The sequence below is a fragment of the Parasteatoda tepidariorum genome, chromosome 1, assembly GCF_043381705.1.
Source record: "Parasteatoda tepidariorum isolate YZ-2023 chromosome 1, CAS_Ptep_4.0, whole genome shotgun sequence".
NCBI lineage: Eukaryota > Metazoa > Arthropoda > Arachnida > Araneae > Theridiidae > Parasteatoda > Parasteatoda tepidariorum.
The window spans coordinates 51,567,297-51,786,074 of NC_092204.1; the positions used below are offsets into that span (position 1 = coordinate 51,567,297).

A 218,778-nucleotide genomic window follows, 5' to 3' on the forward strand; every position below is an offset into this window, starting at 1 on the left:
ATAACAAATGTCTTAGAATATCTCGCAAAAAGAAATGATCCAATATTAGTTAGAGCTAGTAAGGCCAAACGCTCCGTTCTTGAAGTAAAAGTGCGAGCTTTGCGCCAAAGTGACGTCACTAGAGTGACGTCGGAGGATCGGAGCGGCGAGAGATACTTCAAAGGAGTGAACCAGCCCTTCTATTCTCTTTAGCCCTGACTTGCAGGTATCCCATTGCAGATTTAAAGTCCTTGAAAAGCCAATTTGCCCTGATCCCGATACTTGAGACAAAAGTACTTTTGTCTCCGAGTTATATATAATGAATCAAATATTCTACACACTTTTATGGATTTAATGGTATGGCAGCAATAATTTGTGAGTTGCAAAAAAATTTCTTAATTCAATTCTTAGGTCTTAAATTGTACAGCAGCAATAGTTTGTAAGTTATAAAAGAGCTGAATAAATTTAGTTCTCTAGTTATAAATTCTACGGCAGCAATAGTTTATAAATTGTGAACAGATTGGATAAATATTATTTCTCGAGTTAAAAAGTGTACGGTAGTAATTAAATTACAAAGGAATTGGACGAATATAATTATTTGGTTAGCAAATTCTAGGACAGCAATAGTTCGTAATTTGTGAGAGATTTGAGTGAATTTTTTGCACGCTTCTTATACTGTTCATAGTAAAACAACAGTAGTTTGGTAACAATAGTAGTTCGTGAAACAATAGTTCGTGAAACAATAGTAGTTCGTGAAAAGTGTAACTGAATTTATTACTAACCTTGGATAGCAAATTATTAAACAGAACAAATTTTCATAAATTTTGAAAGTTAATGTAAAATATGCGTAGTAATTATTGCGCCAATTTCTTTAAAGAGACTGTTAATTTTTTAAAATTAAATTAATTATATAGGGTTTTAATTATTTCGGGAAGTTAAGGTTTAAGGACGTTTTTCAAAGCACTTTCATTAGAAGAAGAATAAAAGGTCACATATTAGGTTCCTTTAACTCGAAATAAAATTTTAATTTTAAGCTATATATGCTTACTTAGAGGAATTGTCTGAACCATAAAACAGACTAATACCTTAAATGTTTTGAAATATATTGAAATTTTTTTATAAAAATAACAGATTTGGAGAAATTTTTCTCTTAGGTTAAAATTATTAAAATTAATGAATAAATTGCAATTTTTGCATATTTTTTAATCCAGGCAATGAAACGTCGGGGGTAAATTTTCAAATCTTAAAACATTGCACCATAACTCTTTTCACTAAACTGCAGCTTATATTCAAGTCATGTTGACAAATTTACGTCATTTTCGCAATAACCCTCGAAGATGCTGGCTAAAATTACTTAAATTGAAAATTAAACTCAATTTCTTAAATTAAAAATTACTCACATAAAATTACTTAACAATCATGATTAACTGTTATAAACTCACAACAATTATAAAACAGCTTATTTTTCGTTGAATAAGTGTTCTTTCATATTTATGCTAGAGGTTTTTTTTTTAAACAAAGTGAAATATTTTTTTAAAAAATAAATCACGAGAAAATATACAAGTTTGTCTCTATAATAATGCATATAAATAAAAAATAAATAAAATAAATTATCCAAGTTTTTCTACTTTCGCTGTGCCGACTTCAAACGAATCCGATCCGGTGCAGCAACTGGAGCAAAAAGAAAGAAAACCGAAGATAAACCATCTTTGAAGAACGAAAAAGAAAATGAAGAAAAGTTTTAGAATACCGTAACTCCCGCCTTGGCGCGATAGCTTGGCGGACCGGCGTTTTGTATGATCCTGCCAAATAGAAAATGATGCCGGGAGGTAAAAAGACATCTTCTCAGTTCGTGACCTTGGTCCAAGAAGGGAAGGAAAAAGTTTTTTCACGTGGGGTCTCCTTTTTGGCTTGACCCGTCCTTTTTCTGCTCATTCCACTTTCAATAACCATGCTGCCGCCACGGATTTTATGTTCGAGGTGAGAAATCAATTCATTTTAGTTTTTTTCCATTAAGTTGCTCTTCTTTTTTTTGTCGCACACTGATTATATTACCTGTCAAATGAGGCATTTAATGTTTGTTCTTAAATTTGCGTAATGGAATAGTGGAACACGTGACATTGTTGTTTCTAGACTTTTCCTTATTGGAACTGTAGTTATGATTACTGTTAAAATATTTCTTATTTCTGCCTGACTTAACTGTTTTTTGGAGTGAAATCATTTAAATAAATAATATATGTTCTTGATTATAAAATGACTTAAGTTATATTACGTTCGATGTAAGAGAACTTTTATTAATTGCATCATTTTAACAATTCATTATCACTTTTCACGATTTTAATATTTATTTGTTTCGATAATAGTTAACTTAACTATTGAATCTGTAGTTTAGATAATTGCAAAATTTTTCTTTTCTTAATTTATTTTTCGTGTAAAGAAATAATTCAAATTAATAATTTTTTTAAAAAAAATTATCAATCTCCTTATTTTTCAAGTGATTTAAGTCATTTAATACTATGTAGGCTAATAGTTATTAGTTACACCAAATTAATTTATTTTCATTACTTGACAATAATGAAGTAATAATTTGGGTAATGAGTTAGTAATTTTTATAATTTTAAGTGCACCTATAGGAAATGTAGTTAAATAATTAGCTGTAAAATGCTTTCTTCCTTTTTTTTTTAATTACCCATTTTAGAGAGGGATCAAATTATTAAGAGCAATTTAGTGTTCCAATATTATCGTTTTTTTTTAATGACGTAAATTTTCTTATATTCAATCTACTGTTATTAATTGCGCCACGGTTTTAATTCATTATTGCCATTGCTTGATATTAATGCTTATTTGTTTTTGTAATTGTCCGTTCAGTGAAGAAATTGTTAAATACAGAGAATATCGGAGAAAAAGGAAAGTGATTTTTGTTAGCAATATGAAGTTTTTACAGTGATTCAAGTTTTCAAACTTGATAAATGTCGTAAAAAATGAATAATAATACAATATAAAAAAATAAATAACAATATTAATTATAGTGATAAATAGTAAGTAGTTAAGGGATAAGTTGTATTTGAAGAATTTTAACGATTATTGAATTTTGAAAAAATTCTAAAAAATAAAATTGTCTCGATATGATAATTCAGCAATTAATACCTCATTTAATATAAATCATAATATAATTCTAACTATACCATTTTATTATTTTTCATTTTATTTCATTTTAATGATTATAATTTATATTATCTGACATCTATTGTTAGTAACAGGCTATATTATTGAAAAAGAAAGAAAGAAAATAATTTAGTAATTACTTAAAAGCAATATCAAAACTTGCGCTCAGTTACGTACAAATTGTTTTTAAAGTTGCAGTTTATATAGTTAGTTACATACATAGTATTTTCGACTTTATTTTGGTGACAATAATTTCCATATATTTAAAGTCTCGAATATTATGATTACTGGTTAAGAATTTATTTAATGCTGTACAATTTTCCAGTTGTTGATAGTATTAAAGTGTACTGAAAAAGTTTAATATGCTATTTATTACAATTTAACTTAATTTTAATTCAACAGAAAATGATACAAAAATAAAAACGAAATATAAATTAATAAAGTACTTAATTATATAAATTAATAAAGCACCTTTCTTTGTATTACCATTACCACAAAATACTCATATTACGTGTTAGATTTTAATTTCGCAAAACGCACTGACAGTTTTTTTTAATAACGATTTTAATCGCAAGGAAAATTGGATGCGTATTAGAAATTTGTAATGATTTTCGTATTGGGTTGTTATGAAAGTAATTTCGTTTTTTACTTACTGAGGACTTAATTATATTTCTTCAGAGCAAACTTCACACTTATATATTATAACAGCTGATATAGCAAAGGTTTGCGTGTGAAAAAGTTCGACTGAAGATACTATACAACAGTTTTTGGTTGTTGCCCTTTCAAATAGGGAAAGTGAAAAGTAGCAATTTCGGCATCTTTTACTTTTTTACTGCCGGAAGGGTAAAAATGCTGTTCATGCAAGAAAAAAAAATTATCCGATGTGTACGAAGAAGATGTATTAACAGTACGCTAGTGCCAAAATTAGCTTTGAAAATTACGATCTTGCAATTGAGATGCACCACGCCATCTGAAACTGATGAGACACATTAAAGGCAATAATTGATGCAAATCGAATTCATGAGGTCGCTGAGAGATAAAATTTATCGAGTTCGACCATTCATGATAATTTGAATTTAATATCAAAGCTCGACGTTAGTGTTCCTCATGTTCTTACGGAAGGAAATTTAGCCCGTCGTGTTGTCGTTTGCGCTTTTCTCAAAGGTCAAGAAAATTATCCATTTTTGACGCACATCATCACTGGGGACAAGATACGAGTTGTTTACTGCAAAGTTCGGGTCGCTACTATTTTTTAGACGATTACCTGCATTAGTGTTTAGCTAGCAAAGAACAAAAATTTTATGAGCATGGAATCATGCTACAGCCAGAAAGATTCATTAAAATATTTATTTACTATATAAGAAAATTGTTTAACATTTTCTTAAAAAAAGAAGAAGAAAAAAACTTTCTGAACAACTAAATCAATTGTTTAAAAATTTGTAATAAAATAATTCAAACCAAATAGGCGTATTATGAAAGTGACATCAAGGGAAATAAGAATTTAGTGGAAATTAAAAGTCAAAAATAATAATGCTTATGTTTGTTCCATCAGTGAATGCTAAGTATCAGCTTTTGCTAGATTCAAACAAATTTAAAAAGTTAAGGCCCTTTTCTTAAACGGACTTTTTAGCTTAAAGGAAAATAGTACTATTTTCTAGATAAGTTAGCTGTACTGGTAAATATGTTTAAAATCTCTGTGATATTAGGTAATTTTTGAGATGAAATAAGAACCGACCAAGAAGAGGAAAATATAATTCATAAATGGTTAAATTGATTATATTGAATCAGGCGTACTGAATTTGATTAGACATGTTCTATCTATTTGACGACGATATTTCATTTATTTTTCACAAAAATGCTCTAAAACAAAAATTTTCCAGAGTTATATTTTTCAGAGCTAAGATTTCCAGAGTTAAATTTTCCAGAGTTAAAATTTCCAGAGTTAAAATTTCCAGAGTTAAAATTTCCAGAGTTAAAATTTCCAGAGTTAAAATTTCCAGAGTTTATATTTTCCAGAGTTAAAATTTCCAGAGTTTATATTTTCCAGAGTTTATATTTTCCAGAGTTTATATTTTCCAGAGTTTGTATTTTCCAGAGTTAAAATTTTCCAGTATTAAAAATAGTTACTGTATTCCAATACAGTAACTATTTCAAATTGAAATAGATTAAAGTAAATTAAATCGTAGACTTATCTTAAATAAATTGATTTATCTTTTTAAATTGATGATTTTTTTCACGCATAGGTGTTAGGCTTATTTAATATTTGCAGTCTATGTAATAAATTTCTTTAAGTGGAATTAATATTTGATTGTTTGATTTTTTTTTATTTAAAAGTATTTCATTTTGATTTAAAACTTTTATAAACCAAAATTGATAAAAGTAAATGAATAAATAAAAAGTAAACAATCAAATGTAGCGAGTTTTAACACCCAAAACGTTTACAGTAACTGAACTGAAGCTTTTTTTCTTTCCAAAAAATTTCATTTTCTTTGTCATTAGCATAACAGTTTTTAATTTTTGTATCAATTAAAACCTATTTTAAATCCAATTGGTTTTTATTAGAATCTATTCACGTTTTTTATTAATTTCCATTAAAGTTTTTGGTGCAAAAAAACATTAATACTTTATTTTTTATTTTTCCAAAAATAATAAAATATGAATTCGTAACTATTTTTTTTAGATTTAGTTGTTTTTGAAATTTTAATTCTGTTTAAATTGATTTTTTTTTCAGTGTTTTAGACAAATAATTGCTGGAGGAATTTATTTTTGAAAAAAAAATTCGAGCTGGTCTTTAACTTAGGTCCCAACTTATTCCAAAAATTATTTCGTTCTAAGTTTTGACGTTAGGTTATGGGAATGACTTAACTTACGTTTGTAAGAACGTTTCAAAAATAAATTACTTTCCTCTCTCTAGAAAAGTTACGGTTGGAAGTTGTTTTAGTATTTCATCTTTTTCCCTGTATTTCTTTAGAAAAAAACCTTCAAAAGCTGAAAAAAAGAAGAAGAAAAAAAAATATATTTGTATTATGACATAATTTTCTATTTTTTCATCTTCAAAAACTTAGCTTTTTCGAATAGAATTAAAGAGTTAAGACTCGTTAGCTGAATGAAGTTTAGGAAAATTTTCTTAAGTTTTATTTACTTCATAACTGCTTTGAACTATTTTATTTATTAAAATCAATTATTTATTTAAATCAATCACATAAACAATTTAATAGCTTGAAATGTGTTATTCCAAATATTACATTAAAATCAATTATATATATAAAATCAATTCTACATTAAAATGAATCATATAAACAATTTAATACCCTGAAATGGGTAATCCCAAATAATTCAACCTATTTCTTCGTGAAATTTCGTTTTTATATATTTTGAGAATTTTGGCTTGGGTAAGCTTTGTCTCAAAAAATTANAAGAGAAGTTATTTTAAGATCTTTCACTTCCATATAAGGAAGGATTAAACGATTTTCTATGAGTAATAAATAATTTGATGAGGCGTAAGAATACGCAAGGAAGGCAATATGACTGGCCTCTTCACACAGTTTAATTATCCTATAAAACAGAGGAGCGATGATTTTTGCGTGCTTTTTGGTTTTTCATGCTTATAAATTAAATTCCGTCAGATCTGACTGTAACTCTGTCTCGCCCTCTCCGGCTGGAGAGGGGTGAAACTGCTATTTCACCTTTGTTTAGTAAAATAAAAGATTATGCTGAAACTGGACTCCTTAATCATGCTGTTTTGACTTCTAATTAACTAAAAAATATCGGTGTGGATCCACCGATATTTCATATATATCAAAATCAATTCTATATTAAAATCAATCATATTAAGAATTCCATAGCCTGAAATGTGTAATTCCGAATAGTTACATTAAAATCAATTATATAGTATATTAAAATCAATCATATAAACAATTTAATATCCTGAAATGGGTAATCCCAAATAATTCAACCTATTTCTTCGTGAAATTTCGTTTTTATATATTTTGAGAATTTTGGCTCGGGTAAGTTTTGTCTCAAAAAATTAAATAAATAATTGAAAAAAATAAAATTATTGAATAAATGACGTTCTCGGGCTCGAAATATTTTATCGATTTTGGGACTGGATTCAAAATAATTTTATCAATCTCTGACTTCAGAGTGGTGGCTCAGAGGATGGTGCGCTCGCCTCCCAATGAGGTGCCCAGGTTCGAATCCCAGCAGCAACTGGTTGAAACGGATCCTGTTTCCGGTTCACATCGATCACAAAGCTGATGTAAATTATCCTCAATGGTAGACGGATCACGGGTTAGAATCCCCTTGTAGTCGGGCTAACCGTGGTAGATTTTTGGGTTTTTTTTCTCCATTTAACGCAAATGCGGGTTAGTTTAATCAAAAAGCCCTCTTCTAAGGATAGTTTGTCCCAATGCTTGATACAGGAGTTCCCTATTCTTCTGGATTGGGTTCAGAATTACTAGACTACGGAGTTTAATATTGATGGTCGTAAAATCTATATTGGGTTGGATGTTCAACGTCGGTTATAAAATTTCTAGCTTCAACGCAAAAAATTGGTATTGAACTCGGTGCTCGGTTGGGTTTGAGCTTTCAAAAGTGAGCTATTAAGTAAATATTTAGTGCAAATATGTATTAAAAGTATGTATTATATTTTTTTCTGAACTGTGTCGTGCATCGCTAGTTTTGCAACGAAAGTCTTTTAATTATCAATAAATACATTAACAATTTCTGTTTAAATACTCAATAGCTATTTTTACTTATATTCAAAATGTAATTTTATATTTGTAAACCTATATTTGGAAATATGAATTTAATACTTAATAATTTTAATTTAAAAGTGTCTATATATTTACTATAAGAGTTAAACTTTTTATTATAGTTGTCAAAAAATTTAACGGAAAAAAATGGTTACTAATTCGAACTATTCAATGCTTCGAATTATTTATGCTCATATTAAATTCTGACATTTCGCTAAAAAATTTTTATTTTATTATTTTATTTTGAACTGTTGTATTGATTACGTTTATTATAGCATTTTAAAAATAAAAGAAATTGTTCAAAAGCCATTTCATCTTCGTCTGTTTAAATTTTAACTATTACTATTATTATTATATTTAAATTTTACTATTTCTTTATTATAATATTTGATCCAATCCTTAGTTTATTTATTTAGCTCTCTGAAACTGTTGCAATTTTTTTTATTTATCATTTCTAGTTAGAAAATTTCCTGCTTTCTATGTTAAAAGAAGAAAAAAACACTAAGCATTAATTGTTCACCGAAATTTTTCTTATGCATAATTAGGAATTTTCCTTTAAGATAAAAGTAATGTTTCACATAACACGTATTTAAACACACCGTAGCAAGGTGATATGAATATTAGAAAATTTTTCTTTTTTATTATATGACGGTTGAATTTTAAATCTTAAATCCCATAGGAATTTCGACTTGTTGAACTTCTATTATAATCCTACAGAAGCTTCTGTTATTAAATTATACAAAATATCAAGAAGTCGTGTAGGAAAAGTAAATATTTCTTTTTGTGATAAATGTAACAAGATTAAAATGCCGACGAATGTGCATACATTTTTTGTTTTATTATTCATGGTAAAGTAATTTTGTCTCTTGACGAAAACGAGACTTAGTAGTTTCAAATAATGGTGTAAGACATATTATTGTTCCTGAATAGGAAGACATGTTTTTTAAAACTAATCAGGTATATATTTTAAATTAAGGGTTTGAATAGATTGGAATTATTTCTTTTTTGTCTGGTTTTTGATATTTGTATAAGATTATTTAAGGGTATTGTAAGGAATGGAGAATAGATTATTTAAAGAAATAGAGAACTGAATTTTTGCAAGTAGTTCATTAATTTTCAAATTTATTAAATTATTTTAATAAATTAATTAATGCATGAGGACATTGATTAAAGGACTAAACCGCAATATTTCGTTAATTCACTTTTCATTTTCATTTTTTTACAATGTTTTATTTATCGTTCAAATCTTTTCACCACAAACCTTTTTACTCAAAATGAAACATAATTAAAAAAAAAGAAAAAGAAAACAGACATTATGTAAAATGAATGAAAGGAAAATGATGTAACAGGAAAATTTTGCATCTTAATTTTGCATCTAAATTCTCAACTTTTTCTGTTGCTACCTAAAAATCAACGAACTATCTGCTACATTACCAATTATCCATTTCGAAATAACAATTATTTATCAAATATGCATTGCATGAAAAGCAAGAGAAGATTGGATTTCCGAAAGCATTTAAGAGGCAAAATTTTTGTAGGATTAATTTTTGAAAAAAAGGAAAGAAAATGTTTATTATACTTAGTTTGTTATTTGTGAAGGAGACTTGTAGTTCTACTTCTGAAGACAAGGCGTCCCAAATTTTGGTCGCAACCTATAGATTGGGAACCCCTGAATTCAAGTATTAATATATTGTAAAGTTTTAATACGCAACTTAAGATTCTTGTCTGCAGTTATTTTTTTGTATTTTTTTTTTTGTATATGCAATGCGTTATTCTTCTATTGCAGTATGTCTTTTAATTGATAGGTTGGGTTTTTTAATTGATAGGTTGGGTTTTTTAATTGATAGGTTGGGTTTTTTAATTCATAGGTCCTTTAAACTATATCATTAAAATATCGAAATGTAAAGTTGTAAAATAACAGATTAGACTTCTTTTTTGGTTTTTGATCGTCGTATGTTTTTGTAAATTTTGCGTAAATTCATTGAAAAGTAATGAGAAAAATAAATGTATTGCCCATTGGACTAATTTTGTGCTTATTTTGTTTGTATTTTTTAAACAAAAATAAAAATTCTGCTTCTCGCTTACTGAGATGATCTTTTACGAATCTCCATGATTAACTAAGTAAATATAGAAATTTAATAAACAGCACTCGAAATTAACTGTGGTTTGTTCGTACAAAACCACTAAAATTTGATTATGACCACCATAAAATAATTAGTAGTGGACCCCCGGACCAGCAATCAATGTAAATTAATGGTATGCAGTGTTGATTTGTTGTTACAAAGTAGCATATTTCGTTATAATTTTGACATTACAAATTTTTTTTTGTATTGTAATTTTTCATTTGAATTCACTACTTTTATTAAAAGAAAAGTCAAATGGGAACTTGTAAACGGATCTGTGAAAATGTGTATGTGATAGTAATGTCTCTAAGTTTTTAAAGTCTTAAGTTATTAAACCTTTAGACTAGGGGCTAAACTTTCTTAATTTCTACCCTAGTGTACAAAATATGACGAGAATAATTATTCATGATCTAATAGCAGAGCTTTTACCATATCATAATTGAATATCATTAAGCATACCTAATTCCATTTATTTGATGCGCTATCTACTAGTTATGTTGCGCAAAGCATGTTTCAACTTTAATGAGTATGCATGGGCTCTCGGTAAAAAATAGCTTATCATAACAGGCAGGTAGTTTATTCTAATAGGATCGTGACTATTTATACCTGCTTTTTAAACCCTGCTATTATCAGCGTAGCGATTTCATACATTTTCTTCTCAACTGAAATGACTTTTTGCAAATGGGATAGGTCCTCTTATAAAATGAATTATAGCTCTTAAATACATTTTAAAGGGTTTTGTACTTACTGCATAGTTTATTTGAAATTAGTTTCGTTAATAGAAAGTTAAATTTTGCAACTCGATGTTATAGTTTTTGATGTTTTTTATAGATAAAATTTTTATTTAAAATTTTTAAGAATACATTTGCTGGCATGATATTTTAAATACAATGTCGACTATTAATAATTGAAATTGTAAGAATTATGGTTATTTAACAACAATTGTGAATTTTATTTTTGATACACATTTTTAAACCAAGAGAATTTTTTATTGGCTATGAAATAGGATTTAATTGTTTAATGGCTTGACTTTTTATACTTATTTTTTTTATACTAAAGCTTATTTTTATACAATTTTACTTTTATAGTAGAAAATTTCCTATGCACTTGATAAACCATTATGACATAAAACTAAATTTTTTGAGAGGACTTAAATGAAGTTTCATCTTAAATAATTATTCATTATCATGGAACTCAAGATAAGTGTTTTTTTTTTTTTTTTAACTGATCTATTTAATAACTTTCACGAATTTAGCAGGGTGATATAGCCTCATTAACAAATTATTTCTTCAATATACTCTTATTGACACCTTGATCAATAAATTAAATTTTATGTTTTATTAGAATATCTTATTGCATAAATTCTGTGATAGAATATTTTTCTTTCCTTAAATGCAACAAAAATGTTCACCACAATTTATTATTATTAAAACATTTATTATTATTAACACATATTATTTATTAAAACATACTTTGACAGATTTTTTTTCCTCTTAAATTTTTTTAGTCCCTAGTTTCTACACTGTAAATAAATTCAGAATCAAGTTAAAGTATAACTTATAAAGTACCTTCACTTCTTGTGCATCATCCGTAAAATCTGTAGTGTATTTACCACTACAAAAATATAATTCCAATTCACTAGTACATAAGACATGTTAACTTGATTCTATGGAGAGGTACCTTTTCATAGATGAAGATTGACTTAGTCGATAACTACTTACTTTCCACATTGGTGACCCGGGCGTGATGTGAATACGCCTACCTTGGCAGAAACACCCACTACGATTTGAACACGCCTACTTCGATGGATGGTCCACATTGGGCAGTTGACTTGCTATTTGTGACTGCGCCATTATCCACCGCCTCGCGCTGTTGCTACTCAGTCTCGTTCGCGTACAACGTATACACTCGACTGCTTAAGGCAACGCAGGAGCGACCACGACCATGAACTTAATACAGCTCTCATGATCAGCACTCTAAAGTACGGTGATCTTAATGCAGCTCTCCCGGCTTTTCACAAAACAGCAATGAATCAACTAGTGGTATCCGTTCATCGAATTCTACCACAGCTATAATTTTGGTGAGAGTATACTGTAGTGTATCTACCACTACAAAAATATAATTCCAATTCACTAGTATATAAGACATGTTAACCCACTCTATTCTATGGAGAGGTAACTTTTCATAGATAAAGGTTGACATGGTCGATAACTACTTTCTTCCCACAAAATCCATTTTAAAGTAAATGTACCCTTTTTACTGTAAATATTGTACCGTAAGTTTTACAATAATATTCAATTAGAGTGATTCGGTGATCTTACGGTAATTATTACTTTAAAAATTACGGTATATCAGATTTCTTTTCCGTAACATAATCCGATAATAATGAATTTTGCGGTAAAAATACCAACTCCTTCAGTTCCGGTACTTTTTACTATAGTTTATTTAGAAATTTCTTACAGTGTTCGCACAAATATGAGAGAGTAACTGTTCCTTATACCTGTGTTTCCCAAACTTATGACTTTTGTGTACCCTTTCTAAATTTTTCGTAACGCTGTGTACCACTAATAAAAAAAATGAATGTATTTTTTACTATAGAAAAATTGCACAAAAGTTAAAAATCGCAACTGGCTGTTCACACAACTAATTACTAGCTGTTAACTCTGCAAAAAATAGTCAATAGAAAAATACGTAATAGTAAATTTTCATGACTAACCTTGTTTAAAATAAATTTTTTCGAAATTTTCGCTTGTTGCAAGATATTTCGCATTAGAACGCGTACCCCCGCTAAAGTGCTCCCGTACCCCACTTAGGGAAACGCTGGCTTATACGATTAGATAAACAGCAGTTTTTTTATTATTTTACTGACATCCTTTAAAATAAACTTCCAGTTGTCATATAAAAATTAATTTTAATTATTTTATTCTATATAAAATAATTATAATCATTATATTCTATATAAATTAGTTTTATTGTTTTAACTTAGTATTCTTATTGTTTTAACTTATGAGAGACTGCTCAAATCCCATAGAATTTTGATTCATATTCATCAGTCAAAAAAATTATGCTATTTGCTGTTTATCGAAAATTAATGTTTGTTATTTGGGTATTTGCTTTTTTTTAAATTAACATTGAATGAAATAAAATAAAAGAAAGCATTTTAATTTTATCATATTCAAAATCAATCCATAAATATTTTTATTTCCAATAAATGATGTCTACAAAAACGGTTTATGTTATCTCATATGAAAAAGCCAACGAATCTCTTATTAGTTCAAAATATAAAAGCCCCGAAGAAAATTAGAGTAAAATCAATCATCTCTCTATTTCAACTTGTCTCAAGCGTTGGTAAAATGAACCGCGGCGAATCTGTAAATCTTATATTGAATTAGTAGGATTCTCTAAAGAAACTTCCGTGTTTTCTTTGAAAATAAATTATTTGTTTACCGTGATGAATCATCTTCGCTATCTTTTATGTGATTCTTACTTAAAATAAACTCATTAAAAATGAATCTCATACTTACTGTTAAAATAAAAAGTGAATTGAATATAATTGTTTTGTTTTCTAATGATGAATTTGTTTACACTTTTTAAATTTGCTTTTAATAGAATTCACTATTATTAGTTTGATTCTAAAATTTAATGCGTGCCTGGTACATTATAGATAGTATTGTTTAAAGCAGATAGTAGAATAGCGTTGTACATTATTTGAATATTACTTGAATAGATTGCACTGTTTGTGTGTTATGAAAACCAAAATATTTTAAAAATGTTTTACTGAATTTGAGCATACCTTTTTTGTAATACCCATTGTTGAAATAATAGATAATATAATAATAGAAAATATAATGATAGAAAATATAATGATAGAAAATAATGATAGAAACGGAATAGAAATAATCCAATATAGATAATAGAAATATTGTATTTATGAAAATAATATTTTCTTATTTTATAATGATTGCTATAAGAAATACAGTGTTGACCACATAATTACATTAATTGGATTTTTCTTCTCTTTTTAACTTCTTTGTGACATTTGCTAGGAATTAATAAGTTTAGATTCCATTGTTTTTTTTTTTTTAACGATTTTAAGTAGATATATATTTAAAGAATGCACGTAATTTTCTAATAGAACTAGAATTTTTGTTATAGAATTTCATAAACGTATTTGTGATATTCAGCAATTCGATAAAGTTTAAAATTTTATCAGCAATATGCTGAATAAGATTTGTTAAGCTCAATCCTGTTCTGGAAAACGAAAGTAAATAATGACAATAAATAATTTCTTATGAATATAATATTGAAACTGTAGAGAAAAAAAAAATTAATCGATTGCGTGTCTTATGTCGCTTTTATCCTGGCAACAGGAATTTATATACAAGGCTACAAAGGGACCTTTCTTATAAAATACTAAAGTTCTATAAAACATATTTGACAATGAACACCATATGTAAAACCCCATAATACCATAATAAAAGCACATTTGAAAAATGACAAATTCTTGTTTTTTCCTTCTATCATTAAATTAATGAAAAGCAAAACAAGTATAAAAATATTTTTTACTAACCCTTTGACGCGATTGTGTCACCTGTGTCCCTTTTATATATTTTTTTCAGGTGCTTTAATTACAAACAAAAATATATTTTGATAATTTTTTATTATTATAAGAAACAGTCTAATAAATACTAAAAAATCTGTTGGAATATCGGAATTATATTTGTACAAAATATAAAATCCAACAAAAAAGTAGTTAGATAAATTTTTTTTCTCCATTCATATTGAAAAATTTATCAATAATTGATTTTGTAAATTAAAGACATTTCAATAATAAATAACTGTTTCTCTTAGATGTAAATAACTGCAATTAAGTGCAAATGTGTAAATATTGTTCGAAAGTGAGCAGTGTTTGGAAGAATATACCTTTAACGCAGAAAAAGAAGCTAGTTACATGCAGTATATCATTAAAATAAATTATTAAAATACTAAATATAAAATCTTATACTTATTTTGACCTAAATTAATACAAAATAATGAAAAAAAGTATAAAAACTGTGTTTAATAAAAAGTCTGCGTCAAAGAGTTAACTAATAAACGTTTTTATAATATTATTTATATTGATTATATTTAAACATATTATACAATACCTGTTAAAGCTTCTTCAATTTTTCGAAAAGTATAAATTTTTTTAAAATGAATTAACCAATGAAAATTCTCCAAGCTGTTTTTTTTTATTCGTGCACTTTAAAAAAAGTTCAGATTTTTTTTTAGCATTAGTTTTCTCCGTTTATAAAAATAATGCTAATTTTATAAAAGCTATTGAAATTCCCAGAAGCTACACCATAAATTTTTTTTTAAATAAATGTTTTGTTTAAAATATCCAATAAATATGCATTATTAAATTGAAGGCCATATGAACAATAAGGCTATCAAACGATTTGATTTATTATCGAGAATGGTTAAAACCTAATGGAGGTAGCTAAACTTGCAGCTTTTCAATTTGTTGCTCAGTTTTATTGCTCTCTATTTCTTTCCTATTAATGAACAGGTTTTATCCTTTTTACTGTTGAAGCTGTTATTCTTTTTTAATGTTCTAAACTCATTTTCACATCTCCACTATTTTATGAGTCTGCAAACAACAATGGTTCAGGCAAAAATATGAGTGGAAAAAAAAAATCAAAAAGCGCTCTTGTTTGTACTTGCGTCAAGAGGCATAGAAGACTAAATTAGTAAGGATTATAAAAGTTTGTGGTGATTATATGGCAAAAACACATTTTGACTTTTGAACTTTCGTGAAATTTAATGATGGAGATGCAGGTGAGAAATACTAGCTAATAAAAGCGTTGCATAATTCTTCCTTTTGAAATATTTTTTTTAAAATAAAGCTGTAAAAATAATGTTTTCCTCATATTTATCCAACTAGATTTCCTTAACTACAAAGGAGACTTATTATTGAGTTATGTTAAAATTCCTATTGTAGGTAAAGATATTTTTAATTGTTAACTAGCGGAAGGATTCTGTAAAAAACAGAATTTTTCATTCAACAGTTTTGGGAGGAAAAACTTTTTTTTCTTCTTAAAAATAGGCCGTTCAAAAATTAAGTAAGCAAAAAAAGGCGTAGGGATTTTGTGATTTGTTTATTTTCATTGGCGAAGGGGAGAGAGTCTAAATTTGCCAAAAACACACTTAATTCCGCGATTAAAAATGTCATTCGCTTCAAAACTATATAAATAGGATATAGCAGTTGACATGTTTCAAGCGTTAAAAACAGGCGCCTATTATCAAGACTTGTCAGGCGTGAATGAGAAGAACACAAAATGTTTGGAAATTAAAACGAAAAGTTGCTAACGAAACGGTGAGAAATAAAACTAGGAAAAAACCACAGTGGCCGAGAGGGGCAAATCAGGGTAAAATGCATTTTCACCGACTATGGAGAGGTGGTGAGAAACTAATATCTTGGGATGTTATAACATTTTCTTCATTCGGATATTTTTGCATTTAACTTTGCTAAATATATTTGGTTTACGGAGTTTATAAAGGATAACTTATTAAGATAATTTATACAATAATTTAGATTTTTCAATAGTTTCAATGATTTAGTATTTTTCTTCCTTTCTTAAGTTCAGTTAAACTTAAGCTCAAAAATGTTCAAGTGTAAATAAATGAGTTTGAGACAGGTAATGATTTAAATGCATAATTCTCATAATGCGTTCGATTAAAATTTTCATAAGGTAAAAAAAAAAAAAAAAAAAGAAGAAATTTTTTTCTTTAATCTGCAGGACCTAGCTTTTATTGTATCGTTTAAAAATATCGTTTTAAAATAAGTAGTTTTTTCTTTGTCTGATTTTAGAGAAAATATTATTAGTCTGTTTACGATTTTATCGCGCAATGGAAGTTTATTCACATTAACGGTGAGCAAAATTAAAGAAATATAAGTATTAATTTGCTTAACATAATATTTAAAAAGTTTTAGATTATTCAAAATTGAAAGTATATCACAATGCAGAGTTATTTCACTTATTTTCTTATTTATTTCACTATAAATCGTGCAGTGCGTTTTTTTTCCCCACAAGCAAAATATCTTTTACAAATTTCTTTGAAAGATAGTAAATTGAAGAAATTCGTGAAATACTGGAAATAGAAAGTCAACGAACTTAAGAGGAATTGGTCAATTCCATTTACTTCCTTTAATCTAATTCTTGACAGAAACAAAATTATCCAATTTTGCCGCTGTTCTTTTATGAGTATATCACTATCAACTGTTCTTATTATTCCTTTAAAAAACCGAAAAAATCTTATTTTTTCAGTTTTAGTTCTTTATTTCTTAAATACGAAGTGTTAAAGAGTAAGTGTGTGTGTGTTATTTCTGAGCAATTCAAAAAGCAAAGTTCCAGGACTCCGTTTCGTTTGTAATGATTCTGGAAAGTGCTCTCAAGGGTAAAGTAATCGGCTCAATTCAAAAGGAATCTGGTTGAATTCAGCTTCCAGAAGAGAAACTCTATTCGATTATTCTTAGTTTAAAAAACCCGTTTTTTTTCGATAAAAAAAACTTTTGACTTTTCAAGTATATAATAAAACAGTTTTAAAAATTATATTTAATTTAATATAGTTTCTGTCAAAGATTTTTCAAAATTAATATTTTCTGATTAAAATTAGAAAATAATAGCGGATATTGTGAAAAAAAGTTGTTTAAATGAAGTACTAAAAAGGCAAAGCGTGATGCTAAGTTCAGTTACAAATTTCTTTTATTTTTTAATTAGTTATTAATATTCAAATTTCTTTTTTTCCCTCTATTTAGTATAAATAATAGTTTTTACACCTTATATAAAAAAGCAATGTATTATATTGACTAAATTAGATATTGGAATAAAATTTTTTTTTAAAAATGTAAGAATTATTCTTTGAGGAATAATTAAGCATATATTAATTAAATTATTTGAAGTATTTATTAAGAAAAGATAAATTTGACTCTTTAGAAAAGCTTTTCTATTTTTTACATACATTATTTGCCTGAAAGCTTTCTTCCAGAGAGATTAATTATTGAATATATTTAAAAACCTTTTTTTTTTTTAAAGGAATTTGTTTTTGGTCGTGAAAAACTATTATTTTATGCATTTTAATAACAATTTCTTACTATGATCCTATAAATTCTAATTTTTTGTTACATCACTATAACTTAAAATAAAAGAATTAAATTACGTTATGTTAAATCTTGATATTTTAAGTTGTAAGGGACTATCTTCTTTTTTGTATTTATTTTTTGAAAGAGAACATTAGCTTCATATTTTTTTTTAATACATAACAATTCTTTTTAGCTTTCAAACTCATTTGTAAGGTATGCGTAGAAAAATTTTTAAATTTTTTTTTTGAATTTAATTAATTGCTTTAAAATTATTTTAGATTTTTTCCAGTTTAATTTAGAAATCAGAATGGTATGGTTTAAAATATAATTTATAATTTTCTTAATCAAATTAGTTCGGTAACTTCAAAGTAATCTACGATTTATTTAAAGATATAATAAATTAATTATATACCTGCTCATTGGAATTTAAAGACAATAAATTGGATTTTTCGACACAATTTGCAAAGGTTGAAGTTGAAAAAGAAAATTTTGTATGATTTTATTTAATCACAGTATTAATTTACATTTTGCTTTTTTCATTTTGCCGGATGTCTTTCAAAAATTTTGTCATATTCCCATTCTTGTATGTTAATATCAGTATTAATGATGAAAGGTTTAAAAAGATATTTCTAAAGTAATTTGCGTTTACTATTTAATCAATGATTATTGTTTATATTTCAAAGAAGAAAAAAAACTTTGCGCATATGTTTTAATTAATCTGCATTATTTGAATAAGATAAAATCGAATTCTTATTTACTACAATATGTTTTACAACCTTTCACATTATATGCAACCGATTATTTCTTTACTATAATTTGTTACTCAAAAATTGTGAAGAAATGCTACATATTATTAACAAATAAAATTATAGTAAAAAATACAGAATAAAAAGAAAACACTTCTTTAAGCAAACGATTTTAGCTAAGCAAACGATTTTAGTGACGGATATTCGGAATCGTTTTCTAGTTTTATATTTTAAATTTTGCTCCTAAACAGAATAAGAACCATCAATATATTTTATTAGTTTTAAGTTTTGATTTTTTTTTATTAACTAGTTACAACATATTTCTTAAAATGAACTTTTAGTTTTACTTTATTTTAACTTAAAGGAATAATACTCTTAAATTATAAAAATTCTTAGTATTTAAATTTTTTTTTTTTTTACATTACTAAAAGTTTATCTAATGTTTTTATTTTGAAGAAATAAATGGTTTAATATTTAAACGCAATTTCTTACTCTCAATCACAACGTACATCTCAGCGTTTTAAATGTTGAAAACTTCCTGCATCCGATTGCGTTGTAATTACCCATCAATATTTCATCCGGAAATTTCTTAATTCCTGAGATTAAACTTGTTTCTTTTTTTTTCTCTTAATGATTCGAAAGGAACTCTTTGTAAAAACGTGTTCCGATCACTTTCTTTTAAGAGCACTACATTTCGAAATAGGTAATGTTTTTTTCATCGAAAAAAAACTAAAAGAAAAAAACTATAAAGGTAAAGAAATATAAGGCAATAACTTTTGAGAATAGAAAAATAAACGCAACAAAATATGAATACTTTTCACAACTTTACTAGGTTGAATTGCTTATGGCTGCTCTTGAAAGCTGTCTCCATATGAAAAACGATTTGTAACGAATAATATACTTTTTTTACAACTGTTGCGAATTTACAATAGTTATTCATGACTTAAGTTTTTAACCATTTTTAATATTTCATTTTATCTATTCTTTATGTATTCTGCAGTTTTTTCGTGAATTTTTAACAACGGTCAATTGAGGCATTTAGAATAAATATATTAAGTAGGTAAATATTTCAGCTGTGTAAATTGTAGACTTAATGCTTCAGGAGTAAGTAAAAAGGGAAAAACCCACGCAACCTTAAGATAAAGTCTTATCTGGCGAACTAAAAAAGGGAATAAGATATGTTTTTTCTATTATTTCTAATGCATAACGTTGAATGACGGTGATAAATTGTTAGACAGTTTGCGTTGGGCCTTAAAAATTTGCACTGATTTAGCTTTAAAAAAGCAGGTCACGTTCTGTTTTGACCTTGAAATATTTCTTTTTTTACACCCCGTAACAGTTACTCGGAATAAAAATTTCATATGGTTTCCTTATGTTATAAACCATCTTAAGAAAATTCTTATGTAATGTTTTTTTTATAGATTATCTTTTAACTTTCATTCCTATATTTATTTGACGTTTATGATGTTTATTTGAATTTTTTTGGAAATTTTTGAATTTGATTTCTTAAAATGATAAATAAAAGTTGAGATATTAAGTTCCATTTAAAATCATCTAATAGATCAGTGATCATGATTGAACACTAATGATTCTCTATTATGTATAATAGTAAGTAGAAATTATGAACTAATGTTGAACTGATTTTTTAAAAGTACGTGGTTTTAATTTTCAAAAAAGTTTTATTTATAATTTTTGTGCTTGTTTTTAAAAATATTTCTTATTCTGAATAATATAGCAAGATATTAAAATTGAATGCATGTTTAGAACTATCTTTTGGATATTCAGCAAAATGAATGCTTTCCCTGCGCTTTTATTGATTACTGATCAGTTTTTAAATGTTGATTTTTTTTTAGCCAATTGAAGTGCTTAGCGAAAAGTTATGTCAAGTGACTTTAAGAAAATTCGTCAAAAAATGCTTTTTAATTGAAGGTTCTTTGGACGAATTCTTTAGTACCGTTCCTGCAATGTAAAAAATATCAGATCAAATTGCGGTATAAAGTACCAACACTTTGGGTGCATCATCCGTAAAACCCATTTTTACCGTAAAATATTATACTGTAATTTTTAAAGTGATATTTGTTTAATAAGAGTGACTCAGTGATTTTACTGTAATTATTACTGTAAAAATTACGGTATATCAGTTTTTTGTTTCGTAACATGCTCCGGTAAAAATGGATTTTCCGGTAGAAAGTACCAGCACTCAGGGTGCTTTTTACAGTAATATTTTTACTGTGTGAAAATTTGAGAAAATTTGAATTGAAAAATGCTTTGTAAAATTTCTTTGCAAAACATTTTTTATTGAAAATCCCTTATTTAAAGCTTTGCTGCGGCAAATTAATGTGATACACCTACAACTGAACATAGAAAGTTTTTATATCAAAGAAATCGGTCTGTTTAGTTTAGGATGTAACTTAACACGTATTCACACAAAGCTTTTCAATTAATTTCGAATGGTATTTGTTGTGCAAATTATTTTATTCAGTTTCTCATATTTATTTGGAAAGAGAAATTTTAGTCCAGTTTTCGTATCTTAATGTGAGTGCCTTTCGTAAAACACTTGTCGAACAATATTTACCGCACAAATATTCAGCTCGAACATTTTAAGAAAGCTGTGGTTGTACAGATAGAACATTCCATTCTTGCCAATTTCATTCAAACAAAACACTTTCTTCAGCAACTTGATTCCACTTTCAATGTTTAACGTAAAAATAAAATGGATCGAAAACAAATAGAGACTTAGTATATATTGACTGAGCAGGAACTGTTTATTTTCCCGGGTTCTTTATCTTCATTAAATATATACTGCTTCCACATTCAACAAAGAAAGAGAATCCATATTTTTCCATTGTTCCAACGGATTTCTATTACTCGAAAATTTGAGAAACATGAAAACGATCAATAGAGCAATGGGAAGTTTCATGCGTTCGAATTAATCTTGTGTGTGCTTAAATATGAGAAAGGGAATTCTAATGAACTTTCTGTTCTCTGTTTGAAAAAATGTGTGAAATTAGTTTGGATTCAGTTAAAAATCTGTTATTTTCAATGCTGTTTAGTGAGCGCTGTTAAGTGACGTTTCAGACCTTGGCCAAAGAACTGCTTTCAGACAAACTGTTCAAAAAATTTTTTGTACAAAAACATCAGGAAGTTCTTAACAAAGTTTTAACTGTAAAATATGAATTTATATTTTTCATACATATTATACAAAAAAGAATTATTTCAAAACTTTCCCGAACTGAGTTAATGTTCTATAATATCAATGCATATATAAAGTTAAAATGTAACTCAACCCATTAAGGCCTAAACTTTTTATATACCGCGATGCAAAGAAAAACTCCTATTAAAAAAGTGGTTGCTTGTTTTAGCTTAATGAATATTTTATTCTGTTAGCTATTACTTGATTTTTGAAAAGAATAAATAAACATTTGCTTAAGGTAAAAACAGTTTTTTTGTCGTGTGTTTGTTTTGGGCAGTGGGAGTGCGATTGTTCCTGTTTTTCAGTGGCGCCATCTATGGCCAGGAATTCGACTTCTGCCACGCCATTCACACAACCACAACCCGTTTATAGGGCGGGTCAATTCACACACAAAGGTGAAAGGACATAGAACATACAGAGAGAGAAAGAAACATCCATGCCTTGCCCGGGATTCGAACCCAGGACCTTTCTGATGCAAGGACAGTTCCCTGCCCCCTACATAGGTCAGTCGGCGTGAAAACAGTTCTTTCTCAGATTAGAAGAATTCTCATAAAATTCTTGCAATTATCGTGACATATATGTCACGCTAGGTTAAAATGTAACTAAACATGTTCTTATACGACTGCTTTTGATATTGTCATATTCTTTATTTAGCGGAATTTTTATACATCTAATATTTATTTAACGATAGAAATTTTAGTTTAGATTCAATTAAAGTCGTTTCTTTGAAACATTTGTGGCACAATATTTACTACACAAATATTCAGTTCGATAATTTTACGGAAAACTCTTGTACAAATAAAACAATTTTTACAGAAACAGTATTTCAGTTTCAATGTTTAACACAAAAACTAGAGCAAATCGAAGACAAAAAGAGCGACTTAGTTAATATATATATCATATATTGGCTGAATAGGAATTGTTTTTTTCCGGAGTTAAATGTTCTTTTTCATTAAAAACATTATTTTCACTTCGAACAAAGAAAGATAATCCATATTTTCCCGTTGTTACAACTGATTCCTATTATTCGAAAATTTAAGAAACGATCAATAGAATATATTTAAGTCTGAGTTGGAAAGGAGTTCTAGAGAACCCTTTAGAAATGGAAGCTTCATGACTTATGGATATTCCAATCGAATTAATCTTATGTGTGTGTTAAATATGAGAGCGGGAAATGCTAATGAACTTTCTGCTCTCTGTTTGAAAAGTTGTTTGAAATGAATATCGATTACTTTGTTCAGTCAAAAATCTGTTATCATCCTTCAACACGCGAGAAAAAAGGGATTAAAACATTTAAACGACTGCGAACATAAATAGGTTTATCGAAAGGTTAAGGAATTGATTTGTTAAGCTGTTTAATTAATAAAAAGTTTTAAATGTATTGTTAACTGAAAAGGCTGTTTGAAAGTTATTTAAATAAAACTGTAAATATTAAACAATAATTGTCGCTATAAAATCATCAATTTTCGCTTTTATCATAGTAATTATAAAGGTCATAGTAACACATTATTGTTATTTTTCAAAATTTTTGTTAAGTGTTTCTCGAAAAGGTTTTGGGTTTGTAAATGATACGGGGAGATGCAAAGCGTCCGTATGTGTACCGCCTGCCCCGAAACACTTAACAAAGTCTCTCAGTCAAAGTTTCTCGGGCACTGAAGAGAAACTTAGTTATAAATGTCGCCTGTAAGTTGAGAATTTATCTTTTTTAATGTTTTGAATGTACGAAAAACTTGCTAAGTTACGTTTGATACAATTAAGTTATATGTGTACCTTGAAATTCGTATTTTTGAAAATGCTATTTATACGCATTAAATAGCAAAACATAACTTTCAGGTCGAATGAAAAATTTTTGAAAAATGTTTATGAACTTTCTATCCAAAGTTTTTAAAAATAGAGAAAATGAACACAAAAACACTACAAAATCTTAATTAAATTTAGGAAAAAAAGAACAGTAAAAATTTTTAGGAACTTTTTCTGATTATTAGAACTTTGTATTTTCCTTATAAGATTTTGTATGAAAAAAACGGAAACAGGGTAAACAGTATGAATTTCTTCTTAAGACTAGCTGACAAACTAAAATCAAATTAACCATATATTATATATTGACTGATAATCTCGATATAATATCTCATGCGAGTCTTTCTATATTAATTCATGTCATCTTAAAATAGATTCTCTTATTAATAGAAATCGTTCTTTCACGAAGAGCCATAAAATATCAACATTCCAATTAAAAGTTTATTTTCTGAAGTTAAAGGGCAATACCTTTTGATAATATCTTAAGAAAAATCCCAAAAACTTCTTGCCGTCTATATGTCGTCATCAGTTAAATCGAATCGAGATGATAAATTTTCCCTTTTGGAAATCGTTCGATTACGTTAGGGAAGATTTTGCAACTCGTTCCCTTTCAGAATCCCTGAAGACGGGACATAAAAGACGGGACAAACCAAATTTGAGTGGCTTTTTTTATGATGTAACTGACAGTAAAACTATGTCCAAACCCGATGATCATGACTGAGGAATCCTCTTCTTTAAAGAATTTGCACTAAGATGTTGAATAAAAATGTAAAGAAACTAATTTGTGAGTCGTCTATGGAAATTACTTGTTTTTTCTACAAATAACATCTCTTAAATCGTCATATAATATGGGCTACTCACTAAAATGTATGTATTTATATATTGTTATCAAATTTATGACATGAAAAAATGCATGGCCTTGAAATTATGTTTTTGAGAATAAATACAGTTAAATATTTTACTTTCTTGTTTGTTATGCCAAGGATAAAAAGTAACTTTCACAAAGAAATACACTACATTTCTTTTTCTTGAACTGCCAAAAAAAAAAAAAAGAAAAAAAAAAGAAAAAAAAAAGAAAAAAAATCATTACCTAAGAGAAAATGGTTTATTCTAGATTTAACAGTTTGTGGTTCATAAGGAACGTTGTTTAGATTTTTCTTGGAACTCAAGACGTAATTATTTTGTTTGGAATGCTATTTTTTTTCTGAAATGATGTTAAAAATGTTAAGAAACCTGTTTGGTTTCGAAGAAACGAAGTCATATTATTAAAGTTTCTGGAGTCTCTTTGTATTCGACTGCTTCGCCATTTAATCGTATTGTACTTTTTTTCTCTTAACCATTTATAATGATGTTTGAATTGAATTTGTCGTTGTATAATTAAAAAAAAGTGGATTTACGTTATGTGGAAAAAGAATAACGGATTTAAGGATGATGATTTTTGAAAAAGGCAATAACTTTCCTCTGAAGAACATTGTCAAAGGGACTAAGAATATTTAAAAAAGTATCGTTTCTTAAAAAAAAAGTTAAAAAAATGAGAAATATTACCTATAGAATGGAGAAAAAGTTTCCATTAAATATATTGTCCTAGTTAATCCATATGTTTTAAGAAAATAGGACGTAGAGGACAGATTGTCAGGAGTTAAAACAAAACAACAGTTTTATGTTGCGTTGTCACGTATTCAGAAAATCTCATATATTTTTAGAAACTATTGGCATATATTTCAAAAAACTTCGTCGAAGATTAATCAGTAATTACATATAGAGTATCAGTGTTTAAATGAACGTTGTTATTCAGAGTACTCTCTAATCGTTATTCTGATATACTTTGAGAAACTTGATCGAAGATTAATCATCATCATCTGCAGATTATAAAGTTAAAATCGAACGAGATTTTATATACATTAGGTTACTTTGCTACGTATTCATAGTACTCTCTAATAGTTATTTTGATATAATTTGAGAAACTTGATGGAAGATTTATCATCATCATCTGCAGATTTAAAATCGAACGAGATTTTGTATACATTAGGTTATTTTGCCACGTATTCATAGTACTCTCTAATCGCTATTTTGATATAATTTGAGAAACTTGGTCGAAGATTAATAACCATCACCTACAGATTATAAAGTTAAAATCGAACGAAATTTTATATACATTAGGTTACGTTGCTACGTATTCAGAGTACTCTTTAATCGTTATTTTGATATAATTTGAGAAACTTGATCGAAGATTAATAACCATCATCTACAGATTATAAAGTTAAAATCGAACGAGATTTTATATACATTAGGTTACTTTGCTACGTATTCATAGTACTCTCTAATCGCTATTTTGATATAATTTGAGAAACTTGATCAAAGATTAATAACCATCACCTACAGATTATAAAGTTAAAATCGAATGAAATTTTATATACATTAGGTTAGGTTGCTACGTATTCAGAGTACTCTTTAATCGTTATTTTGATATAATTTGAGAAACTTGATCGAAGATTGATCAGTAATTACTATCATATTGCGAAGTTAAAATGGAACGAGATGATTTACATTATGCTATATTGCTATGTATTCAGCGTACTTTCCAACAGTTATTCTGTTATATTTTGAGAAACTTGTCACCAATTTCCTAAAGATAATGAAGATTAAATGGAACGAGATTGAATATATCATATTATTGTATTATATTATATTATATTATATATATTGTATTATATATTATATATTATATNTCCATGGCGAAGTACGATAAGTTCGATAAGTTCAGAACCTGCCCCGTTAAATATATATTATATATTATATTATATATTATATTACATTGCATACTATATTGTCTTGTATTCAGAGCACTCTCTAACCGTTATTCTCATATTTTTATGATACAATTTTTTAATGTTTGAGAAGTTGCTCCAAAGCTGCATTATTTAGAATTCGCTTTTCCAAAAAAATTTGAAAAGATTAAGAATTATTTATTGTTTTAAGATTGATCCATGATTGTCATCATTGACTCTCAAAATAATGCCTTTCAGCAAATAAATTAGTATTTTTAGCTCTGTTGAGAGTTTGTATCTGTTATTTATGACTATTAGATTAAGTTTTCCATATCTTAAGACAGCATCTTCTATGCTAATTAAGAAAATGGCGATGAAGAAAATGCACAGTTTTGCAAAAAATAGCGCTTGAAGTTATTACATTATGCATTGTCTGGGCTCATAAAATTACAATCATAATCATAAATTTACAATCATTAATTACTTTTAATGATTCTCAACTAATAAGAAAAACTCACCTAATCAGCATTTTTGTAAGACTTCGTACTTTAAATATTTTAGTTATTCGTTCGTTCTAAAGCCCAGATTGATCGGCTAAATGCTATATGTAGTTTCATTCGAGTTTAAAAACGTATGAAAAGTTTATTAGTTTTTTTAAATAGTGTAATGTAGTGTTGTTTAAAATTTAAACTTCTTCTCTATTAAGGCACTCAAACTAAGGCCTTTTTTAAAATTTTTTTTGGAGAGAAGAGCTTCAGAGAACAAGTCTTAAAGATTAGTTTCTTTTTTTTTTTTAAATTTTTGTTATTAATTCGTTAGAACATTTATTAAGATGTAAGGTATCGCAACAAGCGCTTGTTAAGAGAGTGATTGATAAATCATGTTTCGTTTCTTCAACCTAGACAGTTTCGCTCTAAAATTACAAGATGGCTGATAACGTTCCAATTACCGTCCTTAACTCAAGAGAAGAATTAAATAAGGAATAAGAGCCCATTCTTAATGCTTCTAACAACAAGTTGATTGTCTTCCATTTTAATCATTCTTCATTTTCGAAAGTAATAGCACTTTTATTTTGATGATATTAACATGGTGTCAACTTTGTTAATAAGCTCCATGATCATTAAAGTGCTTAGTGTTTGTTTTGATAAATAAATGTGTTTTTTATTATTTCCCTGGATTTAATTACACGTAAAGTTTTCTTTATTGATTTTTTTTTCTAAATTGTTAGGTGGAATAAAAAATAAATCGAAAGGAAATCATTTTAACAGCGTTAAAATATGGGCGTTTTTTGTTATTTAAATATGGACCTTATACCATACTAAGTGTATCGATTTTATTTATAACAGCTTATTTAACAAATTCTTTATTAATATCGTATGTTTCGCATATTTTAAATTTTAAATTAAATTGATAAAAAATTTTCAAACATTAGAATTTAAGTAAATTTTATGACATTTGCTGTTAATTGTGTTGTCCAAACCAAATATAACTTTTAGTATGTATTTATAATTTTTTATAATTTTATTTAATAATAGTCAAAAAATGTGGAATTGTAAGGCTCACAAATTTTTATATCGTTTTAAAGAATGCACTTTTGCATGCCAGAATTCAAAATTTGAGCGAAATCGGTCGAATAGTTCCTGAGAAGTCGAATTTTAAAGATAGAATTTTTCAAAATTGATCAAAAGATATTCAGGATGGTCCGTTTTTTATTTTACGAACTGTTCATTCTAATGAACAATAATTACAAAAATTGATTTCGAATACTTTAGATCTAGAGATCCCAGACCTTTTTTATAATGTTTCACAACCCGGTTAACTCGTAGGGCGGGTAAAATATTTCAGTCCTTCATCATGTACTCATGAGGTTGGAAATTTGGTCTATTATAATTTTTACGCGTACATAATTGTGGCATTTAAACAATTTTTTGGTCAGTTTGTTTCTGATCATTCACATACAATAAAAAGAAAGTTGAGCTTAAACCTATTTAAACATAAATGAAATTTAATTCTAATGCAAATATTTGTTCATGGGCTGGTGTTTGAAAACATTGCCTTGGTACGATTGCTGTAGCTAAAAAAACCAAGATAATAGCTTAAGATAATTTCTAACAATAGAATAGGAAGTATGATATAAGTCATACACTTTAAATAAATTTTTTTAACTTCTGAAACGTTCTTCTAGATCAAAGATATTTTGGGAGACTACAAAGCTGCTTCTAAACAGGTTTTAAAAAAAATGTGATGTAATCTAATTACCCGTCTGTGTCAGCTGTATCATCCATTTTTCATGGTAACTTTGCTATGCACTATTTTTAATTGCTCTCTTCCCATATAAATAAATATTACTACTAAAATTATTCTTAACTAGTATATTATTATAAGATGGACAGTAGCCTGCTGATATTTAGCTTACTGATCACGTAGTCGTTAATGGTTTAAGTATTACATAGCAATATTAAGTCTTACAAATAAAGCATTGCTGCGGTTAAATATTAATTATTATTTCACTTTTAAGTGTAATTTTTCTTAGTGGGTACTTTCGTTTTACTGGTTAAAAGATTTTTTTCCCTTCTTTATTTTGTCTTTATTTTTTCTTCGATTTTGAAATGACATAAACGACAAAAATAGCCTAGAGATGAAATCCACAAGTTAGGATGATTTTCAGGATGAATTTCCTTTAAGCTTCTTTAAATGAAGAAATGGTAGAAAAAAAACTCACAAATTTTTGAATAGCTTAATAAGGTTAAAAAAAGATGTATGTAATTATTTTCTTTTAGTTAGTCAAGTTATAGTTACCCGTTGTTAATTATTCCATTTTATTTTATCAGAGTTGATTAAACGAATTATTTAAGGCATTCATTCGCCTTAAGAAATCTATTAACCTGAACCTAACTTATAAGAAATAATACGAAGATAACCAATTTAAGCTATGAAATAGTCACAATAAGTCGTTGTAGAAAACATATTTAAGTATTGAAATCAACCACAAAAGTGTAGGGGGAATTTTTCAAGAGTAGTGTAAATTCATAGAGCATTATAAAGATTGTAAATACTGATAGATTGTTAGGTTTAGAGTAGGACATCATTTAATATGTAAAACAATAATAACGGTTTAGCCGGAAATAAAATATTTTGCACAGAAGATTTAAAAATTATTATTCATCATAAAATATAGCTCATTAAAAATTTCTCGTACTTAAAAATTACTAATTTTTTATCAGCTTCAGCGAATGATATTAAAATCTCATATAGTTGCGACCCATAGATAATTAATATTTAATTTTCAACCTTTTTTTTCTTCCTGTTATGGAGCTTGCAATCGAAATGAATAAATAATTAATGTCTCCAAGAAGAAAATAGTCAGTTTTGTTTCTTGCTGAACATCTTCACGATTTGTTTCTTGCCGAACATCTTCACAATTTGTTTCTTGCCGAACATCTTCACGATTTGTTTCTTGCCGAACATCTTCACAATTTGTTTCTTGCCGAACACCTTCACGATTTGTTTCTTGCCGAACTTACGATTTATTCATGCGGTAGAACAGAAGAAAAAAAATCATTATTTAATTGTCAAAATTTTTTTTTGTTTAAACTTTGTATAGCTTTCAAACTATAACAATTTAAGGTCAATTTTTTCCCTTTAAATTGTCCGGTTATCAGTCGCTGAAAAACATCAAGAGCAGAAATGAGAGATTTATTCTTTTCTTGAAATAGAAGAAATAAAGGGTTCAACAACACGCGTTGAGTGGGTGAGGAGTTGATGAAAATGACACACACACACAAAAAAAANAAAAAAAAAAAAAAAAAAAAAAAAAAAAAAAAAAAAAAAAAAAAAAAAAAGCGAAAAAATAGCTGTGTCAGATCTCCTATTAACACTTGAAGTATGTTGTGTAGTTATATCAGTTGACGAAATATTAACTGTTCTTCGTGAATAAATGGCCATCTGTGGCAGCCTGAAAGTTTGAAATATCATAGATGATAGTAAAATATGATCTGTCGCCTGCAGAATTTTTTGACTTTTGACTTATTGTGATTATTTTGGTGTTACATTTTTGTCTGTAAAAAGTTCTATAGAGATAGTTAAAAATGTCTTATGATAAAATAACTGGATAATTTTGTTTACTGAATGTTTTTGCTCTTCGAACTTATGTTAAAACTTGAAGGTGAATCTATACCATTTCCTTCAGTTCACTGGATGAAAAAATTAATTACCTGGTTACCTTTAGAGCAGCGGTTCCGGGAGTTAGGATTTTGTTTCAATTTTTTTTATATTCAGTATTGAATTTTGAAACCTCTTATATTATGTATCTAACCATCAATAAGTAATTTATTTAATATTTGGGTCATTTTTATTAATTTCAGTAAAACGGCTTTGAAAACAGAAACAAAATTCAAAAAAAAAAAATAAATAAATAAATAAATAAATAAATAAATAAATAAATCCAACAATATATTGAATAAGTTGTGAAAATAATATTCATTTATGAGAAATTGCATCAGTATTTCGCATCGAACTTTTCGATTCAAAATAATAAAACCAAATTAAAAAATCAAAATTTTACTGTGATAACCATTCTTAACGTTTATAACAGTTTTATTTTTAGGAAATCATAATCCAGCTTATTTTATTCATTTACAGCTTATGCGTACACTAAAGACAAATTCAGAACTAGACTAGAAGCTGCTCCTGGCCTGTAAAATCAACTGCCTAACATAGGACCTAATTTTGAAACTTTAAATGATTAAAAAATAAAAAACTTCATTCTAAGATTAAATATTTTTAAAATAATAAGTAATTTTTCTTATGTTAATATATCCACAGTCGCTAATGAACTTTATTTATGAAGTCAGGGTTCCACTAGGACTCATTTTGGATTTCATAGCTTAAAAAAATGGGAACCGCTGCTTTAGAGAAATCATGAAACGCAGGAGGTGGATTCGTGATGTTTTTTTTTTTTTTTTTTTTTTTTTTTTTTTTTTTTAAATATGATTTGATCCTATTTATTGAGGTGACCGATAACATGAACCAGCATATTTATTTTAACTATTTGTATAATCAAGGGTTACTTCTCAGTTAACATATCCTTTGATGACTCTTTTGCCTGCAAGTCCTATTTCTATTACTCCCATTTTTCAAACAGTAAGATTCGTTGAACTGTTACAATATGTGACTTGTCTTATGAGCATTCAAATACCCTATATTACATCTCGATTGAATCAACTGCTTTGAATCAAATAGAAAATCTTTGGGACTTACTGGAATAGCGGAATAAACGCCTGCTTTGAACCAAATAGAAAATCTTTGGGACTTTCTGAAACAGCGGAATAAACGCCTGCTTTGAACCAAATAGAAAATCTTTGGGACTTACTGGAATAGCGGAATAAACGCCTGCTTTGAACCAAATAGAAAATCTTTGGGACTTACTGGAACAGCGGAATAAACGCCTGCTTTGAACCAAATAGAAAAGCTTTGTGACTTACTGGAACAGTGGAATAAACGTCTGCCTTGAACCAAATAGAAAATCTTTGGGACTTACTGGAATAGCGGAATAAGCGCCTGCTTTGAACCAAATAGAAAATCTTTGGGACTTACTGGAACAGCGGAATAAACGCCTGTTTTGAACCAAATAGAAAATTTTTGGGACTTACTGGAACAGTGGAATAAACGCCAGCATATGAACCTCTAATTTAGAAGATTTGCATGATTAAATAAATCCTCAGCGAGTATTTTAAACCTCAAAACGCAATTGCACCTCAAAACGTTTTTAACTAAATTTGGAAATGAATGTTATCGTTTTATCAAGTTCTGAGGTGGATTTACTCGGTATTAAATAATGCTTTTCGATATTTTACTTGAGGTCACTAATTTTTTTATTCAATGAGCATCTTCTGTTTCTGAAAAAAAAAATGTTGACTTGTTTTTAACCAAAACTGTATTTAAATGTATAAATTGAGAGTAGACTGTGTTGCATTTTAGATCAGGTTAGATAAATATTAAAATTTGATTTGGAATAATGAAAAATGAATGCCTTATTAATTAAAAAACTCATACGATTCTTTAGATTTCTTATGACATAAGAGTTCGAGGAATTTCCATTACTTAACGAAGTTTTGCTTCAGTGAAGTCATAATTATTTTATGACACTACTAAATAGTAAACAGTTTTCACTGAAAAGTAAACAAATATTTTGAAAGAAGTATTTTAACAAATCTGATGACACACATTGACTGTCTACAATGCGTATAAGTGTGGAGTACGTAAGTCAGTGAGGTATGTCTGAAGATCAGTGTGGAAATACTTATGTTGTTAGGAAAGCTTTTACATAGTTCGATATTTTATAAGAAAAAGCAACAATATATATTTCACATTTTAGATAACTTTGAAACCTCTATGATATGATGTTTAGGTTAAAGATTATGAGGTAAAAAATTAAAACCCATTTTTATCTCTTTTGACTTCTTAAGAGCATTTCAGTACTGTGTAGATAGAATCTAAATAAAACATTTCTTATAATCTTCATACAAATAGAATTTTTTTAATTTTATCATTAACTTAATCTCGCTTCCAAAAAATTTGTTTTATGGCGTTGTGATTTTCATTGATTTTCTTCACAAAATTTGGTAAAATAATTAATATTTTGCAACTTTTATTTTATTATCAAAACCTTGAATTTATCTATTTCATGTTACTTCTTTTTAAATCAGGAATCAGTTACGGATTAATTCCATTGTTTCGTCTTGTACCTTGCTCATACAAATTAATTTTTCAGCCAAACGATATTTTACGCTATTTTAGTCAATATATAAGGGATATTTTAATCAAATCTATTTTATGTTACTTTTTTTTATTCAGGAATCAGTTATGGATTAATTCCACTGTCTCGTCTTGTACCTTGCGCTTTCAAATTAATTTTTTAGCCAAACGATATTTTAGTCAATATATAAGCGATATTTTAATCAAACGATATGTGAATACGTATCAATGCCCGAAATCTTTTATAAGAAGTCAGATCTTTATTATGGTGTACCGAATGTGAATGTATCAAAATAGCTTTGTTTATATTTATTAAAAAAAAACTGTCTAAAGAAACTATAATTTTTTTATACTTTAAAGGGTGTAAATGTTTTATGTAGGTAATTTTAGATAGTATTGTGAATACTTAAATGTAACTTTCGTTTTTGCAATTTTATGTGTGAAGTTCTTGCCTTAGGTATCATTAAGTGGGTGTCATTTTCGTTTTTCTTTAGAAATTAAAATTCCGATTATTTTTACAAAAACATATTTTTTTCCTTAATTTGATACGTCGTAAAAATTTTCTCCGAAAAAGAATTCTAATTGTTTCGAAAATTTAAAATAAACACGGGCATAAAAAAACCCATTTAAATTTCAAAGAAATTATTAAGAAAATGTTGTATTCTTATGAATTTGCCGGTTGAGTAGAGTTTTTTCAAATATTTAAGATTTATTTTTAAAAAAATCTGTTTTGAATTTATAACCCTAATTTGATTATAAAAAGGATATCTAATTTATTTTCGATTCTTTTTTCTATTTTTTTTAGCATACAGTGAGGAAAATAATTAATTTTGAATATGTATTTTCTAAGTTTTTATGTAAGTTTCAATATGTATTTTTTAGGTTATTTAATACATATTTGAATATGTATTAGTTTTAATAAGTTTGAAAATGCATTTTCTTCTTAATACTGTTTAAATTTTAAATATTTAAGTGTTAAGAAAACATCATGCTATCAAATATGTGATTAAAAATCGTAAGTAAAGCTATATTTAAGATTTTTTTTAGGGAAATTGTATTATTTTTATAAGAAAATATAAAGCAGTTATAAATGCCTTTACACAAGTAAAAACGTTTTGGAAAATAAGATAAATTTGTAATTACAGGCATACGTATCGAAAGATATCGTAAGATATAAATCAATACAACTTTAAGGTATGTGTACTTTTAGAAATTCAAGAAAATTTTGATAGCTTAAAAACTTAACTATATATTCCATTTTCGTAAAACAAACTTTATTATCAAGATTTTAGTTTTTGTTTGAATTAAATATCTTTTAAAACTTTATTTATATTTATCATTAATTGACTAAAAATGCTTGACACTGTTAACATAAAACAGGACATCATAAATTAACAACGGGGCATCAGTCTCAGGGAGGAAATTAATATACATATTTTCTTGACTCATGTAATGTTTCCGTTATTTCTCTTTGTATATAACATAAATTGCGAATGTGTGGGCTGTTAAAATATTTTCCACTAGAAATGCAGGACCAACTTCAACTAATTAAGGCTTGACTCATTCCAATTTGGCATATGATACTCCATCTGAGAATATTTTTTTATAACTCCACTTCCTCAACATTGTTGTTTATTATATCCATTTCTTCTTGATAATGGTACGGAAATTAGAATTCTTATGAATGTTTTCCTTTGTCCGCAACTCTGTTTTAATTGGTTTTGGAAAATTTCATTTAGAATATAATAATATAAATTCTTCATGAAAACCTTTTTTTTTTAATTTAAAACTCTTAAATTTAAAAATTGATTTAAAAAAAAAATCTTCAAATTTAGGCTCTTATTAGCATTTCTCTTCCATCAACCATTTGACGCAGAATTTTTTTGAACATATTTTTCATATTTTTTTTATTATTCTGTATTAATTTAGGTCAAAGTATTCTATTTAGCATTTTAATAATTTATGGTTAAGATATACAGCATGGAATTCTAGCTTCTTTTTCTGCATTGAAGGTAAAATACAACATACATATCCGATAATATACACAATCCAAACATGGCTCACTTCCAAACAATAATTTTTCAAATTTCCATTTATTTTCAGTTATTTAGATCTACGATAGTTACTCTTTAATTTACGAAATCAGTTATAGGTAAGTTTTTGAATGTAAATGAAAAAAATATATTTTTTAAATTTTTTTTTTTAAATTTTATATTTTAGTACAAATATGATTCCGATAATCTAACAGATTTTTTTCCCGTAAATATTAGACCATTTTTTACTATTAAAAAATGCCAAAATATATTTTTGTAACTATGATTCCCATATTCTAACAGATTCTTCTAGTAAATATTAGACAGTTTTTTATATTTAAAAAATGCCGAAATATATTTGTAATTATAGAGTCAGAAAAAAATATATGTATAAAAGGGACCCCGGTTTTCTATCTGCCACAAAGGGTTATAAAAGTAAAATATTAAACTACTAATAAATGAAAAGAACATATTATTCAATTATACTTGTTAACTGTTTGTTTTTAAGGAAAGTATAGATAAGAAGTGTTGTATTTATGCAATTCTAGTGATAAATATATATAAAAAAATTTTTTTGTTTAAAATTTCTTTTTATCTACGTATTAAGGGGCTTCGCTTGTCAACCCCCACCCATCCTAATTATTTTTGTTTGTCGAAACAGATTGTTGCGTCGAAATTAAAAATTACTCTAAACAAACGATTCAAATTTTTTCATTGTATTAACACAGATATAATTCTACATATTTAGTTTTCGATTCTATTGAGAAATTTAAAAATAAAAAGGGGGGGGGGGAAGCCCCTGTTTCCTGCATAAAATTTTTCCGTATTAAGTGAGTTCAGATATTTATAATTTTATATTTTCACTTACCAAACATAAGCTGTAAATTGATATTTTCGCTTACCAAACATAAGCTGTAATTTGATATTTTCATTTACCAAACATAAGCTGTAATTTGATATTTTCACTTACCAAACATAAGCTGTAATTTGATATTTCCATTTACCGAACATTAAGCTGTAATTTCATATTTTCATTTGCCAAACATAAGCTGTAATTTGATCTCATGTTGTTGCCAGAATTTGCATGACTGTATTTGAAATAATAATAACAATGGTTAGAAGTAGTTAGATAAATAAAATAACAGCAACAATTATTATAGCAAATGGATTTATTAATAAAATGGTAATAATATTTAAAGTTAATGTTGTTCAGTCACTCAATCTGTGAAACCTTGGTTAAAAATTTCTCTAACAACATCGGTTTAATGTTATGCATTAAATTTATTATTAAAGATCACATTAACAGAAAGATAATGTTTGTAATTTAATATTAAAGCCGAATCAGCCGATAAACAAATCTCATAAATTTTCACCTTAAAGCAAAACTAAAATTTCATTACTAACAGAAAGTATCATTATAGCAAATTCACATTTATGCATTTAAAAGAATGTCATAGATTATTCTTTGTTTGCATTTCTTTTAATCACTGGTCATTTAGATAATGATATTTAAAAAAAAAAACACCCTTTCCCTCCAAATATCAATTGCTGCATCCACCTACGCTTGGATTGCATTGTTGTTGAATGGATGCAATGTTACAACAACTTCCTCCAAAACTCTTATCGTTCATTAGCACTTGCTTGATTTATCTTGTTTTTTAATTGCTCTTTTCTCATCTAATCCCAAGGATGCAGGAAGACTGCATCCTTCATTCTTCCGTAGATCCTTTAATGGAGTTGTTTTAACTCAATGATTAAAAGGGGTAATAGTTACTTACACCAACCTTAATTTTAACGCAGTCTGTTGATTGCATATCGTATGATCAGTGACATTGTGTGATCTGCACACATTAAATTCATTCCCAAGGACGCTTAACAAGACGTAGACAAGGTATATGGTAAAAATCCATATTTAGATGTGTTTTTTTATTTAATGAAAAGTCTTAAAATATAGGATGAAAATAACTTTTAACATAGTGAATTAATTCCATATGCTATGATCAGTGGTATTGTATGATCTTGAAGCCATTAAAGTATTTCACAATGATGCGTAATAACTGATACGCAGAGAAGTTTAGAAATTTGGAATAAAATAACATAACTTCAGTGGTGTCCTTATTGCCTATCGTATGATCAACGGCATTACATGATCTTGAAACCATTACAGTCTTTCCAAACGATGCTTATCATCAATTTATACGCACATGGTTAAAACAAGTATCTGGATGAGTATTTTTTAGCAGAAAAGTAGGGTTAGGGTTAACATCTGATGCATGAAATTGTAAGATATATAATATGGTAACGCTAATGTGCGTGTTACGTTTAAACAATTTTTTTAAGCTTTCAATTGTCTCTTTTTATATTTTATTTGAACACAAAATAACGCATATTATAATTTTTTTAGTATAAGAAATATATTAAATTAATCTAAATTTATGGTCAGTGATTTAAAGGTCTTAGGATTCTGTATTTTTTTTCCTCTCTGCTTTCGCAACTTCAAATCAAACTTTACTGATTATGGTTTTATTCTATGATGATTCGTTTCCTAAATCGTTGAATTCTTTTTTTTTTTACTTTCTTTACAGTAATCGACTCATAAAACCTTAGAGCTTTATTACTTTGTTTTCATTCCCTTTCACTAATGCACTACACGATATATATTTCTCATTAACGAAAAACTATATGCAGTTTAATACTTCTTAAAAAGTCAAATATAATTTAGTACTTCTCAAAGGAATCAAAAGTTCAGTGCTTCTTAAAAAGATACATATTGTCCCGTACGTCAGTGCAAGATTCAATTCCCAAAAGGAAATAATACACATTTTATTTAAATTTCAAAAGGTTCAATAGTAAGGTAAATGTATAAAATTTATATTACTTATGTAGAGGATTATTAGTTACTATGTCTATAACGACCATCGTACTTCATATCCTTATTTTCCTTTTTTCTTCTTTTTAAGACTAGATTGCCCAAGGAAGTCATTTTGATTGCTTTTTAATTTCAATTAGAAAAACAATGATGTATACAATTACACAATTTCTTAAAATTTCGTGACTGTTTGCACAACATATATTTTTTTTTATTGTTAATATTTACTAATAACTTGTTATATGACTGTTAATTGTCATTTTGACTGGGCCAGATGGGTATATACTAAGTTTGTCTTTCTAGTGTTAAATACACTGTTTGCTTTCATTTTTGTTTTACCAACTTAACTCCTCAAGTTCATCACAATATATATATATATATATACATATATATAAATATAAAACCCCTTAAAAGTTAGAAACTAATCATCTTATCTTACGATTAAAGATCCAATCAAAACGGAAATATTTTTAACCAATCCTGAATATTAGCAAAACCCGGAGGATCCTAAGCGGCTTTATGGTTCTACCGTCTATGTATGAATGAGAGAAGCATATTCTAATTGTTCAGATTCATAAATTGGTGAGTGTAGGACACTGGAAACTGTTCATGTAAGGAAGAGACTGGAGGAAATATTGTGGAATAAACGCTGGGACTAGAACCCTGTTCCGTCGGCCACGAGATTGACAGATTTGGCCTCTCGGTTATAATATGTACCCAGCTGCAAGGAATTAAGTGGCTTGTTAAGGTGGGCCTAGTTGGTGCTATAAAATTCTTGTTGATAAACCGTATTAGGTTATAGCAGTTAATAAAAGGTTTTTCTCACAGTTAACAGTTTGAATTCCGTCTTATTTATGGTTATTTGGCTGTTTTGTTTGAGTACAGTAAAATAATGATTAAATAAATTGTTATTTAACCACTTTTTCTGAGAAATTTCTAACAATGTAGTTTGATTCTTCTTGTGCCTTGCTGCTTTAAGCTAGGCTCAAGGACTAAAGCCGAACTCTCTTTTTAATTGGATCTAAACCAAACTGAGTGGTGCGACAGTCCATAGAAGGCCTACTGCGCCCCTCTTAGTTTTCTTGAGCTTCTCGGGGTACAGAGGGGTAGATGTCCCAGATGGGTGGGTGGTCAGCCCGCTGAACTGAAAGTGTTTAGTCCCCAAGCAGGCTTGGTACTCATTTTTTCGACCCAGAGAAGGGATGAAAGGCTGTTTTAATTGGATCTCTCAGTCAAGGAACAAGTTCTGAAAGAAAAAATTCCTTTGCCAGTGATAATTTACTGTTTTATTACTGATAGGGTTGTTGAGGAATTTTTTTTTTGAGTGAAATATGCGCTAAATATTGTATATTCTCCGTAAAACGCCTTCTTTTCTTTGTTGTTTGGATAGTGCAGCAGTTGAATCCCATTATAGTGATGAAGATGGCCTTAAAAAAAGTGAGACCTTTCATTTCGCAGTTCCAGTGAATAAGAATTTCGTTCGTCCTTCAGTTTCAGGATGGAACCAGGGGTAGACTAAGCGTCTGAGGACGTCATCTGATGAGAGTACCAGATTATTTCAGAACTAGGATTTAGAGAGAAAAAATGTTCTTTGAAGAAGAAAAGCAAAGAAAATACCCACGCAGTTAAATGCACTTTTCAGTGACATCCTGTTTAGTCTTTGGACTCTGCACGTGTTGTGAGGGGGTACTTTTTCGAGCTCAAAATTTTTTGAACTTATTTTAGTGATGTGAATTGTTTGAATTGACCTATTAGCTAACTTTTACCCCCAAAAAAATATATCATTTTGAGGTGATACATTTCTTTTCATTGAAGTTACATTTTCATTTTTTATTACAATAATTAGGGATGTAATATTTAATAAAAATGATTTAAAATATAAATTTTGTAAAACCAGAAAACATTGGAAAGTCTTAAAAATTTCTTTTAGATAATTCAATTGGTACTTTAAATTAATTTTTGTTTTTTGAAATATTTGCTTTCAAATAGTGTGCATGATTACCCTTAATATTTTAAGTACACGTATATCGATGCACAAGAGCAAAAAACAAATTTTTTAAATACAAAAAAGTTTATTTTAATATTTAAAAAAAGAACTAATTAAGATATTTTTCCGAAACTTTTTTTTTGTTCTTTTGCAAATGATAGTTTAATAAAGTTTTATCTAACATATTTTATTGAACTATTAATTTAAATACCTGAAAAGTGAAAACACTTAATATAAAGTTTATATCTTAGATATTTTGCTTTTGATATTATTCATGTTTTATTTTTGTAAGGAAATGTGAGAAATTTCCTTAGTTCACTAGTTTGAGACAATTAACACTTCTTTTTGTATTATTTGAGACATAAAGCATAAATCTTGAATTCTAAAAATACAAATCCTCAACATTATTTTCTCCAAACATTTTATACACAAAAAAGTTATCCAAGTTAAGGAAGTAAAAGAGACTACTCATTTTCATGTGATATTTTGTTAAAATTTCTAGAAAAAAAAAGTTAAAAAGATAACAATTGCACAAATTATCTTTCAGAATACAAAAGAGAACAACAAAACATCATCTTTAAAAAACGCACTTATCATCTTCAAGCCTAAATCTTAACTTATCTTTATAAATCGACTGTACCTTTAGTCATGGAAGCTGTTATTTTCTTCATTATTTACCGAATATTTTTCCATTTTTTTTATAAGAATTACAAAAGAAGAAGAAAAAAAATTCCAAGTTTCTATGATAAGGTTTTATTGGCGGGGCTTATTTCAAGGTGCAAGGGGGGTATTAAAAGATAAATTGATCCCACAGAATTAAATTCCGTGTGGGCGTTTGTAATCGAAGTTTCTTTTCTTTTGTATTTTCATATTCTTTTCACAACTGAAAATAGTTAATAGCTTTGTTATACTTCCATTTTTTTTTCTTTTGCCATTGGAGGGAATTTGTGTTATATTTTATTTTCACCTTTTAGCTATAACTGTTTTCTCGAAGTTTAAAAATCTTAAGAAAACATAATTATATATCAGATAAAAAGAAACGTGATGCACTTCTTAAAGAATAATTATTTGAGCGAGCTACTACAATACAAGTTTGTTAAGAGAAAATCAAGTGCAAAGGTGGAAAAGAAACGTTTGTAAAAATATATTATAATTTGTTTGCGTTTTATTTGTTGAGTTATATTTGTTTGCATATTTTTACAAAGAAACGTTTGTAAAAATGTATTATAATTTGTTAATATATTATAATATTATAACTTGAATTTATTGTGTGTAAAGCTATAATTATTTGTTTTAAAGACACTTAAAATTATGTGAACTTTATTTCTATAAAATCGCCAAACCTTGGTTTTAAATTCAATTTCTAGAAAGCTAAATTCTTTTTACTTCAAATATATCTGGATATCTTTAAATTATATTGTGTATTAGTTACTAGTTTAAATAATTAAGAATTTAAAAAAATTTAGATAGAGAATGGGCAATCTATGGAGATTTAGACCTATAATAAAATTGAATGAATAAGAATTAATTGAATTTTCAACTTATATTTTTAGGTATTTTGTAACTACCCCTGAAGATTAATTTTCTTCTTCTTTTAATTACAGTACAGAACCCGTTATCCGGAAATCAGAAAACCGAAAAACCGGAACGAAATTCGATAAATTTTCCCGCTATTTAAAAAAACAAAATTTTTCTTACTCATAAGATTTCAGGATTTTTCTTTCTTTTTTGAAAGATGTTTACCTTACCATCATTTTAGAAATAATCATTAGTGTATTACTTCATCGTTTTTTCTTCTTTTTAAGATTATTTCTAAATATTTTTCTAATTTTTGTTGGGTTTAACAATAAAAAAACCGCTTTTTGTAGCGAATCAGAAAACCGGAAAAATCAGTTATCCGGAATAGCGATGGTCCCGATCGTTCCGGATAATCGGTTCCCTATTGTATTATTAAAAATTATATTTCTATTAAATTACAATCTGTAACTGCCAAATATTTTTAATATTCACACACTTGTACGTAACATTTAAGGAAAGGAATTCAAGTTTTAATAAGATGCAGTAGAAAACATAAGAAAATACGAGTTCATATAAGTTCATATTTTTATTATTATTAAAAATTTTATTTCTATTTAATCTCACTTTCAACTTCTATGGGTAAATGTAAGGAAAGGAATACATTCTGTATGTTATCTCTATTTAAACTTGCAGAATTTCTTTTTCTTGATTGAATTTAAAAGAAAGGTTTTAGATCATTTATCCAAAATAAATAAATAAGAATAGCAAATGAATTTGGACTCAACATGTCAGAGTGTTTGGTTGTACTTCTATTCTCACTGATAGTATTTTTTCAATACTAATGCAATTGAATTTTTCTAAAAAAAGAAAAAAAAATGGCAGCTACATAATAAAAAGAAGTTTAAAAATTTAAGTTACATTTATGCATAATTTGTTTTTTTTATCTATGTAGACTTCCGCTTTTGCATTCACCCCAAAATGGCAGTTCAAGAACTTGGCATTCATAAACCACTCACTATACATTTTTGTTTTTGGGGTGTGTGTAACTTTTAAGGAATTGTATGGTAGCGCAAATGTTTTACACCCTACCATGTATTTATTATGTCTAAGTGTCATAAATATTTTAAAAATTTATCCCGTTGTCAAAAAAGAAGACTTCATTGAGGCGTTACTGATTTGTAAAAGAAATCCAGCTGTTCCTGCATAACAAATCAGAAGGTCGTTATAATTTTTTTTTTTCTCTTTCTATTTTTATGCGCGATTTTGTGTAAGCTTTGCCTGTAGCTAATTCAATCAGATTTACTTTTAACATTATAATTAATTTGAAAACTAACGTTTTTTAAAAATTAATATTTTTTGACATTAACTCAGTTTTATTTGTGTCGAATTGTTTGCTTTCAATATATAATTTTTTTTTTATAATATTGTATGTAACTTGTATTGTATGTAACTTAAATGATGATATACTCGGAAAGCTAAATGTTTGAATATCATTAAAATTTAGTTTATTTTTAAACATTAGTCTGTCTAAATAATTTCATTTACAATAGTATGCTTGAATTAAATTTTAATAATATCTATTCTTGTTATTAAGATTTTGTTTAACAATTTTATCTGTAGTCTAATACATAAATTTTCTACTCATACATAAATACATATCTCATACATTCATAAATAATCTCATTCACACAATAATAATTATTCTTAAAAATAATATGTTTTGAGAGAGAGAGACACACACACACACACACACACACAATAATGAAACGTTAGCTAACAATATTTATTCTGTTAAGAATGCTTTTTATTTTATTTCATTTGTAGTCTATTTAAGTAATTTTAGGCTAACCGTGAGGGTTTGCGTGGTTTTCCATGTAACATTAATGCGGACTAGTTTCATCAAAAGAAGATCTCCATAGAGGCAAATTTCTCTCAGTACTTGATCTAGGAGTTCCCTTGTCGCAATTGGATTGGGCTGAAAATTACAAGGTTGCGGAGTTGAACATAGTAGTTATAAACTCAAAATTGGGTCAGCTGTTTAACAAATTCGACTCTTTAAAACTCATTTTTCAAAAACAAATTTATCTTCCCATGAAAAAAAAAAAGAAGAGGAAGAATTATTTATATCTACTCAAATTTTAATCTTTCCATAGTCAATTTATTTTTCTTTACAGGAAATTCTACTTTTATCCAACATTGTAATTTTAGACATTTTTAATCTGGTGCGATTATAATAACAGTTATTTAAAGCAATATATTTATTCATTTTGGAATTTTTTTTTTATATTACGGGGGATAAATTTGAATTTTCCTTTTTCAAAAAAAAATTGAATCATTGTTTGGTATATTTACTGAATGTTTACTTAAATTAGTTTTAGTATTTTGATAAAATAGTAATATTATTTGGTAATATCACATTTATTTAAATAGTTTTTATGCTTTTGGAATATTTATGAGATATGTTTTATATATTTTTTTATACTGGAATCCAACTTAAATTTCGTTAAGAGACTTATTCTATATTTATTTTGTTGTAATTCATAATGTATTTATTTATTTCTTCAATTAGAAGATTGCTTTGTATAGTGCTATTTAAATAACTTTGCTTTAAAAATTCTTCTAAGTTAATCGTTTTTTATCTCCCAAATCCTTACTTAATGAAAAATCACTTATATAAAAGAAGATCGAAGATTTTTTTTTTTGTGTGTATTATTTAAATCTTGAACTGGTTGTGAACGCAGAAGGTTGAGACGATGAAGCGGATTTACCAACTGCTGTGTATCTGACATAAGATCAATTGTTCTTATAGGAGAGACTTTTTTATTTTCAAATAATCCCTTATTTATTCATTCATTCATTCCTATCCATTTAAATGTATCTTTTAAGAAATGATAATTAGTCTTTTGCTACACAGTTTCTGAAATTATTAACGCTGAAAAAGTATTAACGCTTGTTTTATAAATTATATTTTAGTAGAAGAAATGATAATTAAGTCTTGGATAATATGGCTCTTGATATTATTATGGAAGAAAAAGAATGATTATTTTTAAATTGAAGTTCAGTTGATGAAATAATTATTAGATCTTTGCTATACGGCCGTTCATATTTTCAACGAAAAAAAAAAAACATAAATGGAATGATTGTTTTTAAATTCAATTTTAGTTGAAGAATTGATAATTAGTAACTCGTAACTCGTTGGGGGTATTTTTCACGTATTGGGGGTATTTTTTTAAGTACTTTATAGTAATAATTATCGTAAAATTAACCTGGTTGGTGGGGCACTGGGCCCATGTCTAAGAGGTCTTGTATTCGATCCCTGCCAGCTGAAGACTCCCCGTGTAGGGAATAGTGACTAATGCAAGCTAAATCTGTGGAATCACTAAGTCCTCCATGTTCCCATAACAAATCATACCTCTGGGGGTACTGATCCAGGAGTCTTCTGGATTTTTTCTAAATTACAGTGCTGCGGAGTTGAACATTAGTAGTAGTAAACCCAAAATTGGCTCGGCTGTTCAACGAAGGTTAAAAGAATAAATATACTTTTATGAAATGTTATCAAATTTAGTAGATGTGGTAAAATTTGGTAGTTTTATCACGTTACCATTTTATTGGATAAATTTACATTTCAGTTTAAAATTTTATACTAACTAGTTAGTAAGAGCTATAATTTTAATAATTTTGAAAACCTGAATTTCAAGTAAACCATTCAACGTATGAACGGAAAAATTGCAGAATGAACTGTTTAATTACCATGCATTTTGGTTTCAATAATCAGAATTATCATTTTTTGTAATTATCAGAAATGTCATCATTACAGTGCGGCAATTTTACCAGATTTTTCCCCCTGTGTAAAAGGATTCAAATGTGATTTGCTCCCTATTTTATTCATTCGCAAGGCCCGTTACTATTAAATGTTTTTTTGTATTCACTTAGAAATAGCAGAGAGAGCTATATATGAGAAATCTGTTTGCTAGTCCATCCACGATCTCACAATCAATTTCCCTTTTAAAACGTCCAGCATTGCTAATATTTGAGAAAAGAGAGCTGCGTAAACAATATGATTAATATGATATTTTTTTGGTGGTATTTTTCCCCTTGTTATTCAATCCAAGATCAGTGGGTATGTGCGTACTGAGAAGTGAAAGTTCCCGCCCATAAAGGAAATGATCTCGGCGATTTACGCTGCCTCGATTGTAGTGACAGGTAAGGGGTGAGGTCAAGAGGTCAGCATTTCTCAGCTTGAACGGGAAGACGAAACTTACTGCACAGTGATCCACTAGAAAAGTACTTCTATCGCTCGTTTGGCTGATTTGACAATATTGCTGTAAAAGTTAAGAAAAATAGAAATATAGATTACACGTGTCAGAAAATTCAAATACATTTATATATATATTAGTATTCTGCAGTATTTTTGAATAATGTTTGAAAATGTAACTAATTAACTCAAATTCTTTAATCTAGTTGTGGATTTTGCATATCAATTATTTGTGAATGAAAAATAAATCAATTGAAAGTTTTATTCATTGAACCATTGGGTAATAGTTAAGTGCTTTAAGAACGTTGGTAATTGTTTAAAATAAACACTTATTTAAACTAAATATTATACTTTGTAAGTTAATAAACATGCATTATATGCATATAAATAAACATGTAAGAGATATTACGTTTTCGTAAACAAAGTAGTAGCAGCAGTTATTATCGATGCAGTTTTTTTTTCTTCATTTTATTGTTCTTAGTTAGATTCATCAAAAATTTGTTAACGTTGATTTTGTTGAACATTTTTTTTATGAAAGCAACGTTTTTAATCTTTTAACTTTGATTCACTAAAATATTTTCTACCAGGTAAGATTGAATTTGGATTTGATGATTTCAGTGATTCATAAGAATTAAATTTTCAGTTTTCTTTTTTTTTCTCTTGGGAAATATTTCTTATCTTGAGTGTTATCTGATGATTGAAATTAGTTTTTCAATTGATGTAATTTTTTTATAACTGAAAATAGTTTATTTTTCAGCATTACTAGAAAAAGATGAATTATTCGTTGAATAAAATGAAGAACGGATTTATGATGCCTTTCTTGCTTATATGAATTAAGACAACATAATTTTTAAAAAAATATTAATTAATATCTTGCTGCTAAGGGGGGAAAATAATACAGAATGAGTCAGGCATTATTTTTGAAACACAATTATAAATTGAAGAAATAAAATTGGCTTTATTCTACTGTAGCATGTTTGTGTAATACCATTTTTAGCCAGCCATTTTCCATTTATATCTTTTTTATTTTTATTGTTACCGTTATTGCATGAAGAAATTATTACTGTGAGGGAATAAAAAGTTCAGGGCAACCCTTATAAATACGAACCTTGATAGTCAGTGTTATTGTTTTTTTTTACTTTTTTTCAAAGTGAAAGCGGTCACTAATATCATTATTGCAGGTGTACAAACGATGCTCAGAGAAGATTTTTTATTTTTTATTTTCTTTTCTTTTTCGGTGAACCATTTGATCTTCATATGACTCACCAGAATTCAAGAAAATAAATTCCATTCATCTTCTTTTATTTGTGAATCATAGACTTTTTACTTATATGCTTATTTAATGACAATCTTGTCTTTGTTGCCAGTTTATTATTTTTATTAGTTTTTATTATTATTTTTATTCTTGAAAACAAATGAATCTATTTTTTTTTGTATTAGTTTACTGAATTTTTTTTAGATATGTTATACATTTTCCGTGATGCGACCTCTATGGTGAGTTAAAAGTATGATTTAAAAGCTCAAGAATTAGTTTTATGAGCAGCTGTTTACTAAAACTTTTTTAGAATCAATTTACAAAAACATTACGCACTAAGCACTCCTGTGATTTATAAGGCAGTATTTCGACTTTTGCAATGTCGCCGGCGTTTTGTAATGTGTAGACTAAATGGAAAAGTTTTCAGTATTTTCTGTTATGCTTATTATAATCAGCCTATATGCTTATTTAGGAAATGCGCGAAGACTCAAGATTGAATCTGCCTAAACTAATTGCAACAAACCTTTAAGGATGTTTTTCGAAGGGAGCGTCGTCATATGAATTAATGTTTATTTGCGAATAATATGCTATTTTTATAACTGCTGTAAGTTTGCAACAGTTAGGCTAAACTTGACCTAACAGGTATGACTATCTAAAGCAAGCACTGTATGCTTATTTTTAAAATGGCGCTAAACGTCTATATGGAGAAAAGCCATAGTTTTGTGAAAATGAAAAACGTTTGTGGTCTAATTTTGTAGTATTAAAAATCATACTCCAATGCTGCATTATCTCGGCTCATAAAAATTTGCAACAACTGAGAATAATACAGCAATTCGATAATTTTCATCTAGGTGGAAAAATGTCACCAAATCGGCGATTTTTAAAAAAGTTTAATAACTTTTAAAATATTTAAGTTATTTGTCTGTTCTAAAACCCAGATAATTCTTCATTGCAAGATTATGTATATAGTATTCAAGTGTAAGGCCCTTAAACTGTGGCTTTTTTTATTTATTCTCCTTAGCAGCAGAGCTTCGAAAAACTACGTTAATAGGACTATTTAAAATAAGTCCTTTCTATACTATCAGCGTAATGCAAATTGCAGCCTGAAATAAATCAGTATAATTTAACGATGAATGATATAATTTTCAATTAGCCTAAAGATATATGGACTCAATGTATTTAGACAAGTGCTAGGCTGATTAGAAAATACTGAGGACTTCTCCAATTTGCCTGATGCTTTGCAAAATGTCGGTGACTGATTGCTTGAACTGGATCATTCAATTATACTATAGTTAACATATTGACTTAGTTGTTATACCATAAGATAATGTGCTGTAGTACTGTATAATTATTGTAATTACCTTATTGATAACGCATTGTATATAGATAATTTTTTTTATCATTCAGAAAACGGCATTCGCAATGCTATAAAAAGTGTGCATTTTAAACGAAATATATTTTTAGTAAATTGTATTGAATGATGAATTTAAATTTTCGAATTTAAACTTTTTTTTTCGGAAACTGAAGTTTGGGAAGAAAAAATGGTCGAATTAAAAGAGGAATAAAAGGGATGCTAAACTATTTTAAAAGTTAGCCCACTGAAAATCGTATATCATATTTATTGCTGACGAAATGACGCAACGGATGTGGGCAGTCACATTAAAATGCTGGTTACGTACATAATTCTAAGTTACCTTCGTTAAATTTGTTACAAACTAATAAAATGTGAGTCGTAAAACTACCAGAAGTGTAGCAACTGCGGAATGCGGAATCACTCTCTTAACTCCGTAAAATAAGATCGTAATTGAGGAAAAGGGCGATAGCATTCCTATTTTACTTTTACTAGTAAATATTAACATTTATTTTTAAATATAAATACATTTATTGTCAATTAATTGAAGCGATAATTATATTATTAATTTGAATTTTGTATAAATAGCGTACCAAATTTTAAAAATTAGTACAGGAATTTTTTTCATTAGTCTACAACTCACAACTTTGATCTTGTTTTGTAAAAATAAAATAGGATTGTTATTACCCTTTTTCTTGCTTTAACATGATGGTAAGAAAGAAAAAGAGTAAAAACAATCGTTTTTTTACTTTTACAAGTAAATATTAACATTCTTTCATTTTATACATACATAACAGTTTATTGTCAATTAATTAAAGTATTAATTGAATTATTAATAAGAATTTTGTATAACTAGCGCACCAAATTTCAATAATTAGTAGAGGAATTTTTTATTAGTCTAAAACTTTCAACTATAATCTTATTTTGTTAAAGTAAAATAGGATTATTAGTGTCCTTTTTCTTGCTTAAATATGATCGCAAGAAAGAAAAATATCAATAACAATCCTATTTTACTTTTACATGAAACAAAATTTCTTTTATTTATATTTATGATTGAAATATTATTATTATATAATATTAGACTTCAAACTCGGCCCTTTTATAATCAGAAATTTGAAACATATGATACTACACGTTCTAAAATTTTCAAAAACATACTCCAAATTTATGGACAAAAATTTAATGTAGAGCGAAAGCTCTCGGGGAAGTTATCAGCTTAGACATTGTCTAAGACATAGAGTCATTGAGAGAGATAAAATCAATCAATAAATGGATATAAAAAAAATAGCATCTTGAATGTGTATGGTTGCTTGAGTTCAGTAGCATAGTTTTGGATGGGGTTTGAGGGACAAAACTCCCTCCGAAATTGAACATGACTTGATTAACGAACTATTGTACGGTAAGTAGGATGCAAGTATTAAAAAATTTTAATCATTCATTTTTTGTAATTTAAACATTTAGAATAATATATATATTAGGAGTTAACTAATTACCTTCCTCGAACATACATTAAGACTGTGCCACTGCTTGAGTTATCATAAAAAGTTGAAAATTAGCATAAAACTCAATTTATAGACCTGAAAAATTCTAAATTTAATTAAAAAAAATGCACTCACTGTGAAATGGAATTCCCTTTAATGATTGTATTTTCTTAAAAAAGACAACCTGTATAATACACCATTTTTAATTTTTCTAAGCGACAGCTCAATGCTTGATTTCAAGCTTGTCAGATGAAAATTAACAGAAATAATGAGTAAGAGTTTTATTTATGAATGTATAATGAAAGTTGAAGTTTCATGCATTTAATATCTTGACAGCGGTGGGCGTTGGTCAGCTAATTTATTGAGATATGAAGATAAAAAAACAATGATGTTGGTTGAAAGCGCTTATTAAATTCAAATAAATTTATTTTTTCCTGGAAATTAATAACTGAGATGATAAAATTAAAGGAAATATTTCTTTGTTATTTGCAGAGTAATGATCGATTATGCATAATCTTCTTATAAAATATATATAAATAATTACTGTGTAAATCCTTTCTTATTTTCTTATTATTTCATTTCTTATTTTATAACACTCTTGTTACTTAAAGTGCCGTTTCAAAATCAATTAATTTATTATGAATCAATTATTATGAATCAATGATTTGCATGTCTCTCGTTGCTCCGAAAAATGTTATTCTTCTAAAAATCCAAATACTTTCTTCAGTTAAAGAATTGAGTTATTGTAATTATTAACCGTAGTAAACTATACTCAACTCCTTTACGAGTGAGAGATGGTGTCTTTTAATTATTTCCAACTGCAGTTACTCCTCGTATCATTGTACGTTCGTCAAGGAAGTCAAAAACTACAAATATAATTCATTTAATTTCAATTTTGATAAGGTTAATGTCTACGCAAATGATTATTTTGCTAGCCATAGTTTAATGCTGCTCAAATTATCATCGTCTTTATTTTATTTTTATTTTTTTTGAAAGTGATTGTATATGCGTCAGAGTTGGGCGTCGATTAAAGTAATCAATTACAACTGTAATTGATTACAGATAATCACTGCTATGTAATCAATTACTTGTAATCATGATTACAGGTGCTGTGATTACAAGTAATCACGGTCTCTGATTACACCATAGTCGGACAAAAATGTACTCAGTTACATTTTTCCATTGCAGTAATCAATTACTCGTAATTATGATTGCAAATTTTGATTGCAGCAGTAATTGTGATTACTATAATATTACTATGATGTAATCAATATCTTGTAATCATGTTTACAAAATATCATAATTTTGATTACTGCTGTAATTGTGATTGCAACAATCAATTACTTTTAATGATTCAATTACAACAATCGACTATTGTAATCGATTATTGTAATAACCATTACATCTGTAATCGATGTTGTAATCACTGTAATCAATTATACATGTAATAATGATTATAAGTAATCGATTACTTTAATCGATTATTGTAATCACTATTACTGATGCAATCAAAATTATGATATTTTGTAATCATGACCACAATTAATTGATTACCTTTATCGACTTTTTTTTTTGCTCAACTCTGATATCCACCATTAGAAAAGTATAGCAAGGAGGTGGGGTGGGAATCAAAAAGTTTAGCCTTTTTCATGTTTTTAGCAATTAAGTCTTGCAAGATGTCGCTATAATAACCTCAAATTTTAGCCATGTATTATCGCAATGTTGTTTCAAAGTTCATGAAGAATTTCGAGAAGGATCACAATTAAAAGGCTGAGCTGCAGAAACACGTTCTCATGTTATCATAGTTAAGCTAAGACCTGAGAGCATTTAATTTCCTCTGAAAAGAAAGAAATAGATGTTTTTGAAAACAGTTTACTGGTGTTTCTATACAATCAGAATTTATCTCTTAAATCCCATACAATGTCACTTAACATGTTTTTCTCCGTATCTCTTCAATTAGGATAATTTAAGTCGTTATTCACAGAAGTTTAAAAAAAAAGGAAAAGAAACAACAAAAAATGAAATCTAGATTTTAATTTTTGTTCTATGGGGACAATCAAATCAACTTATCTTGAAAAATAAATAAACGGCAAAATTACTTTGAAGAAGAAGAAGAAAATAAAGAATTGGAGAGTTTCTAAAGAGGCAAGCTATAAACATTGTCTACAAAGGAAAGGTCAACTCTTAAGAGAGACTGGTCAAACCACTAAAACTCTATCATAAGAGCACTCAAGAAGTCAGTGACGAAAAAGAGCGAACCTTGTCAACCTTTCTATCACAAATGTCTGTAGGAAAGAAAACATTACAGGGCGGACCCACCTTTGTTCAATAATATCTCACATTCTCCTTTCTCTCTCTCTCTCGTGGCTTATAAATAGACATAGATGTGGAGTGTGAATACAAATGTCAATGGATTTAAAATTGTTACAAAGGCATTTTTAATGTATTTCCAAATCGAAAAAGTTAAAAATCGAACATTTTATGTATTTATTATGCAGGTTCAAAGAGATTAATTATAATAATGCAATATAAATTATTTAAAAATGTTTTCTAGTATATCTAAAGAGTTTTGGTAAATATTATTATGAGTCAGATTTTCAAATTAGCAATTGAAGGGCTTTGTGAATTAGCACAGTTTGCCCAGATTCGTTCTGCTAACTTAAAGGTTTTCGCGGTTTCAGGTAGTTCAATAATAATAAAAAAAAATTAAAAAAGGAAACAGAAATAAAAAAATATTCTGGAATTATAATACTGGATAATTTCTGTTTTTCTGTATGAATTTTCCCTAACAGAAAAATAACTAGGGCTCTCATTGGACTAATATTCATGAATCTTGAATCAATAAGGGTAAAAAGGGATGATATTTTTCCGATATTGGCCCTATATAGAATTGCCCAATTCACCCGGTATTTTGCAACCACTTTTCATCCAATATCGATCTTATATAGAATTGTCCATTTCATCCGGTATTTTCATTCACTTTTCAACCAATATTGGCCCTATATAAAATTGTTATTCCCTAATATTAAAAGCTATTCTAGGACCAATATTAAAAAATGCAGACATCACAATATTCATCCCTGGGTGTTTGTTTCTATAGGACACATATTGAGCTCAACTAGGCTTAATGTAATATTGTCGCTAGGGTTATGACATAAAAAGAATTTAGTAAATTCATTATACGATTGAAAGATTCGATACAAAATGTGTCTAGTGAAAAGAATAGAGGGAAAAAAAAACAATGATGAATTGGATGAAAATTGTTGAAAACATAAATAGAAAATCATCTTGAATGATATTTCTAGTAAATTTGAAGCAACAGCTTTAGAATGTATAAAAATGCCAAAAAGCTTTTTCACTAAAAATTATATAGTTTTTTAAAACTTAGTAGAATATTTTTTTTATTCTTACTTATAACGTACCTTAAGTGTTACCTAAAATCTTAACCTAAAAATAAACCTAAAATCTTAAGTGTCACCAAAATGACACCTAAGATTTTTCATTAAATCCTTTAACCACAGCAGAACATGCAGTTTTTACATTGTTTAAATAGCAACATAGTAAAATATACATAAAAGTGTTCTAAATTGTTTTATTCAAAATTACTTATCACTTTTTGTTTACTATAAGTACTTAAAAATGCTCTAATTTCTGCTTAATAGTCAAAACAGTACTTAAATAAGACTAATACTTTAAAATTATGTATAATTAAATTATATACAATTAAATTATTTAAAAATATATACAAAATTATTAAAAAAATTAAATTTATATAAATTATAAATAAAAATTTAATAAAATACTATAATACTTTAAAATAAGACTTTCAAAATACTTTTATTAAAAAGTTGTTTTTATTTATTATACTATTAACTGGTCTTGTATCATTATCGTCTTACTAGTTTCATTACAATATCTGAAATAGATTTTACCTACATGTGGAACAAATAGATTATCCGTTTAATTATTAATAACATTCTTAGTTTTGGATTATGAATATTTTGTTCAATTACTTGCTTTAGTTTAAAAAAATTTAGTAGCTCTAACAAAAGAAGAAATCAAAAAATGCGCTTTATTCCGTTGTAACTTTTAATTCTAGTTAAAGATTACTCATTTATACACATATGCTTATTATATTTTAAACTTTGCTTAATTATTTGCTATAGTTTAAAAAAAATTGACTAACTTTAACAAAGNTTCTATGGGGACAATCAAATCAACTTATCTTGAAAAATAAATAAACGGCAAAATTACTTTGAAGAAGAAGAAGAAAATAAAGAATTGGAGAGTTTCTAAAGAGGCAAGCTATAAACATTGTCTACAAAGGAAAGGTCAACTCTTAAGAGAGACTGGTCAAACCACTAAAACTCTATCATAAGAGCACTCAAGAAGTCAGTGACGAAAAAGAGCGAACCTTGTCAACCTTTCTATCACAAATGTCTGTAGGAAAGAAAACATTACAGGGCGGACCCACCTTTGTTCAATAATATCTCACATTCTCCTTTCTCTCTCTCTCTCGTGGCTTATAAATAGACATAGATGTGGAGTGTGAATACAAATGTCAATGGATTTAAAATTGTTACAAAGGCATTTTTAATGTATTTCCAAATCGAAAAAGTTAAAAATCGAACATTTTATGTATTTATTATGCAGGTTCAAAGAGATTAATTATAATAATGCAATATAAATTATTTAAAAATGTTTTCTAGTATATCTGAAGAGTTTTGGTAAATATTATTATAAGTCAGATTTTCAAATTAGCAATTGAAGGGCTTTGTGAATCAGCACAGTTTGCCCAGATTTGTTGTGCTAAACGTGGAAGGTTTTCGAGGCTTCAGGTAGTTCAATAATAATTTTAAAAAAAATTAAAAAAGGAAACAGAAATAAAAAATATTCTGAAATTATAATACTGGATAATTTCCCGGTATTTTACATCCTCTTTTCGACCAATATCGGCCCTATATAGAATTGCCCAATTCATCCGGTATTTTGCAACCACTTTTCAATCAATATCTGTCTAATATATAGAATTGTCCATTTCACCTGGTATTTTACATCCATTATTCAGCCAATATTGACTCAATATAGAATTGTTCGCTTCACCCGGTATTTTACATCCACTTTTCAACCAATATTGGCCCTATATAAAATTGTTATTGCCCAATATTAAAAGCTATTCTATGACTAATAATAAAAATGTAGACATTACAATATTAATCCCTGGATGCTTGTTTCTATAAGACCCATATTGAGCTCAACTGGGTTAAATGTAATATTGTTGCTAGGGTTATGACATAAAAAGAATTTAATAAATTCATTATAAGATTGAAAGATTCGATTCAAAGTGTGTCTAGTGAAAAGAATAGAGGAAGAAAAAAAAAAAACAGTGATGAATTGGATGAAAATTATCTACTTGTTGAAAACTCGAATTGAAAATCATCTTGAATGAAATTTCTAGTAAATTTGAAGCAATAGCTTCAGAATGTATAAAAATGCCAAAAAGCTTTTTCACTAAAAATTATATAGTTTTTTAAAACTTAGTACTTATAACGTATCTTAAGTGTTACCTAAAATCTTAATCTAAAAATAAATCTAAAATCTTAAGTGTCACCAAAATGACACTTAACATGTTTTTTCTTCGTTAAATCATGTAACCACAGCAGAACATGCAGTTTTTACATTGTTTAAATAGCAACTTAATAAAATGTAAAAGTGTTCTAAATTGTTTTATTCAAAATTACTTATCACTTTTTGTTTACTATAAGTACTTAAAAATGCTCTAATTTCTACTTAATAGTTAAAATAATACTTAAATAAGACTAATAATACTTTAAAATTATGTATAATTAAATTACTTAAAAATATATACAAAATTATTAAAAAAATTAAGTTTATATAAATTATTAATAAAAATTTAATAAAATACTATAATACTTTAAAATTACTAAAATAAGACTTTCGAAATACTTTTACTAAAAAGATGTTTTTATTTATTATACTATTAACTGGTCTCGTATCATTATCGTTTTACTAGTTTCATTACAATATCTGAAATAGATTTTACCTACATGTGGAACAAATAGATTATCCATTTAATTATTAATAACATTCTTAGTTTTGGATTATGAATATTTTGTTTAATTACTTGCTTTAGTTTAAAAAAATTTAGTAGCTCTAACAAAAGAACAAATCAAAAAATGCGCTTTATTCCATTATAACTTTTAATTTTAGCTAAAGATTACTTATTTATACATATATTGTTTATTATATTTTATGCTTTGCTTAATTTTTTAATACTTTGCTTAATTATTTGCTATATTTTAAAAAAATTGACTAACTCTAGCAAAGAAAGTATAAATACTTTCATTAAATAAAGTTGTTTTTATTTTATTATATTATGAACTGGTTTGGTATCATTATAGTTTTATTAGTTTCATTACTATGTCTTGGAATAGATTACACCTAAATGAGTAACAAATAGATAATTTATTTCATTGTTAAATACGATGCTTAGTTTCGAAACTTTAATATTTTGTATAGTTACTTGCTATAGTTTAAAAAGAAGAAAAATGTATCTCTAGCAAAAGAAGGAAGTTTTTTTTAAAAAAAAATGCTCTTTATTATAACTTCTAGTTAAAGATAACGCACAAATTGTTAATTATGTTTAATATTTTGTTAAATAACTTAATATCTTTATTTAATTATTTAATACTTTAATTACTTGCTTATAGTTTAAACAAAGTGACTAACTCTAGTATATGAAGAAAGTAAAAAAAAAAAATGAGCTTTGTTCTGTTAACTTTTAATTCTAGTTAAAGATTACTTATTTATACACACAAATTCATTATGTTTAATACTTTTACCTCAGTAACATAAAATTTACATTTATTTATATTTATATCAATCAATTTACAGATCTGGAAGAAACAAAGAAAGACAATGACCTAAATTCCATCTTATTATCAGAAATATGAGAATTCTTGATTCCTACTAAACATGCTATCATGAAAAAGCTCTATTTTTGTTTGTATTTTTTGATATCGTTAAAAATACATTAGCGTTCTCTTACTCATTTAGCTGCTCTGCATAAACATTTTAGGCCGTAACGAATTTATTCTGCTCATTAAGGTTTCCTTCTTTGGCGGTCCTAGCTTAAATGTCTCGCCTCGGAGTCCAATTTGGCATCTCGATTTCGTGTTCGGGTCCTTTTGGCAGGGTCATTTCATCCAAGGTCCTTAACTAAAGGCGGGGTTTTCATTACTTTTCAATTAGATTACTTTCAACGTTAAGGAATGAATTGCATTTTTAACCCCTTCATGCGGCAAAACATCCCGTTTTTTTTTCTCTTCCCCTTTCCCGAATGTAGACTAATCTTCTGTAATTAACTTCGTGTTTTGACGCCGGTAATGCTGCTGAAGATTTTATTTGTGTCTACTTTACTAAGTCAAGGACCTTTTTTTTTCTTCAATTTTTCTTAAGTTTTTTTTCTTCTTTTAGATACTCAAAATACTTTTTTTTTAATTTAAAAAAATGTAGAGAAATTGATGTTACTAACAAAGCCACTTTTAGCTTTCTATTTTTGAAATTATAGCATTGATATTTGACCTAAAGATAATAAACTTTAATAAATGAACGCAAATGACAATAGCATTAATGAAGAGAAACAATGCAGAGAAAATTGTGTTACAAACAAAGCCGCTTTTAGCTTATCATTTTTGAAATAATGGCATCATTGATATTTGGCCTAAAGTTAGTAAACTTTAATATATGAACTTAAATTTCAATAATATTAATGCAGAGGAACGATACAGGGAAAATGGTGTTACAAACAAAACTGCTTCTAGTTTATTTTCGAATTAATGGCATCATTGATATTGGACCTAAAGATAATAAACTTTAATATGTGAAAGCAAATGACAATAGCATTAATGAAGAGAAACAATGCAGAGAAAATTGTGTTACAAACAAAACCGCTTTTAGCTTATCATTTTTGAAATAATGGCATCATTGATATTTGGCCTAAAGATAATAAATTTTAATGTATGAACTTAAATTTTCAATAATATTAATGCAGAGAAACAATGCAGGGAAAATGGTGTTACAAGCAAAACTGCTTCCAGCTTATTTTCGAATTGATGGCATCATTGATATTGGACCTAACGATAATAAACTTTAATATGCGAACGCAAATGACAATAGCATTAATGAAGAGAAACAATGCAGAGAAAATTGTGTTACAAACAAAACCGCTTTTAGCTTATTATTTTTTAAATAATGGCATCATTGATATTTGGCCTAAAGATAATAAATTTTAATGTATGAACTTAAATTTTCAATAATATTAATGCAGGGAAAATGGTGTTACCAACAAAACTGCTTCTAGCTTATTTTCAAATTAATGGCATCATTGATATTTGACCTAAAAATAATGAACTTTAATATCAGACTCAAAGCATAAACATATATATTTTAAAGAAATTGCAAAACAAGTTGTTGTTGTTGTATTACTCATTAGATTTTAATAGGATGGTTAAATTAGTTTTTCCATCAAAATTTTTCAATTAAAAGTATGTTAATGCGTGGTCTTATTTTAGAAAAAGATAAAAGCAAATCGTTTTCAAGTTATTACAGACGATTCCTGTATTTCGTTTTTAACAACATAGGTGACAATTATTTTCATAAAAGTACTATGTCGGAATAGAAATTAATAGTTTTAAGCCTCCTGGGATCCAAACCTTTGTATTCACTTCGATGGGCATAACAAAACTTGTCTATCATTGGATGCAAATTTATAATAAATAATTTCCTCAATTTTACCTGGAGCGCAGGGTATGATGCAATGCAGCTCAATCGCTCCCAGGGCGCAACGAGCAAAATTTAATGCCAAACTATCTTCAAAAGGTATTTATCATAATTTCGACCCCTTTTCCAATAGCTAGTTTGTTCAATATTCAATTGACCTCTGTGCTAGTACAAATCGTAAATGTTTCCTGAATGATGTAAGCAAATTTCATATCCGTTTTATCGACAATAACCAACTTAACAAACACAAAACTAAAAAAGAAGAAATTGATAAAATAAAAATTTTCATGTAGACTAAAAAGAATCTAGGTCTAATTTCCTGAAAAGTGCCCATTTTCTCCGCAATTCCTATCTCACCCACGCTTTATAATACCAATTACCTCGAATGCTTCCTTCCTTATAAATAAATTAATTTGATGATTCCCGAGCTTGATAAGTCTAGACAAATTATCGATAACATCTTCATTTGGGCAATAGATATTAAGCCATTAGCTAGCCTTTCATACCTCTCACGGCAAATATCTGCCAACCGGAAATTAACTTAGACATATCGGCGGAAAAAATATTATTAATCATCGTGGACATAATATGGATTTTTTTTTGTTGCTTTAAGGACATAAAAAACGAATGAAAATCCGCAAATTAAATTAAATTTTTATCTGATCTCCAAACAGTTCTTGATTGGGAGTTTTTTCAAAAGAAATACAAGATCCGTAAGTATGATTTGTAGAAGAGGGGGTAAACAAACACATGAAGTCGAATAATAAACATTCCCTGGTTCCAGAAAATAACCATGCAATTTATCAATTGGAAATCTTAACGAGTGTCAAAGGTTAAGCGGCCCATTCGTATATTTCCAAAAATCCTTTTATTGTTTTAGCACGAATTCCCTAAAAAGTGCAGATTTCCTCCGCAATTCATATTATCTCACCCACGCTTTATAATATCAACCACCTGTTTCAATAAGCAGACGAATGGCTTCTTACCTTCCTTATAAATAAATTGATTTGATGATTCCCAAGCTTAATAAGTCTAGACAAATTATCGATAATATCTTCATTTGGGCAACATTAAGTCATTAGCAGACCTTTAATACCACTCGCAGCAAACATCTGCGACCCGGAAATTAACTTAGACGTATCAGCGGAAAAAATCTTGATCATCGTGGACGTGGTATGGTGAAACTTTTTGAGGGACATCAACAGTGAAAGAAGATTCACAAATTAAATTCTTCTTTGACCTGGCCACAACATTTGACGTATCTTTGATTGGATGTTTCATCGGAAGAAAAAAAGTACCAGATCTATAAATATGATTGGTGGAATAGGTGGAAGACAGATAAAGTTGAATAGTTAACCTTCTGTGGTTCAAATCGTGATAGTGAATTACCGTTTTGCGTTACTTTGTAAGGGAAATGGCCTTTTTTTTGTTGAGAAAACAAAGCACCTGCATGCATCACGAAATGTTTATTGTCGGCTGTTTTATCACATTTCAGGGCTGTTTTATATAAGAAAAAGAAATTGGAAGCGATTGAAGTGAACGAGAAAAAAGGAGATCACGTTTGATAATAATTTCGTTCGTAATTGCTTCACACTTTAAAGTAACTACCTGGAACAGCATTTACATTTAAGAATATCATTCAAGTTCTTAACAGTCTTTTTCTTCTTTTATTTCGCAGGTAAAGGTTTCTTTTTAAGTCTAGGTAATTCAAGATGAAAATTTACGGCTCTTTAATATTGAATTCCTTTAAAGAGGAACAGCATCATGCTGTAATTTGTTTTAATTAACTAAGTAGTTCTGTTTACTTTAATATCCTTATGTTTGCGTATGTATCACAAATTATTTTTGCGGGAAACTTGAAATTATTGTTTAAATTGCGAAGAATACAATTTTAATCCGATCGAGTAATCACTAAGTTAAGCCAGTTAAAACTTTTATCGGCGTATTATGTGTTGTTCCTCTTTAAACACTGTTCTCCTCTCTGTTATGTTATGAGGGTACTTCGAGGGTTTCCAGAAAGTTCCAGAAAGCGGAACCAGAAAGTTCAAGTTACGTTTCCACAAAAAGCAGAAATAATTTCAAAAATTTTCCTTTCGCTCAGAAAAAAAACACGTTATAGAATGAGTTCTTTGTAAATTTCTCATCACGTTTTATAGATTCGGTCGCGCTCTAACAAATTCAGAGTACACTATAGTAGTAGTAATAAAAGTGAAATCTTTTCCACGAGAAAACAAAGTTATATTTTATTACACAAAAACGACTTTAGTTTCGAACAAAATCTCTTAGACGCATATGGAACACCGGTGTCCCTTATAAATAATTTTTTCTGATTCTCTAGTTGCAAGATAAAATGCATAATTTAATATTTTTCAATTGTAAACATCAATCTAATAGTTACTAAAAATAATCTGTTAGGTTATCGGAATTGCATTTGAACTAAATATAAAATTCTAAGAAAAGTATTTATAATTTTTTTCCATTCATATTCGAAAATTTATCAATAATTGATTTTGTAAATTGAAGAAATTTCAATGATTAATAACTGTTTCTTTTACATCTAAGTAACTGCGAAAAAGTGCAAGTTTAAAAAAATTATTGTTTCTTTAAAGGAAGATTTTAACGCTGAAAAAGACAATGGTGTTTCATGCTACATTTAAAATTATTAAAATGATAAATATTATCTTTTACACTTATTTTGACCTAAATTAATACAATATAATAATAAAAAAAGTATGAAAAATATGTTTAATGAAAATTCTGCCTGAAAGAATTAAAGGAGTACATTAAAAATTCCTGCAAAATCTCACTTATCAAAATTGAGCTTTCTTCTGTAATTACCGAAAAATTTTTCGTTTTTCCTTCTTTTTATGAAATATGTGTTTATTACTAAGCGAAATTATATTTGAGTCAACCATTTGAATTTAGTCTTACATAGAAGGGTATTTTTTAAAACTGTTTCATTAACTTAATCTTAACTTTCCCCCCTGTTTTTCACGATATCTAACTAAATATTTCTCATTAAAATTGCTTTTAATATCGCCTCAGATTCTATATTAAATTATCCTAATTTAAGTTAAAGTTAACTTTATAAAAACTCATAATACGACGGCACGCTTTAAAGCAATTTAAGTTCGTAAAAAAATTCAGGTGGTATTAACAATAATTTTCGTTAACTACAGGATGAGATATTTCGAAAGAAAACTGGATTATTTCTAGAACATATGTGCTCGATACCATAGTATTATTTCGAGAGAGAGAGTCATAAAACTGTTACGATCTTCAGTTTCCTTTCCCAATTACAGATATTCTAGGAACTGAATCTGTAATAGGGAGCAAGAGAATGGGATGCCTTGTGGTAGGAGTGGCGATAGTCTTGTGTTACAGGCTTGTCAAAATTTATGTAATCGATTCCAAAATTTCTGTATCTTTGGGTGGGATCACTGAAAAGGAAGTCACTGCAAGACCATGAAACCAAAAAAAACTTCTTTTTTTTTTTTACCAGATAAATTACTGTTTTCATGTAAACAGTTTCATGTGAATTTGCATTGATCTTGATTTTAGAGAAAAATATTTTTTTTTTCAATTTGAAAACAAGTTGAAAAAAAAAGTTTTAAAAATTGTATTTGCTTTATTGCGATCACAGGTTACCCATTGGTGAAATGCTTTTTTTTTTCTGGTTTAACTCCGATAAACGCCACAGCATTTCAAATCGTGGGTTGTAAAAACTGTCTCAATTGATGTTTGTCGTCGGATTGGTTTTCAAATCCTGGCTATATACGTGCTGCAAGACGCCACAAATTTTTTTTCCTTCTTTAGTATTCATATTTTTATTAAAATCACCGTCATGACAGTAATTATTAGTTAATAATAAAAAAATATAAAAATACTTTAAATTATTCTTATGAAAATACAGTAAGAATGACTGCTGGTGAAAATAAAAAGAAAAAAAGAATTCTAACAAAAATTTTCAAACAGCTGTCGCTATAGCAACGCATGCAATGACGACGCATGCGCACTGTTTACTATTACTCTTGAACACAGTTGAAAAGTGTGATGACGTCCAAATAAAGTACTCACGCCATAAAACTCAAAAAAACAAGACCCATTTTGCCAATGGGTAAAAAACACTAAATTTTGTACAAAAAAAAAGAAAGAAAAAAAAGTCGGTAATACTTTTACATGTGTTATAGTAATTTCTTTCAGTTAAATCATTCAAGTTTTAATTCAAATTCTTTTTGTTACTTAAATAAAAGTTATTTTTTTCTGATTACAATTTAATTCTCCGAACGTTAAGCATCTAGGTATGCCTGTATTTTTTCCTTCTTAGAAATTTTTTTCCTCATAAACAATTAAAAGATAAACTGGTTTACCAAGCAGAAAGCAAACAGTTATAGAAATTCTGAGTCAACCGTTCCATAGTTTAAAATGAAATCTGGTATTAAATTGTTCAGAAAAAATTAAACTACTGCTTTGACTTTTATTTTGCGATGTTTTAAATTGTACATACATTCATAATACACACTAATACATACATTTTACAGACACAATATATTTTCTCTTTACTCATTGTGTAAAAGATAAATAACAAGACAAATGATTGTGTTTCTATGAACCTCTAATTTTTGCTTAGAAATTCCTTTAAATGCGTTTTAACCTAGTAGTTTTTATTATTTGTTCATTTTTGTTTGAAGTAAAAAGTTTGACGACGACTAAAATTTAAAATGTGATCTTCCTTTTAGTTGTTTGATAATGTATCTACTATAACTGAAATAGTATTTCTGTCACTCTCGGACTCTGAATTGAATTAATTTGAATTTTGGATATTGTTATTAAAAAATAGTATAAATAGAAGGTATCGATGGAACAATTGATTCCTTTTTTGTTACAGCATTCTACCATATTTAGATAATATTTCTTTGGCGTAATCATCTCTTGAGTTGATCTCTTTTTAATTAGTTCTGAATGAACAATTTGTAGGTGGGTCGTGCTTTTTAATATGTAGATGACATTTGTTTGTTGTTGGTATGCATGAAAAATAGATGAATGCAAGGTTTAACAAAAGGTTAAAGTTAACTAGTACACATCTAGACGTGTCAACGTTCAGACATGCGCTAGATTTCTTTTATTTTATATTTTTCGGATTTGTCTTTTCGTCTCTTATTAAAGGACAGCATACAATTACAACTCAATGGAATAGTATGGAACAGATTGAATAATACGCTAAATATTAGAAGTATTCTATCGAATGAATGTATTTTATCGGTAAATTTATTTAATTTTTATTTACAACCGTCGTTGAACAACAGACCCAATTTTGGGTTTACGACTACTATTATTCAACTCCATAACCTTATAATTTTGAACCAATCCAGAAGACAAAGAAACTCCTGGATCAGTACCCCCAGAGGTATGATTTGTTATGGGAACATGGAGGACTTAGTCACTCGACAGATTCAACGTGAACCAGTCACCATTAACTATACGGGGAGTCTTCGGTCGACGGGGATCGAAACCACGACCTCTTGGACATGGGTCCAGTGCACTACCAACCAGGCTATCTCGGCCCTAGGTAAATTTATTTGAAATAAAAGAAAGAAACATTTTCAATATTTTTATGATTACTAAGGTTTCTTAAATCAACCAGTTATCGGTGATGAAAATTGAAGCCATATTCGATTGCTAGATATATGGACCAATATACAGTAATAAACCAGCAAGTTGACCCATGTGGGCTACCAGAAATGGCTACTGTGGGTTGTAATGTAATGTTCTAGCTCTTTGTTTGCCAAGGTAATGTCCAAGTGGGCTGCTATCAAATTATTTATTGACACGCGGATACAGAAATCTAAACAAGGAGACAAACTAAACTGTACTATTGAATTTGATACATTGATTCATTGACAATTCCAAAATTTATCGTTAATTAGTTTATTCTAAATCAATTATCACGAAAAGAAATTTATACTACTGTGTGCAACGGTGAAAAATTCAGGTGAACTAGAATCACCGGCAACAGTTTCTAAGGAGATTAATTCAGCGTGAAAACTTAGCAATACCCGACAGTAATACTACTGTTTTCTATATTTATAGTCACACGAAAGGGTGGATCTTGGGTTGCCAGCTGAGCAGCCAAATTACCGTATCAAATTTTTCTTTAGGCAGCCATTATGAGGTGCATAAACCAAAATTTATTTGCCACTCTCTGTTAAAAAGTGAAAAGGTGGAAACGCTTAGTACGCTTTTATTTTTCTTCTCTTCTGCTTTCTTTAACATCCGGCTGAAAAAGAAGATTCATTCCCAAAACCGTATATAGCTCAGTTAAAATGATACGCATTCCGTTTCGTTTCACACAACCCGTGAGAAATGTTAGTTTTTGCTTCCAACTTTTAATGTTTTTTCTTCTCCCCCTTTTTCTTTTTTTAAAGATGTGACAAAAGTTTAAGGTCTTTCTCTATCTCAATATGGGACGCTGAAAGCGTGAATCATTGCGGGGACAGCAAATCAAATTCAGTGATTTTGTTTTTATAATAATAATATTATTAAGTTAAGAAAAAAAAATTGTCAACTATCACCGTAATTCAATATCTATAAATTTGACATTTAAAAATTGTGTGCTTTTCCGTTTGCTCCAAAAAATGCTCAATCGAAAAGTTTTATTTTCTTTAATTTTCATTGTGAATGTTCAGTCGTGTTTTAAAAAATAAATAAAATTAAATAAAAATAGTAAAAGAAAAAGTTGGCATCGATCTACATTTTTAGTTTCGCTTGCTTTCGGTTTACCGAAACTACTAAAAACTGATTCACTGATTTACTGAATCACGTCGAGATAGTAAAGTGACTGATGCACGTTAAATCTGTCGAGTCGCAAAAGTCCTCCATGTTCCCATAACAAATCAATACCTCTGGGGGTACTGGATTGGAGATCGATCGTTCTCTGATTCAGGTCAAAATTACGATCTGTGGATGAATGAATGGATGTACGAATAGGTCCACCCTATAAACGGGTGTTGCGTATGGTGTGGCAGAAGTCGAATTCTTGGCCATAGATGGCGCCACTGAAAAACAAGAAACGCTCACTCTGTCTAAGATTTGCTCGGTTTCATCAAGCAGGCTTGCTAGTATGGAAAGCGGCATTAGAAACAACAACAACTGAAACACGCTGATTTACTGAATCCTTGATTGTCCGCTCAATGATTTACTGATAAAAAAAATGTCTCTTCAATTATGCCTTGATTCCCTTCCTTTCTTCGCTTTTATTCAGCTACTATAGAGAACTAATCATAATACCATGCCGTCCCATATTTCCATAACGATGAGCTGTTCATAATACTTAGTTATAAAGCACTACAGCCCGTTGTGAAGCTTGGCCTGCCGAGTAATACCGTTCCAAACTTTACTATTTTTGGCTTTCGATTTCCAGTTTTTTACATTCAGGATGGTAAATTCTTTGGTAACATCCTCCAACCATCTTTTTTTCGGTCTACCTGTTCATCTCGAGTTCAGAGGTTTCCGTTTTAAAAGTTTTCTCAGATTTCTATTATCATTTAATCTTACATTGTGTCCCAGCCATGTCAAACTTCTGGATTTAATAAATCGAATTAACGTTTTTTCGTTTGACTGATCGATCAAGTTCATTTTTATTTTTATTTTTAATTCTCCATTTTGTATTATTTATTCTAATTGGGTACTTGCACTTCAAGAAGATCACGGCTACCCACACATGTGACCTGTGATGTCAGCGATAGCTGATCGTTTATGAGCAAAATGGCGTATTGAAGTTTCGCCAAGTTTCTCCACATAAATTAAAATGTTAATTAACGTGAAGTTAGTTATATACAGAGTCGTATCGCACATCGAAATAACTAAAATATAATTCATTCACGTCTACGTCTTTAACTTAGATTTATTATTTGTCTACGTATTTTGTTGTAACTGTCATATACTTTTTTTTGCGTACCTGGCAACTTCTATTCGTAATTAGTTTGTTTACGTTCTGCATTGCTTCGTACCTGTCTTTGTGTTAAGTAAGAAATATATAATGAAAGAATTGAAATATTTGTGATAGAATCCAAATATTTGTTATAGAATCCAAATATTTGTTATAGAATCCAAATATTTGTTTTAGAATCGAAATATTTGTGATAGAATCATTGTGAAAGAATATATAATGTGTCACTTAAGAGAATTGATACTTGACGGGCTTGGTTTACTCGAAATAGAATGGAAAGAACGGTTGCTAATGTAAACAAGCTCCATATTTTAACAACCTATCAGGATCGAGATATATACACTAAGTCACTTGCAGGCATCCCATGAATCCAAAAATTCTTCTCAAAATTTTCATAATAATGATACATAAATGGTGATAGCTAAAGTCTGTTTCTTTTCTTTGTTTGAAAACTGATTTACCGATTCTCGAATATACTATTTCTCAGATTTACTATTTTAGTTATTCGCTTATTCATTAATTCATTTATTAGTTCCTTTGCTCCCTTGTTTGATGGGATGTGTAGTAATACTTATGAATGTTAGTGCGATTCACTTTGTAGCAGAAATGTTTCAGATTCATTTTTTTGATGTCACATAACGTAGAATTTATCCAAATAAAATTAATTTTAAAAATTTCTCTCCTTTTTTTTTGGAACCTATTTAAACTCAAACATGAAACACAACTCTTTAAGGTCATTCTTTTCGACTCAAGTTTATTTTTTTCTTTCCCTATTTACATTGTCATGCGAGTGTTTTTTCATAGATTATTTTTATAAGGGAAAAAAATGCTTTTCTCCTCTGATAATCAAATGAAAAAAAAAAGGATATGATATAACAGTAATGCAACATCACGTTTTCTTTCATCAATAAAAATTACGTGATGCTGCTAGCAGGTCAAAAAATCTTCGGCGACAGAAAAAAAAAATGCGTTCAGAAGCATCAGAATTCTCACGTCTTCGACCGATAATGATATCAATACAGAAGCCGACAGCATTAATAACTTTTCTACACAACTACGTGAAAGGCCCACTCAACTTCGAAACTTTTTTCAAAGCTCGCTGATAACTAAACGAGCAGTAACATGATGGGTAAAAGTGCCGAAAGATAAGAACATTCGATGGACAATATCTTTTATCTATCATCACTTTGATTTCATTAACTATTCATCATTACGTTGGAGCAACCATTTGCAGAACGACTGTGACTGATTTTTTTTCGCCACATTAGATTTCATTAGCTGATTTCTGTCAGCGTGTTTCCCAATTCTTGAAAGTGTGTATATTACTTTGAAGTTATTTTTTTAAGCATTTTTATTATTAATTATTTATGTATTTTCATTTGTCTACTTTTTATTATTCAAAAATTTTTATCGAATGAAAACGGAGTATTGTGCAATTGATTTGAATAAGAACCTAAACGCATTGAAATTTTTTGCTACTGTGATTATTGCAAAACGTTTCAAAGATTAATAAATATTGATTGTAAATTTATGAATTAATTTGATACTGACTAAAAACCAACAGTAAAATAACAAGAAACAAATAACTAGTTAAGTAAAATAACAAATAATTAAATAACAAGTAAAAATAGGAGACAAATTGGTTACTTTTCACTAGTGAGTTCAAAAGTGGGAGAATTTCAGTGGGGGCAATTTAGTCATAGACAGTATTTTGTAATACCCATACACGTAGATAACGTCAGGAAATTGCATAAAATATTCGAAGTTTTGTTCATAATGTTTCATTATATTCATTTAGAATGCATTCTATTCAATTTAAGTATTTTTTTGTTGCAGAAATTTTCTTTTTAGAAAGTTTTTTTATAAATATAGTTCATGGAATAGTCCATTTTTCACAGCTGATTTCATTCTGACATAACTTTCAACACCATTCAGGAAATCTATCAGATATATTTTTATTAAAAACTAAAACTGAAGTAAATACTCCTTCCAAATCTAGAATTTATAGTAGAGAAAACAAGCAGTAAAAACTTAGAAGCAAGGACTTTATTATTTTTTTTTATGGAGTTTCTTCATCCTTAAATATTTTTTTCGATTTACTATATTTTCGCGAATTGACGTTTAATTTTGGTCCGATTAAATTTCTTACTTTGTTATCTATTTCAGTTTACAATTTCCTGCGGAACGTTTTCTCTTTCGAATCTTCATCCAAAAGGTTGGGTGGAGTTAGTTGAGTGATCTTATCTGAATGCCTGTCTCAACAGTCTGGTTGAAAAATTCTTGTTCTATAGAACGTTTTTCTTTCTTCCCATTCTCCCCCTACTAGTTTTTTCTTCCTGAAAGCACAAGTTTTCAGTGTGGTCACAGCAATCACGCCGATAAATCGGAGCTTCATTCTTTTTGTCTTGCGTCAGAACAGAAGTTGTCACTTCTTGTTAAAGAATTTGCTGGTTGTTCTGAACTAAACACGTGTGGGCCGTAGCCTCTTTGTTTGGGAAACACTTTTTATTTTATTTTACTGTCTCGCTTAGATTTTGAAATAGAACAGTTCTATCAGTGATTTTATGCAGTTTTTTTTCCCAACATAATTCTAACTCAGTGGAAGGGAATAAGTAAAGGTGTTATATTTTATATATTCCATTCTGTATAGCGCGCCAAAATAGATAAATAGATAAAAAAAAAAGACCACCTTGAATAACTTTAGATTTAATGATTGGATCTTCACGTTCTAGGACTCAATTTTAAGGGTGCAAGGAGATGACTTCAAATATGCTAATTAATGGATGCAGACGATATTTTAAGCTACTAAATCAGGCACAAAAATCTACTTTCTCTGAATAAGCAGACCTTCTTTTGACGGATTCGTATTTCTGACCCCCAAAATATAGGGGGTAGCCGCAATCTGGGAAATATGGTCCCCTTAGTTTGATCAGGAGAGCAATCCTAAGTTTGTGCACCACAATGTTAATCTTACTTTTTGTGCATTTTGCCATATCTCGAGAACTTTTTAGGCGAATTGAAACATTTTTGCTTCGAATTATAAAATTCGTTCAACCAAAGATAATTCCATGCAAAAAAATTAATTTTAGCAAATATTTTTTTTAATTATTTTAATTAATAACAGTCTAAAAAATTTTGAATTGTAAGGCATACATTTCTTACATCTTTTTGTAATTTTACATGACAAAATACAAAATTTGAGTGAAATCAATCGAATAATTCAAGAGGAATATAGTTTTAAATAACCAACTTCTTTATAATACGATTTTTCAGAAATCATCAGCCGTCTCAATTTTAATGTTTTGAAAGCCTAACTAATTAGCAAACTTAAATATGCTAATTCGTGAGTGTGAATGACATTTAGTATGAATAACATTTTAAGTTCCGAAATAAGGCAAATTTATTTTCGATGAATGAACATGCCTTTTTTCGATGGCTTTAGATTCTCCACCCACAAAAGTTAAGCGAATTGATAATTTTTTAGATCACAATTTATTACTCCGATAGATCAATTAATCAATTAATTACTCCGATAAATCGGAGCTTCATTTTTTGTCTTGCGTCAGAACAGGGTTCTTTACTTCTTCCTAATGAATTTCCTGGAAAACAATATTTTGAAACAGTAATTTTAATTAAAATTAAAACAACTGAAACACAATTGTGAAAAAAATTAAACTGACAAAAACTGTATTGCTTACATTTATTAGCTGTTTTTGATCTTGAAACTTAATCTTTTAAATGTTTCATATAAAATTATGAAGTTTCAGTTTTTTTTTTCCAATTAATTCTGAATTTTTTTATAAACATTTTTTGGAAAAATTCTCACAAAAAAGTTAAAAAAATTCTTATAATAAGTCACTCAAAGAAATCTGTTAGTCAACCTGTAAGCGCATATTTTCTACAGGCGAGCTTAACTCGTCAAAAGCATTGGTAAATATCGGATATCTTAACACTTTCATCCACAAAACTCACAATTGGCAGTTGTACAAGTAAAACACCTCAAACAAACTTGACTCAGTGCTGTCAAAAAGGTCGTAGACTTCAAATTTAGAGTATAAAAGCACTGTAAATCCATGACATTATTGGCGTTTAACCAAGTGTCATTTGGAAATAAGAGTTCTCAGAGTAAAGATTTTATCTTCCTTTCTGTGAATGAACTGAGATGCAAAGAAAATACTAGTATAATTTTTTTTTAGTACCAGTGAATGAGTTTACGTACGTGAAAAGAAAATACTCGTCTAATTTTCAGCCAAGTTATGGTTTTCATCTAGTTAAACTAAATAAAATTAAGTGCCAACCAAATTTGTGGATTGATTTTCAAAGAGCGTCTGTTTGTTAAAATTAAATAAAAAATTAATTACAAATATGCTTACCACACAAATTGGCCTTCATATTATCTTAATACCACGCAATTAAATACAGTTGGCGCCGATTATCCGAAAGCCGATATACTGGATTGCCGATTATCCAGATCGTTACGGAATCATTTGTTTTTCTCATTTTTTCCATAATTTTTTTTTCTGAGAAAATGCTTCGTTATTTTTTAGAATATCTGAAAGAGGTCGAAAAGTAGTTTCTTTTGTCCCTTGGTTACTTTAAAAAAATAAACCTCACGTTCGTTTCGCTTAGTTTCAACGTGTGTGGTAAATAGTTTCAAATAAGAGAACATATTTCTAATAATATTTAAAAAAGGAACTTTTAAACACACCATTTGTACTATGCTATAATAGGATCTACTACAATTTCATTTTATTTTTTAACCAGCTTTGAACAGCCGACCACCTTCTGAGCTTACGACTATCAATGTTCAACCGTTGTCTTGTAATTTTGAACCCCATCCAGAAGACAATGGAACTCCTGGATGAAGTATTAGGATAATTTGCCTTCGTGGAGGACTTTTAAAGGGAATTAAACCGTATCTGTGTTTCATACAAAGAAGAAAACCGCGAAAACTTTTCACGGTTGACCTGACTGCAAGGGAATCTAGCCCATGATCTGTCGAGCATTGAGAATATTTTTACGTCAGCACTGTGGTCGGTGTAAGCCAGTTTCAGAATTCATATCAACCAGCCATCTCTGGGTTCGAACCTGGGTTATCTCATTGGGAGACGAGAGCTCTAGCCAGCCACGGCTCGCACTACTAAAATTTTATCCTTGAACAGCCGGCCCAATTTTTTGAGTTTACGACTACCAATGTTCAACTCCGTCGCTTTGTAATTTCGAACCGAATCCAGAAGACAAGGGAACTCCTGGATCAAATATGGGGAGAAATTCGCCTTCGTGGAGTACTTTTTGATGGAACTAATCCGCAATTGCGTTACATGGGGAGGGAAACCACGAAAACCTTCCACTGTAAGCCTGACAAAGGGACCCTAACCCATGATCCGTCTACCACTTTGGATATTTTACGTCAGCACTGTGGCCGATGCAAGCCGGATGCAGAATTTGTATCGACCAGCCATCGCTGGGATTCAAACCCGGTTCAATGGAAGGCGAACGCCAAATCTGTGAGCCATCATGAAAGGTAGTTGCTTAAAAATATTCTTGTAGCCTTTTTTCCTTCTTTTTTCAACTATCCGGATCGGCCTTGATCCCGAGAGGTCCAGATAATCGTCTGTTTGCTGTAATGTACATCATTATTATACACATGTTTGAGAATAACAGATATTAAAACTGAGCAATAATTTCTTTTTTCTTTAGCAACTCGATATCCATGTGCACAAAACAAAAAGAATTACTTTGTTTTGTTTTTATTCCTAAGTTGACGATACATTCAAATTAGACGACGCCAGACGGACTGAAATCTCCCCCTCTTCCTGCATCAATGTCTGTTATCGAATATCATCCTCCTACGATTCCATTAACTCTCAATACTCCTTTTCATCTGCTTTGCTGATTTTATCAGCATAGAGATACGAAAAATTTGTCTGGTATATTAATTGGTAGTTTTGTGGTACATTTATTGGTCATGTTTACAAGAACTGATGCAATAGTTTCGTGTAAATATGTTTATTCATCAAAAACATGAGAAAAAAGCAAAGATTAGCGAGCAGAAACAAAATTGTTATTTATCATGTACGTCTTGCATCTTTCACCATTTGTTAAAACTTCAAAGAGTAGACAATTAATAAATTATGTTGGAATGAGTTTATTATTTATAAATTTAGAGATATTTAGAACGCTTAAATGATGTTACATTCAAGTTAATTTAATGCCAATGACAGAACAAATTTGTGAGATAAATATTAACATTTAATGGAAGTAAGTTAAGGCTTTGAATATGTTCTGGTACTTTAACATATTAGAAGTTTTGCCTCACAAATATTTGTTCCGTTAGCGAAACAATTTGAATGTAGTGTTTTTCGCGTATTGGAGTTTGTATAAAATTTAAGTAATAAGTTTATTATACTAGCCAGTCGTCTAGTGCAGAGGTTTCCAATTTCTTTCCGGCAACGGAACCTTAAATGATCGTCCTTCTTTTAACTTCCCAAAAGTGAAGATAGTAATATTAATAAATACAATCTAATAATATAACAGCATTCTGAAATTTATTTTTTTTGAAAAAGAAAAAAACTTTAAAACTTAACTATAGTTAACTGACTTATTTATTTCAAAATTTTAAAAATTTCAGAATTAATTCATCATAAATAAATGTTTACATTTATTTTTCAAAATTTTAAAAGTTTGGATGATTTCTTTCCTACTCCATACTTAAATATATTAAAAAAAAGCACACCCGCAACAGCCCGTTGTGGGTCAGGGTGGTCATAGATGCTTATGTTCCATTTTTTTTCATGACCCATAGCATATAGCATAATTTTTGACAATAGGTCAGCATTGTGAGCAGGCCGCCTTTACTTCTACAATCTAGTTCTCATTGATCTGAAGCTGGGTGCCCTTCAAACCGTCATTGGAGATCCAATTCTTAACTATTACAGTTTAGTGCCTTAGCTAAACCCATCACGGTTCGATATGTACGTCTAAGAAATTCCCTTATATGTGAATCACACAAAAACTTATGTATGTTCAATTGTGAACAATAATCTTTCAGCAGAATAAAGTTAAACTAATTCTTGAATGGATGCTAAAGACAATTATTAATCCGATCTTAATAAAAAACTCATACTGTGAAGAGGTTTTAGACGCCACAACCCGTTAACTCACAATTTAGCATGGAATAGTGCCGGATGCGGAGGCGGGGAGCTCTCGTCTGTCATCATCGCGGGTGTTCTTACCCCGTTCTGGGGCCCCTCGCAATCGCATCTGTCACCAATTTGCCCCGACCCTTCACTCGTTGGTATCTATCACAAAGCACTCGACAGTTTCTACAAATACAGTCATCAAACATTAAAGCCAAGAAAAAGAAATAAATTGTTTCAGACGAATAATTGAAAATTGGATGAAAGACGGGAGCTCCGTTGACAACTTTGAGTGTCTTGCTCATTCCTCCTCGGGGTTTTCACAAGAATTAGTCAATTTATGAAGCGTATCTAATCCAATAGGATCCTTTCCTGAAATAAAGTGTTTACTCCAATTTATTTTATTATGAATATTATGTATGGTTGTTGACTTTCAATCTTTAAGTATAAATGATTCATCTATTTATATTTTGTATAAGAAATAAATTTACAAATCTTGCGTACTTTGCAAGCTGTTGCTGTTGGATAACTTATTACATATGAAGTTCTTTTATTTATCTTATTACAATCTGAAAATAATACTTTAAAGCAATTGTTATGATGTCTTAGGTGTATCATAACTTATTATTCTAACTTAACTTATTTAATTAGTATTTTAATTTAATTCAATTAGTATATTGAGAGTTATGTTTAAAAGGCTTTCCTCCTCCTACCCTGTGATATGTGAACACCTGTTTGGGGGTCGATTTACTGACCCCTTCTATGTTTCCTGTCCATTCTAACCAACTGTGGGAAAAGTCCCAATTAAGGGGTTTCATATAACTTTTGACCAGCTGGGTTTAATGTGTGGGAGGATCGGCTCTGGTGGAGCAGTCTGCAAGGGCTGATTGGAGAGCTGGGGGAGCTGATTGGATGAGTTCGATCCTGATACCTGAAAAAATAACCAGTGTTTATATGCAGCAAGATGCAGGTTAAATCTGTCGTGGCTGAAAGTTCTCCCTTTGATTGTGGTGTGGTCGGAGAAAGGGGTACCAGCTCAGGCGCTGTCCACGTTGTCTGACCAGGGTAAAAAATGCGTTGTATTCTTACCATGGCCATTGAAAGATAGAGCCAAATTATGGGGCTAGGTGCGTGGCCATTCTTGGGTGAGGATGATGATGTGTGGGAGGATCATTGAGATCCTCTTTTTGATTCAAAATTGGTTAAAAATACTTTAGTTTTTAGTTTTGATTCTTAAAGGGTCTTAAAAGGGTGGGTTTTTGAAGGATTGTAAAAAGGGTTTGAGAGAGTGTAGAGATTGTGAAAAAAAGAGAAATGGAGTTTGGAGAGAATGGAGTTTGATATTATGTAAGACTTGCAATGAAAGGTGCGTAGTTTAAAAAGATTTCTAAAAAGACATTAAATTAAGGATCCCTTTTTACATTTTTCCTAATCAGTCTGTGTGTGTATTTTCTTATTAAAATTTTTCAATTCATTTTGTATATAACTAATATGAGTTTCTATTGATTCTTTAAAAATTTTAAATGAAATGTATATTCTATTTTTAAGAAATTAATTTCTTTACGTACTCTTTTAAGATAACTTGTTTTACTTGCGTACGATCCGCAACGGGAGGCTAATTTACAATCCAGCGGCCTTTAACGACTCACTCTTTTTTTTTTTTTTGCTGCAGTAGTTGGTTTCTACTATAACGCAAGCAAGCTTTTATTTCTTTTAAAATTTGTTACATACACTAAAAAAAATTTCAAGAATCAAGGTTTTTTCTTTTTGTAATTAAGAAAATACCACACAGAACAGTGAATCATTAAAAGCCGCTGGATTGGAAAATCGCCAACGGGAAGTCGCGTTTCCTAAGCTTTACTCTTTTATAAAACCATTGTGATAACTCTCATTTTAGTCGTTTATTTAGAAACAAAAACAAACTTTATAAATTAAATAACGTTTACATAATTAAAGTTTTTAAAAATATTTAAAACTTTTAATTACCTTTAAAAATATATAATTTTTCAAATACGTCTGAGTAGTAAGTAATATATTTAAATCGTTTTATTTTTAAAGAAGTCCGCGACCTTTTCGTTTATTAATAAATTTTGAGTAGCATTTTTGCTCATAAATTTGAAAAAAAATCGATGCTTTTTACTATAAATTAGAAAACCTAACAAAAATGATGTTATCAACTTTTGATTAAGTCCAAAAAGTTTTAGTAAAATTGAAAAAAAAAAAGATTTTTGTACAGCTTTATTTCTAAATAAAATTTTCATCTTCACAAAACTTTTGATGCAAATAATTTTTTTTAACGTTAAATCATCAATATTTTATTGCGTGTTATCTGTAATTATTATAATTTATTTCTAATAAGTTGAATTAGTGAGATTTAGAATGAGATTAGATGTAAAGAAAAATTCTATACTAGTAGTTTGATAATAATAATTTAAAAAAAGAACGGATGAAAAAGAAATTACAGATAACACGCAATAAAATATTGATAATTTAATGTTAAAAAAAAACAACAGCAAAAAACACAGGAAACAAAGTTCGTGATTATTAATTTGTGATCAATGTCAGTTGTTGTTCCAACCAATGGAAGATGCTAATTTTATATTTTGTCCTATTTATTTATTGGAATTCTTTGAAATTTTTTAAGTGTTTTTTCGAAAAGCAAAAATAACTAGAAATATTTACTTTTCAAATTAATATTTTTGAATTTTACTCCAAGTAAATGAAAATTTTTTTTCTAAGTAAAACTGGGGAGACTTCCGGCTTCATTTTGTAATCAAAAGACGCGACTAATTTAAGAAGTTGTCTGATCAGATATATATATATTTTTTTTATCAGGAACCACCCTCATAAATTGAAAGAAAAGGCTATAAAATTTGCCTAGGACTTCGCCCTTTAAACGTGTTATTTTAAAAGCTTACACACAAAAATAACAAGACATATCTGGAAGCTAAATTTAACTCCGTCGCGTGAGTAATAGTGTTTAACATAAAATGTATCACATTTATAAATAGTGAATTAACTAAAGAAAGTAGGAGTTGCTTGACATTCCGTTAATATGTCATTGCATGATGATGTTTCAGTGTCAAGTGTGTCACATCATCAACTCTGCATAACTTTTTTGTGGATTTGAATTGCTTGTAAAAACAAAACTCGTGTTCTTCATAATTTTGATTTATTTACAGTGTGGTTTGAATTATAGTGATTAAGGAATTTTGAAAATAAGACTTTTTTAGAAATACTAAAAGGAAGAATATTCAAAGCTGTAAATAAAAAATAATTAATTTAGAATTTAAGCTTTACACTGATGATAATTTATCTCTAAAAATCATATTTAGTTCTGCATGTCTTTCTCTCTGCTTGGTGTATTCAAAATAATTTTTTCAACATGTTTATTGCGCATCTATCACGTTTTGGCGATAAAATTTTAAATATTAATTGATGAAAATGGATGATAAAATAATGAGATAATTAAACCACTCCTGGTTATATTCATTATAATAAGTTTTTTGAGATATTAGGTTAAAATATTAGGTTTCCTCTTAGTCTAAGAAAATGTTTGTCTCCTAAGGAATGAAGAAAATTTTGTTTAACCCTTCCACGCAGAATTTTTATTAAACATATTTTTATACTTTTTCATTATTTTGTATTAATTTAGGACAAAATAAGTAAAATATATTATTTTAAGCATTTTAATAATTTACGGTATCATAAAGCACTGGTGTCTTTTACTGCGCTAAAGATAAAATCTTCCAAACACAGCTCACTTACAAATAATAATTTTTCAAATGTGCACTTATTTGCAGTTATTATTTAAGAGGAAAAACTTATTCCTTCCTTGAAATTTCTTTAATTTACTTAGTCAATTATTGATACATTTTTGAATATGACTGAAAAGATTTTTATTTCAAACTACATTTTTTTAATTTTATAGTTTAGTGCAAAGATAATTCCGATAATCTAACATTTTTTGTAGTAACTATTGGACTGTTTTTTTATGATTGAAAAATACCAAAAAATATTTTTGCTTGCAATTAGAGCGTCAGAAAAAAGAGGGACAGCTGGTGTTACATTAGCGTCAATGGCTCAAAAAACACAGTGCAAAGTCCAAGCTAAAGTTTTAGATAAATAATAGTAAAAGAATAATTCACGTATCAAATTAGGGAATAAATCAACATTTTAGTTTAGTTTCTAAAAAAAAAAAAAAAAATCCATTTTCGATTTCTAATTTTTCATAGAAAAAGTTCTTTTACATTTTGAATTGAAATTCCTTTTCTTAAAAACCATAGTTTCTATCATTTTCCTAAATAATAAACTTTAAAAGAAAAACCTAAATTGTAAATCGAAATCCATGTAGTGTTGTGTTAATATATTGCTAAATAAATTTTAAGAATCTTCCGTTTGGCAAATGTTTTTAATCATGTAGACGTTAAAATATCGATTACATGGTTATAAAAAGTTTTTACATCAGCACTTGTAATTTAATCTCGTCATTTTGCTCACCCCAACAAAAATCTACAGAATGGGTCTTTTGTTATTCATTACGTTAACATGTATTTCCCCAAGAAAATAACATATTACGCCAGAGTTATGCAATGCGCCTAATTTGGCCTCCTAAAAAGGGAGACAATTACGTTTTCAGTTTGTTAACTTGGCTACCGCTTTTAATGCCTAATTGCTGCATTAACAGCGGAACAAAGAGTGAGAAGTCCTTTTGAACCTATTTCAGAAGGTGGGCAACCGCTCAAGATGTATGGATTCGACCCTAGCTTAAGTGGCATCTTTATGAGTCCACCCAAAAAGGGACTAATAAAACACAACCTACGCTATGCTGCTTTTGATGATGATGATTCAGCCACACAGAAGGCACTTGTAAATCAAGAGGAATCTGTCTGAAATGTTGCTGATTGAACGAAAAAATTCTTGACAAATAGACATAGTTTATGGGTTTACTTGTAAACAGGAGAAATAAATTATAAAGCATAAACTAATGAGGTGAAAAGATTAAAAAAAAATCTTATCTAACGAATCATGCATGTCCAGCATTAGGGTTTAGATCGAAGCTTTGAATAATGTTTTTCTGAAGTAGATTGCGCAAATGTATTTCCCAATCACGACAATTTTAATATGACGTTTTATTAGAATGAAACAATAATATTTGAAGATCGGGGGATAGTACTAAAAAGTGAAGCACTCCTGCAACAGCCACTATTTAGGTCAAGGATTCAATGGACATTTAAGTCTCCACAGTTTCAAGACCAACGATTTTACATCGAATGACTTTACTTGTGTTACGATACAATAAAAGATGATATCGTAAAATACGTCGCATTTTATTTTATGTTATATAATCAGCGTTGCAGGGACTCTGAGTTTACTACTATCAATGTGCAACTCCGTTGTTTTGTAATTTTGAACCCGATCTAGAAAACAAGGGAACTCCTGGATCAAGCATTGGTACAAACTAGCCTTTGTGGAAGAGCTTTTGATGGAACTAAGCCATATTTCAGTTACATGGAGAGCAAAACCATCGAAACCTCCCACGGCTAGTCTAATGGCAAGGGGACTCTAACCCATTATCCGTCTACCACTGAGAATATTTTACATCAACAGTGTGATCGGCGCGAGCCTGGAGCAGAATTCTCATCAACCAGCCACCGCTGTGATTCGAACCTTGGGCACCTGAGCCTGAGAGACTTTAACGCACGTCGTATGTTACGATATCATCCTTTATTGTATCGTAACTCTTCCCTAGCAAGTTGGCATCCATCGAGTTGAAGACTACTGGGCTTCATGTCGCCATCGGGATGGAACCTCAGGCTTTCATACTATTGTTCAGTGTTTTTACCATTGTGCCCTCTAATCTCAGTACTAGAAAGTGAGAAATTAAAAATTACGGTATCTGCCATTTTGATTTGTTATGAAGTGATTTAAATGATAATATCATAGTTGGTTATACTATTTATTTTATACCAAGTCGAAGAACTCTAAACTAACATTGCACCGCGTAATTTTGATACGGTGTTGACCACTGAAATAGTTATCTTTTTTTCCTTTCAGTTTTTTTACACCCTACCGTACCAACGTAGGAGGTCATTTACCCACCATGAACTTTAAAGATCTTGGGCCTCCCCGTATCTCAGATTCTTCAGTTAAAATGACCAATGGGATTTAAATTGGCGCCATATTTGTTAAGCAAATTTATATGCTACTTAGATGTAACACGCTTCGTATGTAAGCTTTAGACCAAAATTTCTTAGGAAAATCACATTTATAAAATATAAGTTAAATTAAAAATTATCCAATTTGTATACAAAATACTTAATACATTATGTTCCATCAAATTTATTTCATCAGATCCTCCATATAATGGTTCTATTCTACCAGATTTTCCATATATTGATGTCCATGATTTTATGGTATTTTCCTACAGTCAATCCATTCCATATTATCTATTCCACTTTTTATGAGCACCAGTAAATTTACCAAAGGTTAATTTATACATCGGCAAAAACAATTTTTTGACTTATGCTATTTTTTTGGATTTAATAACTGCAATGATATTTGGTTGTTGAAGTTTTATGTAATTCAAATTCATGATTGTATTAAATTCATCAAACGTCATTTACTGCTCATAACTTCTCATTGACAGGCATAACATTTCTAAGATTTCTTGACTTGGCACAGTGGGCCAGCATCCAAGGTTTCTTGGCCAAAATTAGTATTTCGATAAAATTTGTTTCAAAATTTTTATTTAGGGGTTTTTATGTGCAGGTAAATTGAATTCATAGTTGAAATTTTGAAACACACTGAAAATACCCAAAAAAACAAAATGGCGGTTGAAATATCGCGAGCAAAAATTTAAAAAATGATATAGTACGTTTAAATAATTAAATATAGCAATGAAAATATAATAATTTTTGTAATTTTATATTAAAAATGAAAAGCAAATTATATTTCCGTAGTAATATTACAAAATAATGCGAATTAATTACAAAATAACGTGAAAACATGAAAAAAACATAATTTTTGTTTTTCGGTATATTTAGTCCACCTTTGCAATGCGGGCAAAATGGGGCAGGTTTTTCGAAAGAAAAAACATCAAAGAAGACAACAAAAAAAAAAAGTTTAGCCAATTACCTAGCGGAGCTTTTTGGAACTAATTTTCGAAAGTCATTCAAACATTGTAAAATGTCAAATGATAAGATTAAACTCTAAGTTTGTCAAGAGTATTAACTAATCCAACAAATTAAAAAATTGCACTGCAATTTAACACTAATTACTCTGATTAAAATGTAACAGTAAGGTGAAATTCCTATTTATATTTCAGAAATAAAAATTTAAAAGTTACATTTAAAATAATTTTTTAACATATTTTTCATTAAATTGTACTCTCGTCGGTTCAAAAAGTAAATTATAATGTTTGGAATGATTATGAATACTTAATTTGGGCTATATTAAAATTGCCTACACATATTTTAGTTGAAAAATTAATTTTTTACTTTTGGCCAAAGATCATTGTCTTCTGGCTCACAGTTACAGAAGTTGTGCTGTTTTTTTTTCCTTCTTTTTTTTTGTTATTTGTAAATTTGCTTAGCCTAACATTTCTTAAATGCACTATGATTTGAGCCTATAAAATTTTGATTTGAAATAAATATAACTAGGTGGCTTCGCCCCCTGCTCGCTGGCGCTCGCCAACACCCGGAACTGCTTTCGCAGTTCATTTCGGATACTCGCTCATTGGATACGTTCTTAACGTCTAACTTTTGTATACTTTTTTGAACACTGAAGTTCCGAAAACTTTTCACTGTAGAAAATTCTAAACCTGTACATTTCAATATCAATTTGAAATTGCAAACAGTTCACATATTTTTCTTAATCANTTTTTTTTTTTTTTTTTTTTTTTTTTTTTTTTTTTTTTTTTTTTTTTTTTTTTTTTTTGTTATTTGTAAATTTGCTTAGCCTAACATTTCTTAAATGCACTATTATTTGAGCTTATAAAATTTTGATTTGAAATAAATATAATATTAAATATGACAATATATATAATGTGTCTCTTCAATTGGTCTATTTTGTGTTATTAAGGGTTCCTTGTTTTTAATTTATTTTACCGAATCTTCAGACTGTAAGTGAAGTTGAGGACTTACTGGTTTTTCTTAAGAATCTAAAAGAGATCAAATTTCACGAACTTTCAAATCTGAAAACTTCTTCAACATTATTTCCTAGGTACACATAGTTCAGTAAACTCTGTGAATCAGATCTGGAAAAACTGTTGTGATAAATGAGACTGTGATTTTTTTACCTTCATTTCAGTGGGTATTTTGGCGTCAACTTCGTTCCCCATTACCTTCAGTTTCGCTCACACAAGCACGTGTTAAATATTGTAAATGAATCTTTAAAGTCACCGTCTCCCTGCTGTACCATGACACCATTGGAATACGTCCAAGTCGAAAGATAATGGACAGACACAATGAACATAAGTAGCATCAATGAAAATAGTGTTCGAAAGAAACTATTTTTATTTTTATATTTTTTTAAGGAAATTGCATGGCGTCAACTCAGTTATACATAGTTTTTTTTTTCTTTTTTAACTTTAACGTAGAACGTAGAGTTCAAAGTCGCTCATTGTCATTTCTCTCTGCATATTTAAGAATTTATCTTCCATTCAAATCCAAGGATGAAATTATTCAATTCGATGCGCTCCAAATAAAAGTTCGAATTTTTTTTTCAAGCTCTAAAAATAAATATCTGGGAACAATAATGGACATACGTTATTCAAAATCTAGATCCGAGACGGCCCTATGGTTAAAGCAATGAACTGCCTAAGTGTAGGACTTTCGATGGTGGTTTAAAGCCTACCTTGCTTTAAATGGCTAGGTATTGGCTTGTATGGGGAATTAAAGCAGGTGATTTGTAATACTAATCATGTGGCCATCAGCAATGCTTTCATCAAAATTAAATAACTTGCTGATGGTCTGAAAATTCTGTAGCCTTAACTCCCTTGCCCCTTGGAAAACAACTGGCTATTGCTGGTGTGATATTTTATTAAAAATTTAAAATGTATTCCTAGCTATGAACACTAGTCAGAAAAAAAAATCACCGTGGTAGCTTATTTTTTTTAAGATTTGATTTTTAGTAATTTACAGTTCTCATGATTCGAAGACTGCAATTATGTTAAACTAGTTTATGTTAATCACTGATTAAGTTATGGAATCTGACACAAAATTGTATTTTCTCGGAATAAACATGCAATTTTTGTATATTAGGAATAATTGTCACGAAAATATAGAGTTGTATTGTATGCTGGTGTATTGTATGCTGGTATAAGAAATTGGTGGAAGTAGTACCGGCATAGTTGTTAGTAACTTGTTTCAAAGCGCGGGTTCCTTTACGTTAGATTTATCTCTTGTTTTTTCGTTAAATAAGATAATTAAGAAAAAGTTTTGTACTAATAAAGTACTCAAGTACGATTCCTTTTTAAACACTCTTTTAGTTATTATTTTGCTAACTTTAATAATGATTGAAAATTTTAAAAATTATTATTCAAATCATGTTAAACTAAGTAAGTCCATGTGTCAAAATTTGAAATAACTTAGTGATTGTTTAAAAACAAATATATCGAAAGCTACTTAAACCTAGCTCTTTGCTAATTTCGTTTGCATTTTGCTATGCGACAAGCTATTTAGAAAAGTTTTCAGTTCTTTCCAATCTGTTTGATATTTTTTAGCTTGTTTCAGTTTGTCTATATGGCTTTATGTTAATTGCGAAATGTTGGAATTATTCAGACTGAATTAGTTTAGGTTTATTGCAATAAAACTCTAATAAGGCATTTCAGTCTACAATTAGCATTTCAGTCTACTAACAATTAATGATAAATTTTCTAATTTGCTAAAAATGTCTCAGAGCGGCGGTGGCTCAGGGGATGGGATGCTCGCTTTCAATGATGTGAACTAGGTTCGAATCCCAGCAATGGCTGGTTGATACGAATTCTGCTCCCAGCTCTAACCGGCATGGTGTTGACGTAAAATATCCTCAGTAGTAGACATAATAGAAAGAAGATGCCGTCCAGATAACTGAGTATCGATCATGGTTTTCCTCTTCATGTAACGCAAATGCGGGTTAGTTCCATTAAAAAAGAAGTTCTTTACGAGGGCTAGTTTGTCTTTGTACTTCACCGATGGTCTTTAAGATTCTTAATACTCATGTCTTCTGGGTTGTGTTAAAAAATGCAAGGAATATTTAAAAATAGATCAGTTGTTCAACATCGGTAGTAAAATAGAAATAAATTAAAACAAACTATGATATGATATGAAATGAAAATATGCGTAATGAAAATATCATTTATTAATCAGTCAGGCACATTTAAAAAAGATGACAGATTTTTGAAAAGGGATGGATTATTCAATTAGACTTGATATCATCATTTATTTCATAATTTTAAATGTACTTGTTTATCTCGAATGAAGCAAGATGGGTGTTTCATTTCAAAAATATTTTCCAGACAAACTAGTTTTTTAATACACTATTTAATTTACTTAAAATTTCATTAACCAGAGTTTTTTTTTCTTCCTAAATACTACGAGAGTATAATAACAAAAAATTAAAAGAGGAGAATTTCAGAATTATATGCACCTTTCAAAAGTTCAGTAGCGTTCAAAAGTGAACCTTAGTAATTAAATTTTTTTTCCTTTACTCACTACCAACCACCCACAAACCTATGATTTGAATTTGCTCAATCTATTTTTAATGAGGATAAATTACAACCTTCTTAGCATTTAAGGAACTTTTCTTTGAAAGCTACTATTTCATAAATTGAATAAGCAAAATCAAACTCAAAATTCTGAAATGGCGGTTTCAACTCATTTTGCTTATCTGTTTAAATTTTTCTTACTTTAAAGTGGGCTTTTAGTTAAACAGGTAAATTATATATTTTTATAATGTATGCATTTATTTTTATGCCAATTAATAATCTTGTTAATAGAGTTGAATTCAATTTCAACCTTCCTAAATTCTAATCTTCAAGAAATAAAAGAGGGTTTTGAAAAGCAAATAATTGCAAGAATTTTAATCAGCAGTTTTTCTTTAACTTGCCGTAATATATACTCTCTCCATAGTTTTTCAGCGGTATCTTTTATTTCCTTATATAAATAATTATTATGGACAGTAAATAAATAAAAAATAAACTAAGTTAATTAGATGACATAAAAAATAATAAAAATAATGAAACTTGTTACGGATTTTCTTTTTTTTTTATCTTCATCAAAGGTTTAAAATTGATCTGCTTTTTCTATATTTTTTTTCTTTCCATAATGCAAATTTTTAATGAAGTTGTTTTAAAATATATAAAAAACTTTTTTGAAAAAATGGTAAGACTCATTGCCATTTTTTTACCGGAAAATACTCATTTCGAAAGAAAAAAAAAACAAAAAACGGAGTAATATATTTAGATATTACGTCAATAAAGCTTTCCTAATTTAGCTATTTCTTGTCTAAAAATTTATTTTATTTAGTGCATCATTTATAACATGGGAAAAAGAAAAATGTGTTAATGTTCGTTTTTTTTAAAAGCACACAATTTTAAGCATTTAGAAATAGAGTTTTTTGAACTGTTTTTATGTCATAATACGTATATTAAATAATTAAAGCATAAAAAAAAATTTGTCCCCTTCGATGAAGAAATTACGTCAACTGAGCTTTTTATATTTTTCACAATGCAACATTCGCGTTATGTTGTAAGCAATTTCATTAATTGTATTGAAAACGAGAAGTCATCCAAAAATTCAAAGCAGCTTCAGGAGTCACCAAATATTTCATCCATCATCCTTCCTTTTTCAGCAGACATAGTCTACAAGAATAGTATTTCAAGTGACAAAATTGACTAACACACTATCTGTTAAGAGTGTGTTCTCTAGCTTGAGGGTTGTCATGGATTGTAGGAGGACGACATATTTTTTTTTTCGTCATCCCCTTTACAAGAACGTCATTTGTCTCCGTTTATCAGTATCTTTTACGGGGATCGGAAATTCTTCGGCTATGTAGCATCTGGCTCCCGGCTATTTTGCGAAGCTATTTTTTCTCTCAGTCCTACTTGTGTATTGAAGAAAAAGAAAATGTCGAAGTGTATCTTCAGCTAATTAAGAAATTCGGTAAAGATGGATTTCAGGCTTCAAAACAAGAATAGGTAGTAACTTTTTTTTGCATCCTCTTTTATCTAGAGATTAGATTTTGTAAGGAAGAAAAAAAAACGAGTGTGAGGACTAAAAAAAATTGCCTGTTCTGTAAGCAGTGAATGAGTTTGGTATTTGAGAATATACATGGTATTCCGTAATGATGGATCTTAATGTATATACTTAGAATCATTGTCAAAACTCAAGAAAAAAGAAAACATTTATTATTAGTGACAAATTAATGTTTAAGCGACGCAGAAGCAAAAACTGTATCAATATCTAATAAATAAAAAATGTGGATGGTGGGTCTAAATACATTAGAACTTGTTTGTTGGAGAAAATAGAGAAGAAGTGAGAGAAATTATTCTATATATTAGGCGTTGCTTGTATTTGTTAAATTAGTAGAATAATGCCATAGTACATTCACTGCTAGTCAAGAAATTCGGTGAAGATGGATTTCAGGCTTCGAAACGAGAAAAGGTAATAACTTTTTTTTTTCCGCTGCCTCTTTTATTTACGAATTTGTAGTTTGTATCCAGGGGTCTGTTTAGAAGAAATTTGGGTCTATTAACGGACCCTTCACAAAATATCTTTTCATAAAAACGGACCCCTTCACAAAATATTTTAACTTAAAAACGGACCCTTCAAAAAATAATTTATCTTTTAATAGGACCCTTCACAAATTTGTTTATCTTCATTATTGTTTTGTTAATCGAATAAAACCTTTCCAGGAAGGGAGGGGGGAGAAAGACAGATATAAACGAACTAAATTTTGTCTTCCGCAGACACTTCTTCCTTTATTCGTCTGAAATGAATATTCTGCGTTCAGCAGTATAGGCTTAATACCAAATATTTATATGTTGCATCGCTAATTTAGTAGCTGTAATTGCTGTTTATTTTTTTTAATTTAATTTTTTTAATTATAGTTTTACAGTTTTAAGCATAATCTTGTATCTCTTTACAATTTAAAAACTCCTTGAAAAAGTTTTTTGCAAAAACGGACCCTATTTGCATAAATTCACAAAGTGGACCCTGGTTGAAAGAATGAGACTTAACGTTTATTTTATATTCACAAATTACGAGTAATTTTTTCACAATTTTACAAAAACGGACCTTTCACAAAATGTCTGGACAGACCCCTGGTATCTAGAGTTTAGATTTCATACGGAGAAAAAAATAAGTGTGAATAAAGTATTCTTCTAAAAACAGTTTTTTTTTGTTCAGTATGCAGTGGCTGAGTAATCAAGGAGTTTTTGGTGTTTTTATGAATATAAGCAAAGTGATCCGTTCATGAACGATCTTAATTAAAATTTTTAGATTTCATGATCTGAATGTTTAAAATTATTTTTAAGAATGAAATTAAAAAAAAAACTCACATCTTAGAGGTTGCAAATTAATATTTAAATAACGAAGAAGCAAAAAATCGTTATCGAATTCAAATGAAGCAGGAGTAAGTGTGGTCTGACTATGAACATCAAAACATGTTTGATTGCTGAAGGAAACAGAGAAATGTTATTATTGGAGCTAATGTTATTATTATACCTCGCCAAGTTTCGTCAGGCAATTAAACTGGTTCTGATGTTTTTCGTTCCACCTTTCTTAGAAGTGATTCGACTGATTTAGATTTTTTTTTTGTTTTATGTTGGTTTATATATCAATTATAGACCTTCAATGTTTTCTGAAAGTATAAATCAAGAAAAGTAATCATGGAATGTCCTGTATTACACTACTCTGTAATTTGTTAAGTTTAATTCTGTGATTTTGTTAAACAATGTGAAAGTTTTCATTTTATAGGAAATTTTTGATTTTCAAAACAGTAATTATTATTCAAATTAATTATTAATCAAAGTAATATTAGAGATTATTATTCAAATAAAATTGATGGGTAAATGTTTTCGCCATACAATATTTTATCGGAACTTTTAACTTGTGATTACCTTAATAGCGACGTAAAAACTAATTTAGGTTCATTCAGCTATGCTATTTTTATTACCGGAAATAAATTATTTTCCTTACAAGTCTAACGAAAACAATAAAAAATTATGCCTTTTCTCTAACTCTCGTAAGCAGAAAAATCTGAAATTTGCATGCAGTGTAATCAAGTTAGATTATAAACGATTATTATATTTGAATTTGGGTAATTATTATTATATTTATTATTATAAATGATTATTATTATTGAATTTAGATTATTATTATTATATTTATTGTTATACACGATTATTATAATCTAATTTAGGTTATTGTAATTATTATATTTATTATTATAAATGATGATTATTATTATAAATGATTATTATTATTGTTATTATATTTATTATTTTGAATGATTATTATTGAATTTACATTATTATATTTATTATTATTAAATTGCCAATTTATCGAAATTCGATTAAATAATTTATCTGCATATGATATTAGAACTCATTTTATATAAATTGAATTTTGAGGTGGTCTTGTCTAACTGGAATGTTAGTAAATTTGAGAAATTTTTTTTAAATTTTGGAAAATAAGAAATGTATATCAGATGGAGTTAGAACTTCCAGTTCTGTTTATTTATTCTTTATTTTTGAGTTAATTCGTTTTGAATGTAAATTTCACCTAAGAATGCAACGAAAAATCATTATGATCTTATGATCTTTTTTATTTTTCTTAAGAACGTCAATGAACTTATAATATTTCATTGTATGTAAAAAGTTTTACGTAGCGCCTTTATAGGAAATAATAAAAAAAAATAATTAAGGAAAGCTGAAATAAATAAAATTGCATTTATGGTGAGTGCAACGACAACTTAATGTAAATTCTATTTTTATGTATGCTTGTTAGAGATCAAAGAGTCCGAAAGCTGTTAATATTGTAATTTGACGAATGAAAGTTTTTTAGTGAAAGGTTTAAACAACTAATACTAAAGAATTGCGGCATTGGAGAAAAAGTATTGTATTTTTTTACAAATATATTGAGAAAAAAATGTTTTATGCAAATACTGATCATCGGAAGTTGAATTAATCGATATGTTTTAAGAAATAAACATGTAATTTTCCCCTTGATTTTGTAATTAAAACAGTTTTTAAAAATGTAATTCGGTTTATTTAAAAATATTTCACATTTATTGTTTAAATAAAGTTTCTTTATTTACGTATATTTGAATGGCTACACACTATTAAGTACTAGCTATAGATTTCTTATTTATGCATAAATTAAAATCTTTATATAAATTTTGGAAGCCAGATTTAAAATTGTTTCGGGAAGCATACAATTGTTTATAAGTTGCAATATCTAAATTAAATGAATTAAATTAATGAGCGAGATGTATGCTCTCAAGTTTAATTTGCGAAAAGGAATGTTTTTGAGAAAGATCTTTTAGAGGGTTAATTGTGCAAAGATTTTTTTATTTCTTCACCTTTACCCTACATAAGATTGTCATCGAGGTTGCACCCGGATTGGGAATGTGACCTTTAACCCCTCTTGGGAAAAAAAGGCATTTTTTTTTTGCCTACAATTTTATCATACAAACTATATTACTGATCGCACATTAGAAGTTATGTATGACTGTGTCTTTTGGGTAATCTCTCTATCTTGTGATCAAGTTGAATTTCCCATTCGTTTTGGTTTTTATTGATATAAGACATAATGTATATATATACTTTTTTGGTTAATTAAGGTGTATCTGAATAAAGATATTAGTTTGCAATTTATTTTGTATGATGCACATATGTGTTTAGGAGTTACATGAAACTAACAAACATTGATATAAGAGTTTTTTTTAACATCGATCAGTGTCATGAAAAATGTGTGATGATGGTATTATGAAGATGTAGGAAGGTATAAGAAACTTAAATAATTTTAAGATTTATTTAATGTTATATAACTTATCACTATCTCTTCAGTCGCCTATCTACAACAAATTTATAGTTCGAAGTATGGCTTCCAGCGTTTATAAAATTTTTAATTGCAAAGTTTATAATTATTCATGCCTCGATTAAAACTTCCTTTTTTTTTGAAAAAAAATTCTAATCCACAGTTTCTGCCTATTTGAAATTAACTGACTTCGGATAATTCGCCAAGTAAAAGAAAACAGCCACGAATTAAGTGCCTTAAACTTGAACTACAATTATCATTAACTATATATACTCCCTTTGCTTTAGAACAACTAATATCTTAAATAATAAAAAAAAAGAAAAAATATTTGGTCAATTTGGCGAGATTTTTCTATTTAGATTAAAATCATCAAAAACAATAAATAATTTCAAATTTTTGAAAATTTTCAAAAAAAAAATGATCATAAACGCTATTTATTTTCATAAAACTGACTGACCTTCATTTTTCGACGTTTTGCGCTGTTTTCATAATTAGCCACTAGAGCGGTTACTAAAGAATAAAGGCGAAAAGCAAAACTTAACTGTTACTAACTCTCAATAGTGATAAAAATACCAAGTTATTTGCTTAAAAGGCATTTTTCATGTCACAACATAGCCTTTGCAAAACAGCCTTAATTAATAAATCACAAATTATACCTTTGATGGTTTATTGCAATAAGAACTGAAATATACTGAAGATGTTCGCACAACTCTTATAAGTGAAATTTATTTCTATTTTCTTTTTCGTTTTTAGAAAACGTGACACGATAAACAATTATTTTGTTTCCAGTATGATTGTTCCATTAGTAATTATGGTTTTTTTTTTAAATTGCGAAATTTAAACACGTGAATATCCAGAATTTTTTTTTATAATAGAAAAATAGTTTTAGGTCATCTTAGTTTTGAATTGCTTAATTAAATTTGTCACGATTATAATTTTTTTACTTACTGGTTCATGTCTTTAGAGGAGTTTTGAAAATCTGTCATTCGCTGTAAAAATATCTCCTACTTATTAAACTAAGAAATGAAATAAAATCGCCAGGCATGTTTGGTTTGTTTGGCATTTTTAAAATAACAGCCTTTTTACTCTTTAATTGCAGCGTAATTTATTAATTTTGTATTTGTCTTGATTTACATTAAATTGTCTTCTTTTTTACCAATTTTACAGTTGGTGATAGTTAATTAACACAGCATTAGTGTAGACGAAAAAAATTAAGTATTAAATGCAGTTATGAGACACATAAATTTAAACAGAAATACTTAAAAAAAAGAAACAAGTTGAGTAAATTTTAATTGCATGCTTTTGTATGCTTTTTAAGCAACTGATAAATTCAAGTTATAGTGTTTAAAAAGCAAATTAGAACAAAAAAAAAACATTCATTGTTATGTAATAAAGAGTATTATGACACTTTTGTTTTTGTAAAAGTTGAACTACACATATTTTTGACATGATTCGAAGACTTCGCAATTCGAAGTAGCATATGGGAAGTAACATTTCATGCAAAGAAACCATACATTTCTTCATTAAATTTTATATGATTGATAGTCAATGATTGAACGAGTAAAATAGATAAAAAAAGACATCGAAATCTGCCGAATCATTAGTGGGTAAAGCTGGATGTAAACCACCATAACCACTTTAAATGCCCTGAGCAACTTAGAGTTTCTTCTAGTGAACGCTTTGCAACTCCTCTTAGCTATTCCGAAAATCAAACAGGTTTGGATGTTTTCAGTCTGTAATTCTCATTAGTAATTAGTCAGATTTCGTGAACGTTTTTAAGCGTTTCATGCTGAAATATTGTCTTTCAGTGGACTGATCATAAATACACGATTCAGAGTAGAACACAGAAGTTTGGCATCACTAGCTGTGGTCAGGAAGCTGGTGGATGACCACTTTGATCTGCCTGCGTGGGGACCAAGGGTGCGCGGTATCGATTCCTCGTTATACTGTTCTACCGTAAAGTAAGTTCACTTCACGCAGGTCATTGGGATACCAAAGCGAGGGAGCCATCCTTTCTGCAGAGGATCAAAATAGTGATGGCATAGCTTCTGATCTTACTCAGGGATGTTTTCCAGATCGCCACCAACAGCCTATTGTGCAGCTTTAGTTCGACGCAAATTAAATACCTACCTATCTTCCTGTAATATTATTCTAAAACTCCTCATTTTTGCGTACTTCTTGACTACATTATTGACAAGCATTCGAAAAATATATACTATATTATGGGTGATCATTACGGAATACCTTGGTTGCGCTATTAAATGCTTTTTGAAACGTATCAACGACGTATAAGCGAGCATTATTTTTAAAAAAACAAAAAATCTTTTTTTAGGATTATTTATAGACATCACATCATTAGAGAAAACCTAATCTCCTTAAGCTAAATATGACTTTTTTACTTAATTCGAAGCAGATGTTAACTGAAAAACGTTAAAACTCATGTAAACGCTTTTAAAAAAAAATACTGAATCCTAAGCAGTTTGTCTTAAATCTAACTGAAAAATATTTCAAATGCGACATTATAAAAAAATAATAATAAATAAAAAAAAATATAGCCCCGCCTTAAAAGTTAATAGCCTTTTTTTTCTTCTTCTTTAAATCATTATTCGGATTAAAGTTTCATTGTGCCAACGCATATTTAAGCTAAAAAATACTTTTTGGGGCTTTTTTTTCATAAAAAATAAGGGGAAGGGCATTAAAAAAAGAATTGATCGACCGAGCGGCAGACACTTAACTGCTTTTATAGAGCATTCATATGGTCAAATGATGTCAACCTGTAATGGTGAGAAATTTTTTTGACTTCATTTTTTTTTGCTCGAGCTTTACATTGCTGGCTTTTTTTTTTATAGTGGTATCCATAGGTGTGGGATGAGATTGATTCCACTCTAGATGGGATTCACAAAGTAAAATTCTTTCCCCGAAGAGTCATTGAAATCCCGTTACCTAATCTTTATGGCTTTCACCGCAATCCGGACTTACCGCTTAAAAGGTTCGGGTTGTTTTGATCTACGAATAAAGATGTTGCCATTCTTGGAATTGTATCTTTCAAGAGAACTTAATTTGATTGTGTGTGTTATGGTCATTGCATTTCAAGAAAAGAGAAAATGAATGAAGCCTGAGGGAAAATACACCATAAAATGTGAAATTCAAAATTCACGATATTTTCTTTAGCAAAATTTTTCTTCGAGCAAACATTTCTTCAATTCAAGGCTATATTTTCGAAACTTGTTTAAGGAATACGAATTTCGCCTTAGACTTTAGGCTTAATGAAACATAACATTTACACAATTGGTCAGGAAATACGACATGGAATAAAAGATATATTGAATGAGTATTCATTCATCGCTAGGAATCGAATCCAAGAATTCTGCATAACAATTGAGAGCACTAACGCCTATACTATGCAAGTGATTTTAAATTCGAATTAAAAACTTTGGAAACTTCCAAAATGCACTGAGATAACACATAAGTGACAAAAAAGCAGTTTCGTGAAAGATTTCAGAGTACACGTTTCGTCAAAAAATAGCATAATTTTGTATAATACAGGACACACTATAGGAAATACAATTCAATACAGTTGTGTTTTTATTTTTTTTAACTCAGTGTCATTAACGAAAATTATCTTTATATTTAAATCTCATTTATAATAGAATCATGATAGAAATTCAACAGCATAAATATTATTTGATGAATATTTACATCATTCACTTTTAAAGCGGAAATTTTTACTCAGTAACGCAAATAAGGACACTTGCATAGCTATTTTAGCATAATATTTCGATAGATTTACTTCATTGGATCGATTAAATTTCATTGAAAACAACGTTTAAAATCACATGGCAAAATTTTATTAAAAACCTATACGCGTTTCAATTTTACAATGGTACACCTTCATCAGTAGGATAAAAGGTGTAGGATGAAAAGAAAGTAATGGTAAAAACTGAGCTTACGTCACACTTAAAGGGATAAATATGAAGTTAAAAGTTTAAATGACGAGATTAATGATTTCCGAATTTTTGGACATATGGTGTTGCAGTATGGTCATTAACGATAAAGATTTTGATTTTGTAGATTTTTATAATTTTCGCCATCAAAATATGCATATTTTATCTCTTTTAATGTGACATAAACTCTAATGGATGAAATGATCTCTTTTTTTTTACCATTCCTGTCTTTCATCCTATTGATGAAGGTGTACCATTGTGGCACCAAAACGAGTTTTGGTTTCAATTTTTTTAATTTTATTATTTGTGATTTTAAACGTTGCTTTTAGTAAAATTCTTCCTTTTATGATTTTAAACGTTGTTTTTTAATGAAATTTGTACAGTATAATTAGTGAAGGTAGCCTTCACAGTATCGAAACACACTTTTTTTTGAAAAAAATTCTGATTTTTAGCGTTGGTCATTTTAATATTATTTTATTATTTTAACTACATCATTATCTTAATATTTTTTATTTAGTTTTCATTAAATCATGTTATTCTTTGATAAAATTGGACAGAAGTTAACTATTTGTCGGAAAGAATGTTGCGAATTTATATTGTTAACATCTGTTGTATATTTTGCAGGAATATGAATAGAAATACAATGTCATTTTTTTTTATTTATACAATATTGTTTAAAGAATAATTAACATTTTTCTCTTCGTTATAAACCCATTAGAAAAAAAATTCCTTTCACAAAAAATTTCATTTTAAATTTTCATACCAAGAAGAGACAAGTTTAAACTCCTCCGCGGCTGGCAAAAGATCTAGCCACTGGAACGATGAACGGTGCATATCTGCCGCAATCTTAATAAGGTGTCAAATTAAACCTTATTTCTGTTTAAGTTGAACCGTAATATTGCCTAATCAAGTTTCAGAAGTATCATATAGTGGTTGAACTTAACACCGTATGAATGCTGCACGATTGTTATGGTTTATCACGCTCCAAAATTTCTAACTAGTATGTGCTATTTTTTGGGATAAAAATAAAATCAGGGAAAAGGACGTTGCCTTGCGGAAAATTGATTCTATCAGATCACGTTTGTTGTCGTTTGGAACTGGAAAAGCAGCTAAAATTGATGAAAAAAATAAATAAATAGCTTACGTGATTTATGTACTGCATCTAACACTTACAAATGTTAAGTCTAAGAGACAAAATTCGTGATCAGATTTTAAAAAAACGCCATTAAATTTCTTTTTTTTTTTAAATTTATGACTGTGAAGTCAAAAAACCTATTGATATCCTAAATTTCTGAGTTAGTAGCTTTTTTATTTACCCATTGTCTAAGTTGCATTTTCCTTTCATATCTTGTATTCTGTTATTTCTAGTAAGGTTTAAAATTAATCAATATCAAAAGATACACAGTTTAAAAACAAACTTCGAAAATAAAAACATTTATGGTATATACAGCACATAATATCTTTAAAAGGTTTTTTTCTTTTTTTCGGATCTATACCTTCTCATTATTACTCTATGAAGCTTATTTATTTTCTTCCTAATACCAAAGGTCAATTTAATTCGACCAAGAATCAAGTGCATGTCACAAACTAGACTTAAGGATCAAAGACAACGCAATAAGGAAAACTTGTTTCTTTTATTGAATTGTATTTCTTTGGGGGAAAAATATATTTATGAACATGTTCACGGTGACTTAGAGTAATTATAGTTTATTAATAAAACCTGCTGTCAGGTGTATCATTAGAGTTCAATCTTAAGAGCATAACTGGAGCTTACGATGCATTTTTAGACAATTGGTGCATGGGTGGTATGCATACCCTTTCAGAAGAATCAAACTAGTTTTTTACCCTCTAGTTTTTTTTTCTTCTTCTGTCTTGTTGTGTCTAGTTTCAGATGCTTTTTTGTAAGATCTGAAAGTTAGCAGCAGTAATGTAATTTTCGCGTTCTTTCATTTATATAAAAAAATGCGCTTTTGAATTTTGTTATATGTTTATAATTATTAATAGTGCATACTTATAATCCCTTATCTAACACACAAAAAAGCAAATGTAATGCTATTTCACCAAGTGCTAAGTTTCTGATTTGTGCTTATTTAAGCTGTAGTGGCAAAGTATTCAAATTAAAGTTTAGTTTGCAAAAAGCAAGCATTTAAATTTTTTAAATATATAACTGGCGTTGAACAGCCGATCCAGTTCAGAATTTATAACTATCAATGTTTAACCTCGTAGCCTTGTAACTTTGAACCAAAGCCGGAAGACAACGAAACTCGTAGATTAAGCATTGGGTTAAACTAGACTTCGTGGAGGACTTTTTGACTGAACTAACCTGCATTTGCGTCAAATTGAGAGAAAACCTCAAAAACCTTTTACTGTTAGCCCAACGGCAATGGAATTCTTACTCATGATGTGTCTACCACTGAGAATAATTTTCGTCAGCACTGTGGTAGGTGCAAGTCCGGAGCAGAAACCACGTCAATCAGCCACCGATAAGATTCAAACTTAGGCCACCTCATTAGGAAGCAAACGCTCTATACAAGCTACCGCGACTCAAAGTATTAAAATTTTGTTTTATTTCATAACCGTCGTTGAACAGTCGACCCAATTTTTGAGCTTACGACTACCAATGTTTAAACCCAATCCAGGGAAAAGAAGGGAACTCTTGGATCAAGTATTTGGAGAAATTTGCCTTCATGGATTACTTTTTTATGGAACTAATCCCTCTTTCGTTAGAAGGAGAGGAAAACCACAAAAACTTTTTAGGGTTAACAGGACGAGAAGGGGATTCTAACCCATGATGCGTTTACCACTGAGGATATTTCTACGCTAGCATTGTGGTCAGTGCGAGTTGGGTGCGGAATTCGAATAGACTAGCCATCCCTGGGATTCGAATCCGGGTCACCTCATTATGAGGCGAGTGCTATATCTCCAGAGCCACCGCAGCTCATAGTTTAGTTTGCACTCAAACACTAAAGTTTTTTTTGGAAGCGAAGTATTAAAATTAAATTTAAAATTAGTTAACATCAAACGAAAAATTTCTAATTTGTGTTACTAAGTATTCTAATTGAAGAATAATTTAAAAAACACTATGTTTCAAGTTAGTGCTGTAAATCATTCAAATTAAAAAATTTGATTTGCACTAAGAACCAAGTTTGAAATTTGTGTTGCCAAGTATTCAAATAAAATTTATTTTACGCTAAGTGCAAATTTTCAAAAATCTTACGAAAAGTATTCGAATTATAGTTTTACGTGATCTAAATGTAAACCTTAGTATCTATCCCAAACTTGCCAGTTGCCAAACCATCAATTTCTCCTTTTTCATTTCCTACAGAAATAAACTGAATTATTTGTGCCATAAATTATTTGATATCGTAAGTTCAGATCGACCTTCTGAGAGGGCGTGATTCTGCAAGGAAGCGTCGGTGTTATACACTCCTTAATATAGCAACTGTGTCAAGGTTTCTATGTCTGGGTGCACCTTACTCTTAAATTTTCTTTAATTAAAGTTAAAATTAATTTTATATTGATATTGTAAGTAAAATGTTTAATTTAAAACGTAAACTTCAGAAACGTATTCAGAATATTAAAAAAATTTTTACTATCGAGAATTAATTTAAAAAAAGTTAATTTCTTATTCTGATATATAACTTGCATCTTAGTTTGATTATATATTTTTTATTATCACTGTAATATTTGCTTTAAATTACCAGAAAGAAACCGATTATTACCAAGTTACCTATTATTTAACCTTAATTGTTTTTCGCTCTTGGTAGTAATTTGTTCGAAGTAATCGTTTCTCATGTTTAAAGAAAATTGATTGTTTTTATTGATAATTGTTTTCCTTCAGTTTAAAGATTGTATCTTTCATTGAATGAATTCATTATAACACAGGATATAAAAAATTCAAAATATTTTAAATTAGCTTGCTGTGAGGAGTAGATTACAGATTTTTTATCAAAAATTATAAGCATTAATTTTGAAAAAAGGATTAAAATTATCAGCATTTTATTTTAATTTGATTTCAGATTAAATCTGTCTTAATGGTATATATGTTTACCAATGTTTTTATTAGAACTGCAAGTTAAAAAAATATTACGCACTAATATAAGTGAGAAATTATTTTTAAAAAACTACTTATTTTCCTAATAAATACTATTAGGAAAATAAGTAGTTTTTTAAAAATAATTTATCAGGTAAATTGAATTAATTTATCAGGTAAATTGAAAATGATGGTGGATTATCGAATTTTGTTATATTATTATTTTTTAACCTCTACGGTACTTTTAAGACATAGCATAAATACTAAGAAATCATTATTCAAAAATTATGAAGATAGAGTTATTAGATTTTGGAAAAGAATTTTTTAATGATATAGATATTTCGTATATATTTAACTTTATTTTGTTACTCTATAGTACAACCATATAAAAAAAATTATAAAAAAAAAAGTTTTTGTATGCAATTGCTTCTTGGTTTATTTCTATATTTATTATTTTTTTTCTATTTGAATCCATTATTGAATGCATCTAGCCTTGAGGGATCTATCAATGGGAGCTGACTACTTGATGTATGTTACCTTCGGGTTACTGCAACTTTTGTCTACCTTTATGCGATTAGTTCTTGGTTTATTTTCATATATACATCGTTTTTTTCTTCTTTTCTTTTTCAATCTGGATCCATCAATGGGTGCATCTGGTTCAGATGGATCCATCAATGGAAACTGATTCATTGATGTCCCCTTAGAGCAGTGTTTCCCAAACTTATGACGTTAGTGTACCCTTTCTAAATTTTTCGTAACGCTGTGTACCACTAATAAAAAAAATGAATGTATTTTTTTAAAAATATTTTTATTTTTGCTAACATATTTTAGTTATTAACTGTTAACTCTGCAAAATATAGTCAATAGAAAAACACGCAATCTTAAATTTTCATGGCTAACTTTGTTTTAAAATAAAATTTTTTGAAATTTTCGTTTGTTGCAAGACATTTTGCATAAGAACGCGTACCCCCGCTAAACTGTTCCCGTACCCCTGGGGGTACGCGTACCACACTTTGGGAAACACTGCCTTAGAGCTACTGCAACTTTTGTTTACCGTTATGCGATTGATTCTTGGTTTATTTCCATATATATTGGGTTTTTTTTCCAATCGGAAAAAAAAAGGATTGCAAACCCGATTGTAAATTTTTACTGCAGCAATTTTTAAAGATGTAGATATTTCGTATTTATATTTAACTTCGCTTCGTTAAACAGTTTTTCAGCTGCATAAAAAATTAAAAACTATGTACCTTAAAAGAATTTAAAAAAAAAACGGTAACGTTCCACCCTAAATTAATTTTTAACATGTCTGTTATCGCATTATTTAAACTTACGTCCATTTCATTCATTTGATGAACTATAAACAACAACAAAGAGTATCTATATAACTATAAACAATAACAAAGAGTATCTATATAACTATAAACAATAACAAAGGGTATCTATGTAATTATAAACAATAACAAAAAAGTATCTATATAACTATAAACAATAACAAAGGGTATCTATATAACTATAAACAATAAAAAAGAGTATCTACATAACTATAAACAATAACAAAGGGTATCTATGTAACTATAAGCATTAACAAAGAGTATCTATATAACTTTAAACCAGAGGTTCCCAAACTTTTTTTTCTCGTGGACCACTTTCAAAGTTGTACTATTTTCGGTAGACCCCCTGCTGCTACATTTCTACTGTATTCCCAAAACTCCTAAANCTGAGGGTAATCGTTTTAAAACGTTAAAAAAATTATGTCACTACCTTCGGGAGCCCTTTTTTTAAAAAAATAAATTAAGTAATGGAACACAGATATTTTTAATTTTTGGTATAAACTTAGGAATTTAAATTCAGTTTCAATGAAATGTGCGGCCCGGTATTATAACCGGGGGTTGGGGAACACTGCTCTATAGTACAACCATATAAAAAAAAATATCTGTATGCAATTGGTTCTTGGTTTATTTCTATATTTATTTTTTTTTTTCAATTTGAAACCATTATTGAATGCATCTAGCCCTGAGGGATTTTATCAATGGGAGCTGACCACTTGATGTATGTTACCTTCGGGTTACTGCAACTTTTGTTTACCTTTATGCGATTAGTTCTTAGTTTATTTCCATATGTATATTGTTTTTTTCTTTTTCTTTTTTTTCTTTTTCAATCTGGATCCATCAATGGAAACTGATCCATTGATGTCCCCTTAGTGCTACTGCAACTTTTGTTTACCGTTATGCAATTGGTTCTTGGTTTATTTCCATATATATTGTTTGTTTTTTTTCAATTTGAAAAAAAAGGAGGGTCACCTGATTGTAAACGTTTACAGCAACACTTTTTAATGATGTAAATATTTCGTATTTATATTTAACTTCGTTTTGTTAAGCAGTTTTTCAGCTGCATAAAAAATTAAAAATTATGTACCTTAAAAGAATTTAAGAAAAAAAACAGTAACGTTCCACCCCAAATTAATTTTTAACAGGTTTGTTATCGCATTATTTAAACTTACGTATCGTTTACATTCGTTTGATGAACTATAAACAATAACAAAGGGTATCTATATAACTATAAACAATAACAAAGAGTATCTATATAACTATAAACAATAACAAAGGGTATCTGTGTAACTATAAACAATAGCAAAGAGTATCTATATAACTATAAACAATAACAAAGAGTATCTATATAACTATAAACAATAACAAATGGTATCTATGTAACTATAAACAATAGCAAAGAGTATCTATATAACTATAAATAATAACAAAGAGTATCTATATAACTATAAACAATAACAAAGAGTGAAAACAAACTATAACATAGAGTGGATGAGGTGATGTTTTTATTTTTTATTCCTAATCATTTGTCATCTTTTGTCAGCTTCTTTATTAGAAATGCAATTAACCAAACTAATTGGCATCGCTATTTGTTACCATTAAATCTTCAAAAATGATTATAACAGTATATTAACCCGGCTTTTTGATTCACTTTCATTCTTAGTCGTCCTTGGAGTGTCTTTTAGTATGTCGCAATCATATTCTATTTGAACTCCATATTTTTTGTGATATTTTCCTTTTATTGCTAACTCTTTTGTGTACACTAAAAAAATATTAATCGATTTACGAACAGGAAAGTTTAAGCAAATTGATTTGTTACTTAGTGACGTTAATCTTTAGAGAAAATTATTTTCTTTTAATGATATTGTTATATCGCTGTTGTTTCCATATATGGAATGCAGTTTACTGTGTACGCATATCAACTAATTGCGTAAATTGTTAGAATTTTTAGAGCGTATTGCACCATTAATATCGTTTAAATTATTGTAACCTTAATATGGTGCAATGTTATCGTATTTCTTAAACTGATTTTACATTATGACCATTAATATCGTTCAAATTGTTGTAACCTTAATATGGTGCAATGTTATCGTATTTCTTAAACTGATTTTACAATATGACCATTAAAATCGTTCAAATTGTTGTAACCTTAATATGGTGCAATGTTATCGTATTTCTTAAACTGATTTTACAATATGACCATTAATATCGTTCAAATTGTTGTAACCTTAATATGGTGCAATGTTATCGTATTACTTAAACTGATTTTACAATATGGTTCAACTTAAACGTAAATTTGGTTCGATTAATACCTTACTAAGTTGTTGTAAATTTGCACCGTGTTATGGATTTCTTATACCTTTAAAATAAATAGAGTTTTATCCAATAATAAAGTTAGTATATCCAATAGAAGTATATCCAATAATAAAGTTAGGATTTAACCTCCTCGAACCCAGCGTCCAATATCTATGCAATGTATAACAGAATTTACTAAGTAAATCTGCAAAATCTGCTGAAATTTCTACTGTCATTTAAGAAAGAATCAAAATCAAATCTGAATAATTACTTTTTAACTACGCTTTTATTTCTAGAAAAATACGTAATTATTATAAACAACTTAATATATAACTAATTTTTTAATACTACATAAATTATTACTTAAGACAACTAATAAATAATATGATAACTATCGTGTTGCCAATAGATAAAAAAATAGCTGAGTTTATGGCGCCACGTAAGAGAAATATAATCATATATAATTAAAAATCTTTAATTAACATGAATTAATAGTTTTTTTACGTAATTAATTATTTTACTTTCTTCTAAGCTACATATTTCTCAACAAGAACCATATTTTATTCCATTATTTATAGCTCTAGTCTCAGAAGGTTATAAAGATTTAGGTTACGCATTACTATTTTTATGCTTGTGAAAGAAAATGAATATCGATTCTATCGAATCTTGAAATCTTTCGTGTATAATTGGTGTACAATTTCGTATACGTGTATATGTATTTTTAGAAGTATGTTGGTTTAAAAATAAGAAACGAATTTTAGTGGGAAACTTACATTTAATTATGGTGCAAAAAGGTCAAGTTTTTTAAGGTTGATTCGTATATAACTGAATCTTGAGATTTTAGTTAATTTCTTCTTAGTTTAGCTCCTTTTTATGTTATGCAAATATTTAATTAAAAGTCGCTTATTATTTGTTATTTTAATGCAATAATGGTAGCGAAATAATTGAGTTTTGCTTATAATGTTTCTAATTTAATTTTTCTAACCTTCAAACAATGCACAATTTTCTTCTGTTCATTTGCGCTAAATTAATCATTTGTAATATTCGAGGACATTTGGTGAAAGGTTCATTAAGCATATAACTTTTTGAAATATTATCTTGAAATCTAATGAATGTTTTAATACATGCTTGGAATTTTTAAATGTTTTAAAATCGTATTAAAGTTAAAAAAAAAGATGAATTTAAATAAACAAATTAACAAACCAGGAAATAAAAATTTTTAAGCAAATTTTATGTATTTGTATGAAATTGTCAGATTTAGTTAATTAATGACACTGTTGATAACTAATGAAAACGCCAATAATTAATTGTAATGTTGATAATCACTGATAGTGCTGATAATTAGTGATTTGCATTTCTAGTTTTGTTAATAAATGCTTGGTGTTAAAAAAATTAAGCGAGTTGATCGTAATGAATATTTTTGATAAATGATTACTGTATGTTAATTTTATTTAATAAGTTTTCATTCGTGCCATTCGAAATAAAAGAAAAGAAGTTTTCATTCGTTATTTTTAAAGTCATTTATGAGTTAATGCGATTGGGCAATTTTTAAATTCGCCTTTACTCTTAGAAAAATCGGTTCAGTTTTAAACCATAATATCGGTACTTTAAATTATAATAAGGAGAAAAATTGCTGCAATTTCAATAAATTGTTAATTTTTATTATTAGACAGTCACAAAATTTAAGTTAAATAATGTCAACCGTAATGTATTTGCAAATTAAAATTTGTAAAAATTAAGGTGGTGACATGTTGAAATGTTTATATCTCTTATTAATATTAAATGAATGATATATGCTACTAATATTTTTGTACGATACGACTTTACCATATAACTAATACTATAAAATTTTACTTTATAACTTTGAATATTACAATGTTAAAGTATATTACAATGTTGAATTTAAGTATATTACTATATCTAACTTTGAATATTACAATGTTGAATTACAGTATATTACTATAGAACTTTGAATATTACAATGTTGAATTAAAGTGTATTACTAAATAACTTTACATTTTATAACTAATGTTTTAAAATGTTAAATTATAGTTATATGTAATAATATATTTCATGAGTGACGTTTGATGTTAAAAAAAAGGTGTTAAAGATGATAACAAAGTATGTTAAAAAATTAAAGGTGATGTTAAAAAATTTATGATCAAACTGGTTCAGAATGCAATAAGAATACTTAATATTATTTAATTTAGTAATTTAAATTATGATTTAATTAATTTTTTATTTTGTATTGGAAAGTTAAATGAGTGTAAACAATAGCAAGGTTTCTAAAATCAGAAGAAATTCAGAAAATTTTCGGTGTATCCGTCCTGCTTGTTGTGTTTACGAAGCAAAGTGTGACATGGTTCAATGAAAATATTTTACGATTTAATTTTCACTCTATTATCATTCATAATATTTCATGTATTTAATCAGCTAGTTAAATGCGAATTGAACTAAAAATATTAGAAACAATCAATAATTAAAATGAATCAGTTGCTATCTTTTGAGTGTTCTCGACTATTTTGGCTATTTATTTCCTTAAGCACAATATTATAATAATACTTTTTAGGAACTTATCTCGTTTTTTTTTCTGTCCCATATTATTTTACATGTTGATAATGAGAAAAAAAATATTATTCTTCTCAGAAAAACTCTCATATAATAAATAAATAAATAACTCTCTTAAAGATTGACTCTTTGGCGTAAATTTTGGATGGATAATGAATCTGAAATAGTAAGCTGAAAGCTTTGTTTCGTTCGAAAATAACACCATTTTTGTATATTTTGATACAGTTTACAATGGGATACCTGTGGGTATCTCGATTCTGATTGGTTGTTGAAACCTGGTATTTGTTTACGTTAGCAACTATTCCTTCCCTTCCATTTCTAATAAACCAATCCCGTCAAGTATCAATTCTTAAGTGACACATTCTATATTCTTTCATAATGATTCTTTCGCAAATATATTTCTATTCTTTCACTATATATTTCTTACTTAACACGAAGACAGGCACGAAGCCACGTGGAACATAAACCAATTATTCATCAAAATTGCCAGGTACACAAAACGGTGAATATAATTTAAAATATATAAACAAATCATGGTTAATGTAAAATATATAAACAAATAATAAGTTTATGATAAGTAAAGACGTAGATGAGAAAAAATTATATTTCAACAAATTCAATGTGCGGTATGGCGCTGTATTTAACTTCACGTTAATTAACATTCTAATTGATGTTGAGAATCGCTAAGCTTTAGAACGCTATTTTGTTTATAAACGATTAGCTGGAGCTGATGTCATATGTAACTTGTGTGGATTTTGTGATCATCTCCTTTCTGAAGTGCATGTACCCAATTCATGCATTGTTATTTGAAAATATCTTAACTATAAGAATTTTGGTTTTTATTTTTTAATCCTAATAAGTTCTATTTATTTTTACAGGCAGCTGCTGTTAAACGTATTCGTTATACTTCTACTTCATTTTACGGAGGCAAATGTAAGTGTTTTTATTCAATTTTCTTTTGTTTTCATCCAACATTACATTATAGCCTATAGGATTCCTATTGCTGCGTTTTGATAGTAAAAATTATTAACTTTAAAGTAGGCTAGCATATGCATGTTACAACTACTATATATCTGTATATACCTGTGTAGATGTAGAGTTAGAGATTTTATAGTTTTATATTTTTGTTTTAGAAGAGCTGTGTTTTTCTCAATTTGTAAAATAAATAAAGTTAATAAAGATTTGTATAGAAGAAATAGGTAATTTCTTTGTATACTGAGATCCTATTTCCATGATAATATATATTTTGTTTATGATTTTTAAAAATATCATAATTGTGATTTTTAATCACAAGCATGTACAACTTTGTAAAAGTAATTATTGCAACTGGGTAAATGCGGTAAAAAAAAAAAAAAAAAAAAAAAAAAAAAAAAAAAAAAAANAAAAAAAAAAAAGAAACAAAAGAAAAGAAAAACGACTGGAAGGACATAAATGGGAGATAAATGTTTTTGTTATGTATAGTGTTTTTGTTCACATTTTAGTTAAACACGTAAACGGAGGAAGGACTAATTTCTTAAAAAAAAGTATTTAAATATTTCTTATATATATTTTTAAAGAATTTAAGAAATGATAAATATCATTGTGTACATTAAGAAATGAAACAAATATTGAAAATAATTTTACTAAGTATCTTCGTAAATTTTGCTCGACGCAACAAACGGATAAAATTAAAAGATAATATAAATAGATTAAAAAAAAAAAAAAGATGGTCCCAAACGATGGTTCTTCCTGCCATTTCATAACTATGTCTTTCGAGAGTGGAATCTATTATATTTCGAAAAAATCGCTTTGTAAATAGGCATAAAAATATTGTCACACGCGTTAATTTTAAGTTTAAAATATTCATGCAAAAGTCAAAATACAAACTTTATGTAAACTAGGTTTTTAAATAAAATTTTGGTGCTGCCATCTTTTGGTATGCGTAGAAACAAAAAAGTGAGTCCAGCAAAGTGCTCTGCAAATCTTCCACCAATAACCTGATTTCATTTTTCTCTTTTATACTGATTATTATATTCACATTATGTGCCTTCATAAGTAAGATTGATCTTATCTTATTTTATGCCTGTCTTTGAAGAGCCATTCTATATAAATCGAACGTGCAGCTTTAAATCCATCTGTGGACTTGCGCGTAGAAAACGCTAATGCACTCTGCGTTATTTTTCTTATGTAATTCAGAATTTGTGTAAAAACCAAAAAGGATGTTGTAGTTCGTGCAATACGTATAGTTCGTCCGAGGGGTTTGTGGGTGTGCACGCTATACAGACATAAATACAAGACTATATTTTTTTTAAAAAAAGGGAGGGAAAAAAAAGATTTTTTTTTTATTTGTAAATTATATTTAATACAAATATAAAGTAATATCTTTTTTTAAAAAATATTTTTTAAATAAGAATGCCATCACAATGTTTCCTGAAGCTTATGAAACATTGAGGGTTAGGATTGCAAAAGAAGAAGAAAATAGAATCAAAGCCTCCGACAATAATTGACAATGATCTTAATGTATTCTCAGAAGGATTAGGCCACGTCTTACGATCCATTATTTCCCCATACATCAACATTCAATCCAACATCCGTGATTTATAAATCCCCATCTATACATAAAAAAAAAAGAAAGTTTCTTTCTGTAAAGGAGACAATTAGTTCGTTGTACTCGACACGGGCACGTGTTTTTCTTCTTTTAAGTAGTGTCAAGGTCTTGGAAAGTGATAGCTCTTGCAGATGACATTTATGTGAGATCAGGTCACGAAGTTGATGAGAGATTGTGATCTAGATAATGAGAAAGTGCCTGAGTAATTACCTCAGTATGTGTCAATTGTAACTCTGTTTTTATTTCAATTAAGATCAGGGGCAATTAGAAGAATTCTTCTTCATTGCTTCAAGAGGTGGCAGGTGAGGGGGAAGAAATGGTGTGCTCTGCTCTACAGGAAGTATATTGTTTAAAAGTGCATTTTTATATTCCTTTCCAGGACTGTGGAGTCGGAGTCGAGGAAAATTTTGCAGGAGTCGGAGTCGGGGAAAGTTATTCTTTAAGGTCAAAAGAAGAAATGAAGTTTTCGATCTTATAAAAATTATCTAAACAAATATTTTTAATTAGTACGTGACAAAAATATTACTTAAATGAATATTGTTAAATCCAGAGTTTCTTAGAATCTGGGACTCAACCCCAATTGGAGTCGCGGGTCCTGTCGCGGAGGTCGCAAAAAACTTTGTGTTGGTTTCTGTTTATATCTTATTTTTGTAGTCATGAAATAAATGCACTGTAAGAATATTTCGCTTTTAAGAGAAAAAGAGAATCTCTCTCTCCCTTTGTTTTCTGTTTTTTTTTTCCTTCTATTTTTAATTTTATTTATTTTTTAATTTTATTTTAAATCTCTACTGAACAATCAAATTTGTAAATATTCGGATTAAGGTTAATCCCAATTAATCTGCATGGTTTGAATTCGTTTAATTTCGATTTAGGACTTGCATTTAAACTTAGATTAAAACATGCATTTGGGTGGGGGGAAGAAGTATTCTAATTTCATGTACATTATTTTCTAATGAAAACTCATCAACCCTTTTTAACGCTCTCTTGATAAATTCTTCCTGTTTTCAAATAGAATTCATTAGCCTGCACTTTATCTGATAATATCTTTCCACCGATTTCTGTACTGCACGATCAAGTAAATAAAAAATAATGCTTCACACCTTTTCACGCAAGTTATGTTCATTAAATACGATAAGATCTCTCGTGGTGTGCATACAACCTGTCGATTAAGAATCAGGCAGGTGCTGTAGGATGCATTTGGAGAGAATAATAAAAAGGCAAGATGACGGATCTCTTTGATTATAAGCTTTGATAAGAATGATAATGGTTTTTAATAAAGTAATTTTCTATCATCTTCTGTTCAATATTACATTACCGCTCATTAATTTCAATATACCTTCGTATTTAGTATTATTTATTTATTTTAATTTTTTAGAAGAAAACATGCTAAATTTGATACTTGTAATATTCATATAGCTGTTGTTCGTAAAGCTGCTTTCATTTATTTCTGTATCAAACCTTGGAGGGTAACTGGGATAAAAACACCTTTTTAGGTGCTTTGCTAAGAATGAAAGTTTTAGAGGAAAGTTTACTGTATTTAAAATCCAATGGCATTGTGGTTAAGACACTGGGTCATTGCAAAGGCCTATGGTTCCATTCCCGGCCGTGGTTTGAATCCCATCCAGCTTCTGATCGACCGAACTAGTCTGAAACTCAAAAACGACCGGTACGTAATATTGACCATATTGCCACCATCATGTTATTGCTCACAAAATTCTGAACCTTCATGGCCCCCTGGCCAGCAATGGGTTGTTGCGCGACGGCTTTACTTTATATTGTATTTGATAAATGAAATCAAAATACTCGCGAGACTAAAGTATGGTTTGATCATTCCAGACTACTACCATTTTCAATACATTAGGTATTTTTACCCTAAACAATACATTATATATTGTACAGCAACAGTATTGTATAGCATATGTAACCAAGCTCGGTGATGTAAATAATGATTTTAATGAAATGGCACAAAAAAATTTTGGACTATAAAACAAACATTACACACAGCTTCAATTACTTTAATTTAAATTCATGAAATATCTTTTCAGGATTTCATCTCTTGCAACTCGGTTTTATATTGTATAACAATCAAGACCAAGTTAACACATGGTCAATTTTGATTCACTTGGAGTGCTTGGCAATCACTGCTTCCAACGTAATCACTGTTGCCGTCATGTTTACGATCCAACCAGCTGTACGTTATCTCCTACCATCACACTGTGCTTTAATAAATGCAGTTTTTTAATACTTTTTATCAAATGTAGGGGCTACATTTGGGGGAACTTTTCCGTAAGAAAGAATGCGCACGATTATGCTTGTGTCATAATGCTGTCAAACGCGTGGTTTTGGGCGTTGTCATATCACATCAGTGTGAAGTTCTAGGTGTGTGGTTTCGAAAATTTTCATCTGATCGAATGCCGAAAGGTATGTTGTGATTATAATCAGTCGTTTGGTAATTTCCAACTCACCTTTTTTATGATGATGTTTACTTTTATCAAGGTATGTCGTATATACATAGAAAAATTATTATAAATTTTTTTCGTGTATTGCCTTACCGAAAACAAATTCCTTTGAATTTGAAAAAAATATTCTATAATTATGTTTGTATATAAACAGTATTATTATCTGATTAATATCTATTTGCTTTAATATGTAAAAACAATTTTATGCCTTGTAAGTGAGAATAATTGTGGAGTTTAGCTCAATACAGTTTAGCACATTTAAAAAAACAAAATAAAATAATGAATAAATAAAAATAAATAAGTAATGAAATAAAAAAAAAATAAATAAATAAAAAAGTAAAAATAAGAATATTTCATGTCACTGAGAACTTAAAAGATAAGAGAAAGGTTTTGGTGTTTTTGTCAAGAACCGGGCCATATGATTGTTTTAAGGTAATTTCCGTTTTAAAACCTCGTCAAAAAATTTTGCATTAAGAATTTTCGGTAATCATCGCCCATAATGTATAGTTTTAGAATAGTTATCAAAAATAAAAGAAAGAAAAATCTATACATATTAGGAGGAAGAAAAATTTTCAATTAAGTGTTGTGAGAAAAAAGAGCAAGTCAGTGTTAAGATCAATTAGAGAAGATAGGGTTTAAAAACCCCGAAACCAGATTGCTTGTCTGATGAAATCTGTAGAAGTCGTAATCGGTAATCGTTAGATATCCCTTTCAATTTTATCGGGTAATCCAACGATTTTTAATGCTTTTAATTTATATTTCATGATGATTGACCTCGATAATAATTTCTCAGTGTTTGATAAAATTTTTTGATTTGGTTATTAATTAGTAATCATTAATGTCTTGAGATATAATTTCAAGTATTGCAAGGTTTCTTAAAAAATATATTGGTTAAAAGTGGTGGTTATTAAACACTTGATATTAGAGTATTTCTTGTTTTATTGTAAGTAAATAAAAATGAAACCGTAACTGCTTTTTTTTACTGTTTATTTATTTATTATTATTTGGGTTCGCTACATTTCTATACAAATTAATAATTTTTTTCAGAATTTGTTAAGCGTTTTTTTGAACAAATATAAAACAAAACAAAAAGTTTAACTTTTATTCGAACCTTTTAAAGAATTAAAAAAAAAGAGTTCTTTTAAATTTTTTTTTAATCGAAATTACTCGAAGAGGTATAAAGAGAAGAGAGTTTTAAGGGTCCATTCCTAAGAGAGTCCTCTAAACACAAGGAATGAAACTGAAAAAAAAAAGGGTTTATGGTGTTATTGAAACTGAACATCTAAATTATAAATTTTGTATTGTTATGTATCAAATGACGTTTTTCTTGACATTAGCTTCTTTTATTTGTATTTTATAAATGTGTTGTTATTATTTGATTTCACAGATTCGACATAGTAAACGACACGTTACACATCACAAGTTTCCAAACAGCAGCATAGCCGTGGGTTTACATTCCAGTGCAGACGATGAGGGACATTGGAAAGAATGGAGTGATATAAGCGATTGTTCTAGGACGTGTGGTGGAGGAGTAGCTTTCCAGACTAGGACGTGTTCTGTGACAAAGTAAATTTTTTTTTACTGATCCTTTGTCCTTGTTTAAATAGGAAATTTTTTTACCACTTATGATATTAAAAACCACTACATTTAAAAGTAATGAACGATTAACATGTACACTCACTTCTAAAAGTTGAGCAGAGCGCAGTAAAATGCGAAAGAAAGACAAGTACTATGTTGATTGACAAAAATGATATAGGAAAGTGGCAAATATGTTTATTCGTGAAGCAAAGCAAAGAATAACTTACAATGATAAAAAAAAATATTGAATTCACAAAACTATGTTTAAAATTTAAAAAGTGGAAGAAAAAACGCATTAGTTATGCTATGTAAGCATCTCTCATTTCCACACAAGTTTTACAGCGTGTGATCATGCTTGTTACTAGGTGATCAACCACCTCAGAATCCAGAGATCGCTATTCCTCTTTTAGAGTAGTCTCAAAGTCTGAGAGGTGGCTGCAGGCTCGGCAACAGCAAACAGCTCGGCCAAAAGCATCCCAAAGAATTTCAATTTGATTAAGATCCAGTGAGGAAGTGATACGCGCATATCCCTTCACTCTTCAAATTGTTGTCGACATTGGCAGCTCTATGAAGACTTGCGTTGTCGTCCATTAGAACGATATAAGGACTTAACTGCTGCAGCGTACAGTTTCACAATAGAGTTTAGGATTTCATCCTGACACCGGACAGCCGTCGTTTGTAGTAAGTGCGATATGCTATTGAAATTCTTGCTCAGGCTATGATGCTTCCATTGCGAAATGCGTGATATTCGGTGCTGTTCTATGACCTGCTATGCGTGATTCGTTCCCTCCAGACCCTTAAACGCTTGTCATCGGGTTGCAAGTCAAATCTAGTAGACTCCGAGAACATTACGTTGCTCCAATCAGATACAGTCCTAATTACATGCTCACAACATCACTTTAATCGGGCCCTTCTGGATTTTCTTTTATCACCGTCATTGAACAGATATTCCAATTTACTGTTTACGACTGCTAAGGTTCAACGACATAGCCTTGTGCTTTTGAACCCAATCCATAAGACAGGGGAACTGCTGGATCAATATTGGGAGAAAATTGCTTTCGTGGATGACTTATTGATGGAACTAACTCGCATTTGCGTTACATGGAGCGGAAAACCACGAGAACTTCCAACGGTTAGCCTGACGGCAAGAGGATTATAACCCATGATCCGTCTACCACTGAGAATATTTCACTCAGTACTGTGGTCAATGAGAGCCGGATGCGGAATTCGTAACGACCAGCTATCGCCGGGATTCGAACTCGGTTCATCTCATTGGGAGGCGAGCGCTCTATCCCCTGAAACACCACACTTCCAGCGCCTCCGGATTTTATTTTTTATTTTATAACCGTCGTTGAACAGCCGACCCAATTTTAGGTTTACGATTACGAATGTTTAACTCCGTAACCTTGTAATTTTGAACCAATCCAGAAGACAAGGAAACTCCTGGATCAGTACCCCCAGAGGTATGATTTGTTATGGGAACATGGAGGACTTTGTGACTCGACAGATTTAACGTAGATCAGACACCATTTACCACACGGGGAGTCTTCGGCCAGCCTGGGATCGAACCCACTACCTCTTGAACATGGGCCCAGTGCCCTACCAACCAGGTCATCGCGGCCCTAGCGCCTCTGGATTGGAAGGAGAAGGAATACCAACTCGTGGTCCCCAGGGGTACAGTCCTTTCACATGTTGCCTTCGGCAAACAGTAGTGACAGATATCGCCTCACCAATGGCAGCTGTTACCATCGAAGTCACACTTGTGGAGGTCGCTCTTCGATTCCTCTTGGCTACAGCAGCGATAAATCGATCTCCCAGGGATATCGTAAACTTTAAATATCAGCCGCAGTTCTTCGCATAAATATTTGACTGGTTTGGATTTTTCCCCCTTAATCGTAAAGGAATGATGCACGCCGAAGAAAATAGCAACATTTGTCATAGACTGTCCTGATTAAATGACTCCGACTGCACGCCAGCACGCTCGGAATCTTTCATTCGTCTTCTGGAAGCCATGGAAAGAAGTTTAATTAGAAAGAAAAAAGAACGATTAAAAGATGCTTTAAACACCTTTTATCTGCACTTAAATGCATCTTCTGTGTTCCTCCACAAAGCCAGCTTAATCTGCATATTTTTTGACGTGAAACAGTGACTGGCTGTTATCTGAGACAGCGGGGAACCCTAAATGATTGAGCATATGATTGAGCTTCTTAAGGCGGAATCTCCGGAGTTATAAAAAAAAGTTCATTAGTTATTCAACTGTGTATATTAACGTTTAAAAAAAAATGACAACTATTGTGAAACAATTTAATATGAGGAATGAAATATTTAATATTTTGAATTTTTTCTTGGTGTTATGCATATGCTGAAAATAAATCAAGCTGAATTATGGTTTTTATAAAAGAACTGTTATAAACGATGAAAATTGTTATCCAAAAATTGCATTTCTTTCTTGAATTTAGTTATTCATTTTGTATTGAAAAGCTGGGTAAATGAAATTTTTATATTGTAAATTTTGCTACTTTTTTCCCCCTTCACATTTTACATAATGAAGTTTATATAAACAAGCGAAATATAAAATAAATTATGAATTATTGTTTGAATATAAGTATTATTATAATTGGTTAAAGATATCCTAACTGTCAGAATCCCTGTCTTTCTACCCCAGAACACTAGGGTTCCACGGAACAGCTTTTAGGAACCGCTGAGATAACATATTTGTTTACTTCTTTCTAGTACCTCTGGAATAAGTTACAGTTTCTCCGATTCTAATTGGCTTCTAGGATTTAACATTTTTCTCTCTGTGCTTAATTTTTGGAAGCACGTTAAAAGCGCGAAATTTTTACTGTATTCATGTATTTTGAAATTTACGGTTGCTTTAAAGGACTTTCAAATGATCAATATTTTTAAAAATTTTTTTTTTCATGACTAATTTTCTTAAGTTAAATTTAAACTAAATAATACAGCGTTTTTTGCATTTGAGGCAACGAAGGACGAAAAAAGCTTTTCCATCCGAAAGGTATGTAATGCTTGCAAACTTGATGATTTGTTAAACATCACACGGTTTTGACTATGGCTAGCAAAGATCTCTGGTGGCCAAGGTTTTGACTAATGATTCAAAGCATTTAACTTCATTACTTATGCAGTTTCTTCTGAACTTTTGTATTCTGCTGATACTTTTTGCTTAATAATAACTAAGAATTTTGTGATGTTTGAATATAAGTTTAGTTTATCGTTTAATTACTTAAAAAGAATAAGTGGTATAAATTATCTTTACTTTATATTTTTGATGATTGTTAATTGCATATTTTTTTCTCTGTTTCTGCAAAAGTCATGATGGAACTGAAGCTTGCAAAGGACCCACCAAGAGATTTATTTCATGCAATATTCAGGTAACTATGTTCTCCAACTAAGTTTGATTAGTTATAATATTATTAGTATCTAAGTACTGGAACTAAACTAGATCTAAATAATATCGTTAAAGACGAACGTTTTAATAGCTTATCACAGTTTCTAAATTCGTAAGGAACGATATTTATAAACTGTTCAGATATGAATAGTGTCCCATTTTCATTTATTTCACTAAAAATAATGAAAAAAATAGTAAAAAGAAATAGTTTATTACCTAATTGCATTTAAACTTCGTGGGTATTTTATTCTGTTAGCTATTATTTTAATTATAAGTAAAACAATAACTGATAAATGTCAGTTGGGAATATAGGTTTTTGAAATATCAGTATAACATAGAAGAATCAGACATTTTTTTGATAAATACAATTGATGAAGTTGGTATGATACTCATTTTTTTTACTCTCATAGTGTTTTTAAAGCGGGGTTTTCAAATAAGCTAACAAAATACACATTTTAAATGAAAAGAATGGATAACTTATTAAAATTAAAAGTACGTATTATCTTATTTACTTTCTTTTACCGGAACCGCAAAGATGCAACTCTACATCGATAGTTCAATAACGTATTATTTTTGTAATTGATATATGACCTTCAGAAGCAAGTATTAATAAATTCGTTGAAATATGCTTTGACAGACTTCACAATTAATAATACCTAATAAAAGAGTTGAGAACTAACAATCATCAGTGAATAAAAATTATTAGTATTAAGAAATGGAATCGGAACCTTTACTTAAATTATAAAATTAAAAGGCAGTTTAGCAGTAAAGGTATGAGTTTTTTTTTAAGGAAGCTCCCCAATTCTTAATTTTTTTGTAAGGAAATTTTTTTCTCTTAAAAATGATTGTGATTGTTTTGATTCTGAAATAAAATTTTGACTGTAGGATTGCCCAGAGGGATCTCGTGATTTTCGTGAAGAACAGTGTGCGAAATTTGATTCCATACCATTTGGTGGAAAATATTTTACCTGGATTCCTTACAAGAAAGGTAATAATTATATTTCATTTGTGTATATTCATTTATTCTAACTGATTTATTTTTTTTAATGGTTGTTGAACAGCCAACCCAATTTTGGGTTTACGACTACTAGTGTTCAACTCTGTAGCCTTGTAATTTTGAACCAATCCAGAAGACAAGGGAACTTCTTGATGAGTACCCCCAGAGGTATTGATTTGGTATGGGAGCATTGGAGGACTTTGTGACTCGACAGATTTAACATGCATCAGTCACCATTTACTACACGGGGAGTCTTCCGCCAGCGGGGATCGAACCCACGAACTCTTGGACATAGACTTATTTTTTGTTTGATAATAAAAAATAGCTGCACTACAATTATGATTATTTTTTTAAAAATATATAACACATTTTAGAGAGATTTACATTTGTTGAACTCAGATTTGATGTTTTTTAAAGGCAGATTGAGAAGTAATTTCACATCAACATCTTGATGCTTGCAATATTTTTGTATATTTTTGTACTGATACTAATATTATTTTTTGAAGAAAATATCAGTAAGAACAAAGTGTTTGGTTTTAAAAGTTAGACTAATTTTTTATTCAATGTTTTAATTTTTTTTAAAAGTTTTTTTTAAAAACATTTTTAATCAAAAGTGACTTATTCAAAAATAAGTTACTTTTAATTTTAAGAACTAAGCACATTTTTTAAAATCTTTTTATTATTGCAAAAAAGTAAACACTGAAAAAAGTTGAAGGTTGTATTTAGTATTTATTTTTTATCACTACCTCAACCTCTAGACTGTAATATATTAACCTCAATACCGTATAGATATCCTATGTATTGGGTGTACCAATATGATTGATGACTTCTAAATTTATTATTAATTTTTTTTAATGGCGGGCACTTGGGGTTTGTCCCATTGGCCACAGAAATGCCAGAACTGCTACTCTCTTCTCGTTACCCAGTGGTCACTTGCGGCGAAGCCACTGCGGTGGAGCAGCGTCGCCCACGTGACACAACCACAAACCTGTTTATAGGGCGGGTCACATTCACACAAAGAGGAAAGGACATAGAACACAGAGAGAGTAAGAAACATCCATGTCCTGAGCAGGATTCGAACCAGCGGCCAATGGCTCCGCAGTTAGACACGCTAACCACTCGGCCACCTGGTTGGCTGACTTCAAAAATAAGTTTATGGAAATAGAACAAAACAGAAATATATGATTCACTGCCTTTTGCTCTGGAAACAATATTTTAATCCCACTAAAATTTAAAATTATCTACAATGCTTGTCAATAGATGAAGCTGCTGGAAAAATAATTTAAGCTTAACATTAAAACACAACCTATAAAAAAATTGCTTTCTGCTGCATGCCAGACGATTCAAAATGAAATATTTGCAAAGAGGTTTTTTTATTTGGTCCTTAAATTGTACCACAATGTTCCTGCATATAACAATTACTTTTAAAAACTTGTCTTACTTAATCGTTAATGTCATTTGTTGATGAGCTTCATAACTAATTTAAAAACTTGGTGAGTTGAATAATTAGTTTCCTAAACAGATTGCAGTTAATCATAATTTTTTTTTTAGCTCTTCCTCATACCTTTAATTGATTTTTTAAATTGTCAGTCACTTTTTAACTGTGCCTTAATGCATTTTATTGTGTCATGTAACTTTTTCATTTTGTACATTTAGGGTTCAATGAATGTGAACTTAATTGTATGCCAAAAGGAGGAGATAAATTTTACTATCGACATTCCCAAGCAGTTGTGGATGGTACAAGATGTAGAGAAGATTCTAATGACATTTGTGTGCAAGGAGTTTGCATGGTAGAGTCAGTGTACTGTTTATATTTAAAGAAATGTTTTTAATATTATAACTTCAATTATGCTGTGTGTAATTGATGTATAATGGGATATTTCGAACATTAGAATATTATTTACTTGTAATTACCATTTTATGTGGATTCTTCCATATTTAACAGTATCTCGAGTTGATCATGAATTTTAAAATGTGATGTTAAAAATTTATCACAAGGTGAGAAAATGTTAATCAAATAAGTGGAAAAAATTCAGTGTATATTTTATATGCTTACATTTACTATTAAAAAACGTTTAATAAAAAATATATATAAATTATAGAAACTGTTAAAAAGATCTTCATGTCCACAATTTTACTAAATTGATAGATGATAAAATCTAAGTTAGAATCATATTTTCGAATGAATCCTAGTTTTGAATCATCAGTCTGTAAGAAAGTGTAATTCATGGAGAGATACGTGGAATTCGATTTTTGAAATATTCCTTAGGTGCAATGATGATGGCATGGTGCCCTCCTGGGAGATAATTCTTAAAAGCTTTTTGAAATGTTTCATAACCTTTATAAACATTTAATTAACTCGTAAATACTGTTTTTTCTTTTAAATTTATTATTGCATGTTTTTATCATAAAAAAAATCTCTTACAAAATGTGTGTCTGCATTACTATAGACTGTATAAAATACAATAGTAATCTGTTGTAAATCTTGAAATATTATTATATTTTATTGTAATAATAATAATAATAACAATATAATAATAATAATAACAATAATATAATAATAATAACAATATAATAATAATAATAATAATAACAATATAATAATAATAACAATATGATAATAATAATAACAATATAATAATAAAAATAATATAATAATAATAATAATAATAATATATATTTAATGAAAATATTTGAATAATTTTTAATGTGAAAATTATTTTTGAAAAATAATTAGACTTGAAATTTTTTTAATTTTTCTTATATTTGTAATTATAAAAAATGTGTCTTTTTGTAATAGGCTGTTGGATGCGACTTGATGCTTGGCTCTGAGATTGTTGAAGATAAATGTCAAGAATGTGGTGGGGACGGTTCTAACTGTAAAACTGTTCAAGGGATTTTTGACCAATTAAACCTACAAGTAGGTAAGTTTCTCAATTCGTACAAAAATTATCATAAATTTAAAATTTCTATTTGTTAATAAGTTGATTAAGAGTTTTAGTACTTTAATAATGAAATGTTTGTTTCATAAACTTCTATGAAAGAATTTTTAATTTTTTTAAGAGAGTGATTTACAAGAAAGATATTAATTTTGGTAGTGCTTTAAAGTGCTAGTGTTTTAAAGTTTGGTAGTGTTATATGGTAGTGTTTTAAACTTTCTGATAATTTCTAATCTAAAAGTGTCCTGAAACTTTATAGTTATGAAATAAACCGCATTTAAATAATAATAATAATGATAAATGATTAACAAATGATATTCGAAAAATTATTTCTGAAGCAAGATATTCTTTCATTCATACACTTTGGATTTTATTTTATGAGCATTGCATGTTTTATTGTCATAAAACATGGAATACTCACAATTAATGATTTTTTTTTGTCTTCTAATTTAAAAAAAAACAGAAACTTGATTTCTCTCAATTAAGAAATATATAAAATATATTATCTGACATATTATCTAAATTTCTTCTCTCTCTTAAAAAATAGTTATTTATATAATTTTACTTAGAGCATATTGAATTATTATTTTATCTGTAAAATTTTTCTTTATATATTTTAAGCATCCCATTTCTCTTATTAATTCCCAATTTTTATTTGTAACAACAAAAACTTCATGCTAATGAATGAAGTCATATAGTTTTTTTATTAAAACTTATACTGAATGAATGATGAAACATTCAAATATCTAATTTTTCAAACTTCTTAGCTAATTGGCAAAACAATGTCTATCAATTGAACAAAAAAATATATCAACTTTCTTTATTTTTCTAAATATTTATTTTGAATCTTTATTAGTTTTTATGATAATTATTTATACATAACTAATTTAATTCCAGGTTACAATGACATCATATTAATACCGGTTGGAGCTACATCAATTGAAGTCAAGGAATTACAGCCAACAAATAACTATTTATGTAGGGTATCATTTTATTTTCTCCTTTATTTTTTAGAAGAAGCTAAGCATTTATTGTTAAGCATTATTTTCTTATTTTTCTAGCTATTAGAAATTCTTCTGGGTATTACTATTTGAATGGAAATTGGCAAATTGAATTTCCAAGAAAGATGAAATATGCAGGTACTTATTTCTACTATGAAAGAATACCTCAAGGGTATGTTGGATTAGAATATATTCATGCCACTGGACCTACTACGGAACCCATATATATTTCTGTAAGTAATTTTTTTTTATAGAAAAACAATTCTTAATAATGATGATTTTTAATAATTCTTAATAATGATTTTTGGCATGTATGACAATATAAAAATTAATTATTCATATTTATCCTTGTGATAGGCATTGAGGAAACAGCATACTTGCCAGCTTATGCTTTTTTCAAAAATGATTTACCAAAGTAGTAGAAAAATGTAAATTGAAAAATCAAGTATAGACAACTGCATATTATCAGAGTCCCGCAGTGGACTGATCGTTAAGACACGGTTCCCAGCAGGTCACTGAAGTCAAGATTGACTGTGAAGAATCACAGACTGCTATCAGTGTGCGGGTAGATGACAAATTGGATCAGTCTGTGCAGGGATCAAGGGTGCGCGGTATTGGTCCTCGTTAAACTGTTCTACCGTAAAGTGCTCGACTTCACGTGCAGGTCGTCGAGCTAACGAAGCGGGGGTGCCATCCCCTCTGCAGAGGATCAAAATTTTGATGGCATGTCTTCGGATCATCCTGAGAGATGCCTCCCAGACAGTCGCCAATAGCCCATTGTGCAGCTCTAGTGCGTCGTAAATGAACTACAGCAGCATATTATCAGAGCTCAGTGGTCAGAATGAGCGCACTACAAGTAGAGAAACTACTGTAGTCGCTACTTTTTTTCGCAGTTTGTAGTGCCGCATGCTACTTTTATAAAGTAGTGTAGTGAGTTATGGGATACAAGAAAACAGTAATTTGTAGCAACTCTTAGAAACTATTTTTAATGTTAGTTTAGTTAAGAAGCATGCCTCAAAAGCAACTAAATCTTTGAATATGTTGGGTACAAATCTTTGCCGGTCTGTTAATGGATGCAATGAAATTGTTCCTGTGGCTGCAGTCTGTGCATTGTTGTGTTAACAGGAATAACGTATTTAAAATCATGTAAAACTAATATTTAAAATAGCCTTTATGAAAAATAGATAATCACTTGGGTCACACTTTCACATGCGAATATACACTTTTGGAACATTGATGTTAATTAACATTGATGTTGTTATTATTAGATGTTGTTAATAAAATATTGCTTTGATAGCAAATTCATAGTATTTTTGTACATGCAAGTTTAAACTTTCTCTAAGAGATTATGGTGCTAGGATAGCATTTAGCATGAATTAAATATCACATTAATAAAATATTATCACGATAGGAATAATATTTTCCAACATACAACTTCGCAATCTCTCAGAGATTCTCTTACATTTAACATTAATCCATTTGTGCCTACCATTGTTTTGAAAAGAATGTTGCTTTTTTCAATAAAAAAAATTATGGTAGCACAAGTCTTTCATTATTAGGATTTATTTTTAAAAAAATAAGATAATTCAGTATACATTAACGATATGAAACATAAATTAATTTGGATCTGAAGTCACAATGGGGTAGGTAATAGAAAGAAATATACTCATGGTATTAATGCATATATAATTCTTTTTTTTCCAGTTTTTTTATTACCACTTTTTATGATTGGGAATTAATGGGTTAACAGAATATTTTAATAAGGAATTAGTATATTCATAAATGTAAGGGGAGGTGTTGAAATCTTTCAGTACAATAATTAGAATTCAGATTTTTTTGTAATATTTCATACTTGAAAAATTTTATTTTGTGAGATTTCATTGCAATAAGCTTATAAAATTTTATCCTTCCATATATATCCAAGTATATATCCATATTCCAAAATATATATCCATATCCAAAATATATATCCAAAATATATATACATATCCTTCCATATATATCCATATTCCAAAATATATCCAAGTATATATTTTCAAACATTTTTCATCCACAGCTCAAGATAATGAATTAATTTTAAAAAGATTAAAATGACTTAAAGACTTTCCTGTAAAATGATATATATATAAATTTATGAGGTGCAACACTTAAGAGTATACCATTTGTTTCAGCTTTTGTATCAGCAAAAGAATATGGGTATTAGCTATGAATATTCAATACCTTTAGGAGTGAGCAATACTCAACCTGATAATTATGTATGGGTCTATTCCAATTTCGGATCTTGTAGTAGTACGTGCGGTGGTGGTAGGTATTATTTTTAAGTATGTATTTTATTTTATATAAGGAAGATTTCTATTAATTTTACAAATTAAACCTTAAATGTCAAATATAACCCATCATTTTTCTGAAAACTTTGAAATATATCATATATTTGAAATAGAACATATCCTTTTTACTTTTAATTTTATGATCATGTCAATCCAGGTTAAGTTAATACTTCTCCACTGCATAATCCTACCATATTTTGTTTGCATTTTGATATTTTGAAAATACTTTTTCTGCAAAGAGTTCATGATTTACCTGAATTCATTTTTTCTTCCCCTGCACTTTAATTTAAAATTACTTATGTAGGTAAAAGAGAATTTGCCGTAAGGGATTCCCCCCCCCCCTGTATATCATCCTCTTAAGCATTTCTCCCCTCTTCTTATAGAAGTACATATCTATTTATTCTTGTTATAAAAATAGTCAAAGAAATAATCCGAATTTGCATTGAGTTGATAAAAATCAAAACAGTATTGTTTTAACTTTTTTTTAATGTAATTATCAAAAAACTTTTTCTCTAATTTTAAATTCTTTTTATTTTATTTTTAAAACATAAGATTCTGCAAGAATCTTATGTTTTCTACGAAATATTAAGTATAAGAAAAAATTTTAAAATGTTTACGAAATGAATTACATAGCATACATTATTTTCATTAAGGATATTTTTTTAAAAGTAAGAATAGAATTATGAGACAGGAAAACAAAAGTTAAAGTTAATGAATGCTCGATAAAATGCACTTTATATGTTAACTATTTGTTAGACTTTTAAGCAAACAGGGTATTCTATTATAACTGCCCTTTACATTTAAAAATGAAGACAAAGAAGTGTTCATGCTAGAGAAAGCAAATTAAAATTTAAGGGAAGAAGAAACAAAAACAGAATCAAAATCTCATCTATCATTACTAAATAAAGCAGGACTAACAACGTTAACACCTTGATTTCTAAAGGAAACAGAAGTATTGAATGGTGATAATTCAAAACACAGTTAAGTTTCATCAGGCTATCAAACCGGTTATAATGTTTGTAGTCCTGCCTTCCTCAGTTGAGATTCATTAAGTTTCAACCCCTCATGTATATACTTTTAAAAACTTATTCTTGATAAGAATTTAAAAATATATTATAAGGGCATTGGTTTTGAAATACGCTGTGTATTTACCAGCCTAGAGTTGCATCGTTTACTGTATATTTTAAGAAAATATGGTTAAAATAAAGCTATAATTGAAGTCGTGTTGGCTTCTTAAAAGGCAAAAAATTTAATGTGCTCTTAGTAGGTAGCAAACCAATAACAAATGATAGAAAATAAAAAGAATTCATTTGCTAGCACTTTGGTGTGAATTTTTAAAACTACTGGGTGTAGTTTGATTTGAAACTAAAACTTTTTAGTCGTTTTAAAATGCTGTTGACAAAAAATGGTCTATCAAACGAATGATAATTGTTTAATATATCATTATTAATTCTTAGCAATTTGCATTTTGTCCGTCATCTATTAAAATAATTTTCAAGTTGTTTAGTTTTAACCCACAACATCTTGCGATCGGACTGAAAGTTTGACCGTCAATCTTATAATCAGACTAATTTTTGCATACCATTAATTTTAACAGCCTCATACCATTGAAAACATTGTTCAGATTTAAAATTGTTCATCAGTGGAATACATGATAATCTATTTATAGGCTTACAAACCAGAAGGGTTAATTGTGCGACATCAAACTCCTATGAAGTTGTAGCTGATTATCTGTGTGATTCTCATACAAAGCCACCTATTAATCAAACATGCAACCATCAGCCATGCCCTGCTCAGTAAGTGAATAAAATTGTTCATTAGTAATGTTTCTTTTATAAATAAGTTTATCAGTGAACTTGTATCATTTTGTAATTTAAGTTTTTTCAATATTTAAATGCATTACTTAGTTAATAGTTCTTAAGATGTAAGTGTATTGCTTAGTAGATGCTTTAATAATGCAGTTTTTAGATTAAGTTTTTAATATTTTAACACACTATTAATGATGGCATTAATTAGTTTAAATTTGTGTAAGCAAGATATTTTATTTTTGAAAAAATATTTAATATTTTGAGCAATGCAAAGTTTAAAATAAAGGCCTAAATCCTTGCCTAAGTCCTAATTTTTTAAATTTTTCTTCCCAAATCCTTTGGTTTTAATTCCAAATATATTTTTCTTTTGTCGAATTCCTATAAAAAATTTCCTATTTAAAAAATGCAGAATGTCAAATTCCTATTTAAAAAATGCAGATCTTGTTTAAAAATACACATTAAATTAAGTTTTTAAAGTTTAAATTTATATAAAAAATAATAAACAAGTGAAATAACAAGAAAAACTTAACAGCATGTAAAGTTTACTTGTCCCACACAAGATGTGGAAATGAAGCATCAAGCTGAAGCACCAAGCAAATGAAGCTGAAGCACCAAGCATCATAGAATGCATTGCTGATAGACTAAAAATATGAAATATTCAGTGTACACTTGCATCAACTTATGTTAGTTTGCTATTAAAATAAAATTTTGAAAACCAATCAACTTACTATTTTTAGCTGGCAAGTTTCAGTATGGGACGAATGTTCCAAATCATGTGGAGGTGGTGTACAGTACAGGCAAGTTCATTGTCAAAGAGTTGCCCATGGTATGCCAGTTGTGGTACCTGATTCTGAGTGCTTATCCAAAGAAGGAGATAAACCTTTGTACGCTCGGGCATGTAGTGACAACCCTTGTCCAGAATGGAAAGTTGGAGCATGGTCAGAAGTGAGAAGATTTTTAAATTGTAGTACCATTTTGATTTTTAAAATTTACTGTCCGAGTCAGCTTTTCTCATTTTAATCTTATTATAGAAATATTTTTATTACGGCTGTTTTGTGCAACAATTCAGTTTTTGTATTATAACAGCAATACTAATGACATATTTTATAATAGATCAATATTTATAATATAGCATATATAATGAAGTATATTTTATTATAACAAATAGTTTTTATTCCATTTTTTTTGTAATCTAATAAACTATATCAGGGTGGCCACTCACCTGGAAAACCTTGAAAACCTGGAATTATCAGGGAATTTTTTTTATACTGGAAAAAACCTGGAAATATAAGGGAAATTTGGATAAAAACCTGGAAAAATCAGGGAATTTTAACGAAAAACTGGAAATTTTTTCTTTGATAATTTTTTTAATTTCACTAATTTAAATTATTTACTAACTTTTTTTATTTAAATTATTTCATCCATTATACCCACTTTTTTAAACGAAAATATATCGCCAAACAGTTGAAATATCATCAACTTAGTGATACTTAGATTTTATCAAAATTTGCTCCATTACAGCTCTGTTAAACTAGAATGCCACATAAAATTCTCCCACGGTTGCTAAACAAATGTAGAAACCTTTGACCGCTATGGGACTATGCAATTTAGGAAAGATTCTGGTGGAGGTGGAAAAAGGGATTAGGATATTAGCTTCTGTTTTTAAATTCTGTCCGTGGGCTGAATCCATTTATGGCTCAAGTTTGTTCGATGTTTTGGTGGTAATTTTTTTTCCATTCTGACAAAATGTTTCTGTATTTTTTACTTTATAAAATTCTCCAAAAATTAGTTGGTTATAATTTAATAATAATAGATTTTATTTCACACTCTTTTTCTGAAAGCTTTTCTACTCCCATTCAAACCAACTAATCACACATTTTTTTACAATCGCTAACAGCAATATTTGTCAACAAATCATTACAATTGTTGCATTAATGCTAATTTTTTCTGTTTCATTTTAACCTTTTATAACATATTTTAATTTAAAAAAAAAGGTTTTTTTAGGAACTTATTATATATTAATATTTAATTTTACTCTTTTGTTGATCAATATATGATTTTTGATTCAAAATTTTGTACCAAAACATTAAAAAATAAATAAAAAATCTTGCCAAACTGTCAAAATAAATTATTTTTTTCAAGATGATATATTAAAATAATAACATTTTGGATAAAATATTTTATAGTATAAACACTTTTCTTGTACACATCCTATATTTTATAAGAAAAAAGAATCAAAAACCTGGAAATTTTAAGATTTTTATCTGGAAAACCTGGAAAAATCAGGGAAATTTGAAATCTGAATTGAGTGGCCACCCTGTATATAAACGTGAATATATTGTTTTATATTTGAGGGGAAAATGGATTAAAATTCATTATGAAGTATATTTTTATGGACTGGAAAGTAAAGTTACATCAGAAAGTAAGTTTCTCTATTTTTTTCAAAAAAAGAAAGAAAAAAAATGCTTACATTACCCAGAGTTGACGGCAATGAAGTTTTATAGGGCTTTTGTATTTTTTATACTTCTATGTTAAGGTTCATGCGTGAAGCCTTTGCTTATGGCCGGTACAACTGATGAACAAGAATAACAGATATTATCATGCAAATCGTAATAAGCAGAATGTTAGGCTTAATTTTCATTTTGCAGGATGTTCACCAATATCCATTTTAATAAATATTTTCATGTTCTCAACCAAAAATAGATAACAATGAGCAAATGAGCGTCTTAGTATTGCCACTAGAAGCGTAAAGTGGTGCGAATAGAGAATATGTTTTTTGTATCTTCTTTTCTTCTACATGATACTCAGAAAAAGTCATATCTAAATATTGTTAATCATTACTAGCTGTAATGTTAATGATTTATTCCACTTCCAGTGAACCTTTTCAGCAGGATAATGCACCATGCCATACTGAAAGAATTGGTTTTAGATTTCATTTTCTTGTGTTGGCCCTCATAATCTCCAAATCTTAATCCGATTGAGCTTTTGTTTTATGAAGTATTCAGAGTGCTCCAGCATTTAGACTTACAAAACCAGTCAGACTTTTATACAGATGCCACAAATGTCTTGTCAACATTTGGTAGAGTTCCTACCAAGAAGGAATCAAGGCAAAATGTTTCTAAATCTTGTAATTCTAATTCATGTAATTACATAATCAAGTGTCTTTTTGGAGTATAAAGAAAGAGAACAGAACTTACAGAGAACTGTAGAAAAATATTTTAAATTGAGTAATTTACTTAGAAATCACTGACATAAATTGAATTCACTAGAGTACATGAATTCCTTCTGGAGGTAAAAGTAGAAAGTACTAAGAGTTTAGTATCATTAATTTTTTATTTTATTGTAAATTTTTAACATTTCATATTTTTTAGGTTAACATTTAACTTTATGTTTTGAAATTCACATCTATTATAAATGCATGTTATATTATCTATCCAAAACTAACATATTATGACAGCTTTTGTGAATATTTTTTAAATCAATTTTTTGAAAGATTCTGTAAAATATATATAAAGTGCAGCCATTAAAAAACACCTTGTATATTATTACAGATATTATTTATTCCTTTAGTTATTGACATTATTATTGCATTTTAATTCAAATAGTGTGATAAATTGTGTGGTGAAGGCTTGCAAAAACGGCACATATCTTGTGTGATGAAAATCGGTGAGCAGGAGAAAAATATAAATCCAGAATTTTGCCAAGAGGAAAGACCAGCTGACCAAAAGCAATGCATCTTAAGACCTTGTGAGGAAACAGAATGGATTGTATCTGAGTGGAGTGGGGTAAATGATTTATAAAAGTTAAATGTTGTGCATCTTTTTGAATTTTACGATTAATTTTATCATACTAAACATTGTATGCATTGCAGTGTGATGGTGTTTGTGGTTTGAGTATGGAATCTAGAGAAGCATTTTGTGCCAGTCAAGATGGAAAGATACATAATGATGAGATGTGCATCGGCAAAAATAAGCCTACTTTGAAAAAACAGTGCCCAAATCATGTGCACTGTGAACATATGTGGCATGCCTCTGAATGGAGTGAGGTAAAATATGATTGATCATAATTATATTCGATTTGAAAGTTGAAAAAAAATAAGGGATCATAAATTTGGCAATCACTCATAAATTAGAAATTTGGACAATAATTGAAAAAAAAGAGGTCAGTGATACTAAGTTTGGTTAATGCATCATCCTTAGCATTTACATGCCAATAGCATAACAAGAACTTAATTGAAGAGTTGGAACTATGTACCTTTTTATAAGGGTATGCACATAAAATATTTTCTCCAAAATTGCATAAAATCCACCTTTCTCCTCTATATCCCAATACTTCGTACATTTCTTATATTCTTTTTTCTGTTAATGAATGTTTGATTTGTTAGAAACAACATTTTTGGTCATTAAGAGAAAAATGATTCCGAGTTGATCCGTAAAAAAATATGTCCATCAGCGTTCATGTTTTGATAAGGTTTTCTCGTCCCATTTTTAATTTTTGTAATATTCTTTTATCAGCAAACTTATTATATGGATAATCCCTTAAGGTCCAACAAGATCTGGGGTAGCTTATGGTGATCCAGGTTTAAAACCTGGGGATGGCTGGTCAATTCACCAATAAATTTGGGCTACAGTGATGCTGTGATCACTGCCCATGCCAGTGATGACAAAAAAAATGCCCCCAGTGACAAATGCATGATGGGTTAGAACCCTGCTGTCAGTCAAAACCATGTGACATTTTTTGTTTCGAATAATGTAAATATGATTTAGTTTCTTTAAAAAAGTCCTCCATAAAGGTTAATTTTTGCCCTATGTTTAACCAGTCTTCTAGTTTAGCTTCAAAATTACAAGTTGAAAGATTTAAACATTGAGACAGTAGCGAATCTCATTAATATTGGATGTTCAACCCTGGTTATAAAATGAATTAAAGGTCTCTCTCACAAAAATGCTACCCCATGCTAGACCTGAAAAATTTAATTTTCAGCTAGTAGACAAAGGCCAGTTCAGTCTAAAAGTTTATTAGTCCCGTTTTCCTCAAACCTAATGAGTCTGTGACTGATATCAATGGGACCTTTCCATTTAATAGCCATTTTTGCAAACTTTTTTTTTCTTTGCTTGGATTAAATTATATTTTTAAAAACATTTACATTAGTAACAATCTATGGCTATAAAAAGGAAATTAAAGAATAAAAATAATATAAATATATGAGAAAATAACTTTAAAGCATTTTATTTAAAAGTATTTGGGGTGGCGAAATACATTTAATGTATACATTGCATTTTTGACGTATGTTAATTGTTAAAGAACTCTCCTTCCACATAAATCTTTCCATCTCAAATCGATAGATTCTGAAGAATTAAAATTTTGAATGGAGACATTAAATGAAAATTTGATGTACTTTTATCAACAAACAATTTTTAAAAAAACAAACAAAAACAATGTAAAAAAGTGACTGGTTGTTTATTTAACGTAAGTCGCAACATTTTTCTTTTTATTGACTTGCCATATGGCTGGTGGCAAGTGGTTATTTTCAAGTCTTCCAAAGTATTGCTTTCTTGGTAATAATCAGGGTGGCTGTTGAATTAATTATTTTTTAATAATAATGCACTGTTAAAAAAAAACTGGTGAATAATATTTTCATAGAAACTTTTTCGTTTAGAATTGTGGTTTAATTTAAATGTGGAGCTTTTAAAATAATTTGAAATAAATAATTATTAATTAATGCTTTGCTTCTAAATTTTATTAATGGCTTATAGTAATCAATAGAACAGCTGAACATTACCATACTATTAAAGTATACAGTTAAGGAGATTGCTTTCAATAATTATTTTTCACAACTTTTATAAATACATATTCCACTCTTACAAAGTAAAATAATATGTTTTGGTCGATTTATGTTCCCAATTTTATGTGTGTTAATTTGAAATAACGCACATAATTTTAATAATTTGTAAAATTAATAAAAAATTAACTAAGAATAATAGCATTAATTTTACAGTATTTTTCATGCACTTTGCAGTCTTTCCTAAGTATACCTTAAAGTCATTTACAGTTGTAATAATTTATATTTTTAATTTTTTTTTTACATATTTACTTATTGTATTTGCATTAGAAAGCTTAATTTTTATAGTATGTACATTTTTCATAAGCATAAGAATAATGTGTTTCCCCCCCTTTCTTTAAGTGTTCAGCAAAATGTGGTAAAGGTATGAAATCCAGGACAGTGTTTTGTGGCTCTTGGAAAGGTGGAGAAATTCATAAAGTTGAAGATCACTTTTGCCATGATTCAAAAAAAATGCAAGCCCATGAAGATTGTTTTGGCAAAAAATGTCATGGTGCTTGGTTTACAGGACCTTGGACTAGGGTATGGTAATATTTAAAGTATTTCCTTTGGTAATTCAAGTATGCAATAAAATTTTTTATAAATAATCTTTGCATATTCAATGTAAATTAGCGTGCATAAATATTGTAAATTAATTTTAAGTAGAAAGTGACAATTTTCTTATTTATATAGCTAAATCTAAATGTGTATCAAACTTTAAAAATCACTGCTATTAGCAGTATAATGTGTATATATTATCTTTCTTAGTTATTATTATTCAGATTAAAGTGCTTCTTTCAAACAAGTTATGTTAGTTTTTTTTTTCTATTTAACAAACATAGCTCAGATAAAATTGAAAAGTTCTTAAAAAATAGTAACAATTAGGTTATTCGGCCCAAACTGCTACAAATTGTGTTGAACTATGCTATTGTTCAAATTTCTTGTAACCATTATATTGTGCCATTTTGAACCAAGTTATTTATTTTAACCAAATGAACCAATTTAAAATATCATAAACGTAATTATGCAATTTTATGGCTGAACTATCATATTTTACTAATTTGCTGCAACATTAGTCCAGTGCTGAGTCGACACATNGAGGTATTGATTTGTTGTGGGAACATGGAGGACTTTGAGACTCGACAGATTTAATGTGCATCAGTCACCATTTACTACACGGGGAGTCTTCGGCCGGCGAGGATCGAACCCACGACCTCTTGGACTTGGACCCAGCGCTCTACCGACCAGGCTATCCCGGCCCGTTGGTTTGTATGATTGCTGGTAATTGCTGCCTGCTTATTGTTATCAAACTTTCAAGAACAGAAAAATATACAATTGCATTCTTTAAATATTTTACTCTATGCTGAAATAAAATGTATTTTTAAAGTCTTTATTAAACACTTATGGAATAGAATTTGATTAATATTAAATTGATAAATCACATAATTTCATGCATTTGATTATTGTATTGAGTTCTTTATGTTCTATAAAATTTGATTAAAGAAAGCAGTTTCACCTACTTGGAAAATACTTTCTTAATTCTTCCTATTTTATTTTCACACTTTGTCAGTAACTTAGTTTTGAAAGTAAATAGATGGTATTTTAGATATTTAATATAAAATAATATAATTGCAGATGTTTACTTAAGCTTTTATTTTTATTAAGTGTTTTCTTGCCTGTTAACTTTAATTAAGTTACAACTTATGTACATAAAATGTGTACTTATATATGAAAATAAATAAATTAATAGAATTAGCAATGTACTTGATTGTAAACTAAGCATGTTATTCAAAATTGTTTAGGTAATGACAAAATGTTATGTTAGGTAATTTAAGAATTGGAGAAAGATTTGATTGATAAATGCTTTTTAGTAATACTTAAACTAAAAATGGCTTAGGGTTATTCTATTAAGTAAAGTAAGTAATTATTGCATAGATTTATATACAAAGTCTCAAAGAAAAATCTATTTTTATGAGTAAGTACAGTGTTTTCATCATAGAAAAAAAATGGGTGAGAATTTCTCACCCTTTCTCAAAAACAGGGTGAGATTTCAGAAAGTTAAGTGAGATTTCTAAAAACTAAAAAAACACAGACTTGAAGAAAAAAATCATTTCTTTTATTATAATACATTTTTAACGTCTTCTATTTTTTAAAGCATTGAATATTCTTGCTGCATCATCATAGAAGATTTTGCCTCTACTAGGTATTTGTCCATCTTACATTAGTGCATAAAATATTTGAACGTCTTACATGAAAAAACCTTACCTACGGTAAACACGTGGTTGCAGAGAAATGTGTTCTGAAAGGGGTTCTGTTGTTCTTCGTAAAGGTTCTGAACAATACTGGTAAATAAGGAAGCTAGATAACGGAGCAAATGTTGAAAATAATGGAAGATCCAGGAAGAAAAGTGAAACGGATTTTATTTTAAATAGCGTTATTCGAAGCTTCTTCCAAAATGCGAGAAATTCGCGAATTTTGAAATTGATTTATAGAATGCGCGAATTTCTCGCAGTAATAATTTTTTAATGCGAGAAAAGAAAAAAATATGCGAGATTCTCGCGTTCTCGCGCTGTAGTGAAAACACTGTAAAATCTAAATGTGTATCAAACTTTAAAAATCACTGTTATTAGCAGTATAATGTGTATGTATTATCTTTCTTAGTTATTATTATTCAGATTAAAGTGCTTCTTTCAAACAAGTTATGCTAGTTTTTTTTTTCTATTTAACAAACCTAGCTCAGATAAAATTGAAAAGTTCTTAAAAAATAGTAACAATTAGGTTATTCGGCCCAAACTGCTACAAATTGTGTTGAACTATGCTATTGTTCAAATTTCTTGTAACCATTATATTGTGCCATTTTGAACCAAGTTATTTATTTTAACCAAATGAACCAATTTAAAATATCATAAACGTAATTATGCAATTTTATGGCTGAACTATCATATTTTACTAATTTGCTGCAACATTAGTCCAGTGCTGAGTCGACACATGTTATTAAAAAAATTTAATTTATCATGAACTTGATCACATAATGCTATATGTTTCTAGTTAGACAGAAACATGGTTATAGTTAAGACCATTTTTAGACAAATTCGCCTAAAATAATCTGCATGATATTCAACTTTATGCCATAAGATTGGAAAGTCTTTGTTATTTCATTTCATAGTAAAATATAAGTTAGTATGAAATGAATATTGTTTTATTAAATATTTATTTTCACTTATGATATGGTTCATCCAGATAGGTATGATGTCATAAATCCTCATATTTAATTTACTTAAATAAATTGAAAAAAAGAAATTTAATAAAACTTTTTTTTTTTAAATTTCAAACACTGATTCTTAAAGCAAAAATTTTTTTTCTTCCAAGACTTGATTTTTAGGTTTTCGATATGTTTTACTGCATTTAGTTTCTTTTTTAGTGCTCTGTACCATGCGGTGGAGGACAACAAACACGTAAAGTGATGTGTTTGTCTGAAAATAAAGCTGTGCCTCATGATGAATGCAATATTCAACAACAGCCATTTGATTTTCAAGTTTGTAACATGCATCCTTGTGATGAAGGTATTACTTTTAATTATGGTACTATTTTATGCTTGCTAATTAAGTAGCAATATGTTGGATACTAATTTATAAAAGTATTTCTCAAGTTAAAAGAAAAATTGATAGTCTTCTATTGGTATTAGTCATGGGCATCACAGACCCCAAATTTTTGAGGGAGACTAAATTTCATTACAATCACAATAGCTCTTTAAATTACACACATAAGTTAAAAATGTTCTTAAATGTGCTTATTTACTGGCAAAAAAATATATATTTTTCACTCTTGTTTTTAACATTAGGGAATTTAAATTGATAATAATTTGAAACTTTTCTTTATTGGTCTTAAAATATTGAGAGGGTCTTTTAGACATTTCTACGTATTGAGAGGGACATATACTCTTTCTGGCAACACATTTCCTGGTATTAGTATTAATGCCTTGATATGTATAAAATTGTTATTCCCATGAAATTTTTTTAAATACAGGATAGTCTTTGCTGCAACAAAGTGATATAAATCATGCAATGATATAGAGTTAATTTCCAGGCAACTGTGATAAAAAATTGTAGTAAATTAAGGTATTTATAAAATAAGCATTGGAATATGTTACTTTCTTGGCAATTAGTAAAAGATTTTGCTAGCTTGGTTTGCTTTAAACAATGACTGCTAATTTCTCTGACAAAATTATATTTCCCTGACATTGTTTTTTAGATGAAGTGATGATAGTTGGTGGTTGTCACAAATCTAAGCATGGTTGCTGTGAAGATGGTGTGACTATTGCTGGGCCAAATTATGAAGGTTGTCCTTTTGTTTCTCCTAAGCAAAAATGTAATGAAACAGAATTTGGATGCTGCATGGATGGAATTACTCATGCAACTGGACCATTCGGGTAAAATTTTTTTAATCATGATTAATAGAAAATGCATAGACATATTTACAATTTTTGAGATAGTTAATCATAATAAAATATTGTGCTATAATATTTGTTATATTGAACATAACTAATATTGGTGTTGATAATCACCATTTGTAACGAGTATTTTCAAATTCTTGCCCCCAAAAAGTACATAATAGATAAAGCAAATGTTATATTTTTTCTCTGACATGTCTATATTGAAACCAATTATTTAGGTCTAATTAAAAACTACAGGTTGATTGTTTGATGAAACTGAAAGGTGATAATCAAAAATGTTTTTCAGTGTCATATGACAATCAAACTTTTTAAACCTTTAAAACATTCTTTTACTATGATTGATCTCAATAATGATTCGTGAGATTGTGATAATGTTTTTTTTTCCTTTCTGAAATATTAGCTATTTTGTGTATATTTTATTGACTTCTCTTTATATAAGGATTCTAAAAATATATATTAGTTACGCACACTATATTGTTGATAACTTTTTATCTTCCTTTTTAGACAAGGATGCCACAAAGCTGTAGGTTGCGCTGAATCCATTTTTGGTTGCTGTCCTGATGGCATAACAGAAGCTCAAACTGATGACAAAAGTGATTGCTATGAAAACTGTGAAAATTCTATTTGGGGTTGTTGTCCAGATGGTCGAACTCCTGCTCTAGGTGAAAACAAAGAAGGATGCCCAAGTACAAAGGAGAATTGCAAATCCTCCTTATTTGGCTGTTGTCCTGACGGATACACAACAGCTACTGGATCTGATTATGAAGGCTGTGAATTAGATGTTTCATCTGGTGAAGATTGTACTTATTCTGAGTTTGGCTGCTGCCCTGATGGATTTACTCGTGCGTTAGGAAAAGATATGCTAGGATGCCTTGAGAAGCATAAAGAATCTGATTCAAGATTATGCATTCATTCCCTTCATGGATGTTGTCCTGATGGTTTAACAGCAGCTGAAGGCCCTGATATGTTAGGTTGCTTTGAAGGTAGTGGAGATTTTGGATATGATTGCCAAAATACCTTGTATGGATGCTGTCCTGATAATATTACTCCTGCTAAGGGACGTAATTTTGTAGGCTGTAAGAAATTGTTAACTAATGATACAAGTTTGAGAAGTAAGGAAACTGAAGACACTTTTAAGTCCTCATGCACCACATCAACTTATGGTTGCTGCTCAGATGGCATCACGTTTGCTTCTGGTCCGAATGGACATGGCTGCTGTCATTCAACAACATTTGGATGCTGCCCCGATAACATTACTGTTTCTACTGGGCCTCATCATGCTGGTTGCAGTTGTAACACTTATCCTTTTGGTTGCTGCCCTGATGGTGTTACGATTGCTAGAGGTCCAAGGTATGTTGATTCTCACAATTTTTTAAGTAATAATTATTACTTAATTTATGTAATAATCTTTCATTTTTTTATAAGTAGCTTTCTAAACAATATAAAATACCTAAATCAAATTACAATTATAAAAATTTTTTTATCAATGAAGTTTAGATTTTTGTCAAAATAATTGAACTTGAAATAAATAATCAATTCAAGTTTGTATTTCAGAGGGGAAGGTTGTTTGTGTCAACATTCAACTTATGGCTGTTGTCAAGATGGATTTACATATGCTAAAGGCCCAGCAATGGAAGGTTGTGAGTGTAAAGATATGCTGTATGGCTGTTGTGAAGACAATTTAACACCGGCCATGGGACCTAATGGCAAAGGCTGTGATTGTCATAAACTTCGATTTGGTTGTTGCCCTGATGGTTTTACAGCTGCAAGAGGTCATGGTTATGCTGGTTGTCCATGTAAAATGACTCCTTATGGATGTTGCCCAGATGGTAAAACTGTTTCTAAAGGGCCAAATGTAGAGGATTGTCCTTGTGAAGCTATGACTCATGGTTGCTGTCCTGATCACAAAACAGCAGCTAAAGGACCATATAATGAAGGATGTCCATGCTATTCTCTTCTTCATGGTTGTTGTCCTGATAATCAAACTGCTGCTAATGGTCCTAATTACCATGGATGCCACTGTATGACTATGCCTTATGGTTGCTGCCCAGATAAACAAATGTCAGCAAGTGGTCCCAATTTCCAAGGATGTCCTTGTACTTCAATGCCTTATGGATGTTGTCCTGATGGAAAAACTGTAGCTAAAGGCTTAGGATATGAAGGTTGCCCATGCATTTCATTCCCATATGGGTGTTGTCCAGATGGTGTAACTCCAGCAAGAGATCAGAATTTTGGTGGATGTAAAGGAAATAAGAAAGTTCATAAAAATTTAGTAACAGGTATTTTTCTCCCATTTGAAACCATATAATTATATTTTGAACTTCATGATATTGTTTTTTACATGAGAAAAACTGAACAGAACTTTTAAAATATCCGAAGAAAAATTTAAAGTAATAAGTGAATAAATACAGAAATACAATACTCTTTAAATATTTAGTAATTTAAATAACTGAAATTTACAAATAAATAACTTTATTATTTGAAGTAGATAATGTTCCCCAGTGGCAGCTTGAAGCCCCCACATCTTGTCTGGGAAGTATAGTCGGCCTGTGTTCAATGCCGATCAGATTGTCACAATCATGAAGTTGGTCGAAAAATGGGGATCCTTAATGTCCATCCCGGCTAACGATGGGCTGTTGCAGAAATGCTTTACTTTATGCTTTTATTATCTAATTATTGTTTAATTTGGCTGAAGTAATATTATAGTAATTTTATAAACATAAGCTACTTTATTCAAATGAAGAAAAAAATATTGTTAACTGTCTCAGATTAAGTATAAATATACTATATAATGGTAACTTATCTGTTGCATAAATATATTATGATAAATACAATATTAATCATTATGAAAAAGTTTTCAGAAATAAAACTTTGCAGCAAAACTATACTGTTATTTAGAATAGTATTCAAGGCAGTTGAACAAAATGTTGCTTACATTTTCACTAAATTTAGAAGTCTTCAAAATGCCATCAAAGAAGTTTTGAATAATTTTTGATTCATGTTTTCAGTTGATGTCTGTAGTTTACCTAAAGAGAGAGGAGGATGCCATAATTTCAGTGTCAAGTGGTATTTTGATGTGTCATATGGTGGCTGCAGCCGTTTCTGGTATGGCGGTTGTGATGGAAATGGCAATCAGTTTAACTCACAAGAAGAATGTGAAGAAGTATGTGTTAGTCCTGAAGGGGATGGTGAGTTGCAAAAATTTTTTAGTGAGTTATACGAGGGTTAAACTGCAAGGTTAATGGGAAAATTTGCCATTTGGAAGTAACTTAAATTCAAATACAATATTTTGTTTGGGGATCATGATTCTGATTATATAGTCTTTATTATACAAATAAAATACATGAGTAAAAGAGTTTTTATTCAGTAGTTAGAATACACCTTTTCATAAATGTGCATTTTAATTCTCATTCAAATGTTTGTGCTCTGATAACTGAAAAGTAGTTATAGCATTTCAATACCACAATTCAATATCACAATCTTTATTATTCAAATGAAATATATGAATTAAGAAGTTATTATCTATTTAATAGCCACTGTATGTGTGGTTTCTTAAAAGTACATTTTAATTTGTTTATGCTCTGTATGCCAAAAATGTCATTTAAAAAAATAAATAAAATACTACTGTTATAAACGTATGTTGTTAAATTTTTTCCACGATTAAATAAATATAAGTGTTATGTAAATTCTTAATTATTTGAATGCTGGCTTTTGTGAACCATATTAAACTAAATTCAACGTCTTAAGGTGAGAGAGAGTGTTGATTTGTTTAAATTCCTAAACAAATGACCAATCGCAGTTACTGTTATAATTATTAACACTGGAACTTTATATGGTTGTTCTCCAAGGACGCAAATTATTTTAATTCAACTTTTTTAGAGTAAATATATATTGTTGCTGGGGTAAGATCTTAGTACGTAGTTGAACATTTTAATTTTATTTTTGGCAAATGATTATTTGCAAATTATCATCTTTAACTTTAAAAATGATTGTATCTCTTCACTAAAAGGAACAAAAAGGACAAAAACAAAATTAATTTTTAGTATACAGTTAATGTTTTTTTGTTATTTATTTTCAAAATTGTACTTTTTGAATGAGATGAATTCTTGAAATACAAAAATCCAAGCTTAAAAGAGGATTTTGTATAAAATGCAAGACTTTTGAAAATTCTTTTATTTTATCCAATCTGTTGCCATGTTGACTGCTTTTGTCACTTTCTTATTTTAATTTCTTAGTGTGTTATTTTCATTAATAACATTTATTCTCGCTTATTTTTATTTACTAATTAAATTTTTTTCATATGATTAATTATGGATTTTTATTTTTTTAAGCAAGACAAAATATAATATCAAAGCAGTTAGGTATTTTTTTTTAATATTATGACTAAATGTCTTAGTCATAATATAAAAAAAATTAGTAAATTCTTACTTGTATTATTTTATAATAAATAAGCTTTACAACTTGTATCGATTTGGTACTGTTATATTGAATAGTTAAGAATGTAATGAAAAATTATTTTGTTAAAGTATAATTGTTTGAAAGAAATAATTACATTTTAAGTTCTTTTGCTCACATTGAGTCTTAAAATCACATAACATTTTCTTAGAATCTCTGCATGAAATTTGTATTTTCATAACTTTGTATGATACAATGATTGCTCTAAAATATTTGTCATCAATAAACAAGAATAATGTATTAGCAGCTGCTGATATAAACTTTTAAGAAGCATCAATTAAATATCAATGAATTTTATTGAGTTATTTAAAAAATGTCTTAATTTTTTGGTCAATTAATGTCATTAATTTATTGATATATTAAACGATTAATTGATGAACAATCAAACATTATTCATTTCTTTAATTCCAGAGGCCTGTTTGCTACCAAAGGTTGTCGGACCGTGTAAAGGATCTTATCTATCTTGGTTTTATGACCAAGATTTGGATGCTTGTAAGAGTTTTAATTACAGTGGCTGCCTTGGTAATAATAATCGATACAAGAGTAAAGAAAATTGTGAGAGTACATGTGTTAAGCAACCTGTACTTGGTAAGTATATGTTTTCCAAAATAACTTCTAAACACTTCAGTGTTTTGCCAATCACACTGATTTTCTTGTATACATATATCTTCTACTAATAATAATTCAATATTTCTAATTCCTTTTTGCCTTGATTGTCAAGATATATCGAAATTCTCTACAATTCAAAACCTTTTGTTGGTTTCAAATATGAGACAAACTTATTTTGCAGCATTTCTTGAATCAGACTGCAGTTTAACATATCTATGCAATAAATCGATTGCTAAATTAATGAAATTCCAGTGATATATTTAAAGACATTTTATTTAAGGTACTAGTGCCAGGTACTAGTCCTAAGTAGTGCAAAAGCATGATTTTGGGCAAAATTTTTGAAATTGAGTTTATTATAGATATAAAATCCCTGTAATCGTAGCTTTCTAAAAATACTTTTGTTTGTACTCCAATTATTTACTCAGCTATAGCAGTTTTTGTGTAAGGTGATAACAGTGGATAGACTAATAATTTTAAGTCTTTGATTGTGTGTATCTCAAAATCAGATTTTTTCTCATTTTACACAACTTTAAACACGATATGTCATGTTTTTAAAATAATTGTCTACAATTTCTCATAAGTGCCTATGATTATAGCACACATGTTTTGAACTACAGACTAAAAGAAAAATTCAGAATTTAATTTTTTATGCATGTTTTTTTGCGAAAAGAGCAAATATTTTTAAAAATTTGCTTTTTTAACTATCCATTGATCCCTAACTCAGTATTATATGCACTTTATTTTGATTCAAAATTCACAAAATTTAATAAGTAATGACGTTTGGTTATGTTTGATTAATTCATCCCTCAATAACAACATACTGTAATTATGTACATGATAGCTGTCCCTTTGTTGAATTTATCCATTATTATATGTTACTTCCAGTCACTAGAGTAAACCACCTATGAAAAAATTATAATTTTAACAGATTGTAAAAGTCTTAACTACTTTTGTAGAAGATAGATACCATTATTTTAAGCTTTTTTAGTTTTCTCATTTACATATCCCAACAAAAGGTCTTTGTCTTAGATTGTATCTGAAAAATAGTGTTTTTTTCCTCTCCCTTGTAATTTATTTGCACCCAAGTTTCCATTTCAATTCAACTGAGTATTTTTATGCCGATTTTCAATTGTTTTTTTCTTCTTTAAATTTGATAATTTTATCTCCTTTTTCATTTTATTTTTCTTAACTTATGAGTTAGCTACAAATAACTATTTCTAACTTTTTCTAGCTAACTTATTTTTTGCTCCAAATGCTTATGGCTAAAAATAAAATAAATTTTGCATATATATGTATTGTTGTTTTATATATACAGAGTGATTCTAAAAAGATGAGCAAAATTTTAGGAAGTGATAGTACACACCCTAGCAAAAAATTTTTATCAAAGAATGCATGGTCAAAAACAAAACGCAAAGGTGCTGGCGCATTTGGGAAGTTGTTTGATGCAAACGTGAAAGCTCCATTTCTGCTGCGAGTTACTGCACTGCGTTACTTGTCGCCAAGCTTTCGGCCGCTGCAGGGAAAGTTCGTGATATTCCTGGTGTGTTTCTTCGCCGTTGTAATGCGTGCATAGCCGCTGCCAGTCACTGTTTTGAACACTTATTGTAATCACATGCCATTCAATTTGCTTTCAGAACTTAACTTCATCGTTCTTTGTGTGCTTTTGCTTCATATAAGAACATAAACTTTGACGCCCTCTAGTGGTTTTGCATTTCGTTTTCGACCATGCATTCTTTGATAAAAATTGTTTGCTTGGGTGTGTACTATCACTTCCTAAAATTTTGCCCATCCTTTTAGAATCACCCTGTATAAAAAAAGAAAATTAACGAAAATTAATATGTTTAGATGCATGTGATCAACCTAAGGATATAGGACCATGCAAAAAGGTAGCCCAGAGATGGTTTTTCCATAAAGAAGAGAATTTGTGCAAACCTTTCATTTTTGGTGGTTGCCAGGGCAACAGCAACAATTTTGAAAGTGAAAAAGAATGTATTCATAGATGTCTGATCTCCAAACCAAAAGGTTTGTTCTTTTTAACAGTGTGAATTATTTACTTTTCTTCAAAGCAAAACAAACTTAAAGGGTTTTTAAATGTATGTTTCTTATTTTTTTAAGGTGATGTTTTTAAGGATGATGTAACTGTAGTATAGATGAATGTAACAGTAATAATGAAATTAGAGTTTTGCTTGTTGTTTTTCATTCACATGATTTATGAATGTACATCATTGAAACAAAAAATTTTATGTATCATATAGCGTTAAATGTGGAATCAATGTATATAAATTTGGTTGGATTTGAAACATTCTAGTAAGGAATTTGTTCACCAAATTTTAAAAAATTGTTTAAGATAAATGTTTGCATAAAATTTATAATTCTCACCAATAAGATAAGTTCATATTTTAAAGAATTAATTTTCATTTTAACTTTTAATAACAAAAATATGTCACATTTTCAAGAAATTCATTAGAAATTTTTTATCAATAATTTAAGAAATAGTTCATTAAAAGTGAATAAGTTTAGATTTTGTTATGGTTTTTTTATCCACTTCATTTTTAAGCTATTTTAATATTTTTTTAATCAATGAACTAAGCAGACGAAATCTAATCTTGTAGTATTAGAGATTTCTAAGAATATTTGTGTGTGGAATGTTCATATTAATATAGTTTCTTCAGTACATTACAGAAATTTTTTTATTAACTAATTTTAAAAAATGTTTTTAGTATGTTTGTGAAAAATTAGTTTGAAACAAATTTATGCATAAGAATTCTACAAATAATATTCTAGTAAGAAAAGAAATAAAAACACTATCATACTCTAAAGAATCATTTTTAAGTCAATCAAGGCAAAAGTGAGAAAATCAGTTTTTGTGTCTTATAGTACTAGAATATTTACTCTTTTTTTAGGGACTGCTTTTTAGCTTTAGTTTCAAATAAATTTTTAATAATATATGCAATAAATATCCTTGATAATTTAATAAAATATAATATGTTATGAATATCCAGATAAATCCTTGTGATTGAACTTGGTTTGTAGAAGAGAATGTTCACAGTTTTTTTTGTTCGTTATCCATTAGCATCAATCATCTGTTTTGCACATAAAAGTCACTATGCATTTAATAAAATAACTATCAATAATTTTTGTAAAAATGTTTTTAATTAATTTTTCTTATTTATAGAATTTACTACTATTTACAATGCTACAGTTGGTTCCCAAGTAACAATGGTATGTAAAGCGGCACCCACTACGCCAAATGATGAGGCAGTATTGTTGCTGTGGTACAAAGGAGACAGTGCTTATCCCATACATGGCGTGGATCGAAGAGAAAATAGTGATGGAAAGGTTACAGTAGCAAGCCGGGGAACTGATCCAAGATACAGCGTTCAAGATAAAAATCACATGACTGCCTTGACTATTCACAAAATCCGCAGAGAGGATGAAGGACAATATAGATGTCGTATTGATTTTAAATTTGGTCCCACCAGCAATAAGTTTATGAAATTAACCGTTACAGGTGATTGAAACTTTTATTTCATATATATGTTTTATTTAACTGTACAAGGTGTTTGATAATTATTACCCTTAATATATGTATTTTAAGGATTTTTTTCAAAAATGCACCAAAACAAATGTTTTCTCATTATTAGTATCAAATTACTAACTTGCTTTGACAACAACAAAAGAATATCAAATTCTGCTAAATCACAAGTGAGGAAGGTGGGATTGAAATCATCAAACCCAATTTGGTTGCCTGATGAAGCTTGAAAGGAAATTGTTAGAAGCATCTCCAACTCCTGGTCCATCTAATCAAACAAGTTTTGATTTAGCCCCACCTTCTTCAGTGGTGATTCGTCAGGTTTTGATTGTATTTTTTTTCTAGCTTAAATATACCATTTGCAGGTCCTGAATTAATTTTTTTTAACTTCATTTTTTACCTGAGTTTTATTAAGTGGACATGGATGGCCATTATGGAATACTGTGTATATATTTGTCTACCAATTACTAAATTATGATGTATAACTACATTGTTTTTATAATTTTTTAAAATAAAATGTCTTATAATCAGTTTTTTCAAGAACAATTTCGCATCTATTTTGTCTGATATAAATAAGTTAAAATAATATTAGTTAAAATAGAGATAAATTTCTAAAATTTAATATGAATGACTTTGTTTGTATTTAGAACCAGGTGTGTGCAGTTTACCTCAAGCCATTGGAAACTGTTACCATTTCAGAGAGAGGTGGTATTACAATTCTTTTGAGAAAAAATGTCAAAGATTTTATTACAGTGGTTGCGGCGGTAATGAAAATAACTTTGCATCATATTTAGAATGTGAAAAGCAGTGTCATGTATCCGTAGACGATAAATTTTCAGAAGAATTTAACTTAGGTAAGCAATAATATAATACACTCTTTTGTGTGCAACTATATTCGTACTTTCTGGTCCCAAATACCGTAATATTAAATGACTAGCATTGTCATGTCAGCACTTCAAGTGACATGATCCTCAATAAACATAAAAAATCCAAATTTATTTGAAAGTTATTATTTATTATTTTTTATTCTGTTTGTTAGTGAAGATTGAAAAATTAACACTGAAAAAGGTATTCTTATTTTTTTGGTATATTATTTATGTTTAGCTTTTAGTAAATTTTATATGCGAATATATCCAACTAATATGTATAATTAAAATAATTGATATAAAATAAGCAGTTAAATTTGCTAATCATTAATGGGGTTCTTTTTTTGCACTATATTTAAATAATCTCTTTGCTTATAAAACCTTAAATACTCCTTCATAGTGATACTGATGAAAAAATAAATTAGAATGTAATCGATAGCTTTCTGCATTGAGTTATATAATGTGTCAATAACTAATGCTTTTGGATTTAATGTGAGCTAGTTTCAACAGGGTTATTACAGTAATGAAAAATATCAAATATATTTAGCTTTTGTTATTAAATGAAGCAGTTTTATGCATGGGAGTTCAAAATTATCTTGCGCATCTGGTAACTTAATAAACCAGGATTTGAAGTAAATACTAATTATGTATATATTTATGTGTTAACTGGTAACTCTGTCAAACAATACTAATGAAAGGTAAATTAACTTCTCAGATGTGTGTTCATTTGAACCGGATGGTGGTCCTTGCAATGGAAAAAAGATTCAATGGTTTTATGACAAAGATGGTGTATGCAAGCAGTACTACTACGGTGGGTGTAAAGGCAATGGAAACAGGTTCAACACCAAAAAAGATTGTGAACAGAAATGTACTGCTTCTCAAGGTATCTGTTTTTTTATTTGTATAGTCACTAACTTCTTCTCATTGGCATGACAGCCCAGGATGGGCCTTGGCCTTCTCAACAAGCCTATGGCAAGATATTCTTCCCTTAGCCAAGGTTCTCCAGTTTATTATCTTTAAAATTTGTAGGTCCTTTTCAAGGTAGTAAAAATTTTTGGTTTCTTGTACCTGTTGGCCTGGCACGGAAAACTTTTTTGGTTGTCCTGCTATCCTCCATTCTTATAATGTGGCCTGCCCATTTAATCCTTTGAACTTTGATAAATTTAATGACATCAGGTTCTTTATATGCTTTGTAAAGTTCCGTGTTTGATCTTCTAAACCAGGTACCGCTTTTACTTATTTCACCGAAAATGCTTCGCAGTATTTTTCTCTTAAATCTAGCTATCATATTTTCATCTCCACGGGTCATTGTCGAGATCTCACAAGCGTATGTAAGCACTGATCGTATAAGACATTTATAGAGTAGCACTTTTTTTTATTTTATTAGGCTTGACTTAAGATATTTTCTTAGACCATAAAAGCACTTATTGGCCATCGTGATTCTCGTGTGATAGTCACTAACTACTTAATAATATTTGTTGATTGTAAATAAAGTATCACAATAAAGCAAATTTGGACTTTATACCTGCTGTATTGCTGCTTACAAATTTATTTTTTTGATTCAGTTATCAAGTATTCTTATCAGTAAAAAGAACTAACTTAAATTGAGTTTTCACACAAGTTTGTCTGGAAAAAGGATTTTCTTTTCAATTTTTAATACTAGTAATAATATATCAGAAAAATAGATTACTGTAATTAAAACAATTTGTAATCTTTCAGTTTTTTTGGTTGTCATTTTTAATAATAAAATTTTTATTTGTATACATATATTTACGTAATGTGATGATTAAGTGTAACACAACACACAGCTTCAATGATATTTTTTACTTAAATATTTAGAAACAACAATGAAAAGTTTTTTGTTCTCACAGATATCTGCAAACTTCCTAAAATTAGAGGTGCCTGTAGTGGATCATTTTCTCAGTGGTATTATGATAAAGATGTAAAAGCCTGTCAAGAATTTTCCTATAGTGGATGTCAGGGAAATGCAAATCGTTTCAATGACAAGGAAACTTGTGAAGTCCAATGTAAAAACGCTCCTATCCTTGACAACCTTCAGTCTAAAGGTAATTTTGTGTTAAAAAATTTGTATTTAAATAATGTTGTTATTGCAGTCAATTTCTGTAAAATCAAATAATTGCATTGTGCATTGTTGCACCTTTTTACACCTAAAGGTGTTTAATAACCATGCTTAATATAGAATTTATAGAAGCCTTATCAAAAATAAAGTTAATCTTTATATATTAGGGGTCATAAATTTTTAAAGTGTTTTCAAAACAAAAAATTGCTATGGAAATCTAGTGAATTACACTTGTTTGATTGCCTGCAGAAACAGAGAAAGGTTGAAAGGCGATTGTTAGAAGCAATTTCAAGTTTCTATTAAGTCATTGCTTTTGATGCTTTTGCCCTGTTTTTTTTACCCGTGATTCAGTAGATTTTGGTAGCATTTTTTCTTCAATTGACTATTTGTTTATGAATACTAATTATGTAGATTTTTTTACTAATAAATGACAAATGATAATTTTGTAAATATGTATATCAAGGATTGTCATTGTTGAACATCCTGTAAGTTACAGAATTTTAAAATAACCATTTTAACTGTTTTTATTTATTTATTTATAATTTAATTTTATTAATAATTTTTTTTATTTATTATAATTTTAAATGAGACAATATTCTTCCTTATTTGAATATCTAGGATAATTAAGACTCCTGTAAAGGAATTACAGTGAGATTGATGCAATTCGCAATTTTTGCTGCAAAAAGATTGTAGTTCTAGCAATTCATTTTTACTGCTTTGTAATACCTTCTTTTTGCATCAATTAAACAGCAAGCACCTTCTTTATCTTTTTTTCAGTTTTTAGTTCTTGACTTTTTAGCTGTAAGAAAAGAAGCTATGTTTAATTTACAGCAAATTTGTCACCTTTTAATGCTGCAAGGGTTATCCTATAGTTTCACAATTTGCTCTGTAATTGTAATATTGCAACGGAACTCTCTAAAAATATTCTGTTAATTATATCATATTAATAATTATTTATAGATCATTCTTGTAATTATTAATAACCATTTTGTTTTATTTTATTGGTTTCTTTTTAGATCCTTGCACACAAAGTAAAGATCCTGGTCCTTGCTTAGGATATTTCTTAGTGTGGTACTATGATTCATTCGATATGTCTTGTCGAACATTCATTTATGGTGGATGTTTAGGAAATAACAACAGATTTAGTACATTACAAGAATGTGAATCAAAATGTCACACTAATAGTGCTTCAGCCATACGAAAAGGTAGGTTGCATAATTGTAATTTTTTTTTTGTAGGCTATGATTTTCGAATAGCCTGAAAGGAAGTAAATAATTTAATTTGTTTCCCAATTTAAGGGATATCAATTTACTACAGAATTGATGTGCTCTACTTTTTATTTTTATTTTAGATCAGTTTCTTTTAAGCTTAATTGAAAAAAATTATTTCTACTTTTTAAATTTTATTTTGCTATTTTTAGTTTTGTGTTTTTTGTAACATTGAAAAATGGTCCAAAATTTGACTGGATATTAGGGAAAATTCGGCAAGTAGTAATCAGGAAACAATTGAATTTTTTGTTATCTAACACAGAGCTCTAGATGAGATCAGAGTACTTAAGTTGATTATTTTGATTTAGTTCTATTTGAAGAAAAAATGATGCATTCTGCTTGTAGTGATCAGTAAACAATTGAGAATTGTTGTAAAGTACAGGATTAAAGTTGAAGTTCTAGTATTTTAGTTTGCTAGAAATTAAGACAAAATTTCATCTTTACACACTATTAAATAATCAAATTCTGAATTTTCCTTTTTAGCAAAACACACGATCAGCAATGAACCAGTCACAGCAGCTGCATCATTTATAACGAATGAAGGTAAATGTAGATAGCTTCACTTTTTTTTTGATTTAATAATTGTTCTATTAGTTATCAAAGTTTGATATAAAACAGAATATTTTACAAAAACAAATTTGAATTGATAATTTTCTGAAATTTTTGAAAACAGTCCTGTATTTTTTTGTGAAGTTTTATAAAATAATTTATTTGTCTTGATAGCTTATGATGATTAAAATAAATATATAAAATATATAAATAATATAAAAAAATATAAAAAAATAATGCAAAGATTTTTTTGGCGTGCAGTTTTTCGGTTCCAAATTATTTTTATACTTTAAAAGCCATTTGTTTTGTGTATCAACTTAAGGTTGCTTTTCTTAATATTTATGCACAAAATAAAAGAAAATTTTTTTTGCTCATGTTTATCCTTTTCAGACATGTGAATTTTTTTTTGAAGGAAAATAGTTCTGAAAGCTTTTTCTTTTAGTTTTTGAAGATCGAAAGACATTATAAAATAGTTTTATGTATATTTTGATGTGTAAAAAAATAAGAAGTATTAAAAATTTTTAATGCAATTTTTTTTGTTGACATTTCTTAAAAACTATGTAAAACAATTAGTTTTACATAAATAATTGTTTTCTGTAATTATACAAAAAAAGAAAAAAAAAATTGCAACGCTGTTTTAACACAATTTAAAAATTTACATGATGGATGATGTAGAACAAGAAAGGATATTTGAAATTACCAATTAAAAAGAATACTTGAAAATTCTTTGTCCTTTTTTTCCTAAATAGAAATTTGCCGACAGCAGCCTGATGAAGGTCACTGCAGTTATTCTCAAAGCCGATTCTACTATGATCCCATGAAGCAAATGTGTCTTCCATTTGTATATAAAGGATGTGGTGGAAACAAAAATAGGTTCAAATCAGCAGATTTGTGTATGAGATTCTGTTCTGGCATCGAGGGTATGTTTCTTTCTCATGCATTGTTCAATTATTCATAACTCTCATACTCACAAGAAATCATAATTGTATAAATCAAGAAATGATAATTTAGTAATTCTTGTAACATCACATATATGTATTGTGACATCCCGTGATATTTATGATGTGTAATGTCGTCCATTAAAAAATGTCTTAATGATGTAATCCTGATGGTTCAAGTTGTAGAGCTCAAATATGCCAGTTAATCAGTGCAGACAATATTTTAAATTACAAAATCAGAGGCAACAACATTTTTTTTGCTGAATAAACATGCCTTTTTGCAAAATTTTTTCTTTTAATCTTTAAATACATGCAGTTTGTTAATTTTCCTTTCTTTTCACTCATAATTAAGTCTCTTTATCTAAAAATAACTAGACATACAAAAATTTATTTTTAATGCTTTTTTATAATTCAGTTTAGAAAATTGATCAAAAAAAGTTTTATATTATAAGGTTTGCTTATTTTTATTCTTTTAAGGTTTGAAATTTTAATTTACAAAATCTAAAATATAAACAAATTTGGTTAAATAGTTTCTGAGCAGTAAATATCCAAAAAAATTATAAACTAAAAATTCCTTTTTCAAGAACTATTGATCAAAATTTATTAAAAATTTGGTTTTCATTATTTATAATTTGTGTAATTAATATACTGGAAATTACTTATTTTTCCACATAAATTATTTTTAAGCATTGTACTCCTTATAGTGGCAGTACTTATCTATTATTTGAGGTAATAACTCAACTATAATTTTTTGCTACATCAAGGAGAAAAGTTTTAAGTTTAATTTCTTTTTATTAATATATTTAGGTAATCTGTATTTAGTAAATTGTTTTGTAAGTTGAATGGTAAGAGAACTTTTTTCTTGGAGTCTAACAGTATTTTAAATTTTGATGGGTTTTTCAACACTTTTGCATAGCCTTTCAAATTTTTACGAATGAAAAATTTTTTTTTTTGTAATATTTTTTTAAAAAAATTTTGCCACTTTTTTATGTTAAGTAATATTAATATACAAAATATTATGCAAAAATTGCAACTTGAGAATAAATAAGTTGCATAAAATGGTAAAAACATATTGTGTACACAATATCTTAGTGATTCTATGTAATTTATATCTGATATTCCTCATTTTATAGTGCTGTTTTGTTTCAAATTAAAAATAAAAGATCTATTCTTACAGGACCTGGTGTGGTTAGAGATGCTGCTGCAGAAACTGTTCCTGTAGAGATAAACAGAAATTGTCCAGCCTCCAACTGCGTTCAACTTCAGTGTCCACATGGTATTGAAGAAGTAGTAGACATCAGGGGCTGTATATCATGTTTGTGTACAAATCCTTGTGAGGTATGTATAGTCTGTGTGATAATGTAAGTACATAGATAAATTTAGTCAACTTCAGTTGAACCCTAAAGGAGAAGACAAAAGTTACAAAATCAATTTATTACTAGCTAATGGATACATACATAAATAATTTTAACATAATTTACATACAAATTAAAGTATTTTATATGTATGGTGGAAGTAGCCTTTACATCTGCTTTTGAAAAAACCTTGTTGCCAAAGTCATGCTGCACCTGTTCGCGATCACAACGCTAGAATATGCCTTCTGGGGAGAAGACCGGTTCCATGTCTTCAGCCTCTACTCTTTTCAGTTGCATAGGAATGTACTACGATATTTTGGCATTTCTTAATAATTTTTTTGTATTTAATTGTCAAAAATATTTTTTGAAATTTCCACGAGGTTTTATTTTAGTACTATGTTCTACATAGTTTTCAGTTCCATATAATTTCCTAGCTTAAGAGTTTCTCATCCATTTAAAAGTCAGGACATAAACTAACTTCTCTTATGACTCTTAACACGGTAATGATGTAAGTATGAGAATTGTTGCTATAGGTAATGAGTTTTGCTCTATGCCACCTGTAACCCATTTTGATCACCAATAAACTTTTTATCAGTTTGGTTGCTTTGGTTTTTACATTGGGCCAAGGAGCTATTCTCCTACCTTCTCATTTCACCTCAAGATGGTATATGCCTTGACTTTAAGCTTTTTGTTGGTCTTGTAGTTTTGACATTAAGACTATTTAAATTAACATTTAAGCCCATCTGGTCATTAAGGAACAGGGCAACTGATGTTCACATTAAACTAGATGGATGGTACGTAATGGCACTTGTGTTTGTGTCAAAGTTTCCAGAAAAATAAAAATCTTCATCACATATCATTGACCAGCATTTTTCAAACAGGAGATTTCAACCTCCTTTAAGTAAATGCTAAGTTCTTGGATTTGAAAAGACAATTGCGTCAAAGAGTAACCACGTTTGACATATTTGATAAAAAAAATTAATTTTGTTCGTTTTTTAATCTTCTAAAATAAAACACTCCCATAACACCTAATAGTCAGCTAAAAGGTTTGTGACAGCTGAGTCTCCACACTATTGTGACGAACGGCATTATGTTGGCAATGTATATAACATTGTACATCAGGCAGTTTTTATTAAATACACTTTTATTGTTTAACAGTAGTTAAAAACAATTGTCCTTGTTATAAGGTATGTTTAAACAAAAATTACTAATTGAATTTCTCTCTTTGTTTTAAGTTTGTTAAAAATGGAAGTATGTATTTCTCAAAAATGTTTTAATTTGCAGGAACACAATTGTCCTGAAGGTTCTCAATGTGTTATTGAAAAACATAAATCAGCAGATGGAGAATATCAGTCACATCCATTATGTCGTTTAAGTAAGTGAAAATTAATTTTATTAATTAATTAATAAAAAATAAATTTTAATAAAAAATTAATTTAAAAAAATTAAATTTTTATTCTAGCCAAATGAGGAAATGTCGAGACGATTTTTAATGCTTGCATGTTTAAAAGTTTGATCACTCTAACTTAAACAATTTTAGAAAACTGCTAAACAACACTATTAGTTAAATATGAACTTAATTTTTAGAATCTAAGCGTGGTCAATGTCCTGCTTCACCATCTGAGCACCTTTTGAATGGGACATGTCATGATAGATGTCAGTCGGACGCAGACTGTCCAGGAGGATTGAAATGCTGTCACGTCTCTTGTGCAAGAATCTGCGTTTTACCTTTACTACCAGGTAACAAAAATCTGTAATTTGTTATTTGGATAAATCTCCGACAGAATATTGGTATTAATTTATCTTTTAAAATTCTTTTAGATACATTGGAAAGTTATGAGGAAAACTCCATTGAAGATACAGGTAATGTAATAAAGTTATGTTTTATTATTATAATATGCTTCAATATCATTATAATTGTTCTAAAATTATGTGCCATTTAAAGCAAATAATATAGAATTATTATGTTCAATTTTATTTTTATTCAGTACTAAATATTTAAAACTAATACTTAAAAATACTTGAAAGATGTATTTATTTTTTCAAGCAAAACTTGCCTGAACTATCTTGTATTTGACTGTTTTAATTTAAAATTGATATGAATTTTTGAAAATCTAAATTCCACATAAAATTTATGAATATCTTACTTGCACATTAGAGAACTATCAAAAAGGTTTCTAGAATCTTTTATATTTATGAGTGAGTTGCATAACATGGAACCATTGATTCTTGCATCAAAGCAGTTGAAACCTTCCACCTACTTGAAGAGTTTAAATCGTTCAAATAGTTTAAATCTTGTAGATGACAGTGAAGATGCTTCTCGACTTTTTTTAAATATTTTTTTGTAAATGCACAATTTCGTGTGTAATAACTTTTTATATGTAATTAAAATAGTTTCTAATGCTATATCAACTGTATTTTTATTATAACTTTTGTTTTAAAATGAAAACTCATTTTAATAAGAAATATAGAAATTCGTAAACTGATTGGCGCAGAAGAATCAAACCAGATTTAATAAAAATGTTTCTGAAAATCTTGAATCGAATACTATAATTTGTTTTAAGATTTAACCTTTTCTGTTATCAGGGCTGCCAACTTTCTACATTTTTTGTAAAAATTTATTCTAGTGGTACCTAAGTATATGTTTTAATGTATTATTTTTTATTCATTTGAACTTATTTTCCATACCACTACACATAAATGATTTAAAAGTTCATATGCAATGCCACTTTGTTCCAGTTTTTTCATGGTAAGGTTTTTTAAAAAGGTTGGCAAAATTACCAAAAATTTTGAAAGCTTTGGTTTTTAAATGTCTACCACTATATAAAATATTTTGCAAAAAGTGTAGTAGTTGGCAGGCCTGTGTTATAATTTCATTTCCCAGCAAAATTATTTGAATTACAGGTAAAAGGATTATATTATTTAATGAAGAATTATGATGGCACTTGAAAATTATTAATTTAGTTGTTGTAAAAATCTGCATTAGAATCATTATTTAAATTGCTCCAATATGCTCCAATTGCTCCAATATGCTCCAATTAATATGCTCCAATTGCTCTGTGCCATCAAACTCATCTATTGTGTTAACACAACAAACTATTACATGAAATTATTACTTATGAATCCTTATCAAATTTTTTAAACCAAACTTATGTTATCCAGTGCTATTTGATGAACATTTTCTATTTAAAGCATGACCATTTTTTATTCGATAATATTTATCACATAAATATATTGTTACATGGGTTTGTGTTTATGTTGCCCAGTAAAAAACTTAAAACATTAAGAATAAATTACAGAAAACTGATTCATCGAGCATTTATGAAACAAGTTCAAAACAAAAAGTATGGTTTTATATAGAATATCTGTCAACCATGTTGCCTTTTGCTTGTAACAATATATATATATATATATTGTTTNATATATATATATATATATATATATATATATTGGATACATTTATGGGAATATTAAGTCTATGAGAAAATTTAAGGAAAATTCAACAAGAAGTTTTGTTTTAATAAATATTATTTAGTGAGCTCAGTATATTTTGTTATGAACATTATTTCTATAACTTTTTTCACATCATTAAATTATTTCTATATCAGACCTGAGCTCAAAATTGTAGCTGTTTTCGGAAATTAAACTCTGAAAAAAATTAAAGCAAATCCAATTTTTAAATAATTGGGAGCTGTTTTAAATGTGTAATTCACATTAAAATATTTTTTCATCAACACATATGTAAAGTGTGTTAACCTAAACATATATTTAAACTGCTCTTATATTGTATATTTTAAATCCTTGTAAAAATAGGATGGAATATGCATTAGGAGATAAAAATTAGTATTTAAATATTCAAAAATCATTTATTTATGTAGTGTGATTATAATGCATTTACCTTTTGCAAATAAACTGATTTTTTATTATTTTAAACTTAAGTTATAATATTTGTTTTTTTATTACATATAATAGATAAATATTTGGTTGGATTTCGTATATTTTCCACATGCGTTACACTAACTGTAAATGACGCTATTTGCTCTTGTTGTATTAATTAGATTTTGTACATTGTAGATACTGAAGCACCTCCTCAAATTTTATCAGCAAGAAAAGACGTGGCTGTGAAGAAGGGAACTCCTGCACTATTAAGATGCATAGTGAAAGGTTATCCGGCACCAAAAGTCACTTGGCATCACAGAAATGAACCTTTGAGCACAGATGACGGGGATTTCAAAATATCAGTGGATGGCTCTCTGCATATAATGGCTGTGAAAGATTCTCACGGTGGAATGTACTCATGTACGGCCGAAAATGGTATCGGAAAATCAGTCACTAAGTTCTTTAACCTCATTGTCTATGGTAAGTTCTTGATTGGCTTCATATTCAATACATTCGGCATATTTATTACGTTGATATATTTAAGGGGTCTTTGTGCATTTTTCAATTTGTATTTAAACGAAACTATCACTGATAAAGTGAACACCGTCATCATAGAAGTGGTGCTGATTTTGTGGTAGTTTTCTATGAAATAGAAAATTAATTTTTCTACTTCATATAATTAAATTTATATGGAGCATATTTTTTTCATAATGATTTTTTTAACTTATGGTATAATGGGGACATTTATGATTCCTTATCACCTATATTGTATCCCTATCTGTTAAGCTTAGAGATATTATTGAATGCTGAGGAAAAGGATTTCTTTTAAATTATGTTTTTTCAGCTCAAAAGGTGCAAGGGACTATTTCCTGAACTGAACCTTTCCACAAACTGAACCAGCATTTCAATTATTTGTTTAAAATATCTTTTTGTGTTTTTAACAATTAGCATAAAAACAATCGCTTTTTATATATATTTTTTATATATCCGTTGTTGAACAGCCGACCCAATTTCGGGTTTATGACTACTAATGTTCAACTCCGTAACCTTGTATTTTTTGAACCAATCCAGAAGTCAAAGAAACTCCTGGATCAGTACCTCTAGAGGTATTGATTTGTTATGGGAACATGGAGGACTTTGTGACTCGACAGATTTAACATGCACCAATCACCATTTACTACACTGGGAGTCTTCGGCCGGCGAGGATCGAACCCAGGAACTCTTGAACGTGAGCCCAGTGCCCTACCAATCAGGCTATCCCGGCCCTGCTTTATAGTTTGTAGTTTTTGTATAAATCACAATTCTGTGAACCAAACTTAAACTGTTGAACATCAACATCATGGTATTTTTCAAGAAATGAGGCTTGGAATTATCATGGATTATTAAACTTTCATTATAGCTAGATATTTTAGATCAATTTATTGGCCAATCTTATAAAAAAAAGTGGCAAATGTAATAAATGCTTTTAGCTGTTTTTAAACCTCATGTTTTTATGCCATATATGTGCATATGAATTTAATTTTTAATTATATGCAACTTTGTTTTACTCAAATCTGTTCCTGCCTTCCTTTTTATCATGGTTTGAATTGTAGTGTTTCATATTAAATCAATCTTTGTAAATATTTAGTTAAATATAAAGGATATATTGTCAATTTCTTTATAATTGTTTTAGTGAATAATTGTTTTAAAGCTAATTTCCTGTTACATGTGCTGAAAACGAAACTAAATGAGTAATAATGCTGATGAGTTATTGATTCAATTTTCTTTTAGTGGATACTCAAGTAAACATTTCTCTGGTGACAACAAATTATCAAGCTAATTCCTCCTTACAACTTGATTGCATCGTAAAAGGTACACAGCCGATGATAGTTTCATGGCATTTGGGATCAAACAGCCCTGAACTGGAATCAAACGAACACAGGCACATCTTTGACAATCATACATTATATATCTCATCTGCTCAATACAATGACAGTGGAACTTACATTTGTGAGGCTCAAAATCAACATGGAAAAGCATCTGCATCATATGACATACAAATTCATGGTAAATTTGATTAATTCCTTTCATTGCTAATGTCAAAATTTAATCTAATTAAATATAACGAAACTATTTTTTATCCATGACTTACAATTATTTAAATTTTGTTGGAATTTTATTTTTAATTGTGATAATAGACTTGTACTGTTAATTTTGAATTAAAAATTTCTGAATATAGTTAAATAAACAATAAAGATCCACAAGTTGAAACATTCCACAATTTTTTATGCTTTTATTTGCCCCAGGAGAAGGTGTTTTATAATCTATGCACATTGGAGATTGAAATTGAATATTTGTTTGATTGTCCAATGAAATTGAAAAACATTTCTGACACGCAGTTTTCATTTTTTTCGCCACTTTTCTGTTCTACTTGACAATTAAATTAGGTAGTTTAATTGCTTGTATTAACACTACTTCTATGACATAACTATAATGATGTTATTCATGGCATTATCTTGATTCTCACATAAATAAAGGAAATTTTGAACTGTACTATACCAAAATGTAAAGCTAAATATATTCAAGAATTACCGAGTTACAATTTTGAGTATGAACAAATTTTCATACACGAAATTGAAATTTATGTAAAAATAAAAATTTAAATCCTTAAACCAGAAACATTTATATAACTCATTTACGAATATAAATTAAAGCAAAATATTTACAAAAATTTATTTATAGAACAAGGTTAAGAAATAATGCATTATTATAAACTGCAATAGAAGATCTATTACGTAATTCTATAAACCAAAATTCTCCATAAATTACATTATTTGTGGATGTAAACAATAAAATTTCAACTAAGTAAGAACTATTAACTTTTTACATTATTTTTTCAATTATTTGCTAAAAGATTAAAATTTGAATAGCTGTTGGGCTTGTGTTTGTGAGAACGGGTGTTGGAATCCTGTCAGCCAAAGACAAATTTGCTTTATATTTGGCTTAATAGAGAAATGTTTCTTTAAGCAGATATTACACTGCTATTTATACATTGGACAGAAAGCTTAATACATTTAAAATACATAAATATATTATGTCTGAATTTCAAGTATGAAATTAGTGTAAAATCTATGAAATTTTCTTTTAACAATATTACAACAATTTAAATTTTTCTTTCCTTAGATGTTCCCATACCCTCAACGTGCAAAGATAGTCCATTTTTCACAAGTTGCGCAATGATCGTAAAGCAAAACTACTGCATAAATCCTACTTATGCCAAATTCTGCTGCCTCTCTTGTACGATATCAGGGCAACTGTTGAAAGCAAATGATGAAACTGTGTCGTAGTCCCAAGAATTAAACTATAGTGACACTATCATATTTTGTAAATGTTTGTAGGAACAATTCTGTACCTCAAAATGAGGGGTATCTCAAGTTTCGGTAGTTTTTACCACCGATGTTTACATTTTTGTATACATTTTGTCTCTTCTTAACATTTGTGATGCGGAGCAGTGAAGTTAAAAATCATTTTATGTGAGTTGCAATTCATGTCTGCATTTCTCTGTAAATTAAATCTTTATGTTATTTTCTTTCCATTTTTTTTAAAGAAAATTTATTTGTGCAATTGTTGCAAAACTCTTTGAAATTTTTTTAAACTTTGTTGGATTGATTTTAAGTGTTTAGTAAGTACTATTAGTCATTAATCAGATTGAAATTGATTGATTTGGGTTTTAAACTAAGTGCTTTATTAATGAATCTAGCTTTATCAAAAAAAGAAATTCAGTCATGTCTCCTAAATTTTTTTTTATAAAAAGTAATCACAAAATAACTTTGCCATAAAAGGGAATGCTGCAAAAATTTAGACAATTTTCTTTTATCACATTGCTATGAAAAAGAGGCGAATTAGTTCATGTAATTGTACTAGTTCTAACTATGAAACTAACATTTTATTATATTTTATTTCAGTGAGATAGTTGCTTTAACTAAGCTACTTTATTTCAAGAAAAATTGTGCTACTCACAGCTTCAAATAAAGAAGAAATGTTAGAAAATTAGGAATAATTTAACTATTATTAAAAAAAAAAGAAACTTAAGTATTTCTAAAATTTACAAGAAAGCAAATATAATTTAATTTTTTTTCTAAAATTTAAATCTCAACATTATATGAATAAGAAATATTGAATAAATAAATTAAAAAATATTGAAAGAGTTTACTTTTATATAATAGAAATACAATTTTATTTTAATGACATGCAATTTTAAATGCAAACTTATTAACTTTTTAATAAATCTTAGGGTATTTATTATACACAATTTAATTTTTGAATAGTTAAATTTCTAACCATTCATTAATACAAGTAATCAAATTTTCTTTAAATATGACAGCATCTCACTTATTAATTCCATAATATATTAGACAAAGCTAATCAGTTTTAAATGAATTTTTTTTAAAAATTTTGATTCTTGACTTCTTGTTATGTATAATCCTAAACAAATTAAGATTTAAGTTTGTTTAGCGAACAGGTCCAGTTTCTTTGGGAAATAATATTGTACAAAGATCTGTATTGAAGGCCAATAATTAGTTTGGTTAAATCAAAAAATGGTCAAAAAAATTGTTGAACCTAAATTAAGTAAATAGAAGAAATTACGAAAGTCACCATATTTAATAATTATGACCGTCAGGTAAATTACTGTGATAATTATATTTCGTTCAATTTAAGTTTTTATTTGTGTAGCTTTACGTAATCTAATATAGCTTATGTATGAGCATGAACAATCAATGTAAATTTTAATGCTTTTTTTCATAAAGATATACTTATTAGATTTATATTTAGATATATATTGTTAAGAAAATTTCAATGATGTTTGTAGATTGTAAAAAGTTTTTAAATTTAAAGTAAAGCTATAATCTTTATTTAAATAAAATTATACTCTGATAAAATTATCCTTTTTTATTTCTTTAATGATAAAATTCTAAAATTTATATTTTGCTTAGAAACAAAGTAGTAATTATAATAAATAAAAATATGATTTATAAATTTTTTTCTAGAAAATGACATCAATATGAAGTAACGAAATGTATTCCTTTCTCTTTTGGAGATCAAAATGCTTACCGATTTCATAAACTTCAAACTTGATTGAAATGATTTCTAAAATACCATAATGCATGCATTTAATAAAAGTAAATAAAAGTTATTACTAGTAAAAATCTACATTGTATATACCCTGCTTATTAACAATATGTAGTTTGTGTTAATGGGAATTTTGAATAGTAACTTTAGGGACCTTATATATTTTATATAAATTTTTTTTCTTATAACATAAATGTTTAGCGTCAGTTTATGTTGCATTCTACTAGTACAATGTTTTTATATAAAAAATTGAAAAGTTTTTGTTTTCTGTTTAAATTAGTTTATTATACATAGGTGGTATTAATTAATTTTTAAACAATTTTATATTTCATTTGTTAGTAGTTTTTTGGTACATCAAATTGTATTTAAATGGTATCAAATTTTCAACTAATATAGTTATACAAATATGTGTAAAACTCGTTTTTTTTGCAGTTATTTTTTAGTGCACTATTTGTTAGATTTTTTAATTGCTTTGATTTTTTATTGTTAAAATTATCAGCACTTTGAAACATTTTTAATTTCTTTGATGTGGAATAACATGTACAAATTTCTTTTATTCCAGAATTTAGTCATAAATGTTGGAAAAAACTTCTATTGAAATTATATTTAAATTAAAAATTTTCTTTTATATTGTATTAATATTGCAAGGTGAGATTTCCTGGTGCTATTTTAACTTCAATATATTGTTTAAGAATTGACTAATTTCTCCTAATGGAGTTTTTTCTTGGCTTGATATTTTACATATTTTATGAATAAGAAATAAGTTACTTCAATTCAAATATATTGTTATTTTTATTTCCTAATGTATGTTTAGGATTTTAAATTCGTTGAATTTGTAATGATTGTCATCATGGGACATACTCAAAGTTAGTTAAAAATTTTTTTTAGTAATGTGTTGTGTTGTTGAAATAGAGTATCTGAAATATATTTAATATCCAACTTTTTGAAAGAAATTTAAATTTGCCATATGATATTATAGTAAGATAAGCGGCATTACATCTAATTCAGCCATTTTAATTTTACCATAATTTTTGTATATAATGTAGACTAGAACAAAGCAAATGCTGTTAATCTGGCGGTTCGACCTTAACTGTGTTGATAGTAAGAACTTTAAAGTAGTAATAGCAACAAAAAAAATTTCAAATACAAATTATAGGGAGTTAGTTGTATTTAATTATGTCTGCTATTGTTATGATACTTTAAATTTACAAGGTGAATCTAATTAAATTCTTAACTTTTGTTTTTTTTAAAAAAATACTGAATGACAGCAGATCTATTTTTTTTAAAAAAAAATTGGCTATAATTTATCCCTTGTCGTTGTTCTTGGTCTGTCACCTGTTAAAGCTTTTTCACAGTTTCAAGGTAACAGACTAACAGCAAACATTAATATGAAAACAGTTCCAATATACATAATATAAGGAGAAATATTAAAATGACTGACTTTTAGGAGATGCTAAATAATCATTTGAACAGTTTATGTGTGAAACTGGATTAGACTTCATAGAGCAATCATGTGTGTATGAGATTATCACGTGCCATCATTTTCTTAAAAGTATTCTGCTTTGTATGAAATTTTTGTTTGTTTTGACTGACATTTGAAAAATGTTATTTTGTTTTCTAAAAATTATTTATGACCATTGCGATGGACTTAGATTTTTGATTAAATGTTTGATTGTAATAAAATGTTTTAAAATTTTTAATGAGTTTTTTCATTTTTTATATGTTTTATAATATTATTTTGCAGTAGTTCATCAATTGTTTAAATTTAATATCTTTCTATTAATTTATTTAGTATGTTTTTGACAGAAGGTTTATTTTAGAATTTATCTGAGGTAGCTGTATCAAGTGTATGTTAGTGAAACTTGAACACTGCACTGCATGAATAAAGAAGAAAATAACTTATTTATATTTGAAAAAAAATTAAGAATTTTTGACCCAATTTAAATAAATAATTCAGAGTGGAAAATTAGAAATAATAAACTTGACAATTTAATAATAATAAAAAAAAAAAAACATCATTCAATTCATATAATCCTAGACACTTGGCATGGTTAGGCTGGCTACATTGGAAGAATGAATGAAAATATTTTGTTGTGAGAAATCTTAAATTGGAAGCCAAGGAACTGAAGACCCAAATTTGGTTGTATGATGTAACAAAGGATCTAACAATAAAAAGTATGAACTTAAAATCATAGGCTAAGAATAGGAATTCATAAAGCACTGTGGGCTGTAGTGCCATAAGAGAAAAGAAAAAAAGATGTTAAAATAAGCTCAATAAGCTTGATTAGATTATAATAAGACCATAAATAATTAGTAAGTATTATATACTTATACAACTTTAGAATATAAATTTAACTTTCAGTTAGAGATGGACAAAAATTAAATGCTTTTTTTTTTAAAGTATTAAAGTAGGCCTCACCTCCTGTTTTTTTTTCTTTTTAAATAAAAACAAAACATTTTGGTTATAAAATATAATTATGTAAGAATATTTCATTAATATGTTAATATTAATAAAACTAATGATTTCTTGGTTTTGAAGGATAATAAATAAATTTTAAAAAAATATTTGAAAAGAATATTAGGAATTGTGACACAATGAGAGATAATTTTACTTCAGAGATTCCAACTGCTCCGGACAAGACATATTTTAAAAAGCGGTAGAGAACTGAAAACTACAATTTGCAATTTTTTGGTTAATTTTGTCGACTTTTTAAGAGATTAAACACGGTTAAACTGCTGCAAATAAGCGTATAGCTTAAACCTTTGAACTATTTAGAAGTAGTAGTATGTAACAACCCTATAAATTGAATTTATTAATCCAAGAATCATACATTAAAAGACTACCCCTCGAAAATATTTATCTGCTGTCCGGAGCAAGTTGGCATCTGTTACTTGTTGCACACTCTCTTGAAACTTTTCATATTTTTAAAAATTTCTATATAAATGTACAGATTTATATCTGACAATATCTAATCTCTTACTCTAATTTTTTTTAATTTTAATTAAACTTTTGTAATTTTCGATAACAAGTAAAGTGATAATTTTTAAAAGGAAACTCTGGAAAAGGATAAATATATTTTTCTACAACAATGGATAAATAGTTAGATTTAAAGTGAAAAAAATAATCTCAAGAAAAGCATTTAAAATTGCAATAACTTTCGAGCAAATTAGAATTTTGAAAGATAGTTGCTTTAAGTTTTTTAAAAAATGGCGCTTTCAACAAGTGAAATTTCAGCTCAGTAGTTGCATTTTAGCGAGCAGTAGATCAACACGCATCGCACTGTATATTTTTCTACACGTCATCGTTAGTTTAAGTCTTGAAGTTGTGTAGTTTTTGAGCAACAAAATGAAGTGTAACGTAAAGCAAAAAAAAAAAAGAAGAAGAAAAAAGTGAAGTTGCAATACTTGTCGAACAAATTTGAATTGTATGAAAAGCTCATGCCAAGTTCATAAACAAATATGGTTCTTTCAGCACATCAAATTTTCAGTTTGCTGTTCATACCTGTAGTCGGCAGAGCGAACTATAGGATATCTTTTGCTGCAAAATTAATAGTTAATAATATCCAAAATTATCGAATGTTTAACGTTTTTATTAATTATTCCGTTGGACTCCATTGGATGCACATAGAATGAAAGAACATCTATGCCTTGTCTGGGATTCGAACCCAGAATTTTTCTGGTGCAAGTCCAGTTCCCTGTCCCCGTACACAGGCCGGTTGGTTTCTTACAATATATGAAACTAACTAAAACGAATTTTAATTGGTTTCTCTGGTATTTGTTTAGAGTGAGTTATTTGCAAACATTCTGAGGAATTAAAATTTAAGAATTATTTTTAAGACTTATTGTTTTAGCTTGTAGAATAAAAGATACTTCATTAAACAGATAAAACTCTGTCTTTTCGAAGACAATTCTAAGCAGCTGTTAAAAGCTTGCATGATTTAAGATATAAATCCATCTTTATTATAAAATAAAATATGTTTGCGCAGATGGATTTTATGGAACAGCTGAAAAAAGAATGAAATTTTTTTTCTTACCGTATGATCATATCAAGCCTTTCAATATTTGTGCACTTGAAAAGATCGGTGGTTAAATTTTTATATTTGTTGCCTAATGCAAGTGTTTGATAAAAGGAATTTATGTCACAAAAAAGGGATATTTTAACTTCTTTTACCAGATTTATTAAAAATATTTTTGGCATCCTAATTTTAAAATTCGGTCCAAATTTTTAAGGTGGTAAAGTCATACTGTCCATGAAGATATACTAAATAGATTAAACAAAGCCCTAAGCAGTTAGCTATTCTCAATAAATTCTAGAAAATAAAAACATAACTAAATCAACAAAAATTAGAATTTTCAATATTAATGATAAATCTGTGCAACTATATGGATCTGAGACATGACACTGCAATAAAAATAGCATGAAAAAACTTAGTGTTTACTAAGAACAATTTAAGAAGAATCTTGAATATCAAGTGGTTCCATAAATTTTGTAATGCAGAAAATCTTTAAAAAAGCAAAACAGAAACAGATTGATATGGAAATTGAAAAACACAAATGGTAATGGATTGGTCATGTTCTACGTAACAAGTAACACAAGTTTTTGATTTGGAACCCTCTGGGCAATAGAAAAAGAGGAAGACCTAAAAATACTTGGGGCAGGACGATTGTTAACGAATTGAAAACAATGGGAAAGACATGGTGAGAAGCAAAATATCCGGCTACAAATTGAGTGAAATGGAAAGCTATGATGGAAACTCTATGCTCAAATTCGGAGTAAAAAGGAATATGTATGTAAAGTCACCCTAGATAACAGGATAAAACTAGATTAAAAACATTAAAGCGTCAGAATTATCATGCATTTAAAACCATAACCTTTATAAACTAACATTTTAGGTTTTTTTTACTATTATTTTCATATTTAGATCCGTGAACGCGATGGGCAAAATGTAAATGATTATTAACAATGATATGGTTAAGAATGGAACGTTATTAAATATTTATAAGTTATCTTACCTCCTTTAAATTTTTAAGTTCTAGTGTTGAAAATACGGAAAATTGCATTATCTTGTCATTTATTATGTTTGTTCTTTTGAAGAGTAAAGAAAGACCAGCGGTTCCCAATTTTTTTTCGGCTGTGGAACCCGAAATGATCGTCTTACTTTTGGTGGAACCCCGAATAAATTTCATCAGTAATTGTGTATACTTTAATTAAAGAGATATTAATTGCTTTGAAAAAATGCAATGTTCTAAATTTTATTAATTATTTTGAAAAAATTTTGTGAATAAATGAAAAACGAAATTTTTTAAACTTCATTGTTTTATCAATATTAGTTTTAAAATCCTGTTATAAATCAGAATGTTGAATTCACAGGCCAGGAGTGGCATCCAATCTTGTTCTTAATTTGATTTTAAGGCCATCATAAACTGAAAATGAATAAGTTGAAATATGGTTTCCATTAAAATAAAAATGAAAGAAGAACATTAATGTAGAGAATGGTAATCAGAGAAAAATACTTCTTCATTGTTGAATTTATTTTTATTCGATGCAAAATACTAATTGTTCATAATTCAACTACTTTTCATAATTCATTTATTAAATTTCTGTTAGAAGAAAAACATTGTTTTGAAATTTCTTCCGTGACAAGCGTTTCAATAAAACAATTTCATAAAAATAACGGAAATATTGAAGTAGTTTTAGATTAATAATTTAATATTTAAAAAAATTTAAATACTGGCTACGAAAATTATAACTAGTTTAAAAAAAATCTCAATTTTTGGAACCTCTTTACCCTTTCACGTAAACCTAGGGTTCCGCGGAACACTATTTGGGAACCACTGCCTTATACACATCACGTAAGTTTGCGAATATCGGAGTAAAAATACACACATGCAATTATTTTAAAAGGCTTATCAAGTGCAGTTTTGCAATTAATATGTAAAGTCTTAAGACGTAGATAAAAAAAGGATCTATCTTTGTCATTAGTACATTTTTTTAAATTTCTTTTTTTTTTTAACAAAATATTGTTTGAAAGCATTAATTAATCATTTTAACATAAAGAAGCTTAAATGATCAAAGACAAACTTGCAATAAATTTTTTTTTTTGAAGCTTAACATGCCAATTTAAATCACTTTTAATACAGCTGAATTAGTAACAAATTATTATATTTGTTCTTGCCAAACGATAATTAAAGAACCGGTTGTTACATTCTTGTTTCCCTATCGTACCGGATATGCATTTCGCTTTCGTGTTCTATTGTTTATTTACAGTAAGTGATGAGTAGAGTCATTTGCAGGATTAAAAAACATTCCGTTCATTTAAATTATGTGCCAAAGGGCGTGGCTACTTGACAGATACATATTTAATATACAGGTAAAAATTGTATTTCAACTGATAGTCAATTGTTTAAAACTGAGTAATCACTGTGATTTACTTATGGTACTAAAGTTTAAGTCTTAAAGCTGTTATTATAAATAAATTTTTATTTCTTAGGCGCTTTTTTTTATGTCTAAACGTATGACAATCACCCTAAGACAACGTTTTTAAACAGCTGGAAGTAATGCTGTAATTAATCATATACTTCGTTTATCAATTTATAGCAAAAAAAGTAATGACTTAAAACCATATTCCATTGTTGTTTGAGTATCCTTATTGTCTAGAAAATCACGTTGTAAGATCCTAGTTTCCCCACACGAAGAACCAGATTTTTTGGTTGTCATTAACTTAAAATTTAAATAAGAACAGTTAAGGTAATGTTCCTGTAAAGTATTTCATAATCTTGAATTTAAAGGAAAACCGCAATTTTTAATACCTACTATAAGTTTTACTTAATTATCATTCTTTTTTTATCCCGATTTATTTATTATAATTATCATTCCAAATTAAAAGATTTCAAATAAATGCGGTTTTTCTTTATTTTAAACTAATCCTATAATATTTTATAATGCAACATCTTATGATACACAGTATCTAAAATATTGTTATCGAAATTTATAATCAGTTTTTAAATTCTAATTTATAATTAGTTTTAATAGGTATCTGAAAGTATTATCTGTTATACAATTCTAAAAGAGTAAATAAGTTTATTTTACATTTTTTTTATAAGCTTAATGTAAAATTATGTTTAATCAATGAATGTAACTAAAATAATAAATACAAATTATAAGACGTTCTAAGGATTAACGCTCACACGATAACTATATACATACATGTGTAATCTAAATCTAACCACTTGTATAAAATAATTGGAAGATTATATAATTCCCTTATAGTTTAAACTATGTAACGAGCTTTTTAAGCAACCAATTAAAATAGGAATTTAAAATATATATGTAGTATCAAAATTTTAAATTTTATGGCAATAGAATCAGAAACACGAAGAGCGTTCCTTTCAATGAGGTGAACTGGGTTCGATCCCGGCGATGGATGGTCGATACGAATTCCGCATCCGCCTTGCATCGACCACAGTGCTGACATGGAATATCCTCAGTGGTAGGCGGATCATGGGTTAGAGTCCCTTTGCCGTTAGGCTAACCGTGAAAGGTTTTCGTGTTCTTCCTCTCCATGTAACGCAAATGCGGGTTAGTTCCATCGGAAAGTCCTCCACGAAGGCAAATTTCTCCCAATACTTGATCCAGGAGTTCCCTTGTCTTCTGGATTGGGTTCAAAATTATAAGGCTATGGAGTTGAACATTGGTAGTTGTAAACCCAAAAATTGAGTTGGCTGTTCAACGACGGTTATAAAATAAAAAATAAAATTGCATACTTTTTAACTTAGCTGTAACAATTTGTTTATCACCAAGAAAGAAATGATTGTAGCAATCTTGGGGGATAGTGATCGAAGCGACGAAGTGGCAGAGTTTCCTAGTTTATAAAAGTCTAAATCTATTATATTTATTATAAGTTATTTATTCAATTTAAGCATTGATTCTTAAATTTTTAAATTGTAGGAAATGATATTGTTATCCTTTTCTGTTAATAAGTGTACAGACCTATAATAATCATTTATTAGTTATTCTAATTATGGGAGAAATACATTCTATTTATAAGAGTTCAAAACTATAATTTGAGTTAATTAACGAATTTATGTATTTATTAAGATAAAACTGTTGCGAAATTTGAACAAAAAATTCTAGACACTTAGGGTCAAAAATTAATACTCAGGAGAGGATGAAATAAAATCATAATTTAATAAATTCACCTTATTAGTTGCGAAAAAGGAGAGATTAAAATCAGAACCAGTTTGATTGGATAAAACTTAGATGTGCTAATCATCAGAACTCCCGTTTCCTCCGGCAATCAAATAGGTTTCGATGTTTTCAATACCTCCTTCTATACGATTCGTTACAGTTCGTTGTTGTCGCTGATTTTCCTAACTTAAATATTGAACTGAGATTAATTTTTTGCATACTTGACCTTTGATTTTGATATTTTTGATTTTGGATTCCAATATAGATATATTTGGGAGTTTCATTATGGAGTACCTTATTGTTCAAAAATACAATTCGATAGTGAAAAAACAGTGGGTATTTTTTTATCGTAAAAGGTTCATACATTTAAACAGGTTCGTTAAATTTAAGCACTTCTCAGTACTTTGTTTCCTTCAGTTAATTTAATTTTCAAGAAAAAAATTTCTGATTAAGTAAGAGTACGTAATAAACAAAAGCTAAAGTTTGTTCCTTTTATTTTAGAAACAAATTGAAAAGCTAGGTGGTCATCATTAATTATAGAATTTGCCATGGATGTTTGGAATATTCTAACCTTGTTGCTCGTTCTGAAATTGCCTATTTTTGCTAGAAAAATACCAGAATTTCTAGCTGACGAAAATCTAAGGACGTTAGCTGTAACTAATAATGATGTGATGCTAAGACTGTATCAGAGACTGGCTAACGGAACTTTGACTAATGTGTTCTTCTCTCCACTGAGTTTATCTATATGCTTTGGAATGGTTTTACAAGGTACCAATGGAGATACAAAAAAAGTAAGAGTTGTTTATTAGAATAAAATCTATTTCCAGCAACAGAATTAGGATAAAAGTATAATTCATTGTTCACAGAACATGCATTAATGTAAGAGTTAAGTCATAATCTTAACATTAAGTCTCAGTTAAGTCTTAGCGTTTAGAAAACAATGAAAATAAAAAACGTAATAATAGAAGAATAAAATGAAATTTTTTTTTTACAAGTTATTATATTTGAGCCTTATTACCTTATATTTGAGATACAAAAATGTTTTACATGAAAACATTATTCATGACTTATTATTAAGTTGATGTCAACCGAAAAAATATTGAAATTTATGTAAGAAAACTAAATCTTACTTCGCGATTTTCCTTCAAAGGAATGACAATTAGACAATCATTAGTTTTTTATATACAGTTATATGCTAATATTAACATAGGTATATTTTCTGCATTATTTTAGTTTTTAATTTAAAATTTTAAATAAAAAATTTAAAATTGAAGTTTTTTTTCCACTAATTTTACTCTTGTTAAGAATACAGTATTTTTTAAATATTTATTTATAAATATTTTCTTACTGCTTCTTTTATATAAAGATATAAAGCAGTCCCACAAAAGCCAGTTTATTGACCAAGGGGGTCACGGAGGTAAAAAATGCGAACTTTCGAGAATAATAGCAATATTGGCCAATGTTGTCAGCATTGAGCACCTTTATTTATATTATTCTATGTATCAAGAATATGCAAAGTGATAGAGAAAATAAGATTCCTTCACTGAATTCAGCACCCCGAAAATAAGTGTTCATTTAGAAATTTAGGTGCAAAAAAAGCAGCAGCTCTCAGGAAAATAAAAAAATCCACTTTGCAATGAAATGTTTCTGGACATTTTTTTCCTCAAAAGTAATTAACGATCACCCGTTTTTTTTCAAATTAAAATTTACTTTATAAAACAAATTAAAGCAGCAAAATATTTCTTAAATATCGAATTTTCAGCTGAATCAAAAATGTATACTGTACGGATAAATGCTGTACACGAGAGGAAAAATAATTTGTTTACTACTGTACACGATTGTACACAGTGCGCTGGTTCATTAAATACGAAATTTCAACAAACAATACTTTATTTTTAACAATTGTAAATAACCAAATTCATTGCACTATTACAATGGAAGCCACGACTGGCTCAAACAAGAGTTCAAGAGAAACTGAGCAGTTCACAACAATTGCTACAGATGGCGCTTCGCCTAAGACCGAACATGCCGGCCCCTTGAAATATTTAACATATTTCAACAATAACTAATATACATTGAAACTATAAGAATCACAATAAAATTATTAGAAATATTTGATTTCAATTAATAGAATAAAATTATGGACTGTAGAAAAATATTTGTTCCAATATTAAATGAATGCACAATTCCAAATTTAAAGGAAATTATTAAAATACAAGATACAATACAAATATAAACAAAAAATAATTCAATGAGGTTACAATTATTACCAAACTATTTATTGTCCTCAATAGGTAAAATACTCAATTTATGAATTGGTCTTTTAAATAAACCTTTAGAAGTTCGCACTAAAACAACCCTAACCTTTTTATCTTTGCCAGCTATAGTTTCTTCAACTCTACCAATTACCCAATGACATACTGGAAGATTATCTTCCCTAACTAGAACCATTGTACCAGGGGTAACATTATCCTTCGAAAATTGCCACTTAGTTCGTTCGTGTAAATTAGACAAGTAATCTCTTTGCCACCTTTTCCAAATATTTTGAGTCAATTTTGTAACTCTTTCCCATCTAGACAATCTGTTATCTGGAATTTGAGTGATTTCGGGTTCTATGGGGGCAGTTATTGGACGCCCTATTAAAAAATGACCTGGCGTCAGAGCGTTCATATCATTTNAAATCTGGCGAGCAGCTATTTAAACGATCGAACACTTCGTTTGTTTATTTGTGGCTTGAAGTTAGGCTCGCAGAAAATGCCGTTCATGGGTTAAATTTAGTAGGAACAACACAACCTGTGACGTAGGCTATATTATACCCAATTGCGTTATAATAAAGAAACAGCACTTTTAGTTTTAAACTCTTAGTTTAGAAAACAATGAAAATAAAAAACGTAATAATAGAAGAGTAAAATAAAATAAAAAATATTAAAAGTTATTATATTTTGAGCCTTATTACCTTATATTTGAGATACAAAAATATTTTACATGAAAACAATACTCATGACTTATTATTAAGCTGATGTCAACCAAAAAATATGGAAATTTATGTAGGAAAACTGAATCTTACTTTGTGATTTTCCATCTAAGGAATGTACCCGACAACAATTAGACAATTATTAGATTTTTATGTAGTATTATGTAGTATAGTATTTACTAAAACCATGTTTTTTTTTAAAAAAAAAAAAAACTGTTATATGGATTTGAATCATTGTTTTGAATTCTTAGAATTTTGTGCATTTGCAATGTACATACAGTTACATACTAATATTAACATAGGTATATTTTCTGCATTATTTTAGTTTTTGATTTAAAATTTTAAATGAAAAATTTAAAATGGAGGTTTTTTTTTCACTAATTTTACTCTTATTAAGAATACAGTATTTTTAAATATTTATTTATAAATATTTTTTTACTGCTTCATTTATATAAAGATATAAACCAGTTCCACAAAAGCCAGTTTATTGACCAAGGGGGTCACGGAGGTAAAAAAAGCGTACTTTCGAGAATAACGGCATTATAGGACAATGTTATCAGCATTGTGCACCGATCACCTTTATTTATATTATTTTATACATAAAAAAAAAAGAGAAATGATGGAGAAAATACGATTCTTTCACTGAATTCAACACCCTAAAAATAAGTGCACATTATTTAGCAATTTCAGTGCAAAAAAAAAAGCTAAACAGTTATCAGGAATATTATTAAAAAAAAAAAAAAAAAAAACTTTGTAGGATGTAATGAAATGTTTTTGGAAATTTTTTTTCTCGAAAGTAATTAATGATCACCCGTTTTCTTTAACTAAAAATTTAATTTATAAAACAAATTAAAGCAGCAAAATATTGCTTAAATTTCGAATTTTCAGTTGAATTAAAATTGTATACTGTACGCATAAATGGTGTCCACGAGAGGAAAAATAATTTGTTTACTACCATGAAAACCTATTAAACTAATTTTGACGAAAAAAATGAACTCATAATATTAGCGACAAATTACTAAGTCTTAGTTAGTTTCAATTTCATGGCGTAGTTATTTGTGGGACCAGGAATAGGTGTCACTGCAGAAAATTTTTCACATACTATAGTTCAGCAACCCGCACCCCATTTTTTAAAAAAAATATTTAATAAAAAGCTAGCTGATTGATTCTAATTTCCACTTATTTGAAATTTCATTGAGGAATGTCATTAAACATTGTATACATAGTACTATTCATGACCTTATTCTGAAGTTATCTATCACTGAAAATTTTCATGGCTTGATATGTTTTCATTTTCTTTTCAGGAATTGAGTTCCGTCTTGGGATACGAAAGTGTCAACTTGACAACGCAGCAAATTTCTGCGTCTTTTGATCTTCTCTTATCCAGAATGTTATACCAATCCAATAGGGAGCGCTCAAATTACAATTTGAATATCATCAATAAAATATTAGTTCAAGAGAACCTAGGCCTTCTTCCTTCCTACAAGAGACTAGTAACCAACTTATATCGAGCCTCCATCGAAGAAGTTAACTTTCAAAGATATTTCCACAAAATCATCCATGACGTTAATGAATGGGCCAGAGAGAGCACAAACGGGACAATCGGTAGCATTGTGAAGGAAATTGAACCCAATACAATAATGACTTTTTTAAATGCTGTGTACTTCAAGAGCGCATGGAAATACCCTTTCCCAAAACATAGGACAAGGCCAAAAATATTTTATAATAATGGATTAGAATTTAATGCTAAGTAAGATTTTTTCTCTTTTTCTTCCCTTTTTACGTTATTATTTTTTCTTCTACACCGAAGAGCTATTACAATATGACCACCCTGCTAATAACATGTAGGATCACCTTTAGCCCTAAAAACTGCTAGCACCCGCCTTGGCATTGATTCCACAAGGTGCTAATAGGTAGTCTGAGGTATCTGGTTCCNTTATACAGGGTGGTCCTAAAATATATGTCAATAATGTAAAGGTAGGTAGAGGGGACATAAATAAGCATATTTCGGATAGGAATGTGTGTGCGGTAATGGCACATTAAAGCACTAGCTTGTAAAGTAGTATGAATCAAAGGAAACTGAAAAGACAAGTGAAGACATAAAATAATTCGATTCCCTACCGGCTCAAGGCGGCATTACCGCACACACATTCCTATCCGAAATATGCTTATTTATGTCCCCTCTACCTACCTTTACATTATTGACATATATTTTAGGACCACCCTGTATACATAATGATGAATGAGAAATCGGCCCCAAAATATTTAGTCAAGCAGAATTATAGAAATTACTGCGTCAGGCAGAAATTTGCGTTATCTTTAATTTCGTGATTTTTCTGCATCGTTTATTAGTTTTAGATTTAAAAACTATTTCAATTTTTATGGATGACATTGTCAAAAATAAGTTGGATAGTTTTCAATCCTACCGTCTCAGAGAAAGGGTTAACAGACAATGCAACCAAGTTAACGTGTTATAAAGAAGAGCTATCTTCCATTCATTTTACTTCGTCAATTCAGATTTTTATATGTTCTGTTCGTTAAAAAATAATTTAAGGGACTAAGAAGACTTCGTGAAAGAAATCAAAGCCATTCTTAGGACTTCCTTAGACAAAATCGGGGAATTTCTGTAAAAATGAAATAAAAATGCGTTTTATATGTAGTTATAGAAAATAAAAATAATAATAAAAAAATACACGACTGATAAATAAATACATTTTTAAGAAAATGCGTTGTATTTCATTTCATTTCAAACCAGTTTCTTCTTGCAGTGAACTGATCGTATCTACGGTTCCCAGTAGAGAATCGAAATCGAAGTCAAGCAATACTGCCTGTGGTCAGTAAGCCGGTCAGTGAAAACTTTGATCAGCCTGCGTAAAGACCGAGGGTGCGCAGTATTGTTCAACCGCTATTGTAGAGGGGGAGTCATCCCCTCTGTAGAGGATCAAAATTGTGATGACATGCTTTCGGATCATCTTTAGGGATGTTTCCCAGAGCGTCGCCAATAGACCATTGTGTAGCTCTAGTGCCACACAAATAAAGCATCTACCTACTGTACCAGTTTTAAACTTTTGCAACCACTTAGCATTCAATTTTATTGATATAACTATTTCGCTTAAGAATTAACTTCTAAACATAAAAGGTTAATTTTTCTCACTCGAAACTACATTCTCTACTTTATGATTAATAATTTGTTTTTCTTTTTTTACAGGAATGTTCCTTTCATGCATATTGAATCAAAATTTAACTATGCAAGTCTCTCAGATGTTCAAGTGCTTGAGCTACCCTACTCAGGGGATAAATTTAGCATGTTCGTTATACTGCCAAGTCGGCTGAATGGATTATCTAGCATTGCTAATTTATTTATGAACCGGGACATTACTTCGATTCGAAAACAACTTTATACAACCAATGTAAAAGTATCCTTGCCAAAATTCAAAATTAATTATTCTAAAGATTTGTCACCAGAATTGCAAGCAATGGGTATGCGTGCGATATTTAAAAAAGGATATGCTGATTTTTCAGCCATGATAGCCAGCAAAAATGCATGCGTCAGCCGAATCAAGCACAAAGCAGCTATTGACGTCAATGAAAAAGGAAGTGTAGCAGCTGCTTTCACAGGGATGACTATGATAGCAGTAAGAATGCCCATCTCCCTACCCCCAACGCCACAATTCGTTGCAGATCATCCTTTTATGTTTTTAATAATAGATCAGAAAAGTGATATGGTTTTATTTGCTGGTCAAGTTAATAAAATGTAACAATTATAAATATTTGATTAAAAAGAAATATTAATACACTGTATTTCAGGTTTAAATTCTTTAGGGCCGTGATCACGCGATTCTCTCTTCACGGTCCACGGTATCATACATGAGACGAGTCTTTCTGACTCCAGCTGCCCACGATCACACACACGCAAGTGATTTCAATTCGCAACTCTCTTATTAAAACTCGTAATAGTACATATTCTCGTATTAGTACGCTGTTGTCCAGAGTATTGCTTCTGATCTTCGAATGAAGAATTTTAAATGCAACAAGGCTAATTAGCGGCCCGTTGCGCTATTTACAAAAACTTATACCCACATACTCGTCCACCTGGTTGAACTCAACTCTTCGCGGTTTAATAGCACAAAAGCCGGAATCGGCTATTTTGGGCCAAACACTTGGTGGTAATTGGAGGAAAGGAGTAATTCAGTATTACAGTATATTGAGCTAATTACTAAATGCTGATAAAAACTTTTTATTTTATTTCATCTCTATAATTTGATAAGGAGCATATGATTCAAGTTTTTAGGACTTCTAATTTGGTCTGAAAGTTCAAGACACATTCAAAACATTGAACAATGCGTTATTTCAAACACATAATCCAATAACACAAACCATGTTAAAAACGTGTTATTTGGCATCACTTTCAAAGTATTACTTCAGTATTACTTCAATTAGGCAAAAACACCGATAATTACAAATATCGAAATGCAACTTCTTTAGCTTTTCCATCGCATAAAGAGCACATGTTAGCTTTCTAATTTCAAGGGAAGCAGAACTAGTGATGAGTGAGTAGATGAGAGCTTTGCCTTACATATAAATGTAGATAATAAAAAATATTAAAACTTAGAGAAAAAAAAAACATTCCTAAGAAACATTTTTCCTAGGTACGAGCACTGGAAGATTTAAAATGAGTATGAGAGTAAAAAGCTTCTAAATTCTCCCTTCTCTTTATAATTTAGAGGGTCAATCGTATTAAGAAATGTATAAGGAAAAATTAAATGTGTATACCATTAAAATTTGTTAGGTAGAAAAAAAAATTTTTTTCCAAAATTTTTACAGAATCTCTAAGTAATAAGTATTTTCTGGTAAACAAAATTAAAACTATGAAAATGTTACAAATGAAAATACACACTCATGCACTAAGCTAAGACGAAAGATGACCTTGAGCAGAAAGAGAATATTTTGAGATGTTCAGGAGAAATTCAAATAATCCTTTGCTCAGTGAAACTTTCAACAAAAAATTCATCTCTTTGCCACCCAATTGAAAAGATTTTGATAAAATTCTGTTATTTCCCACATCCATAAGTGATTTTTCTCCATGATTGCTTAGAAACAGACTTGAGAGAAAAAAATCCCTGAAATTAGCTGAGTGCTACGTTGTGAATGAATAAAGAAATTGTATAGTGTACATAACAGGAAAAACTTGGAAGAGAGAAAAAAACAGGAATATGTAAAAATACATCATTAAGTCATAAAAAGCGCATTTTTAGATATTTACATATATTTAATGCGAAGGAGAATAAAAATATTTAACATCGTTGAGAAGAGAAGGCTAACGAATTTTCCGAATAGCTAGTGAGAAATTCTAAAGGAAAAACAAAACCAGTTTGATTGCCCAATGAGATTTAGTATTTACAATAGCTGCTTTTGTACTCATCGGGTAATCCGGCTTTTGGGTTCACCCGACTTTTTTAGAGAACATTCTTTTCAATACGCGCAAAAATATTTTTATTTACGGTAATTATAATAAATAATAGGCTGATTTTTTACAAGGCTGATTTTCCTTATAATAAACAAATCATTCAAATTTACAAGTTTTTTTTCAACATAAAAATAAGGATTTACAAAGAGATAATTAAGAAAAATAAATCAAAGAATAAGAGAAAAATTAAGAAAAATAAATCAAAATAATATTTTTAAAAACCATGTTTTTGTAGTGGAGAATAATAATTAAAAAACAAAAATTTGAAAACGAAAAACGTGGGGCGCATGAAATACATAACAGTAACAGTATGTGTGCTCATGAGAATCCGTGCATGCATATCTGTAATTGTATCTGAGTGTGGATGTGCATGTGTATGAGTAAGAAAATGTGTATATGAACTGTTATGTATTTCATGCGCCCCACGTTTTTCGTTTTTCAAATTTTTGTTTTTCAATTATTATTCTCCACTACAAAAACGTGGTTTTTAAAAATATTATGTTTTTTTAAATATTTTTTTTGTACTCACTTCCAAAATCTCAATTTTTTCACTCACTGTTCACAAAACTTTTCAACTGACATGTGACACTAATTTGAAATAATCGAATCGACAACAAAAGACAATCACGAAAATATTAATTTTTCCTTAATTTTTATTTTATTTTACTGTGTATGTCTTTTTTCTCTTCATTTTCATGCATTGTCATCCGATTCTGAACTATGTGCCAAATTTGAAGTATGTAGCTAGTCGGGAAGTTAGTTTAAAATCGATTATAAAATTCCACCCGAATAGACATACACGACGGCAAGTTGATATAAACTTGGTACTAAAATGAAAACAATCAGTAAGTCTTTCACTCAATTCTCAACTTTAGCTTATAATATTACGCGAAATATTATTTTGATTTTTTTNAAAAAGGAAGTGTAGCAGCTGCTTTCACAGGGATGACTATGATAGCAGTAAGAATGCCCATCTCCTTACCCCCAACGCCACAATTCATTGCAGATCATCCTTTTATGTTTTTAATAATAGATCAGAAAAGTGATATGGTTTTATTTGCTGGTCAAGTTAATAAAATGTAACAATTATAAGTATTTAAATAAAAAGAAATATTAATACACTGTATTTGAGACTTAAAATCTTTATGACTGTGATCACGGCACACGGTATCATACATGAGACGAGCCTTTCTGACTCCAGCGGCCCACTATCCCACCCTCGCAGGTGATTTCAATTCGCAACTTTGCTATTAAAATTCGTATTACTACGTATTCTCGTATTAGTATGCTGTTGTCCCCAGTGTTGCTCCTGATCTTTCAGTGAAGTATTTTAAATGCAACAAGGCAAATCAGCGGCCAGTTGCGCCATATACAAAAACTTATACCCACATACAATTCCACCTGCATGAACTCAACTCTTCGCTGTTTAATAGCACAAAAGCCGGAATCGGCTATTTTGGGCCAAACACTTGGTGGTAATTGGAGGAAAAGAGTTATTCAGTATTACAATATATTGAGCTAATTACTAAATGCCGATAAAAAACTTTTTATTTCATCCCTATTATTTGATTAGGAGCATATGATTCAAGTTTTTAGGACATCTAATTTGGTCTGAAAGTTCAAAACACATTCAAAACATTGAACTATGCGTTATTTCAAGCACATAATCCAATAGCACAAACCATGTTAAAAACGTGTTATTTGGCATCACTTTGAAAGTATTACTTCAATTAGGCTAAAAACACCGATAATTACAAATATCGAAATGCAACTTCTTTAGCTTTTCTATCGTACAAAGATCACATGTTAGCTTTCAAATTTTATGGGAAGCAGAACTAGTGATGAGTGAGCAAATGAGAGCTTTGCATTTTATATAAATGTAGATAATAAAAAATATTAAAACTTTAGAGGAAAAAAAAAGACATTCCTAAGAGAACAATTTTCTTAGGTAAGAGCACTGGAAGATTTAAAATGAGTTTGAGAGTAAAAAACTCCTCAATTCTCCCTTCTCTCTATAATTTAGTAGTCAATCTTATTAAGAAATTTATAAGTAAAAATATAATTTGAATACCGTTGAAATTTAAGTTGTTTGGGAGAAATAAATTTTCTTTTTTCTGAAATTTTTGCAGAATCTTTAAATAATAAGTATTTTCTGATAAACAAAATTAAAATTATGAAAATGTTACAAATGAAAATACACACTCATGCACTAAGATAAGACGAAAGATGACCTTGAGCAGAGAGAGAATAATCTGAGATGTTCAGGAGAAATTCGAACAATCCTTTGCTTAGTGAAACTTTCAGCAAAGAATTTATCTCCTTGCCACCCAATTGAAAAGATTTTGATAAAATTATGCTATTTCCCCCATCGATAATTGATTTTTCTCCACGATTACTTAGAAACGGACTTACGCGTGGGAAAAAAAAATCCCTAAAATTAGCTGAGTGTTACGTTGGGAATGAACAACGAAATTATATAGTGTACATAACAGGAAAAACTTGGTAGAGGGGAAAAAACAGGAATATGTAAAAATGCATCGTTAAGTGATAAAAAACGATAGCATTAGATATTTACATATATTAAATGTGAAGGAGAATAAAAATATTCAACATCGTTGAACAGAGAGGGCTATCGAATTTTCCGAATAGCTAGTGAGAAGTTCTGAAGGAGAAACAAAACCAGTTTTATTGCCCAATGGGATTTAGTATTTACAATAGTTGCTTTTATACTCCTCTGTTTCATCTGGTAATCTGGCTTTTGGGTTCACCCGGCTTTTTTAGAACATTCTTTTTAAAACGCGCAAAAATATCTTTATTTACGGAGATTTTCATTATAATAAACAAATCATTCAAATTTACTAGTTTTTTTAAACATAAAAATAAGGATTTACAAGGAGATAGTAATAAAAATTAAGAAAAATGAAAACAATCAGCAAGTCTTTCACTCAATTCTCAACTTTAGCTTATAATATTACGCGAAATATTATTTTAAATTTTTTTTCCTGTTAACCTAACAATTGTTCATTTACATTTAAAATAAAACAAATCGGTTGAAAAAAAATTAGTTTTATTTCTTAATTTTCTATTGCATACTAGTCTGAAAACAAACTTAGGAAATGTTGAAATTCCTGGACGGGATAGTAATTTTATTTTCTATTGTTTCTTAATTGCATTTTAATTATCTTCTATTGTTTTTTAATTTCTTGATTGTTGTGAAATCTCTTAAAAGTTAAGAAAAAGAATAGTAAATCCTTTCTTAGCGGAAATTTTCCTAGGTTGGAGGTTCGAATATATTCTGATATATGTTTGTACGTAGAACTAAAGGGTATGTAATAAATTTACTTTGTTAGTCTTTTGAGATATCAAATTAAGAGATAAATATCCGAATTGTTAATTGAAGAAGAGGAATTACTTATCTCAGTTATATGAGTCTGAATTAAAATAGTTTTAATATCAACTTTACATAATATCAACTTTACTTATTTGAAATATTACCTCAGATGCGAAAAATTCAGAACATAATCATTATCGCACATCTGATGGAATGAGACTTGCAAAATTTTCGATAGCATTTTCTTATAGAAGTGTTTTTCATTCGATAGCATTTTCTTGTAGAAGTGTTTTTCATTAACTCCTACAATTTTTATCTTAATTAACATTTTAAATGCATTTTTTTTTTAAAAAAAAGTAGCAGACTTTGTCTACTCTAATAATTCTAATGGTTTTGGTAAAATTAAATGACAAATTTAGAAATTGAAGTAATTTTACATTCTATATGTGTATCCATTTTGTTCACATTACTTTTTTAACTTTATCACAGCGAAGTGGACTGACTTCTATTGTTTATAGTTCCTGAAATTTTTTTTTCAAGAAGTATTATTATAGCCGAAAAAGTATTTCAGAAATTTAGTGATTTGTTTTTGTGCGGGGTTCATAATGGATTCAATTTCGCAATTCGTATTAAAGAATGTTTTTGCTTGGGTTTTGTTTTGTTTAAACTTTTTGTTTACTTCCTTATTCTTTGTATAACTGCTACTAACACATAATATTAAGATTAATTCTAAAAAAGGCACTGAGAAAATATGAATAAGAAATTGAAGTTGAGCACGCCACGTCACTAGGCGATGGATGTTTAGCAGCTGTTTACAAAATGGGCAATTATTTTAAGGGAACAAATTCATGTATCAAAATTATGTTTTAAGTAATCACACAGAAGACGCTTTGTTTTAATGGCAGGCATACTGAAAGCGACAGAAACTGATGCGTGATATTATAGTATTTATAGGCATACTTTATGTAAATTATACGCTAAGTAATAAAATGACACTAATATATGTGCTAATTAAAATACATGAGAACTAATACTCTAGCTCAATGATGCTTTTAAATTACGGTATTATTAAGTTAACACATTTCATTTATCACTCATACAGGGTAGCCACTAAATGACTGACCCATTTTGAACGTAAATAATAATAATATTAATAATAATAAAAAAAACATGGTTCGAGATGAAAATGCTCATTTTTCTGCTTTGTTAAGAGAAAAGAAATAAATTGAAAAATACATAGTGATGGAAATAGTTCAAAATTTTAATATTAGGTGGCGCTGGCGGCAACCTGCTGTAAGAATACAGACAGTCTACTTGTATTCAACCAATCGTTGCTTTCTTCCCTTTTTACCGGATTTGAATACTTGTGATTTCGTTCTGTGGGTACACTTGAAAGACGAGGTGTACCAATAAACTCCCCCAAACTTTTACGAACATAAAACTTTACGTTTATAATGCACGCTAGTCCATTTCGAGTAAGACATTGTCCCACGTATGTGCAGATTTTGTTGAAACTATAGCATATTATTGCTTCAAAGAAATTTTTTTTACTAACCAGAGCCTGTTTAGTTTTTTAGCCACCAGATCCTCCCAGTGGTGAAATTTGGAAGCTATTTTTAATACTATGCATTTTTTAAAATTTATTTCTAATAACAATGCAGTAAGCAGTGCATTTTTTTAAACCTCAAACCATGTTTTTCTTATTTATGTTCAAAAATAGTTAATCATTTAGTAGACATCCTGCATTTAATACACTGTGCTAAATATGCAAACAATTTGTTTTGTACAATTTTTTATATGAGTAGTCTTAAAACCATGTATTTATTTGTAAGTTTACAAAAAATGGTGAAGATTCGTTGATACTTTCGCAGGAAACACAGGTATTATTAATTCTCATAAAAAAACTTTGTTTTAAATCATAAACGCTAATTGTTGTCATCAGCATGACATGTTGATGCTAAGAACCGATGCACTAGTTCCAACTGCAGGCAACAGCTCTGGACCAGACGAGACAAAGGGTAACAGAGTACCTGTTCGCTATAGTGGGAATCTCACTCTTTCTTCTGTTCTGTTAGCCCTTGGGTGACTGTGACTAATGGCAATGATGATGAAAAAAACGCCCCAACTTGTGCTTGTCTTGTGGTGATGACAACATGATTGGAGTATCTCCCTTTTCTATAGCTTTCTGGATCCGGGAAATAGGGATTGGAGAAGTTTAACAAACTCCTCGTTCAGAAGTAATTCCTGCATTTCTTTAAATATATGTAGTAGTCTGGTGGTTGAGTTGACAGTATTCATGTGTTATGGGTTCTTTTGTTGTCATTTTATTTTTGGGCGTTCACTGTAACCATGCTGGGTGCATGCTTGGCAGTTAATGCAAGTTGGTGGTATATCTAGACATTTCATACATTCGTACCAGTGATTTCTTCTCGCGTACTTTGTGAGCGTAAGCTCTGCTGCACAAGGATCTTTGTGTACGCCCAAATTTCTGGCAACGATAGCACTGTATCTGGTATCGGCCTCCTTTGAAGCGTTAAATCTTAACTGGAATATCAATAATCTGAGAAATATTGTAGATTCGTAGATGGGAGTTGTTGCTTGATAGGATAAACAGGAAGAAGGGGAGGAGCCTAAACTCCTGGCCGGATCTCTTCCTTAGCTGGATGATTTTCAGCGGTGTGAAACCGTTGTTGGTGAGAATTTTCTCCCAAATCCGGGATTCTGAAGTCTATCCTATTAACGGATGAGGATTTTCAAGATCCTGCAGGTGGGTTGTTGGATACTATCTGGAGTGTAGTTGGTATCCGGAGTCTCCTCCGTCGCTTCGGCTTCAGGTGCGTCTGCTTACTCCATCGGTTCTAGGGTTGTGGTTTCCGTCTGGTGTGCGGGAACTGTCTTTTTCTCTAGGCGGGTGGTCTTGGCCATCTGTCTCTGAATCATTTTGCGGCGCCGTGTTGACACGATCCTTTTTCCAATTTTTCTTTTTCTGTTGATCGGAGATCAGTGCAGTCACTGACTTCCTCTGGATTATCGGTGTAGGCGACCTTTTAGTCTCAACAGGCATGGTTGTTTCTAAGACAGTGACCTCACTCTTTCCTTCCTTCTATAAAGGTTTTGAGAAAAAACTCATTGCCACTGGATGTTGAATTATTCTCTCTAATGAGTTTTTCGTAGAATTCAATCTCGTCATCAAATAACCTCTTTGGAATCATACATTTTCTTTATAACTGTCGTTGAACAGCCGACCCAATTTTTGGGTTTACGACTGCTAATGTTCAACTCTATAGTCTTGTAATTTTGAATCAATCCAGAAGACAAGGAAACTTTTGGATCAGTACGCCCAGAGGTAAGATTTGTCATGGGAGCATGGAGGACTTTGTGACTCGGTAGAAGTAACATGCATCAGTCACCATACACTACACGGGGAGTCTTTGGCCAGTGGAGATCGAACCTCTTGGACATGGGCCCAGTGCCCTACCAATTAGGCTATATCGGCCCCTATCATACATTTTAGTACAATTCCTGGTTTACTCTAAGCAGGTTTCATCAGTCGTCGAGCCTTTCAGTTCACCGCATACCTCCCCGTCATATCGCTGATATGAAGACGTTCAGAGCGTGGTTATAATACAACCTGACTCTGAGAGATCCAAAACTAGAGTGGTCGGTGATGGCAACAGCAAGGACATTTTCCCCACTATATAGTTAAGTCTAAACTGACGGCACTTCACTTATCTGCCCACTGGCAATATCTATCAATGATCAATCAGTTATAGATTGATCATTGATAGGTACAGGTGCCCTGGGAATAAGTTTCCATTGGGATGGGATATGAATCATCCGATAGAAATGGTGGAAACGATGATTGATTTTTCCCAATCAGTGATATAGTTAAGCCTCTATCTTGGACATCTCTATTATTTCTTATGTTTAGTTGAGTTTCTAACATTCATTTCAAGAGTTATTAGCTTAATTGTGAGAAACTGTCTTAGCGACTTAAAGTAACGTTTCAAAAAAGAATATTTTTATGATGATCTAGATAAATCAATTAAAAGTGAAGCAAATGTAAAAATTTTAACAAGACAAAATTTAAGAATCCGGAAAATCTAACAGCAGCATTTAGTGTATTAATACATATTCTAAAACTTACATCGTCGGTAAGTGGGAACGGCGAGGGTTTCTCAGTCTGCAGCAATTTTCCAGTTTTTCCTGTTTTGCTATCACTAAATGTAAGTATTGTCCACTGTTTACTTCAATTTTAGAAGTAGTTAACGAAATCTTCAAATTCCTTACAGGATTGAAAATGTTCGGAAGGACGCTAAGTCCTACTTAATTTGAAAATTAAAACGAAATACTACGAAGATATCTAGAAAATTCTTTAAGAAACTCCGTAAGAAAAATACATTTACCAAAAAGAAAAAAAACGCTTAAAAAATAAAAAAACGCTATTTATATACTGAAACTATTATCTATTTAATTATTTTTTTACTTGAAAAAAATTTCGGGTGCAATTCAAAACTTTTAAAAAAAGGCATAAAAATCTTAAACCATAAGAAATACTAAAAATATTCTTGCAATTGTATCCGTGCAGTAAATAGTGACTGATGCACGTTAAATCTGCCGGGTCACAACGTCCTCTATGTTCTCATAACAAATCAATACCTCTGGGGGAACTGATCCAGTAGTTTTCCTGTCTTCGGGATTGGGTTCAAAATTACAAGGCTACGGAGTTGAGCATTAGTAGTCGTAAACCCGAAAATCGGGTTGGCTGCTCAACGGCGGTCATAAAAAATTCCCCCCCCCCCAAGAATTCTAATTGAAGTGGCAAGATACGTTTTTAAAACATACGAGATTGTGATATGATCTCAATTAAAAACTATAGAAATTTTTTGACTGAAAATTGTAGAATTTGAAATCAGTATTATTATCTAAGCTACATGTTTTTTTTTAACTTCAATCCATTTTTAATAATAATGCTAACAAATAATTAATTTCGGCAAGCCATCGTATTTTTGTACTTTTGAGTAGAAAATGGCACTGCGGTAAAATATGGGCTCTCTATTAAAATATATTGAGTAACAGAAATAAACAAAAGCAGGAATAATGGTAATAAAACCGGATGGTATATGTATTATTTAGTGAATAAATTTTATTTGAAACATATGTTAATGAAAATTTACGAAGAAGAATGCAGGTTCCAATGATGAAACATGCAGTTTTACGATGTTCACTTATGAGAAGGAAAAAAAAATCTTGCAATTATTTTACTTTTCAAGCAGCTTCTGCAATTTACTTTCCAATTATGCAAAATTCAAACTGATCTAACTGATCTAACTTAATAGCAAGATAAACTGATCTAACTTTATAGCAAGTTTGCTTGCTTCGCAAACCGACCGGGGTTGGACGATTGTTAGCTAGTATAATTTCTTTCAATCACATAAGAGAACTTTTTTACTTCAAAAAGGCTCCATTGCGGCTTGTTTTGATTGTGGCAAATTTATTTAAACAATAATTTATAATATAAAATAAAATTTAATTATACTTTTTTTAGATTATCTTCGAAAATGCTTGGTTTGATCAATAAATTCACCGGCTATTTCCTGGTAGTAATTTCAATATATTCAGTCTTCATCATGGGGAAAGAATGTCCTACTTTTCTTAAATCCTCCCTGAAGAAAATAGTGCTTGCTAATAACGAATTTGCTTTGAAACTTTATAAAAGATTGAGTGAAGGAAGTGATGAAAGCATATGCTTTTGTCCCCTTAGTTTGGGATTGGCATTAGGAACAGTCTATCATGGAGCCAGAGGAAGTACGTCTGAGGTAAGTGTATTGAAATCGGTGAAATATTTTGAATATTCAATTTGCTTTTTTTCCATTTAGGGCAAAGTTTATTAACGAGACACTTTTGTACAGTTAACATTAGAAAATATCAATTATTATAATGATCATTATTGTATCTTGTGTACAGTGCGCAAAATTAAAAAAAAAATCAAATGATTTTATCTAATGATTGGTTCTTCACATTTTAGGACTCAATTTTAATAGTTTGAGAGGGTGACTTCAAGTCGGCTAATTAACTAGTGTAGACGATATTTAGTTACGAAAGCAGACGCAAAAAACGTACCATCATTTTGAAGAGTGCCTTTTTAAATGGCAAACTACGAGATTTGATCGAAATCGGTCGAATAGTTCTAGAGAATTTTAAAAATATGATTTTTTTTCAAAGTTTGAGGATGCATCCTCAAACCATTAATATTGACCATTGAGATCGATCATTAGATCAAAAGTTATTTAGAGTGGTCCTTTTATTGTGTGGCTCATTGCATATGTAATCTCTGTAAGCTTCAAGAGATCAGTCGCATTTTCAAAATTCAAAAGCATCGCAGTGTTATGTCAAAAAATAAAAAAAGCTTACGAATCTAAACTATGGGTATTACCAAAATACGTAAGTTCTAATTGTTTTAAATTTATAGACAATTTTATGGAGAAAAAATTTATAGAAACAAAATCTTAACTCATATTTGACAAAAAAATAATACTCCTCAATGATGAACTTGAAAACAATGATTTAGTTTTTGTTCAAACCCCATCTATGCCGCATTAGTGGAAGGAAAAAGATATGGAAGAATAGATGAAGACATGGAAAAAAAGCATATATTTCTTAAAAGAAAAAAAAATTGTTAATAAAATATTTAAAATTTAAAACAAAAATAAAAAGCTGAAAAACAAAAATAAAAAGCTGAAAAACAAAAATAAAAAGCTGAAAAACAAAATAAGGAAAAGATATATGATCTCTTCATCAGCTCTTACGATACCCGCAAAAAAGAGTGCTTTCTAATATTATATTGATATAGTCAAAGAAAAATGTATCAATACAATAGTGTGATGAGCACCCCCAAAAAAATTTAAACGAAAATAAAACATAATGAAAAAAAATTGCAAAATAAAACATGTTAAAAAAAATTCAAGAAAATGCAGAATAAAACACAGAATGTAATATATAAAGCGAGTAGAGAATTTAAATGTACTAACATTTACCGGAATCTTTAAAAATGATTTAAAATAGTTTCGTAATATGTTTGCCAGATTATAAAATATGAAAATAGAAGCGTAAATAGAGGATAGTGAGTTCATTTTATGGTGAGTTCTTACTGAAGAAGAGCTGATTTGTTAGTTACTTTGGATTGACCCGAAACTGGATGCGTTAAAAAATCATTTTTTCAGATTTTAAAGTACAATCGTTTTGTCAGAAAAACACTTTTTGTCAGAAAAGCAAACACTTGTCCAGAGAAATAGAAAAACATTTTAATTCGTAACTACTTTAAATAACAATTATTTTTTATTTTTAACAAAGAAGACTTTTTTTAGACGTTTTGAGGTACAATCTGTTTGTCATAAAATAAAGAAAAATTTATTATTTTAGATATGATTATTTTTATTTTGTGAAAGACGCAATCAAAATTTGAGGTGCAATTAACTTATTTGAAAACAAAATTTTATAAATTCTAAAATTACCCTAATTTTAAAGTCCAAAACAAATTTATTTTTGAAGAAATTTCTCTTAGTATATGGTTAGTGATCTCTGGAATTAAATACTATGAATATAACATCCATTAAAAAGGCTTTCCTTTGCATTTTAGGGACTGCGGTCTACGCTTGGTTATGATACAGCTACAATAGAAGATTCTCTGGTCCTACCCTCTTTAAAAAAACTCTTAAAATCAGTGCGGCCAACAGAAGATGGATATACATTGCATGTCGCAAATAAAATATTAACAAAAGAAAAATTCAATTTAAAAGATACTTACAAATACATCGTCGAAACCCATCTTCAAACTTCCATCATGCAAGTCGACTTTCACGACAAAGCAAAGATTGTAACGGATGTCAATAACTGGGTTGCTGAAAGCACAGATGGAAAAATCGAACAGCTGATTGATATGAATAACATCAATCCTCAATTAGTCATGCTTCTGTTAAATGCGGTATATTTTCAAGCTAACTGGAACGCTCCGTTTGATCCTAAGGACACAGCAGAAGATAAGTTCTTTAACGACGGCTTAGAAAGCGACACTGTGTAAGTCAGCTTGGCAATTTGCTTAATAAGTTAAAAAAATAAATAAATACAATAGTTATGATTCAATCACGAAATTTGCGGTTGGAGTAAGAATTTCTTTTCGTCATATTACCATTCAGGCATAAAAAGGGAACCAATTAAGAAGTAATACTAGAAAGTAATGTAAAGTTACTAATCTGATATTACTAGCCTCTGTGATCGAGCGATATTGTCGTTCAGCCTAACGTTGTAGAGTGCGGAGGTAGCAGTCTCGAATCTCACCGTATGTAATTTTGCTTATTTACTGGTCTGCATACATGAAGGCTTGTGTGCGCAGTTACACAAGAACGGCTAAGTCTTTTAGCTTATGTGTTATCAAGTAGAAAGACAGATAGTACTATACAGAGATGGATAGCACGAAGAACATACGACAGGATTTGAACTTGCTACTTCCGAGCTAGAGAGCGTTTGGCTAGTGATATTGCTCTGGCAGGGAGGCCCGTGTAATTTTGTACGGCATGGTACGGTACGGTACTGTTACGTAGCTCAAGAGTTTCACAATGGGGTATTGGCTGCGGTCTGGGAAACATCCCTGAGGAAGATCCGGGGACAACATGCATACTTCACCTCCCATTTTACAGGGAGGACACATTGACGCATCATCCAGTCATCCACAGATCGTAATTTTGACCTGAGCAAGAGCATGATCAATCTCCGATCCAGTACTTCCCGAGAGATAGTGATTTGTAATAGGAACTTAGAGGCTTTTGCTTTATTGAAATTACATACTTTTTTAGGCTTATTTGCTCAATTTAGGCTTATAAATCTCTATCAAGTAGAAAGAAAGATAAAATAATTTAGAGAAGGGTATCACATAAAACATATCGAGGGTTACGGTGGGATTCGAGCCACCGCTGGTTCAGGAAGGCTTCTGTAATTTTGTATATTATACTTATTTTTTGTTATACTTGTATATACTAGCTTGAGTGCCCTTTACAAATATGGCTTATAAACCCTCGAAAATTTGAAGAACAATGACAAGTAAAATGACATCACAAAAATACATCCAGAGTTGCAACAAGATTCAAACCTGTTACCGTCACGCTACAGAGGGTATGGTAGATCTGCGATTCGGTTAGTCCCCAACTTTGTACTGTCTTTCTCTATTTTGTGCTATCTGTTCTATATTTGCCTTAAATTTATAAGTCGTTTTTTGTATCAACAATTTGCCGACTGAACTTATTGCGCCCAAGTAAAGGGTAGCCACAGCGCATTTTTTAACTGCTATAAATAGCTACTAACAAAGGTCTCGGGAGATCTCGTCGATCAGTCAGAAAAGTGAGCAAGCAGAGCAGTCAAACAGTAAATAAATGCTGAAGGGCACCTGAAGGGCAAATTTGCTTGCCACTCTTTCAGAGGCACCATATTAGGTGGGCCAACGTTTGCTCCCACAGTAAGAACAGATTGTACAGAGAAGGAAAGAACATTCATGCCTCGCCCGGGATTCGAACCCAGAACCTTTCTGATGCAAGGGCAGTTCCCTAACCCCTACACAGGCCGGTCGGCTTAATGGCGAACTTAAGCTTCTGTAAATGGAAAGCAGCGTTGAGGTCAACCACAAACAATTGCAAAATCGTTATCAATTACGAGCAATTACTGACGAAATCAAAACATTTCAACATTAGAGTTTTCAGAGGCCAAAATAATTAACATATGGTGTAAAGGTGAGCAATCATGGTGTAACATGTTTGCATTTTCGGTGTGAAGAGATTTCATAAACCCTAGAAATCCTCTATGAAAATCCGATTTGGTGTTAACTTGTTAACTTGAAAAAACAAGCGTGCCTTCAACGTTGTTCAACATAAATTTCGGAGAGATGAAATCAATATCGAATTCAAACTAAAACTTCGCTAATACACCAAAAATACAGTGATTTAGTAAGGTTACAAAAAAGAGTAACAATAGGGAGATTTCACAAATTTACGTTAGCTTCCATACGCTCTCGTACGTAAGATTTCAAGTGATTGCGCATGCGCCCTTCAAACAATATCAAACTTACGTAAGTGATAAATAAGAGATTTCGCAGAAATATGTAAGTTGAAAATGCTAACGTAGTGGAATATCAGTTTAACCTTGACCACAAAATCGAAACAAGCATTTACAATGGCCGTAGACTATTTCCTTAAAGCTGTGGCATACTATTCAAGATGCTTTGCTCTGCGTAAAACTGTGATTATGAGAAGAAAATTTGGTAGATTATAGATTTTGAAGAATTTAGAGATGGAACTAGTGCACTATAGAGAACTATAGGCACTATAGAGTGCACTATAGGAACTAGTAGAGTTGGAACTAGTAGTTTTACGGAACTAGTGCAATTGGACAACTATAATATTAAACAAAAACTAATAAAATAATTTTGTTTTTTATTGAATGAACCAATAGTCGTACGATCACACGATTCATTTCTACATTTCATCAATACATTTCTTCAAATTCACATTCCATGTCCTTGTTTTTAGTTCGAAGGTAGGCTTAAATAGAAAACAACAATTAACAGCTATAAACGGTATGCTTGTAGTTTTGTCTTTTTAGCGTAAATCATGCCAACATAACGCAAAGATACGTAGCATCTAAAATGAACGCGAACATGCGCAGTTGATTCAATCTTATGTACGGAAACTAACGTGAAAGTGCGAAAAATCCATAATGAATGAATAAACTTAGTTAATTTAGTCAATATCTCTAAAATAGTTCTGAGAAATTTTTTTTACTTAGCTCCTTATTTATGATATCAAAGTATTTACTGTTTAATAATATTTTATGTTTGTATTTTAGAAACGTCGAATTCATGCATCGCACGAACTATTTCCTGTATACATCCACTGACGATGCACAATTTCTGAAAATACCATTTGACGGAAATGCAATTAGCATGCTTTTCATACTACCGCTCAACGGCAATGGTTTGCAATCTTTGCAAAAAAAACTTAATGTGCAAGCAGTCATGAAGATTCAAAAGAAACTTGGAGGTCTACAAGTAAATGTGTCATTGCCAAAGTTCAAAGTCGACTTTTCCCAAGAAATATCAGAAAGTATTAAAAGTCTTGGTGCAGCGGAAGCTTTTGATGTTAGCAAAGCAGATTTTTCTGGCATGGCAAATGTCGATAGTAACATCTATCTCAGCGAAGTTATACACAAGTCAACTATAAGTGTCGATGAGTTTGGTTGTCAGGCTGCTGCTGCAACTAGTATTTCTGTGCATCCAGGAGCTGCAGCACCCGGTGAACCGACTGTTTTTAAAGCTAATCATCCGTTTATGTTCCAAATTGTCGACGATGATACACATATCATATTGTTTGCAGGTCATGTAAATAGATTTTAAAATTTAAATAAAACAAAATATCTAACTTTATGGCACCTACTAAAGTGTGAATGAAGTAATAAAGTTATGAGAACCGCTGTATTTTTTCTTTGACAACTTACCATAGTGTATCTTTAATTTAAAAAAAAAGAGATAAAGCGAGGAAAATATTAAAACAAACTTAAAAGAAACAGCCGTGCAATTGAAAAATCAACATAAGAGACAGAAAATTAATGATAAAGATTTTTATATATTTGGCATCTTTGTATGCTAAGCTAAATACTGCAATTTTTTTTTTCATAAATAAATTTTGTTTCATTAATTTTTTTGAAATTCTATTTCAGCATTCATAGATAGCATTAGCAATATAAGGAAAATAGTTGTCAAGCCACGTTTATTGCAATCAATCGTAAAGCACTTGACGTTGATTTTGAATTGTACGGCACATGGCGGTATAGTGTTCCTTCTGTTCATTTTTTTTGAAATAATAGTTTAGATAGGTAACATATATTTTTTCAATCACATTAACCAACATGTATTATCGACAAATAAATCAATTAATAAGTGCTTAAGGCATTTTCAACAAAAAATTAAAATATAAATTATAATATTTTTTTTAACTTAAGGCGTGTGAGTGGCTTTAGCAGTCTTAATATGTTTTTTTAGATTACCATAATTAAGCAACAGAAATGAAGTCTTTAAAAATATCAATAACTTTTAACATAAATCATTAACTCTCTGAATCAGAAGTTACGAAAATGTTTTTTTAACTACTTTGATCTAGTTTGTATTCCAATTTTAAATACTTTTTCCAGAACACTACCGAACATGAAACAGTAGATTCACTTTCCACAGCGTTTAAGAATAAAGAAGGGCAAGGTCACAATACTAAAAGGTGCAGATGGTTGTCCCTTAAATATACTACTATATGGTTATTATTTCCAAAACTCTAGTTAAATAATACTTTTTAGGTAAAACTATGTATACTTTAAGTAAAATTTTATACAGGGGGTAGACAAAATAAAGGAAACACTTTTATACCAATGCGTTTTTTATATTTCTCAAGAAATACTTAAGGAATGCTTAAAGAAAGTAAAAAAAATACTTAAAGAAACCCATGATCCTTCCACTATTGAGGATACTTGCGTCATTGTGGTTAGTGCGAGCCGGATGCGGAATTCGTATCGATCAGCCATCCTGGGATTCGGATTCGAACCTGGAGCACCTCATTGGAAGGCGAGTGCTCTATGCCCTGACCCAAAACGGCTCATGTCTAATCCTTATATACACCGAAGAGCCATTACATTATGACCACCTTGCTAATAACTTGTAGGACCACCATAGGACCTCAAAACTGCTAGCAACGGCCGTGGCATTGATTCCACAAGGTGCTGATAGGTAGTCTGAGGTATCTGGTATCAAGCACTCACCAGCTGGTCCTGCAATTCCCTCACATTGCGAGGGGGTAGCGTGGCAGCACGAATTTGGTTCTCCAAGTAGGACTACAAATGCTCTATTGGATTAAGGTCAAGTGATTTGGAAGGCCAAGAAACTGAATTTGGAGGTAAGTCACTGGAATGTTCCTCGAACCAATCCATGACGATTCGACCCTTATGACATGGTGCATTAGCCTGTTGGTAAACACCATCCCCCCCCCAGGAAAAACTGTTGCCATGAATGGGGGAACCTGGTCTGTAACTATATTCAAGTAGCTTACAGACGTCAGGGATTGTTCTATGAGGATTATGGGTCCTAATGTACCCCATGAAAACATTGTTCCTGGGCGAGAAACCATGAAAACCTAGGCGAGCCCATTGTTATAGATGAAGGGTGGTCATAATGTAATGGCTCTTCGGTGTAGAATGCCTAAAGTTGTCCGGATAAGTACGAAATCCTTAATATTTCATACTCTGATTGGTATTTTATAAAATGATTAATGGCATACAGGCAAAATATGAATTGATTAATATTTTACTTATTGTCTAGGTATTCTATAGAAAGACTAATGAAAGTCCTACAGTCATTTTTTGCAATGATTAGGCACATTTTACAATAATTATCATCTTTCATACTTTCACAAGTATGAAATGCGAAAATTATTATAACTTTGTAGAAACTTTGACATTTTATACCATAACAATATAAGGAATAAATAGGTAGTAATATTTCATACTTTGCTAAAAAGTGCTAGATATTCGATAAAATTATTAGTCTATTGAATTATAGCATTTTATATCTCACGGGACAAAATATTAGTCACCCTAGTAAAGAATGTATAGGTATCACTCACATATTCTTTGACCCTAGTGCGCAAGCACCGATAAACAGTTAGGTTTCGTTGGATGAAGCAGTGGTCAAGTGACGTGCTCAACTTCGTATGCACTTCCTCAGCGTGATCAAAGGCAAGTAGCCATCAGTGAGATATTTCTGTTTTATTTTTGTTTAAGTATGGGTAAGGGTGTGACAGAGGGGCAAAAAAGGGGTGATTGTGTTTGACCGTGCCCATGGTCATACGGTGAATGAAGTTGCTGGATTTGTTGGTGTTTCGATGCGGACTGTTCAACGTGTCCGCAAGCAGAGGTGCAATACCCGTGGTCACGAAAGACGACGTCAGAATTGTGGTTGGTAAAACTTCCTGCATGAAAAGAACCGGAGACGTGTTTCATGACTTTCAATCAAATTCGCTTCCAAATCTGACAGGAATTGCTTCAGTTATTGAATGAAGGTCCATCCCAACCTATAAGTTAGCGACGAGGCAATGAAAATTTGGAGTTGAACACCTCGTAAGAGGAACAGGAACATGAAGCTGCGCGACTTCAAGGGGCTAGAAATCACCGAACGTGGACATTTGCTGATAGGCGGAATGTAATAAAGTCTGACGAATCACGTTTTTGCCTTTATTCAAATGACACACTTCGCCGAGTGCACCAAAGACTAGATGAAGCATTTCATACTAATTGTTTTCACGGACAGCTTTAATCCGGAGGTGGGTCTGTCATATTTTGAAAGTACTTTTCTTATCATGGATTAGGACCCTCATTGAGGTGGCCACCAACATGTTTATTTGAACATTCTGGATGATCAAGTGTTGCCTTTCAGTTAAGAGTATGCTGTCAAGTTCCTATTTTTCAAGATGACAACAGCAAAGTTAATCGGGCTAGAAGAATATGTGACTGGTTTTAAGAACACTTAATTACATCTCAACTGGCCTGCAAAATCACCTGACTTGAACCCTATTGAAAATTTGTGGGACATGTTGGAACAACAGGAAAAACGCTGAAATCAGGATCCACGCAATTTGGTGGAATGGTGGAATTCCGCAATCATATCCTCAGTGAGTGGCTTAAACTGGATTCGACGTACATACAAAGCTTTGTTTACTCACTTTTTAACCGGTTCGCACCTAACGGGACACATACGTCCCAAGCAAATTTCAAAAAAGTCTTTTGGGACAGAAACGCTTCTCTGTCTAATGGGACACTTTCCCACCAGTCCTGCCAATATTTTTGAAGTTATTTTCATTCATTGAACATAGATGGCACTACCGTACATAATGCTGCCCTACTCATGGTTTATGCTACCGAAATTGTTCTGCTGTAAAAAAAAAACTTGTTGCGAAAGAGTTAACCAAATCCAGGTAATTATCATATCCAGTGGCGTAGTTACACGTCATCAAATAATGTTTTTTATGATTTCTCTATGGGTGACTAATTTTTTNACACGCTTTATAGGAAGGTAAAGTTTCGGGAATAGAATGCAATTCAAAAAATCGTTTGCTTTCGCTTTTGCTTTCAGAGTAGCAGGATGTCGATCCGAAGTTCCCCTCTGATTTAGGCTCTCCGTACCGGGTACAACATGAAGAATAATTTAAATATTGAACACATTTTTTACCAGGCGCTAAATTGTTATAATTGTTTAATTCCATAAAAATAGGCTCAAAGAGCAACATCCTAAACACACGTAACGTCCTAGAGACAGTATTATAAATTGTTAAAGGTTTTTTACCCAAATCATTATACTCCAATTCTTCAAAAATTTCATACGAACTACATTGAGTTTTTCTTTGTTATTTTATTACAAGCCTATTAATTATTGCCTTTAAAAATAAATTTCTGTTCGCATAATCTCTATTAACACGATTCGCTGATTCAAGTTAAGAATTAAAATTTTTGTTTTTATAAAGGGAATTTTTGTTACATTATGTAATACATATAATAGTTTAGAACTCCAATGTCAAGCACGTGTTGCATATTCAAATGATATTCTTATTATTAATTTAGTTACTCGTTAATCATAATAATTTTACACCCTCATTTCAGCCGGTTCCTTTCTTGCATCTTTATTGCAACCTTGGAAAGGAAGTAACCTTGGAAGGAACTATTATACCAAATGGGCTGTTAGATTTTGCAATAATGCATGTCTTAGTTCGTACTAATAAATGAATTTTTTCTTTTTTTTAGTTATTACATTTTGGAGTCGTATAAATACAAAAAATTCATAGTTACTTGGTTTTGCATACTGTTTCTCTGCTAGTGGGCTGTCTGTGGAAAGCCTATAAAAAGGTTAGTTAAACTTTCGCTTACAAACTAAACTGCGAAGTAGTTTTGAAATTTACCTCGCGTAATGTAATTTTATAATCCTTGAGGAAAATATTTTTCAATTTTATGCATGCAAATAAATAATAAAATGTAAATTTTAGAATTTCAAAAGTGACGAGTTTGCGAGTCAAAGTTTGCTTTAAGCCAATTAACGCTTCTCAAAAAGATTTAATCCCTTAGGCGTTTTTAGCATTTTTTAAAAATTCTGATAAAAGTGGTCGGATTCGATTAACCAATCGATTACACAGGGAAACAACATTTTTTATTTTCTGCTCCTTAATAGTTTTTAAACAGATCTTAGATTATTTTCGTATCACTGATTTCAAATTTATTATCAATTTTTCTCACCAAGTTACAGTTTTTTATTTTATTTTTAAAGGACAGTTTTTGTCTATTTTTGCGAAATTTACAAGTTTAAAAACTTAATATATAACAGTAGGTTGCATAAACTTTGCAATAAACTTCTAGAAGAGTTTGGCACATTATCAGGAACTAAAACTTCATTGAAATCCATTAGGAAATGTCATACGCCACTAGGGGCGTTTTTCCTATTATGAATTCTTTCTTCATATCCTTCTAACCGAACCATAATGGGGAAGCGCTCCTAGCCGCGTACGACAACATTTTTGGATAAGGGTTCCTATGAAATGAATCTTGATTATCTGCTCTAACTCATTTAGAAGTTTGTTGCAACATTTACGTTACCATATGTTATATATTATGCCTCATGCACCATATGCATATATTAATTTTAAACTTGTACATTTCGACGAAAATAAACTAAAAATGCCCTCTAAAAATAATTGTAGTTTTAGGAGTAGAACTAATTTCCGATTTGAAATCCCCCCACCCGAATTAGGCAAGATCAAGTATTTATATAAACGCAACAAAAAAAAAAATGTTTTCCAGCTATCGATTTAATTAAAAAATAAAGCAAAGAATTACCTTATTGCACAATTTGATTTAATTGATTCATGAGAGTAAGCGGATGTCTAATTTTCTGAAAGTATCCATAAACGTTGAAAAGTACTTTTAAAACTTAGTAAAAATTTAACTTAAAAAACTATCTCGAATTAAAACACTGGTGGCAACTTACATTGACCTAAGTAAATTTTTTTAAGAGTGTTGAAAATGCTTTGTAATCATTCAGTTTTAACGTTATGATCTGAAATTGTAACTCCAAACTTCTTGACCAAGATTGCATAATCTTTCAGACATCATGTGATTAAATGAAATCATCAGAGATACACTTTGCGAATTTTCAGCATTATTGCACTACGGAGTTTATAGGAAGGAAGGGGTGTCATATATTTGAAAATAACCTTATGTGTCAAGAAATAATTGACAGATATTATTTTTCTGCATCTTATAAGGAAATATTCTACAATATTTAAGGAAACTTTCCCTTCAATCACTTTCTTTTCTTTTCAATCACTTAGAAAATCTGGTATCAACTGAAGGTATAAAAAATTTTCATAAAATTCTTATCAAATGCCTAATAACAATCCGTGGAACTTGATAAAATGTTTTTCGAAGATTATTTATCGAAATGCTTCTAAAACTCGTATGTATGTTCTTATTTCATTAGAGGAAAAAAATTACTTTTTAAATGTACTTAAACTTTTAACTGTATTGTATTTTTAAATATACTCTTAAATGTAAGCAAAAGCCAAAAGGATAGGATTTTCTTTTTTTATGCCACCTAAACTAAATTGAACAACATCATAAATTAAGCCCAAATCAAGTACAGATGTGATCATACAATAATTTCGGTTCTCTAGACCAGCGGTTCACAAGTTTTCTCGGCTATGGAACCCTAAATAGTCTTAATTTTTTTGGCGGAACCCCAATCTTCATTAGCAATATGGAAAAAATTAATTAAAGAATAGCAACTAACTATTTAAAAAATATTTAACATAAATCTAATTATTTTCAATTTTTTATCTTTTTATAATCTTTAAATCGAATTTTTTGTCACCCGACTTTTTAAAGTTTAGCTTTCAATTAAGTTTTAAAATGGAAAAAGAATTGTCATAAATGTTTGAAAATGGTTATTAGGGGAGCATATTTCTTTACCATTTACTTTAGTTATTTTATTTTGTACTAAATAGTTCGATGTGGAATACTAATTCAGATTTCTATAATATGCATGCCTTTTTCATAATTTATTCAATATATTCTTTTTTTCAAAAAAAATATTGCTATTTGTTTCTTCTGTGGCATTTTATTTTTATTTCATAAAAATTATCAAAATATTAAATTAATAAGGATTTATTGATTACCTATAAATGAAATTAAGAATTTCAAAGCTCATAACTGGCTTAAAAAAGTCCTAATCCTCGGAGCCTTTATGATCCTTTAAAGGAACCTTAGGGTTCCTCGGAACACCTTTTGGGAACCATTGCTCCAGATTAGAACTTTCCTCAGCGTCTTAACACCAAATGGTATTAGAAAAGTAATGAGATAAACATGTGCAAAGTATCGCTTTATTTTTTTTTAAAATTATGTTTGGTGTTTAGACAAAGAGGAAGGTTCTTGTTTTGAAAATCGAAACTATTGTATGTCCATTTCTGTACTTAATTGGCAAGAGTTTAAAATTTTTTTTTAAAATTGATTCTTCACTTGTATTTCACAGCAAATCAAAAAGATGTCTTTTAAGCTGAAGATTTGCGGATTCTTCTTGGTGTTCTTCATTCTTAAAGTGACAGTCAGTTTTGCAGAGGAGAATGAGCACGATTTAAAATTGAAAGTTGGACAACTAGCGGCAGCTAATAATCATTTAGCACTCAAACTTTACAAACAGTTAGCGAACGGATATACTAAAAACATCTTCTTTTCACCACTGAGCTTGTCTATGGCTTTTGGAATGCTTTTCCATGGTGCTAGAGATAATACAATCGAAGTAAGTAAATAAGGGTCATGATTATTTAAAAATTTCTTACGATTTTTTATTATCGTTTTGGGGAAGGCGAGAAAATTTATTCCTAGACTTGTTGGGGAGCAAAATATTATCGATCGGAGCAAAATGTATACCACTGAGATAGTTATGTTTATATATTATCATTACAGTATGTTATTATTTAACAGAGACATTACCTTTTTCAAGCGAAATTTTGAAATATTATTTTTACTTGGATTATAAGAATTATTTTAATAGTAACACTACATTCTATTTCTATTTCATGAACTGCGATTACTTTTCCATAAAAATGGAAATGGAGGCTTGTATGTTCGCTAATAACTCGGAAGACGAGCATTAAATTTGCATCAGATTTTACTCTCCGCAGTTCTTTATCATCCCTGCAGTCATCCCGCATGTGGCTTATGAAATTCTCTGCAAAGTATAGAATTAGCTCTATAGGGAAAAAATGAGAAAAAACTCATCATAGCAGGTTTAAAATGGTTTTACCTATTGACTTGGAATTTTTTCTACACATTGTATATTTTCTACAAATTGCTTAATTGGAATATTTCCTTTTCACCTGCATTTAAGTTGCTTTCATGCAGTGTTAAAAAAATCTAATTTTTATTTTTCTATCTATTGCACACTCTATTGTAGAAAAAAAACTTGGGAATAACTAATAACTTGGAGTACGAGCATTGATTTGCATCAGATTTTTCTCTTCGCAGTCGCTTATCATTTCTTCAGTCAACCTGCAAGTGGCTTATGAAAGTTTCTGCAAAGTTATAGCAATTAGCGCTATAGCGAAAAAAAAAAAACAGAAAAAACTCCTCATCATTTCAGGTTTAAAATGGTGTCACCTATTGACTTGGAATTTAATAACTGCTGTAAAGAGATAAGTTTCTCGGTCTATGAGCAATAAAGAAATAAATGAGAAAATTCCCTTTCAATTGGTTTATTTCCGAATCTATTACCCGCACATGTTGCACGTCATGTCATAGACAACATTCAACTATTATAAAATTGGTCTTTATAGACTTTCATATTTCTAATCTTTCGTTAAATTATATATTTTTACGCTAATAAGTAACATAACCTTTTGAAAATTTAGTGAACAAAATATCTTAATTCAAATTTTGAACAAATTAAATTTTTAACATTTAAGAGCTTATTTTCTAAATTTTAGCTTATTTTTGAGCTCAACTACTTAATTTCCCGAATTTTGCTTGATTGATTTTTTTCTCTCCAATTAAACGATTCATTATTTCAATCAATCGTAGAAGCAATGTAAACAGAGTATTTTCAAATTTAAATTCAGTGTCTTGAAAAAAATATTTCAGTGATAGAGCAGCCATTGTAATAATTTGGTGGTAGTTATAACATTTTTCTTGTAACTAATAAACATTTAAAGTAACGAAAAACACAAAAATTGTTTGAACATTGTTTTAAACTATCTTTAACAAGTGAAAATTTTATTGAAACATTGAAGGGAAATTTTAAAGAATTTAAAAATAATCAGCTTTATAATTTTCGATGAAATACTGGATCATTTAGAAGCTATTGAGAAAATATCTTTTTGCAATGAAGTATTAAAAATAATTTTTTTTAGGAATAGAGTAAAGTAATGTTTCGCAGACAGACCAATTTTCAAAATTTTTGAAAATATCTTTGACATGTGAGAACGTTTAAAAATAACATGTTAAGTGAAATTGTGGTGAATTTGAGAAAAATAAGCATTAATCAGCAAAATTTCAGAAAAGTCAACAATCTATAAAAGCAATAAAAATCTATTATATAAAATTTATTTTTATTTTCATACGAGCACTAATTGCTTTATTAATCGATTAATGGAATAAATCATTGTTTTACGCATAGTTGAAATAATCTGCAACATCTTCACAAGTTTAGGAATAATATTGAGTATAATGTTGCATATTGAGTTCTTTCATAATTGCATGTAGTGTGTTCTTTCAGTCATACGTATTCATTCACAGAGTTTTGCGAAAACAAATTAAGGTAGCATTTTGACTTTATTTCCAAATTATACAAAAAATAAATAAGTAATTTCGGTTTTCCTTTTTTTAGGTCCTTAGGCATGCATTGGGCTACGAAGCGGCAGGCTTAAATTCTGAGGAAGTTTCAAATTTGTTTTATCATCTTTTAGAAGAAGAACTCCCTCCTCCTAATACTAACAATTCCGCATACATACTGGAAATTGCCAATCAAATATTGATCCAAGATGGATTACATTTGAAGAAGGCGTTCAAGGAAGAAGTGGAAAGTCTTTTCCACGCACCTATAGAAGAAGTTGACTTCGTGGAGGATGATTCCAAAATAGTAATAGAAAAGGTCAATCACTGGGTCGAGGAAAGGACTCACGGAAAAATAAAGAAACTGCTTGAGCAACTTGATCCAAACGCTACTATGCTTCTTCTGAATGCTGTTTATTTCAAAGGAACATGGCAAACTCAATTCAAGACCTCAGCTACCAATGAACAAGATTTTTACAATAATGGTGTGCTGGCAAATGCACAGTAAATACATTCTTTTTTGTTTATTATTATTATTATATCTTATTTCTGCTGTTATGTTGCGTATTATTGGCTTTCGGCATTTCCAGCAAAATTTCTAGTGCACTTTAGCATCTAAATAGAGTCTCGGTGCTGCCATCTAGTGTGGCAGAAACTAGACGTCCAAATTAACATGACCAACGGTATCTCACCCATTGTGGTGGTCCTGAAAGAGTGGATACCACCTCTGGAGAACGCACTAGGTCTGCTCATCGGCAAGACCGATTGTGCAGTTCATTGGAAATTAAAAAAATTTTTTTTTGCGTATTTGAGATAATAGTCAGGCAAATAAATTTTCGGAGCGAGGCAAGGGAAAACAATAAACATGTAAATTTGATGCGAAAAATTCTTTAATTGATTTTGGTTTTAGATATAGTTTTAATTAAAATTATGCGTGAGACATAATTACTTGCAAATTATATTAACAGAAAAATAAGAAAAATTTTCAGTCAGTGAAGAAAAAATTATACGAATATTTAAAGACAAGTTTAAGAAACACAGATATGTAACTTTAACGCAGGGTTAAGTGCAGTAATTTTCTTAATACTCTTCTAAACAGGGTTCAGTTCAGAAACCCAGGAACTGTTTTTACAAAACAGTCAGAGGTTTCTATTGCTTTGTTTAGGTATGCAATGATTTAAAGCAAAAACAATTTTGAAGCTCTCATTATTTGCAAACTTTAATTTGCCTTAGAAACTTACTGGTTTTAAGACAATTCTTATCAATCCTTATGAATGTATCAGATGCAAACGGCGTAATTTTTCTAATCAGTGGCCTTAAGAAATTTAAATATTTAAAAAATTTTTGCTTAAAAAATTGAAAGGATGTAATCAAACGCTCTAAAAATATTCATGATTCAGTTTCAATCGAATAATATTTTTCCTTTCATAAAATAGGAAATGAATTATTTTGAAATTAATAGAACGTAATAAGTAAAATCAACATAGTAGCATGCATAGTTTAAAGAATATGATTAAATCTGCATTCTAGTACTTCATATTTCATAGAATTGAGAATTCATAATATCTGAAATTGGAAAAAAAAACTTATGAATATTTACTTTAGATCTTATAAGTAGCAGTTGCAATTTTTTGAATTAAAAAAAAATAAACCTTGCGCAATTGGTATCAGTCAATAAGTATCCTTAACATAATTTCTCGTTGGTAAAAAATAACCCGTGTTTTCTAAGTTTCATTTACCATTTTAAGCAGCAAAGTTATTATTCAATATTCATATGTGAAGATTTAACAAAATAATGCCACAGACTGTTATGGTATTAGATATAGTATAAACTTCCCAATTATCACAAATATGCTGTACAGAAATATTATTCTACTCAATATTTGGATTTTTTTCAAGTAAGATTAATCAAGGTTCTGAAATGTTAGAATAATTGGCTTTCCAGACTATTTTTCTATAAATCTTTTACGTTCTAAAGATTGCTAATAACTATTTTAATAATAATTTAATTAGTTTTGCATCTAACTGCATTTTATTTATTTATTTTTTTGTATATTGATAAATATTTCTTGTTTATTACCCATATCACCATTCATTTTTATTCTGCGTCTTTTTCTGCTTTCTTCCGATCTATTTTTTCCAGATTATTTCGAATTTTAACTCGATTGCATAAAGGGGGAGGGGGTTGTGCAACTATTACTTAAGAATGTTTTTGACAATTTGTTGTCAATTTTTTTCCATTTTTGTCAGAAAAAATAAGAAAATCTTTAGCTTCCCATTGTTTTTTTCTTTAATTTTCACCTTTTCAGTAGAAATCTTAAACTGAAATCTTAATCTTAACCTTAAAAAAACTATGTTTCAATTCATATTATAAAATTTTCTCTTTATAACTGAAATTCTTGCCCAGCTGAAAATCCTAGATGAAACTTTCTTTTCCCAAACATAAGTTTCATTTAAATTTTGAAATTTAGTATAATTAACTTATTTGATGTTTAGTTAAATCCTAACCAGCCAGGTAAATCTTATTGACTTTAAGTTTATGGTAAAATTATGAGGAGGAATTAACTGCAATTTTATTAAGGTGCTAATTTGAACCATATTTCTGTTGAAATTGAGTCACAGTATCAAGTAATGAAGTTCAAGTATTATGGTATGATGTCAATGTATAATATGGTTGAACTTAGATCAATGATAAGGTTTTAAATACTTTGAACGATAATATGATTGGACTCTCTCTAAAATTTGTTTCCAGCACAAAAATTGATTTACGCCGTTTAGTCAATTTCATTTGGTCTTTTTCCGTTGTTCTCTAACAAGCTGCTTTCTCTTTCAGGCAAGTTCATTTCATGCATTTAACAGATAAATTTAATTATGCCTCAACTGATGACGCACAAGTGATAGAGCTACCATACAAGGGCAACAACATAAGTATGGTGATTTTACTACCCAATGAGCTTGATGGACTATCAGCTGTGGAAGAGAATTTAACGAATGAGAAAATAGCCTCCGTACGGAAGCAACTTAATAAGCGAAAAGTAATTCTTTCGCTTCCAAAATTCGAAGTTGAATATTCACGAGACATGGCAGATGATTTTAAGGCTCTGGGAGCAGCTGATATTTTTGATGATTTGAAAGCCAATTTCACAGGTATTGCTGACGCCGATCTATATGTCAGCCAGGTTATACATAAAGCAGCTATTGAAGTAAATGAAGAAGGAAGTGAAGCAGCTGCTGCAACAGCAATTGTTATGAGAATACCGGTGAGACCCACGCGTCTAATTCCTCCCGTGGTGTTCAATGCAAACCACCCTTTCATATTTGCAATTATGGATAACAGAAATGAAATGATAATGTTTGCAGGTCGGGTCAATGAACTATAAAGTATACATTGCACTAAACGCTGAATTCATTAACTAAAGAGATGTAATTATCCAATGTGACAGAATCAAATAAAAAATATTAATTTTTTTACGAATGTAGTTTTGTTACTATCTGGCAATCACGTGATGAGCATTCACTGTTGATTTCAGTGAGTTTGAATTGCCAGACTATAGATATTATAGTTATCGTTATTTTAAATGTTCTTTTTGTATTTAGCCTCTAAAAGTTTCATTAAATTATCATGTTATTGTCTATTTTTTAAAATCACAAATGCCACGAGAGAAGTCGCGCTTAATCCTTAACATCCCTTATACACCGAAGAGCCATTACATTATGACCACCCTCCATCGATAACATTGGGCTCGTCCCGATTTTCATGGTTTCTCGCCCAGGAACAATGTTTTCATGGGGCACATTAGGACCCATAATCCCCATAGAACAATCCCTGACGTCTGTAAGCTACTTGAACATAGTTACAGATTAGGTTCACCCATTGATGGCAACAGTTTTTTCTGCAGGGGATGGTGTTTACCAACAGGATAATGCACCATGTCATAAGGGTCGAATAGTCGAGGAACATTCACCTGACCTTAATCCAATAGAGCTTTTGTAGTCCTACTTGGAAAACCAAATTCGTGCTGCCACGCTACCCCTCGCAATGCGAGGGAATTGCAGGACCAGTTGGTGAGCGCTTGGTACCAGATATCTCAGACTACCTATCAGCACCTTGTGAAATCAATGCCACGGCAGGTGCTAGCAGTTATGAGGGCTAAAGGTGGTCCTACATGTTATTAGCAGGGTGGTCATAATGTGATGGCTCTTCGGTGTGTATATTTTTTTCTGACTTTCTAATTATAAGCAAAAAAATAATTTGGTATTATTTTAATTATAAAAAAACTAGTCCAATAGTGACTAAGAGAATGTGTTAGCTTATCGGAATTCTATTTGAACTAAAGTTTATAATCCAAAAAAGTATAATAGTTTGAAATTAATTTTTTTCCTATTCATATTTAAAACTTTATAACTTACTTCGTAACTCAATAACTTACTCTGTAAATTAAAGAAATTTTAATGAGGAATAACTGTTTCTCTTAGATCTAAATAACTGCAAACAAGTGCAATTTTGGAAAAATTATTATTTGAAAGAGAGCAGTGCTTGGAAAATGTTACCTTTAACACAGAAAAAGACACCGGTGTTTCATGCGGAATTTCATAACTATAAATTATCAAAATGGTAAAAGTAATATTTCCCCCTTATTTTAACTTAAATTAGAACAAAATAATGAAAAAAATATGAAAATCACGTTTTATAAAAATTCTGTGCCAAAGTGTTTGGAACTTTTGAATGAACTGCCAGGCTTTTACGTATTAATCTGTGATTGTAATGGTTTAAAGAGCACCACTTATGTGTATCAGATAATTTATTTAGTCTCGACGCTAAATTAATTCGTAAAATTAAGCGATGAATTGTAATGATGATTATAAATAATTGTTTTACAACTGTTTCTTTCACCTAAAATTAAATTCCTTAAAATGATTTAAAATTTCTACACCTTAAAATTCAAAATTTTTTAAACTATTATTATATAAAATTATACAAAAATATAAATAGTTAATAATTATAAATAATTATTTTTTTCCATTGTGCTATCTTATTTGGACAAACGAATTTTATAATAATGTGCAAAAATTATTAGAATTGCTTAAAAATTCCTGAGATATGGTGAAATATGCAAAAGTGTAAGATTATAGTTGAGGGATCCAAACTTTCAACCATTCTTCTGACCAAACTATCAGAATCATATTTCCCAGATTGTGGCCACTCCTTATATGTTAGGGTCAAAACTCCAAATCCTTCGAAAAAAGTTAAGGTTATTTAGAGAAAGTACGTTTTTGTGTCCGATTTCGTAATTTAAAAGATCGTCTGCACTAACTATTTAATATATTTGAGGTCACCCCTTCGAACCATTAAGAATGAGTCCAAGTGCGTGAAGATTTGATCAAAAGTTAGTCAGGGTTATTCACTTATTTTGCACTGTACTCATAAGTAATATTAAAGTTGGATAAAACCAAAGCAACTGTCAAAACCTGACTTATCATTTCTGCACAAATGGGAACTAAGAGTATTTAATATGTGATTATTCGAAGCGCTCTCAAGCTTCATCTGGCTATCAAATTCGTATTAGTGTTTTTTCTCACTTTCCTCACTAGTGATTCGACAGATTTTGAAAGAGTTTCTGCTTCTAATTAGATGAAATACTTATTTTATATCTAGAATGTGCGTATTTTTTTACTACATATTCAACAAGAATTCTAAATTTATATATTTAGGTTGGTGATAACAGAACATCGCATATTTCTTTTTGGTGGTATTCAAATCGATCCATGTATAAGATTCTCTGTTATCAATAACTATTAACTAAAATTTCAAAACATACTCTCAGTGCATGTTTTATAAAATGTGGCGAAATAATTTAATAACGAAATACAGGGTACGTTAGATCGATAACCGAAGAATGAAACTGCATTTCCTACTAAACAGAAATGAAAAAAGGCACTTTTTTTCAAAAGTTAAATTATGAAATATTCATAAATATCATTTTCTTTTAATGTGCTAGAAACAACTGTTAAAATGATAAATGAGAAAAATTGATCATCACTTGTATAGATAAAAGAGTTCGTGTTGAGTCTAAGAGGGTGGAATCTGGCTGCCGATAAACACACAAGCAGTATATATGTGGATGGTATTGAAACTCCACATATATACTGTTTGTAAGGATTGTCTTTTTAACTAAAGGTCTTTTGTTTTATAGAAACAAATATATTTCAGAATAAAAAAACACTTTTATAATTAAAATAAAACTTTTCAAAAAAAATTAGTATAAAAAAACAACAACTGTAAATGTTATAAAGAATACGTATGGCATTTTTGATGATCAATGAAAACGTTCGATTTCATGCTTATGTTGTCTTTTCTCTCCCTCACGAAACACAAACGAGCGCTAAATTAATGTACATACATCTACAAAAATAAAATAAAATAAATAAATAAAAAAACATGGAAAAATAAGTATCTAAAGCAAAGTATCTATGAGTATCAAAGTATTTTTTTTTATTTATATTTAATAAAAAAAAATGTATTTATTAACTTTTCAAACACCATATTTTGATTCATTTAAAATTTGTTTCTCTTAGTTAAAAAATATGAGTTATAAAAACCATTTTTAAAAAAAAATTATAATAGGAAATCAGCTTATTTCTAAATGTTCTAAAACAAATCTCATTCTTGCCGGTGTTTTGTTCTAAATTTCAATAAGTTTTTCTTGGCGAATAAAACGGAAATCTCGCTGTTTTCTTTAACGCTAATATTACCCACTATGCTTTTCTCCTACCTGGCGCGCTCAACGAACGTAAAGAGAAACCTAGTTTCCATGCTTCTACCCAAGTAAAGAATATATAAGTATCACTTATATATTCTTCGACCCTAGTGCGCAAGCACCGATGAACAGTTAGGTTTCGTTGGATGACGCATTGGTCAAGTGACGTGCTCAACTTCGTGTGCACTGCCTCAAAGTGATCAAAGGCAAGTAGCCATCAGTGAGATATTTTAGTTTTATTTTTGTTTAAATATGGGTAAGGGTGTGACAGAGTGGCAAAAAAGGGGTAATTGTGTTTCATGGTCATACGGTGAATGAAGTTGCTGGATTTGTTGGTGTTTCGATGCGGACTGTTCAGCTTGTCTGCAAGCAGAGGTGTAATACACGTGGTCACGAAAGACTTACAGAGTAAAACTTTCTACGTGAAAAGAACCGGAGACGTGTTTCATAACTTTCAATCAAATTCGCTTCCAAACCTGACAGGAATTGCTTCAGTTAGTGAATGAGGGTCCATCCCAACCTATAAGTGAGCGACGAGGCAATGAAAATTTGGAGTCGAACACCTCGTAAGAGGCCATTGCTCACACATGCGCATAAAGCTGCGCGACTTCAGTGGGCTAGAAGTTGCTGATTGGTGGAATGTAATATGGTCTGACGAATCACGTTTTTGCATCTTCATAATAGTGTGCTGTTAATCCCCCTATTTTTCAAGATAACAACAGCAAAGTTCATCCGGCTGGAAAAATATGCGACTCGTTTTAAGAACACTCAATTACATCTTTACTGGCCTGCAAAATCACCTGACTTGAACCCCATTGAAAACTTGTGGGGCATGTTGGAACAACGGGTTAAACGCTGAAATCAGCATCCTCGCAATTTGGTGGATTTGCGCGATCAAATCCTCAGTGACTGGCTTAAGCTGGATTCGACGTAACTGCAAAGCCAGGTTGACTTACTTCCTAACCAAATCCATGTTGTTATCATGTCCAGTGGCGGTGTTACACGTCATTAAATGATGTTTTTCATGATTTCTCAATGGGTGACTAATTTTTTGTCTGGTGGGCTTACATAGATATGTGGCACGATAAAAAACGAAATTCATATATTTATATATATGTTGTAAATTTATCTATGCTTATATATGTTAGATTATATAAATTGTTAATAGTTTTTTTCCTCAAATCGCTATACTGTAATTCTTTAAAGATTTCATAGGAACTGCATTGAGTTTTTTGTTTTGTTACTTTATTATAAGTTTATATTTGTATGCTTTTAAAAATAAATTTCTGTTTACATAATTTCCATTAACATGATTCGCTAGTTTAAGTTAAGAATTAAAACTTTTATTTTTAGAAAGGGAATTTTTGTTATATTATGCAATGCTTGTAATAGTTTAAGAATTCAATGTCAAACACGTGTTGCATATTCAAATGATATTCTTATTATTGATTTAGTTATTCGTTATTCATAATAATTTTATAGCATCATTTCAGCCGTTCATGCATGCATCTTTATTGCAACCTTGGAAACATATTGTACTAAATGGGCTATTAGATATTGTAATGATGTATGTTTTAGTTCGTACTAATAAAACAATTTTTTTTATAGTTATTACATTTCGGAGTCGTATAAATACAACAAATTCATAGTTACTTGGTTTGCATACTGTTTCTCTGCTAGTAGGCTGTCTGTGGAAAGACTATAGAAAGGTTAGTTAAACTTTCGCTTACAAACTAAACTGCAAAGTAGTTTCGAAATTTACCTTGCGTTGTGTATTTTTACAATTCTCGAAGAAAATATTTTTCAATTTTATGCATGCAAATAAATAAAAAAAAACTAATGTTACAATTTCAAAAATAATGAGTTTGCGTGTCAAAGTTTGCCTTAAACCAACCAACTCTTTTCAAAAAAATTTAATCCCATAGGCGTTTTTAGCATTTTTTTTTATTTTGATAAAAGTGGTCGGATGCGATTAATCAATTGATTGCACTGGGAAACAACTTTTTTGTTTTCTGTTGCATGATAGTCTTTAACATATGTTAGATTATTTTCGTATCACTAATTTCAAATTTGCTTTCAGTTCTTCTCACCAAGCTATTTTATTTTTAAAATGACATTTTTAGTCTATTTTTTGCGAAATTTACAAGTTCAAAAACGTTATATATAACAATAGGTTGCATAAATATTGCAATAAACTTCTAAAGGAGTCGCACATTATCAGGAACTAAAACTTCATCGAAACCCATTAGGAAAAGTCATACGCCACTAGAGGCGTTTCCCCTATTATGAACTGCTTCTTCGTATCCTTCTAACCAAACCATAATAGGGAAGCGCTCCTAGCCGCTTACGACAATATTTTAGGGTATGGATTCCTACGAAATGAATCCTGATGATGTGCTCTAACTCTTTTAAAAGTTTGTTGCAACATTTACGCTACCACATATTATATATTACGTTTTTAAACTTGTACATTTCGAAGAAAATAGACTAAAATGTCATTTAAAGATAACTGTAGCTTTAGGAGTAAAACTAATTTCAGATTTGAAATTCTCCCACCCGAATTAGGCAAGATCAAGTATTTATATAAACACAACGAAAAAAATTGTTTCCTCGTGATATCGATTTAATGAAAAATAAAGTAGTGAGTTATCTTATCGCACAATTTATTTTAATTGATTCATGGGAGAATGCGGATGTCTAATTTTCTCAAAGTATCTGCAAACACTTGAAAAACACTTTTAAAACTTAGTCAAAATTTAACTTAAGAAAACTACCACAAATTAAAACACATGTAGCAACTTACGTTGATGTGAGTAAATTTTTTTAAGAGTGTGGTAAATGTTTTATAATCATTCTATTTTAACGTTATGATCTGGAACTTTAACTCCGAATTTCTTGATCAAGATTGCATAATCTTTCAGATCAGTGGAATTCGATAAAATGCTTTTGGAAGGATTATTTATCGAAATTTTTCTGAAATTCACAGTGTTGTTTCACTAAGGAAAAAAATAACCTTTTAAATGTACTTAAACTTTTAAGAAAACTGTACTTTTAAATGTACTCTTAAATAAGCGAAATTCGTAAGCAAAATTCAAAAGGACATTATTAACGTTTGCCACGTAAACTAAATTGAACAAAAACATATAAAACAATAAAGCCCAAATCAAGTACGGATATGATCATACTATAGTTTCGGTTCTCTAGACCAACGGTTCCCAAGTTTTCTCGACTATGGAACCTTAAATAGTCTTTTTTCTTTGGGCGGAGCCCCAATCATTATTAGCATTATGGAAAATTAATTAAAGAATAGCAACTAACTATTTTTAAAATATTTAACATAAATATAATTATTTTCAATTGCTCATCTTTTTATCATCTTCAAATGGAATTTTTGTCACCCGAGTTTTTAAAGTGTAACTTTCAATTAAGTTTTAAAAACGAAAAAGAATTGTTATAAATGTTGGAAAATGGTTGTTAGGGGAACATATTTCTTTGCCGTTTACTTTAGTCATTTTATTTTGAACTAAATAGTTCGATGTGGAATGCTAATGCAGATTACTATAATATGCATGTCTATTTCATATTTCATTCAATCTATTCATTTTTTTAAAATAGTACTATTTACTTCTTTTCTGGAATTTTATTTTTATTTCATGAAAACAACCAAAATATTAAATTAATAATGATTTATTGATTACCTATAAATGGAATTAAGAATTTCAAAGATCATAACTGGCTTAAAAAAAGTCCTAATCCTCGTAGCCTTTATGATCCTTTAAAGGAACCTCAGGGTTCCGCGAGGAACACCTTTTGGGAACCACTTCTCTAGACTAGAGCTTTCCTCAGCGTCTTAACACCAAATGGCTTTAGAAAAGTAATGAGATAAAGTATCTCTTTATTTTTCTAATTATGTTTGGTGTTTAGACAAAGAGGAAGGTTCTTCTCTTGAAAATCGAAATTATAGCATATTCATTTCTGTACTTGATTAGCATGAGTTTAAAACGTTTTTTCTTTTTATAACTGATTCTTCACTTGTATTTCACAGCAAATCGAAAAGATGTCCTTTAAGCTAAAGATTTGCGGATTCTTCTTGGTGTTCTTCGCTCTTAAAGTGACAGTCAGTTTTTCAGAGGAGAATGAGCAAGATATAAAAGTAAAAGTTGGGCAACTAGCGGCAGCTAATAATCATTTAGCACTCAAACTTTACAAACAGTTAGCAAATGGATATACTAAAAACATCTTCTTTTCACCGCTGAGCTTGTCTATGGCTTTTGGAATGCTTTTCCATGGCGCTAGAGATAATACAATCAAAGTAAGTAAATAAAGGTCATGATTATTGAAAAACTTCTTACGATTTTTCATGATCGTTTTGGGGAGGGCGGGAAATTTATTCCTAGACTTGTTGGGGAGCAAAATACACTCTATAACAAAAAAAAAATCGATTACAGATTACAGTGGTGCATGGCTCGATCAGGCTGGAATGATGCCGACTGGGGCGGACGAATCCTGCTTCCAACTGTGTCCTGACGATCATCGAAGCCGTGTTTGGAGACGCACAGGGCAGAAGGGGGATCCTGCCTACACTACTGCACGCCACACTGGCCCTCAACAAGGCATTATGGTCTGGGGTGCCATTTCCTTTGACAGCCGTACCCCTTTGGTCATCATTAGAGGTACACTTACTGCACAGCGGTACGTCGACGACATCCTAAGACCTGTTTTGCTACCGTTCCTTTTGCAGCGTCCTGGGCTGGTTTTTTAGCAGGACAGTGCCAGACCACACATGGCACGTGTTGCTATGAACCGTCTGCAAGCTTGTCAAACTCTTCTTTGGCCTGCCAGATCACCAGATCTCTCTCCCATCGAGCATGTCTGGGATATGATGGGAAGGCGATTGCATCTGACACGGAATGTTGATGACCTCGTTCGACAATTGGGTCGAATTTGGCAGGAAATACCGCAAGAGAACATCCGGGAGCTTTATCAGTCTATGCCACGCCGTGTGGCAGCTTGTATCCAGGCTAGAGGCGGGTCAACACCTTATTGAACTTGTTACTGTAACTCTGCAGTAAATTATTCAATTATTCTGAAATTTTTATCATTTACTATTCTGTACATTGTCTTCCTGTCCACCAATTTTCGTTTTAATCGGACAACTCCTTCTTGGTGCGTCGTATATTATCGAGTGTATTATCAATCGGAGCAAAATGTATACCACTGCCATAGTTATGTTTATATATTATCATTACAGTATGTTATTATTTAACAGAGACATTACTTTTTTAAGCGAAATATTGAAATAATACTTTCGTTTGCATTATAAGAATTATTTTAACAGTAAGACTACATTCTATTTCTATTTCATGAACTGCTATCTTTATATTTTAACTACTTTTTCATAAAAATAGAAATAGAGGCCGTTATGTTCGCTAATAATTCAGAAGGCGAGCATTAAATTTGCATCAGGTTATACTTTCCGCAGTCCTTTATCATACCTGCAGTCATCCCGTGTGTGGCTTGTGAAATTCTCTGCAAAGTATAGAATTAGCACTATAGGGAAAAAATAGAAAAAACTCATCATATCAGGTTTAAAATGGGTTCACCTATTGACTTGAAGTTTTTTCTACATATTGCTTACTTGGAGTATTTTTTCTTACATATTTCCTGCATATTTTTTAAAAAATCTTTCTAGAATATTTCCTCCTCACCTGCATTTAAGTTGTTTTCATGCAGTATTAAAAAATCTTTTTTTACTGGTCTTGTCCAACACACTCTATTATAGAAAAAAAAAACTTGGGAATAACTAATAACTTAGAATGCGAGCATTGATTTGCATCAGATTTCTCTCTTCGCAGTCGCTTATCATCTCTCCAGTCAATCCGCAAGTGGCTCATGAAATTTTCCGCAAAGCTATAGTGATTAGCGCTATAGCGAAAAACAGAGAAAACTCCTCATCATTGCAGGTTTAAAATGGCTAACTTGGAATTTAATAACGGTTGTAAAAATATAAGTTTCTCAGTCTATGAGCAATAATGAAATAAATGAGAAAATTCCCTTACAATTGGTTTATTCCAGAATCTATAACCCGCACATGTTGTATGTCATGTCATAGACAACATTTAACTATTATAAAATTGACCTTTATAGACTTTCTTATCTCTAATCTTTCGTTAAATTATGTATTTATACGCTAATAAGTAACATACACTTTGGAAAAATTAGTGAAAAAAATATGTTAATTCAAATTTTGAAAATATTAAGTTTTAAATATTTAAGAGCTTTTTTTCTAAATTTTATCTTATTTTTGACCTCAACTACTTAAGATTTGTCGAATTTTGCTTGATTGAAATTTTTTTTCCAATTAAGTGATTCATTATTTCAATTAACCGTAGAAGCAATGTAAACAAAATGTTCTCAGATTTTCATTCAGTGTCATGAAAAAAAAACAAAACATTTCAATGATTGAGCAGTTATTGTAATAATTTGGTGGTAGTTAAAACATTTCTTTCATTCAACTAATCAATATTTAAAATAATTAAAAACACAAAAAATTTTTGAACACTTTTTTACAGTATCTTGAACAAGTGAATATCTTATTGAAACATTGAAGTGGAATTTTAAGGAATTTAAAAATAATCAGCTTTATAATTTTCGATGAAAAACTGGACCATTTAGAAGCTATTGAGAAAATATCTTTTTGCAAAGGAGCATTGAAAATATATTTATTTAGGAAAAGAGTGAAATAATGTTTTGGAGACAGACCAATTTAAAAAATTTTTGAAAATATCTCTAACATGTGAGAGCCTTTTAAAATAACACGTTAAGTGATACCGTGGTGAATTTGAGACAAATTATCATTAATCAATAAAATTTCATAAAAATTAAGAATGCATAAAAATCTATTATAAAAGATTTTTTTTAATTCGAACACTAATTGTTTTATTAATCAATTAACAGAATAAATTATTGTTTACGCATAGCACAACTAATCTACAACACCTTTTTTAAACCTGCGATATTGAGTATTTTCATAACTGTACAAAATATGCTCTTCCCTTAAGCTTTTCAGTCATGCGTATTCTTTCATAGAGTTTTGCAAAAACTAATTAAGGTAGCATTTTGACTTTATTTCCTAATTTATGAAAAAATAAACAAGTAACTTCGGTTTTCTTTTTTTCAGATCCTAAGGCATGCATTAGGTTACGAAGAGGCAGGCTTAAACTCTGAGGAAGTTTCAAATTTGTTTTATCATCTTTTAGAAGAAGAACTCCCTCCTCCTAATACTAACAATTCTGCATACATACTGGAAATTGCCAATCAAATATTGGTCCAAGATGGGCTGCATTTGAAGCCGGCTTTCAAAGAAGAAGTGGAAAGTCTTTTCCACGCGCCTATAGAAGAAGTTAACTTCGGGGAGGATGGTTCCAAAGTAATAGAAAAGGTCAATCACTGGGTCGAGGAAAAGACTCACGGCAAAATAAAGAAACTGCTCGAGCAACTTGATCCAAGCGCAGCTCTTCTTCTTCTAAATGCGGTTTATTTCAAAGGAACATGGCAAACTCAATTTAAGACCTCAGCTACCAATGAACAAGATTTTTACAATGATGGTGTACTGGCAAATGCACAGTAAATACATTTTTTGTGTTTATTATTATATCTTATTTCTGCTGTTATGTTGCGTAATTGAGATAACAGTCATGCAAATAAATTTTCGGAGCGAGGCAAGGGAAAGCAATAAAAATGCGAGTTTGATGTTATAAATTCTTTAATTGATTTTGGGTTTAGATTTAGTTTTAATTAAAATTACGCGTGAGACATAATTATTTGCAAATTAAATAAACAGAAAAATAAAAAATCTTTTCTGTCATTGAAGAAAAAATTATACGGATATTTACAGACAAGTTTAAGAAACACAGCTATATAACTTTAACGCAGGGCTAAGTGCAGTAATTTTCTTAATAATCTTCCAAACAGGGCTCGATTCAGAAATCCAGGAGCTGTTTTCACAAAACAGTCACGGGTTTCTACATCTTTGTTTAGGTAGAGGCAATGCTTTTCAATGGTTTAAAGCGGAAAAAAAATTATGACGTACACATTATTTGCAAACTTTATTAGCCTTTGAAACTTACTGTTTTTAAGACAATTTTTATCAATTCATATGAATGTATCAGATGCAAACTGCATTTTTTTTTAATCAGTGGCCTTAATAAATTTAACTATTTAAAAAGTTTTTGCTTAAAAAGTTGAAAAGATGTATACAAACACACTGAAAATATTCATAATTCAGTTTCAATTGAATCATATTTTCTTGTTATAAAATAGGAAATGGATTATTTTGAAATTAATTGAACGCAATTAGCAAAATCAGCATAGTAACATACATTTTAAAAGAACATGATTAGATCCGCATTCTGGTACTTCATATTTCATAGAATTGAGAATTCAAAACATTTGAAATTGTGAAAAAAACTTATGACTTTGTGAGTAGCAGTTGCAATTTTTTAAATTAATAAAAAAAAATCAACCTTGAGCAATATGTATCAGTCGATAAGTGATCCACCAACGTAAATTCTCGTTGGTAAAAAATAACTGTGTTTTATAAGTTTTACTTATCATTTTAAGCAGTTAAGTCAATATTCATATCTGAAGAGTTTACAATGCCACATGACTGTTATGGTATTAGATATTGTATAAACTTCTCAACTATCAGAAATGTGCTATTCAGAGGTATTATTCTACTTATCGATTTTTTTCAAGTAAGATTAATCTCTGTTCAAAAACTTTTAGAATAATAGACTTTCCAGACTATTGTTCAATAAATCTTTCATGCTCTAAAGAATGCTAATAACTATTTTAATAATTCAAGTTGTTTTGAAACTAACTGCATTTAATTAATTTATTTTTTATGTTTATTACAAAATATTTCTTGTTTATTACCTATATCACCATTCATAATTATTCTGCTTCTCTTTCTGCTTTCTTTCCATCTACTTTTTCCAGATTATTTTGAATTTTAACTCGATTGCATAAAGGGGAGGGGGGAGGTTGTTCAAATATTACGTAGGAATGTTTTGACCAGTTTTGCCAATTTCTTGGCCGGCTGAAAATCCTAAATAAAACTTTCTTCTCAAATTTTTTCTTTTCCCAAACTTAACTTTCATTTAAATTTTGAAATTTAATATAATTCCCTCATTTGATGTTCATTCAAATCTGGAATTTCAATAAGGCGTTAATTTGAACCATATTTCTGTTGAAATTGAGTCATAGTACGTATCGTGTAATGAAGTTCAAGTATTATGGTATAATGTAGTTCCATAATATGGTTCAATATAGATCAATGGTAAGGTTTTAAATACTTTGAACGATAGTATGGTTGGACTCTCTCTAAAATTTGCTTCTAGCACAAAAATTGATTCGCGCTGTTTAGTCAATTTCATTTGATCTTTTTGCGTTGTTTTCTAACAAGCTTTCTTTCTCTTGCAGGCAAGTTCATTTCATGCATTTAACAGATAAATTTAATTATGCCACAACTAATGATGCACAAGTGATAGAGCTACCATACAAGGGCAATAACATAAGTATGATGATTTTACTACCCAATGAGCTTGATGGACTATCAGCTGTGGAAGAGAATTTAACGATTGAAACAATAGCCTCCGTACGGAAGCAACTTAATGAGCAAAAAGTAATTCTTTCGCTTCCAAAATTCGAGGTTGAATATTCACGAGACATGACTGGTGATTTCAAGGCTGTGGGTGCCGCTGATGTTTTTGATGGTTCGAAGGCCAACTTCACAGGTATTGCTGATGCCGGTCTATATGTCAGCCAGGTTATGCATAAAGCAGCCATTGAAGTAAATGAAGAAGGAAGTGAAGCAGCTGCTGCAACAGCAATTGTTATGCCAATAATGGCGCCCATGCCTCTAATTCCTCCCGTGGTGTTCAATGCAAACCACCCTTTCATATTTGCAATTATGGACAACAGGAATGAAATGATAATGTTTGCAGGTCGCGTCAATGTGCTATAAAGTATGCATTGCACTGATCGCTGAATTCATTGGTTAAAAAAATGTAATTATCCAATGTGACAGAATAAAATAAAAAATATTTATTTTTCTATGAATGTAGTTTTGTTACTATCTGGCAATCGCGTGATGAGCACTCACTGCTGATTTCAGTCAGTTTGAATTGCCAGACTATAGATATAGTTATCATTATTTTGAATTTTCTTTTCCTATTTAGTCACTAAAAGTTTCATTAAATTATCATGTTATTGTCTATTTTTTTGAAAAGTATAAATGCCGTGAGAAAAGTCACGCTTAATCCTTTAACATCCTTTTCACGCATTATTTTTTTCTTCTGACGTTCTAATTACAAGCAAAAAGCTATTCTGGTATTTTTTTAATTATAAAAACTAGTCTAATAGTGACTAAGAGAATGTGTTAGATTATCGGAATTATATTTGTACAAAAATATAAAATCCAAAAAAGTATAAGAGCTTGAAAATTTTTTTTCATTCGTAACTAAAACGTTATGAATAGCTTATTTTGTAAATTAAAAAAAATTTAATGATGAATAACTGTTTCTCTTAGATTTAAATAACTGCAAATAAGTGCAATTTTGAAAAAATATTGTTTGGAAGTAAGCAATGATCGGAAAATGCTACCTTTAACACAGAAAAAAACACCGGTGTTTCGTGAGTCTTGAAGCTAAATTAATTCGTAAAATTAAACGCTGACATGATTTTTTGTAAATAATTGTTTTGCAACTGTTTCATATGTCTAATGGTCAATCTCAAACAATATTTAAATTCTAGTTCCATTTTAAATAGCCTAATATTTTATGCCTGTCGTACTATAATGTTATTTTTATTTTTTCTCCCTAAATCTAGAGATATTTGTGTAAATCGAAAAGCTTTTAAGAGCAATTTTAAACTCGTTATCCTTTTTGAAATCATTTTAAAACTTCCCCAAAACAATTCAAAACTAAAAAAAATCTTTAATAATTATTTCTTGTTCTCAATATTTGGGTTTAGAATGATAGATAAACTTTAAACTTAAGATATAAAAAGTTTTGCATCCCTTAAACTATTAAATTTTTAATCTAAAAAATAATAATGAAAGAAATTAATTGAATAATTATTTCTTAGAAGCTATTCAACTAGTCACGTTAAAAACTTAGTTCTTATCTCTTAATAATACTCTTTTAAGGTATCGAAGAATTTTTTGTTAATCCTTATAAAATTAAAAATAATACATAATTATTAATATTTTTTTGCCTGGAATCCTCTTTGGTAAAAAAGTTTATTTAATAAAAGCTTTTTTTGTTTTAAGTTTATTCCAAAGATATTGCAAAATAAGTAAAAAAGTTCAATTATCATTAGAAGACACTACTTTTTGACCGTTCTTACGACTTAAATACTTAAAATTATTCTAATTATCCATATTTTTTAAAAACTTAACTGAAACTTTCGTAACACTAATTAATTAGTATTTTTATTTTGCCTTCGTCAAACCATTAAAATTGAATCTAATAGCATCGTATTCTGATCATATAAATAAATATACGTAGTAAAATAATACATACTGCGACAAACTCAAAGAGACGAAATGTTTTTAAATTTTTTTTTGTTATTAGAAAATCGGGACCTCTAGTATAATTATAAGTTAGTAAAATATCTTTTAATTTTATCGCTGTATATCGAGAGTTTTTTAATTTAATTGAAAATTTTTTGGATACATTACATAAAAATTCGTTTATACAAAAATTCCATTCGTTTATTCATGACAAAAAATAATTATAATTACTTACAATTTTTTATTATTTTATTTAACCCATTGCTTAAGGTGCACCATGTTGTACCATAACCCGTGGCCCACATGTTGAACCAGCAGCAAGCAAAAAAGTTTATAATAATTGAAATTTTAAATTGGGGGATATGCACATTTTTACATTATTTTAATGAATGTAATTTTATATGTTAAAATAAAAAATTTTGAGGAACGTATTTGATTACTTCCTGAGACTCCTGAGATTACTTCCACATATTTACATTATTTTAATGAATGTAATTTTATATGTTAAAGTACAAAACTTAAAGGAACTTATTTGATTACTTCCTGAGACTTCTGAGATTACTTCCACATTTTTACATTATTTTAATGAATGTAATGTTGTATGTTAAAATACAAAACTTAAAGGAACTTATTTGATTACTTCCTGAGACTTCTGAGATTACTTCCACATTTTTACATTATTTTAATGAATGTAATGTTATATGTTAAAATACAAAATATAAAGGAACTTATTTGATTACTTCCTGAGACTCCTGAGATTACTTCCACATTTTTACATTATTTTATGAATGTAATTTTATATGTTAAAATACAAAATTTAAAGGAACTTATTTTATTACTTCCTGAGACTCCTGAGATTACTTCCACATTTTTTACATTATTTTAATGAATGTAATTTTATATGCTAAAATACAAAACTTAAAGGAACTTATTTGATTACTTTCTGAGACTCCTGAGATTACTTCCACATATTTACATTATTTTAATGAATGTAATTTTATATGTTAAAATACAAAACTTAAAGGAACTTATTTGATTACTTCCTGAGACTTCTGAGATTACTTCCACATTTTTACATTATTTTAATGAATGTAATGTTATATGTTAAAATACAAAACTTAAAGGAACTTATTTGATTACTTCCTGAGACTCCTGAGATTACTTCCACATTTTTACATTATTTTAATGAATGTAATTTTATATGTTAAAATACAAAATTTAAAGGAACTTATTTGATTACTTCCTGAGACTCCTGAGATTACTTCCACATTTTTACATTATTTTAATGAATGTAA

The 218,778-nt window shown here is 29.3% G+C and overlaps 4 protein-coding genes across 5 annotated transcripts; all 4 read left to right on the forward strand.

Moving 5' to 3' along the window:
- The first annotated feature begins 1,791 nt into the window (after positions 1-1,791).
- LOC122270011 (papilin) lies at positions 1,792-159,944 on the forward strand. 2 transcript variants are annotated; one of them, XM_043045710.2, is made up of 36 exons: positions 1,792-1,959; positions 105,110-105,164; positions 110,665-110,843; positions 114,184-114,244; positions 115,147-115,249; positions 116,915-117,048; positions 118,059-118,182; positions 119,095-119,175; positions 119,259-119,431; positions 121,370-121,502; positions 123,195-123,321; positions 124,071-124,278; positions 126,939-127,118; positions 127,205-127,378; positions 129,515-129,694; positions 132,573-132,714; positions 133,403-133,580; positions 134,109-134,954; positions 135,159-135,883; positions 136,613-136,792; positions 138,471-138,647; positions 140,514-140,690; positions 141,844-142,179; positions 142,848-143,054; positions 143,782-143,949; positions 144,938-145,132; positions 146,163-146,351; positions 146,898-146,957; positions 147,713-147,883; positions 149,079-149,239; positions 150,541-150,631; positions 150,844-150,996; positions 151,078-151,119; positions 153,331-153,615; positions 154,906-155,181; positions 156,298-159,944. In XM_043045710.2, exons 1-36 carry the CDS (start codon positions 1,931-1,933, stop codon positions 156,459-156,461), a joined length of 6,864 nt encoding a protein of 2,287 aa, XP_042901644.1. In that variant the 5' UTR covers positions 1,792-1,930; the 3' UTR covers positions 156,462-159,944. The 2 variants fall into 2 exon arrangements, with proteins under 2 accessions (XP_042901644.1, XP_042901645.1); XM_043045711.2 differs by lacking the exons at positions 1,792-1,959; positions 105,110-105,164; positions 110,665-110,843; positions 114,184-114,244; positions 115,147-115,249 and having other exon boundaries at positions 116,919-117,053.
- A 4,500-nt stretch (positions 159,945-164,444) lies between these two features.
- Positions 164,445-173,207, forward strand: LOC107449548 (intracellular coagulation inhibitor 2). Its single transcript, XM_043045718.2, has 4 exons — positions 164,445-164,615; positions 166,934-167,223; positions 170,711-171,156; positions 172,615-173,207. Exons 2-4 carry the CDS (start codon positions 166,981-166,983, stop codon positions 173,162-173,164), a joined length of 1,239 nt encoding a protein of 412 aa, XP_042901652.2. The 5' UTR covers positions 164,445-164,615; positions 166,934-166,980; the 3' UTR covers positions 173,165-173,207.
- A 4,953-nt stretch (positions 173,208-178,160) lies between these two features.
- Positions 178,161-202,621, forward strand: LOC139426462 (uncharacterized). Its single transcript, XM_071185465.1, has 9 exons — positions 178,161-178,198; positions 183,753-184,023; positions 185,844-186,280; positions 189,095-189,638; positions 192,088-192,245; positions 194,122-194,182; positions 196,854-197,120; positions 199,206-199,654; positions 201,984-202,621. Exons 1-9 carry the CDS (start codon positions 178,176-178,178, stop codon positions 202,528-202,530), a joined length of 2,757 nt encoding a protein of 918 aa, XP_071041566.1. The 5' UTR covers positions 178,161-178,175; the 3' UTR covers positions 202,531-202,621.
- Positions 202,622-207,500: 4,879 nt separating this feature from the next.
- On the forward strand, positions 207,501-216,030 carry LOC107445547 (iripin-2). Its single transcript, XM_043045717.2, has 4 exons — positions 207,501-207,617; positions 209,954-210,220; positions 213,089-213,534; positions 215,392-216,030. The coding sequence occupies exons 2-4, from the start codon at positions 209,966-209,968 to the stop codon at positions 215,933-215,935; spliced, it is 1,245 nt and encodes a 414-aa protein (XP_042901651.2). The 5' UTR covers positions 207,501-207,617; positions 209,954-209,965; the 3' UTR covers positions 215,936-216,030.
- The last annotated feature ends 2,748 nt before the right edge of the window (positions 216,031-218,778 follow it).

Coding starts and splice junctions, on each gene's coding strand:
- LOC122270011 (XM_043045710.2), top strand. CDS start 1,931: ATGCTGCCGCCACGGATTTTATGTTCGAG. Junction 105,165..110,664: donor TTCATTTTACGGAGGCAAAT/GTAAGTGTTTTT, acceptor TTGATTTCACAG/ATTCGACATAGTAAACGACA. Junction 147,884..149,078: donor ATTCTGTTCTGGCATCGAGG/GTATGTTTCTTT, acceptor CTATTCTTACAG/GACCTGGTGTGGTTAGAGAT.
- LOC107449548 (XM_043045718.2), top strand. CDS start 166,981: ATGGATGTTTGGAATATTCTAACCTTGTTGCTCGTTCTGAAATTGCCT. Junction 167,224..170,710: donor CCAATGGAGATACAAAAAAA/GTAAGAGTTGTT, acceptor TTTTCTTTTCAG/GAATTGAGTTCCGTCTTGGG. Junction 171,157..172,614: donor GGATTAGAATTTAATGCTAA/GTAAGATTTTTT, acceptor CTTTTTTTACAG/GAATGTTCCTTTCATGCATA.
- LOC107445547 (XM_043045717.2), top strand. CDS start 209,966: ATGTCCTTTAAGCTAAAGATTTGCGGATTCTTCTTGGTGTTCTTCGCT. Junction 210,221..213,088: donor CTAGAGATAATACAATCAAA/GTAAGTAAATAA, acceptor TCTTTTTTTCAG/ATCCTAAGGCATGCATTAGG. Junction 213,535..215,391: donor GGTGTACTGGCAAATGCACA/GTAAATACATTT, acceptor TTTCTCTTGCAG/GCAAGTTCATTTCATGCATT.
- LOC139426462 (XM_071185465.1), top strand. CDS start 178,176: ATGTTTGTACGTAGAACTAAAGG. Junction 178,199..183,752: donor TTTGTACGTAGAACTAAAGG/GTATGTAATAAA, acceptor TACTTTTTTTAG/ATTATCTTCGAAAATGCTTG. Junction 199,655..201,983: donor GGTGTGCTGGCAAATGCACA/GTAAATACATTC, acceptor TTTCTCTTTCAG/GCAAGTTCATTTCATGCATT.